The following is a 222,095-nucleotide window of genomic DNA, read 5'->3' on the forward strand; positions in this document are numbered from 1 at the left end:
ATCCAGAGTCAAATGTTGTTATTGTTACCGTACATTATTTGAGCATATTTGTTAAAAAAAAAAAAAAAAAGAAAAAATTGCCATTTGAAAAAGTCATGTGAGGCTTGCATGTATTTTACTGCTGTCAAAATATAATCCCATCCCTCTGATAAAATCCACTTCACATTATTGTCATTGATAATATCTCTAGAAGATGGTAACAAAAAGAAAAATATATACTCTCTCCCTCTCTCACTCTGTTTCTCTCTCTCATCTCTGTCCTACTCTCCATCTCCCTCTTTATCACTCTCTATCTCACTATATCCCTATTTTCTCTCTCTTTCCCTCCCTCCCACCCTCTCTCTCTCTCTCTTCTCTCCCTCTCTCTCCCTCTCTGTCTCTTCTCTTCATCACCCTCCCTGTCCCTCTCTCTCTGTCTCTCTTTTATCCCCAGCTTCCCTCCCTCTCTCTTCTCTCCATCTCCCTCCCTCTCTGTCTCTTTCGCTTCTCTTCATCTCATTCTCTGTCCCTCTCTCTCTTTTCTCTTCATCTCCCTCCCTCTCTCTCTCTTTCTCTCTCCCTCTCCTTCCCTCTCTGGCTCTCTCAGTCTCTCTTGTTTCCATCTCCTTCCTTCTCTCTGTCTATCTGTCTCTCTTCCTCTCTTCTCCCTCTCCAAAACAAAAAGAACAACTTTTTTTGGTATTTTTTTCCAAACGGAGGTATCTGTTTTTGTTGTAGAACTCTTCATTTGTTTTTTTCACAATAATCCTTGCTTGCACTCGAGCATCAGAGCCTCTTATGTGTACACGTGTTCTTCGTACCTGCTCAATAGAAACCAGACCATTTGCTGTGGAAACAAATATATACTTTTGTTAATCCTTTCCGTATACAACAGTTTAAATAGAAGTACTCTGGGTCATGTAATAACAGTAAAGGCGGAGTAAAGAACAAATATGCTATATACACCACCAGTCAATCTGCATATTTCTCTCTCTCTTTCTTACCGTAAACTTTGACTATCTACACAAGTTGTGAACACATCTTTTTGCACATTTTTGTATAGATGAAATATATAAAAAGAAAAAAGTCCACATTTTTATGTTGGACTTTTGGACAATGTCCTGAATAGCAGCCTCTTGTTTGCACTCGGCATTATGGGTATTAAACTTGCTAATAAAATGAAGAGGACTAAAAACCCGGATATTCTTAGTTATTCAGGAAAAAGACATCCTCTGCAGTTTCCCTCTCAGTTCATACTCAGGGAAACTCCCACTGAAAACAACAGGAACCCAAACCAGCACCAGGCCATGGTTAACCCAGACCAAACCCCTCCTCCTCCTCCACTCCTCCTCCCTTCACACACTCCTAACCCTATCCATTATAATGCTCCTCTTTTATTGCCTTCTTTTCTAACTTTGCTCTGTCACTGACCTTCTCTCTTTCTCTCTCTCCATCTCACTCTGTCTCCCTTTCTCTTTCCTCTCTCTCTCCCTCTCCTCACTTCTTCTCTTCTCTCTCTCCCCATCGCTCTCATTCTGTTTCTCCCTCCCTCTCCCTCCCCTCTTCTCTCTCTCTCTCCTCCCTCTCCTTCCTCTATTCTCTCCCTCTCTCCCTGCCTCTTCTCTTCCTCCCTCTCTCCTCTCTCTGCTTCCTCTGTTCTCTCTCTCCCTTTCTCTCTCCCCCTTACTCACTCTCCTCACTTCTTCTCTTCTGTCTGTCATCTCTCTCTCCCCTCGCTCTCATTCTGTTTCTCCCTCCCTCTCTCTCTGTCTCCCTCCCTCTCCCTCCATCTCTCTCCCTTCCCTCTTCTCTATCTTTCCCTCTCTCCTCCCTCTCCTTCCTCTACTCTCTCCCTCTCTCCCCGCCTCTTCTCTTCCTCCCTCTCTCTCCTCCCTCTGCTTCCTCTGCTCTCACTCTCCCATTCTCTCTCTCCTCCCTCCCTCTCTCAATCTCTCTCCCCTCTCCTCTCTCCCTTCCTCTCCCTCTCCTCTCCCCTTCCCTCTTTCTCTTTCTCCTTAACCCTAACCCCCCACCTTCCTCTCTCCTCTCCCCCTCCATCTCTTTCTCTCTCCATGTTCTGTGTTATCGTCCTGTGCTGATTTAAGCCCCGCCCCTGCAGTGGCGTTCGCTGGGATTCCTGTGGGGGTTATTGGAGGTTACAGGTGCCACACAGAGGAGTGGTCCCTTTACAAACTGCACACGTGTGTCGCAGGTCACGATGCCTCTGTCTATTATAAGGAACATTTACACTAGAGAGAGACTTTATATACAGGAGTGTGGAGTAATATGTAGGAAAAGTAAGAAATACAGTGTGGTTTAAAGCACTGACCACTGCCAAGGTCTGTGGATACTCGCAATGGTAAAATATCATGCCCAGACCTGGATTCAGAAATGGCCTTGGAGCTAATGGTCACATTTTTATATAGCGGCTTTCCACCTTCAAGGCACTTAAACAGCTTTACAAAGGAACCACTCACCTGTTCACACACACAGACACAAGGTGGGTTAAGTGTCTTGCTCAAGGACACAACAACAACATTCATTTGTCGGAGAAGGGGATCTGACCACTCAACCAATGTTTTTTTTTTATGTTGAAAGTGGGATTTGAAATGCCAACCTTTGACTCTCTGGACAAACGCTCTACCAACTGAGGTAAAACTGATTTGTTTTAAGTGAATAAATTTAACTGGTCCATATAATGCTAAACATAAAATTTAAAGATGTTAATCTGTTTAACAGTTTGCATGAATTAGACTTAAAGACGCACTACGTAACTTTTCTGGTAGAGGTCTGCCAACTGCCGGTGTCCATGGAGATTGCTTTGGCTGGAATGTTTCATAGTACGGCATCACACGTAGGTTTTTATTGCTTCAGAAACATGTATTGTTAGTGTAAGAGGATTCGGATCTCCATAAATCTGACTTGTAAATTGGTGTGTTGGAGTCAGCTGCTTGACTCCATGGACATAGATAATTTAATGCCATACTGTGGAATATTCTAGGCAAAGAATCCATGGAGACAAAACAGTTACAGTGCGCCTTTAACACTTTTAATACCAAAAGAGAGAGAGCACCTAGTTTATATTTACTTAGCTGTTTTAGCTAAGAGCACTGTTCACAGCTCACTTCATTTGTACAGTTCTGTATATCACCACTTTGGTATGTTCAGAGCATTTCACAAAGTAATAATGTGTTGAGTTATGTTTTAGTGGCCAATAATTTGACCTCTTTGTTGAAATATTAAAAAGATATTTTGAAAAACAAGTTCAGCCTTATCTCTTTTTATTTATTGTTGCTTGCACTGGAGACATGTGGCCATAGCGTTGTCCCATAGTGTATATTTGTCATGTTATCCAACGTTTGCCGTTTGCAGTAAATATGAACTAAATTGGTTGAGAAATACCTGGAGTTTGTCCAGTAAAAATACGTTTCCGGGTTGTGGTTTGGATATTTCCTTTTAAAGGCAACTTTGTCATGACATGGATTGTAGTACGTCTATACCCAAAATACTATTTACAAAAGAAACAAAAGAGCACCTGCAATGGCTTACTGTGACTTAAAGGTGCACTGTGGAACTTTTCTGGTGGAAAGGAACATAATGGAGATGTTATTGCTGTATGTGTATTGTTAAACTGTATGGCATTGAACTTATCTGTCTCCTGTTTATTTCATTAAAGGATGTTTTTAATCCCTAGGGAGGTATTTTGGGCGTGTCCCACCGGAGGAGCTGGAGGACGTGTCTGGGGTGAGGGAAATCTGAGAGTTCTTGCTTAGAGTGCTGCCCCCGGATAAGCGGAAAGAAAAAATGGATGGATGGATGAATGGATGGTGTTTTTAATAGTCAAAAATATCTTGAAAAAAAGACACTCTGAGACCTAGGTGACCTCTCCACAGACCTGTAACTCACCTACTTCACCTACCTCCATGGAGATATGTCAGTGTAATGAATACTCTGGAACATTCCAAGCAAAGCAATAATATCTCCATGGAGACAAAGAAGTGGCAGATCCTGCACCACATGATGGATCCATAATATAACATGGTATGATCCAAGTTTATAAAATGGGGTTGGAACAGAGCAAAAATAGGGAAGTCAAAATACCAGTTTAAGTTACTCAATCATAACTTGTTCTATGTGTAACCGTATTGTGTACATGTACTTACTTCTCTTTGATATTGCTGTACTATTCTTACTTACTGTGGGATTAAGTCCAAAGTGCGGTGCTCGGGAGGCGCTGTGTGTCTGGAGATGGAAGAACAGCCGGTGTATTGTAATGGAGAGAGATTATACTATCAGCGAAGGAATTCCGATTATTTCTCAGAGTGGTCCTGTCAGCACACAAGGCAGAAACTTTAGACGAGCTGAGGCAAGAGACAGACATGGCATTAAAGGCACAGATAAATGTGAATTAAACTGGTCACGTGTAAGTGCTTTTTTCAGTTTTTATCAGTGCAAAACCGAATTAAGTAATAAAGTGAAAACAAAACATCACCTGTTTCTTTTTCGGCCTGGACAAAAGTGGCCTCTTCACGGATGAACCGCCACAAGTGCCCCTCTCGGCTCAAAGAAGGTAAACAGCGCCACCTGCTGGATCAACGAAGTACTGCCAAACAACCCATGTCCGCACTTTTTCACATACAAACCTTTTTAATATTATCCTTCATATTTTAATATAAAATCCCCTCTATCCGATGAGATGAAGCTAATAAAGTGCAGTCAGAATAGAAGCAAGTTTATTGCTAGTTTAAAAGGTCTATATAACACTATTTCCTGATCTATGTTATGTTGTTTCCTCATCAAAAACAAACCTGGAGTTGGGTTTTGTTTCATCCAGACATGTTTAACACTCAGATCCTGCATATTTAGGCTGAGTTCTTCTCTCAAACGGAAAACACTCCATGCTCTATGTAAACTCCATACACCTTCACTAGAATCATTTGGGTGATTTCAACCCTGGAATTGCCAATCTCTACTGAACTAAAGGTAGAACACAGCTAACTTGATAGATAGTTAAGCTGAAAAACCACCATTTCATGATATCACAAAAAATGAAAGAAACAAAACACAACTCCAGTTATGTTTTTGAGGAGGTAACAGCATGGCTTAAAACTCACAAGAGTCAAATTTGCATAATATAGGACCCTGCAGAGGTAACAGAATGTCTAGAACACTGTGCTCGACTAAAACAAAAACTAAGAGACACGACATATCAGGCCTGTGCTTCTGTTTCATATCAGTGCAATTCAAAATGTTATTGTGTTTAAATGTGTGTACTTTCTGGGTCCTGTCTGCACTCTATGGGTCCTCTTTATTTGAGGGAGTTACTGCAGCCCTATACTCCATCCAGTGATAGCACCCAGACTATGGAACAGCGCCCTCTGTGAGATCCTCCTTTAATGCATTTTAAGACTAGACTGAAAACTCGCCACTTCTCCCTGTCATTTAATACTAGCTTGGTAGGACATTTTTATCTTATCTGTATATTTGTTTTTTGTTGACTTTTATGCGAAGCACTTTGGTCAGCTGAAGTTGTTTTAAATGTGCTGTATAAATAAACTTGAATTGAATAAACTGGTTGAACATATACCTGGTTTAGATATTTCCTTTTAAAGGCATTTTGACCTGGATTGTGGTAGGCCTATCTACCCAAAATAGTATTCACAATAGAAACAAGAGAGCACCTGCAATGGTTTACTGTGACTTAAAGTGCACTACGGAACTTTTCTGATAATAATATCTCCTTGGAGACAAAGAAATGGCTGATTCTGCACCAGATGATGGATCCATAATATAACATGTTATGATCCAAGTTTATAAAATGGGTTTGGAACAGGGCAAAAATTAGGGAAGTCAAAATACCAGTTTAAATTACTTACAATTTATTCTGTGTGTAAACAGATTGTGTAAATGTACTTACTTTTCTTTGGTTATTGCTGTGCTGTCTACATTTCTTGCCAAAATGCAGTGAGATGCTCGCTGTAAAATTTTGTGTCTGTAGATCAATCAGTCTTTATTCATAAAGAGCTCTTCATACAAAAATTTAACACAAAATGCTTTACAGTCATTAAAAACAATCCCAGATAGACACATTTTAGCGAGATGAGGCAGACAGACACTGCTGTTGAAATGAGCTCAGATCTGAGGGATTGACTCCAACTTTTATTGTGAAAAACTTCTTTTTATTTAACAAAAGTATTTAATGTTAAAACCAGTGTCAGTGTGTATCTGTCGATGGACCAGATTCGGACAAATGAACTGTGCTGATTCTCCTTAACCAGGACTACAAAGGAACAAAATCAGGACCAAACCAGGACTAAACCAGGGTGAAAAGCTGAACCAAACCAGGTCTAAACCAAAACTAAACCTGGTCTAAAAAGAAACCAAGCCATGCCTAAACTGAGACTATTGAGAACTAAACCATCTCTAAATTTGGACTAAATCTGGTCAAAACCAGGATTAAAAAGGAACCTAAACCAGGTCTAAACCAGTTCAACATACGAGCCTCAAACTGCGACCACAGTGACTTTTTCAACAGACAAGCTTCTGTAGTTCATCAAGGTTTACAGCAGGTCAACACATTAATGTGACACTAAACATAAGAATCATTTGCCCCATTTTTGTGCAGGTAGTGCGTCGTTTGGTCCATGTCGAAAAATTCAGTTTCATTTTATAAGTCAAACTACTGGTAAGACCTGTTACTTTTGTCTATTACATCATTGGCACACATTGCCACGCAAGCCTTCAGAGTATAAGCATCAGGTCAAATGTGAGTAGAGCAGAGGTCTGAGTTTCCCACAGAGCTGAATGATTTGGAAAAAACATCAAACTGTGAAATTTCTGACCAGCTTTGCAACTGTGTATAGATTTGTGATTTATGTTTTAATAACAGGATTCTGATCAAAAGTCACATTTTGAACATGTCCAGGAGAAGTGACACTGAAATAAAGTCAATCAGTCAATTTTAGTTGTACAGATCTAAACAGGGTTAGTAGTTTATGCAGAATTAAGATGAGAGATTTAGTTGTTTCTTGAGGACATGATGGAATTCTTTATAAATTCCTTTGCCTGTGCCTATTGTGTCCATTTAAATTACCATTTCAGTTGAATTACAATTATTCTTGCAGCCTTATATTTCAATAACAGTAAGGAGAACAGGTCTGAGATTTAAGGTAAAATGCAGATGCTTTTACCTGTTAATATCACTGTAATTACTGTGCCCATCCACAAAAACTAAAAAGTGAAATATTTCCGATTTTTCACCATAGCGTTCAAAGTGGAGAGACACAGTTGTCAGTTGAAAGGACTTTACTCCCTGAGATGATTTTTAAGACACACTGTGAACCCAAATATCAACAAAGCAAGATAATTTTCAACCGGGCATGTGATAGTCACTGCAGTTCATCAGGAGCAACTCCAGGATTCCTTAAGATGAATCTAAAATTGTAAATAAAGCTGTTTTAAATGATCTCAGAGTGCTTCCAGTCTGATATTGCTCAGACAAATAAGACAGAAGGGCAGTCTATTTACTAAGTTCAAAATTATGGATAACAAATGAGCTCCTTGAGCCTGGCTCGGGACGTGACAGGGGAAGTGGTCAAATTTCCAACCTGAAGTAGAATAGACATAGAATTATGACCTGTCCTCCAGTTCTGTTTAAAGTACAATGTTGAGTTTCACACTGCACATTTAAAACTCACAAACTCAAGAGAATTAACTTTAAAGACAAGACTGAGATCTGAGCTGTAAAACTAATTGAAGAATCCCATGCATAACTGAACATGTTTGTAGAGGTCTAAACTACAGGGTAACTATAAACCACAACTAAACCACGACTTCTTGAAGAATCTCCCTAATATTTTGGCTCTGACTCATACAATGGACATGGATTTCCGCTGCATTTTACAATAAAGGAAAGTGAAACTAAACTGTTACTTCATAAACCTGAGGCATTGTCCAGTGCAGCTTCATTTGCGCGTGAGCTTCATCCACTTCTGAGGTGAGTTTTTATTTGAATTATTTAAATTTGTCGAAAGAAAGTCATCATTATCATTTTATATTGGTATTGGTATAAAAATGTACATATGTAGTCAGTGTGTAAACTGTACACACGGTTTGTTTTATGTATTTTTACATTTAGGTCTCTTTAGTTTCCAACTCCCTTTTTTAAGCGCTGGCTGGTTCTTCCTTAAAAGTGATTCCTGCACGTTTTGTGTTTATTACCTTTAGTTTTTTGAGGATATCTAATGAATTTCATATCAAATTTAGAAAACCAATGCTCAACCAATTTCATGTTTTCAAATGACTTTGTTTAGCAGTGTTTTCAAACCCCACACTTAGTTAAACTAGAACTAAACCAGGATTAAATCAGAGCTAAACCGGGTCTAAACCTAAACTAAAGCAAAACCAGGACCAAACTAGAACTAACCCAAATAAGAAAAATGACTAAACCAGGATCAGAGCTATACTAAGATTAGTTCAAGAATTTTACATCAAATTTAGAATAATGCTCTAAAAATGTTTAATGTGGCCAAAAACATAGCAAATTAGAGATAGTAAGTAAAGTGCATTTTAAACTATAAAAAGAAATTTGATGAGATTTTCAAATTACTTTGTTCAGAAGTGTGTAAAGCCCTGTTGATCAAATGCATTTAACAAATTTAAGACAAATTAAGTCATTATTTGCTCTATCAAAACCTCATTAATTTTTCAAAGTCTAAACTAAATTCAGGCTTCGTAAACAACACTGTACAACTGCAATTTTAATGTACATGTAAAATATGAGCAGCCTATGAAAGCCTACAAAAAACTGCGAGACATGAGATCTGATTTTTTACCAGCAGAGACCGCAATGACCCTACCTGTGTGAAACTTGTGGCCTTGACCAGGCAATCTATGGCCCTGGTCTTGAAAGGGAGTATACCCATGTTCCCACAGCCATTATCTCACAATTTAAAGATGTTTTTGAGAAAATCCACAGCCCCCTCCCTCACCCTGGCCCTAACCTTGAAGGGCTTGTACCTGATTTTAATTTATTCTTGTCAAGATGAAGCCTCTTTGCATCAAGCATTGTCTAGTAAAAGCTGCTATATAAGAAAAATAGAATCTGTGCATTTACATTGAATTTTCTCAGGTAAGAACTAAAACAGAAGCTACACAAAGAAATTAAGGAACTGTGCTCACGACCAAATAGTCTCTCTAGTTCAATCTAATACGGAGCTAAAAACATCAGTCAAAACTCTCAAAAGCAAACTAGACCTGGTAAAACAACCCAACAGATCATTAAAAGAAACCATATTAGACCTTAATATTCGGATCATGTGGGACAACATCATATTCTCCAGCATACAGGAACACAAAGATGAGAATCTGAAGGAAACAATTAAGGAATTCATGCGAGTCCAACTCAAACTAGCATCAGACACAGTTTACAACATAAGATTCCACAGAGTACACCATATCTGACCCACTTTAGAAAAAGGACCCAGACCCATAGTGGCCGTTTGAACACTTCAGACTCAAGGAACTGGTGAAACCAGGGGCAAACACCTAAAAGGCACCACATTCGGACTTAATGACCAGTGCCCACGGAAATACGGGAGCGCAGAAAAATACTATATCCCATACTGGAGAACAGCAGAAAGAAAACAATAAACGTGCATATCTGGTAATAGACAAACTATACACTGAAGGACTGTTATACCGAGACTCTTCCTCAATGGCATGGCTCTTCTAAAAAGGTACTGTACACTGCCCAGTAGATGACCCCAGCCCTCTTCAGCCCTCTAATAGCTTTGGACAATTGTACCCCCCCAATCTAACCCTATTCTCTATATCTTCCTTTCTCACTTATGAATTACTAGTACTAGCACTCTCCTCTGCCGTCTCCATGTTACACCACTCCAAAATCATGGAAATGTCAGTCACACACACACACACACACACAAACACAGAAACAAAACACAGACTGATCACTTACAATTGTAAATAGCTGTTACGTCTACAAACCATGTTATGTCTTGATATGTCTTGTATGTCTTGTATGTATTACCATCACTATTACATATGTATGGTCGCTATGTTTGTATGTCTTGCATTAAAGAAACAAAAAAAAAAAAAAAACAGAAGCTACTGACAGAGTCTCCTCATCCATTCAAACACACTGTTACTAAGAATCATTGGAAAGTAACAATATCTCAGACAGCTGTTTCTGTGTCATACTGCAAAATGACAGTGGCAGATGGACTAAGTGGGTTCCTGGTGTTTGCAGGAGCCTGACGAGTGACTGACTATGTCTTACCGATGGGCTGAGAATGACTTTGACCTGCCTCCTGATGCGGTCCGTCTGGGGTCAGATGCTCCTGTCAGTGGTAAAGTAAACACATGGATCATGTTTATACAGACCGTTAACCATCAGCCCAAAACATGCGCAAGTCCTCCAGCTAATGTAACTCTGACCAAGCTGTCACTGTTCGATTTGGAACGTCACCCGATTTGGCACAGTTTTTCAAACTCAGCATGCCCAGACACTTGAGCACTGAAGGTGCTATAGTTTAGTCTTATTTTGAAATGTGTTCGATCAAATTAACAATTTCAAACTGAGTAGAGCTGAGTTAAGTCTGACTTGGTGATTATGATCAACTACGATTTTTGTTACTTGTTCCAAGGTTAAAACTGTGTAACTTAAATATGGATACTTTTAAGCTGAGCAATATGTGTGGCTACAGCAACAGAACACATAATAAATAGTGCCAAATCGGACCAGGTTCAAAATTTGGAGATGGGCCCCATAGTGCTGAACTGCGTGCCCTCTGCTCCTGACTGTTTCCCCAGTGGAACTGAAGCATGGATCAGGCCCAGGTGCAGCTCAAACTGACTGATGGTGCATTTCAGTTTCAAAGAGATGCAAACATAATACTCTTACATTAAATGGTAATATTGTTGGCACCTGAAATGTGAGTGCAAATATTTTGCATGAGGTTGCAATGCTCTCTTTTGCATCCCTGTAGACCCAGGCCTGGGATGGGTTAAATGCAAAGGTGTACTTTATATATGTCCTTTTACGCAGGAATAGTATGTTTGATCTGACAAACAACAACAATAATACAATTTCATTGTGACCTGTTTTAGATAACGTCTATCTCATGTACCACGGCACCAGCAGTAGGAATGCCCAGTCCATCCTGAAATCTGGGTTTAAACAGTCCGCAGGCGGGATGCTGGGGCCTGGGGTGTACCTGAGCCGGGACCTGCAGAAGGCCAGCCGCTACCCCATGAAGCACCCCGAATATGACAAAGTTGTCCTCAGGGTCCTGGTCAATGTGGGCAAAGTGATCGCCATAAACCGCCAGGACCACCCTCAGCAGAAGACCTGGCACCAGTACGGGTTCGACACGGCCTGGGTGCCTCCTAACTGTGGGATGGTGAAGAGTGGCCTAGAGGAGGACTGCGTGTGGGACCCCAGAAGAATCACAGTCCTGGATATGATCCGACCTCAGCCCACCCACGGAGCAGCGTATTACTGACCACACAGCCACGACCCACAGGGAGGAAGTGACACACCACCACCTCACACCACCTCCATTAAATGGTTTTATATTTAGTTTGGTAAAAAGAAAATAGTGCAAGACACGTAGTCTGTGTGTATTGTATTGTTTGTTTTATGTTTATTACAATCTTAGGACCAATATAAACCTCATTATGGTGCTGTAATCAATCACAAAATAAAGATTTTTGGAAAATTAAAATGTGAATGACGTTCTTACTGCCACATGAACATATTAATCACTGTAGACCTCTGTCCCCGGGCGGCCACATGAGGACCCTAGTACCCTCCCTCCTCCCGCTGCTCTCACGCTGCTGGCTCCAGGTGCGAGGGCACATCCTGCTGAGGTGCTGGCGCGTGGTGCACGGGGCTCTTAAGGATGATAATGGCCAGTAGCCCACATGATTGGAGGCTGTGAAATAAATGCTTATCAGCAGTTAGAAAGGCAAAAAAGATCTTACTTCAGGTCTGCATTGAGAGAGAGAGTCACGGAAATCCGGCAAAGTTCTGGCTAACAGTCAGGTCCCTCTCAGAACCTAGTTTTGGATCAACCCATATTTTATTAGATTCAGCTATTATAAATTCTTTAAGACCTTTCTTTTACATGAAGGTCAAAAAAGTCCAGGGGGAGCTAACGACCTTGATCCAAAACTTCTATTACCAGCTGCCACATATTTCATTCAACCTCTGTTACATATTTTTTATTTATCAATTCAAATAGCAACTATACCAGAATTATGTAAACAGCATGTTTTTGTGTCTTTACATAAAGGTGGGACAACTAAAAATGTAAATCATTTGCGGCCAATATCTAGATGACATTGACTTGCAAAAGTTTTAGAAAAGTTATACGCAAATTAAGTTACAGTTGATTTAAATAAATGCTCCATTTTGACGTCTTATGAAATCAGGTTTCAGAAAAAGACATAATCCTGTCACTGCAACCACAAAAGTTTTAACCTGCTCCTCTTTTTAATGTTTTATACGGACTTGTAAACTTGTTTGATTTGTTTGTTTTTTCTGCTTGTATTGTATTTTAAACATTTGCTCTCATTGGGTTCCCCTGTAGAAATAATGATAAATAAATAAATAAAAATAGAGAGACACAGTTGTTGTAAGCTGAAAGGACTTTACTCATTAAGATAAATTTTATGACACACTGTGAACCCAAATATCAACAAAGCAAGATAATTTTCCTTGAGATGAATCTAAAATTGAAATAAAGCTGTTTTAAATGATCTCAGAGTGCTTCCAGTCTGATACTGCTCACACAAACAAGACAGAAGGGCAGTCTATTTACTAAGTTCAAAATTATGGATGACAAATTAGCTCTTTTGTTTCACATGAGTCACTGAAATAAACAAATCTGATTGGACGTCTGTGTACTAAACCAGGATTAAACCAGGACTAAACCAGGATTAAACCAGGACTAAACCAGGAATAAACCAGGAATAAACCAGGACTAAACCAGGATTAAACCAGGACTAAACCAGGAATAAACCAGGAATAAACTAGGACTAAACCAGGATTAAACCAGGACTAAACCAGGATTAAACCAGGGCTAAACCAGGAATAAACCAGGAATAAACCAGGACTAAACCAGGAATAAACCAGGACTAAACCAGGACTAAACCAGGAATAAACCAGGACTAAACCAGGACTAAACCAGGACTAAACCAGGAATAAACCAGGAATAAACCAGGACTAAACCAGGAATAAACCAGGACTAAACCAGGACTAAACCAGGACTAAACCAGGACTAAACCAGGAATAAACCAGGACTAAACCAGGAATAAACCATGACTGAAACAGGACTAAACCAGGACAGAACCAGGACTGGACCAGGACTAAACCAGGAGTGTACCATAGGAAGGAAGGTAAACCAGGATTAAACCAGGATTAAACCAGGATTAAACCAGGAATAAACCAGGACAGGACCAGGATTAAACCAGGACTGTATCAAAGCTATACTAGGTCTAAGCATAGACTAAACCAGAACTAAACAAGAATCAGGACTAAACCAAGATTAGGACTAAACCAGAACTAAACCAGAAGTAAATTAGGACCCAGACTAGACCAGGATTAAATCAGGATTAAAACAAGAATAAAGGCATTGAATAAATGGCATTAACCCTAAACGCAGTAGTGCAAATACTTCCTGAAGAATCCCCCTAATATTTTGGCTCTGACTCATACAAAGACGTGGATTTCCGGTGCATTTTACAATAAAGGAAAGTGAAACTGACTGTTGCTGGATGAACCTGAGACGTCGTCCAGTGCAGCTTCATTTGCGCGCGAGCTTCATCCACGTCTGAGGTGAGTTTTTATTTGAATTATTTAAATTTGTCGAAAGAAAGTCATCATTATTATTTTGAACAGGTATTTACAAAAATGTACATATGTAGTCAGTGTGTAAATTGTAAACACGGTTTGTTTTATGTATTTTTACATTTAGGTCTCTTTAGTTCCCTTTTTCAAGCGCTGGCTGGTTCTTCCTTAAACATGATTCCTGCACGTTTTGTGTTTATTACCTTTAGTTTTTTGAGGATATCTAATGAGTTTTATATCAAATTTAGGAAACCAATGCTCCAAAAATGTTTCATGCGGCCGTAAACGTAGCAAATAATAAAGATAGTAAATAAAGTTTTAAATTATAAAAAGAAATTTGATGTTTTCATATTCCTTTGTTTAGCAGTGTTTTTAGTTAAACTAGGATTAAACCAGGATTAAACCAGGAGTTAACCAAAACTAAACCAGGACTGAGCCAGAGCCAAACTAACAGAGTCGGATCTTTCTATATGCAGATTATTAAAGTTGGGTTGGGCCCCGCAGCTGCGAAGGGCCTCGCTTCCCGAGTGCCGACAGTTTTATCATTTCTGTCTGTCTATCTACATATGGGACAAACCCGGGCTCTGATTTCTCCTCTGCGTGAAAATGACTTAATGATTTGTTAAAAGTATTTGCACATATGGCTCACTGCTGTGTCTTACGGGGGTTACTGTCCATAATGAGAGAAGCTTCTTTTGCTTTTGTTGGAAGAGTGAATGACCTGCAAATGCAGTGGCATTTCCGTGCATAATTAATGAGTAGTGCTGATTTCTTCGCACACTGGCGCACATATTATACTCTTATGAATGTGTTAAATCACCGATCAACGTGATCATGATGTGAAACTTAAGTGTCCATGGCAGTGAATAGATCCTAATCGCATTATTATTATTATGAGATGGTGAGTCATAAAGTGTTATGTTGAAGTATTAAATTGTAGACCATCCTAGAGCATGTTTAGAGGCCTTTGGCACTCCCACATCATTTATAATACAGATTCCACAAATGTAATCATTTGTGGAAACTTTAGCCAATTGGAATATATTAAAATGCAATAGAAAACATGAAAAAATTCTATTATGTCAAATATTCCAAATTTTGTGGTGGACCCCATCTTGATAGTAGAAAAGTATCCTTACCTGTTTGTTGTGGATATAAATGCCTTAGTACTTCACTGTCTGATGTGGGTATTACAGATACATTTAGTGCAGATAAACGTCAATAATCAATAATCCCAGTGACACTGAGGTAGCAGGGCCTCCAAGCCAAATTTTCCTTAAGGCCCCATGAATGTTAAATTCAGCTCTGTAAACCAGGACTGAACCAGGATTAAACCAGGACTACATCAGAGCTAAAACAGGTCTAAAACTAAACTAAATCAAGACCAAGATTAAACCAGAACTAAATCAAAACTGAATCATGACTAAACCAGGACCAGGACTATACCAAGATTAGTCCAGGAATTTTACATCAGATTTAAAACATCTTTTTTCCAAAAATGTTCCCTGTGACCAAAAACGTAGCAAATTATAGAGATAATAAGTAAAGTGTATTTTAAACTACAAAAAGAAATTAGATGATTTTTCAAATTATTTTGTTCAGTAGTATTTTCAGAACCCAAATGTAGTTTAGCCTGGGTGTAAACCCCCTTTTTGATCAAATGCATTTAACGTTACGTTATTGAAAATACCTGTAAAAGATGGTGACAAAAAGGAAAAAAAGACGAATGAGCTCTTCCTTTGCTCTGTCAAAACCTCATTATTTTTTCAACGTCTCGGCTAAATTCAGGCTGCATAAACGACACCATATAACGGCATTTTAATGTACTCGTAGAATATGAGCAGCCTATGAAAACCTACAAAAAACTGCCAAGACATGATAACTATTTCTTACCAGCAGAGGGCGCAATGACCCTGCGAGGCGAGGCCTGTGTGAAACTTGTGGCTTTGACCAGGCAATTTATGGCCCTGGTCTTTGTTCGGAATGTGCTGTGGGTGAAATTAGACTAATAACATTAGCTGATAGCATTGAAAGGGAGCGTACCTATGTTCCCAGAGCCATTGTCTCACAATTTAAAGATGTTTTTGAAAGTAAATCCACAGCCCCCTCCCTCACCCTGGCCCTAACCTTAAAGGACCTGTATTCTTGTAAAGATGAATGGTGTGCATTTACATTGCATTTTCTCAGGTAAGAACTAAAACAGAAGCTACTGACAGAGTCTCGTCATCCATTCAGCAAATTGTTACTATTATCATTGGAAAGAAATTACCAATATCTCTGATATCTGACAATATCTCAGACAGCTGTTTCTGTGTCATTGTGCAGTTTCACAGTGGCAGAAAGGACTAAGTGGGTTCCTGGTGTTTGCAGGGGCCTGAGCAGTGACTGACCATGTCTTACCTATGGGCAGAAGATGACTTTGACCTGCATGATGGAGCAATCCGTGTGGGGTCAGATGCTCCTGTCAATGGTAACATGAACACATGGATCACATTTATACAGACCATGAACCATCAGCCCAAAACATGCACAAGTCCTCCAGCTAATGTAGCTCTGACCAAGCTGTCACTGTTCGATTTGGAACCTCACCCGATTTGGCACAGTTTTTCAAACTCAGCATGCCCAGACACTGACGGTGCTATAGTAACAGTACTTTGGACAAATCTTATTTTTGACTATTTTACTGGTAAATACTAATTCAAAGTTTGTAAATTTAAACTGTTAATAAACAGAGTAGAGCTGAGTTAAGTCTGACTTCGTGATTATAATCAAATATGTTTTTTGTTACTTGATCCAAGAATAAAATGAAACTGTGTAACTTAGATATGGATACTTTTAAGCTGAGCAATATGTGTGGCTACAGCAACAGAACACATAGTAAATGGTGTCATATTGGACCAGGTTCCAAATTCGGCAATGACTAGCCCAAGATCTGCAGCTGAGTCCCAGAACACTGCACTGCAGTGCCCTCTGTTCCTGACCCTTTGTTCCAGTGGCACTGCATGGATTGGGCCCAGGTGCAGATCAAACTGACTGACGGTGCATTTGAGTTTCAAAGAGGTGCAAACATAATACTTTTCCAAGTGGCATTATTGTTGACTCCTGAAATACCAGTGCAAATATTTTGCATGAGGTTGCAATGCTCTTTTTTGCATCCTTGTAGACCCAGGTATGGGATGGGTTAAATGCAGAGAATGAAAAGGTGTACTTTACATATGTCCTTTTACACAGGAATATGTTTGACCTGATTCCCTGAATGTTTTGGGAGCACAGGAAGCTCATTACAAGCAATTCATTATCAAATTTGATTTCTATATGTAGCACATATAGTGCTGAACAACAACAATAATACGATTTCATTGTGACCTGTTTTAGGTAAGACCTACCACATGTACCACGGCACCAGCTTTGAGAGTGCCCAGTCCATCCTGAGATCTGGGTTTAAACAGTCCGCTGACGGAATGCTGGGGCCTGGGGTATACCTGAGCCGGGACCTGCAGAAAGCCAGCCGCTACCCACTGGACCTCCCCGAACACAAAAGAGTGGTCCTCAGGGTCCTGGTCAATGTGGGCAAAGTGATTGTCATAAACTGCCAGTACCACCCAAAGCAGAAGACCTGGCACCAGTACGGGTACGACACGGCCTGGGTGCCTCCTAACTGTGGGATGGTGAAGAGTGGCCTAGAGGAGAACTGCGTGTGGGACCCCAGAAGAATCACAGTCCAGGCTATGATCCGACCTCAGCCCACCCACGGAGCAGCGTATTACTGACCACACAGCCAAGACCCACAGGGAGGAAGTGACATCACACCACCTCCGTTAAATGGTTTTACATTTGGTTTGGTACAAAGAAAATAGCAGTGCAGAGCATGTGGTCTTTGTGTGTTGTATTGTTTGTTTTATTTTTGTTACAATCTTGGGACCAATATAAACCTCATTCTGGTGCTGTAACATGAATATATGAGTCAGATCAATCTCAAAATAAAGTTTTTTGGAAAATTAAAATGTGAGTGACGCTCTTACTGCCACATGAACATATAAATCACTGTGCACTTCTGTCCCCGGGCGCGTGGGGCCAGTCTCGCTCCTCTGGTGCTGATGCAGAGACAGAGGCGGCCGCACGAGGGCCCCAGTACACTCCCCTCAGCCGCTGCCCCCTCCTCCCTCTGCTCTCCCGCTGCTGGCTCCGAGCGCGAGGGCACATCCTGCTGAGGTGCTGGCGCACGGTGCACGGGGCTCTTGAGGATGATAATGGCCGGTAGCCCTTGCGCGCGGAGACCGTGCCGCCGCTCGCGCTCCGCCGCGTTACTCGCGTCAGTGGCCGTGCTGCTGCTCGTGCAGACGCTCGCGCTGTGGAACTTCAGCGGCCTGGACTCGAGCGCGAGCCGCGAGAGGAGAGAGGCGCGAGGAGAGGAGTTCGGGCGGAGGAGACTGCAGCGGAAAGGGGACACGAGGACCCCGCCGCCACCGCTCGTGAAGCCCGCCTCGAGGATCCAGGTGCACGCGGTAGGTCTGATTTATTGTTTCCACGGAAGGATTTGTGCACGAGTCCTGAACGGTTTGTGGGGGGCGGTGATGCGGTGCAGCTGTGAGTGACCCCCACAGAGAGGACACTGTCTGTCTGAGGATCCGTCAGAGCCGCAAGTCTACAGCTCCCGGATCACTCATATACTGAGGCTCGGTCCTGGTTCAGACTTGACTCCTCTGTTAGGTTTTAAGTAGGTTTAAGTCCTGCTTGTTAGTGTGGAGGATATAAGGGCATCTGACACACTCGTACATAGGAAGATGGGAAATGGGAGGGCATCTGACACATGGTTATGTGGATGGGAGGGCATCTGACACATGGTTACGTGGATGGGAGGGCATCTAACATGCACATAGGAGGATGGGAGGGCATCTGACACACAGTGGACGCTGATGTCAGACAGTAGCTGTGTTAGCCTGTTGCAGGTGTGCTCTGATGATCCAGACTTAGTTAAACCACATCTTTAGCTGGGTTTAAGTTTAAAGGCAGCGAGCCCGACTCAGACTTCAGGATCTGTCATTACATCGTCCTGACGCTCTGTGATCTGCAGCTGAGGGAGGAGCAGTTCAGACTCACCACAGGGCAAAAACACAACCAATTAACCCACCAGACCAGATATCTGAGCTCATTGTCACATTTTACACTTATGTGATGTTTAAGTGCTGTTATATGTCATAGTCTGGGCATTCTATTTCATTTAGATATTTTTTTAAACCTAAAATGATCCTCTGAAGCAATAATCTGATATAGTGGGAAACATCTTACATCATTAATTTTAAAGACAGCATTTGCAAAATCAACATGTTTAGTATGTGACTTTTTGATGGTGGCATATCACATGATGGTCCATGAAAATAGAAAATAAAAAACACACTTCAGAGCATTCTCCAGGGGGAGTTATTTGTTTTATGCCATACTAGGGAAGATTATAGCCAAAGAAACAAGATTGCCATGGAAACAAGCAGGAGGAGGCCCTCCCCCAGGCCAAATAAGAGTCAGGTTTGTGGAGGTGCGAGCTCATTCATAGTAAGGATGCAGGTTTTTCAGAGCAATAAAAACATCCCAATTAATAATGATATAATAATAAAATATTACATACTGTGGGTTTAAATGAGTTTTTAACCTTGTGACAATGGTGTTGCTTTATCATGAACTTATTCAGAGTTGTATTTTTAATAAATTCATGAACGTTCCAGTGATCTTGGTCTAGATGCTTGTATACTCAGAAACCACCCACATCCTTGTAATTAGTTACGATAATTTGAACATAATAACTTTATTTTAGACTGAAAAAGATCAATGTCATGTAAAAGAAACAGCAACATAAGACAAACAGAACAATAGACAGTAACAAATCCTATTCCCTTATTGGGTTCCAGTTTTAATGGAGAGGACTGAACTGTACAACTTAATATCTTGATCTCAAATGTTATGTGCAGTATGGCCGCTCTCCTCTGTACCAGTTGCGTAGTGACTTACATTAGATGCCCTGCCTGTAAGAATTGGGCAATGTTGGTGAAGTGTCTTGCCCAAGGACACAAAGACAAGAATCTACAAGTCTTAATTCTCTTTATCTTCAGCGTAGATCCAATTTATTGTGTTGGATTTTTTGGGAGAACTTCAGACTAATATAAGAATCCCATTAATTCACAACATGTTTGTAGAGGTCTAAACTACACGTGGCTGATGTTCCTCTGTGGTCCTCACTTCACCACACGTACCGGAGCGTGTGTGTGCCTTACTAGGGACATTAACTGTTTTTGAAAGAAATATCCAAACTTCTCATCCACAAATGTTGAATCTTATCCTGATTTGTTGGGATTGGCTCCACAAACTTGTCATATTAATCTTAGGGTTAAAGGTCCTTTCAACTGACAGCAATCAAGTCTTTTCGGTTGAATAACGGCGCCACTTTCTGAAACTATTTTCAAAATATAACTTCACTTTTATTTATTTATACTGACAGAAGATGTTGAACTTTGTGTCACTTTCTGTTTCGTGTCAATAGCCCCAGCAATTACAGAGATATTAACCCTAAACCAGGTCAACTAATCTGCTGTTAAACAGCAAATTCCTCCATAGAAATTTGTCCTGTCTCCAGCTCAGTTTAAACTAGGGGTCCTCTCTCCCCCCATAGACAGGAGCATGTGTGCCTGACTGTTATTGGTCTGTAAATGAACACAGATACATGCCAGAGTGTTTTACGAGCCACGTTTGTGAGGTGGCGAGAGATGAAAGCCCAACACAAGGCCAAAGAGCAAATGAACCCAAAACACAGTCAGGAAATTACAGCTACCGTTAAAATCAACACATGCTCAGAATGCTGTCCCATTACACAGAGTTGTACTATATTTGAATGTCTCATAATTGTACATAATTTATTAAAGAGTACTATGTAACTTTTCTAGTGGGGGGACCATAAAAAACTATTGATATTTTTGGATGAGACTTATTACCTTGATACTTTTTGACACTTTGTCAGTATCAATTCATCAATATTTTATTATCAATCCACCATATAGTTCAGACCAGGGTTTAGACACAGCTTTAGACCCAGCTTTAATCCCAGGTTTAGATCCAGCTTTAAACCCAGGTTTAGACCTGGGGTCCAGTCCTGTTGCCTCTCCTGGCTCCTCTGTAGAAAGCTCCTCACATTCATCAGGTTTATACCCAGGTTTATACCCAGGTTTAGACCCAGGTTTAGACCCAGGTTTAGACCCAGGTTTAGACCCAGGTTTAGACCCAGGTTTAGACCCAGGTTTAGACCCAGGTTTAGACCCTGGTTTAGACCCTGGTTTAGACCTTTGGTCTGGTCCTGTTAACCCTGTTAACTCCTCTCATTCGTCAGGTTTAGACCCTGTTTAGACCCTGTTTAGACCCTGTTTAGACCCTGTTTAGACCCTGTTTAGACCTGGTTTAGACCTGGTTTAGACCTAGTTTAGATCTTGTTTAGACCTGATCTAGTCCTGTTGACTCCACTATAGAACAGTCGTCTCATTCATCAGGTTTAGACCCTGTTTAGACCCGGTTTAGACCCAGTTTAGGCCTGGTCTGGTCCTGTTGACTCCTCTGTCGAACACTCGGCTCATTCATCATCGTGGAAACAGGGCGTCGTGTTTACTGAACAGTGTAAAAACATGCGCTGCATATTTTTCTGCAGAATCTGGACAGTGTGAAAAATGTGATGAGTTTAAGACTGAGGTCACTTCATTTCACCTAAACCTGAAAAACCACAAAAATGTTCCACTATTTATGAGCCAGATCTGGTTCATTTGCTCATGTTATAATGCTGTTTCTTCATCAAAATTAAAAGTTGATTTAGTAACTTTTCTTGTCGGGAGCTGTTGATGTTATTGCCTTGCCTGGAGTGTTCCACAGTATGGCATTAAACATATCTATCTCGCATTTATTCCATTACAGGTGTTTTTATTTCTCAAAAATATACCGAAAAACACATATGAGCAGTGTCGCCTATCTCCATGGAGACAAGCAGGTGGCAGACCCCCCACCAGAAAAGTTACATAGTGCATCTTTCAGACTTATGTTTTGTCTCTTTCACATATGTTTGGGTAATTTAAACATTTGTGGATATTACATTTGCAATATGAACAACTATAACTACATTTATAATGCAGAATGCTCATATTTATTTTGAAAAACTAAGGCTGAACAATTATAGAGAAAATATCAAATTGTATTTTTTCAGACAAGTACTTCGATAACAGCAGCAGCAATTTAGGTTTTACTCGCAGGATTTTGTTCAAAATTTACATTTTAATATGACATTTTCATTGAAAAGTCAATTTTGCAGACTTATTCTGCAAAATTGACTTTTCAGAGCTCTTATTCATGTTATAGTTGTTTTATTCTCATTTACCCTCTCATGGTTGTTTTTGGAGTGATTCATGCTGGAGCAATCTTTAGTTGTTTATTTTCTAAGCGCCATATTGCAGGTCAACCCCTGTTTTCACCACTGCCGGTACATTTCGCTCTCCACTTTTCTTCATCGATGATACGCACAGGATTCGGCAGCATTGTGCAGTAATTTTGGCACAAATGAAAAAAAAAAAAAATCCAACGTTCACTAGTGTTATCTGCAGGTATCAACGTCAGTCAACATCATGTCAGCTCCTATTGGGCGGTGCCCCAGTTTTCTAATGCGGAGGTCAGCGGACTTCTTTTAAGTTGTTTCAGATGAATATTGTGATTTAAAATGTCCAAATTATAACAAAATGATCCATGGGTGTCATAGGTCATAACTATAAAGCAGACACAATTTGATATAACATTTTTTGCGATGCATTTATTCAATTATAGGTGTTTTTTAATTGCAAAGAAATACCTTGAAAAACATGCATTCTTACTGTGAGTGGGCTCACCTCTTCACAGATCTGACCTGTGACTTGCCTTGGTGGTGTTGCAGTGGAGATAGATAGATGCTATACTGTGGAACATTAGGCAAAAGAATAACTTCTCCATGAAAACAAGCAGGTGCTGGAACCCTTGCCAGAAAAGTTACATAAATAATTGCAGTCTTTGCAAATTTCGATTCAACTATGATTCATTCAACAACATTGCAACTCCACTAATAACACTACTTAAAGGTGCTGTACCTGGTTTTTACTTTGTTAAAAGTCTGGAAAACAGAAGCTTATGCATTCTGAGTATCCTAGTTATTCCCCGCAATGAGTTTTTAAGCAATTTTCACAACTTTCAGAGGCCAGAACGGAAAAGCTAACGACAACCAGCATGCTAACTGCACACTTACTTGTTGTCGGACAATGAAATGCTTTAAAATTAGATGCAAACAGCACACCAAGAGCTGTTTATAGAATAATATCTGTACTGGGGCAAGACAAATTATATTCAAATACAAGGGAAAAAATCAACATGGTTGCTCCTTGTCTGAGCCTGTTGCCGTGGTGATAGTTTTAGGTTTTGATGTCTTCAGCTACAGCACAAACAGGACTGACAGCAGTGTCAGGATCAGAGCTCTTCAATGGGATTATACTATATTCTGTTTGTAATAAAGATTTGTGTTAATCTCTAAACTCATTTTTTCAATTAAATTATAAGGATTTATAGGGGATAACTACAGAGAGGAGAAGTTGGTGAGTGAGTTAGCTCTAGATTTGGTGTTTTTTGGTTTAATCTGTCTTTATATAATTTATACATTGTTTCCTAGTACTTTTTGTGAATAAATAGTTGTTTTTGCATGAACTCCCCCTGTAGGTGTAGTCTTGTGAGTGCAGTTTGGGTCAGATGCTTAGAGATATGTAATGAGAGCTTTTGTCGTCTTTTTAGTCGACTAATTGAGCAACAGGACATGTCTTTAATCCAACAAGAATGTCTTTAGTTGACTGCAGCCATTGACCACACATCACTTTAACTTTAACCACTGCTGGGTTCAGACTGGATGAATGTGGGACTGTGGCCTTCTCTGCAGCACTATAAGGGCTAGTCTTAGCTGTGGCTACAGGATTAACTGCAGTTGAATTAAAATTGCAGTTTAAATTGTCACAGTTGGCAAATCATAAACAAGTACTGCATTTTTCTAAATTTTACAGTGCATTATTCATTCACTCCAGAATCTAAACTACTGCTGTAGCCACAGCCATGGGGCAGACTGACAGAAGTGGGGCTGCCAGTCTGCTCCACCAGACTCCAAGACTCACTCACACCCCCCCCCCCCCCCCCCCCCCCCCACACACACACACACACACACACACACACCCCCACACACACCCCCACACACACACACACACACACACACACATATATATATATATATATATATATATATATATATATATATATATATATATATATATATATATATAAAATCTCTTTTTGAAAAATACAATGTTAAAGATTCTTGAATGCATTTTAAGATTCATTGTTGGATATGCGTAGCAGGCCTCACCTCCTCCTGTGGCGTGGAGGTGGCTCTGGCCTTTAGCTGTCTCCATGGAGCACAAAGACTTCTGGGAAAAATGCAGGTTGTACAGGAGAGAGGGAGGGATTACTCATTACAGCAGTTTTTTATGATGAATTTCTAAATAAAAAATGTAGTGGAAGTAATGAGGTAAATGAATTGTTAACGGTCCTATATTATGCTAAATCGACTTTTAACCATGTTCGAGCACAGTTACCTCATTAATAACATACCTGGAGTGTTTTATTACACTATATCTTTTTGGGTGGGTGGTCCACCACTTTCTTGTACCCATGGAGATGTTACCCTGGAGTGTTCTGCAGTATTACATTAACCTGATCTTGTAGGTAGGCATGTAGTCGACTAAAGAAATTCTTGTTGGACTAAAGACATGTCCTGCAGCTTGATTAGTCGATTAAAAGGCGTGGCAAAAGCTCTCAAAACTATAACGCATCTTCATGTATCTGACCCAAACTGGACTCCCAAGACTACACCTGCAGGAGTTCATGCAAAAACACCAATTTGAACAGAAAAGTACTAAGAAACAATGTATTTATATGTAAAATTGTAGATGTAACTCATGATTCATTCCCAAATCTTCAACAAAGTCACACGATAAATTCTCCTTTCTGCTGTTCTCACATATAGTAAGTCCTTATAATCTTAATAAAATTATTTGTCGACTAAGACTCCCTACAGTCCTGTTTGCGATTATTGTTACCAGTACTAGCCTCGTTTTTAGGATCACTCATTTTGGACTATTTTTCAAAGGCTTAGTTGCTTGTTTCTGTCTGAAAATCTGGCAACCCTTGATGTGATAATAAGATGAGGCCTCTGGATATACATTCTCCTGTTCATGTGTCTGTGAATCGGAGCTGAATTCTTTGATGGTGACGGTAGAGTTTTTAGTGCATTAGAGACATGCGCTGCCACCTGCTTCTCTCAAACCCATCATTATCTTAGCATCACTTTACGAGAACGTACTCAGCCGTTTGGAGAGCAAAGACGCTGCTAAATATGGAACATTCAGATTGGAAACGTTATTGTCTTCAGTCATATGCTAACATTTACGCAAACACAATTACTTGCTTTGAACATAAATAAAAAATATGAACAACATAAATAAAGATATGAACATTAATAACAGACCAAACAGGCACCTTCTTCCCCTGAGGTCAAGGCTGCTTAACAACAGGTTTGATTGACAGCGTTGCAAAGTGCCTGCTCCCTGCTAAACCAGCATTGCGGGCAGGAAGGGGTGTTCCCTTCATCAGCCTTACTCTGGATTGGCTCTTTGGTTGCTATGATACTCGTGGTCTGAATTCCAAATATGAAACGCCCTTATAACTGCTAGCCTCGATGAGCTTCATTTGACTGGAGAGGAATGCTTCCTTATACTGTGTATGGATGCACTATGTAACTTTTTCTTTTGCCTGTAATGTTCCATAGTATGGCATTAATAACTTATCTTACATTTTGTGTCAATCAAGGCCGCAGGATAGTATTACAAAATTTGTATAGATTTTTTTAATCAAATGATTTGAGATATATTAAAACAAAAAGTACATGCCATCATTTACAAGTCAAACTTTCAATAAATGTCAGATGGAACACAATTTCTTTTTGTCCATTTTTTGTACTACAATTTTTCTGCCCTACAAGTAGATTTGAGCTGTAGAGGGTTGAATTAAAAACTTCTACAAACTAACTACAAAAGTGTTTATTTATTGCAGGTCATATTTTTTAATTGTTTTATTTTTATTTTTATTTTTTACAGTTTAGGACAGTTTTTGGGGGATAATTCTACCTTATTGTTTTTGTGTCATAAATTAGTGTCAGTATTATTGTTTATCATATACATTTTCGTCATCGATATACACTGATAAACACTTCCAGTAAAGGTTTGGACATACTTTTTCATTAATGTTCCCATGAATATTTATATTATAGATTCTCACTAAATGCATCAAAACATATATTCTGTGGTCCAGGTTGTCAAGAGTTAGCGTGAGCTGTGCCTGTAACAGCAGCTCCTGTTGAGAACTACCAGTTTGTAATAAACACGTTTAAAGAGATCAAGACGTGTGCTTCTTACCTGTGAGTATGGGGCATTACAATATGAATGACACATATGAAATGTAGTAAACACAAAATAAAAAAAACAAAAAAAAAAACAAACTCAAAACTTTCTTTTGGTTTTAGAGTTTTTTAAAAATAGGCGCCCTGACAAGGCACAACTGTGAAGTGGGAACCATTTCAGGCATCTTCATCAAAAAGTTCACTGAAAGAGCCAGTTATTTGTAGCCCTGTTAACAAAGCAAAGAGTGGCTACTGTGAGGATTTGAATATAAAATATATGGATTTATGTAACATGTATTATATCTTGCATCACATATTTGCTGGCTTCTATGTGTACAAAATGTAGAAAGAAGTGAGTATAAAGAAAAAACAAAACAAAAAACAGAACAAGATGGTGTGTCCAAACTTTTAACTGGTAGTGTAAATACTTCACACTGTGGCCTATGTGGCAAACCAAGTGTTGCCTTTAGATATCCATAAAACTGACTTGTCTTTCTGCTCCTCAGGACTCGTACCACTCCCATCGACCAAAGGAGAAACTTCACTCCGAGAGTAACAACAACGAGAACTCAGTCCCCAAAGACTTCGACAGCGTGGACAGTAACAGCAACCTAGGCCCACGCTCGCCACCCAAAATCAAACCTGAGAAGGTGCAAAGCATGCTGGGAAAATCCAACAATGAAGTGCTCAAGTACCCAGTGGTCCAGCCTAAAGGAGGACATGACAAAAACTATGTCAAGAAATCTCCCAAGCTTACTACCCCAGCTACAAATGTGTCCACTAATGTTATGGTGAAGGGGGCAAAGAGGGAGGAGCAGGGATCCAAGATGGCGTCCAGCGTGGGACAGTTGGTGGGTCCAGGAGATAAGAAGGAGCCACAGTGTGAGATCAGTGGAAAAGAAGCAATTTCAGCGCTGTCTCGAGCCCGGAGCAGAGAATGCAGACAGCAGATAGTAGAAGTGTACTGCAAACACAAACAGAGGGCGCTAATGCCAGAGAGAGTGCCCCGGTACTGCCCTGTGGACGGTAAGAAACAAACAAAGGAATTTTGAGTTTTAAAAGCCAAATTGCATTTTAAAGATTACAGCTCAGCCCTGCAAAATGTTTTGCTGAAATGTTGAATAAGTCATGAATACGTTTTATGGTTCGTTCTGGAGAGGGGACTGGTCTCTAACCAATCAGAGTGAGAGTAGCTAGAGCGGAGCAGAACAAAATGATTAAAAAGCAGTTTTTTTGACAACTGAAGGATTTTGAACCAAAACAAAAGGTTATGAAAATGTCATAAATCTCGCCTTTGTTTCTGTAGGCCCTTGTTGGCCTCTGTTGGCCCCTGTTGACCCCTGTCAGCCAAACAGGAGCAGTTTGTTTTTATTTTGCACTTTATGGAAAAATGCTTTCTGGGCTGGAGGGGATGTTTTTGCTGCAGTACCAATGAACGGGCCACTAGTCCAATTTGCAACAGATCTAAGATAGCTAAACCTTATCCAGATTTGTTAATAGATCCATGCTTTTTCACCATTCAGAATGCATAAGATTTAGTTCAAAGTTGTAAATTGCTATGGCATAATTCTGAATCCCATGGGTAGGTACATATATGCAGACATCAGAAAATATTATTATTTTGGGGGACATAATTTTAACATGGGTAGAATTTATCCTTTGTTGCACTTCCCAGGGACCCTCCTCTAGATCCTGAGGTAGGACTTAAAAGAGTACGTTTGCCCATTCACAAATTTGTGTTTGTTTAATGGTTGTATTTAAAAACTATAGTGATTTGGGCTCTGAGAGGAGGCTGCTATTTTTAAAGCTGTAATTTGAGGTTTGGGTCCTCTGATATTTTCCGCGTCGTTAATGTAAAAGCAGGATTCAGGTCTGTCATGTGAACTGGTCCAACCATAGAAACAAATGACAGGCTTAAACCAGCGCAGAGACATCAGACACTCATCTTTATGGAACCGACTGTTAAGAATGGGTACCTCGACGATTCTTCCTATATTTTTAGTGGTTCATTTGGCATTCCTTTCAAACGGCTAAAATAACCACAAGTACAGGGTGAACAAATTTTTAAGCTAAATAAATGCTATACACTTAAAGGTGCTGTTTTTAAACGTTTTGAAGTGGTCCAAAGATTTTCCTCACTTCCCTAACACATTCCTTACTAGGGTTGTTGGGAATCCGATTTAATTCGAGTCAATTCTAAAAAAGTCACAGGACAGAAATGAACCTTTCCTGAATGAGCTTCATCTGAATCAGAACAAGTATAAGACACATAGACTAGTATATGCCCATAGACCACAATGGAACCTACTTGGGTATAAGAGTACATGGTAATATAAAAGATTAGACTTGATACTCAATACCAATTCCAATACCACGATGATAAAAACGTCTTTATTTAGACAGTAGAATAGTATTTTCTTTTATATTCCCATGTGGTCTTATATCTGTGTAAACCCCTCAGTGGTCCAGGTAGGTTCCATAGTGGTCCATGGGTGCACACCAGTCTTTGTGGTCTTATACTTGTTGTGATATAGCTCAAAATCATCCTAAACCTATTCATAAAAGGTTTATTTGTGTCCTGTGAATGTGACTTTCTTAGTATTGATATCCGCCCAAACAAGTATCTTCTTTCGATGCTAGTTTTAGTATTGATTAGTGTCAATACTAAAAAATCAATTTTTGTTGTAATAGGGGGAGTTCCCTTGGGTCTAGTCACTGTTATATTTCATGGCAAAGTACAATGTAATTGACAGAGAAATCTGTCTCTTGGCCCCGTCTGGGAGTGTGACATCATCACTTGAGAATCTGAAAACCACCAATACGATTAAGAGTAAAGCTAGTGTATTCATCTCGCCACTTGTTTCTCTGATTTATTCGTGAAAAAGGCTGAGTAAGACTGAATCGCCTTGGGAACCGCCCCGGGCCAGTCTGTGTAAGGATATGATTATAGGAGCCAACGGTACAGTATATGCACTTAGGAACGAACCACCCACTCAGCTAGGACTCGGAAGACCTGGGTTAGTCCTTACAAGAAACCTGGTGTTGTCTTCGTTTAGGACAGAGTTTGTCCATGTTGTGTCCTAGTTTAAACTAGAACTAAACCAGGACTAATTCGTATCTCGATAGTCTTGGTTTAATGTTGGTGTAGTCTTGGTGTAGATCTGCTTTGATCTTTGCTTTAGATCTTAGCTTTCATTACACCTCTGCTCCTGTCTGGACTCCTCTGATGACTCATTATCCTCCTCTCCAGACTTCCTTCCCATCCCCCTGCATCCCCCTGTATCCCTGTGTGTCAGATGCCTTCCCATCCTCTTAAATCCCACTTCAGATCAATGGACAAACACAACTGAGCTCAGTTGTGTTTGTCCATTGATCTGAAGGTTGGCAGTTTGAATTCTGCTCTCAACATAAAAAACCCAAAAACATTAATGGTTGAGCGGTAAGATCCACTGATCCACAGGTTGGCGGTGTGATTCCAACTCCCACAGATGAAAGCTGATGTGGTGTCCTTGGGCAAGACATTTAACCCCACCTGCTCCCCCAGTATATGTGTGGACTGATGTATCTGTGTGAATGGGTGAGTGGTTCCTTGATGTAAAGAGCTTTGATTGCCTTCAAGGAGGAAAAATGCTGTATAAAAATGTGACTATTTACCACAGTGTGTAACTGACGTCTGAAACGCACTGCAGCTCATTTAGTAGCATAACGGCAAGCGAAGCACCCACACAGGAAGTCTCCAGGCTCATTTCACCATGCCAAAGCACACTGGGTCACAGTTGAAGCCACTCAACCCAACCAATGCCCCGCACCCATGTTTCACGCTAAAGGCTCGTGCGGTGAAGTCAAAATACAAAGAAAATGTATAGAAGCTGAGGCCTTTTTAGAACTAGATCAATAATACAAGCCCACCAGACACAAAAGTCTTACCTCACCAGCCCACAGGGACAGTCAAGACGAATGTGTTCAGTTTTTGCTTGGATAGACCTGTTCTGTGGGTCTGCTCTAGACTTCGCCATAAAGAAACACAGAGGCGGCAGCTGCAGACGCTCCTCTCCGCTCGCTGATGTAGACGCACGGCTCTTGTTTGCTCTTGGGTTTTGTGTGTTTCAGGGAGATGGAGGCAAATTTCTCTATCTGGTGGTGTGGTTGGTGAGATATAGCGGGAGAACGGACCTGGTCACTAATAGAAATAAAATTCTCATCTTCAACCTCTCCCTCTTGCCTTCTCTCTTCTCCATCTTTCTCTCTTCTGTCTTTGTCTGTCTCTCCTTCTCTGCAGGTAAAGTGAGTGTAAACGTGCACTGGGAGGAGGGTGCGTCAGATGCCCTCCCGTCGGCTCCGGTCAGAATCGCCTTTGTTTTGGTGGTCCATGGCAGAGCATCTCGACAGTTCAATAGACTCTTTAAAGCCATCTACCACACCTCCCACTTCTACTACATCCATGTAGACCAGGTGGGCAGCAGGGGGCACTCTCACTAACAAAACTTTATGAGTCCAGATTAAAGCTAAAATATGGAACTTTCCTGGTGTGAGTGAAATGTTTCACAGTATGGCATTAAACTGATCCCTTATTGCATTTGCTCAGCCACACAGTTAAGTGTCTATTGTTTAAAAACACCATGAGGATGAGTGAATGGGATCACAATCTCAGATCTGACCTGTAACTTGGCCTGTATAGTGTCACCTGCTTGTTTTCCTGACGATATATAAGTTAATGCCATATTGTAGAATCTTCCAGGCAAAGCAAAGTTGCATAGTGTACTTTTACATCTGGGATACCTGATTTTCAGTTGGTGAAAGCAGGAAGTAGATATTTTTCATCTGTCAGACTTGGTCCTAGTGCTTAAATTTTGTCACATCACTAGTATTCACGTGCATGAATTCTTTATTCACTAGCATAGTTTTAGAACAGCTTTGTCAAACTGAGGCGTAGCAGAGATAGACCGACAGCCAGTCAGCTCCCATCTTGAAATGTCATATAGTGAGTCACATGGCTTAATCTTACAAGATGGCAATAGATCAATTGTTTTACAGTTGTGTGTGAAATTCTGAAATATCAATATATCATGATAGTAAATTTGGAGACACAGTATCAAATCTTGAGGGACCCTGTGATTGCTAGATTGCAGTGGTATAGTGTGCAGTGGTCTTGATTTTGTGATGAAGTACTGCCTTCACAAAAGACCTTAAGAGGACAACCAAAACGTTTCATGAGAATAGTGGGGGAAATGCAACTGTTAGTGAAATAATGACTTTTAGTTTCCATTAGCGCGGGCACTTTGGGTTTAGCCAGAATCAATTGAGAACTGGATAAAAGTCTAGCTTCTGAAATCTGATAAAAAGTAGGTTGTGTTAAATTGTTTAATGCCCCTTTATGTGGCTTGAAAACAGCTGTGTGGAACTTATTTATGAGATTAACAGTCCTATACAAAATCATGCAACCAGAATGACAAAGGCAGCACCTGTGGCAACTTCTCTCTCTCACTCACTCTCTCTCACTCAGAGGTCAGACTACCTCCACAGACAGATGCTGCTATTGGCCGATAAATACCCAAATGTCCGAGTGACGCCGTGGCGGATGGCAACCATTTGGGGCGGGGCCAGTCTGCTCACCATGTACCTGCGCAGTATGGATGACCTGCTCAAGATGACCGACTGGTCTTGGGATTTCTTCATCAACCTTAGCGCCGCAGACTACCCCATCAGGTGACTACAGTGATTAGATTTAAAGGAGCTCTAGAGCAGTGGTTTTCACTCTGTTCTACCAGAGGTACATGTACCACAAAGGGTTCTCATTATGTAGAACTATCTTAACCATGGTTTAATCTTGTTTTAGTCCTGGTTTAATCCTAAATTCGCCTGATATAATCCAGGTTTAGAGGTTATGAGGTTTAACATTGATAAAAATGAAAATACCAGCTCTGAGTAAAGGGTAAGATCGAAGAAGAGATGAGGGAGAAAGAGATAATTTGGTTTGCTACTATAGTAGTAGTAACAGCAGTAGTAGTGCTTTTCTCTCTTCTCCTCCTCCTCTTCTGTCTCCCTCCTTTGCCCCTGTCTCTTCTCCATTCTCTTCTCTCTTTCCTCTCCTCCATTTTTCTTCCCTCACCCTCCTCTCCCCTCTCTTTGTAATGCTCTCCCTCTCTTCTTCCCCTTCTCTCCTCTCTCCTCCGCTCTCCTCCTCCCATTGTTCTCTTTCACTCCCTCTTTCCTTCCCTCCCCCCTCTCCTCTCTTTTTCTCCTTAACCTCTCTCCCTCTCTTTCACCCATTCTCCTTTCTCCGCTCTTTGTAATGCTCTCCCTCTCTTCTTCCCCTTCTACCCTCTCTCTTGCTATTCCCCCTCTCTTCTCGTTCCCCTCTCCTCCTCTCTTTGTTCTCTCTCTCCCTCTCTGCTCCCCTCCTCCCTCTCCTCTCTTCCTCCCATTCTCCTCTCTCCTCGCTTTGTAATGCTCTCCCTCTCTTCTTCTGGTTCTCTCATCTCACCTTCTCCCCTCTCTTCCTAGCCCTCCTCTCCCCTCTCTCCCCTCCTTGTTCTCTCTCCTTTGCCCTCTCCTCTTTTCTTCCCCTTCTTTTCCTCTCTCCTTTCCTTTCCTCTCTCCTCTCTTCCTCTCTTCTCCCCCCTCTCCTCTCATTCTCTCTTGCACAGTGTGAGCCTGATACAGGGTGTATAGTTCTTGTCTGTAATCAGTGCTAATCGCGGCGTGTCTGCCTCTGCTTCCTGTATGCTCATTAGCTTGTTAGCTGCTTGTTAGCCATGCGCTAATGGCTCAAACGTGAGACAAAACAAATTCACTTCCCATTGTGTAACCAGTTCTCCCAGCCCTGACTAAATCTGGACTAAACCTGGACTAAACCTGGACTAAACCTGGACTAAACCTGGACTAAACCTGGACTAAACCTGGACTAAACCTGGACTAAACCTGGACTAAACCTGGACTAAACCTGGACTAAACCTGGACTAAACCTGGACTAAACCTGGATTAAGCCAGGACTAAGCCAGGACTGAACCAGACTAACACATCAGGAATTATATACCAGGACTACACTAGGAATGAACCAGGACCAAATCAGGACCAAATCAGGACTGAACCAGGACTAAACCAGACCATATATAAAAAAATATCTAAACCCGGATTATTAAACTGAGATCAAAGTGGACTAAAACCAGGTCTAGGTTTTAGTTTAATCAAAACTAAAACCTAAATTTGATTGAATTTTGTAATACTTTTTCATGGAACTACCCTGACTGATAAATCCTTTTCTCTTTAGGACCAATGAGCAGCTGGTGGGATTTCTGTCCAAATACAGAAACATGAACTTCATCAAATCCCATGGTCGTGACACTGCCCGGTAAGACACAAGCACTACTTATATGAGTAGTACTTCCAGCAAATCCAGGGCTCACTGTGATAAAGTCCTAAGTGAAAATGTCTCTCCTGGGACATAGACACTGGTGGATGTGAAGGAAGAGAGCCTGAGATAGGCTGGTGGTTCTGCTGCTGCGATGGAGATGGGGCAGAGGGGGGACAGAGATCGTGTTTAAATTAATGTGATTGTTTTAGGCAGGGGAATCCAAACTATGGCTTGTGGTCCAAATGCGTCCCTCGGTCTAATTTTAGGCCTTCACACCTGCTAATTTGGTCCAAATTATGATTTTACAGTAAATTTAGATAATTCAACTACTTCAACAGAAATAACATCACTATCTAAGCCTTAATAAAGGTTTCAGTAGCAGTGACTCACCTACCAGCACATTTCAGTATGCAGCTCTCTGTGAAAAACTCTGACAGCCCTGGTGAAGCGGTGAGGTAAAAGGATGTGATTGGCTGTGGGTACATGCACACTCAAAACCTGATTATTTAACAGATTTTCTTGTTTGTTTAACTGAAAAATAATCTGAATTCTATCTGATCATGGGTCCTTTTTCCAATTTGCATTTCCATAAAGGTCCAAACTCAGATAATAACATTTTGGTGTGCATGTGAACAAAGCCAGTGTCAGATAATTGGCAGGAAGGAGGAGGAGTACATTCCTCACCCCTGGTTCAGTTTATGAGATGGATTAGACATTACCATTTTAATCTCCTGTGGTCTCTTTGCACCAACATGTTTGTCATGTGTTTTTTGTTTCAGTTTTATTCGTAAACAGGGCCTGGATCGCTTGTTCTTCGAATGCGATACCCACATGTGGCGTTTGGGTGACCGTAAAATCCCAGAAGGCATTGCAGTGGATGGCGGCTCTGATTGGTTCCTTTTAAATAGACAGTTTGTGGATTATGTGGTGAATTCTGGCGATGCTCTTGTCACAAACATGAAGCGCTTCTATGGCTACACGCTCCTGCCCGCTGAGGTAAACAACACTATTAATCATGTTTTAGTGTCGATTTTTGTTAGCATGACAGAAATACCTTGAAAAACATGCAGGCTCTCCACAGATCTGACTTGTAACTTGCAATGGTGGCTTCACTTGTTTGTCTCCATAGAGATTTCATTTGATGCTGTACTATGGGACATTAAAAGTGCATGATGCAACTTTTCTGGTATCTTGCCATAAAGTGTTACAGATCATTTAAAACTAAACATTTAAAAAATCCTTCTTTGTTATAGGGTTGACAGAAGTATCAAAAATCAGATTCTAAATGATACTAAAACTAGTATTAAAACTAGATATTAATTTAAGCATCACATCTATCTAAAGAGTTTTTCATTTTTATCGTGGTATCAGAATTGTTTTTGAGTAATGAGTCAATTTCTTAGTATCAAAATCATGTTTGATAAAGTACACTGCTTCATTAACAGAGTTTAGTGTTTAGTGTTTGTGCTGACTGATGCAGGGTTGTGTAATGATGCAATTATCCAGTCAGTGTTTTGCTAATTATTGTGAATCCTCAGGTATTTGTTTATGCAATGCCTTTTATGGCTCAGTACTATTAAAAGGATCAAAGAGCTGTTCTGGTAAATGCCAAGAAAGTTTAAGACCTGTTTACATCTGTAGTTGGCTCTGAAAATACATTTACAAACTCAGAAACTATTTAATTTTCCTCATTTCTTAATTTATTATTTCTTAACTTCTATACTCCAAAATAGGGCTGTCTAAAAAGAAGTCAAAACTATTACGTATCCCTATGTATTTAACACGAACTGCATGGAAGCTCGTGCAAAAACAACAACAAAATGTGATTTATATAAAGAAAGATTAAACTTTTAAAATGTGTGTTTAATCTGCCTTTTTAGATAGAAATACTCACATCTTTCCAGGCAAAAAAGGCATATGGGATGAAAAAAAAACATAGAAATTAAATCGATATTTGTGCCATTTGTAAAGTTGCCATTAGGGCTGAACGATATGGTGATAAAAATTTTATCGTGATCTCATTCTTTTGACCATCTGCTATTTTGGTCAAATCTCCATACTGTGATCATCTGCTTTTTTGTTTAATGCAGCTCTGTGGTCAGAACAAACACTTTCCACCATCCTCTCCTTCTATTGGTCAAACTTCTCATGCTCCGAGTGAGTGACAGGTGGATTCAGCCAATGACAATGAAGCGTAAACATTTATAAACAGCAGATAGTTTCAGTTACCTGTTGAATACTGCATAAAAGATACTAAGAAACAAGAATCGTGATCAAATCGATATCGTGATCTGGCTCTTAGGACATTTATGGCATATCGCCCACCCCTAGTTGCAGTGTTTTCATTCTAAACACAGACATTTGACATTCTGTCTTTTCTGTCCTATGCAGTCGTTTTTCCACACGGTTTTGGAGAACAGCGCCCTCTGTCAAACGATGGTGGATAATAACCTACGCGTGACAAACTGGAACAGGAAGCTGGGCTGTAAATGTCAGTACAAACACATCGTGGACTGGTGCGGCTGTTCCCCCAACGACTTCAAACCCAGCGACCTGCCACGCTTCCAGGTGAGAGCGCTATTTTACAGAACATCTTAAACAATTAAATAACTATCCAAACATGTCACTATCGGCAGATGGAGGGCAAGGGTCTGTTTACATCAATGGTGAGATTTGCTCTTTTTGAAAGAACTATAACAATATATCCACACAGTGAACCTTATAACCCTTTAGACTACAAATGTGTGAGTAAGTTCTGGTGTCATGGTGGCTAAGCAGTTAGCACTCACTCCACAGCAAGAAGGTTCCAGGTTTGACTCCAAGGCTCAGGTCTGTGTAGAGCTTGCATGTTCTGCCTGTGTCTGGGTGCGTTTTCTCTATGCGGTTTCCCCCATCACAATGTGTCAAATCCTCCAGCTAAGATAGTCGTGACAAGCTCAAGATCTGGAAATTGGTCTGACAGGTTGTCTCAGAAACACAAATTGGATTAATAAAGTATACCTTAACTTAACCTTAACCTCCTTTCAACTGACAAGTGTGGCTTTGTGATTAAAGTAATGTCACTATGTTTTAATTAAATCAAAATTATAAATGAAAAACCATATGCCAAACAGGTGCTATGAAATCAAATTTTACAATTCCTGTTATATAGGGAAGAAACAAATACGGTCCTCATGTGAACTCCTTAAATCACAAAATCCAATCAGTTAAAGCCTTAATTTGAAGACCATTGCGATGTATTAGTTTAAGATTATATAAAATTTCTTATATCTCTCTATTCCTTCATGACCTTGTGTAGTCTTTCATTTTGAAAATACATGTATAACACTGAAAGAAGAATCCTTTTTATAGTAGATGTGAACTTTAAATAAACGCTCTGACTTTTGTGCAGTGTACAGTAATCACAGTGTGAGTCGCGTGGGGCCCTCTGGTTTGGGGGCGGAGCAAACAGGAATAACCCAGAATTCACAAATTAGCGGTGTAGTTTTTCCTGCTCCTACCCGAGCCCTCTCTGCGGTCTGCCCGGAAACAGCTGTACTCTTGTATTTTTAGACTTGGGCTGGCTTATCATTATCATAATGTAGGGCTACTGGGCAATTCACAAAAACTGCCACATTTACAGTGACAAAGAACTGGCTGAGGAGATGGTTGAAAGATAAATCACAATTAAATAGAAAGTGTAATGGTCACAATTGGCAAATCTTAAGGGTGCATTATGGAACTTTTTTGGAAGAGGGTCCAAACCACCTTGTCTCTGAGATGTTATTGCGTTGCTTGGAATGGTCCACTATGTAACTGCAGTGTTGTTGTCAGAACGTCAGCCTGTTTTAATGATGCAAAACAAATCTACCTGGTACCATTAAAGTTATCTAAAACTGTATTCATCTTATTGCAGAAATTGCCTTAGACACTGCCATCGTCATTCAGGTTGTGTTATTTTGCATGGGGCTGCCGAGTTTGACAGTAAATAAGTTCTATAGGGGCTACAGAGCCATTTTAAAGCCTCCAGAGAATCAGTACAGTGTTGACTTGTTGGTCACATAAACATTTAACATTTTACACAAATCAACCCACTTTATATGAGATTTTAGCAAAACTTTTCCTAAATTCTCCATTGAAATGAATGCGATTTCTGCTTAACTGGAAGTCCCACCACAAAGAAAACGCAGTAGTCGCATTTACGACAAAAGTGGGAGGGGCCGAATAAGGTCAATAGCATTAAAGAGTTTTATTTGAGCAAAATGCGTCTTGTCTTAGTACAGATATATTGTATAAGCAGCTCTTGAGGTTAAAGTGAGTCCAGTGTGTACTGTTTGCATGTAATTATAAAATGTTTTATTGCCAGAGAATCAGGATGTGTTAGCATGCTAGTTGTTCTTAGCATTACCATGAGGCAAAGTCCGCTTTGGTCTCCGACAGTTGTGAAAAGTGCTTATAAAGTCATCACCATGAATAAATAGGATGCTCTGAATATACAGTAATACAAAGCATAGCTAAAACATAAGTAAGCAGAAGACGTGTATTTCCATAGTGTTTTTTATTTGTGGGTTTTAGCTTCTTGTTAGATGCATTTATATTATAGTATGTTATATACATTTTGAGGAGCCTCTCTTTCAATTGCGATAATATTTAGTTTTAAATTGTTAATCGTTATGGCAACAGTCCTTATTTTTCATGATTCTGAAGACTGTCTGATACGTTCTCAGAGCTGTGGGTGAGATCAGGTCAGAGCTTAAATGATGAGTTGTGTGGATACTCCGTGTGGCCGGCAGATTACCATGCATGTACGTTAAAGTGGCTTTCCTTTGCTCTCTCTGTGATCATGTGACGTGTGGTCTGGACCACGGGCTTTGGTGGTTCAGTTCTGCGAAGGTGACGCGCTCAGAATAACTCCATCAGCCTCTGCCCAGTACTGTTCATTATGTTGGGGTTTCCTGGCCCACTGAGCAGGGACACACCTACTGTGATGTCACTTTAAGCCTGTGTGTGACCCAAAGTTTCAGCGGTGTGGAATATAACAAGGAATAGTATGTAATATTTTAACCAAATGAAGTCAAATTATGTGAAAATCTACTTTGAGCAGATTTTTGAATTTGTAACTCAATGGTTAGAGCACTCATGCACCCGCCGAAGTTAGAGGTTTGATTTCTACTTGCACCAATTTCTGTCATTGTGTCCTTTTTGTGGCAAGATACTTCACCTACCTTGCCTAGAATGAACAAAAGAGTCCGGCTGTAGACCTCCACCCAGAGCCCTCTCAGTATGAATGCACTGTGTGTGAGTGTTGTATTGTTGTATATTATAAAAAAGTACTAACTAATAACTTGTACTTTGAGAAGTATTTTTCATGTGTACTTTATACTTGAAGGCCCTATGCCTTGATTTTATGCCATGTATTTGAGCAAACTTTGTTGTATAAGAAGCTCTCTTCAGGTTAAAATAAGTCTGCTGTGTACTCTCTGCATGTAATTGTAAAGCATTTTATTGTCTGATATTTATGAAGTAAACTTTAGCCAGCTAGCTTTACTGTCACTGCGAAACTCTGCTCTGGTCTTTGAAAGTTGTGAAAAGCGTTTTGGTTCTCTCAAAAATCTGAACTTCTCACTCCATTCATTTTCTATGAGGATTTAGCCAGGACGTACTAAAATAAATCGATATTTAAATGTCAGGCAGAGGACAGCAAGTTACGCAGTTGGCAACAGTACAATACTAGTACAGATTTTTAACCATAACTGTACAAATACATTAGACATTTTCCACACTCTTTCCCCCGCTGTCAATAACAAGTGCAGTGTATTTTTGACAGATCTCCCACCTCTAATTCTAACCTTATGTTTGTGTTCTGTGTCATCTTGTAGTCGCCCCTTTAACTTTACTAGTGTTGTCATGATACTAAAATTTCCAACTTCATTTTGATACTAAGGAATTCACTCAATACTCAGGTTACAATACCATAATGAAGATAAAAATTGCTCCTTTTTTAATAATAGAATGTAATTTTCATATACAAAATAATAGTACTTTGTTGAGATCTTATATTCGTTCTGATAAAGCTCAAAATCATACTAACACTGTTCAGGAAAGCTCAAATTTTGTCCTGTTTATGTGTTTTAGTTTTTTACAGTATTGATACTTGCTCAAATGAGTATCTAGTTTCGATGTTAGTTTTAGTATTGATAAGTATCTGATTTTCATTACTTTTGTCATCCCTAAACTGTGCCTGATATCTCTCTGCTCTGTGTTGCAGTCTCCCCAGCAGTCCTCCCGTCCCGCCTTCTTCGCTCGTAAGTTTGAGGCAAGTGTGAGTCAGGAGGTGATAAACCAGCTGGATGAGTACCTGTTTGGGCCCTTACCTGTGGGGACTCGGGGACTCCACTCTTATTGGGAGAGTCTGTACGAGCAGGAGATCGATGGAGCGACCAGCCTCTCCGACTCTGCCCTCAGTCACTTCCACGCCTTTGCACGCATGGGTCTGACCAGGGCTGCGCAGTCACTACAGGGCCGGCCACATGACCACAGCTGCAGGTGAGAGGCTCTTAAGGCAGAATAAACATGTAGAATGTGTAGTGTATCTATATTATAGAACCAAAATAGATGATAAAGCTTGACATTTGTTGCCTGGGATCCAGAATACATGCTTATTCAATACTTTACATACTGAATCTCTGAGTTCAGATGTGTGTGACTGACAGGTGGATTAGCCATTCAGGGACACTCATAGTCCAAATCAAATATACCTCCTTATGGGGAAAATAGATAGGGAAAAATATCACAAAGGACTGAAAAACAGTGCGGATTTCGTTTCATATGTATCACTGGGAAAAAAATAATCTGATTGCTGTGGGCAATCAGCTATAGATTTAAGCATAAACAGCAAGATAACTTTGGACACATATCGCTGCACATCTGACTGGAGCAGAAGAGTTCGGGCCACAGCAGCAGTCAACAACTCTAAAGACACCATCCCCCTGCACAGGTTTTGGATGGGTTCGGCAAGCGGCTCCATGTGCAGGTTCGTGTGGAGAAAGCGTTGCCAGTGCGCAATGGTGCGGGTGGGTTGACTGTCCAGTCATCCATGCTTGGAGGTCCTGGCTCCAAAGTGGAGCAAAGATTCTTTATGTCTTGTTCTGAGCGGCTCATCTTTTAGCGGTTGGTTCTTTCACCAGAGCTGCTCTCTACTGGTTCAGGCGCTGGGTTTGGATCAAATCCAAGTGTAGCGCATTTCTCACACATATCGCCTGTAGGACTATAGCTATTAATGATTTGGAAGTTGAATTAATAATGTAAGATATTTTTAGGGTTAAGATTTGTTTTTCTGCAATATCACATTTCCTGGATTTCACAATGACCCAAAGCAACATATTTCCTCTGAGTGTATTCTTCATAATTCTTTGATTTCCTCTTCAGATAAATGCAGCATTTTGCAGTATTCTGTGCCCTCATGCCGTAAATCCCGGTGGTGAAGCCACTTCAGACGTAAATATTTTTGGGCGTTTCTTTGAAATGACGCTGTTTTTCTGCAGCAGCGTTTATCACCGGCTGCTCGTGCATTCGGCAGGAGCAGAGCTCTGTGCACAGGTTCATAAAATACCACCCACCCTCCGCCTTATGCACAGATATACACACAAATATAGACCCTTTTCACCGCAGTGTTAGTACAGAGGGCCATTGTCTCGTGTGTTTAATTTGAATTTTCCCGGGTTTCCTCCACCACCTCCAACTGAGTTAAGCCCCACCCCCTGAGCCATAAACCTTTGTGAATGAATTGGTGAATCTAAAAGGCCCTCCCTGAGTAACTCTGAGAGTTCTTCAGTTCAGTGTAGGAGTTGAAGTTTTCAGATTTTGTTCTTACTTACAAGAGTTATCGAGTCTCAGGAAAATACAGTTGAAACCAGAACTTTACATATACAATATAAAAAGACATACACTTTTTTCTCACTGTCTGACATGAAATCAGACTAAACCTTTCCTGTTTTAGGTCAGTTAGGATGACCAAAATTATTTATATTTGCTAAATGCCAGAATAACGAGAGAAGGAATTTTAAAGACGATTACTTTCTTCAGTTAGTCAGACGTGTACATACATTTCATTAGTATTTGGTATTATTGCTTTTAAACTGTACGACTTGGGGCAAACATTTTGGATATCCTTCCACAAGTTTCTCACAATAGTTGGCATGAATTTTGGCCCATTCCACCTGACAGAACTGGTGTAGCTGAGCCAAGTTTGTATGCTGCCTTGTTCACACATGCTATTTCAAGTCTGCCCATAAATTTTCAATAGTATTGTATTGACCACTCCAAAACATTGACTTTGTTATCCTTAAGCCACTTTGTAATCAGTTTGGCAGTATGCTTCAGGTCATTGTTCATTTGGAAGTCTCCCAAGCTTTGACTTCCTGGCTGATGTCTTGAGATGTTCTTTCCTCATGATGCCACCTATTTTGTGAAGTGCACCAGTCCCTTCTGCAGCAAAACAGCCCCACAACAAAATGCTGCCACCCCCGTATTTCATAGTTGGGATGGTGTTCTCAAGCTTCCAAACTCCCCCCTTTTTCCTCCAAATGTAACAATGCTCATTATGGTGAAAAAGTTCAGTTTTAGTTTGCGCAGACCACAGGACATGTCTCCCAAAATTAAGACTTTTTTAAGTTTCTTTTGGAGTAATGGCTTCTTCCTGGCACAGTGGCCTTTCAGCACATGTCTGTACAGTTCTTGTTTCTCTGTGGATAAGGACACCAGCTTCAGCTAGTGTCTTGCAATTCTCACTCCATTCATTCTCTTTGAGGATTTAGCTGGGACTTACTAAAATAAATAAATATTTTTGGGGGTTGATATGCACATTTCGGACCAAAGCACCAAAGTTAATCTCAAAGGCACAGAACCCCTCTCCTTCCTGAGCGGTCTGATGGCTGGACACTCACATGGTGTTTATGTTTGCATATAATTGTTTGAACAGATGAATGTGTCACCTTCAGGCATCTGGAAATTACACCCAAGGATGAACCAGACTTGGGCAAGCCCACGATTCTCTTTCTGATATCTTGGCTGATTTCTTTTGACTTTGCTTCTCTGTGTAACATCATGGGAATGTGTTTCAGGTGTGACTTCAAATACACCCACAGGCGTGTCTCTAATTAAGTCAAATGTTGCCAATAAACCAGAATCAGAAGCTTTCAAAGGCATGACATCATCATCTGGGTTTTCCCAGATGATGATGTCATACCATGATGGCATTTAGCAAATAAAAATAATTTTGGTAATCCTAACTGACCTAAAACAGGAAAGGTTTAGTCTGATTTCATGCCCGATATTGAGCAAAAAGTGTGTATTTTTATATAATGTATGTAAATGTCTGGTTTCAACTGAAAATGTTTTTATTGTCATTTATTTCTATTCTATATATTTTTTCATTCTTAAACATAGAACATTTCTAACAAATTTTTTTTATCTAGATACTTTTCAATTTCAAATCAATGTGATCTCACCTAAGATTAACAGAGTTTAAGTGCTTCATTCATTGATACTGAAGAATTCCATGATGTTTTTCAGCCCCCTGTGAGATTTTTTTTAATTAATTTTTTTTTCTATACGGTGGATAAAGCATGTTCCAGATTGGCTAATCCAACCCCATCTGAACTCAGGGAGATTCACTATTCACTAAAGTATCGTGTCTAAAGTGTGTATTCAGGATCCCACACAACTAGATATAAGTTATAATAATTACCTTAAAAAGTAAAAAAAATAAATTATAAATTTAATATAAATCTGAATTTTTTTAATTAAAATTCAAAAGGAGATACCTATTTTCCAAATGTTGTACGCTATAGTCTACTGTACAGCATCTTTGTAATGAACAGAATAAGCCGTAATAGAATGGATAGGAAAACAGTATAGACATATAAAATATAGTTTACTGAAGTCCATAGTGTAAGTTTGGAGGTGGTAAATATAAGCTCTTCAGTTTTAGTTTGCGCAGACCACAGGACATGTCTCCCAAAATTAAGACTTTTTTAAGTTTCTTTTGGAGTAATGGCTTCTTCCTGGCACAGTGGCCTTTCAGCACATGTCTGTACAGTTCTTGTTTCTCTGTGGATAAGGACACCAGCTTCAGCTAGTGTCTTGCAATTCTCACTCCATTCATTCTCTTTGAGGATTTAGCTGGGACTTACTAAAATAAATAAATATTTTTGGGGGTTGATATGCACATTTCGGACCAAAGCACCAAAGTTAATCTCAAAGGCACAGAACCCCTCTCCTTCCTGAGCGGTCTGATGGCTGGACACTCACATGGTGTTTATGTTTGCATATAATTGTTTGAACAGATGAATGTGTCACCTTCAGGCATCTGGAAATTACACCCAAGGATGAACCAGACTTGGGCAAGCCCACGATTCTCTTTCTGATATCTTGGCTGATTTCTAAATATAAGCTCTTAATATCTGACCTTACCTGTTCTGTGGGGAATAAGTCTGATGACTGTTACAGCGATGAGGTCATGGTGATCCAACGGTTTCTTTAAGATAAAATCCTGTTTTTATTTATGATAAAACTGTTCTGTTTTTAAATTACTACACTGTTTTTATATGTGGTGTGGGACATTAGATTAGATTAGACACTCATGTCTCAGATAAACCAGGACTAAACCGGGGCTAAACCGGGGCTAAACCGGGGCTAAACCGGGACTAAACTGGCGCTAAACCAGGGCTAAACCAGGGCTAAACCAGGGCTAAACCAGCGCCAAACCGGGACTAAACCGGGGCTAAACCAGGGCTAAACCAGGGCTAAACCAGGGCTAAACCAGGACTAAACCAGGGCTAAACCAGGGCTAAACCAGGGCTAAACCAGGACTAAACCAGGGCTAAACCAGCACTAAACTGGGATCAAGGCTGGACCAAACTAAGACTGAATCCAAACTAAACAAAGACTAAAAGTAATAATTATTGGATATTTGCAGTGGTGCTAAGCTGTTTTTGTACACACAACAGCCCAAAACTAAACCAGCACTAAACCAGTCTTACCTGATGAATTAGAGGAACTGTATGTAAGATTTTGATTGTAAATTTCATAAACTGACCCCAGATACAAGGTAAACATGTTCAGTATGTTTTATTAGCTTTTACTAATAAAAATTCTAATGCTGATTTATTCTCGACTACAAAAACGTTGGTCATAATGGGCAAGCTGTTTCTGATTGGGTAATCGAAGACGATTACCCAATCAGAAAGCAGAATGAGCCTCACATGAGTCTCATTTGCGTTGCCAGTGCTCAGTGCTGAAATCCAGTTGGTTTACACCTAAAAGCACTCTTATTCTCAGCCCCACTACCTAATCCACAGCACCTGCAGCCAATCATTAATCAATGCTAGTGCTGGTCAGTGATTCTGGAGGTTCTGAGCTTTCACATGAGACATGGCCTGTCCATATACTGAGAAAAAGAAAAACTTCTATGTGTCCTCTATCTCAAGGTTAAGGCACTGGCAACTTAGGATTAGTTATTGTAATATCTTTCAAACAGTAAGAGTGCAGGCTGCATAGAGTCCCTTAAACCCTTTCTGGTCTATACCCTGATTCATCCCTACCCTCCAGCCCCTCCTCCGGCTGTTTGTCAAAGTTTTCTGTCCAAATCAAATATAAAGATAAGGCCTTCTTGTCCCGGGCACAATCCAAGCTCAGTGCTGCTGAGACTTGGTTTTTCCAGATGGGGTAGGGTGGGGATTTGGGTGGGTTTTGGCACGGGTGGGTGGTTATGCTGCAGGACAAGGAAGCGCTTGTGGAGGGGTTCAGATGGGGGCTGGTGTAGCTGACGGGGGGCAGTTTTATGGAGGAGTTTAAAAAGAGTAGTGTGTTCCTCTCCCTACAACCAAAGCTGCAGTTAACAGGGATTTTCAAGGATGTTAATGTAAATGTAATGTGGCAAAAACAGGACTGAACCAGGAGTTAACAGGAAAAGGGCCAAACCATGAAAGAAGTAGGACTTAACTAGATGTAAACTAGGACCAAACCAGATCTGAACCAGGACTATTAGGGCTAATCAGAATTTTACAGGACTAAAATGGGGATAAATCATGTGGACTAAATGGGGACTAAACCAGGATCACACTTGTCTTAATGGTAGTCTTCGTTTTGTCCTGTTATAGATCTGGTCTAGTCCTGTGTAATCCAGTGTGAAGACACCCTAAACCAGCGTTAAGCTTGGACTGAACCAGGGCTGAACCAGAACTAAACAAGGACTATATCAGAACTAATTGACGAAAATGGACAAAACCTGGACTAAACGAGTCTCAGGTGGTTTCACACATGTGAGTGTCTCTGTGGACTGATCCCTGTGCACACTAAATTTAGTACTGTTTGCTTTACTTTTGGGTCGATCAACTTTATCTTATTTAGATTAAAGATAAAGATTTGTCAAATCTGATAAAACATCTGAATTGAGTATCAAGGCCTGCAGTGTGAACGTACCATAGCGCCCAGAGCCAGAGGCCATTTCCAGCACTTGTCTCTATAGGCTTTGTGAACTGTTTGAAACTCTCCAGCCCACTCCTCCACAGGATTCAGGCCTCTGCTGAGATGAAGGGAAATAGTTAAGGAAGCCTGACAGTCAATGCTCAGGGCAACAGAAAGTGCCCTGTGTCTGACTGTTAGTTTGTGTTTTAGGTAGAATTTAACCAGGACTAGAGCAGGACTGAACCAAGGTCAAACTGGGACTGAACCAGGGCTGAACCAGAACTAACTCACAACTGAACTGGTGCTAAAACAGGACTAAACCAGTGCTGAACCAGGGCTAAACTAGATTTAAATAAGGACTAACTAGGAGTAGACTCAACCAGGACTTAAATACTAGGACTAAAGAACTCTAAAGAAGGACTAAAGCAAGGCTGAAACAAGTCTAAACTAGGGTTGAAGTAGACTAAACCTGTAAATAAAAACAATCCCACACATTTTTTCTTGTTATTTGTTCCAGGTACGCGTCAGTGAACCATCCTGTATCAGTGCACCTGTACTTCCTGTCTGATCAGTTCCAGGGGTATTTGGTCCGGACCCAGGCCCTGAACCGAGGATCAGCCCAAACAGAGACTCTGGAGACATGGGTGTCATCCAAGGACCATTACACTGTCCCCAACCCTGCACCTAATGTCAACAGACTGCAGCATGTACAGGTAATACTGCTACTGCTGCTAGTGCTACTGCTACTACCGTCTTCAACCCATCGCCTTTTATTGTTTTAAAAATGCAATATTCATCAAAAACAATATATTAAAATGTTTTGTTTTTGACACTCAGTGTAATGTGCACAGTATGTACACTACTCTGAAACTACTGCGCATCGTATCAGGTTTGTGAAATTGTAGTGTTTTGGACAGGATCGTACTGACAATCATAAAGAAGGTTCGAGTGCCAGAGAGAGATGGCTAGATTGCTCAAACATGCATAGATGACCCTCTTTGAAGGTCCTATATTACGCAAAATAGACTCTTGTAAGCTTTAAGCTATGTTATAATGTTGTTACCTCATCAAAAACTTACCTGGAGTAGTTTTGTTTCATTCACACATGTTTGAGTAATATGGGAGAAAGATGGAGCATGAGATTGACAAGCGGATCGGTGCAGCGTCAGCAGTGATGCAGCCCCTGTATCGGACTGTTGTGGTGAAGAAGGAGCTGAGTCAAAAGCCAAAGCTCTTGATTTACCGCTCAATCTACGTTCCTACCCTCACCTATGGTCATGAGGTTTGGGTAATGACCGAAAAAAGGGCTTGAAATGAGTTTCCTCCACAGGGTGGCTGGGCGATCCCTTAGAGATAGGGTGAGGAGCTCAGTCACACGGGAGGAGCTCGGAGTAGAGCCGCTGCTCCTCCACATTGAGAGGAGCCTGCTGAGGTGGCTTCTGGACGCCTCCCTGGGAAGGTGTTCCTGGCATGTCCCAAAGAGAGGAGGCCCTGGATAAGCGGAAGAAAATGGATGGATAGATGTTTAAGTAATCCTTTATTAATAGTCTGTGTACATCTCCAAAAGCTCAAAATGCTCTGTTCCACCGTGTGATGTCATAAAATGGTATGTATTCAAATTGACTACTGGTCTGGTCTCTAGTCACCTTCTATATTTTGTATAGAAGAAATTTGAAATTCCAGGGCTGAAATTATCCAAATGTTTCTTGTAAAGGTGTATGGAGTTTTAAAAGGCTGTGGGCTACAGGGTTTACAGGATTTGTGTGTTAAACATGTGTGAATGAACCAAAACATGACTCCAGGTGTGTTTGTGATGAAGAAACAACATTATAACATAGATCAGAAAATACCATGGTATTTTTGGTCATGGTTATCATACACTGGGCATTTTATACTATCCCATTTGTGACTCTGGTATCCCTCTGTCCCAGGTGGGCACAGACTGGGACCCAAAGGAGCGTCTCTTCAGAAACTGGGGCTCTGTGATTGGTCCAGAGGATGAGCCTGTCGCCGTGCAGCGTTGGACCCGCTCTCAGTCCAACCTCACAGCCACTGTCGTATGGATTGACCCCACCAATGTAATTGCCGCCACCTACGACATCCTGGTGGACGCGGGGTCAGAGGTCACGCACTACCGTCCACCCCTCACTGCCCCCCTCAGGCCGGGAGTGTGGACGCTCCGGGTACTGCACCACTGGAGCCCACTGGGTCAAACGCGCTTCATTGTGACCCCACTGGAGTTCCACAAACAGCAACCCATCCAGAGAGGTAAGAGGGGAAAGGGCTGTGTTAAACTAGTTTAATCCCAGTATAGTCCCAGTATAGTCCCAGTATAGTCCCAGTATAGTCCCAGTATAGTCCCAGTATAGTCTCAGTATAGTCTCAGTATAGTCCCAGTATAGTCTCAGTATAGTCTCAGTATAGTCCCAGTGTTGCAGGCGAACAGTCTCTGAGCCCCTGAACCATATATTTGAAAAAAGCCTTTGTCACCATTTGATGGCCCCAGTGAGGAGTGAAACTATTTTTTTTAATGCTACTGTTGGCCACCATACTACATCTCTGTTTCTATTATATTTGCTGTCAGCTCTAACTGTGAGAGAGTTGTTCAGAAAGTGTTCCATAAACTCATCACGTGTTTAGCTCTTAAACCTACCACAATATTGAACGCAGCACCTGTTTCTGTTGTTCCTCAGCTGTCCCTGTCCATCACCCGGTCACCTCTGTTTAATATAGACCCTGAATACACGACGCTTAATCCCACATAACGATGCCTGGTGTCACATTACATCAAAACATTCTCCTGTATCTCTCTGTGTCCCAGTCCTCTATAGTCCTGTGTGTCAGATGTCCTCCCGTCCTGGTATATCCCTCTAGTCTTTAACTAAGATGGGGGTAGGTCCAATGTCTTTAGTTAAGTTAAATATCATAGCTAAATAAATATAGCACAAATTCACAATGGGGTAGTGTTTAGACTTTGGTCTCTGGTCTCCGATCTCCGGTCCCATTTTTGGTGCAGTCTTTGGTCCCATCTTTGGCCCGGTCTCTGATCTCTGGTCCAGTCTTTGGTTTGGTCTCTGGCCTGTTCTTTGGTCCGGTCTCTGGTCAATTGTCTGGTCCCTGGTCTCTGGTCTCTAGTCTCTAGTCCGGTCTCTCGTCTATAAGTGAATATGTTAAATGATGCTCAGTTACAGTGGTGTCTAAATGAAGGTGTATAAATAGAGTTGTGACAGACATCGGACCCTCGATAGATGTGAGGAAATGTAAAGACATTGCATGACTCTTAAGTCTTATGCCTTTGCTGTGACTGCACCCGGTCCAGCAGCATTTTGTTGTGATGTGACACTCTGAGCAGAGCTCTGCTGTACTGTTCTGTCACCGCCTTTGGAGCTGCACATGCCACCTATTTATTCAATAAGGGACAACGCAGTGGGCTTTGCTGTCTGGCATAAATAAACTGCCAACGGACTGCACAGTGAGCTCCTCTCATCACTGTTTTGAATTATACGCAATACTTGAGGCCATGGGACCGGAGCTGCACTGCATGTATTCTCAGCACAGTGTTTTTTATTTTTCACTTTGTCGTCAGTAGCCGCAGCTGCCCTGGGGTAGAATGTTGGAAGTAAGATGGCCAGTCTGTGTCAGTACTGTGAGCTTGTGTGATTGTAAATGAATGTTTTTAGACGCGCATTTTTTAGTGCCATAAATGTGTCCTGTACATGTGTTTCTCATCTCTGACATCTGTAATTCTCCCTCTCGCGTGCAGAGGACGCTCTTCGGCTGCATGGCGGGCCCCTGAGGAACTCTTACATGGAGCAGAGCTTTCATGGGCTGAACCCAGTGTTACGTCTGCCCGTGAGCCTGGGTGCGGTGGAGGAGGCAGAGGCTAACGCTGGCCTGACGGGGGCGCCGCTACGTCGCTGGATCGACTCTCTGCTACAGAGCCACTGGGGGGCAGCAGACGTGTGTTCGTTGGGACCTAGCGCCTGTCCTGTTATGCAGCGCTGTCACATGACCTCCTGGAGCTCCAATAGTCCTGACCCCAAATCTGAACTGACCCTGCCCTCACAGAGTGGACGCATTAGGTAGCAGGGATCAGGTAGCTCTGATCAGGTAGCACTGATCAGGCAGCGCAGATCAGGCATCGTAAATCTGACAGCACAGATCCGGTAGCAAACGGGAAGTGGCCACAGGAAACGGACTGAGCCACAGGAAGTCACTTTAGGTGGCACATCGCAGAAGGACCAAAAAGTGTTTAATGAGACCAAGACACTAGAGACTCAGGAGACTGAGTCTGGACTCATGTTTGAGATAAACCTGGGTTTAATAAAACTCTGTATAGCTAGAGTCATTCATTGGACTGAAATGAAGGAAGGCTGACATCCTTTAAGTGTCAATTTATTTATTCAAAGAGGAAATTGACTCTGAGCTGTTTGTGTTAAAGCCTCAGACTGTACTAAAGACTTACAGACTGTAGATCCATCGTTAAACCTGCAGAGAGGCTCGTGTGTTCAGTCAGGAGCTCATGTTTACAACAGAATTAGATTAAATTTATTTTATTAGACCTGAGGCCTGTGGCCTGCAGTGTTTCAAATAAACATATTTATTAGAGATTTTCAGGTCAGTGAATGACAAAACTCACCAAAAGTCTTGAATGGGAGCCAGTTAGAGATTCCATCTTTATTTTTAAGTGATCAGGTTTTTAATGAATCAATACTAAATAGGGAAAAGTCTGCATCACTAATAAAAGCTGTGTAAAGAGCTGTGTAAAGAGGGTTTCAGAAGCTGTGGAGAGGGACGAGATTCTGTTTGTTTGTTTTGTGCCAAAGTCTAAAGTTTATTTATATAAAAAGTGTTTAGTTTTTAGTCAGTGACTAATGATGATCTCACATGAGATGGCCTTAGTTTTAAAGGCTTTGAAAGAGGCTGAGGAAATGTTCATAAGTGAATGAGCTTAGGGCCAAATAGACGTTTATTTTTATTATATAACAGCTTCTCATTGGCACAAACAAACAGGCCACTCTGTGCTGACCAGACTATATGTGTCTGTACAGTCAATCTGTGATACCGATGTAAAGTGAGCTAATGACCACAGTAGCTGCTGCCTCTGAGTTTAAACAGTGAGAATCTGAAACATGTTTTATTTATTACAAGGAAAAAGTAACTTATTTGTGGATTTTTGGACACCTGGTGCAGATTAATTATTATATTCAGCTGTAATTTATAATTCATTCTCACTTCACTGCCATTAAGTGGACTAAAGAATGTCTTTTGATAAGCTTTTATATTGAAGACACTTTCATTAACTGAAAAATACATTTGGTTTTGGTTTAATACTATGGTAAAGTGTCTTACATCTGTCATAAACAGTGATCATGGGTTTAAGTGTTAGATTTTTCACAGGTCAAAGAGCTGTACTGCTGTGGACTGCATTTGTCCCATAGACTGTTACTTTATACAGTCTGTGGGATGAACAAAGTCCACAGCATTACAACATTTAATCTCATGATCTCTGTCATAAACACTGATCAAGACTGTTATGATCAAGTGTTATGATCACTGTGTATGATAGAGATAATGAGTTTAAGTGTTTTTACAGGTCAAAGAGCTGTACTGCTGTGGACTGTGTTTGTCCCATAGACTGTATCATAAACTTTATACAGTCTATGTTTGTCCTAAATATAATGTAATGAGTAGATTTTTTTCATGTTTTTGTTAAATTATTGTGACCTGCTTAGGACGGTGCCTTCACTCCTTTACTTTGAAAATTGTCTTTAAATTAAACCAAAAGGGACTGATGAGAATGCCTTACATGATTTTAGTTATTTTTGAAATTCTGAAAATAAAATGTTGAATTGACTGAACTTTCTGATGTTTGTCTGAAGCAGTTACTGCTGTTTTTATTCATAACATTTTCTACTCAAGCAATAATGAAGTAAAAGTACTGTTACCAAAATAAAAACATTTTTGTAAGAAACTGTCTGGTAAGGAAATTATAACTTAATGTAATTGGAAGGACAAAACAGGGCCCACCTGCTTGTCTCCATGGAGATGTTATAACGTTGCCTGGAATGTTCCACAAAATTGCATTAAACTTGTCTATCTCCATGGAGACAAGCAGGTCACGCCACCAGACAAAGTTAGAGGTCAGGGATCTCGTTTGTAAAACAGTATGTGAAACTCTAAAAGAGCAGTCAGGAACATGACCCAAACTTTACGTTCGTAGAAAAAAACATTTAAACCCTCCGCAGCAGAGGACGCACACGCGTGGAGCAGTGACAAGTGAACTCTAATTAACAAACATGTTGTTGGGGGTACAGCAGTGTCTTTGACGGCTGGACGCTTCCTCTATTTTATGTCTGGAGATTATGGCATCAGCTTCTTATACTAAAATAATCATCTCGTGCACGTGCGCGACAACATTAATATGAACAAACCACTGTTTTTATTCCCCAATGACAGCTGTGATTCAGTGAATAATATTATTTGATATAAGGAAATATAAACTAAAGCCAGTGTGCACTAAACACACCTCAGACTGGCTCCTCTGAGCGCAGAGCGTCTCTCGGAGGAGTTTACGGACAGGAGCGCACAATCCCACGTCAAGTTTCCTTTGTAGATCCAAGACTTAAGGAGAAAAGTCACGTACGTAACGTGTAGACCCCACTATGTGCGTATGCACGCTTTATAAATAACTCCCCGGAACTCAGGGTAAGAATGGTGTTTCTACAGGTATTTCTGAGAAGGCAAAGGCAAGATTGATGTTTAATGCCAGTTAGCGCACTCACCAGAAAAATCACACAGTGCTACTTTAAATTGTACGTTAACATTCACGTGGTCCTTATTGAAAAATTGAACTGACGCTTGACCCTTTGACCTTTTAGCGCCACCTGCTGGTTTGTTGTGACGTTTTTGTGAGTTTAAAATAATCGACTGTTCGGTTTTAACGTGCGCTAAAGCTCCACGCGCCCAGTCCAGAACAGCCCAGAGGAGATGGAATCATCAATAACATGATCGAACACTGAAGGGCAGAGCTAATGAACAAGCACTCACTAACCCACTTCACAACCGATCCATGTGTGTCAGATGCCCTCCATTCCCACTATATCCATGTGTGTCAGATGCCCTCCCATCCTATATCCTTGTATGTTTGAAGGTATATGGCGGGACTCTTACTGTTTTAGTCACAGATGAACCCGAGTTGCCAGGGCCTGAACCTGGAGATAGAGGACACATACAAGTGTCTGTGTAATTCCGCTGTCGCCCAGGTCTGATCCATAGTAAAAGCCAAAATTAAATCTGTCAAGTAAAGACAACGTCTTCACTCCTACATTTTGTCCAGTTGAGACGCGTGTGAAGCTCATTCTGCTTTCTCATTGGATAGTAGTCTTGAAAACCAAACTACTGTAATTTATTAATCAAGTGTATTAAATTACTAAATAGTTATGTATCTGCAAATATGTTAATGAATCTTTGTCTCAAGCAACCTCAAATAATAAAGGTTAGTCAGTGGCGCTCTCTGCTGGCTAACCACAATTAATACCAGTAGTTTTAATGAATGAAAACGGGCTGTCATTTGTAAAAATAAAACAGAAGACAGAAGTTTGTTTTGTAAATAAAATGTATATTTAAGAAAATACAGACATACTGACAACTATGTACATTTAAACAGGGGACAGGGGGTTCACTTCTTTGTTAATTTTGCCTGTCTGGTTTTAGGAGGTGCCCACTTCAAACACTGTGTGTCCACTGAGGAGAAATCAAAAATATAGAGACAAGTTAGTCATTGCAAAAAAAAAAAAAAAAGGGGGGGGGTTAAGTTAACATATGGCTGGGCAATATTGTGATAAAACAAATTGTGATCTCATCTCGGACGATCTTTGACAATCTGCTATTTTGGTCATATCGTGATTCATTATTTTTCTATTTACGTCAGACACTTTAACCAACCAACTTCTCTTATAAGTCAGCTTCTGTTACAGCAGCTGTAAATCACTGACAGGTGAATTTTACCAGATGACTTTATTTACATGTTTAAAGAAAAAAAAATCTAATCGCAATTCTTTTTTATTCCTTGCAGAGAACATTCTATCGTCTAAATAATTACAGCCTTTGTGATTTCATAGATCAATTGAGATATATTACACAGCCCTATTCCAAGTAAGGCCTAGTCATATTTTATACCAGTGTGAGCAGAGCAGTTACCAGAGATGGGGGGGGGGGTTCTTGTACTGTGGCCTTTCCTGTGTATTGTATAGTAGAGTATATGAGTACCAGAGCAAAGCAGTTACCAGTGATGGGGGGCTTCTTGTACTGTGCACTCTTTAGATGCTCCTCCACCAGTTTGGGAGTGACACAGATCACGTGTTGACCTTTCCAGTATTTGACCATGTTCAGAGACTGTAGTGTACTGATGATGTCACTCTGTGTGATACTCGTCATCTGGCTGAAGAAAAGCAAAACAGACTCAACAAGATTTTCAACTGTCGGCTGATGTGCGAGGATTCACAGGTGGGCAGAGGAGCCAAAAAACTGCACTGAAATAACAGTAATGTTACTTCAAAATAATATTACTCAAGAAGTACAAATCAGTGATCGAACAAAAAGTTAAAAAAAATCGTTATTAGGGAAAGTACTACTCAGGTAAGAGTAATTTAAAGTAACTGTCGGGATGTAACATCTGACTTATAATTTAAAGTTAATGTAATTGGAAGGACAAAACATTAAATAATTTACAAAATCTGGTGTTTTCAAAAGACACACAAATGAGAAAAAACAAAATTATATCTGATGAAGCGGTGCAAGAAACACAAATATTCAAATCACTTAACTTAAAGCTTTTCGACTTAAAGTGGGGAGAGTAACCCAAACTTTTACTCAAGTAAGAGTACTTTTACTTCAATAAAAATATTACTCAAGTTGGAGTAAAAGTATGCTGCTAGAAATGTACTCAATTTTGTTAAAAAGTGACTGTAGTAAATGTATGGAAGTCTTGCCAACCTCTGCAAGCATTGTTCAAAGCCAATGACAGACAAATTAACCACCATAAAGTTAACCACAAAGGTGCAGAAATGGGTTTGTGACCATTGATATAGTCAGGCTGTGTAATTAATAATATTAGCTTGGGTCTTTTTTAATGGAGTGTGGTTTGGAGCAGACGGGAGACATTGGTGGAAGAAATTTTACAGTTTCTTTATGTTCAAGAAATTCATACTGAAAGCCATTTTATTTGCTTTTAATAAGACAAAAACATAATCAAATTGAAAATCAAAAGTAAGTAGGAAAAAACTGAGCCCTGAGATAAAATAGATATCATTTTGCTTATCTTAAAATCAAACTGTTTTTTAGATAATATAATACTCCTTTGTAGAAGTCCATGATAAGTATTGCATTTGTCTGTACCTGAGGTCTTTGATTGACAGCGTGCCTCTAAAGTCCCGCAGGATCTCGAGCAGGACCCATGACCAGTAGCTCCTGTAGCTCAGTTTACCCAGATCTGACAAAGGCTTCTCCGGAGACCCCACTGTGCTCTCCAGCTTCGACAGCTCATAACCTTCAGGGGGCGACACAAGGGAATATTTGGAATAATGTACATGGAATACTTGCACATTTATTTTCCAATGTGACATCTATAGACATATAAACTTCGGGGTAAATAGGGTAATTCTAATGGTTCCCTTATTATTTTAGATTTTTTCCAGACCCCCTTGTTTGTATATATACTTACTAAATGATATACCTAATAAAATATTTTTATATATTTAGTAAATTATTCCTTTTTTACACAATAATGTTTTAGTGAAATTTCAGACGTCATAACATTCTAGGCCAATAATATTTATTCCATATTATAGAATATAATATACAGATGGGGCGCAGCTAAAATTAATGCAGATAATAGAGTTGTCAGGTGCAGTCACTAATAGGGTTGTCAAAAGTATCGAAAATAAAATACTAATCAATACTAAAAATTGTATCCGAACTAGATGCTTGTTTGAGCAGGTATCGATACTAAAAAAGTCACATTCACTGGACAGAAAGGAACCTTTCCTGAATAAGGTTAGAATGATCTTGAGCACAGATATAAGGCCACATGGGAATAGAAAAAAAAAAAGTACTAGGGTTATTGAAAATCACATTCTGTTGATTTAATAAAGAGTGTTTTTATTGTTGGTATTGGAATGGATACCATGGTGACAGTTAAGAATCATTAGTATGAAAAACGAGTTTGAAATTTTAGCATCATGATTCATGACAATGAATATTAGTTGATAATAGAAATGATTTTAGGTCAATTACTGTTTGGATATTTCATGACAAAGTACAACGTAATCAATAGGGTCAATCAAATTATTCAACCAATAATCAATAATCAATCAAACTGGCTCTTATGCCCCTTCTGATAATATGATAATATTCTTCCAGATGGGGGCAAGAGCCAGATTTCTCTATAGATAACATTGTGCATTGTACTTTCTCATAAAATATATATCAGGTTAAACGGTAAATGTTTAACCTGACGATTTCTATGAGTGAATAGACCCATTAACACCTTGTACTACAACCCAAACCTGCATTTTAACAGTATTTATTTTGGCTGCCTCCCCTGTGTTAAATATTATTGGCCTATAGAATGTTGTCATGTCATCTGAAACCCACCAATAGCTGATCATGTGGAGAATAGCAAAATATTTGAACTGACTGAAAGCGATGAGGAACTTCCCGTAGCCTCGGCGTTGATACGGAGGCAGAGTGAGAATACAGGCCACGTTATTACCGTCCGGAGACTCTTTTTCCTGTGGAACAATAATCAAGAACATTTGTGTTGTTAAAGTGATCAAGTTACTACAAGGATAACAAATGAATTAGGGCAAAAAGACAGACAAAAACATACCAAGTCAAATTTTAGTTATTTAACTTTTTTCCCTTCACTACATAATTCCATATATATTGCTTCATATATTTGATGTCTTCTGTATGTATCTAAAATGTAGAAAGTAGTAAAAAATAAAGGAAAAAAAAAAACAATGCGAATGCGAGGGTGTGTCTAAACTTTCAACTGGAAGTGTATGTTTAAACAACACCAGTCACCAATTTGGACATAACCGCTCATTCAGTTTTTTTTCTTTATGTTTACTACTTTCTACATTTTAGATACATACAGAAGACATCAAATATATGAAGTAAGATATATGCAATTGTGTAGTAAAGAAAAAATTACTTTTTCAACAAACGGTGACCATTTTAAGTATTTGAATATAAAACAATAGCAGTTAACTTTTTTCTTTGCGACATAATTCCATATATCCTACTTCATATATTTGATGTCTTCTGTATGTATAGAAAATGTAGAAAGTCGTAAAAAAAACATCCATCTCCTTGCCCCACTACCTCTTGTATTCGGCCTGGATTTATTTGATACCTACTTTATTTCATTTATTTTATGCTACTTGACAACACGCGTATCTGTTTATTTCAGCCTTATCCGACAAGTCTTTTGCCATTTTTGCGACTTTACCTTGCAATTTTCACTTTATTATCATCCAAGTGTTTGCTCTTCGTTATTATATTGTTATACGTGATGCTTATTACTCACTCACATACATTTTAAAAGTGCAAAAATGACACTCACTTTAGAGAAGTAGCCAACGATGTGTGCTCCTTGTTTGTTGACTTCTGTGAGAATATAAAAAATAAAGGGTTCCACGTCGAAGTAAAGTGTTTTGTGATCCAGGAAAAGTTTAGCCAGAAGACACAGGTTTTGACAGTAAATCTGAAACAGGAAACATTTAAATCCACACGTTTTATTGTGATTTCAGATGTTTTGGTTGAGTTTTGCTGCTCACTTTATGGTCGCGTCCATCCACCTCAAACACTGAGATGTTGCTCCTTCTGTAAATCTCTTTTCCTGGGGGCTGCCTCCACTGACAATTCGACTGCAACAAAAAAATCTGAGTTAAAAAGAAAATCTTGAATTGGTTTTCCATTAATTTGCCTGGGAAATGAATAGGAAAACTTTAAAGTTAGTCAAAATAACACTTAGCAAATCCAAAAACCTGCAAATATTTAGGGACTATAATGCCCTAAATGTCCTTGTCTGATCATCATGTTCCACCTACTTTCTGTAGAATGCAAGAGTCAGGAATCGCACTGTACAGTGGGAAAAACAACAGGCCTAACTTTTGGAGCAGCTACTGTGTATCAAGTGACTCCAATGTGAATGACATCTCCTCTCAAAAATTCTCGTATTATTCGGAACAAAACAGTTTGGAACTCCTGTTGATTCTGCAGAAATCTACACTGTGTCCCAGTCCTCTGGGTATTTTTTTTTCTTTTTTACTTGTAAACTGCTGATTGGTTAATCCACCTGTCAATCATGCCCACAGGAAATCAGGCAGGCAGGCTAGATTTCCAGACCAAAATATCTAGGTAAGCTTTTGTCAAAGTGTGTGGGTTTGGTTCCATGGGATCTTACTACGAGTAAAAGCTGCTAACCCTGTAGTTCAGGTCTCTACAAACATGTTCTGAAATGTCCCTGTGTGTCAGATGCCCTTCCTGTGTCTCAATGGGGTCTTATTCTATGTAAAAGCTGCTAACCCTGTAGTTAAGACCTCTACAAACATGTTGTGAAATGCAAGGGATTCTTGGATTAGACAGAAATTCAGATTTCAGTCTTCCCTCAAATGTGTGTTTAAATTGTGATCTGTGAACTGAATTTTGATTTAACATGTGTTGCAAATTGCAATCAAACATATATTCATCAGAAGAATGGCAACAATTATACATTATACATTCTGAAATGGTTCAGTCTTATTACTTAAATATTAATGCCACCCTCTTGTAACGCAGTCCCCAAACTGACCAGGTGGTGTCTGAAGGTCTTCTCAAACTTCATGTACTTGAGGCAGTATTCACAAATCCACAGTTTGGGCTGTTTCCCATAATCCTCTGGGAACGGGGAGAAGTACCAGGCGTCAATCTCAAAGTTTCCGATCTGAATCTTGTCCACGTACTTCACTTTGGTGATCTGCAGGAATGTCAAAGAGACACAGAATATGGTCAGCAAAGTGAGAAAAAGATAAAATAAAGATAAAAAAAATGCAATAAATTGTGATTAAAATAAATGTACTTACCGCTTCGTGCTCCTTCTCGAGGGCAGCTGTCGTTGGGTCCATTTCTGCGTATGTCTGAAAACACCAGAGCAGAAAATCAGCTTCAGTAGTTCCATTAATAAAAGTATTGTAACTTTCTGGAGTTGGAACATTACTTGCATGGAAATACAAAGTTAAAGCCATAATTCAGAACATTCTCCATGGAAATAGATGTGTTTTATATTGTACTGTGGGAAATTATAGCCAAAGGGACAACATTTCCATGGTGACAAGCAGGAAAAGAAGTAAGTTAGGTTTAAGAGAACTTGCCACTTTAGTATTGATACCTGCTCAAATGAACATCCAGTTTCAATAATAGTAGTAGTATTGATTACTTTCTGATTTTCGACACTTTTGACAACGCTAGTTTAATGCTGACTGGTTTAGGTTTGAGAATGAAAACAAACATCATAAATAAATCCCACTCTACACAAACACTGACCTTCTGTACATGGTTGATCTCGTCGTGTTTGCGTTTCTGGTTCCTGGTGATTTTGCGCTCTGGTTGGTCTCCCAGGTCGACTCCTCCCATCTCTGTGCTCTTCCTCACCGCATCTTTCACTGTCTTTGTGAGAGCAAGGCGATTCTTACCCACCCACTCATCCAGACGTCTGTTAACTGTTGTAAGGAAATGTGTAATCAAATTAACTTCTGCAATATTATCCACTGAGACACTAACCATAAAGTAGGTTAAACCTGAACACTGTAGTAAATAAAACAAAAAGTAAGGATAAGCACTTTATTACTTAGTTATATATAATGAGTCATAGAAGTTAATTACTTGACTTTTTTCAGCTCAAATATTATCGCAGTACTACAAAAAATGAATAATAATGTGAATAATTAATAATAAAAACGTGAGAGCCCCAAAATATATTGTTCCACCTATCAATTGATAGCGTACTTATCATGACAGGCCTGTGCAATATATCACAATGATTTTGATAACATTATTAAAAATGCAGTTTGGTATGTACAAACAGGAACAGACACTCACATCCAACATAGTGCACATAGAACTCCTCTCTGCCCTCCTGCTCGTTTAGCCTGGACTGGATGACCTCTGCGGAGTCTGAAGAAATAAAAACAGATAGAGTAAAAGTCAATTGTTGTGACATAAACATGAGATATTTGACTAAAAGTTATTACATTTAGGAGTTAGCTGCCAGTTATCCATATTATAAGAGCAACAGATCAGCACAAGAAAGACCCAAGACTACAACTGCTTAATTAATAAGCTTGTTAAAGTAAACAAATAAGTTTAGTTTTGAGAAGGCAAAATATGAGATGACAGCAGTCATGCTTTGTTTTAAAAAATTATAACAAGTATACAGTAAGATAGTGGAAACTAAATAATGTTTACGTACCAAAACTATCAAATAAATTGGGGAATGTAATAGTTTAAAATGGACAGTTAAGGCACTAAATAAACTAAACATGATGTGGCTTATATGAAGAAGCTAATCATTCCCAATACATGTTATTTTTATTATTATTATTATTATTATTATTATTACAACACAGAATAGTCTCTATTTTACCTGGTCTAAGAAAAGCCATGTAGACTACACAACCACCAAGTTAAAAGTTTGGACACGCATTTATGGTTCTTCGTTATTTCCATGATTAATGCATTGCAGCCTGTCACTGAAGGCATCAAAACTATAAATGAACACACAAGGAATGTAGTAAACAGAAAATAAACTCAAAATAACTCAAAGCCATTAACTTAACTTGCGTTAATCACTTTGCACTTATGGCAATTTTTTACCCCAAAGGCACAATTGTGAAGCGAAAATAATTTCATGTGAATTCATTATGAAGCTCATTGAGAGAAGGCCAAGGGCTTGCAGCTGGCTCCTTTGAATAATAATAATAATAATAATAATAATATATTTTATTTATATAGCGCTTTTCAAGACACTCAAAGTCGCTTCACAATACATACAAGAATAAAATATCACAAAATTTACAACATAAAATCAAACATTAAAAGCAATTTTGAACAGGTGAGTTTTGAGTTCTTTGAGGATATGCATATAAAATATAAACAAAATGTTTAGTAGACTTGTTTCACATTTTCTTTGTTACATAATTCCATATACCTGGCTTCATATATTTGATGACTTCCATATGTATACAAAATGTATAAAGTATAAATAAATATAAGGGGAAAAAACAAAACAAAACATGCGTGTCCAAATTTTTGACTGGCAGTGTATGTATTTCTCTATTTTTCAGGAAACAGACAGAGAGCAAAGAAAATAAGCTTTACCTAAATATAGATATAAACATTACCTTTATTTGAAAATAGTGGATAGGCTGTTTAGCAATCAAAGTGATATATAATCTCACGATAATAATTAACGTTGTAATTAAATTACTATGTCCTCTAAATAACATTGTCCCTATGGGGTCTCATTCTGTGTAAAAGCTGCTAACCCTGTAGATTAGGTGGTTCCCAAACTGGAGCCATGTGTTCATCATTCTCTGAAAAAGCTTGACCACACTGTTCAGATGTTATTGTTTTGAATCGTGCATGTGTGGCGCCTATTGCAAATTCTGGTGTACAAATCTTGACAAGTAGCAGTTAACTAGATTACATTTAAGACGAATTGTGTGCCAAAAGTCCCATTACCAAATTAAAACACAATCATCTTTATTTTCTTAGCGGTTGACTGAATTTAGGAGGAAGTGTAAATACTTGGCGCTTATTTTAATGAGGTCCGCATGGTTGAAAATACGGCGTTACGTTTGTCCAATTTACATGCAGTTAAATCCAACTTACGCCAGGTTTTGTCTGTCCTTTGACATAAATACGTCTCTCCTATTTCCACCGACACCTCTTGGTCCCTCCCGCCGCTCTGAACCGCTCCTCCATCGGCCGAGGCTACGCTACTCAAGCCCCCGGCCTCCCGCTCTCGGGCCTCGGTCTCAGCCTCGTCCTCCTCCCCGCCGCTGCCGTTGGAGGAGGACGGAGCCGGGACACTCGCCTCCAGCTCCGCCCGCTCGTTTTCGATGTTCCCGGAGTCCATGTCGGTCTCCATCGTGCTCTCCGGGTCTTTGTTGTCGCCGTAACTGTTCTCAAACTCGGTTCCTCCGGTCATGTTGGGTCATAACAGCAGAAGAGACGGGGAGATTTTAAAAACAGCGCAGATTCGCGGAGGGGCAGGTCCAAGATGGCGGCGGCGAGGCGGATGTTTCTTTATCGGCTGCGCACACCTCTTCCTCCCGAGAGCCCGCCTCCTTACAGCTAAATTATAACGTTTTTGTGCATTTTAGTAAGAATAACATCAATTTAAATGTATTTATTTTACGCTATTTTTTATTATATGATATGTTTCAGTTACTAAAAACATCAAGTTACATCACATTAACAGTTACCGCTAAATTAAACAAATAAACAGTATTATAACAATAAAAGTTACAGTATGTAACCAAAAACAAACTAAGCGAAAAGCATGTTTTTTTGTTTTTTTTTTTCAGTTTGGTTGTGTTTATGCCACTGACAAAGGTAGAAAAACACGCGTGCTCATGCTGCGTTCAAGTGCTACTCGGGAATATAGGAAACATGTTTTTCCGAGTTGATTGATGCACATGAACACCATGCATCTATAATAAGAATTATTATTATAATTCCATGACAAATGCTTACACAAGTCGGAAAAACAACCAGAACCATCTGCCCGGCTTTCACACTTGACATCACTCTGTGCGGATGAACGTGCGCTGATCAATTTATCTAACATTTGAGCTCTTTGACTAAAAGTTATTCCATTTAGGAGTTAACTGGCTGTAATCCATTTCATAAGAGCAACAGATCAGCACAAGGAAGACCCGAGACTACAACTGCTTAATTAATAAGTTCGTTAAAGTAAACAAATAAAGTTATTTTTGAGAAGGCCAACAGCAACAAATTACAGTAACATTTAAACGCTGTAAATGAGCGGGTTCAGTCATTTTATAATTGGTGACGTCAAAATTCAGACTTCTCAGCTCATCTCTGAGTTCCAAGTTCTCGATGGCCACATGAATTCAGCATAACTGTAAACTGGCTTGCATATCCACAAACCTGACTCTCATTTAGCCTGGAGGAGGCCTGTTTGCTTTCTAAAGCCCCTGAACCACTCTCTCCCAATTTGAGACTGATGAATCTTGCCATTCTTGCCAAAAAATCCAAAATCCAATCCATTTTTGACTAGGCAGTGTAGAAACAAAATATTTAGTAGTTATTTCACGTTTCTCTTTGCTACATAATTCCATATACCTGGCTTCGTATAGTTGATGTCTTCCATATGTATATACATTGTTATATTCTAAATTCTATTTCCATGGAAACATGCAGGTGACATGTCACCTCTAGAAAGTTGCATTCTGTGCTGTACCTTTAATTTTCCCCTTTCAAATTATGTAAGAATTATTCTTCTTGCCCTTATGATTTATTTTGTTTCTGTAAATGTTTCCTTTTCTTTTTAATTTACTTACACTGCTTAATAACTTCGTGTTTGCTTGAATATTGAATGTTAAAAAGTCAAAACAAAAAATAAAATAATGTTGAATATGCAATAGCCATTACTATATTGTATTGTCATAGTCTCAAAGCAGTAGACAATATTTAATTTGAAAATTTTTGGGGGGGCTTGTTCCCTCAACAAAAGAAATCGGATTGTCCCAAGAACTAAAAATGGCACATTTTGCAATGTCATACAACAATATTTCAAAGGATGGGTGAGTTAGTCAAATTAGTTGAGATATGAATATAATTTATTGGCATGTATTTTTGACATCAACCTGTTCTAGGAAAGGATGAAAAGTAGCAGTTTTGCGACAACCTGGAACAAACAATTTCCTTATTTGTTTAAGTCACCATTTTTTCATGCGCATTGTCCTTGATTTAAAAACAAAAATATATATATATCATAATTCAAATGAGCAGTTAACATGTGTCCTCTTGTTCAGACTAAAATTAGGTATTGTTTAATTAAATTTCACTTTTTGCCTCCATTCAGTCTTTTCAGTAAAATAAAACACAGTGAAACACTCTGACATTGAATAAAATTTAATAAGTAATTAATTAGTTTCATATGGCACAACATCCAAGAGCACAAGCAGCACCTGTTTCTTTGCGCAAAAGTACTTAGAATGGAGCAGATAGACAACATCCACCACTCACTGCTGTACACCCACCACTGTCTGCTGTTAGAGTATTTCACACTTGTTTGTAGAGAGCCACAGTCGCAGCCTTTTGCCCTTTGTCATAGCACCTCCTCCCTGGTTCTCTCCCTGTCCACGGGCCTGTTCGGGGGGCCTCTCCTCTGGCTCTTTCCCCCTCTGTGGCACTGGGGATGTGGGTGTCCTCCTCTGCCGATCGACCCTCTTCCCTCCCAGTGATGCCTCATTGGAGCTGGGTGGTGGTGGTGGTGGTGATGGTGTTGGGGCCCCCTTCTCCTGCCACGGTGCCCTCTTTCCGGCTCATTTTTGGGGGCTTCCATTAAAGCATCTGGGGGAGTTGGGTTTTTGTAGTCTTCCCTTAATAGTCGTGTATTCGCTGTTTGTTTGCCCTGTTTTGTGTCATTGGAGCAGAGGGAGAGACAGTCCAGCTGGTCTGTGATGGGTCGCTGCCTGTCCCCACGTCGTGAATCCCTCCCATGGGCGTGTCTCCGGGGGTTATGGGGGTCTCTGCACTGGTACATGCTGGTAAGGCCCGGGTCAGTTCCTGCGATGGGGTCGGTGTTTGGGGGAGAGGGTAAGTCCAAAGAAGGATCCACGTCTGGGTTTTCTGATGCAGCGGGAGCCTGTGGGAGAGAGATGAAAATTCCTAAAAACAAGCTAACCATCCACAATAGGGCTGGGTGCTATTGTAAAAAAAAAAAAAAAAAGATGTGATCTTGACGATCTGCTATTTTGGTCAAATCTCCATATCGTGATTGTGTGTTTTTTATTTAATGCAACTCTATGGTCAAAAACAGACACATTCCACCAGCCTCTTCTATTGCTCAGACTCCTCATGCTCTGCGTGAGTGACACGTGGATTCTGCCCATCACAGTGAAGAGTAAATTTTTAGAAACAGCAAATGGCTTTGGCATATATTGTTCACCCTTATTCCACAGGCTTTTTCCTGAGGTTATTTATCATTTAAGCACATTGTGTCGTGTGTGTGTAGGTTTCAAGCACTGTGGCCACAACAGCACAGGAGAGCAGAATACCTGAGGTAGCAGTTGACCTCTGACCTGTATATGGATGAGGAAGCGCTTGGACTCCTCCTCGGGGTCAATAATTCCTCCATTTGTTTTCTGTTTTTCTAGGATCTTCTGTAGCTCACTCCATTTCAGATTAAACTGTGAGGTTATCACTGCCTCGTCCACCTGAGGTAAAACACAATATAACACTATGAAAGCCCAGGTGAAATACAAAGTCAGAAAACAATTAATTTGGTCAGAGACTAGAATTTAAGCCTTAGACAGTAAAGCTCAAAAAGGTGCACAGCGGTCTAATTTCAAACTAAGTATTAGTTTTACAACAAATTCTAAAGGGGATGTTCAGAATGTTTTGACCTCAGGCAGCAGGGGGGCGGGGCAGGACAGCAGCTGGGACACGTCGTAGTTTAAAGGCTCTCTACAAACGGGACACACCACATTCAGCTCCTGTGGAAGAGATTCTGTCAGAACTCAGCTCACACTCTGCTTTTCTGAAAAACATTTGAACTGGTTCGTGTAGGAAATATGGTGCATCAGAACATGCTCCTGAATTAAACGTGTGTCCAGTAAGAGGATAAACTATTGGATATACACAGACAGCTATATTCAGCTATATACAGATAATCTCTGTCGTGTCTCAAGTCAGGCTCAGACCTTGCTGTCAGATTTGTTTATTTCAGTGACACATGTGAAATGAAGGAGCTTATTAACAAAATTACATTTCTCTCACCTCAGATTAACAGAGTTTAGTGGTTCACTCATTGGCTCTGCAGAAATCAGCAATCTTTTTCAAGCCCCTGAGATTTTTTTCATAATTAGTTTCCTCGTAAGCAGCCATATTTGTTTTGATACAGATGGACAATGCATGTCCCTGATTGGCTAAACCAACTGTCAATCACACTCATCTCACATCTTTCTAAAGTATTGGAGAAGCATGCATTTTGGGTCCCAGTGTCATCGTGGGTCATGTCTCCAATATGGCTGTACCTGTTTGTGACTGTTGTCACGGGTCTTGTCCTCTTGCAGCTCTCTCTGTCTCTGCTCCAGCTCGTGCTCCGAGTGCTGCACGTATCGCCCCAAACAGTGAGAGTGGAAATAGTGATAACAGCGCGTTTTGGTCAGAGTCTCCCCCTCCTGGATACATAACACAATAACACCAGTGAGTCAGGCTAATACATACAGATACATTGATGCAGTATCAGCCATACTGAGAGAAAATGAAGATCAACAAAACTATCTCTTGTTTCAACAAATAGTTTTAGCCACTACCTCGAAGTAGTCCTGACTTAGACTTTAGATTCATATTTACCATTACAGTTTGAACCAGAGGCAGCACTGTGTTTGCAAAGAGGTAGCAATAAGAACTGATTTTACTTAAACATTATAAACCTGAGCGGTACCTTAAAGTCGTAAAGACAGATAACACAGTTTCCATGAGGAATGTTGCTCTCAGTCAGGATTTCTTTAGCTTTCTGATGGAGAAAACAAACAATATATAAGAATCAAATGAAACTTGAACTCTAAAAAAAACAAACAAAAAAACAAACAAACATATATTGTAAAAACCTCTATGAGCTGGTACAGAACAGGGGAGCCCACACTGGCTACAGCCTCGGCCTGGAGACACTGCTGAACACTGGGACAGAAATAAAAAATAAAAGTAAAAGGTTTGAAATCTGTCTGGGTTTGTAACATGTTTAATATATTAATACCTCTTAATTTTATCATCTGAGAGGCCTCTGGGATTGTGAATGGAGATGGAGGGAGAGGACAATGGGTACTGAGGAAAAAAATTGAGGTACATTATTGGTAATGTACAGTTAGACTGGGTTATGAAATGTAATAAGCTCACAGAGTCATAGAATGTCCACTGTAAACAACATGTACTGCTGCTTATTGGAAAAAAGCTGCTAACTTCTACTCCAGTGGTTCCCAGTGGTGTTTTGTCTTGCTTACCCCCAAAGAGTTTGTCACACATCTTTAAGTACTGTGGTTTTCTTTTTTTTTTTACCATTACAACCAAAAACAACTATTCTATTTTCTTGTTTTAATTATATTTATATCAACATTATCCTACAGAGACATTATTAAGCAGGTAAAATACATGACTAAGAACCCATTAGATTCAATTATTCCATCTACTCAATTCTATCTTTCTTTTAAATCTGAAATCATCCGAAGTACCCCTGGGAAAATTGGTCCGGGACCCCTGGGACAATATCATTCCATATTTCAGTCTCCTGTCAATTGTTAATGCTACTGGAATTGTTTGCACTGTGTCCTTTTTGCAACATAGCTCTAAAATGTTATGATACATTTATGTTAATTCTTTGGCGTTACCTTTTGGTCCAGAGTCAGTGTGAGCGTGAGGCGAACAAACTGAGACACAGAGTCCTGAGCTGTGGATGGGTGAAGCACCAAACGCACTTCCCAACCTCTGAACACACAAGCACAAAATTAAAAACTCAATACAACATCAAGACAGTTTAACAAAGGGCTGTGCAAACGAGTGACGACAGCACATTATTGGAGGACTGACAATCTATGGACCTGTGTGGAGTTTGCATGTTCTTCCTGTGTTTGGGTCGGTCTCCGCTGGGTGCTACCGATCACTGACTACTGTACTGAGATACTGGCTATGTTTACATGCATACCAAAAATCTAATCATGACCTTATTTGTGGAGTGATCAGATTATTGAAATGCCATGTAAACAGCTGATGTGATGCAAGTAATCAGATTTCTTTGATTGTTCACACAAAATTATGCAAAAAAGTGCAAAACTGGAAAAACTGAAAGAATTATTTTAAAATTCATTGTACGTTGTTTTCCAAATACGACTCTAAAATTACTCTAAAAATCCATTGATTCACTGACACATGTTACCAGGTGTTTTTGATGATCAGATTTTTCTTGTGAATAAAAACGCCTATCAAAAACGGATAGCTTATCGAGTTATGTAATTATTCTAGTTATCTTATGTTTAAATGCACCCACTGGCTTAATGACACCTACACCCACTCATTACCATCCATTATGAACACATGAGGCCTTGTAGGTTTCATTTTTCATGACTTTAAAAAGCTGGTAACAAAAATATAACTAAATGAACCATCCGATTGGTTACAGGTGAACTCTAGTTGCATTTACATCAACCACAGGAGACATAATGACACCTTTAACGATATAGTATCCAAGTTATGAGTTTAGAATGTGTCAAAAACATTGTAATAATTTCATAAAATATTCTCACCCATCATCTGTCCGCTCAACCAGTAGCTCATCCAGATAAATGGACTGCAGCACCTCGATCTCAGACGCCACGCTGCACAAAAAAACATGCATTTTAACCTTTGTTTACGTGTTAGATTTATGTTATGTGTTCATGTTAGCACAGGGAGCTAAGGCTAGCAGCGTTAGCATGTTTCTGCTAAATGACAGCATGAGCCCAGAGCCAGAGGCCGTTTAAACAGTCTAACGGCTAAACTGTAAACACATGTATCGGGCTGTCGCACATTTTAACAGCTTTTATTCGTTTTAAACACGATTGTCACACTCACTCGCACTCTCCGGCCATCGTCTGTCAGAGGAACCGTGAAACAGGCTCAAACTGTTAAAAGTCACGGAAAAAAGTCTCAAATACAAAACAAAAGCTTAGACTTGAGGTTTCCCTAAATCCACATGACAATTTCTTTGATGTTTACCTGTGCTCTAGTTTCACATTTTTGCTTTTATTCAAATAGAGAACGTTTGAGCTTTAATCAGAGGTGACAGTCTGAAAATAGTGCCCTCCTGTGGTCGTTTTTAAAATTGCATGATTTCTTATTGTGAATGTCCAAACCGGAAGTAGTTTTACCCTGAATGATTTACTTTTCCCTGTAGTTTTGATATGTGGTCACAAGAGGGCGCGGAGTTTGTAATGAAGCCAAAAGAAAAGTAATTGTCTATTGTCTATTTTTTTTTCTTTTTCAAATTTACAAAATAAATCATTAAATGATTATTGTCACATAACAACGTAATTTTGAGAGAACGTATTTTCACTTCATATTAAAATGAAAATACAAGTATATAATATAATATAATATAATATAATATAATATAATATAATATAATATAATATAATATAATATAATATTATATTATATTATATTATATTATATTATATTATATTATATTATATTATATTATATTATATTATATTATATTATATTATATCATGTTATATATTTATCTAATCATATATCATATTAATATTCCATAATAAAATCTAGTATTGTTTATGTTATTATATTCCAAAATTCCAAACAGTTTAATATGAAATTATGTGATTCCTTATGTTTGATTCTCATTTACAGACCTCACCTGGCCATTTATTCTATTTTATAATTTACTTATTATTTGTGGTTGATTATTATGAACATTATAAAATAATATACTTTAAAGAGCATATGACTAGGACTACAACTTTTTTCTCAACTTGCTTCTTGACTTGCGTAAAACTATTATTTATTATTTAAACTATATTTAAATTTATATTTTCAAGAGATATTATCCCATGAAAGTAAGTAAAAATTTGAGAATAATGGAAACCTGTCAAACTCAATTTAATAAACGTATTATTCACCTTTAAATGTATTACACAATTAAATATATGTTTTATATGAAAACTCAAGTTCAACTTGAATCGATTATAACCCGTAGTAGTTTTACTCCCCAATGTTTAGCTTGACTAATATTTCAGTTACAGTTTAGAGCCACTGGAGGGCGCGCCCACACATGTTTTTGTCTATCGTTTACAGATACTTTTAACTGCTGCACTAAAATTTCTCTTTTCAATATTTTTTATTTTCTTTAGTAGAAATAATAATATAATATTTTTTTAAATATGTTTTTAAACTTAGTATTTATTTTAAACTTCATCTTTTTGTCTTATTATTGTTAGATCAACGGTAGAGGGCAGCAAGCGCACCAGCTCTGACCGGAAGTAAACCTGCACCCGCGAGAACAGAAACATGCTGCACAATTCTGCTGTGAAAATATGAATATTTAGCGGTATTTCAGCTCCACTGCGGTAGTTTAGGGTGCGTTATGTCCGGGAGCCTCCATGTACGTTGCTCATAGGGACATTTTCCGCTGTTGTTTGATTTTTGTAGGTTTGTGTCTGGTTTTATGAAGAGTTTGTGAGAATGGAGGAGGCGGCGATGGAGTCATCAGATTCCACCCTGAACCTGAGCCTCTCTGAAGCCTGGGACTCAGCCACGAAGGCTCTGGTGAGGACGACACTTTAGTGCGGTTTACTAGGTTTGCATCACGGTTTACATACATCAGATGACAAATGGACTAAACCAGCAGTTCAGCTAAGACTAAACCTGGACTCAATTGTGTCTTTTATGCTGGTTCTTCTGTCACTTCACTTCCAGAGACATGTTGATTAATCAAATTTGTAGAGTAAAGACCTAGCAACCCAATGCGCAATAAATTAATTGCTAAAGGAACTGTATGCAAGATTTTGATTTAAAATTTTATAAACATAACCTATCTGTCCTTAGATATGAGCGAAACATGTTACAATCAGATATAGCTTTTGCTGATTACAATTGTAATTTATTCTTGATTACAAAAACATAATGGACGTAATGGACAAATTGTTTGTTATAATTGTTTTTGTTCAACACGACTATCCAATCAGAAAGCAGAATGAACCTCTCAATGCGCCTCTAATTTGGGTTGCAAGTTTAAATCCTGACATCCAGTTGGTTTAAACCTAAAATCCTCTCTCTGATCTGAATTGTCATTACTTAATCCCCAACCAGTGCTAGTGCAGCCCCTGTAGCTCAGTGAGTGAATTCTGGAGGTTCTGAGCTTTCACATGAGGCCTGGCATGTCCATGTCCTGAGAATGACAAACATTTCTATAATAATAGAATTGCATATTTTCACTGTCCCTTCACTGTACCACATATTCACTCTCTCTCCTCTCTCCACAGCTATCCCCCTCTTCTCTGCCTCTCTCAGATTCCCTGTCTGTGCTTAGAGCTCACGGTGTAGAGTGTTATTTGGGCGGTTTCCTGTTGGAGGCGTTGCAGATGCGTTTATCGGAGTCTGTGGTTCCTGAGTTTTGGTCTGGACTAAAGCTACCGGAGAACGATGTGGACGAGAGGGGCCGTGCCGGGGTCCTGGTCTCTGCTTTTCAGACACTGCTCGACAGACTGGACCCTCTGCTCCGTGAGTCTCTCTTTGGGTTAAAAAACAAAACAAATGAAACAAAATTATTAAAGCAGAAATATTCTGCAAAAATGACTTTTCAGAGTTTTTACTTGTGTTATAGTTGTTTCCCCTTCTCATTTACTCTCTCAAAATAGTTTCTGGATTGATTTGTGCATGTCTGAGCAATCTTTAGTCGCTTATTTTCAAGACGCTGTATTGCAGATCAATCCCCGTTTTCACCGCCACCGGCATACACCCACTCCTTTGTGCTCCAATTTCCTTTTCTTAATCAGTAATACACGGCAATGTAGCTAACGTGGAAGTCAGCGGACTTGTTTCTTTTATTAAATCCTTTTAGAAGAGTATTGAGATTTAAAATGTCAAATTATATGCCATATTATAACATGATGATCCACAGGTGTCATAGATTATAACTATAGAGCAGACACAAGCACAATATGTCTTCTTTAATTATTTTTTATTTTGTAGAATCTACAGATGTCAGCATTTCAGATGGAGATTTTATTACTCAGTGGATAAAGCGCCTCTGCAGACTCTGCATAAATAGTTGGTTATTTTAGTTTTGGTGTTTATGGTGTACAATTTAACTGCATGTCTTCATGGATATGATATCGCTGGGATGTTCCACAGTACGGCATTAAACGTATATCTAGCATTTTCTTAAAGGTATTATTATGACTCAAAAAACACTTTTAAAATCAATAATCATTTTTGTAAGTCCTCTCCTCTCTGCACAAATCTGACCTGTAATTTGACCTGGTGGTGTCACTGCTTTTTTCTTTGGCGATAGATAAGTTTAATGCCGTTCCAGGCAAAGCAATAAAATCTCTATGGAGACAATCAAATGGCAGACGCACCACCAAAAGTTACATAGTGCGCCTTTAAGTCAGTAAAGTCACTGTATTCATTTGGTTGATTTATATCTTCTAACTGACTCTAGTGCTCATTCTAGCAGATAGTACATCTATAATTCTAACATGCCCTCAGATAGAATGTTCTGGGCCACTGTTCTTTTTCTTACTGAACCATATTAAATGTCCCGTTTTTTTATACAACCACCTCCACAAACATGTGCTAAAATTCACATGATTTTTCTGAAAGCACCGCAGAACTGCCATAATATTCAGAAGATTATTGTGTCTTCTCTCCCTGTTATAGGTGCCCTGGAGCGTCTGCAGCCCCCCCTCAGCTCTGCCCGAGCCCCTGTCTCCGCCCCTGTCTCCCTCTCTGACCGCGCCCACACAGTGATCCGGGCCCTGCTCCTGTCGCGCCCCTGTCCAGAGCTGGAGGAGAGAGTTCTGGAGTTCTACAGTCGAACCTTCTCTGTGTACATGAGGCAGGAGGGGGGAGAAGGAGGGGAGGGGCCGGAGGAGGGGGCTGACGGCCAGGAGGGGGCGCTGTGTGCTGGGTGTGCGGTGCCCACAGACCAGTGCTGGTGCAGAGAGGCCCTGGAGCAGCTGCAGCGCCTCAGCCACGTCCTGTGAGTCTGACACCAGAAAGAAAACACTCTAAGATAACACATTTTACATCGCTGAAGAAAATATAGACGATAAACGATAATATTGAAACTAATTTATGACACTGACGAGTTAACCTTAAAGCAGAACTATTCCCAGGAAAAACATGAATTGCAACAAATGAGTCATAGTTTTTATTATATTATTATATTTATTCCATCCTCTACAGCTCAAAAGTAGAACAGAAAAATAATTCTAATTGAAAACAGGGTAAAAAAAAAAAAAAATTGATTAAGCTGTCTTAATAATGCTTATAATTCCTAGTTCCTGATAGTCTCAGTCAGGACTTTTTTTTTTCTCTCAATTATGAAAATGAATGTTCATCTGAAAACACTGCACTGGTCTATATTTTATGCAGAATTAAAATATGATTATTCTTTTTACTTCATACCTGTTACTAAAGAATCTCTTTTGTAGTAACATTCATAAATCAGTTTCATTCATAAATATCTTTTGTTCATAAATGTTGAGAGGTGTTCATGCGTGCTCTGTGTTACATGTGTAAACTGCAGCTCTTAGGAGTAGGTGCTTTTATATAGTTGTATTATAGATCTATTGATTCACCACTCGGACTGAACTAGGAGGTGATCAGAGGACTCCCACTTCAGATACAAGTTCAACTGTGACTTATTACAACAAGTGCTAAACAAAAGTGGATTTGAGGATAACTACACATAAACGATATAAACACATGATAAAGGTTAAATCTGACAATAGTCTGTAATTTAATTTAATAATTAAATTTAAGTTACACATATTTGTTATAGCGCGGTTCACCTTTCGCAGCCTCGCTGGATTTTTTTTTTTGTTGTGGAATTTTTTTTTTTTTTTTTACAGTGTATGAACATGCATTGTGTTCTGCGTCCTGATTGACTGAGGGACTGTAGACCATTGTCCATCAGTGTCCTCTGTGCTGTGTCTCCTGTACAGTACAGAATCTGTTCAGACAAATTTACATAAATGTTGGATCGCAGTGTGACTCTGAAGTGCTGTTTGCAAGTTTTCTCCTTGACAAAACCCACAATGTCGATGAAAGTCTGCACCAACAAATTTCAGAAATGCTTTGGATTTAAGTGTTTCTCTGCACGGAGAGGCACTTCTGCAGATACCGCTGGAGCAGAGGCACATGAACAACAAATTTAAAGCGATCATCAAGATGAGGGATATAATATATGAAGGTTTGAACTTTGAGAGTGTATAAAAAAGAGAGAAATGTGAGAAAATGTTAATGCCTGTGTGAGAAAAGTGTATAAAGTGTGTTTAGAGCGTTAAAACATGTACAACAATGGTACAAATAAAGCTGACTACTTTGCGTATTTTGCCTATTGTGGGTTATTTTTAGAACGTAACTCCCATGATAAATGAGGGACCACTGTAGTTTAAATGTTACAGGTGAATATTTCTGCCCTGTGTTGTAGGTGTAAACTACAGCTCCTGGAGTGGGTGAGTTCAAAGGCAGTAACTCAGATCCTGCACAAACTGATCGAGCAGCGGATGGAGAGACACTGCAGGGGAGAGTATGAGCGGTCCTTCCTCATGGACTTCCAGGAGGTAAATGATGTTCTGGGACAAGAACTGAAGACAGCTTTTTATGACTGATACAAATTTATAGATTAAGATTGTTCAGTTACCTTTTCAATAAGTTGTTGACCTTTTGGCACTTGATAAAACTGAATGATGATTATTTAACTGAAATTTAATAAATTAATTATTAATTGAATTAATGCATTTGTACAATGAGCCTTGCATATTCATGATTTGCTACATGTTACAGGCCAAATATCTAATGTAATATATACATATATATCCTGGCCCGGCCCCTCTGTCAAATTTTAGAACCCATTGTGGCACATGTTTGTAAGTGTTGTTGTCTAAATTAGGACTGCAACTGTTCTTTGTAATAATTATAATAGTATTTTTACCATCATAGTTGTTATCTGGACTATACAGACTCAAAACATTTATCAAAAGCCATTTATAACAAAGATAGTGGCATTATTATTACCTTACTGTTTCAGTACAAATAAATATTTGACTAGTTGACCACTTAAATAATTGTTAGTTGCAGCAGTAGTCTAAATTACAGGATTTTTACATAGAATAAGACCCCATGGAGACACATTAAGGTTTAGTTTTCAAACATCAAACAGTTTCTGGCAGAAATATTGTCATCCTTTGATTTACAAATTCTGACTATCTAGTTCTGTTTCTTCTTTTTGTCTCCCACTAGTGGTTGGAACAGGTGTTGGGTTGGCTCAGGAAAGTCTTCTCCAGTGAAGCGGACAGGGGCCTCTCCTCCTCTGCCTCTTCCAGCTCCCCTGTCTCTTCTCAGGCTCACGTCCTCTCCACAGCCCCTGTTCCTGTGGAGGGTCCTGGTTCTCCCATGGAAGCTGTCTGTCCCGTCAATGCTGCGTCCCCAGTGGGTAGGACAGTCATGATAATTACTATATCAATGGTTGAATCAAGAGGGTTGAGTCATTAACTACAAACTGCTTAAGTGTTTCATTCTGCAATTTTGTACAATATCATCTATATTTTCTTCAACAATATACCTCACTTCTAAATGTGTTATTGTGACAGGCCTTTCCATGGGTGCTGGGTCTCCCTTGGGTGCTAGCTCGGTGCTGAAACAGTGGAGGTGTCACATGCACCAGTTTTTCTGCAGAATTTACGTTAACATGAGGATCGAGGAGCTGTTCAGTATCATACGAGGTGAGTGCGATTCCGAGATTGTGTCAAATCAAATTTATTTATAAAGCACATTTAAAAATAACCACGGCAATATAAAGTGCAGTCGTCTAAACCAAAACATGCAAAAACATGATAAAGCAATACAATACTAGTCTTACTCAGCTTGTTAAAAGTTTGTCTGTTTTATTTAAACTGCAACCAGATTTTAATGAAATCCAAAATTCCCTAATAAATCTTAAACTGTCTTTGAATGCAAATAAAACTAAGTATATGATTTTTTTTCAAAAAAATAAGTAACTACAAATCTTTATACACTAAATGGTACATTGATGGAAAGTTAACACTTTTGGCTTGACGAAAACGTATCCTTTAAACTGTTACATAATTCTATGATATGTTTTTTAAAGTCTCAATTATCATTTTGTTAAATAAACAAATATTGTATCCCATTAAATTACAGAAAAGAAATGGTGCAAGCAACCTTCCTCTCATACTGGATTATGGGGTTGTGGTGTACATCACTGTATTCTCTACAAAAAAGTGGGTTGTCCATCACTGTCTGTTCGAAGAGAGCAGCACAGTATGAAATGTATCTATAAGAAACTGCCAGAATACCTCACCTGCTTGTTAATCATTGATAACGGAACATTTAATACTAGATTACATAACTGCATAAGGCTAAAAACTAGCTGCACCAAAACTGAGATGAGGGGAAAAAGGCTTTTAGCTGTTGTGCTTTTCCTTGGAGTGTATTCCATTTTTGTGAAGCAAAAGTGGATACATTGGTGACATAATCGTAATTTAATAATGTTGTTTTTTTCTGCTTGTATTGTATTTTAAACAGGGCACTCATGAAAGAGAGAGTCCAAGAGCTCTCATTGGGTTCCCCTACATAAATAAAGTTAAAAGACAAAGCCAGTGCAAACAAATGAGTTTTCACCAAAGATTTAAAAAATATTTAAAGATTGGAAATGTCTTCCTCTGGGTATTACAGTCCAGAGTCTAGGACCAACTCCAGCAGAAGCCAAGCCCCTTTGAGTTTTTAGGCAGGACCTTGGAACATCAAAAATCATCTGGTCCGCTGATCTCAACATTCTACTGGGAACATGGACAGAAAGAAGCTCAAAGAGACAGAGAGGGGCCAATCCATGGAGACACATGGAGACATTTAAGAAACATCATTAGAATCTTAAAATCAGTCTTGAAGGTCCAGTCCTATTAAGCGAAGTTAGATTATCCCACAATTGTGTCTCCTGAAACCATTTAAAAATAATAATCAGGTATTCAATTAAGTGTCTTGTTGAATTACTTGAGTACTTTTGTTTTGTTCAGATTTCCCGGAGTCCAAACCCGCCATTGAGGACCTGAAGTTCTGTTTGGAGCGAACGAACCAGAGACAGCAGCTGCTCACATCACTGAAGACTGCGTTTGAGAGCCGCCTACTGCACCCAGGTTTGTGCCCACACTTCTGTATCCTATACAACCACACAACCAAGTCTGTGCCTCTGTCTGTGCCTCTGTCTGTGCCCAATACAACCAGGTCTGTGCTCAAGGTCTGGATTCAGTTGCTGGGTTTCACTTGACACAACTACATTCTATAGGCCAGTAATATTTAATACAGATAGGGGAAGCTAAAATGAATATTGTTAAAATACTAATGTTTATTGTAATACAGCGAGTTGCAGGGTTTAATCACTAAGAAATGTCAACATTCATGCATTTGCCTTTTGGATATTTCGTGGCAAAGTGCAATGTTGTCAAAAGTAAGAACTGGCTCTTGGGCCTCATCTGGGAGTATGACATCATCAGTTCTGAAAACCACCTAAAAGGCTCTACTAATATCCTCGTACTCTACTAATATACTTTAAATCAACTGTTGTAGATAATATAAACTTGTTCGCTGCATCTGGGGGCAATGATTAATAGAATGAAATATTCCTATAAAAATAAGGACTGAACTAGGAGGTGATCAGAGGACTCCCACTTCAGATACGAGTTCAACTGTGACAACAACAATGCTGAACAAAAGTGGATTTGAGGATAGCTACAAATAAACGATATAAACTTGATACAGGTTAAATCTGACAATATTCTGTAATTTAAGTTAATAATAATTTAATTTAAGTTACAGATAATTGTTTAGTGTTTTCATTTCTGTAGCTTTCAGTTTAGCATTAGCCATATTGTTTACATACGAGTGTTTAACCAGTTGCCTGAATGCAGCGGTTGAAATTGGTGCTTGTGCATAGCTGTATTAGATATATAGACACTTGGATATACAGTGGTCCCTCGCTATAGCACGGTTCACCTTTCGCAGCCTCGCTGGATTTTTTGATTAATAGAATGAAATATTGCTGAAAAGGTCCATTATAATCCCACTGTACTGTGCCTTGTCTATGTAACCTCACTGTGTTTTCCTCACCTTCTGCAGGTGTGCACACATCTGATATTCTGACTGTTTACATCTCAGCTATTAAAGCTCTGAGAGAACTGGACCCTTCTATGGTCATCCTGCAGGTTGCCTGCCAGCCCATCCGCAAGTACCTACGGTAAATGACCATCTATAGAGGGGTTTGCCCACTAACTGGAGGATGAGAGGTTCAAACCTCAAATTGTATACTGCGGATGTGTCCTTGAGACTTTCATACCCTAAAACCTGCAAAATCATGCTAATGTAGCCCTTATGAATAATGCAATTATCCAAAACGGATAAAATTACTGAAATATAACCTGAACTATACTGGTCTCTGGTTTGACACATCTTTTGTCCCTGGTCTGGCCCCTGGTCTGGCCCCTGGTCTGGCCCCTGGTCTGGCCCCTGGTCTGGCCCCTGGTCTGGCCCCTGGTCTGGCCCCTGGTCTGGCCCCTGGTCTGGCCCCTGGTCTGGCCCCTGGTCTGGCCCCTGGTCTGGCCCCTGGTTTTGACACTTGCATTGTGGTCCTTTTAAGGACTCGTGAGGACACTGTTCGTCAGATTGTGGCTGGTCTGACCGGAGACGCTGAGGGATGTACAGACTTGGCCTCAGAGCTGTCCAGAGGAGACCCAGTGACTCTGGAGCTACAGGAGAGTGACGAAGAGGGAACTGATCCAGAGGAGTGGACGCCCGATCCAACTGATGCTGTGCCTGGTCAGTAAACTCACACATTGACAGTGTTGCTGTGTACAGGCTGTGACGTACGGATTTGCAGTTTATCAAATTTCTATCCATATGGAGATTCAGTCTACTATTGTCTACACACTTAACACTTGAAAGCCATTTTTTGTTTCAATAAGCCAAAATAAAATCAACTCAAAAATCATGATCAATCAACATAAAAAAACAATAAATAAATTGTCATATAGCCCAACCCTAATCAGACAGGCCAGTGGCTCAGAATGCCAGCCACATCTGTTAGTCTGCCCCAGAATGTGGCTGTGGAGTAAATGAATAATGGACTCAGTGAAGCTCTTTGAGAAGTTGCTGTTGAGCGGTAAAACATACATTTGTTACACGCATTATAAAGATGGTTTGTCCATTATTATACATATTTTAAAGAATAAAACAGATTTTTTGTTGCTCTATTAGGCTTTCACTTTTCAGACCTAAAGTGGTGATACTGAACTCTGTAGCCACAGTCGCCCTGGGGCAGACTGACACAGATATTGCAGCCAGAACACTCCAGTCACATGATCAGTCATGTGACCTAACTCTGTCTGTGCTTCAGATAAATCAGGCCCGAAGCGGCGCTCCTCTGACATCATCAGTCTGCTTGTCAGTATCTATGGCAGCAAAGACATCTTCATCGACGAGTACAGAGCCGTGTTAGCCGACCGACTGCTACACCAGCTCAACTACAGCACTGCCAGGTAACACTCAAACACATTCATATTCGATTATCGATTATTATCGATTATTATCTATTATTATTATTATTATTATTATTATTATTATGTTTTTAAACAATGTAATGCCAAACATGTAACTGTAGGAGCTCTCATCTACAGTGTGCACTGTTCGATTTCATCCCTCCTGACCACCAGAGGGCCGTGCTGAAAGCACTGAAAGATTCTGTGTGAGTGTTTCCAGGACTGCCCTCTGGTGGTCAAGAGGGATTCATGGAACCGTGGCTGTATCATATAAATTGACCACAGGCTGAAACAGTGAAAGACCCTGAAGGATCCTTCCATTCTGTTCTGTGTTCCAGAGAAATCCGAAATGTGGAGCTATTGAAGCTGCGTTTTGGAGAGTCTCACATGCACTACTGCGAGGTTATGCTGAAGGTAAAGAACACACAGCAAAACTAAACTTTAGGTAAAATACATTTTGGGGGTCTATATTTATTGTAGATACTTTTTCTTTGCATATATAAGTCATAGATATTTATTCAATCCTTTTCAGTTCCAATCTTATAAGAAATCTTCCAGCAGTACAAAGTTGTTAGGTTTTTCATTCTGCTATTTATTTTTTGAGGATAATTGTACTATAGGGACTATAGGGTTAAAATGTCAGTCATCTATATTTTCTTATACAATATAATATATATACAATATATCTTACACGGGCCTAGTCAGTAAAACTCTTAAGTTTGTCAATTCAGTCATGCCCTTTCTGAACAAATTAAGTTGAATTGTTAAAAAACGATCCAGGGGCCTGTTGCACCTGTGTGGATCAGGATCAGGCCTGTGGATAAGTCTTTTAACATATTTGGTGTTAAAAGTTCACGTTCTTCCTACTCAGGACATGGCGGACTCACGAAGGATAAACGGAAATGTTCGTGAAGAAGAGTCCCGTCTGAACAAAGAGGAGCAGCCATCTCTTCCTCTCTCCGCCATCATCCTCTCCTCTGAGTTCTGGCCCACACTGAAGGAGGAGAAACTAGAGCTTCCCCCGGTGGTGAATCGGGCCATGGAGGAATACACACACCGCTATGAGAAGCTAAAGGTATGTAATGCTAACAAGGAGCTAAAGGTAGCATGCTAACGAGATGCTAAAGGTGTGTTATGGGGCTGGAAGGTCAAATGTAATTTGAATGACTGCACTTGGCCAATCATAGTACAGCACTGGGACTGAATGGCTAGCACTGTTGCCTCACAGCAAGAAGGTCCCGTGTGAGTTTCATGCCAAGTTTGGGCTAATCCTCCAGCTATGTAGTAGTTGAATTATCAACGGGGTCCATAAAGTATAACCTCAGATTAAAACCATGAGATGTGTTCAATTCAGGGCTGTACTCCAAATATTAATACAGCAATATGTCGTGACAGATAGTGATACACTTATCGATACAGGGATACTTTCAAACATTTATTCTACTTGCTGTTATACACTGCTGTATGGCAGGGCTTAAGATGCAGAGCCAAAAAAGATTAGTTGTTAACTTTAGATTTAAAAATATTCTATGAATCCCGGATGACTGCCAGAGGACTATGCTATAAACACCGAGTTTCCCTGCGCATGCACGAAGGGTGGAAATACAATCATTTATTGTATTCTAATATGAAGGGGATTGTACACATGAAGTTCCAATGCGTTATGTTATTTAGCACAATAAAAATATACATTTGTAAAAACTACACTGACTGTTGCTGTTGTGTCCAGGCCATGCGCACTCTGAGCTGGAAGCCTCACCTGGGCTCAGTGACTCTGGATGTGGAGCTGGAGGATCGAACCATCACAAACCTCACAGTGTCTCCCATCCATGCAGCTATAATCCTGCACTTCCAGGACAAGAGTACGACTCCTCTTTCTTATCTACTCTTGTCATACCACATCTGCGCTACACTGTATCTGCTCTGTCAAACTATAAAAGAGCTAACTTTAATGAATGTGTCCGGTCACTGCCATTAGGTGAGTGGAGTCTGGAGGAGTTGAGCGCTCAGCTCGGGGCCCCTCGGGACCTGGTGCACAGGAAACTGGCCCTGTGGCAGCAGCAGGGAGTTCTCCGGGAGGAAGCAGGGGGACGCTATAGCGTCATGGAGACGGGCTCATCCAGAGAGAAACTGGAGCGTGGAGTGATGCTCATTGACAGTGACGAAGAGCGGGATTCGAACACAACCACACAGTCTGAGCAGAGGGAAGAGAAATTACAGGTACTAAAGCTAAAGGGGCTAAAGCTAAAGGGGCTAAAGCTAAAAGGAGCAGAGTGAGGAGAAACTACAGGTATGACAGCTATATATACTAAGGCAAGGCAAGTTTATTTGTACAGCACAATTCGTACACAAGTAATTCTAAGTGCTTTACAGAATGAGGACATTAAAATAACACAAATCAAAACATAAATAATCACAAATAATCATCATAAAATTTACATTAAAACAGAAGAGTGCAGAATAAAAACCTTTCAGTCATATGCACAGCTAAACAGAACTGTTTTGAGTGTGGATTTAAACATTGTCAAAGTAGAGGCCTGTCTCACATCTTCAGGAAGTCTGTTCCAGGTTTTAGCTGCAAAAAACTGAAACGCTGATCCTCCATGTTTAGTCCTGACTCTGGGCACCAGCAGGAGGCCAGTCCCTGAAGCCCTCAGAGTGCAAGATAGTTCATATGGCACTAATATGTGGGAGATGTACTTTGGACCTAGGCCATGGAGAGACTTGCACACAAGCAGAGCTGCTTTAAAGTCTATTCTTTGAGCTACAGGAAGCCAGTGCAGAGACCTGAGCACAGGACTTATGTGCTCGTACTTCCTGGTTCTAGTCAGGACGCGAGCAGCAGTGTTCTGGATGTACTGCAGCTGTCCTAAGCCTTGTTTGGAGAGGCCAGTGAACAGGCCGTTACAGTAGTCTAACCTACTGGAGACAAATGCATGAATAAGTCTCTCCAAGTCTGGCTTTGACAGTATACCTTTGATTTTTGCAATGTTTTTTAGGTGGTAAAAAGCTGCAGATGTTACTGATTTGATGTGGCTGTTAAAGTTCAAGTCTGAGTCCAATATTACCCCTAGATTTCTAGCCTGATTTGAAGGTTTTAGAGAGAGAGAGAGAGACTGGAGGTGACTGCTGACACTTTCTCTATGTTTCTGTGGACCAAAGATGATGACTTCAGTCTTGTCTGAGTTTAGCTAATGCTAAAGGTCATTGCCCGATTTGGCACCTTTTTAAGTTAACCTGTTTGTCTGTTGTGAGATGGTGGGATCAGAGTTAATACTTGTGAAAGCCTACAAGTATTTCTAAGCTTAAATATATTCATATTAAAGTTCAATCACTTTCTTTTATACTCAGCTAACTTTGATTATGGTCAAATACAATCATTTTTGGTTTTATTTTTATTTTACTCATGAAGTAAGACCTAGCTCAGCTGTTTTCTAATCTTTATTACATAAAAAAAAATCTGATACAGCCCAGTTAAACCTTCACCCCTGATGCTAACCCATGTCATGTCGTTGCAGCTATTCTGGGCATACATTCAGGCCATGCTCACAAACCTGGACAGTATGACACTAGAGCGTATCCACTCAATGCTGAGGATGTTCGTCGCCACGGGACCTGTCGTTACAGAGATGGACGTGGAGGAGCTGGAGGCTTTTCTGCAGCGAAAGGTTCGGGAGCATCAGCTGATTGGGTCTGCAGGGGTCTACAGGCTGCCCAAGTCCAAGTGAGGGTCCACAAGCCATACAAGAATCAGTAAAAACAATATAAAATCGAACTCTGATTCCACCATCTCAACCATGTTTCAGAAGTATAACTGCCATTTCTTCACTTTGAAATAAATACATTAATTTTTATAAATGAGCAGAAAACAAATGAGTTATTTGAAAATCTGAAATCCAGATGGGCTTAAAGGTGGGCAGAACTGTTCAAGTCTATGCTTACACACGCACCTGTCCTATTGGTCAACCTCTTATGGTCTGATGGAGTGACAAGTGGATTAAACCAGTAAGTCAAGTGAACTCTAAGAAGATGCGACCTCGGCTTAAAGAAAATGAATTATTTGCTATATCGCTCACCTCACCAAGGACTGATGGGAGATGTTGGGTCCTTAGATGGGAAAATTGCTCCAGGACTGTCACCATGACTTTTGAGAACTTCTTAAAAAAAAAAAAAATACAGTACAGTGTACAAGTGATGAGACTCTATCCACAAAGCACTTAACTGTTTTCAAATAAATGTTTCAATGTTGGATCCAAATGTTTACATAATTTTATGTTGACATGAGAAATTGTTATTTTATGCCTTGTCTGGAAAATCCATATTAAGCCATATTAAACTTCATTTAATTGGGAATGTGTGAAGAGAAGAATCTGAAGAGAAAAAAAAGCTCATTAGAAGCAACTGTCATAACTGTAGTTGTTGTTTTAACACACCAAATTATTACTTTATTTTAACTTAACATTACCAATTATTTATCAGGATTGCCATAAGAAATGCCTTGCCCGAGGACATATTTGTCAGACAGGATTCAAACCAGTTATTGTACTATACAACAATTAACCTTCAGTGTGACATTTGAGACACATTTTTGTTCATACAATCACAGGTTTATTGCTTTGGGTTGGACACAGGCAGCAGTGGTTTAGTTCAACACAAGGCTCATTATCATTGGCACAAAGTTATAACTCACAATCGAAATACAGTCTAGTGGATTTGACAGTTTTGTTAAGAGACAAATGTGGGATTTAAGACACACAAACACATGTTAAAGGTACACTAAGTAACTTTACTGATGTAGGTTCTGTCACCTGCCTGTCTCCATGAGGATGTTAATGCTATGAGTGGGTCTCCTTTCCACAGATCTGGCCTGTGCCTTGTGGCATCAACTACTTGTGGAAATTCTTCGCAAATTATTAACTCCATGGAGACAAAGTAGGTGATGGACCCTCTACCAGAAAAGTTACACTGCACCTCAAAATTGGAGCCTGGGTCAATGTAATAAACTGCATTTTGGGATAAATATTTGGACACTGCAAAAAAGTATCTCAAAATAATTATATTTTTGAATACAGTAGTTCTGATAGTTACATAATTTGACTCTTTTCTAATTTTAAGACAAACTGCTTCAGAATATTTTGTTTGCCTTTTTTTTCCCTCCTTTGGCAGATAAATCTTTGAAATCAGTCAAATAACCAAGTTAAATCAACGTAACCACATTTAAGATACACTGTGACTTTTCTAGTGGGTGATCTGCTCGTCTCATGCAAATGTCATTGCTGAAATGTTCCACAGCTTTGCATTAAACTTGACTCTTTGGAGATGCCACCAGGCCAAGTTGGAGTTTAGATCTATGGAAAGATAAAACAACTCACAGTAAGTGTGCTTTAATTCCAATACAACTTTGACATTATAGCAATTGTAATTTAATGATTAATGCAATACTGTGGAACTTTAGGCAATGCAATGAAATCTCGATGGAGACAAGCATGTGATGGACCTTTCACAAAGTTTACAGGGTGTATCTTTAAGTGAATAAATATAAAAATCGAGATTAATACTTTGAGTCATTTGAAGCAAATTTCTCAATTTTATTTTTATGTACTGCTAGAATTAAACAGATTTAACCCTTTGGTATCCTTTCTGTGGTTACGAGAGCGGTTAAAGTGCATATGACAGGTTAGACTACTAATTTGATTAAAAAAATTTATTTTTGTTGGAAGTTTGTAATTTGGATAGACACTGGCAGCAGACATGACATGCATAGAGGTAATAGGCACTGTGCAAAGCAGCATGCTAGCTCACTCTCAAAGCTAAAAGTCACTTATTAAAAATTAAAATAAAAACTACCAAATTATTTTTATATTTAGAATATTTCAGTTTGTGGCGTTTTAATATCTTATGCCTCAAAATTAGCATAAGTACTGAGACAAGTGTCTTGAAGTGTATTCATTTTACTTGTGTAGATTTTAACATGTCAGTGACATCCACTCACAGCTCTCGGTCTACTGCCTAATCTTTAAATATTTATTCATTTTAGCATGACTGCAAAAACCTTAGATAAAACTGGACATGAAGTAGTGACGTAACAGTGAGGTAGTTGGGCGCTGTTGTGCACAGAACATATTCTATAATTGTTACCTAGCAACCATACTATAAACAAGGGCCAAAACTTGTTTAAATTGCTCAACAGTTATTTATTTGTATAAATTTTGTTAAATGAATGCTGAATGTACCAGAAAAATGCCTGCCTTGCGTGTAAATTGTCCCTGCATTTTGGCTGGATTGTTTGGTGTTGATGTAGGGAGAAGATTTCTGTTTAGAACCTGCCACTCAAGTGATGTGTACCTGTGGTAAATATATCAGTTTTACAGGTACCCACCAAACCAAGTAATAGTTAGGAAAAACCTGTCATATGCACTTCAACTGAATCAAATGGTAAAAAAGATTTTATTAAATTAAAATCTATGTAAACAAAGAGAAATGACAAAAACAGACTGGTCCTTTGGCACTGCCTTGATCCTTGAAACTCTGAGATCTAGTCCAGGTGAGGTGCTGCTTTAGTCCGGGTTTGAGTCAGGTCGAGTCCCGAGTTAGTTCCAGTTTTTTCCCAGTGCAGGTCTTCATTAACACTCCATTATTCCTAATAGCAGTGGACACAGGGATTTCTTGGGTTTTTCTGTAAATCATGGACAGTTTGTAGACTGCTTCCAAGACCTTATCGAAAACATCCCATGTTCTAAGAGCAAAAAAAAATAAATCTAGCCCTCAGCAGCGTTTCATGCCTCCCTTAGTGCTAGTCTTTATCCTGTTCCGAGTCCCAGCCTTAGTCTGTGTCAAGACTCAGATCTTGTCTTGTTTCAGTCCTGTTACAGACCTAGGTCTTGGTCCCAGTCCCGGTCTTAGTCCTGGCCCAGAGCCCAGACTTCGCAACACTTCCTGCCTCCCTTTCTTCGGTCCCTCTGTATGCTGTTGTATACGATGTTTCTCGTGCTCCAGTCTTGATCCTGGTCTCAGTCCTGGTCTAGACCCAGGTCTTGGTTTCAGTCCCGGTCCTGGTCTAGACCTGGTTCTTGGCCCGGACTTCAGCAGCACTTCTGGCCTCCCTTTCTCTGGTCCCAGTCTCTCTGTGCATGGATATTTACATGCTCCAGTCTTAGGATCTTAGTCACGGTCTTGATCCCGTTCTTAGTCCTAATCTAGAACCAGATCTCGACTCGGACTTCACCAGCACTTTTTCCCTCTCTTCCTCCGGTCCCAGTCCCTCTGTGCACTGATGTTTGCGGTGTTTCTTGTGCTCCAGTCTTAGGGTATTAGTCTTGGTCTTAGTCTTGGTCTAGACCCAGATCTCAGCTTGGACTTCAGCAGCACTTTTTCCCTCTCTTCCTCCGGTCTCGGTCCCTCTGTGCACCTATATTCACGGTGTCTCTCTCCCTCTCGCGCTCTCTCTCTGCTCGGTTCTGACTCTGGATTTTTGCCCGAAGAACCATGTGAGTGAACTCCATAAACATCTGCACAGGATAGAAGAGCCAATAAGAAAAATATAATCTTTTTACTTACTAAAACTGCAATATTATTGTATTCCTTTGTCTCAATATAATCACAAAAATCACAGTATTGGCCAATTGATACTTTGCAGTGACATCACACTGAGGGTGACATGTTTGTCTACAGCAGAAAGTTCAGCAGTTACCATGGTGACATAATGCACACTTTAGCAAACACAGCCAAATAAATGTTTTAAGACTGAAAACTCAAAAACAAAAAATACAGAATGGATTTAAAAAACAAATTTTTGTGATCCTGCAATCAATTAGAGCGTTCATCGTCCTGACTCACTGAAAAACTGTTGGCTAATGCTAGCTAGCCTGTGACATATTTTATGTCAGAGGGATATTTCACAGCACAAATCAGCTCACCATTTGTATTTCCAAGTCAGTCAGCTTTCTGGTCAGATTGGGTTATAGCAAAACCCAGATTAAAGTCTAACTGAGTAACCAAGCTGGAGACAGCAGTGCCTACAGTTAGCCTCACACTCCCAGGAATGTTGATGTGCTGCAAAGTATCAATACTGTGTCCATGTCACGAGGAACTAAATACATTGCAATAGAGCCAAGATTCTTTAAATACCTACAATCTGGCTTTTTAAATTTTCAATTTTCAAAAATTAAATTTCTGTCATAGTTAAATATGTTGTCCTATTTAGCCTCATTTTAGTCTTTAGTCTCTGATAATTTACTAGTCAAAATAAATCAAAAGGGGAATTCTTCAAGTTTTACTTCAAGTTCATTTCAACTGTGCCAGAGGTATATTAAAGTACTGAAATAATACTATATCATGATCATACTCAGCATGTTATCAAATTACATTTTTCAACCGTGCTATGCAGTGTAAATTAATTTAGCAGTAGTGATGCGACATTTATTCATTGCACACTACAACAGTTCTAATCAGAGATCAACCAGTATGGGTTTTTACCACACCCATACCAGTTGTTCAGAATCTTGAGAATCTGATGGCTGATAAGCTTTGCTGATATTTTTGGGCCAATATATGTAGGGCCAGTTTTGAATGTTTTCAGCAAATTATTTCATTTCAATTAACTAAAAATTTACATTTTTACCATAAACCTTTAACAGAGCTGTGCAGTCATGTTTTGTGCAGTGATCCATTGGCATTTAAATGTTAAAATAAAGCATTATGCATATTCTTTAGGCAGCAGATCAGCCAAAACAAAATATCGGCCAGTGCTGTAGATTTAAAGCCAATACTCTAAAAAGTGCAAATATCAGTGAACCGATATATCGGTCTAGCTCTAGTTCTAAGTAATCAAATCGATTCATTATTATCCCCATTCTTTTTTTTAAACCAATACATTTTACTCTGACTATTTGGGTGACTACTTTTTCTTGGGTAATATAATGTTAATTAATTCTAATTACACTTTCGGCTCCTCTCTGTATATTGCACAACTTTCATATGAACTTATATTCTAAAGATATTTGTAATAGTATAGGAAAAGTACCTCCTCCACATTGATGTTTTCTTTGGCACTGGTCTCAAATACACGCACACCAACAGATTCACCAAACCTCACCGCGTCCTGCGTTTCCACCTTCTTCCTGGAAGGGTCGTCGTTCTTGTTTCCCACTGAGAGTAAGAGGAAGGGTTTAAAAATAAAACAACAAATGAAAAAAGTATGGTATGATATCAGTAAATTAGCTCAACTGTTAATAAACTAAAGGGGGCATTTCTCCATTTGCATCAGTATGTTTTTCTCACATAAAAAGAGTTAAACAAAGACATTGCTACTACTTAAAAAAAACTTTTCTGGTTGAAGGTTTGTTGCTTGCTTGTCTCCATGGTGATATTTCTTTGCCTCAAACGTTCCACAGTATGGCATTTCCATGTAGAGAAGCAGATGGCGAATGGCGATGACACAGTAAGAATGCATGTATTTTTGAGCAATGAAAACACCAGTAATTGAATGAAATTTAAATTTTTATATATATATATATATATATATATATATATATAGGGAGATTTCATTAAGCCACCTCTTCATGTATACAAATACACACACACTTACATACCTACCTAGATGACCTCCAACTAGTGTTACATAGTGCACTTTAAAGCACTTTCTTTTTCTCATACAGATAGATGTTTAAAACCAATTCAATTACAATTTTCTTATTTAAAAAGAAAAAAGGCTTTTACTATTCATGACATGCTACAAAACTTAAAATAAATTTTACTTTGTTTTGAATGTCACAGATTAAAATTCTGTCAGTAAAAGCATGTGGTTTGGAGCAGAGTTCAGACTTTGGACAGATGATCGGCTGTAGAACTTTCCATTGAAAAGATCCAGGCTGATCACTGACCATTTGAAACGGCTCTATATTCGATTCAAATTGTGCCAACTACACAGCCTACTACTTCTATGTAAATAAACCTTACCTACAAAAAGGAATTTGCACTATTTCTGACTGATAACCAACACAAAGGTACTTGTGTTTATCATTCACTGGTATTTTCATAAGAAATCTCTTTTCCCTGATAATTTCTATTAGTGACAAAGTCCATTCTCCTGCTTTATTTATCCAACCACATCACAACATCTGCAGATTAACTACAGACATTTAACTTGCCTCCATCTCAGTTAAGTGAATCTAAATGGGACTTCTCTGGCATATATTTTGATTTGATATATATGTAATCAAATCAGTTCACTGTGCACATGTCTAGGAGCCTTCACATTTGAGAATTGAAATCTGAACTGTTAAACTAATAAAAGCCTCTCATGCCTGTAGAAATATATGCAGGGTTAACAGGTTTTTACTGCTACAAGCCCCAGTGGAAAGGAAACTAAATCTATCAAATAATATGATTTGCTTTTGGTTTTGATTAATTGTTCAGCCTTAGTTGAAGTTTAATCCCCTTCTGGTCACCATGGAGATTGTATTACTTTCCCTCATTAATGTTCCACAGCATGGCATTAAACTTCTCCATCTCCATGGAGACAAGAAGGTGACGCCGCAGGCCAAGTTACATCTGTGGTGAGGTCAAAGTAGGTCACGTTTGTTGTTTTTTTTTTAAAAACACCTGCATACATGCAAGATGGATAGGTATAATGTCATATTGGAAAACATTCCAGGCAAAGCTCCTGACCAGAGTCCCGACTTAGACCCAGCAGCACTTCTTGCCTCTCTCCCATCTTGGTCTAGGCCCCTGGTCTCTAATCCTGGTCTAGACCCAGATCTGATGAGGTTTAATGTCATACTGTGGAACATTCCAGGCAAAGCAATAAGATCTCCATGGTGGCAGACCCCCCATCAGAAGAGTTTAATAGTGCACCTTTGAAAATCTACTCACCCAGGATCTTGCAGACATTGTCACAGTTTTGGGAGATTTCGTTGAGCCACCTCTTCACGTTCACAAACGACTCTGGGTTTGTCACATCATAAACGATGATCACTCCGTGTGTGTTTCTGTAGTAACTGAAAACGTAAAAAGAAAAAATAAAGTTAAGTCAATTTTTTTTTTTAAATAACAATGCAATTTTTGGGTGATTTTGGTGAAATCTACCAACCAGTGGGTCAGTTATGAAATTACTACCAAGGTTAGGACAGACAAAAATAGCTGACATGGGTCTAAAACTTGGGTGCCCTACACTTTAAACCAGGATTATATCTGCACTAGTGTTGTCACAATACTAACATTTAAAATTAAATTTTGATACTAAGGAAAAGTCCAAATACTCAATAGCAATTTTGATAACACAGGATAACTTTTGTATTATAAATCAGAAACATTCTAAAACTATTCAGAAAATGTACTTTGTCTCATTTATGCATTTTTTCAGTATCAATAGAAGTGAGTATCTTTTTTCCATAATAGTTATAGCATTGATTAATATCTGGGTATTAATGGATTTGATAACCCTAAATGAGACTAAAGATAAATTGTGATTGTGTGGTCAGAGTTTGGTCTTTCTTTAATCCTAACAAAAAGGGTCTAGAAATAAAACAGACTTTGGTTTGACATGGACTAACCAAAACTACATAAGGACTATACCAGACCAAACCAGGACTAAGACTAAACCAAAGACCAATCATCTCCAGTTTGACCAACCAGATCTATACCAGAATGCAGTGAAGACTAAACAGACCCCTGACCTCCACTAGTACCAGTCCCATATTTTGAGTATCACTGTTGTATTATGTCATATAAAATTCTAATTGTTGTTATTTACGTAGAGGTGATGGTCCTGAAACGCTCCTGTCCGGCTGTGTCCCAGATCTGCAGTTTGACTCTCTCTCCGTTTACGTCTACCGTCCGGATCTTAAAGTCCACCCCGATCGTCGTGATGTAACTGCCTGGAACGATAAAAGTTAAATCTAATAACTATTTTAAAAGATATTACACCAGGGACCAAAACCAGAGACCAAACCAAGAATCAAATTGGACAGACATGCGGTACTGCGGTAATGCGGTGAGCCGGGGGACTCAAACCGGGAGGGACTACGCCTGGCACTACGCCAGGGACTACGCCAGGGGCAAAGAAGTTGGTGGCATTGCAAATTATTGTTGTGTCCTTTAGAGAACTTTTTTTGTTAATTTTATGCAGGGTCTTTGTAATAAAATGCAATGTTTTGTGTACATTTGTAACGCATTAATCAGGTTGTTTGTTGTTTTACAGATCATGTGAATCTGACTTGCATCCTGTTATGGCTCTGCTCTGTAGTGTTTTGGTTTAGGGTGGTGGAGGTTGGCAGGTACTCTCTTTTTGTCTCTATAAAAAAATCTACAGCCTTTGAAATCTCTTCAAACAAGTCCAGGCAGATCACAGCTGATTTCCTTGTCTAGCTGAACTTGGTGAACATTTTTTACATTCTACAACAACCAGAAAACATTTTGTCAGAACTTATTAGACGGAGGCTGAGCAATATGGAGAAAAAAGTGTATTTATTTGAAGAACAAAGGCACACAGAAGGAAAAAGGAGTATAACCAAGTAAAAGAGGCCAATAGTGTTGCCAATAGTGTTACGATACTAAAATTTCAAACTCAACTGCGATACTAAGGGAATAGACTTGATACTCAATACTGATACCACAGAAACAAAAACACAGAATGTGATTTTCAACATTAAATAGTAGTACTTTCTTTTATATTATTATGAATTATTATTATATCATCTGTGTAGTCTCTCAGTCGTCCAGGTACTTTCCATAGTGGTCTATGGTCATATACTATTCTATGTGGTCTTATACTAAAGCTATTCAGGAAACTTATTTCTATACTGTAAATGCGACTATTTTAGTACCGATACCAACTTAAAATGAGTATCTAGTTTTGACACTAGTTTTAGCATTGATTAGCATCTGATTTTCTTTTGACAACCCTAATATATTGTACAGTAGTGTAAATAATTAAGCTGGAGTTATACAGACATACAATTTTGTAATTTTCCACTTTATTAAAACATTAACTTAAATTATATAAAGTAAAATTAAACTCACCAGAGAAAGAGTTGTCTGCAAAGCGAAGAAGGAGGCTGCTTTTTCCCACATCTGAAAAAAGGAGAAATTAACTTATGAAACAAAGTGAAGCTAAGCCAAAGAAAACATAAATCTGAAGGTTTACAAAGCCATGCTTAAACTATTTATGCATTAACGGCAAGTCAAGCACACTGCCAAACACTATTAGACCCATTCACTAGGGCTGAATGATAGTGGTTTGTGTTTTAGTTGTAGAGTTCTATTGAGAGTTCACTAATGTAAACGGCCCAGTCAGTGCGAAAGCCAAGTTATAATTCACACAGCAATGAAGGGTCTCACTTATCCACTTGATCCAACTCAAAAAATATATTAAATTATATTTGGGTAGTCAAGGCAAGTCAACACTAAATGTGAAACGTGAGAAAACTGGATCAGAAGCTGCAGGGGACTCGGGAGGAGAGCCGTGAAACATAAGAATATTCACAATAGGAGGAAACTCAGCCTAAGTAACTGCAGGGAATACAGCTCTGTCATTTAACTGCAGTACTGTGAGAGACTGTGGCTAATGTCTAATTGACATTTATCTGACAAATATTGTTTTGACTTGAGCATTGCATTTGGAAATCAAAATAAAATTAACAGTGCACAGTTGAAACACGTCCGGGAGCATTAACTTTTGAGAGAAGACTGAATTGTTTAGTTTGTCAGTTCAGATTTCAATGATGAGAAGAGCTGTATCTAAGATTTCAATTTAAAATTTCATAAATGTAACCCAACTGGGACCCCAGATATAATGCTAAACTTGTTCAAATGAAATATACATTTTACTGGTAACAATTGTAATAATGATTTATTCTTAGTTACAAAGAGGTTGAACATAATGTCCATTTATTTATGAGTTGTTTTTTTTTCCTCAAGACAATTATCCAATCAGAAAGCAGAAAGAGCCTCATGCACAAGTCTTTTATATGGATTGCCAGTTTCAACCTTTCTGATCTGAATCGTAACTGCCTAAATCCCAGCACTTCCAGCCAATCATTAATCAGTGCTGGTGCAGCCTCTGCAGCTCAGTGAGTGAATTCTGGAGGTTCTGCACATTCATGTGAGGCATGGCCTGTCCATATACTGAGAACGAGAAGAACTTGTATGTGTTCTCTATCTGGAGATTAAGGCTCTGGCAACCCAGGATCAGTTGTGACAGTTGTGACCTTTTGAAAACTGTAAGAGTGCATTAGTAATTCCATTAATTGAATAAAAATGAAAAGAACCCATATTTGTTATGCCTAAATATTTCTAATCCATCACATCACATATCTCCTTGATTTATCACTTGTATAAAAAAAAACAATGTCCCTCAAGTCATTTGTCCGTTTATATTTCCAGTGGGAAAACACCAGTTAACAGACGCGTCACAGATCTAATCCTTTAGTTTACTTTAGGCCTGTGAAAATGTGACTTCTGATTCTATTAGAGTCCAGAGCTTTCTGTCCAACTGTCACATTTAGACACACTTCTATAAAAAGCTCTTTTCTGGTCAAATGACTGCTCCATTTTCTGTGACTTTCTTCTATTTTTATATGTTCATAGCCACATTGTGAAACACATTTGTCATATATTTCTGACAGACAACCCATCCAAAATCACAATTTGAATTGTAACAATGAGCAAATAATAAAAGCAGTTATTATATAAAATTAGGTCCTGTATCCAATTCTGTCATGTATTTGAGCAATATGTGTCTTGCTCCAGTACAGATATATTGCATAACCAGCTCTTGAGGTCAAAATAAGTCTGGTGTGTACTGTCTGCATCCAAGTATAAAGTGTTTTATTGTCCAATAATCAGGAAGTGCGCATTAGCCTGCCAGTTGTTGTTAGCCTTATCATGACTGCAAAACTCTGCACTGGTCTCTGACTCAGATAGTTCTGTACAGTGCTTATAAAATTATTGCTATGAATAATTAGGATGCTCTGAATGCATAAGGTAAGTGAGGAATAACTTTGGGCCACTGCAAACTTTAAAATGAACTAGCCGTTTTTCACATGTTTAAGATGGTAAAAATCAGGTACAGCACCTTTAAGGCACACGGTATTGCAAATTCATCCCCTACATTTGACCCATCCTTCAATGCAGAGGTGGAGATGGACAGGAAATAGATGACATTGCAATTACAAAATAATACAACTAACCTGGTATTAGGAGTGCCCAGGGACCCATCTCCAGATTCTGAGCTAGTCTGGGTCCAGGACTACCTTAGCTGGAGGATTTTACCTATTTCGCATGTTTTGGATGGAGTTTACTGTCATCTGTGAGACATAAATGTCCCTGCGTCTCCATGCAGTCTTATTCTGTGCCACCAACCCTGTCTTTTAAACCTCTAAAAAACATGTTCTGAAACACATGGCATTCTTGGATAAGTTTGGCAGCTCAGATTTCAGTCTTCCCTCAACTGTTAATGCTCAATTCACAATATGCTGTTTATATATAAAAATATTTTTGTGTTCAAGAAAATCAGCTGGGTACTCCAGTATTAAAATGTGAAGTACTTGAAATTTGCATAATTCCTTAAGGGTAAATGTAGCAAAGGAAGAGGGATGTTTTTTGTTTGTACATGTCTGCAACTGTCTGAATATGAAAGTGTTTTGTGTTTATTTCATACGGCGGTAGTCGACTAAAGAAATTCTTCATTGACTAAAAAGGAGGCGTGGCAAAAGGGTCAAAACAATTACGCTTCGGTGGTAATCTGACCCAGCTGCATGTAAAGTATGAGTTTAAAGTACTTATCTTCAGCCAACTCACTCACTAACTTTTTTTCTGCAGTTAATAAAATGATTAGTTGATCAATATAGGTTTTGGTCAAATAAAACACCATTGACTGATTCATCAACTAAATGATTAAAGGTCCACAGCACTATAATTTTGTTACCCTTTTTTGTTTTGTGCCATTTTTTTGTTTGTTCAAATATTTTATTACATTTTTATTTTAAATTGTGAAAAAAAATCTAAATAAAAAAATGTTGAGCACTAACTGGAGTCCTCCGATGATCAGCAGTTTGAAGAGATGGTTGTAGTCTTTCCCTGCCATTTGATTCACCACGGTAATCCAGGAATATGTGATTTTCCTTCTCCTTTTCCTTTAATCGATCTCACCAACCCCCGGCACCACAATCTGTCCAAAAATATTCCCAATTTTATTCCCAATCCAACATGGCCGCCGTTCCAGAGAGCAACAGGATTTTAGGGTTTCCAGTGTTGTTAAAGCGCAGAAGGCCTGTCCATTCACAGTCCCATTGTGTGAGGCTAGTTACAGTCCACTTTATACACCCATGACACATCTATGGGGTATTTCCACTACAGCTCATCTGTGCAGTGTGGAACACTGCACAAACGCAGCGAGATCACAAACCAAAGAGTTATGTGATGCGTTCAAAGTGTGTCCGTTTGTTTTTTTTTAAATCTAAACTAGTTCCTATTTTTGGGAGGAGTGGTCACATTTGCAGGGTGGAGGTGATCAGTTCCTCACGTCAAACACACATTGGTTCCTCTTGTGCTGTAACTTCCTTTGGTCCAGTTTTAAAAGAAACTAAACAGAAACAGAAAGAAGAAGCAAAAGTTAGTTTCAAATAACCATTTTTTCATGTATATTTTCTTCAGCAATATATCACTTCTTTGCATGTATGTAATTAAGTCACTTTGAGCTGAGTAGGACAAGCTTCACCTTATGACTTCAGCTGATGGGGCAGAAAGCACCATCCACACCTTTGGAACCCTGAGCCGTGCCAATGCTTCAGTATTGACTTAGAGTAGATGACTTTAGCTCAGGTAGTGCTCTGTGGCTAATGTTCACCATCACATGAGCACTTCCTGTTTTTGTGGAAACTGTTCCTGGTTGGTCACTACTGTTTTGGCCTCCTTTAGTCTGTGTGGCACACATTAAGTTTCTGTGTCACGATTACTGTAATATCTCTGGGGTTGGAAATTAATATTAGTCACAATTTATTTTTTGCTCAGCAATTTCTTATTTCTATATTTTATTATTATTATTATCATTATTAGAAACAAATTTATTTTATGAACATGTTTAGACACACAGTCAAGTGTAATTTTAACACGCGCACACAGAAGTCTATTGATTCCACTATGGTCTGAACTCAAACTGATCAATTAACTTAATTCGCCTTGTACAGGTTACTAAACCTATAGCCATACATTAGTAATTACTTACATTTTAAATCATTGAGGTTACTACTGTACAACTCCCAATTGTCCCATTTTATTTTTATCTTTGTCTAAACAGAGAGATCCCAATGAGACCACCCAGACTCGCTTTTTCATGAGCGCCCTCTTAAAATACAGAGCAGTACAAACAAAACAAACAAAACAAATAACTACATAAGTCCATTTAAAACATTACAAACAAGAGCAGGTGTGATTATAAATGTTTATCACGATTGGCACCAATCTATCCAGTTTTGTATGTCCTTGAAATGTACTCAATTTTGGGACGAAAAATCTAATGCGTTTTACCACATTTCAGTTGTACTGTGGTCAGTTTTTAGATGCATCATGAGATCAATCATGAGATCCTATATTAAAAGTTCAGGCAGTCTACCAAAAAAATACATTTTATACATTGTTGTTCTCTTCTGACAGATAGCAATGGCCAACCTGCTTTTTCATAGTGAACAATGATGGGTTTTAAAGTCATCTGTTATGAAAGGAAGGGCTGAGTGAAATAGTGTTTCTAAACTGACAACCTCACATAACAGCTCTGCATCGCTTGAGAATATACAGATTGCTGTTTAAAACAAATTTAAATATTACACTTTTGACTGATAAAGTTTTGTATAATAGACATAATAGACCTATAATGCTTCTAAAACTGTTTAAAAGTAACTAGTATTCTGAGTAGTATTTTTCATGTATACTTTTTAGTTTTACTTAAGTACAATTTTGTCAGTATTTGCTTACAATTGCGTATATAATTAACAGTACTCCTTCAACCACTGGATGTAATCACAGTTAATTATAATATAAAATCCATCTCCACAGTGGTAGTTTTTTCTACCATTGGTGTGTTGAACATTCAGGTCACATGACTGGGAGCAGGGTGGGTCCAGATAAAGGAGGAAGTTGTATTTGTGACTCAGCTTTAGGAAGAACAGAGCACTACAGCTCCTCAGTCTGAGCAGGTCAGACCTATGGACTCACTGATAAGAAGTGACAGAGGCCAGAGTGCAGGACATGTAATAAGTTCATCAACCTTTTCCAACATTAAGGATGGTTTATATGTTGTTGTTTTTTTTTATTAACAATGTCAGACAGTAATATCTGAGAACTTCACACATTTCGATATCGCTGATATTGAAAATTTAGCCGATATTTTGTTTTGCTCTGCCCCACTCTCTGTGTGCCTTTCCCACTTTTTTCTGCATCTGAGTGGTCTTTTTGAGCAGACTAAATGAATGAAAATATGTATTTTCATTCCAGACAAATATACTTTGTAATCTTTTTTTTTTTTTTTTAAAGCAAGAATTTATGGTGAAGTTTACAAATTAACATAAATTTGGTTCTTGCAATGGATTTTAAAAGCTTAGTATCAGTAAATATAGGTTATCGGCCACAAAAAGGGTCAAATAAATGAAATCTTGGCCTGTGTAGATAAAGAGGCTCAAAGTAATTAATTCATGATTGTTGTTGTTGGGATTTTCTGAATGCGGAGTTTGCATATTCTCCCCATACCCAGAAGTTGGTTTCCTCTAGGTGCTCTGATTCCCTGCATCAACCTAAAGTGTACACATAGTGCTCTAACAAGGATCCTGGCTCAGACCTGGTCCCACTGCTCCTGACAGGTTTAAGTGAGAGACACTGAAGAATGGGTCAAACACAGAGAACACATTGGGAATAACAGTCTCCAATACTACTGTAAACATATAGAGCCAATGAGATGGAACTAGTGCTCTTACATTTGCATTCACTTTCTCATGCTGTTTTCCGTTTTTCTGGGTTTCAGATGTTATTTATAGCCTATAAAGCGGGTCTAGCTGATTGTTAAGATTGAAAGTAGAAGTTGGCATTTAAATCTATATACTTGTTGGTAGCTCTCACAAACCCTTTCTCACATCACTGGTATTCACATGCATTCATTTCTTGCTTTTTCAGACAGAACTTTTTTCAGACTCTTTTTCCTATCAATGAGTTCTCATCCCAAAGTGTCATATAGTGACTCACAAAATTGGTGGTGCTGTTTGACAAAGGCGAGCATTCTCACTTCCTGACTGTTTATTAATAAGTTATTATAGGGTTGGGTGATATGTTTTTTGCACACAGTGGACATTTCAATCAAAGACAGAGCAGTACTAGTCTTTCAAACAGGGAAGAAAATGTGTATCTAATTTAATAGTTTAAATTAGACTGAGTTTTTGCAGTGTGTCTAATTGCACAATTCCTGTTTTGCAAGAAAGAAAAGTCAGGAGTCCATTTTTCACACATCTCAATTATTAAAAAACATGAAAAACACAGGCCCAGCCCTAGGCAATTAGTGCACATCTTTTTTTAACTTCTGGCTTAGTAACAGCACTCTTGTTTAGTGTAATATTATTTGTGGAGCTCTTTACCCTAAACATAACTTCTGCTAACTCAGTAAAAGACTAAAAATCTCTGTTTGGTAAGAGAACATCCCGCAGAGAGACAAACCCGCCATCTGTCTGCTCACCTTGTCTGCCATGACTAAACACAAACTAGAAAACCACATTTCAATTTAAATAAAACGGATAATACTTCTGGTAACTTCTGCTGTACGTGGGTCTACTTATAAGATTAAAAATACCGTGTTTTATTGGGGAAGGCAGCACAATTATTCCACTGATTCAAACATTCCCAGTGCGCGGTGGGCGGTGAAGCACTATCAAAGTTCTTTTGTCAAATACACCACAGCAAAGTCATTGTGGATGGAAACTACAACTACGTCTTAAACTGCCCATAGTTTAAAATTACTAATTAGTCATTACCAACTCGTTAAAAAAATCGGAAACGAAAGCCCAAGCGAAAATCTTAATGACAAGGCCCTTTACGCAGCCCACGCTCCACAGGGAAAACCTTGGCTGTTTTTAGTGGAACTTTATCCCGGTTTGTGCAGAAAAACATGGCTTACTTCGCGTTGTCGTTGCTCTGTCGGTGGCCCGTGTCCGTGGTGAGGCGGTAGGCGCTGGTTTGGTCGCTGTTCAGCCCGCCTCCGCAGCTCTGGATCCCGGGAAGCGGAGTGGAAGTCACAGCGAAACCGACCACACCTGACTGCCCTCCCGCTGAAGATGACCACGCGCTCTGGGCTCTCCTTCTCCATCCGCCGCTGCGTTCAGGGCGCATGGGACACAAGAAAACACAGACCCGGAAACAAGTGTGGCATTAAAGGACCAGGCTGAAAATGGTTTAAAGTGGCATCGTGGAAAAGAAACTAGATACAGATGACTACAGGCCGGCTATAGTCATCTTATCACTATCAGAGTATTTAAATAAATAAACAAATTAACTCAGAAAAAAGAAAATACATACTTTTACTCTTGTTTGAGTAATATATTGTTCTATGTTGAGTAAATCTACTAGTGACAAATCTTTATCTTTATCATATTAAATTATTTGAACACTCATACACTGGCCAAAAAAAAGTCGCCACCAAAAAAATAAAATAAAATAAAATAAAAGGTCACACACTCTAATATTTTGTTGGACCGTCTGACATGACACAAGATTTATTTCCATCCAGTGTTGCATTCATTTTTCTCTTGCATTGATGATGGTAGAATCTGGCCTTCTCCAGCACATCCCAAAGATTCTCAATGGGGTTAAGGTCTGGACTCTGTGGTCGACAATCCATGTGTGAAAATGATGTCTTATGCTCCCTGAACCGCTCTTTCACAATTTGAGCCAGATGAATCCTGGCATTGTCATCTTTGAATATGTCCGTGCAATCAGAGAAGAAAGAATCCATTAATGGAATAACCCAGTCGTTAGTATATTCAGGTGTCAGCTGACCTCATACTTTGAGCACAGACTGTTGCTGAACCTAGACCTGACCGACTGCAGCAACCCCAACCTATATGCTTAGTTAAATCCAGGTGGCAACTTTTTTAGGCCAGGCAGTGTATGATTTAGTTTGTCTCATTTTTGTGTCTGTCCTTTGATTTTGTGCATTATTTATTGTCTAGTCCTTCCAGTGACATTAACTTCAAATTATAAATCAGATGCTATCACTATAAACACTACTACTTCTACTTGAGTAATATTATTTTTGAAGTAACAGTACTCGTGCTTTAGTACAATGTTTGTCAACTCTATCCACCTCTGATAATAATTACCATAAAGACTTGTCTAATAAAGCCTTCAAAGTCCCATTATCAAGCAAAATATGAAATACAAATATACAAATATATAGGCCTAGAGGGAACATATAGGCCTACAGACTGGTTCCAATCGCTCTGGGACAGATAGCAATCTTAAGTGAAGAACAGTGCGCGGAGTGAAGTAAGTACTTCACTTTAAGCTTTGATTATGAGTTTCACTTGGTGCAATAGTTTTACAGAGAGGCCAGTAAGTATGTTGAGGCAACAGGTTCTAAGTTTCCCGAACATGGCCGTCAACAGAAATTTGGAGATCCGGGGCAAGAAGTCTCACATGGCCCTCCTCTAATATAAATTAATTGGAAGAATGTCTAATTCTGGACCCCTAAGACCCGGGGCCCTGACAGCAGACCCCTTTGTTCCCACCCCTGTTGACTCCCCTGTTCCTGAATAACTAAAAAGAAGAATAGTAAGCTAAAATGTACCCAGTTACTAAACAAACTAGGTCTTAAAATGATATAGATGATACAGATACATAGATTCATATTTTATTTTGAAAAGAAAGCAGTGAACCAAATTAATCTGATTCATATCAAACTTTTAGCTGGTGCATTAACACCATCATTACTTAAAGCCACAGTATGTAACTTTATAGGCCAAAAATCGACTACAATAAAATCAAGTTTAATTTTTTATTTTTGGCTATCTTTATTGCTTTGAAAAACTTGCATCCTTACCCTGAATGAGCTTGTGTCTCCACAAACCTGATCCTTTTTTGCTTGTTTCCATGGATATATTATTCCACAGTACAGCTTTCCATGGAATCATGCAGATGAGATGCCACCTCCAGAAAGTTGTATTGCACCTTTAAACAACTCTTAGTTTGATGTTATTTCTTCTTTCATTTTAGATGAATATTGTGATTTAAAATGTCCAAATTACAACATAATGATCCACAGGTGTCAAGAGTATAACCATAGAGCAGACACAAGCACAATAGTGCACCTTTAAAGAAGACCTATGTAACTTTTCTGGTGGAGAGTCTGCCATTTGCTTGTGTCCATGGAAATGTTATTGTTCAGCCTGGAATGTCCCCACAATGTAGCAATAAAGCATATCACCTTTGACCTGTAACTAGGCCTGTTTGCGTCACCTTGTTTTCTCCATGGATATGGATATGATTAATGCCATACTATGGAACAATTGTTTATATAACAGTAGGAAAGTTGATATATTACATGTAGTTTCTTGGATGACACTAGCAATAGTTTATCTAAATCAGATTCACTAAAATCATGACACGACTACACATCGACACAGACTTAAAATGTACAGTTACATTTTATTAATATTAACAATTTCAACAAAGAAATAAAGTACGTGTTGCAGATTCTGTCAACAGGACATCCAAATCACTTAATTTTTGTTACATAAGAAAAAAGAAAACATGGTTCGGTTCAGCTCATATCTACATAAACACAACACAGCAGTAGGGCTACTTCACTGTGCAAAAGAAATTAAAAAAGAAAAGTCTGGGCCCAGGCGCAGGGTCAAAGGGCAGGGTTGGAGGTCAGATGTCACAGGCTCCGCTGCAGTCCCTCCTCAGACTGAACTTGGGCCAGTTTGGCTCAATCATTTTTTATGTCTGCTGCTGGATGAGCGACTGGGAGATGATCGCTGCCACTGCTGAGGCAAAAAAAAATATTAAAAGAGCTGAACAGTTTAAATATAAATATTGTTTGTGTCTGATTAGATTTGAGACATATTGTGAACTGAATCTTGACTCAAAAACACAAGTCAATTTTAAACCTGTCCAGGAACAATAACATTTGAGAGGAGACTGAAATCTGAACAGGTAAACTAATCCAAGAATCCCATGAATTTCAGAACACTGTATCTTACCAAAAACTATTATAGATAATTTTTTGTCTTTGATTGCAATTAATAATGAAACCCTATGTTGCTTTTGACCAAGTCTGGGAAATTATGAATATTTGCATCCATTCACTGTAAATTTAACAAACACATTTTTCTATTACCAAGTTTATTACAAACCAATAGAAATAACAATTAACTTCTTCGGCAATTAGTACAAAGACTGCAGTTATTTTGGAGACACACAAGAAAATGTCCCTTATTATACAAACATGGAGCTTTAAGCCATGTTAGTAAGCTGTAACCCTCATCAAAAACCAAATATCTGGAGTTGTGTTTTGTTTCATTCACACATGTTTGAGTAACCCTTTATTATTAGTCTGTCTAAATCTCGAAAGCTCAAAATGCTCTGTTCCACCTTCTGATATCATGAAGTGGTGGTTTTCGAAAGTTACCATTTAACTTTTGTTTAGTAGAGATCGGCAATGCTAGGGCTGAAATTATCCAAATGATTCTAGTGAAGTTGTATGGAGTTTAAAAACACAGTGGAGCACTTGCTGTATTACCACATGACATCACAAGATGGAACAGAGTGTTTTCTGTTTGAGAGAAGAACTCAGTCTAAATATGCAGGGTTTTGTGTTAAAACATATGTGAAAGAAACAAAAAATAACTTTGGTATGTTTTGATGAGGAAACAACAGTATGACATAAATCAGAAAAGAGCGTAACATGGGCCCACTGCATTGCTGGCCTCATAGAATAACTGCCCAAGTAATGTTTTTGATTCTCCTTGTAATAAACTTGAGTCTGATTTGATTGACAGGACTGACCTGCGGCTGCCTCTCATGTATCTGGGCGGAGAGTAACTGAGTGAGCGAGAATCTCTGAGGGAATCAGCAGGAACCCTCTCACGACCTGAAGAGCTGCTGAAAGACACAAAGAAACTGGTCAAAAACACAGCACACGCATGACAACCTGATCATCTGAAAAACACAAGAAAACAAGTCAAAAATATGTCACATTTAATACAAAAAACTGAAACTTAAGTTTTTAATAATGCAGAAATGCTCTTATAAAAATATGTCCTTAATAAGTGACCATTAAAGCATGGTTAAATGTTCAAATAAGTGAACTGTATTTGATTTGAAATACCAAAAATACCCAAGTTTGCAGCTAATTGAGAAGGAGAACGATTGTCATCCTTTTGTCAAATTGCTCAATAAACCGGACAGTTCAAAACCCCACAAGTCTTAACTGATGTATCTTGTTAGAGTGTAAATTATACAACAAAGTGTTTTATAACATAATGATGGAACAAAGATTCACTTTGTTCAATCTCTCTCACCTCTTTTTCTTTGTCTCCTTTTCGTCGTCCGATGAGGATGAGGAGGACCCAGAGCTCTGAGTTGTTGTTTGGGCCTTTTTCCTGTAGCACAAAATGTTACTGTTAATTATCATATGTAATAAAGTATCTGTGTTAAACATCAGACAAACTAAAAACAAAAATATAATACCATATTTGGTTATAGGCTGATGCTACAGTCGTTTGCAGTGGGCATAATTTCAAGACATTTGTCCTAGCAACCTTAAAGTGCACAAACAGAAGATTAAGGTACACTTGTGTGTCCACGCTACCGGGGCAACCTGTCGGTCAGGAACAGTGGACACATCTCGAGATCTTGAGCTAATCTTCGTCAGGGACTATCTTTAATGGAGGATTTGATCTACTGTGCACGTTTTGAGTTGATGGGTGAAACAAGAGGCCCCGGAGGAAACCCACCCAGGCACAGGGACAAGACGCAAACTCCAAAATCTTCTTTCTGTGAAGCGTCAATGCTACATTTACATTTTGTTAAATATAATGTTATTATAAAGTGGTCTCTCTATAGCTACCATTTTTCTGCTTTTCTGTAAAGTGTTGCCGCAGCAATCCAAACACAATTTATATTTTCAGTAATTGTGGCATATGGATAATGTATATGCTCACACATCACCCAATAGCTTACCCTTTCTTTTGCTCTCCCTCCGAGTCCGAACTGTCTGAGGATGATGAGGAAGAGGATGATGACGATGAAGATGAGGAGGAACTGCTGCTCTCTTGTTTGTATCCGTGTTTTGACTGTTTTTGGTTTGTTTTCCATTCACTTCACTCCTCCCTTCGAGCTCCGCCTCCTGCTGCTTGCCTCCGCTCTCTGATTGGCGTCTGTCAGGGGGCGGAACTTGTGAGGAGGACTGTGCTTTTTGATCGTCCGTGCGTCTGTCAGGATTTGGAGGTGAATTTTGGGGCTGTTTCTGTCGCTCTGGTGAAGGTGAGGATGAGGAGGATGAGGAGGATGAGGAAGAAGAGGATGAGGAAGAGCGTTTGGGTGCCTCTTTTGGGGGAGCTCGCGATTTGTCGGCTTCTCGTGGAGCTCTGCTGCGATTCCGAGAACCAGAACGACTCCTCCTTCTCTGCTGTGGGGGGCGGAGACATTTTGGACCTGAAGTACAGAAAAAATATGTGAATCAATGAGTCATATTTGTTAATGGCACAAAATACTGCACACTGTACTATTACCTATTGTAAAGAAAAGAGGCCCAAAAATTTAAGATCTAGTTTTCTCCAAACGCTGACAACTGGACAATGACAAAGTGGTGTGGCCTCAAAACTACAGCTCTCAAGAGCTAAGCAGGGCTGGGCCTGGTTAGTATTTGGATGGGAGAAACCTGGGAATACTAGGTGCCACAGTGGAGCAGCATTGTCTCTAGTGGAAACTGTTTGTAGTGTCCCTTAAACCCTAAAACAACACCACAGCACTGGCTTCCGTTTGTCACACCAAACTCCAGGATTTCCAAAGTAAATTTCAAAGCACTAATTAAACAGTCTTTCTGAACCTTTTCAAAAAGTCTTACCTGTTCAGAGGTGGGGTTCGCCTTGGACTTCGTGACCGGGAGTCTGCTCCTTCGAATAGGTCGTCCTCCATCTCTCTCCCTTTCTCTATCTCGTTTCTCTCTCCCTGTCTCTGTCCCGCTCCCTATCTCTCTCCCTGTCCCTCTCTCTATCTCTGTCCCTCTCTCTATCCCTCTGCCTGTCCCTGTCCCTCTCTCTGTCCCGCTGTCTCTCACAATTCTCTGTCTCTATCCCTGTCCCTCTCCCTGTCTCTTTCCTCGTGGTCGATCTCCTCTCTCGCTCTCTCTCTCGCTCTCATGTCGCGCTCAGACCAGCCTTTGGGAGGAGAGCCCCGCCTTCCCCTTGATGGTGCGGGGTCCTGGTACTGCCTTGGTGGAGGGTCCTGGTATTGTCTCGGGGGGGGTGCGGCGATGTGGTGGAGGGGAGCTTTTCTGTGATGGAGGAGAGCGTCTAGCCTGAGGACTCGACCTGGAGATGCACAAAAATACTGTAAAAGGCGAGTTTAAATTATACAATTTGTAAAAGGAGCTGTGCCTATGTGTAAATTTCACTTCATCACCTTAAAGTGCATATGATTAGAATACCCCGTGCCTAAAACATAGTTAAACGTATTTATATGTGAGACTAAATTTTGCCTAGTTTGTTCTTGTTTTGTCATTTTGGTGTTTATATATTGTACTTCCTGGTTGGACAGGGGCAGCAGATATGACATAAGCAGAGGTATGTCCTCTTACCTTACATACTGTAAGCAAAGGCCAAAACCAGGAGTGCCAACTGGAGTATAGTGAAAAAGGTGAGTCTAACCAGCGTGCCCTACAGAATTTTAGTAGGGCAGGCCTATAAATAAAGAACTAAAGTAGCAATTTAACTACTAGCCTACTTTACTACTGTTTGGACTCTACTACCATTAGTAATACAAACTTTGAACAAAACCTAACCCTTCACTCTTTGATCAATGTTTGAATCTCAATTTTAGCCTATTGAGTGGGATATTCACTGCTACAAGTTTTATGACTACTGCACTGCAGTGTGGACAGTGGGCTCCTGAAAAACGCAGTCTAAATCTTATATATGGAGATCTGAACTCATGTTTTTGTTGCTTTTGTAAGAGTTAGGCCATTGAAGCCATGTAGCTTCCCTCATTGGTTAGGCGTGCACATGCTGTTTCACAATAGCAGCATGTAAATCCCATGCCTTATTGCACATTTCACGTTCACCAATAAATTCATCGTGAAAAAACACGGTGCACTAGCACTGAGCCAAACAGTGTCTGCAGCCACCTAGCTGTATGTTACCCACACAGCATATTTTTTATTGCAGATCTACACAATTCACATTTTTAAATCAAAATGGCGAATATAACTGGAAGTTGTTAACTTTGCAGCCACCAAGACATGTCCTAAATTACACAATGGTGCATAAATTGTCTCTACATTTTGGATGGAATTAATGCTATAGGTAGAAGGATTGTTTTAGAACTCACCACTACCTACACTTCCTGTATTTTCTAACTTTTTATTCTCTACTTTTCTTACAAACATCCACTTGACTGATGTAAAACTATGAAATACCACAGGTACTATCCGTTCTGTCAAATACAGCTTATGTAGGTTTTGATGAAAGCTTTACCTGGAGCTTTTCCTATCTGATTCCCGGTCTCTGGCCCTGGCTCGGGTCCTCAGTGGGGGGTGGGGAGTGCTTCTGGGGTGGAGGAGGAGGGGGGCTAGGACTGTCAACCCTGTGAGGGGCTGTACCGCTCCTGCCCATCTGCCCCGAGAACCTGAACTCTGATCCTTGTCGCCCTGTCGCTCCTCTGGTCCCTGTCAGTCTTATCACTCCTGTGGTCCCTGTCACTCTGCAGGTGTCGGGCCGCTTCAGGACTCTCTTTTCGGCCATTTGCGAAATGTTTCTGGACAGCGGCTCCAATCGCAGCTTCTCTGGCTTTATCTGAAGATGTTTTACCTTCATTATCAAAAAAGAAAAGATAAACACACATTTTAAATTAATGAGCTGTGTAACATTAGCTTCTTTCTGCTGCAGAAATTGACCAAAACAAACACATTTTTATAAGGTCATTTAATGTAATCCAATTTAATGTAATATAATCAGTCAATCAACAAAGAATCGGCACCTCTGATGGTATAGCGGCTGATCATGCTAGACAGCTGTAAAAAAAAAATTTTTTCAATTTGTGCCAGAATTAGTAGAGAGCAGTAGGTGTATAGTGGCAGTGGTGAAAAAAGGAGTTGATTGGCAAAATGGCGTTTTGAAAGTAAGCCATTAAAGATTGCTCAAACCACTACAAATACAACGCTGGATGAGCAAATGGTGACGAGAAACTGGTTAAAAGCTCTCAAGTCGATTTAACAGAATAGGTGCACTTTAAGCCATGTTATAATGCTGTTACCATCCGCAAAAACCTGTTGTTTGAGTAATCCCCTTATTATTTTTGGCCTGTCTACATGTCTAAGGCTCAAAATGCTCTGTTCCACCTTGTGATGTCATGTAGTGGTAGTTTTTAGAGTTTACAGCCATCTTTTTTTAGAGTGGAAATTCTAGGGCAGAAATTCAATTCTAGTGAATGTGTATGGAGTTTCCACGATAGCTCAAGGTGAAACAGTGTTCTCTGGTTGAGAGAAGAACTCAGCTTAAATATCCAGGGTTTGCGTGTTAAACCATGTGTGAATGAAACAAACCTCCAGTTATGTTTGTGATGAGGAAACATTATGTTGCTGATCGGAAAATATGTAACATGAGCATTTCAATGCTTATTAGTGATCGAGACTGAACCAAACAAGTTGGCTTACCTTCATCTTCAGACGAGGAACTCGACGATGAGGACGACGATGAGGAAGATGAAGATGACGAAGAGGAGGAGTCATCACTATCACTGCTACTGCTGCTGCTACTACTGCTGCTGCTCTCACGAGGTGACTTATCACCGGGTTTCTTCTTAGGACTTGGTGCCTTCTCTTTCCTCTTCACCTCCTCCACCCTCTCCTTCCTCCTCTCTACCTCCTCTGTTCTGTCGCTCCTCTGTCTCTCCACCTCCTCTCCTCTATTGTTCCTCCTCTCTACCTCCTCTCCTCTATTGCTTCTCCTCTCTACCTCTTCTGTTCTGTCGCTCCTCTGTCTCTCCACCTCCTCTCCTCTATTGCTCCTCCTCTCCAGCTCCACTTTCTCTCTCCTTCTCTCTACCTCCTCCACCCTCTCACTCCTGTGTTTCTCGCCCTCTCCTCTCTCACTCTTTCTCTCCTCTCCTCTTTCACCTCTCCTTTCCACCTCCACTTTATCACTCCTAGTCATCTGTACCTCTCTCCCAGCCCCCTCTCCTCCTCTCCTACTCCTCTCCTCCCGTGAATCTTTATCTTGCCTTTCAGAAAAAATTTGCCGCCCTTCCCTGGATCTTGGTTCTTCCTTTCTAATCTGCTGCGATGTCACCTCTCTCCTCCCTGTATCTTTAGGTCTTTCCGGTGACGCAGACGAATCATGTCTTGCCTTCTTGTTCCCATCCTTCTCTCCACTTCTCCTCAACCCTTGCGATGATCGAAGAGGAGGAGGAGAGGCCGAATCATGTCGATTTTTGCGGCTACTTTTATCACTTTTAGCCACATCTTTAGCATCTCCCTCCCTACTCTTGGACCCCCTTCCTGTTTCCAATTCTCTGCTTTCCCTCTCCTCTCTCTTCTTTGGGGCTTGTTTCGATTGACGTGGCGGTGATGGTGAGGAGGATAAATCATGCCTAGCTTTTTTGTTACTGCCATCTTTGTCTCTACTCCTCAAATCTTCCCGTGTTTGAATTTTTGAAGGAGGAGATCGAGATGACGAGGAATCCTGTCTACTTCTTTGAGGAGCACTTGGTCTATCTGCATCCTTCCTATCTCTACTTCTCGATCTTCTAGCTCTTTCCAGTCTTCCTCCATTTTCATCTTTGCTTTTTCTTGTTTCCCTCTCTCTACTTCTTTCTTTCTGTCCTTTTTCATCACTCCATTTGCTTTTTGTTGGCTCTAGTCTGGTTTGAACAGGAGCAGGGGATGGTGATTGAGATGACGACAATGATGATGATGTTGAAGAGGAGGATGAAGAATCATGTCTAGATCTTTGTGGTACTGCGCTTGGTTTCATTTTGTCCAAATCTCTCCTCTCCTCCTCTGCTCTCTGTCTCCTCCCTCTCTCACCCTCTCTGCTTCTAGACCTCCTCAACATCACTGTTTCCCCTCTTTTGCTTTGAGGAGGGGGGGAGGGAGATGATGAAGTATCATGTCTGTTTTTAGGTTTTTGTTTAACATCGCTCTTCTCTTCTCTACGTGATGCATTTTTCCCTCTCTCCATTTCTCTACTTTGCTCCTTCTGCCCCTCCTTACTTCTTGACCTCCCTCTATCAGTTTGTCGTTTATGTCTCTCCATCTCTCGACTTCTAGATCGTTTAGTTCTACTCGTTTCCATCCTCCTCTCCTCCCTGCTCCTGGATCCCTCTCCCCTTTCGGGTTCATGTTGCCGTCTGTCCAGGTCGCGGCTCCGTGAGCTCCTTCCTCGCTCAGACCCTCTAGTCTTGTCATTTTCTCTGCCTTTGCTTCCTGATCTCATCCTTCGTTCCATTTGAGGAGCAGGAGACGGAGAGGCGGCGTCGTGACGGCGTTTTGGTGCAGCTTTCTCTCGCTCAATGTTTGATCTCTTCTACAAAACAAGAAAATAAAGACGTAACAAAGTGTTTTGCACAGAGATAACAGCAGAGACTGAGACAAGCAATATATTGCTGCAGTAAATACAGAGAGTAAACGATAATATTGAAACCAAACCACAAAGCAAAATTATCTCCCAAAAAGTATTCTAAATGTACAATATTGTTTAAAAAATATAAAACAAATAAATAACACTTAAGTAATTAGTTTGTGTCTACAACCAGTAATAGAAGTTTGTAATTCAACCTTCTCATCATGGTACAGAAAAATAACCAAATATTTCCCACTAATACAAAGAAAAAGTCTCCACGATAAATATTGACCCCAGTTATATCAGTTATGTATTGAACGATAAATCTATACAGTATGCATCATGACAGACCTGAACACAACTGGTTTGGCAAAGAAAAAATATATGATAGAAACCTCAAATTTTATAAGTGATAGTTACATTATCGGGTGGCGGCCGTTGTGGGCTCATCTCGTCTCGCCTTCGTTCCGGAGACCTCCCTTTTCGCTCTCTCTCCTTACTCTTCACTTCCTGTGGGCGGGACCTCGGGGGCAGAGCCTCACTGATCAAAGAAGAGCAAAGGGGTTAAACGGGCATTATCTATACATTATTCAGGTTATAGGTAATATCATAACATTTTAGCACACTACTGCCCATAACTTAAAACTGAGCTGGGGGATGGGTCAGAATTCTGTGTTAACTTTGAATTGACAAGATGCAGATGTTTTGTCCTGGTTTATGGTTATTATCTCTGTAGTCACTGGGCCTATCCACATGTTTTTCTCAGCTGAAAAGGACTTTTGATTAGTATGGCAAGTTTTTGCCATATCCCCAACAAACAGTTATATAGGCCTTTTCACTGCATTTAAAATCATGACATCCAATTGTAAAACGTGAATGCAATCTATAGTCCATGCGTTTCAGGACAAATTATTTTTGATGTAGGATATTTTTGTGAACCTATACTCATTCAAAAGAAATAATATATTGATTTGAATTAAATAATGGTCATAACAAAAGAAGACAGTTACCACTGCTTGAAACCCATGAATATCTAAAAGTTAAAAACAAAAAAAAAATCAAAAAATCAAAATTAACACGTAAGACCACAAATTTTTCCGATGCTTTAAACATTATTTCAACAAAATGAAGGTTCTTTTATATCTTCATTTGTCAAATTAATAATTTGCGTGTACATTTGGCTGACTGTACAGCATGGCTAGGTAACAGTTATGGAATTCCCTAGTCTGATGTCATGATTTCCAACCAGGAAGTAAAATTTGGGATTAAAAAAATTGCCAAACTGGGATTTTTTTGAAAACCCTTACTTATAATGATCTTAACTGTGTTTTGGTGAGTTGTCCAACCTATCATAGGCACTTTAACCTCCTTAGGGGACTGACCTGTGCTCAGAGCTGGAGGAGACACTTCTCTGACCTCATTGCCTTAGATTTAGGAGGAGGACTCTCGCTCTTCTTTGGCTTTTTCTTTGACACTTTATGTTTTTCATTTGAAGAACTACGAAAGAACATATCATTAGTAAAAAAAAAAAAAAACACATAGACCCTGACAGACAAGATCCTAAAGAGCCTAAAAACACAAGTATTAGCTTTGAAATCAATCATAATGTTCCTCCTTCAAATAATTGTAAGACAACAATTTTATAATTAGACTAGCCAAAAAAAAAAAGAAAAAAAGAAGAATCTAAATAGTTTAATTAAAGCTACCATCTGTAATTAGACTAGACGACCCACTCCTGTTGTATTCTCAGATTTCATATCTGCCACAAACTGGTAAAAACTCAGATGGTAGCGTTAAGATAGTTTTATGGACAACTATGAAACCTCAAAGATCTGCATCGTATAATATATTAAACTAACCTGTCTTCCTCCTCTTCTGAAGATTCACTTAAAACAAAACAAAAACATGGTTAATCAGATTGGTTTGATTCATTTCACAATCAAAAACACTGCCAAAAGACTGAATTTATATATTACTGTTTCTTCTTCTTCTTTTTAGATTTCTTCTTTTCTCTGCTCGGGGAAGGAGATGACTCATCTTCTGAACTATATAAACCATAAAAAATGTAAATGTTTAAAATGCTGGAAACCTTGTGGCTACGTTCACCAAAAAAATACTGGAACAAGTCTTACTTTCCACAATGCATTATAGATTTTACAAATGGCATAGAACAAAAAGCATATAAACGTCCTGTTTTCCTGGTTTGTTAAATTCCACTCAAAATTTTAGTTTCCAAAGTGATATGAAGCACCACAACACTTATTTATAGGAGTGTATTTGAGCCGTACTAAACTACTCACTTTTTGCCATCAGGATTATCAATTAGTTTTTAATCACCTGTCCCGTTTCTTGTTTTTCTTTTTCTTCTTTCGGCTTCGTTTCTTTGGAGGAGAATCTGAATCATCTGAGTCTTCCACCAAACTGTAATCAAACCCACAAAAATAAAACTTAAAAGAAGCACGATGTAACATTTCTGATAGAGGGTCTGCCATCTGCTCTACTGTTTCCATGGAGATATTGTTAAACATTCCAGGCAAAGCAACAACATGTAATTAAACTATGGTGTCACCTGCTTATCTTTATAGATACACATCTTATTCAAGTCACAGGTCAGATCTGTGGTGAGCGGACCCTGCTCACAGTAAGAATGCATTTTTTTTTAGGTATTTTTGAGTAATGAAAAAAAACTTGAGTTTAATAAATGAGAGATACTCAAGACTAGGGATGCAACTGAACCAAAAAAAAAAAATCACAATTATCAAATCAAAGTGTGCAATTATTGAGAATCTTCTGCTAAATATTTCACTGAAAAGTCTTGTGTTGTACATTTAATTTAGACTTCAGCTTGTTCTGAAATGCATGGGATTCTTGGATTAGTTTATTAGTTCAGATTTCAGTCTTTGTTTATGTGTGAATTCTCCTAAGTTGTTAATAATGTGTGCACTCTGAACACTACTACTTATAACACGTACAAATCTAATCACAATCACAAAAAGTGCAATTCAATTTTCTTCCAAAACCATGTAGTCCTACCCAAGGCTAATGCTCTACTGTGGAACATTACAGGCAAAGCAATAACATCTCCAGGGACACAAGCAAGTGACAGGTTACTGACCAGAAAAAGTACATAGTAAATATGTTTTGTTTTTAAAGCTGTCCTCACGTGTATTTCTGCTGCTGCTGCCTCTCCCTCTCCTGCTTCTCCTGCTCCCTCTTCTCCTTCTCCTTCTCTTTGCGGTCAGCGTGAAACGAAGATCCGTCCACGTAGTCACTGGAGATTCCAAACGCCGCACGCAGACGGTCATTCTTCTGCTGATTCGCCGCAGCCAGAGCATGGGTCTCTGTCACACTGTAGAGAATACAACATTTCATTTAACAGTTTGATTCATCAGTGACAGTGGTTTTGTTTATATTCACACGAAAAATCTGATTAGGAGCTGATTTCTGGAATCAACAGGTTATTGCTATTATTTTACAATCAGAAAAACTGTGTAGTGGAAATATTACTGCAGATGAATTTGAATTTCCTTTGGGATCAATAAAACTATTAATCTATGTATCTATCTATATATCCATCCATGTATCCATCCATTTATATCAAAATGTCATGTAAACATAACATGAGTAATCCAATTTCTTTCCGATTGTTCACACTTTTTTCAAATTTTTCCATGGGAATTTGTGCAATAAAGGGCAAAAACAAAAATAAAAGAGATGTTGAAGACTGAAAGAGTTAAAATAGTTGCTCTAAAAATCCTGTGATTAACTGAAACATGTCATCAGGCGTTTTTCCTGATGAGATACTGAAAATCAGATCAAATTAATCATTTATCTGATTATCTGATTATTATCTGATTCAGCTGATGTTTACTTACGTTGGTTTGTCATTAGGTTTTGGGGCGGGTTCTTCTTTCTCCTGAAGCATCAATCGAAAGCTGTTTACCTTCTCCTCGATCTCCTCAGCAGAGTACCTGAGCAAAAAGGAGACAGAAAATGCTACATTAAATACTGTCCTTTTCAGAATCCCCCCTTGTTAGTGATAACATTTAAATATTTGCTCTTAAATACTCTTAAATATACTCATAAATATTTACAAAACTTTATTAAAGCTACAGGAGAAGGAAATATGAACTGTGAAATTATTTTAATAGTAATCAAGTTAAGGATTCAATCACTTAGGTCTTTTTAATGGAGTGGTCTACATTCAGTTTTGTGTCAATAAAAGCATGTGTGACTTTTTTTACGTTCAATTGCACTGATTAAAAGTCTATATTGGTTATGCCTAGGGAATAAATAATGAGTCAAAAGTCATATTACGCAGTCCTAGTACACTATAGTAAAACAAACATATGATCACCCAGTGTTTCAGATACCCTACCCCTGCTCCTCCATCATGTCCTGCAGCTCGGCACATTTGACCTCCAGTTGCCTCTTGCGCTGGTGCTCCAGGATGTCAGCATTGGGCTGCCGGTTGAGTTGACTCTCCAGCCGCTCACGGTCTTTGTCATCAAGAGGGCGCTCTTCCCGGGGCCGCTTTGCCCGGAGGCTTGACAGGTTCCTCTGGACGTAGCCATTGGTCCCACTGCCGCGAGGAGTCGTCAGGCCAATCCCATTGTACATTGCTCTGAAGACAAAGAGCAAGATCAGGAAATTCTACTTTTGTCTGAAATAAAGAATGTATATACAATTAAAAATATTTGACCTCAAGTGGACTGACCACACAAGAAAAGTATACTAAATTGTAATAACAAAAAAGGGGGCATAATAAACGCAATTCATTCCAAAATCCCCAGCTATTTCATCGCATGCGTTTTACTTTCTGCTTTGAAACATTTACATCCTAATAATCTAAATCAAATAATTAGTTGACTGATGCAATTTTTGGTTGACCAAAATGCCACAAATCAATTAATTGCCTATTAATGTCTCTGTAACATTTAACATCGCTAATGCCAACAGTAAACACTGAAAAGATACCTACCATAAACATACACATTTTTCAGGTTTCTATAAGCTTTTTATTTCACATTTTTTCTATTAAGTATTGAGATTGTTGTAGTATCCTGGAGTACAAGAGGAGTGGTTCTGCTGCTTCACGCCAATAAAATATTATCATTGTAATTCTTCTTTAATTATAAGGAGATTAACCATTGACAAAGACGGTGACATTGCCAAATTAGAGGTCACTGTGGGCGTAGAAAGCCAAAAAGTTAAACTGAAATTATAAGCGTATTCTTCTCTTATTACACAAGTGCTGGATCTAATTCAAACTCTTTTCATCTTAACCACGTGTTTTGTGGTAATTCGGATAATTGTAAAAACGAAACTAAAATGTATCATCTCATAAAGTCTACAAATAGATTAATACTCTATTAAACCCTTACTGTTTTTATTTAAAGCACACATTTTTGGAACTTGGGCCTCACCAGGGCTGACATGCTGCGCAGGGAACAATCCGCTCACAGCTAGTTAGCATGTTAGCTTCTTAAAAACGTCCAGGATACGTACCAGTTTTCCCCGCCGGAGAGAGGAGGGTCACGGGGTCAGTTTGGAAGAAAATCCCGGTGATGATTCACGGTGTTGATTAAAACAGGTACAGCTTATTTAGACAGAATAACTTTGCGAAGTTGAATTCTGAAAGTTAGCCGTTAGCTCGTGCTGGCTTCTGGCTCCAGGCAAGGCGGAACGACGCAGCAACGTGATGACGCACAGGACGCACAGGACGCACAGTGCGGTGCGTTCAGGTGTCAAAAAGGAATGAAATTGACTTTTCAAATTTAAATATTTTCTTTTTTTCTTTTTAAGTTTAGTTTTTAAAATAACTGATTTATGATTTGTTAATTGATGTCTAGAGATTTTTTGAAAATAATAAGTGTGCAGTGTTTTCTGAAGAATCACTATGGAACATGATTATATATCAGTATGTTTAAAAATCATTTAGATAAGGCAACATTTATTTGTTGTTATTGGTCATTTATTTGGGAAACGGAAAACACAAAGTACAAAAAAATAACAGTACACATAATAAAAGCATGCACAATTAATATACATTTCCAGTATACTCAAATATACTCATTTAACTGGAATATTATAAATACTTTGAATGGAGTTCGGATACAAAAATGTGTAAAATATTAAAATACAACACTGCAAGTACAGGAATAATATGAGACTACAAAACGAATATATACAAACCGTGGGGTCTACGGTACAAATAGGAACATATATACAATAATTCAATGGAAGATCAGTTCATTTTAGAAACGGAATACACTTCTGCAAAAACACATGAGAAATTGAAAAGTAATCGAAGGCTTGCAGTTTACTCTCTGTAGTATAGAAATTATTTTAAAAGTCAACTGTATTTTACTGCAATCTAAATATTATTCCATCTCCCCTTGATAAAGTCCGCTACACATTATTGTCATTAATAATATCTTTAGAAGATGGTAACAAAAAGAAAAATACCTACTTTTTCGCCATTTTATTCAAAAAGGGGAAAGCTGTTTTTACAATTAAACTGTTCGGTAAACAAAATCTTCAAACTGAACAAAAAAAGCACAGACCTGCAAAGTGCTAGGCCTATACCTAATATAACTCTGTGGCTGTAAGTTGACTAAATTAATTATTAAAACATTTTTGGGTGCAGAGCGGGCGAATTTGCTGTTTCCACATGAATCCTTCTGAAGTAGTAAAAATGTGTATATCGCGGTAGTTAAATCGCCCACCACAGGGAGGCGCCCGATGCTAAGACATAAAATTCAGCACCGGTTTCGCTCTTCTCAGGCCTCGTCGTCTGAGTCTTCTACTTCCGCAGAGTCTGTCTGAGGACGTGCTCAGTGCATCAGTGAGAGCAGATAAAACAGACCCTAAAGTCTACATGATAACCTCTGGATTTGGCCGCACATCTAAGAGCAGATTTGCATAAACCAGAGGATGTGTGTTGTTTAATCAGAACCATTTCTTTTATTATAGGTTCTGTCTCTGTTTGAGCGCGGTCATCAGCAGATTTACCTCCGCTGTCCTGGGGCCTTTACATTTGTGCTGCTGTAACTTTATTGTATGAACTGAAGGTGGGAGTTTGTCTGGTGTAGATACATGGGGATTGTTGCATTCCACCCATAACAATTTAAAAGCTCTAAATAAATAACTGAATTACTGGAACTGCTCTATCCTCATTCATCAGCTTACCTTATAAAGCTATGTCCATCACTGGGTTACACTTTTAGGCCAATGCTAAGAGACAAAACTGACCAAAAACTGAAAATAGGGAAAAAAAATAGTTTTGCCGGTAGTCTTGTAAACACACTACAAATCATACAAATCAGACAGAATTATTGGGTCATGTCATTATATGGTTATCTGTTTGTTTGTTTTTTATGGCCATGTAACTGTACTGTACCAACTGATACCGAACCAGTGGAGTGTCTAACACTACCTTCACACAGACTTAACTTGGACTTAATTTGGACTAAACCAGGACTAGAAGAGAACCAAATTAAGGGTGCTGAACACACAAAATTGGGACTAAAATAGGAGTAACATGGCCAAACCAAGTCTAAACTGAGCTCAAATTAGGCCCAAACCAGGACAAGTGTGAATGCACATGGAGTATGGAAGAGAGTAAGAGAGCATGTTTTCCTAGGTAGGTTTGAGCAATAAAAGCACTTGAGATAATCTAAATAATAAATAAGATTAATGCCATCCTGTGTAACATTTAAATTATGGAGAAAAGTAAGTGATGTTGCCTCCAGAAAAGTTACACAGTGCACTTTTAAACATGATCTATGTGGCATCAGATGAAGTTAACATGTTCATATTAAGTTCATATTAAGTAATTGTGAATGAATCTATTGTCCATTTACATTAGTAAATGGACAATAGATTCATTCACAATTATCAAAACATTTTGTTTATGTTTGGCTAATTGGCATGAGAACACAAATCAAAAAGCAGAATAAGATCCTCACTTTGGGTTGCAAGATTCTACAACTAAAACCAGTATTCAATAAACCCAAAATAACTATTTATGAAGTGTCCTTTGTACAACTAATGGTATCTCAGGTTCAATTGTGATTCATTTGTATTTAAACCTGTTGAAGCACCAGTATCAGCAATTAAAAAAAAAAAAAAAAAAAAAGTCTTGGTTTCACAAATATCATCTCCCACCCAAGAGAGCTGGGCAGGAAGGGACAAAGCAATCTGTTGTCCTGAGCTCAAGGGACTAAGGGGCCCAGAATTGGAACCTCTGCCTATTATTTACTATTCGAGGGGGGCCCATGTGAGTCTTCTTGCCCCAGGCCCCCAAATTTCTGCTGACAGGCCTGCTCCCAGCACAGAGGAGCAGAGCAGTCTCCACTGAAGCACATGGATCACTGTATCTCTGTGCGGCGCTGCTCAGAACACACTGTCCTTTAGTGTCTGCAGCTAGATGCTGCGTTTAAGGGCCACAGAAACGCTGTAAAAATCAATTCTTTCAATTCTTCCATCATCAATGTTATGTCCTTGGAGTTATGAAGCATCATTTTGTTACTCCTCCTCTGTACATGCCCAAACCATTTTAATCTTGAATCTTTATTAACAAAACATGTACAAATCTGTTGTACTGCACCTCCAATATATTGGAGGGTAAGATAGATGAGCCTAATGCTGTAATGTGGGACATTCCAAGCAAAGAAATAACATCTCCATAAAGACAAGCAGCTGGCCTACCCTACACCAGAAAGGTTACATAGTGCACCTTTAATAAGCCTTTTATTAAATGTCATCCCTTTGAATAACGAATCACAGCCCACTGCCCCCCAGGAGCGTACTATGCACAACCACCCTGTGAGTTTTAGAGGGACAGACTCCATTTTAACATCATGTGACTCTGGCAGGTTCACATCAGGACAGTGGAGCAGGTTTACAGGCAGCATGGAGCTCACATTGATCTAATACTCTACACAGCGTCACAAATCGATCTGCTTTGGGTATATCAAATGGTTTTAAAATGTCATGAGAATTATTCTCATGACACTCACTTTCTTAATAAATAAATAAATAAATAAATAAATAAATAAATAAATAAATAAATAAATAAATAAATAAATAAATAAATAAATAAATAAATAAAAATCGATCCAAACTTAATATAAGCAAGTCAACAAATAGCCTATCCATGACTGATCCAAGTGTGTTATAGGAAAGCTCTGTATCCTTGGTTAGGCTATGTTTTCTATTGAAATGTAAATGAAACTTTGAGATTGAAACGTTGAAACATTAGACTTCTCCATGCACAGAGAATGACTAGGTCTATATTATTACATAATTTCATTACATTTATTACGTTACTAAATCTCAATAGTCCTGTCCATCTGTGGGCCACTTTAGGGTATTTGATTTCACATCCTACATAGACTTCTCTAATTCCAGATTGCATCCTTGTTGTTCATACCATACTTCAAGAGATTCACCGCTGCGCGCTCTGATTGGCCGCTGTGGCTCCGGTGGGCGTGGCTCGTGGCGGTGTGTGCCGAGACAATAGAAATCAGCGGATCTGTCCCGGAGAAAGTGACCGTAACGTCATCCGCAGCTGAGCCGAGGCAGAGGCGACAAATTCGGGCTTTTTCTACCTCTCCATCCCCGTAAGCATCCATGTCCTGAAAGCACCTCGACAATCACCAGAAGCGCGGGTTTATGGACCTAAGAGAAACCGGTGCATGCAGAAAATTATTCAAGGTAAGGCTTTAAAAATGGCAATATTTTGTTGTATCTTGTCAGTTAAGATAATTTTCTTTACAAAATGGCTCTTATTTATCATGCTTTATTTCAATACAGTCCACCGTTTTCATGTTTACAATGAATAGTCTGTTACACTGCATAGGATGACATTAAACTGGCTTTTTAGTGGTGTACGGTGTTAAGGGCTGGAATATCATGCACAATTGTAACGTTTTTCGCAATTGCATGTCGGGAAATCGTTTTGTCCATTTGCCTTTGGGACAAACATTGCGCTGACACTCCGGGACTGCATTGATTGCGCCTGCATAGTGAAATGTAGCTTTATTGATTGTACATCCATCAATTAACGTCTGTCTAGGTGCAAATCTGTTTCTAACGCGTAGATTCGCTTTGTTTTCGCGTAATGCACTGATAAAATACGTGGTTGAAATTTCTGGATCATTAAATATTTCGTGCATGATGTTGCACGTTCCCACGAGCTGCCTGCCTCACGTGCGTAATGCATGCTGCTTTGTGTCTGCAGCGCGTGCCCTATAGTTGTTCTTTGTGTGAAACGTATGGTGACAGGTCTGTGGTACACTGTAGTTATGTAGACACGGGCTTTGTACGAGCAGAGGGAGGAGAGAGGAGAGAAGGATGCAGAGGTATGATGGGTGAGGGACATGGGGACTGACTTTCCCTATAATTGGCATATACTCTATAAATATATAGATGTTTATGTCAATTTAAAGTATTGTTGATTAGCTTGGATTACTCATGTTATTGTATTGTATATTATATAGTTTTTGCAATAGGACAGACCATGTACAGTTGGTTTAGCATGCACAAAAGTACAAAGTCTTATGAGCTCCATACAGGGTTGCACAATATTTCATTTTTTCATTTCACTTATCTTTATTTATACAGGGAGAGCCCAATGAGCGTACCAGGCTGTCTTTATGTTGCATATATATCAGTTAGGATCAAAATTGCAATTTGAGTTGGCGCAATGATAAAATCACAAAGGCTCCAAATATTTAGATATACTAAATGTCCTCTGCAAAGAACAAAATATCAAAATTAATATATTGTGTCTGTGTGACAGTGTTCTGAGATACATGGGATTTTTGTATTAGTTTATCTGTTCATTTTTCAGTCTTCTCTCAGATGTTAATGCGCCAGTGTTGTTTACAATGTGCACTCTGAATCTTTTTTTTTTCTTCTTCAAAATCATGCAGCCTCTATCTCCGAACAGCATGATTTACTCTTTGTGTAGGCTACTATATCGGGTTGTTCCACATTACCCTATTGTAACTAAGCCAATGACACAACAGTAAAATGTGCATCTTAACAATGAATTGAACTTAACGACCAATTTCACAACTGAGAATTGAATTATCATTTAACTTGATGGCACTGTCAGATATCACCCACAATTATATTTCATTTTAAAACAGAAACAGCTACAGAATGAAGACTACAGAGCAGATTTTAGAGGGAATCCACGTAGAGATTAAGTTTGAGCTGAAAATTAGGGCACCGCACATGAACGGTCCTGCTCTGGGGATTTAGCGAAGCAAAAACACTGATGATGTTTTCAATGTGTTTTTTTTTTTATTATTTAGCTGTGCAGAGTTTGTATTTTTAATGAGATTTCACAGAATACACAGTTCCTTTCAATGTTGGATTATTGAATTTTGTGATTCAACCCAAACTCAAAGACAGGCCGCTCTAGCAGCACATTCTGTCCTCTCTTCCATCTCTCTCTCTCCTCTCTCTCCTCTGTCTCTCTCTTCTTTTTCCTGCCATTGTCTCTCTGTCTCTCTCCTCCATTTTTCTTTTTTTCTCTTATTCTCTCTCACTTTCCCTCTCACCCCTTCTCTCTGCATCTCCCTCTCTTCTTTCTATCTACCCTCATTCTCTCTCTTCTTTTGCTCTACCTCTCTCCATTCTCATTTACTCTTTGTCTCTCCCCTCTCTGTCTTTGTATCTCTCTTTCCCTCTTCTCTCTACCTCTTCTCTTTTGCTGTCTGTTTGTCTCTTTCCGCTCTCTCTTTGTATCTCCATCTCTTCCTCTTCTCTCTACCTCTCATTCTCTCTCTTTTTCTCTCTCTCATCTGTCTCTCTCCCTTCTTTCTATCTTTCTCTCGTCATCCTCTTCTACCCCTCTCACTTTGATTTCAGCTTCTCTCTCCCCTCTTCTGTCCCATTCTCTCCGGTTCCATTCTTCTTTTTCTCTCTCCCTTCACTCTATCTCTCTCTCCCCTCTTTCCTCTGTCCCGCTTTCTCTCCCTCTTATTCTTTTATTTCTCTTTCTCTCCCTCTTCCTCCCTCTCTCTTTCCCTTCTCCCTTTGATCTCAACCTCTCTCTCCTGTCCTCTCTCATTCTCTCCAGTTCCCTCTTGCTTTTGCGCTCTCTCATCCCCTTCACTCTCCCACTCTCTCTCTCTCCCTCTCTTATTCTTTTATCTCTCTTCCTCTCTCTCTCTCTCTCTCTCTCTCTTTCTCTTTCACACATGTCGTTTCCTTGAGCAGAGCTGAGCTGACAGGGAGACGGCTCTGTGCAGTAGATAAGTGTTTGTGTGGAATCAAATGCACCAATGCAATAAGTCGTCTGTCTGCATCAAATTAAAACTCATTTCATCATCCGAGAATCAGGAAGTGTGCATTAGCTTGCTAGTTGCTGTTAGCTTCACTATCATGGCAAAGCTCCCCTCTGACCTGTGAATGTTTTGGAAAGCGTTAATTGTGATGAATAGCATGCTCAGAATCCATAAGGTAAGTGAGGAATAATTTAAGTCCACTGCAAACATAAAGACGGGATATTACACATCTACTAACGCATAACATATTTAGATCACCATGTTATCTTTTATAGTTTTGAAAAGGCTAAATTCGCAGAGAACAACGCATTAACATGTTTTATAAATTTCACTTTCGTTTTTGATGGCTGAGTTCCCCCTCCCTTTACTCTCCCCGTGCAAAGTTGCTCCCCCTTCAGAGCACTATCACAATACAATCGGTGTGCATCCCGCTATTGAAACTACTGCACATCACAGGTTGGTGAAGTTGTTGTGTACAATTTTGTATCATGGTTTTGTATATTTATGGGAATTGTTGTGTGGGAGCATGGGTGACACATAAAACCATTTCAGGCACATTCTTGATGAGCGAACAATGTTATAACATGGTAGAAAGCTCAAAAAAGTTGATTTTGCATAATACCCCCTCTTTAAAATGAACTGGCACATAAAAAACGAAATCAAAATCAGGCACAGTTCCTTTAAACTCATCAGAATATTTGTACTTTTGATTTTTGTAAATAAAAATAACAATTACTAACAAGAACAACAATATTAAGCCAGTGCTGCTTTGCTTATCTATATTGCATTGAGACAGCAGACTGCACAGACGCATCTAGACGAACACTGAAGAGTCAGACAGTCACAGAGAGGTGCATCGTGGGTTGTCGTCGCTGTGGGAACCGGGAAGCAACACAGTGGGGAGCTTTGCACAGATTTACTTAGAAACATGCTCACATCTGCTGTAATCTGGAGTGACAAATTCACTGGTAATGAATGGATCAGATGAAGCTGACAAGGAAGAAGAATAGAATTAGGACAAGATTTGTAACTAAGACAAAGGTTAAGGTCCTCTGCATTTGACCCATCCTTCAGGGCTTCTGGCACAACCTGTCAGGAGCAGTGGGACCCATCTTCAGATCTTGAGCTAGTCTTGGCCAGGACTACCTTAGCTGGAGGTTTTGACCTAATGGGCATGTTTTGGGTTAATGGGGGAAACAGGAGTTCTCTGAATACAATACTAAAATACAAAAATATGTTCATCTGCACTACCAGCCAAAAGCTCAGACACATCCACTTATTCAATGTTTTAAATTTTTTTTAATTTTTACTACTTTCTACATTTTATATACATACAGAAGACAATAGAAAATATATGAAGCAAGATTTATGTAATTATAAGGTTAAGAAAAGCTATATATTTTTCAACAGTGCAAAGGGTGGCTACTTTGAGAATGTGAATACAAAATATAGTTTAAAAATGTTTACCTTTTTACTACACAATTCCATATATCTTACTTCATATATTTGATAGTAGTAAAAATAAAGAAAAAAAAACATGTTTGATTGGTAGTGTATTGTCTAAATCTATGATCTCAAGTAAAGCTACTAACGGTTTGGGCATCCTGATATTCCATTGGTCTGTAGTGTTTCAAACACGTGAATGTGTCATGTGTCTCATGCTCTTAACTGTGTGACAGATTATTTTGACTCGTGTGGTATGAAAAATATGCTAAAAGATATAAACTAAAAATCAACCAATGAGGAGCTAAGATGAATGAGGTACAATCATCACATCATTTAGAGGGAGATGTCATTGGTCTTCGCATCTTCATGTAGGTTGTCTTGGCTGATAGGGCTGAGGTTTTGTCTAGCCCCTTTTCTGTCTGCCACGGCTTCTAGAGGGATTTCTGGTCACACTTTGGTCTTTTCTCTTTCTTGTAAGTTTTGGGGATGGAGAAGCAATCCTGTAAGATAAAAATGATTGAAAATGACTGTCTTATCATGCATTATATGGAGATGTTTTAAATGTAATGAGATATATATGTAACCTCTGCAGATAGAGGCCTCACAGGATTCAGTTATATTTAGTATCTCAAAATGACATCGACAGTCACCAAGCATAAACTGTTGGATTGATCACGGAGGAAGAGTAGAAATCAAACCAAAAACCAATAAAACACTTAATTAAAAGAATACATGCCCAGCAGTCGGCAGTGAGACAGCAGTGAGACAGCAGTGAGACACCAGTGAGACAGCAGTGAGACAGCAGTGAGACAGCAGTGAGACAGCAGAGGGTCCGAGGGAGGAGGAGGATGGGCACAGATGAGGTCAGCTTAAGTCCATGATCTGAGAACCAAACCTGGGACAGTTTGGCTGTGAGGTGATCAGTGTGGGAAAGTACAGAATACAATTTCACAGGTTCAAAATTGCAGAGTTACTTGGCAGAGAGAAACTATATTTAAAGTTATTATTAACAATAATAATAATAATTAAGAAAGGTTAAGGCAAACTAGGACTGAACCAGGACTAAATCCGGATTTAGCCAGGACTGAACAAGGATGGATTGGTTATAAACCATTCAGAAATAAACCTGACTCATTTTGGTGTGAGGTGATCAGTGTGGGAAATTAAAGAAAAATGTCACTGTAAAGAGAATGCAGCAGGTTTACCTGTTGTTCTTGAATGTCACAAGTTGACTTGAGGATTGTGCCATTTTCAGTGGTTCAAAATGGTCCATCATCTTTAAATAAGAGTCACATGACTGAGACCGACTAAAAACATAAAAATAATAAAGGAACATTAAGGAGAGATCCACTCCCATGTCTCGGAATCAACCAGGATTAAACCAGAACCGAACCAGGACTGAACCAAGACTGAACCAGGACTGAACCAGGATTAAACCAGGATTAAATCAGGACTAAACCAGGATTAAACCAGGACTAAACCAAGACTGAACCAAACTGAACCAGGACTGAACCCAGACTAATAAAGGAACATTGTGGCTGTGCCAAATATGTAAACACAAGTCTGCTTTTTGAATTTGAACAAAAATATAAAGCTTATCTTTGTTTAACAAATGACCTGTTTTGTGTTTTTGTGATTCTCAAGGATTGAAACTTGTGCTTATGCTCCACAGACATAACACAACCCAAAACTCTTTAACAACTAAATGAACATTATAAATAAGTCCATTATTACCCAATTTTAAGCTTCCTCTCATCAGATGATGTGTTTTAGCATATGTTTGGCAAATGTTACAATAAAAAGAATAAATATAAGACTTACTATGGAAACATTCTTGCATTGTCGAGTGGCTCTGAACCCGCAATGTCGTTTGTTTTCTCATTCGGTTTGTGATGTGACTCCTGTGAAACTGGAAGAACCTGTTTTGCACAGCAATGCAGAAATGAAAACACATTTACCGTCAGTATAAGGAACTGCCTTCTGTCAATCACATGCAGTTCATTGGTATGTTTCTGCGTGGTTCTGTTTAGTCCTGGTTTGGGTCTTGTTTAAAGACATTTCCTACAGAAGTAAAATAAAATTTTAAATCTACCAACTGGACAAAAAGTTGTATGAGTGAAGACGTTTCGTTGCTCATCTAAGCCGCCTACAACATTTTGTCCAGTTGACATTTTTCTTTAACTATATGGATCATACCAGGACGACTGAGGGATTACACAGACATTTTCTAGAGAACAATCAGGCGACTGTGATGTGGCAAAAGCTCTTAAAACTATTTTTAGATGTACAGCATAAGAAAAATCAGTTCACTCATTCCATACCCCTTTGGTGCTGTTGTCTGCTGTTGTTCATATAGAAATGCTTTCGTTAGTCGAGTAATAGACATTTTGGATAATAATGTGCTGCTGAAAAATGAATGGACTAAAGGATTACAGTCCTACTTGGTTTAGTTGTGGTTTACACCTGGAGACCTTCTTTTGGGGACATTATAGGCTTTGTATGTAATTGGCCCAAAAAGCCAAATACACAAAGCTTCAGCAGCGATTTAAGAGCCGAACGAGGCAAAAATCTAAATGTTGTGAAATAATAACAATCACAGTGAGCTGCAGTTTGACAGGTTATCCAGGTTTAATTAGCAATGCGCAGTTTGCCTGCTGTATGAACCAGACAGAACAAACATAATTTACCCTGACCTGGTTTCATTCTGTTTAGTCCTGGTTTAGTCTCAGTGTAGTCCGAAATTAGTTCTGGCAAGTGTGAATGCAACCTCAGATTGGATTTAACATACACAAAGACACTGTAAAATGTACTTTTTTGTTTGCACTGTTGAATAATATTGTTTTATAATTTTATATTATTATAAAGTTTTGAATTGCATTTTAATACAGTCCTCAGATTCATTTGTCTCCTTATCTCCTTTGAACTTGTTCAGGGCAAAATGAGAACATTTAAGCTGTGACTACTCCAGTTTTTTTTTTATTGGTCAGTGTTGGAGCTTCATGGCTTTGGGGAATCCTAAAGAAAAAAACCCAAAAAAGAACAATGAAAATAAACAAGAATGCAAACATGTGGAGAGTCCAGTATAGAGACACAGTCATAATTATAATGACTGTTATTATTATAATGACATAATGATATTATTATTAGGCAGCCTGTTTACAGTGTGTGTTAAAAGTTTACCAAACTTGGAACAGGCCATTTTCATAGTTTCATAATGTACTGGTCCATGAGAATGTAAGACAGGAGCAGACCGAGAGCATCTGTAAAAATAAATAAAACATCATTGCTTTTGTTAATGTTTCTATGTTCATAAATTTGGTTTATCTGGAAGCTGGAGGAGCCAGACACAGGACACAGAACATGCTAACACCACAGAGAGTCACACCTGGTCAGGGACTTGGAGGTTACCAGATGCAGGGGAGTCGATGGGAGGAGTGTGGTACGGGGGGCGACAGTGGCTCAGTGCTGATGGCGCAGGTTGGCAGCCTCACTTCTGTCAGTCTGCTACAATAGTATCTTATCATCACCAAGTGTGGAAATGAAGGATGACTATAGTGTAGCGCTTTAAGAGGCTTTGAAAAGCGCATTACAAGTGTAAGCCATTATTATTACGGCAAAAGGGTCTGTTGTCCTGCGATTGGAACATCTGCCTATTAATAGTAAAGAAAAATATAAAATCTGTCAACCCAGACAAAAAGTTGTGAAGACATTTTGCTGCTCATCCAAGCTGCTTCTTCCGTTCTGATCAGATTACTGGTGGACTCTGCCTTATGTCTATATGGAGGAGGAACTACCCTGAAACTAAAAACACCTCTTAGTTGTGGCATGGATGAGCAGCTACGTGTCTCTCACAACTTTTTATCCAGTTGATTTAAATATTTTTCTTTTACTATGGATTATACCTGGATGATTGAGGGATTACACAGACATCTGCCTATTCAGTTATATTTGTGCATAAAAAAAAATTAACTTTCATTAATTAAAGTAAATAAACATTATAAATACTTAACAACATTTATTTTTGTTGTAATTTCAAGATTCCTCATATTAGATGTGTTTTAGCATTGTTTTGCAAATATTACAATAACATGAATAAATATAATACTTGGTTTAATCCCGTTTTAGCCCTGGTTTAGTCCTGGTTTAGTCCTTGTTTAGTCCTGGTTTAGTCCTGGTTTATTCCTGGTTTAGTCCTAGTTTAGCCCTTGTTTAGTCCTAGTTTAGCCTTTGTTTAGTCCTGGTTTAATCCTGGTTTAATCCTGGTTTAGTCCTTGTTTAGTCCTGGTTTAGCCTTTGTTTAGTCCTGGTTTAATCCTGGTTTAGTCCTTGTTTAATCCTTGTTTAGCCCATGTTTAGCCCTTGTTTAGTCCTGGTTTAGCCCTTGTTTAGTCTGGGTTTATCCCTGGTTTAGGCCTTGTTTAGCCTCGGTTTAGCCCTTGTTTAGTCCTGGTTTAGCCCTTGTTTGGTCCTGGTTTAGCCCTTGTTTAGTCCTGGTTTAGCCCTGGTTTAGTCCTGGTTTAGGACTTGTTTAGTCCTCGTTTAGCCCTTGATTACTCTTGGTTTATCTTTGGTTTAGCCCTTGTGTAGTCCGGGTTTAGCCCTTGTTTAGTCCTGGTTTAGTCCTGGTTTAGCCCTGTTTAGCCCTGGTTTAGCCCTGGTTTAGTCCTGGTTTAATCCTGGTTTAGCCCTTGTTTAGTACTCGTTTAGCCCTCGATTACTCTTGGTTTATCTTTGGTTTAGCACTTGTGTAGTCCAGGTTTAGCCCTTGTTTAGTCCTGGTTTAGTCCTGGTTTAGCCCTGTTTAGCCCTGGTTTAGCCCTGGTTTAGCCCTGGTTTAGTCCTGGTTTAGTCCTGGTTTAGCCCTTGTTTAGTACTCGTTTAGCCCTGGTTTATTTCTGCTGACTCTAGTTTGAGCCTGTGAGCAGATGTTGTAGTTGTAGCACTAATCATATCTAAAATGCATGAGAGCTTTTCTCGGCCATACGCATTAGTTTATCCAAGCAAAATGGAGTAGAAGTGTGAGTGAGGCTACAACACTATCGGAAACTAGGGATTATTCATGTTTTGGAAAAATATACCATAAATGTGCTCTGTTAATGTTTTATTCATCTTAAATGTACTATATGCAATTTTGCTGCAAACTAAAGGCCTGTAAGGGCAGTGCAATCAATCCAATGTTATTCAAAATTACATTCACTTCTTTAAATTTGTCAGTGATCAGTTTGGGAGTTTTTAATGAAGAGGTCTACAAACACACCTCTGTCAATAAAAGCATGTGGTTGGGAGCAGTGTTCAGATTTTCAAGGTTAGAATGCTATGTGTTCACCATGAAATATACTCACCGTATTACAAAATAATTTAGCATTTTAACAATATTTATTTTAGCTGCCGCCCATCTGTATTAATTAATATTTGCCAACAGAACGCTGTGAGGTCTGAAACCCAGCCATAGATCTGAATGGAATTAAAGTACAATACAATCAATAGGGAAATCTGACTCTAGCGCCCCCATGTGGTAGTATGCCATCATCACATTCTGGAATCTGAAAACCACCAATTTTAATAGATTTTTAAGAAAGAAACCCAAATTGATTCTAAAAGTGTGATCAGTAAATGTGTTTATTTTTACCATTTTCACCTGATACGAGCTTGAATCTAAATTATTTGTTGTATATATGTGGAAGAACATCTTGTGCCAACTCTCCGTTCCCGAGCCAACATCGACTTGTAAAACGCCGTTTCATTTATCTACTGCAAACTTAAATCATAGTGGGACTGAAAAATCTTTAATGAACAAATTAGTATCCAGCGGTTTGTGTTGTCGACCACTGACACAGCGAGGGGTAAGGGAGCTGATTTTAATAAGTTACAGGAAGCAAATTGTTAAAAACAGTGTTATAAACTGTAATGTGTATAGTAGACGATTTCTTTGGGAGAGCACTTTTACTTATACGTCTCTGTAGAAAAAAAGGAACATCATTAAAGAAGACACTGTGCTTTTTTCAGGTATTTAGTATTGAAATATAAGAAACGAGATCATTCATTTACATGTTGTTAATTGAGCCTTAAACGGCCTGCATTACGCTACTGTCTGATCTATGTTATAATGTTGTTTCCTCATCACAAATATAGCTGGAGTTAAGTTTTGTTTCATTCACACATGTTTAACACACAAACCCTGCATATTTAGGCTCAGTTCTTCGCTCACACACAGAAAACACTCTGTTCCACCTTGTGATGTCATGTGGTAATACAGGAAGTGTTTTTAAACTATACACCTTCAGTAGAATAATGTGGATAATTTGGAATTGCCAATTTTACTGAACAAAAGGTAAAACATAGCTGTTAACTTGAAAACTACTGCTACATGACATCACAAGATTTAACAGAGCATTTTGAGCTTTGGAGATGTAGACAGACTAATAATAAACATGTGTGAATGAAACAAAACATGTTTTTCATCATGGGATGTATGACTCAGGGTCATACTTGGTGATGTCTGTATCTAATTAGTAAGCATTTTATTACTACAAATGTGAGTGTTGGTGATAGATTTACTATCTTCCTTCTCCTTTGGGGTTAATTTGTCAGTTAGTTAGTCATGGTTAATCAGCGTTTCAGTTTTATGCAGCTGAAACCTGGAACAGTCTTTCAGAAGATGTGAGACAGGACTCTACTGACAATGTTTAAATCCAGACTCAAACAGTTTAGCTGTACATATGACTGAAAGGTTTTTATTCTGCACTCTTCTCTTTTAAAGTTCATTTTATGATGATTATTTCTGATCATTTATGTTTTAATTTTTTGCATTGTGATTTTAACGTCTTATTCATAATAATAATTTATTCTTAATTTAATTTATAATTTAATTTCTTATTCTCTAAAGCACTTTGAATTACTTTGTGCACGGATTGTGCTATACAAATAAGACTTGCCTTGTCTTGGGGTTGCCATGCTAAGGACTTAAGCTCAGCTGTTGTCTGACCCTGAGAAGGCAGCTAGCCGAGCAGGTGCACCACCCACACATTGTTTTTTTCACGTTTCTAAGACAGTAAAAATAAGGTATTGCGCCTTTAACGGCAAGTTTACATAATATGTTCCCTTTAATCATTCCTACTGGAAAAGTTCACAAGTTTTATACTTTGTGTTTAGTTTAGCAGCTTCCTTATGCAGCATCCTGCCCCTATTTTGGTTTCACTTCAATTGTTTTCACACTTGGACCAAATATTTCTTTCAATAAAACAAAAATAACCCCAGTATCGGAGAAGAGGCAGTCAGGCTGCTATCCAAAGAGCGCAGATGGGAGACAGTGGACAGGACGCACACAGATCCTGTCTAACTCAACACCTCCTCATCCGCTTTCACCACTCTGACGCTCCATCCCAGTGCTGTTAGCGAAGACGCGGAGGTGAGACCTGAAGGTGCTGAAAATGAGAACTATTAGATAAGTGTTCATTAAGAAAAATTATAATTAGAAGATTAGAAGTGGAAGGTTGGAAAAATGTCTAATTACAAATTTTCTGACACATTATTCGATCAGTTGGGCATAGATTTTTCTGATTCTAATTAATACTATATCTATCTAAACTAGATACATCACATTCACAAAACAGAAATTAACCTTTCCTGAATAGCTTTAGAATGATCTTGAGCTGTATTAGAACAAGTATAGAACCACATAGACTACTATACGTCCATGGACCAGTATGGAACCTATCAGCTACCATTATGGGGTTACACAGATACAATGCCACATTGTAATATCCATCCATCCATCCATCCATTTTCTTCCGCTTATCCGGGGCCGGGTCACGGGGGCAGCAGTCTAAGCAGGGACTCCCAGACTTCCCTCACCCCGGACACGTCCTCCAGCTCCTCCAGTGGGACCCCAAGGTGTTCCCAGGCCAGCCGAGAGACATAGTCCCTCCAGCGTGTCCTGGGTCTTCCCCGGGGCCTCCTCCCGGTGGGACATGCCCAGAACACCTCCCTAGGGAGGCGTCCAGGAGGCATCCTGAGCAGATGCCCGAGCCACCTCAGCTGGCTCCTCTCAACGTGTAGGAGCAGCGGCTCTACTCCGAGCTCCTCCCGTGTGACCGAGCTCCTCACCCTATCCCTAAGGGTGCACCTGGCCACTCTGCGGAGGAAGCCCATTTCAGCCGCTTGTATCCGCGATCTTGTCCTTTCGGTCATTACCCAGAGCTCATGACCATAGGTGAGGGTAGGAACGTAGATTGACCGGTAAATCGTGAGCTTCGCCTTTGGGCTCAGCTCCTTCTTTACCACAACGGACCGATACAGTGACCGCATCACTGCAGACGCTGCACCGATCCGCCTGTCAATCTCCCGCTCCATCCTTCCCTCACTCGTGAACAAGACCCCGAGATACTTGAACTCCTCCACTTGGGGCAGAGACTCACCACCCACCCGGAGAGAGCAAACCACCTTTTTCCGGTCGAGAACCATGGCCTCGGATTTGGAGGAGCTGATTCTCATCCCAGCCGCTTCACACTCGGCTGCAAACCGCCCCAGTGCCTGCTGCAGGTCCTGGCTCGAAGAAGCCATCAGGACAACATCATCTGCAAACAGCAGAGATGAAATTCTATGGTTCCCAAACCAGACCCCCTCCGGCCCCTGGCTGCGCCTAGAAATTCTGTCCATAAATATAATGAACAGAACCGGTGACAAAGGGGAGTCCAACATGCACCGGGAACAGGTCTGACTTACTGCCGGCAATGCGAACACAGCTCCTGCTCCGGTCACACAGGGACCAGACAGCCCTTAGCAAAGGGCCCCGGACCCCATACTCCCAGAGCACCCCCCAAAGGACACCACGAGGGACACGGTCGAATGCCTTCTCCAGATCCACAAAACACATGTGGACTGGTTGGGCATACTCCCATGAGCCCTCGAGGACCCAATGGAGAGTATAGAGCTGGTCCAGTGTTCCGCGACCAGGACGAAAACCACACTGCTCCTCCTGAATCCGAGGTTCGACTATCGGTCGGATTCTCCTCTCCAGTACCCTGGAATAGACCTTACCGGGAAGGCTGAGGAGTGTGATTCCCTTGTAATTGGAACACACCCTCCGGTCCCCCTTCTTATACAGAGGGACCACCACCCCGGTCTGCCATTCCACAGGTACTGTCCCCGACCGCCACGCGATGTTGCAGAGACGTGTCAGCCAAGACAGCCCCACAACATCCAGAGACTTGAGGTACTCAGGACGGATCTCGTCCACCCCCGGAGCCTTGCCACCGAGGAGCTTGCCAACCACCTCAGTGACTTCAGCCAGGGTGATGGACGAGTCCGCCTCTGGGTCCCCAGTTTCTGCTTCCTCCTCGGAAGACGTGACAGTGGGATTGAGGAGATCCTCAAAGTATTCCTTCCACCGCCCGACAACATCCCCAGTCGAGGTCAGCAGCTCTCCACCTGCACTGTAAACAGTGTTGGTGAAGCACTGCTTCCCCCTTTTGAGGCGTCGGACGGTTTGCCAGAATCTCTTTGAGGCCGTCCGATAGTCCTTCTCCATGGCCTCCCCGAACTCCTCCCAACCCCGAGTTTTTGCCTCTGTGACTGCCCGAGCCGCGGCACGCTTGGCCCGCCGGTACTCATCAGCTGCCTCAGGAGTCCCACGAGCCAACAAGGCTCGATAGGACTCCTTCTTCAGCTTGACGGCATCCCTTACTTCCGGTGTCCACCACCGGGTTCGGGGATTGCCGCCGCGACAAGCACCACAGACCTTACGACCACAGCTACGAGCAGCCGCATCGACAATAGAGGTGGAGAACATGGCCCACTCGGAGTCCATGTCTCCAACCTCCCCCGGGATCAGGGAGAAGCTCTCCCGGAGGTGGGAGTTGAAGACCCCCCTGACAGAGGGCTCCGCCAGACGTTCCCAGCAGACCCTCACAATGCGCTTGGGCCTGCCAGGTCTGTCCGGCTTCCTCCTCCGCCAGCGGATCCAACTCACCACCAGGTGGTGATCAGTTGACAGCTCACACATTGTAATAATAGCATTTAAATGCGAAAGTCACATTCTATCCTTTAAATAGAGGTTGTTTTTTTATTTATCATCATCATGGTATGAGAATTGGTTTTAAGTATCGACTCTGTTCCTTAGTATTGAAATCAAGTTTGAAATTTAAATATTGTAACAACAGTAGTTTACAGTGCACATTTGAACACATCTTGTGGCAGTGAGATTTTAAAGAAGACTGAAATCTGAACTTCTGAACCAGTCCAAGAATGCCACGCATTTCAGAGCATGTTTGTAGAAGTCTAAACTATAGGGTTAGCCAGTTTTACGTTAGATGTAAATGTTATTTAGTTAATCAATATTTGGGATTAATTAGGTCACAATATTATTGTAAAAATTATAATTGTGAAAAGCAAAATTATGTCATTTCTGTTCAATCTATTAAAAAAAAAAAATCAAGTGATTTTTTAAATGTTTTTTTCAAAGTAGACTAAGGATAAGGATTTCGCTATTATAATGTGCTTCTTGATGTTTACTGGCTAGAAATGTAAACAGACTTGTGCTCTATTTGTGAAGGGACAGGAACAGAGTATCCAACAGCATTCCTTCCAAGTATTCCCAATACTTTCAGATGGAAATAGCCATTGGAAACGCCTTGTACAAGTCTCTTTACTGGACCACTTAAACAATAAGAAGTTGCATAAGAGTTACGACATCAAAGATTTCACATAACAGCTCTGTCTGTTCTTTGTATTGTATTGGAACAGTCTGAAAGTAACCACCTTTCCTTCCTGTTTCTCCCTCTCTCTCCCTCTGTCCCTCTCAATCTATTCCTGTCTTCCCCCTTTCTTTCCCTCCCTTTTGCCTTGTCAATTTTTTTCTATCCCTTCCTCCCTCTTTCCCTCCATCTCCCCTTGATCTACTGTTCTCTCCCTCCCTCTCTCCTCCCTTTTTGCTCCCCACCTTTCTCTATTTCTATATATCACTCTCCCTCTCCCCTCTTCCTCGCACTCCCTCTCCCCTTTTTTCATTCTCCCTCTCTCTCTCCCTCTCTCTTCATCATGCTTCTCTCCCTATATCACCTTTCATCCTTCCCTCTCTCTCCTCCATCCCTCTCCCCTGTATCTTTTGCTTTCTCTTGCTCTCCCTCACTCTCTCTTTCCTCCCTTGTTTTATATTTCCCCCTCTCCCCCTTTCTCCATCTCTCTCCCTCTCGTTCTTTCTCCTTCATCCTCTCTCAATCCTTCTCTTCTTTTTCTCTCTGTTCAGGACGTCCCGTGTGCTGCACCCTTTGACCTCTCTCACCCCTGACGCCATGAACTCGTTGACCCACCCCTCCCGTTCCTCCCCTTCCTCCTCTTCCTCGTCCTCTTCCTCCTCTTCGTCCATAGACATCCTGGAGGAGCTGCAGCTGATCGCAGCCCAGAACCTGGAGAAGGTGGACATCCATAAGTACTACGAGGTGGTGCGAGAGCTTGGGAAAGGAACATACGGCAAAGTGGACCTGGTCGTGCACAAAATCAGAGGTAAAATATTTCTACGGTCAAAATTTAAACAGTAATTCAGTAATAAACAGTAACACAATCATTTCACAATCGCTCAGTTTTGCACATACGACATACACAGTAGGTTTGGGGTATCACGAATAGTGATGAATTGATAATTTTTTAAAGCGGGCCTAGTGTGCAAAATTGACTTTTCAGATCTTTAAACCATGTTATAGTTGTTTAACCTCATTTACCCTTTCGAAGTTGTACTTGGAGTGATTTGTGCGTGTTTGAGTAACCTTTAATCACTTATTTTCAAGACACCATATTGCCTCTTTGTCGTTTGATGTCAGTTCCCATTAGGCACCACAGTTTTCTAACACGGAAATCACTTTTTTCTTTTATTAAGTTGATATTAATATTGCAATTTAAAATGTGCAAATTATAACATAATGATCCATGGGTGTCATAGGTTATAACTATAGAGCAGACACAAGCACAATATGTCTTCTTTAAGTTAGCATTGCAACTAAATATTATGTAGAGTTTACTCCATGATGAATAAAAATGTTTAAGTTTAATTAAGTTCAATTTATTTCCATAACATTAGGTTAGCTGACATGCTTTGTAAGAATCGTACATATTTGAGTTTAAATAAAAAGGGAAAAAAGTCTGTGTAGCTGAATCACGATTATATCAAAAGCAGCCTGTTCTTTGTCTGGTCTACTTCCATTCACTGCATTGATCCAAACTGTGCCACACTGTGTACCGCCTCTGGTCTTTTTGACTGTATAAAGCCACATTACAAGTTTTTTTGGTGTCCTCAAATGAGCTCAGACTGGCCCACAGAACCACCCAAAGATTCACTGTCTGCTGCACAAACTATTACTTTTGCTTGGACAGTGATGGATGCTCTTTCTGGGCCGGCCATTTTAAGTATTTATATAATTTCGAGTTCTTTCCTGCTTCTCTCTGTAATACATTTGAGAACAGACTGCATCAGGAGGCTGTAGTTATAAGTGGTCACAGTGAAAAGACCAGACATACTTGTAGCGCTTGAGAGGGCTTCATCCACTGCTGAGAAAGGTGAACTTATAATAGATTACTTTATAATAGAAGAAATAACCTTAAGCAATTTTACAGATTTGTCTGGCTGGTTTAAAGGGCCTATATTACACTATTCTCTGTTCTATGTTGTTGTTAATGTTGTTTCCTCATCAAAAAACATATATGGAGTTGTGCATATTTAGGCTGAGTTCTTCTCTCAAACAGAAAAGACTCTGTTTCACCTCGTGATGTCATGTAGTAATCCAGGAAGTGCTCTACTGTGTTTTTCAACTCCATACATCTTCACTGGAATAATTTGGATAATGTCAGTCCTGGAATTTCCCATCTCTACTGAACAAAGAGTAAAAGGAGCTGTTAACTTGAAAACTACCACTAGATTACATGTTAAGCATTGGAGGGTTACTCAATGTGTGAATGAAACTAAACATAACTCCAGGTATGTTTTTGATGAGGAAACAGCATTATAACATGGCTCACAAGTCATATAGGAAATTTAAGTTTAATTTATTTCAAGTTATTTAGATAAAATTAGGTTAGCTGAATTGCTTTGTAAGAATCGTACATGTTGTGTCGGTAAAACTAAGCTTGCGTTAACATTTTGCCCAAAATGTATAATGTATTTTTCATAATTTTATTTCGATATCCAGAAGACTAAATTCATTTTTGTTGCAGCTGAATCACAACTACACATACTGAGCTGTGAGATTAATCGACATTGAATAGAAATTGCAACTTGAATGGATGTAATTAGCAAATTGTAAAGGCAGCAATTTTTGAAGTAACAAAATTTTATAATATCCTGTTTCTGCATAAAATCTTCTAACCCTGTAGTTTAACCTGTACAAACATGTTCTTCTTGAATTAGTTTGTCAGTTCATAGTTCATCTGTTTGTTAATTTGTCTGGACGCGTTTAAAAGGTGAACTCGCAAAACATTACAATTACAATGCTTGTTAGAAAAAAATGTATATGTTCCCCAAATCATTCAGCCCTGCCAGTCAAAGACCATGCACTTTTAAAAAACTTTACAAAGACATATGGGTCTGGAGCTGTATCATGTCTCCCAGAATTCCAATGGGCGGGATTGACAGGTGAATTAACCAATCAGTGAAATGCATGGTCCAGCCGTATCAAAACAAGCATAGTGGCTTACGAGTAAAAAAGGAATATGAAATGACAGAATTAACAAGTGAAGTAATTTTTCTGAATGATACAAATATATATATAATAAAGAGGAAATGTCTCCAGAATCTGAGAGACTCGTCTGAGAGGCTGTGATTGGCACGTCTGAAAATAAGTAGGCCATGCACTGCAATCATGTTATTGTTGAAATATACAATGACATTCATGCATTATATTTCTTCCTATAATATTCACAAAAGTTAGGCAAGACAAGTGGATTACCCAATCAGAAAAATGTTTACTTTATATCTCATTATGTGTGTGTTCAATACAATCCACATTAATATTTTTCAGTCCTGCCATAATACTATGTCAGGTTTGCCTGGGATTCAGAATACACACTTCTTCAATACTTTATGAAGATGTGAGTCTGGTCACCTGTTCAGATGGTTGCGATTAGCCAATCAGGGACACACATGGTTACTCCATATTAAAACATGGCTGCTTACAAGGAAAAAGAAATGAAAAAATATCACAATGGTCTGTAAAACAGATTTCTGCAGAATCAATGAACAAAGCATTAAACTTGAAATGTTGATTTTATTTGTAAATGAAAGGTGACTGGTGAGCCCCTTTGTTTCACATGTGTCACTAAAATCCGATTGCACGATTTGTTTATTGAGGCTTGAGATTTGACGGAGGGCATGGGAACCAGACTGATATCCATTTGTATAAAAATACAGAGAGATGTCATTCTAGATTTGCCAGGAAAATTTCAGGTAGGTCATCTTCTAAAATCAATGAATAACAGCTGGATTACCAAACCCTCTTCACTTCCTGCTTGCACCTTCAGCCATTTTAACCATTGCACCATGTAACAGTCCATGGGCTTATTATCATTGTATCAAAGTGGGTCTATAATATTTTGAGAAACCTGTTCTTCGGCTGTTTCTTTCACCTGAACAGCATGACTCTACTGTGGAAGAATATAACACCTTTAAAATAGCTCACCAAGTCTTGTCTGTTCAAAAGGCCGCAGATCCACTGTTGTATTTAGACTTGTGAATGTGTCGATTGTGTGTTACTTTGTGTTATTATCGAGGTGTCACGTTTAACAATGCACCAGACAAAGTGCTAATAAGAACCACAATGTAGCAGATATGCACAGATATAGCAAAACATTATGACAATCTGCTACATACAATACAGTACAATATTTCACTGTTCATGCTTCAGATTTCATTCAACTCAAACTGCTATGGATCTCAAAAATGGCTGCTACACTCTCAAAATTTCATTATTATCAGATTTTTTTGATTTATAAGATTATTAAAATGCCATGTCAACAGCAAAATCATCTAATTTCTTTCTGATCATGGTCCTTCTGATCACTCATATTCAGTTTGCTTGCCATAATCATAATCTAGAAATCAGATAATAATCGGATTATGGTGTGCATGTAAACAAAGCCAGCGATCATCCACCACAAGTTGAAGAAGTAAATTTCACATTCATTTTTACCATAGACTTGCAGTAAAAAAATTTAAAAAGTTTAAAAGCTTGCTAGGAGCCAATTAGCTATGTGGTAACTAAACAGGGTCTATAACTTTTCAAACTATTTCAAATCTGTTTCTGATACTTTATAAACTGCTACAGCATAAACAAATTGCACGTTTTAAAGGTGTTTTGGACTGAAAATAACTGCATTAATGATTAAGGTATAGGCTGCTTCATTTATTGTCATTTGGAAATCCATCCTCTGCATTTGACCCATCCTTGACCCACATGTTGAGCTTGGTTTAGTCAGTAATTCTTAGCCTATTAGATTAGCCTACTGTACTGATTGGGGCAGGAATCCCTAGGGAACTGTATAAAAGCTGCTAACCCTGTAGTTTAGATGTGTATAGATGTGTTCAAAGATGTGATTCTTGTATTGGTTTGTCTGTTCATATGTCATCTTTAAATAGAATACTATTAATAAAGGTCCTATATTACACAAAACTGACTCTTGTGAGTGTTAAGCCATGTTATAATTCTGTTTCATTCACACCTGTTTGAGCAATCCTGCATTATTCATCTGTCTATATCTCCAAAGCTCAAAATGCTCTATTCTACCCTGTGATGTCATGAAGTGGCAGTTTTCAAGTTAACAGCAACCTTTGACCTTCAGTTTAGTATAGATTGGCAATTCCAGGGCTATTGCTATCCAAATGATTCTAGTGGAAGGTGTATGAAGTTTAAAAAAATGCAGTGGAGCATTTTCCTGTATTACCACATGACATCATAAGGTGGAACAGAGTGTTTTCTGATTGAGAGAAAAACTCAGCCAAAATCAGCAGGGTTTGTGTGTTAAACATGTGCGAATGAAACAAAAAACAACTCCAGGTCTGTTTGTGATGAGGAAACAACATTATAACATCAGAAAATCGCATAATATGGGCCCTTTAAAACTAACTAACTAAAAATAAATCACAATAAATCACTTGTCTTGTCAGGAAAAAAATGCAAATAGATACTTTCCCTGAATCATTCCAGCCTAATCTGTCTGGTGCACTAAAGACAGCCTGTTGTAGATGTAAATAAACAGGTGGCTAATGCTAACTCACACATGTTAAGATGACATGCTAATTAGCACAATGTCACCATGGAAACAGGTCTATTTACTGTCTTAAATGGGAAGAAAACAGAACGTGTGTCATCAAATCAGAGGTGACATTTTGCAACTGTGAACTAATTATTCAGCCTTAATTAACACCGCGTAGCCTCAAAACAAGAAACTGATCACTGCATTCGTGCATTAGGCTCTGCTCTGCTCTGTGGTTACAAAACAAATAGAATTAAAACTGTGACTGGTTAAATACTTCATTTAACTTCATTGAAATAATAAGCTACATTACAAATTTAAATGGGTATTTTCCCTAACATTTAAAGGCGCTGCAAGTTAACCAGGTTTTAACTTTTTATAACTAGTTCATTTTAAACCATCCAAAGTTATTCCTCACTTAACATATGCATTCAGAACACCCTAATTATTCACCAAGAGGAGTTTATAAGTGCTTTTTACAACTCTAAAGCATGCTAACAATACCCTTCCTGATTATTTGACAGTAAAACGCTTTATATTTACACGCAGACAGCACGCAGCGGACATATACATACAAGAGATGCTTATACAGTATATCTGCACTTTTTAGTTGACCAAAATGTTATTGGAATTTACAAGGACCAAAGCAGAAAGAAGAAGTCATGAATGAGCTAGTCAGAGATTTGAGTTGTGTTTTCTACTTTGCTTGTTAAGGAACTTTGGGTAAAAACACTGCCTGGCCAAAAAAGAAAAAAGGCGGCACCAAAAAAAAAAGGTCACACACTGTAATATTTCGTTGTTCCACCTTTAGCTTTGATTATGTCGCATTCGCTGTGGCATTGTTTCGATAGGTTTCTGCAATGTCACAAGATCTATTTCCATCCAGTGTTGCATTCATTTTTCACCAAGATGTTGCATTGATGATGGTAAAGTCTGACCATTGCACAAAGCTTCTCCAGCACATCCCAAAGATTCTCAATGGGGTTAAGGTCCGCAAAAAATCCATGATTTTTCCTATATTTAAGACGTACTTTTGTGTTGTTTTGGTGTTGGTTTAGTATTTTTAGGCTTTTATTTTGGGATGTTTGACTAAGGTGGAAAATTAACTCACACTGTTACATTTAACTGAACGTATTATGTCAGAAAGTAAATTTAAATATTGCAAACAAAACATAGTTATCAAATAGTGTACCTTTTTGTGCTGCTCAAGTCTGTACAAAATAAACTCGGTGGTCCTAATTAGTAGGATTTTAGGAGGATTACATTTTCCTCTGTCTGCCTGACTGTCAAAAAAAAAATCCCGAGTCAGAAACTGCTGTTGTGAAATTGGCCTAATCCTTGTACATTGTCCAATTTCTTTGTCTGTTTTGTCCCTGGGCTTGTGTCCCAAACCCCCTGCCCTCATCTGCTCCCCTCTGCCCTCCTCTGACCTCTCCCAAATCGCCCGCTCAGGGTAAAAAGGCACTTACCCTGTGCTGAAGTGGTGATATTGGAGAACTGTCCTGCCCCATCTCCTCTCTGCTGCCTCCCCAATAACACTGCCTCTGTCTGAGCTGCTGTATGCACATTTTTGGACAAATGTTGTGTTTAGATTTATATTGAAATCACACCCAGGGGCATTAACATTTAAGAGAAGACTGAAACATGAGCTGACGAATTAATGCTTTTCATTAAAATCATTCAAACTGTTAAACTTAAATACAAACACTGGAGCACTGAGCAGAGGAAATGTAAAATCCCATTCAGAAAACCTTCCTTTGGACAGTCCGCTTTTTCAGTCTGCGTCACACACTCCTGGAATCTGGTCCCTACAGAGGAAAAGCGAGCATAACATGAACTAATCTATATGCGTTTTAACATCGTAACAAATGTCTGTGTCCTATTGAGAGATTGTTTTTTTTTTGTCTATTATCTTTAATCTGTGTACTATGTTCTTTTAGCATGTTCTTATTTTATTAATATGATGACATTTTGTATTTCACTGATCTTTAATGTCTTTGTCATGTGAGTCTTTTGTGCCTATGTCCTGTTTTTTGTCTGTCATCAACCTACAAATGGGACATGTTGATTAATACGCACTGTCCCATATGTAATATAAACATAAACATAATAGGAGACATGCATGCAGTTCACATTTTATGTTATTTATTTAACTTTAAAGTAACTGGATGTAGCCTGCACTCTTACCATTTACAAAAGGCATTACAGTTACAACTGAACCGGTTGTGATGCGATAGGGTTTTGTCAGTAGTTAGGGTCCTGTCGAAACTTGTGTCACGTACATGTAACTGTTAACCCTCCCACCCCCACCCAAGTTTGTTCACCTCTTGGGTCCCTTATATAACACCCTTTTTCCTGTTAAAGTATCAACAACGAACTATTCCCCTTTGCTTTAGGTTTACGTTTAAACCAACTAGGCAAGACAACGCAAATTTAATTGTATATCACAGTTGGTACAGAAAGTAATTCAAAGTACTCTACAGAATAAGAAAGGCATTACAATCACAATACAAACAAATCAAAACATAAATAATCATAAATAATCATCATAAAATTAGCATTAAAAGTGAAGATTGCAGAATAAAACCCTTTCAGTCATATGCACAGCTAAACAGAACCATTTTGAGCCTGGATTTAAATATTGAGTAGAGGTAGAGGCCTGTCTCACAACTTCAGAAAGACTGTTTCAGGTTTTAGCTGCATAAAAATGAAACACCGATTCCCCATGTTTAGTCCTGACTCTGGGCACCAGCAGGAGGCCGGTCCCTGAAGTCCTCAGAGTGTGAGATGGTTCATATGGCACTAACATGTCGGAGACGTTGGTGCTAGGCCATGGAGAGACTTGTACACAAGCAGAGCTGCTTTACCAACTAGATTTAAGCATTGAAACTGGCAACCCAAATGAGTGCTTTGCTTTTAAAAGCTCTATTTGATTTGATTTGAACAGGTCTATCTATCTTGTATCTGATCCCACAGTTAAGGCATGTTTATGGGATTTAAAATCAAAATCTTTACAGTCCTTTAAATTGTAACTATTAATGCCTCATCTTGGCTACTCCTCTGTATACTTCCCTCCTGCTGTTCATTTCATTTGAGCTGTACATGAGTGCAGAGGGTAGACCAGGCCATCCAAGTCTCCTGAGCTTTTCGTTGCAAATTGCTTTTCCGTGTTGTCACTAAATGTGCCTTTATGCATCGTTTCATTATTACAGAGAGAGAAGTCAGCTCCCAAAAGTAGACGATTTCACTCGGCTTAATCTCCCTGCTGCAGTGTTTATAGATGTAATTAGAACTTCAGAACTAATCCTTTAACAAATCTGCAGCATTTCATATAAAAAAATTAAATAAAATATGTTTCAGTTGCGCTAGAGGTTTAAATATTTCATTACATCTGCAGCGGTTTTAATTAACTTTCACTCAGGCAATTAGCAGTCGGCACAAATCCCTAAATGTTTCAAAACAGAACAAGAAGCGAACAATAGGATTTAAAATAGCGTTGCATAACTCTTATCTTTGCTCGCAGTGGCTTTTGAGGTTGGACAGTTCACCCTCTAACCATGAGATTAGTGGTTCAATTCCTACTACTACATACATTTGTAACACATTTGACTCATCTTGAATGTTTAAATGCATCTGTGTGACGGTGTAATTGGCAGTATTTGAGAGGTACAGGAAGTCCCAGGGCAACCGTTACTTAAAGGCCCTTATTAATCTATTTTCTGATCTGTGTTATAATGTTGTTTCCTCATCAAAAGCGTACATGGAGTTTTGTTTTGTTTCATTTACACACAAACCCTGCGTATGGTGAGCGGAAACAGCTATAACATGGTTAAAATCTCAGGCAGTTAATTTTGCAAAAAAGGTCTGATTTAATATAGTTCTGATCTAGGTTAAGACCATTCTAAAACAGTTCATCCAACTTTGTCCTATCTTAACTTGTTCAAATGAATATCTAGCTTTCAATACTTGTTAGTTAGTATTAATTAGTATTTAGATTTGGATTTCACTAGTGGTGGTTTAGTCCTAGTTTCTTTTTTAGCTTTTGGTGGCATTGTGTCTCTCAAATCCGTGTCCATTTTTGATTCATTCCATTTTATCTAATACTTTTCGCCTATTTCCTTGTTTTGCAGGGACTAAAATGGCGTTGAAGTTTTTGCGTAAGAAGACGACCAAGCTGAAGAGTTTCCTGCGTGAATACAGCGTGTCTCTGTACCTGTCGCCCTGCCCCTTCATCATAAACATGTTCGGCATTGCCTTTGAGACCGATGAGTATTACATCTTTGCTCAAGAGTACGCTCCGGCCGGGGACCTCTTTGACATCATCCCTCCACAGGTTAGAATGTGCAGAATTTCTATGTATTACTGTTTACAAATTAACTACTTATCTATGAATTATAATGAATGTAATTAAAAGCATCTTTGAACTGAAACTTGTTTTATTACAGATTAGATTATGTCAGCTGGTTAAATGTTGATGCAGATGCAGAGTTTGATGTGTAGTTCAGTACCACAAAATAGGGGCATCTACAATTGATCAATTTCAACATTTAAACATTTCAATAATACATGAAAACATCTGGGACTTGGGCTTTCTACAGTCTGATGGTGAATGGTGATAGTGACTCAAAGTGCTTTACATCAAGGAACCACTCATGCATTCACAGTTATATTTTTACACCAGTGTACGCAGGCACTGGGGTGAGGTGGGTTAAGTGTCTTGCCCAAGGACACAACGACCTCATTCATTTGTGGGAGCTGGAATCATACTGTACCCCATGTGATAACTGCCAATACAATTATTTTACAATGAACTCCATTAAAACCTTAAGACATTATGCTGTCCAATTATGTGAAATATAATGGAAAATAGATGTGTTTCACTTTTATTTAACTTGGTTAAATCTCATTGAGCCTTTCTTATATCACCTTGCATACTTTTACAATAAAATTGATAATAAAACATCAATATGACAAACCAAACTCTAGTTTCATCTTATTACATAGTTGGTATTTTGTATGATCTCACACATGTAGGAAAGACAACAGTTGCCACTAAAGCCGTTTACTGTGGCTTAGGGTTGGCTGATCCAAAACGGTTTACAAATGCACTATTTGGATTGTGTGTTCAGGAAACAGTCCCACTTTAAAACAAAATAGCATTACGTTACATATATACTCATTAGGCATGCTTTTAATGGTTAAAAGATTCAAAAGTTACATTATTAATTTATTTTAGACAATTTAAAAAAGGTGACATTTTGTGGACCATTCCATGTTTTGGTTTGAATAGTAAAGGCTGTACCCGATTTTTACTGTCTTAAAAATGTGAAAATAAAAAAACCTTATTCTAAAAAACGTATTCTTTCCTTTACTAGTACATTCCGAGCTCCCAATTATTCACTTTACTTCAGAAGTGATGGCAGTGGTAGTAGTAGGCTTAAAAGTATTAGGTTTATTGTAGCAGAAGTATTAATAGGACTAAAAGTAATAGTTTGTAGCAGGGTTTCATTAAACTCTCTCTCTCTGTTTTGTGTCAGGTGGGTCTCCCGGAGGCGGTTGCTAAGCGCTGCGTCCACCAGGTGGCCATCGCCCTGGACTACCTACACTGTAAAAAACTGGTGCACCGCGACATCAAACCCGAAAACATCCTAATCTTCGACCGGGAATGCCGCAAAGTCAAACTGTCCGATTTTGGAATGACAAGACGTGCCGGGTCCCCCGTAAAACGCGTCAGTGGCACCATTCCCTACACGGCGCCGGAGCTTTGCGACACCTCCCGAAATGATGGCTTCTTCGTGGACTATAGCACCGATGTGTGGGCATTCGGAGTACTGCTCTTCTGCATGCTCACCGGAAACTTCCCGTGGGAGAAAGCAATGCCCAACGACGCATTTTACGACGAATTTGTGCGCTGGCAACGACGACGTACCGGGAATGTGCCTTCACAGTGGAGGAGATTCACAGACGAAGCTTTACGCATGTTTCGGAGGTTACTCTCCATCGAACAAGAGCGGAGATGTTCGGTGAAGGAGGTGTTCAGCTACTTCAACCAATGCTGGATGTTGGATACGGAAAACGGGAATGTTAACAACGCTGGGTTAGCTACTAGCGTGCCCCAAATTGACATGAGTACCTCCTCATCTGAAGAAGATGTTTTGGTGGATAGACTCAAACAGCAAACCTTGTCTCCCGCTTGTGTCGCAGCTAAAGACCGGCTAATGATGGACACGCACTACTCCTCTGCTAACAATTCACCATCCGCTAACGCAAGCTATGACCGAGTGAACAGGGAAAACAATGAGCGAGGGCGCCTTCTAGTGGCCACGCCAATCGAAATCTGCGTGTAAACACAGTACAAATATTGTGACATGGGAAGATTACAACCACACGTGTACAATTCGTGTGTAAAGAAAGTAAGATGCCTTCAAAATAGAAGAATAGATAGAAGGCAAGAAGTTGGGTCCCAAAATGTCCCAAATGGTGTGAAGTTTCGAGCTGGACTGAATAATTTCTAACAAAGTTGGAAGATAAGATGATAATAGGGACAATATTTAGCTGGCAATGGCTTCACTCAAAAAGGGCAGTTCAGAGCTTGTTCATAAAATGGCCTAAATGGACATTTCAAGCAATACACATGAAATACATGGACAGATGCTGTTACAAAGAAAGGCAACTCATCAATACAGACTGACCAATGTGGTGAAAGTAGTATAGCACTGGTTTCTTGTTCATATTAAGTGTTTTTTTATTTATTCAAGTATATTATTTAAAATTGTATTTATATTTATAATTTGTTTACTGTTGCACAAATGTTTTCAAGTTAAAGGTGCAATGTGTACTTTTTGGTAGTATAAGTTGAACAAAAAGTGCTATTTGAAATTTTCCTTAAAGGGACATTGTATTGTCTTTGAATAAACACAGTGAGAGTAAGTGCCAAGAATGTAATTGTAAACACATGAATAGCTTGTCGGCTAACAGTATTGGCTTTGTTGTTTTTGTTAATTGTTTTGTTTTTAGTTGTTAAGTTCAAGCAAGTGGTAAATGAAACATGTTTTGATTGTGAATTTTATAGTTAAATTATAAAAAAAAAAAAAAATCAAAATATTAACTTTGATTAGAATGTGATTATTTTACAGTTTTAAATTGATTTCAGTGGGCACAGAAAAGATGATTTAGGCCTACTATAGCCAAATAATAATGAAATAATATTCTATAAGTATTCAAAACTACATACCTTGAATACACGATCACAAATTGAAACTACTTAAATCATGATTAATCTCTGGCTTTGGCCTATGCTACAAAAACACAGTGCACCTTGAACTTGTTGTAAGCTTGTTATCATATTCTTGTTATTGTGTTCCATAAAAAAACACTGTAAATTTCCCATTTTCAAACCTAAAATGACTGTTTTAACCTGTGATGCCTATAGAACCTGTGAAGTAGCATTTACCAACCAATGACTTTCTATGGGCTCAGTACCAATGGTGCGTTCAGGCGGTTTTAGAAAAGAAAAAGAAAAAGAAAAAGCATGCGCCAGGTGTAATAACAGATTTGCTGCTAAGTTGAATAATATTTGAAACACTGCGAGTAAAAACGGATTTGTAAAAGTTGAACCCTAAAAATGTGAAAAGATCTGAAATGTTTTTGGATTGTGGAGGTCTTTTTTTTTTGTTTGTTTGTTTGTTTTTTCCTTCTTTTTTTCCTTTTTTTCATATAACTGCATGTTGTTCTTTTCTTGTGGTGAACATTGGTTGAAATTAAAAACATTAAAATAACTATGAACTTTGAGTGTTTTTATTTTTCAGCTGAAGATATATTAATTAAACGTATTAAAAAGTCTATATTTATCTTATTTGATGTGTGCAACTTATTAAGAAATGTATTATATATATATATATATATATATATATATATATATATATATATATATATATATATATATATATATATATACATATATATATATATGGACAGATAGAAAGAATACTTCATATATATATATATATATATATATATATATATATATATATATATATATATATATATGTGTGTGTGTGAATAATTTTGAGTGAACACTGACTCAAGTATTGCAAAAGACAAAGGTAATTTTGGAGTAAATACATTTGGCCACTCATCCAGGCTTCTTCATGCTGGTAAGTCACTGCCTTATATAGTTACTCAAGTAGTATTCGTAGTAATAGTAGCAGTAGTATTACATTAACTAGTAACCCACTGGGTGTGACGACATATCCTGAATAAGCTTTCCAATTTGAACTGAAAATGAGTGATGTGACTGTTGTGGAAAAAATTACAATTCTAGATAAAAAGTAATCCATTTGCAAAGCTCGGTGAGTTTTGAAATACAGGAAAAAGGTTTATTGTTTGTTACAGCAGATACAGACAGGGCCCAGGCCTGCCCTGGTCACAGACTGGCAGCCTTTCGCCGTCTCCCCCAGTCCATCTCCTGAGCATCTGAGCTCTGACTATTTTATATCAGAATGACAATACTACCTATATTTCAAAGCAGAGTGACTTTTGTTTCACACCCATAAGATAATGAACTTTTACACTTAGACAGGTAGAACAACGATGAGTTTCCTGTGGGATGGAGACAGAGCCTTCACTCATGCTAATGTCTGGTCTGGGTCTCACACATTGACACAGATCAAATTCATTTAGAGACATACGATAAGAATATTTTCTTCACAACCTGAATACACTTAAATTTCCATCACATGACGTTTGTGAACAAGTCGGCTCTTTTGAATAGTTCCTTAATGTCAACGGTTGGATCCGGATCTCATTTTTTAAAACTGAGTCTTTTCCCTTCTAATTTTATGTATTTTTGCACTGATTAAAGCTGAACTGACACAAGAATCAGCACAAAAGCAGAGCAGGCGACACGAGTGAGAGATTTGTGCAGAAAAACATATTTGGCATCACAATAACAGTTAGGTTTTGAATAATTATTATTATAGTGCAACTGTCTTTATTTTGAATTTCATCATTTCAAAGAGTAAACACACTCCCGCTCTCAGTTTGAACCATTTTAAACACATCTGAGCTTTGGTCAGTTCTCTCTGGGATTAGTTTGTAGAATAAATGAGTTCTCACTTTTGCTTCTGTCGTATAATTAAATAGAGCCAGTGTTTTGAACGGCTCTTTGAAATGTACGGATCCAAAAGATTCGGATCCCGCAAAGGAGCCGAAAGTCCCATCACGACAGAAAAGCAGGAGCAGGTGATGCGGAGGACGAATAGATTTGAAACAATAAGATGAGATGAGTGTGCGAGACAGGCTCCTCTGATGGTGATGTGTGAAGAACATGAAACAGGCTGAGTTCATTCACATTCACCAGGTTTTGTCCTGGTTTTTGTTTAATGTCGAAGCGGTTTCCTGTTTCTGAAGCTGCACCTGCCATGACTGATCTACACTACAGACAGACAGAGAGGAGGAGGGAGGAAGAAGAGGAGGGAGGAAGAGGAGAAGGAGGGAGGGGAGGCAGGGGGGAAGGGGAGGCGGGAGGGAAAGGAGGAGGGATGGAGAGGAGGAGGGAGAGAAGAAGGAAGAGGAGGAGGGAGGGAGGAAGAGGAGGAGGGAGGGAGGGAGGGGGATGGAAGGATGCAGAGAGGGGGACGGAGAGAGAGAGAGGAAGATGAGGAGAGAGGAAGAGGGAGGAGAGATGAGGAGAGGCAGGTGGAGAAAAGTGGAGGGAGAGAGAGGGAGGAGGAAAGGAAAAGAAGAGGCTATAATTTGACAAAAAGCTATAATTTGACAATGCAACAGAACAGGCCTTGGACAGACCTGGAGTAGTTCTGTTGAAAGAGGACAGGAGCACAGCCAGAGACAGGTGCACAGACAGACAGGTGCATAGACACAATAAAGCTAACAACAACTAGCATGCTCATGTGCACTTCCTGACTTTGTAATCAGATGCACACTGAAAGAATTGGGTATAGGGCCTTTAATATAGAGCCTATTCTGAGGTTTTGGTCCATGTTTGAAAATGACACAGTACAGATACAGCCTCGTCTCCAAAGGGTGATGACGTTTTTAGCACATTTTCAGAATAAGGAGTGAGTCAGGAGGTCTTAAGTGATCAGAAGGTGCATTGCTCACATCCAGATGTTAAGATAATAGGAATAATTATAATAATGAGTGGAGTGGGCGGCATGTCTCAGGGAGCAGCTGAAGTGAACAGTTTGTCTTTGAGAGAAGCATCGCAGCTGGAAAGTTGGATTTGAAGGGCTTCAGATCTGGTTTAGTCCTGGTTTTAGAGCTGCTTTAGTCTTGGTTTAAGATCTGGTTTAGTCCAGATTATGGACCTGAAACCAATGGTGGATGAAGTATTCAATTTTCTCAAGTAAAAGTACAGATACAGAGGCAAAATGTTTCTCAAGTAAAAGTAAAAATATCCAAAAAAAAAAAAAAAATCCACTTAAATAAAAGTATTTAAGTACCCATTTAAAAATTTAAAGTATTTTACTCATAATTTTCCTCTTAAATTTTGTGTATTTATTTTTGTTGCTCAAAGCTGAAGCTTGAACACAAAAACTTGAGTCAGGATGTTTCCATGAACATGATACAAATAACCCCTCAAATCATATGAAAAGTACTTTTTACTTTTCAGTCCAGTTGAAAGATATAGTGGAGTAGAAAGTGCAAATACTGCTCCCAAATGTAGTTAAGTAAATGTAAAAAGTATCCACTGTAAAATCTACTGAAGTAAAGTACAACTACCTAAAGATTCTACTTAAGTACAGTATTTCACTACTTGTACTTCGTTACATGCCACCGCTACCTGAAACAAAGCAATGATTAAACTCGTCCTTTACATCTGGTATATGCACAATTTGCCAAAGCAGCTAACAGTTAACTAAACAAATTATAGCCTGTCTTGGTCAAAAGTCCTCAAAATATATATGGATCTGAACATGAAGCTAAAACCCATGCACAGACACAAATATTAATGCTTCTCCTGTTCTACTGTCCTGGGTGCTCTGTGCCTTGTGTATAGTGTTTATGGTCTTTAATGTTTAAATCCTCACTGCCTTTTAACTTAACTGCTTTGTATAATTGCACTGTTCTGTATAACTCTTAGTGTTGTGTTTTTAGGGTGAACATGTTTACCATCTGTCCAGGGACTTCAGATGAAAACTAGTCTCTCTGACTGATTCTGGTACATTTACAGAAATGTGATTAATGAACACGGTCTCTGCTGAACAAACCAAAAGCATAAAAATGTGAGTGTTTTTCAACATACTACTCAAAGATATAGCTGTAAGTAGTATTACAAGAATCCATCTGTCCCCATCTATCCATGGGTTTTGGAATAATGAGAAATTAGGACTGTTGCCATAGCGATGAACTACTGAATCTTTTGAATAGTGAAACGTCCTTAAAATCCATCCATCCATTTTCTTCCGCTTATCTGAGGCCGGGTCACAGGGGCAGCAGTCTAAGCAGGGACTCCCAGACTTCCATCACCCCAGACACTTCCTCCAACTCTTCTGGATTTGTCCCCAAGAAAATGTCACCAATAAACAGGAAGCTAAAACCCTTGAATTCCAGTCAAAAACAACCTTTACAACCTTTGACCGCGGATTAATCAACAACACAATACAAGAATTTTCCAGTTTGTGATTTTAATGTCTTCTTAAATTAGGTGAATTATGATTTCGGGAACAAAATGTGCAGTTATCTAACAGGACAAATCCCAAAAACACATGGACCATTTTCACAGAGATACAAAAGACAGTACAAATACATGAGAAGGATAAAGCTCCAACAAGCAACTTTTTATCAATAATAATTTTACAAGATGGAGAAATATAGTGTTTGAGTATTGAAAAAAATGAGCAAAAACAGTAGTGTAACAAGGCAAAGAGAACACAACATATTACACAAAGTTATAACGGCTATGGTGAGATATTTAAACAAAACGCCTGCTTCTGAATTACTACTTTTCCACATGGCATTTCCTGTTAAACTTGTTGTACAACTCTGTATCTCTCTCATAAGCTACAAATATGATCTTCCCACTGTTTTATTAGAGCCTTATGCATGCGTTTGAAGCCTCCGTTGTCCACATTCTATTGTATAAAGTATCTTATTCTGTGAAAATAAATAAAATGATACTACTCTGGCATTTTAAAGGTGAAACATAGTGTCCTCTTCAGTAGTGAGGAACTATTCTATAAAATCTAAAGTAAACTGGTAGTTTCACAAAAGAAAACAAAGTGCCATCATTTTTGTAAAACCTCTCAGATGTTCCCACTCGAAATATTTAACATTTCAAACTGTGTTACTTACAATTTAAATTACAATCTCATATATTGCATTGAAATAATAAAATCATTACATCTCTGTTGAAATAATTAGCGATATATTCAAAAGACGAAAACGAAACGTAACATTATAAGCACTGAAAAAGTTTCCATCCATATATTAACATTATAACGGCGTTAATTTTAGAGCAACCAGTCTTTTTCTCTTTTCAAACTCTTACATGATGCAGCCTTATGTAACATGAAATGAAATCTCTTATATATAAGGATACACACATTTAAAGGAAGAACATAATTACATTTGAATAAACAGATGTCTTTGTGTGTGGAGAGGGCCGTGTAAAGTGCATGCATGATCAGGACAGAAGCAGGACAGACCTGTGCCTCTGGAGCTGTGCCATAGACTTCAGTCAGTGAGATGGGTCAATAAAAAGACATCCACATGTGGGTGCTTTTGGCCTAAATAAATTATAATTTATATGCTTGTTTCCATGGAAATGTTGTTGTTTTAGTTTTTTAAGTTATACATTTTTTCAACACAATTCAGTTTTAAAAACTTGATGGATTTCACAAACCATCACAACATTACAGCCGTATAATTGAGGGTTTTTCTTTTAGATGTTGCTTTTGAAAATGGAATACACACTAAATGTTTACTCTATTGCAGTGGTGGGTGAAGTACTCAATTTTGGAGGTGAACATTTACTCAAGTAAAAGTATCACATGACAAAATCTACTTAAGTAAAAGTATTTCAGTACCCGTTTAAAAATGTACTTTAATAAATTAAACAAATTTAAAAATACATATTTAGATTACAGTAACAAAACAAATCAATTTCTTAATTTTTCTTATGAATTTTGTGTATTTATTTTTATTGCTCAAAGCTGAAGCTTGAACTTGAAAACTTTAGCCAGGATGTTTCCACGAACATGATAAAAATAACCCCTCAAATCATATGAAAAGTTTTACTTTTCAATCCAATTAAAAAATGTAGTGGAGTAGAAAGTCCAGATACTGCTCACAAATGTAGTGACGTAAAAGTAAAACCTCTGTAAAATTTACTTAAGTATAAATACCTACTTAAGTACAGTCCTTTATTTCTTGTACTCTAATACCTTCCACCACTGCTCTGTTGATAAGAGTAGTCACAACTATTGCATCAACAGAAATTATTATATAATTCTACCAAGTACTCTGACATGCAAATACAACACGATAGCATTTTCTTTCAACACCACTACCACTACTAGTACTACTTTTCAATTCTACTGCTGTCATATTCAGCAGATGCAGTACGCTTTTATACCCATATATGAATATCTGATCATTGTCCATCACAGTGACCAGAGTGTAACGCACAAAATAAGCAGTGAAAAGTGGAAACGCTCTAGAAAAGTGGTACAAAAGTCTAGAAAGTGTCGGAAGGCTCACGTCATACAAACCACCAACTGTACATTGTAATAAAGCTCTATGTGTTATAGTGTTGTGGAATTACAATGTGAATGTGTTGTGTGGCAAGAACTCAAACCAAACTGAATCAAAGCGTTTTTCCAGTTACATTACATTTTACTACAGGTGGGTCAATATGGCACACTTTCAACTGTCAGAAGAAGACACCAAACACCTGAAATAATTAAACTGTGCTTAAAGGGCTTGTACCTGTTTTTTCCCCCAATTTAATTAAGTAAAAGTACAGATATATTGTATAAGCAGCTCTTGAGGTCAAAATAAGTCTGCTGCCCACATCTAATTCTATAAAGCACTTTAATGTCCCATAATCAGGAGGTGTGGGTTAGCATGCTAGTTGCTAATAGCTTCACAGTAAGGGCAGAACTGGGCTCTTAGGGTTGTGAAATGTCCTTATAAACTCATCGCAGTGAATAATTAGGATGCTCGGAATGCATGAGGTAAGAGAGGAATAACTTTGGACCACTGCAAACTGTTTTTCACATTTTCAAGACAGTAAAAATCAGGTACAGCTCCTTTAACTACGTTGAAAATTGCAGGGAACAATATCAAGAATAGGCTAAATATTTGTATGTAGTATTGTATTGTATATTTGTATGTAGTTTTGTATTGGACAACATTTAGCTTTTTTGAAATGCGCCACACTGACCAAACGGATAATGAGAACATATTGTGCCAGTTTAATTATAATGTGAAAAACCTTTTCACCAGACGAGCCTTTAACCACAATTAGACACATTTACATGAAGTTACAAAAGAGCATAGCTGAGGAGTCCTGAGTCTGTCCACTCATCTGAAAAACATTCACACAATATTAGAAATCAAACACGCGTGGACAAAACACACATAATTATTAGTATTTCATGTTGTATAACTTAAAATAATGTTATTATTAAGGGGAAAACCAGTTCCAATTCCAGTTTGTTACCAGTAGGGGACCTCAGGAGTACATAACTTACCACTGAAGCTGTGGACGACTGGGAGGTCATCTCAAGGGCTGTCTGCTCACACAGGGTTTGTTCTGACGATAAACACAAGATTTCATTATTGGAAAGTAACACATTTTAGGTGTAAAAAATATGTTTTTATGACAAATTATAAAAAGGCATTGGCCTGAGATTTGAAAATCAAACTTACCCTGTGGTCGGGACATCTCATAGAGAAGTTGTCTTCATTTAAGACACAGCCTGAAAAGATAAAATATAAACAAAATCAACACAAAGCTAAATAAATAAAACAGCATTGGGAACATTTTGAGTATAAAGAACATGGAAGAAAGGTCTTTGGTTACTGTGTTACTGTAGACATTAGACCTGGTTCTGACCCTAATTATTTAATTAATAAGGCTCCCTTATTATTATTTTTACAGGCTACGTAAAAGATCACATTTGTAAAGAGCTCAGATTTACCACCTCCATTGATTCCCTAAATGTCCCTCAGTCATCCAGGTATGAGCCATAGTAAAACAAAAATTGAATTCTATCAACTGCACAAAAGTTTTGGAGTGAAGCTCATCCTAGCAGCTTTTCTGAAACTAAGACACTACAAGAACTGCCTGAGACATATTTTGCATAATCGTTGTGATGTTTTTCACTGCAAATTTTACATTTTAACTGTTGAATTTGAGGCTAGAAAATATTTTTGCTGATATTTAAAAGGTGAATCTTTAATTTTGAAATTTTAAACACATTGAAAAAGTATACTTGAAAATTCATCAACTGAAATTCAGAGTAAAAACAAGTGACATTTTTTTCAGAGTTAAAAAATTCAAAGTGAGAACTTCAGCAGCATTTAAAATTAAAATCCTGACCTTGGGTCTCAAGTACTTCTGTTGACATCCAAGAAGTGCAATTTTCTTTTGCTTTTATGTGTAGATTACTTCAAGCTTTGGCGTAATTTTAATATTTACTATCACTAAAAATTAGCATTAGCATTAGCATAGAGATACAGAAGTGTCCTCCACTGAATTGACTTAATTTGTAAAGTCTTTAAAATGTTGTCAGCAGAATCCACCCACAGCTCTCTGACCACTGTGTGATCTGTCAGCATTGATTTTAGTGCGGCTCGGCAAAAACCTCAGAGATATGTTATGTCATGTTTTTTACTATTGTTTTTTTTTACATTTCTTGTATGTGTGAAGCACTTTGGGCTGCTGCTGTTGGAAATGTGTTATAAAAATAAAATTGACATTGACATCATTGGACAGGAAGTAGTGATGCTAACAGTAAGCTAGCCATTTGTCATTGTGCACAGAGCAGATGATGAATAATGTAATAGCAGAGAATGTGTTTGGGTGAATAACTCAATTTTTGCAGTAATGGCTTATCACGTATTTGACAAATATATCACAAATGCAGTGAGCATAGGAGCTCTGACTCATCACAGGTCTGCAGCCTCATACACATATAGAGAAACAGTGACTAAACTGAGTCTATATTAAACGTGTGTAGACCAAGGTTGTCAAAAGTACAGATAATCTTACACTGATCGATACTAAAACTAGATACTCCTTTGACCAGGTATCGATACTAAAAAGTCACATTCACAGGACAGAAATGAACGTTTCCTGAATAGCTTTAGAATGATCTTGAGCTGTATCAGAACAAGTATAAGCCAACCCTAGAGATGGGACAATATATCGTTTAACGTGATAAAAAAGGTTGACAATAATCGTTCGTGGGACATTTTATATAATCATGATGATCGCCAACAAACATAATAAGATAATCGCCATTATATCACCCAAATATGCAGAAAAAAACAACAGAAAGGGGTCTGTTGTCCGAGGCCCCAGAGTCTTAGGGGCCCAGAATTTGACCCTCTTCCTTTTAATTTGTATTAAGGGGGGGGGGATTATACATATATCAGGTGACATGGGAATATGAAAGAAAGTACTACCATTTGACGATGAAAATTACATTCTATTATCTAAAGAAAGAGTGTTGTTTTTTTTTATATCATCGTGGTATCACAATAAGTATTGAGTATCGAGCCTATTCCTATATATTTGTGAACTATGGAAGAAATGCATAAAATGGAAAGGCATTGAGCACAAGAGCTCTGACAGCATAAATCTGCAGCCTTATACTTGTGCAGTGCAGCAGTGACTAAACTCTATATTAAACGTGAGGAGACGCCTGAATCACAGAGTCTTTACAGGGACAGGACGTGAGAGCAGAAATAGAGCGTGGGTCTGACTCACTGTACCTGACTGAACCGCACAGGAGACATGGAAGCTTCTACAGCAGCCTTTCTGAAAACAGCCCACGATCGCACCGCTCTCCTGGCACAACCAACATGTCTGGGAAAATAAAAACACAAGATTATCAATTTAAAAGGGCTGCATGAGATTTTTTTTGTATGTTCTTGAGCAAAAGTTGTCTTGCCCCAGTACAGATATACTGCATTTGATTGGGCTGACCCGTCATAAATTACTTAACTAATATCACAACCAGTATCATATTGGTGAATCTCTTTTTAAGTTGCTCAGCCAAAAATAATAATAAAAAAGGTTAAATTGTTAATTTTCTCACTATACTAAAAAACAAAAACAAAAAAAAACAATCTGGTAAAAATATTTTTTGCAGAGTAACACTAGCCTCTGCCCTCCATTGCCATCCACTGAAATTCTAAGATCAAATTTAACAATGTGAATGAAACCATTTAAAAGGGATTACAGGGCTGAACAGTTTTATCAGTGAAGTGAAAAAAATTAAAAGATTAAAGGCAGATTTGAGGAATAATCCTTAGCCAGATGTAGATCCAGCTGCTCAAATGGCTCACATCTGATTGGTACTATTTTTGAACAAGTTTGATTTTCTGAAGCGGAAAAAAAAATTAGCTCTTCTATGACACATAAAATATATTTAATTATACTCTATTATTGCCAAAAAAACAAACAAAAAACTTCCGTTACTACCATTATCTCTGTTATTACTAATATGAATAGTACAGTGTTAATTACAACTGATATATATTAGTTTATTTGATATATATATATATATATATATATATATATATATATATATATATATATATATATATATATATATAGTTTGTTAGGGTCTTTTATTACTCTTTTATTACTCTATAAAACATGTCACTGAAAGTAGAGTAGTACCCCCAAGTGGCTAATACACAGCATAACCACAAAATAAATAGGACTGTGTATGATATAGTTTTTTCTTGTACAGTAGATAACATACTGTCACCACGGAGAGGCTACTGCTTTGGCTAGAATATTCCACAGTATGACATAAAACTTATCTGTCTCCATGTACACAAGCAGGTGATGCCATCAGGCCAAGTTACATGTCAGATCTGTGAAGAAGCAACCCCACGCACGATAAGAATTCATATTTTCCCAAGGATTTTTACATATTAAAAATTATTGTATTTAATAAATCCAAGATGGATATTCTTAATGCCATACTGTGAAACATTCCAGGCAAAACAATGACATTTCCCTGGAGACAAGCAGTTGGCAAGAAAAGTAACACAGTGCACCTTTAAATTATAACAATATAATTTGGGGCTTACTGTTTGTTGAGCAAGTAGCGCCGCCTCCTTTAACCCGTACAACTTCCCTCTGACCAAAAAAACTCCAGTCGACCACACCCCACAATCCTCATGCATCCAGCACTCCTCCAAATTAAGAGTCCCATTCACAAGTGTTTCCTCCTCCTTTAGGCTTTTATTTTGTAATTCACTTCCCTCTTCTTCCGCATGTCCATTTTGCATTGTCCTTGTATTTTGCCCATCCGAAAAAGCGGGATAGTACGGCCCGTGTAGATCACCTAGCATCTTAGCGTTAGCCGTTTGACCACATAAACAGCACTTCAGGTGCTCAGTACGCTTTGAATCGGGGTTAACGCGACCAAGGTTGTAACAGGAGGTTGTGGGTACGAATCCCGACACGTTTTGGCTCGGCACTGGCCTTTTCTGAGCGACCTCCTCGTCATGATAGTTGACCACGGTGCATGTTTGCTTTTCTATATGAATGAATGGTGAAAAACTGTCAAATTTTGGCTCCCTTTTCTTCCTGTATGCATATTTCAGTGCGATTTCTGGGTCAATCGTGAACAACGACGAGGAACTATTTTGTTTGAATTTTTTTTTTCTCTTGCGTTTTTTAATTGTCGTTCTAATTTGACTTTTCGCTATTGGTTCTTTACAGTTTTGCTTTGCCACACATAACTTCTTCGCTATCTTTCCCCTCCTATTATTATCAATACGTTTTGTGTCCCCTGATTTGCATGGTGGCGGCTCTTCTCTTTCTGATGGAGGATCGTCTTGAGTTGTCACATCTTTATTGGACTTACTTTCTTTACTACTACTCATTCTTTGTGCATTTTTATGTTGAGGAAGTGATTCGTCTGAACTGGAAACCCTCGCTACGAAATCCAAAACATCATCTGAATCGTAACTTTCATTATAAAGCCCTATTGCATTATTTTTCACTTGGCGTCTCAAACTTCGTCGCAGAGTTGACGGAGGAGTGTCGCATGACGTTTTTCCAGGTCTACAACTGTGTTGCACTTTTGATCTAGTTTGCATTTTTTCATTTATGCTTTTGCCAAATTTCTTCTTGCTAACTTCGCTAACGTCGCTGTCGTCGCTGGAAGCGTCGGCTAGCGATTGGTCGCCGTACACTGCACTGAGGTCGGATAGGACGACAATAGGGCGGGCATGGTGGATTGGGATGTCAACTGAACTATCTGAAGACTCCTCTGAGTAGGAGCTATCACGACTGGGGGAAGTTTGAGGTAGATCATAGCAGCTTCTCCTGTCATTTAGTGAGGAGGGGGACAGTGGCTCTACTATGTGCGTTACATTGTCCTGTATAAAGGTTGTGCATAGGAGAGGTTCTTTAGCGGACGAAACCAAAAATATAACATCAGAATCACTATCGCTGTCCTCTTCCTCCTCTTCTTCTTCTTCTTCCTCAACTCCGCTGCTTTCGGGGCCTGCATTGCCGCTTGCGTCGTAAAATCCACTATGCCATAAGTTGTTGCGGACTTGGTCGTGATACAAATCCAGACCAGGAGTGAGAGAAGAGTTCATGTAGTTTGTAGCATCCTGGTTCAAGTCCGGGCGCAAAGAGCTGTAAGATGCCAAGAGAGAATTTAATATCTAGGTATTGATTTGTTGTTCTAAAATCTCTATAGCATCAAGAAAAAGATGTGATACTAGATACAGATTTTAATACCACATCCATTATAAATACACAATCTATTCAAGTCTGTTCAGGAAAGGTCAAATTATCCTATGTATGTGAGTTTCTATTAGTATCAATACACAAATGTGTTGTGTCAATTAGTATTGAAATCTTGTTTTTTGACAACTCTAATTTGATGAGATTAGGTATGTCAAGGGTAGACGTCGGTGTGCAAATACTGGCCCGATATATTGGTTGGCAGATATATTTGCACTTTTTAGCATGTCAGCCTTAAATCTTCAGCACAGGTCAATAATTTATTTTGGCTGACCTGCAGCCTAAAGAATATGCATGAAGCTTTATTCAAACACTTCAACTTGAAGAGACAACAGCACAAAATGTGATGACACAGCTCTCTTACAGAGTGGTAAAAGGGCTGTGGGTAATCCAAATCTGCCCTATATATCGGCCCAAAAATATCAGCAGAGCGTATTGACCATCGAGTTATCTAGTTTCTAAATAATCTGTATTGGCCATGAAAAAACTCATATCAATCTCTAGTAACAATTTAAAATTTTACTTCTATAATTATTGTGAGAAGAAACATCACAGTGTTACAATTATTCACGACTTCAATAACCAAACAAGACGAAGAATTTTCATTTCCGTTGTCTAATATTCCTCTAATTTCTGCACAGCTTTATGAAATCAAATTTTGTCAGTGATGTTTTTTGGACTATAGATTGAATGGAAATTACTTAATGTTGCTTCTTACAATTCTCACAATTATTATTTTTTAGCTCTTACAATTATATTGTGATCTGAATAATGATAATCTCATCAATTAATGAATAATCAATCAAAGTTTGGACACATCCTCTCATTCATTCAGTGTTTGTTTTCTTTAATTTGACTACTTTCTACATTTTATATCCATACAGATGACATCAAATATCAAATATATACGGAAATACGTAGTAAAGAAAAAAAGTTAAATAACTAAATATTTTTTGACAAAGCAAAGGGTGGCTAATTTGAGGATTTAAATATAAAATATAAAAAAATATATTTAGCAGTTATTTAATCATTTTCTTTGTTACATAATTCCACATATCTTACTTTATATATTTGATTTCTTCTCTATGTATCTAAAATGTAGAAAGCAGTAAAAATAAAGAAACAAAAACACACTGAATGAGATGGTGTGTCCAAACATTTGACTGGTAGAGTCAAGTAAACATAATACTGAGTAGATGAGACCTGGTTCTGTAGGGAGAGGACAGGTCTGGACCACAGCTCTGGGGCTGGCGGTGGTACCACTCAGGTTTCTTGGTCATATCCAGAGGCTGAGCGTGGCCGTGGGGTAAACGACCCACTGAGAAGCCCTTTGACAGGTCCATGAGCCGTGGAGGGAGCCCCCTGGAGGACACATCCATCACTGCAACAGGAGGGAATCGTCAGAGGTCCAAAAATATTAATTGTATTCATTTCATAAACAAGGATTTGAATTTAATTATTATTGAATTGCAGAGAGCATTTATAACCATGAGAGCTTTCTTGGCTCAGCTCTCCACCCAATCCTGTGACAGCACATATTATTATGAGCAGCAGAGTTTGGACTTTGGAGGAATGCAATAGATTTAATTAACGCTGCACAATTTTTGGTAAAAAACAAGTGCACATTGTAAAAAAACTCCAACAGCATTTACAACTAAAAAAAGACTAAAATATGAACTGATAAACTAATACAGGAATCCCATGCATTTCAGAACATGTTTGTAGTGGTCTTAATTACATGTACAACAAATTTTTTTCTGTTAAAGGACAGGATATCTTGTTCTTTGGAAAGAACATTCTAGTAGCTAAATAGTTACAGCCTTTGCGATTTGATGAGTGTTCAAACTCAAATTGTGATTTTGATTCTATAACAATGAATTATGCAGCAGTAGACAGTTTTCTCGTGTTAAATGTCACTGGAGGGGGAGCATTCATTAGTTGTTTAAGATGAAATTATTTTTTAAAAGTTTGTCTATATTCATTAACCTCATCATTATGAACCACGGGTTTTCCTTTTTTCATAAGAAATTATTATGCAAATTTAAACTGTGATTGACCAATGTGAGCAAAAACAAATAAATCTATTTATTATAATTCTATAGATACATTTTTTTTTTTGAATATGATCTTTTTTCATATTATTCTTGGGTTTTTAAAACACATTTAAAGTATATACTGCAGTTTCTGAAGTATTTCAAATTTTTTTAGACATTTATAAGAAAAAATTTACTTACTATATTGTTTATTAGACGTTAATACCTGCTAAATAAACCTGCATCAAGACGTAATCAGCAAAATTAACATTATATTTAAAATGATTACAGTCTATTTGTCTTTCTTCCATTTCAATTTAAAATGAGGGGAAGTAGGCTGTTTGAGGTAGGTACTGATAGAGCAAACCAACTCCCTCAGGTGTCCCTGCTATGAACACTATTGAATTGAATATATCTTATAATCTGTAATGCAAAACATAGCAGCAAAAGTCACTAAAATATATTTCCTGTATATTCTGGAAGACTATGCACCAGCTAAATTATATATTTCTAAGCTGACACCTGTAAAGATGACAGACACTGATATGCAAACCTCATTTCAAAAGTTCAAATTCTTCGGTTCTTACCCCAAAAAAGGCAGTGGATCTCGGATGGTTGCCTCCCTCCAAGGCTAAACTGCGGATTTTGGGACCCCCTTTGCCTCTGAAACTCGGGTACCACAGGCGGGGGGTTGGCTAACACACCTACCCGGACAGGCCCATCATTCTCGGATGTAAACAACAGCAGCAGCCAGCCACGGATCACGCTAGTTAGCCGCTTAGCATCCCGCACTAGCCGCTTAGCATGACGTAGTGCTACATGAAAGACCTAAACAGTAGGACACCCAGCGAGACGAGAGTAAATAAACGTTTTAATCGCAAACATAAGGAATTTTACGCATGTCAAATCCGCTTCGTGTTTAAAGTTGTCATCGTGGTTACGTTTTCTAGCAGTGTAAAGTTAATGCGAGTTTAAAAAAGAAATGAGCTAAAACGGAAGTAAATTCTGTCTTTCAAAATAAAACATCTCACAAACTAGTACAAGTTCAATATTCCCACTAGCTTCAAAACATCACCAAAAGAAAAAAAAAGACTAAGTACTAATACATCTTTGTTTTGAATTATAAACTCACAGCTTTATGAATTGTTAATACATGTGTATTTAAAAAAAAAAGATCACAATGCCTGTTTATTCATGAACAGTGTATAATAATCTAATAAAGAATGCTTGTATTTTTTATTAAAAATTCATAAGCAAAAGAGTGAAACTTTAGTGATCGGTGTTGACTTAACGATATTGCGTAAATGAGCGCGTGCGTGCGTGAGTTGCGTGTCCTGCTGTTTCTCACCGCCCGTCAAACATTTTTAAAGATGGCTTTTCATCTCGCATTTCTCCTGCTGCAGAGGTGATGCACTCCCTTTTTCTGGAGTTTGTCAGATTATTTCGATCCCTCTGTGCGTGGGTATTCCATACAACCACACTTTAATGCCAAATTTAATGGGGCACTACAACCAAGAAGACACGAACCATGAGATACAACAGTTTGACCCTTTCGTAAAAGAGAAGTGCGCTCCAGAGGTGAAGTTTTTCCTCTGCTCCGTCTACGCGCCCGTGTGCACCATTTTGGAGAGGGCTGTCCCCCCGTGCAGGTCATTCTGTGAACGGGTCAAGAAGGGCTGCGAGCAAAGCATGAACAAATCTGGATTTCAGTGTGAAAACTTCCCAAACCATGGACTCTGCGTAGGACAGGTTGACCCGCCTGCAGCCCCAGAGCCCCCTGTCACCGCGGCCCCTACACAAACTCCCAGAAAAACGTGTAACCTGCTCTGTAGACTACTGGAATGGCTGTTGTAATATCAAAATAGTCTTAGATACAATATATAATATTGGAGATGTGTTTTTGAATGTGATGTGTCTTTTAACTCTTTTAGCTACGAGTCTGTTATAAAGTTTTGATAATATTCTATTATCTGTTCTATTCTATTTAATTATTGTGTCTTGTAAACAAAATATGCCGGGCCCTTTTATGAGACACGATTAACAAAATACAATAAAATACAATAGAGCAGTTGTTACAAACACCCATGGACTCATTTAAACACACTTATTTGCCGCTTCTTTCAGGCTTTATAGAAAAATGATGCCAACTTCTAAACATTAGAATGAAACAACCATTTCATCTTGTGGTCGTCATTACACCAGAACATATCAGGGCATCGAGTGAACATTTAATCAAATAAAGGATTTCTAAATTCATCATAAAATGGACAATAATGAGCTTCACTTTCCACTTCTCCCAACTCGCATGAACCAGAGTCTGTCTTCTTCAGGGGCTTGAGAAAACCTCCCAGTTTCTGCAGCCAGGAGAAAGATCTCTGTCTCAGCTGTGCCTCAACGAGATTTGATTCCTGCTCAAATTTGATCATAAAATTCAGTTTTAAACGTATCTTTTAATTGAATATATGTTCGCAACTTGGGTTTAGCCAAGATCCCATTCAGCCACTGCTAATAATACAACCTATTTCATTATGGCATACCATGAGTCAAATGCAGAATTACGTTTTTGATATAGACCACCATATGCTCACAGTTTTAAATAAATAAATAAATAAAAACAGTGATACGAATTTTGCATTGTATTTGTCTAATTATCTTCTTTTCCACAAATATAAAACGTTAGAATATTACACCATTCTTGAAGCCTACACCATGGATCGATTAATTTAATTCATTAATAAAACCATTCAAATTATTTAGTTCAATAATGTGATAGTTTGGGGGCTGCTTCTGGGTTATCATTTTACACAGAGACAACATTTCCACACTTCCAGTCATGAATTAACCATTCATTCATTCATTTATTTATTTTTAATTTATTTATTTGCTTGCCTACTTAATCCAGGCCTATTAAATGTGATATTCCTACTTTGATAATCACCTTTAACAAGTTTACATTGAAAAACAAGAAAACGAGGAACGGCTTCAAAATAAAAGATTTTTGTATAATGAAAATAGACACAAAATACAAAGTTTATCTCATTTCTAAAGTTAATTGAAGCCATGAGTTAAACTCTTTGACATTTTACAAGTGCGCAATTGAGACTTTTATTAGATTTGGCAGTCTCTGGACACCAAAAGTACCATGAGTCATACGGTATATGGTCAGCATGCACATTTATTTTGAAGGTCTAAACCGGAAGTCCATTAAATGATTATCGGTGAATTGAAAATAGTCAAGAAATGGGAGTTGCGTGTGGAAAAAGTGAGAACGAACAGTAGAAGCGAGGAGCAAGTACAAAGAAGTCGTGTCCAGGTATTCCCACAACTGTACACGCTCTGAATCCGTAATTTTGGGACATCATTTACCTGTTTAATCAGTTTCAAGATGGATTTTCGTTTCGTTTGGCGTGTCCTCCTCTTACCCATGCTCGTATCAGCGCAGGGCGACAGCGGAATGGTGGTACCCGAACATGGATTTTGTCAACCTATTTCCATCCCTCTGTGCACGGACATCGCCTACAATCAAACTATCATGCCTAACCTGGTGGGACATTACAACCAAGAAGATGCTGGCTTAGAGGTACACCAGTTTTACCCGCTCGTAAAAGTTCAGTGCTCGCCCGAGTTGAAGTTTTTCCTCTGCTCCATGTATGCGCCCGTGTGCACCGTTTTGGAGAAGGCTATCCCCCCGTGCAGGTCCATTTGTGAGCGTGCCAAACAAGGTTGCGAAGCTCTTATGAACAAATTTGGTTTTCAGTGGCCCGATCGTTTACGCTGTGAAAACTTTCCAGTGTTGGGAGACGGACAAATCTGCGTGGGACAAAACGACTCCTCTCCTGCCACTATCCCGCCCGTGATCGCTCCCATACCCCCGGACCACACCATATTTGCCCCTCACGATTTACCCTTCTCTTGCCCCAACAGTCTCAAAGTTCCACCGTATTTGAACTACAAGTTTATGGATGCCAAGGACTGCGGGGCGCCATGTGAACCAACTAAAGGTGGTGGCCATATGTTTTTCAGCGAGAAAGAGATCCAGTTTTCTCGTCTGTGGATATTAGTCTGGTCTGTCCTTTGCTGTGCGTCAACTTTATTCACTGTCTGCACCTATTTAGTCGACATGCAACGTTTTAGATACCCTGAAAGACCCATAATTTTCCTATCTGGCTGCTACACAATGGTGTCAATTGCTTACATTGCTGGATACTTCCTTGGAGATGGTGTGGTTTGCAATGGCATGTTCTACCCAGATGGCTACAAAACACTAGTTCAAGGCACCAAAAAGGAAGGCTGTACGATTTTGTTTATGATGTTGTACTTTTTCAGCATGGCTAGCTCAATTTGGTGGGTCATTTTGTCACTAACCTGGTTCCTAGCGGCTGGCATGAAGTGGGGCCACGAAGCCATCGAAGCCAATTCACAATATTTTCACCTGGCAGCGTGGGCAGTACCTGCAATCAAGACAATTAGCATATTAGCAATGGGACAAATTGAAGGCGATCTTCTTAGCGGTGTTTGCTATGTTAGCTCTAGTAACCTTGACCCACTGAGAGGTTTTGTTTTGGCGCCACTGTTTATATACCTCTTTATCGGGACGTCGTTCCTCCTGGCAGGATTTGTATCACTTTTCCGAATTCGCACGATTATGAAACACGATGGCACCAAGACGGAAAAGTTGGAGCGACTAATGGTTCGGATTGGCGTCTTCAGCGTTCTCTACACAGTTCCCGCTACTATCGTAATCGCTTGCTTCTTTTACGAGCAAGCTTTCCGGCCACATTGGGAGAGAACATGGTTAAGTCAGAACTGTAGGTCATTGGCGATTCTTTGCCCCATGCACAGCGGACCACGTATGACCCCAGATTTCACAGTTTACATGATCAAATATCTGATGACTCTCATTGTGGGAATTACGTCCGGTTTCTGGATTTGGTCTGGGAAAACTTTGCACTCGTGGCATAAGTTTTACTCAAGACTGACAAATGGGAAAAACGGAGAAACCACTGTGTGAAAAAAATACATTGTTTCTTTTTGACGTTTTTAAAAGGACTTTTGAGGCCTCTAAGCTATGTTTGACATGACAGTGTAGCACGAAATAGGCTGAAGAGTGGGAGAGACATTCAGCAACTTGACAAGAACTGGAGATTTAACCCACAACTCTTGAGAATAATCCCTGTGGTCGTTGGACACCATTTTTAGCGACTTTTTATCATGTGATCGTGGATCTAAGATGAGGAGGCTAGAGACGCAAAACATAACTGGGACGATTCATGACTGAACCAAATCTACATCAAGACATAATGAGGTTGTAAAATATAAAACAGAAACATTAAGACTGCAATTTTGTTTAGTTTTTTTCATCACATTCAAGCGTGGATAAGTAGGCGACAACAGTGATTTGGAATTGCTCACACAACAGTGCAGTTGAAGTTATTGTATAGATCATTAGGGATGGTCTCATATGGATTTTTTGAGCCGATATCCGATATTTGTTGATAGCGATATGAAGCTTTTAAAATCTACAGACCAAATTTGTGGCAAGTTATAGAGATGTACAAAAACAATAAGTTAATTTGTAAACAGTTTATTCATTTGGGGTGTAAATTCATACTTTAACGAGTCTGCTTAAAAAGACAAATCTGATGCACTGAGAACAAGGAATGATACCTGGAGAAAAATTTTCAGTGCCAAATAGCTGCTTAATTTCTCGATATCAGACCAGTACCAATATCTGGAGAAATCCTCTGGTATTAACCATATTACTGATAACGATATACCATCCCTACAGGTCATACTTTGGCAATATTGTGTAGCCTCCTTCCACCTGTCCAAAGATGTTTGCCAAAGAGATAGGGACAATGATACCAAAGCCTTATAAACAAAGACTGAACTCAAGCTTTTTCCCCATGTGGCTAAAGTGAACTTGTAAATACTTTTTGTACAAATGTGAAATTCTATATTTTGTATTTAAAAAAACAATATTGTTCGCACTGTAAAATAACGTATTGTATAACACTCATGTTTGCCTTTGGTTATACTTTGATAACTCAATACAAAACTTTAACCCATTGAATTGTGTTTTTCATAAAATCGTTTTCATTTCTGTTCAGGATTTTCAGTCTTTTTTTAAGTCACAAAAAAATACAGTATCCAATATCCCTTTCGTCTCATAATTAAACTAGGCTACATTACATCACAGCTAAAAGTGAAATGGGGCTTTTGTCTTTTTTGGGGTTGTTTATAAGTTCACTTCCAATCATTTATTTGGTGTTTTTACTATTTTTTATTTTATTTATTTAATGTTTTAATTCTACTAAACCGTGCTTTCTTTGTGAGGGTACTTCTGGTTAAGTGAAAATCCCATTCAATGTGTGACCAACAAGTCCTCTCTGAAGGCTTTAAAACTGCTCTGTAGCCCCTATAGAGATTATTTACTGTCAAGATCGGCAGCCCCAGGCAAATTAATACAAACCTGAATGACAATGGTGGCGCCCATGGTAACTTCTGGAATGAGGTGAATATTAAATAAACATCTGAACAAAATGCAATAGAATTAATAGGTCTTTTTTCAGAAGGTGATACAGTGGAACAAATTGTGATTGGCCAATGGGGTTGTCACACATTCTATTCTTAAGAAACATTATTTTACAACTGTGCCCAAATATGAGTGAAAATTTCCACTTTGGTGATCTATGTGACTATATGGCTCATTCATCTACTAACAGTGGTACAGGGACGCAAGCACTTACCAGGGGGTACTTGGAGTTGTTTCAGATTTAAAAAAGTAGCATTGAATGATATTTGAATATAAAATACTCTTCATAATACAACTTAACATCTTTAAGGATTCTGTGTGAAACATTTAGCATAAATTACATTAAAACAAGTAAATATGATGGGCAAGGTACTACTAAAGTGATATGTAGTTACTAAAGAATCAGTGCTACTGTTAACAGGGGCACTCCGAATGTGAGATGACACTTTGAGGTATTCGAGACAGAATAGGTTGGGAACCACTGTGGTATGAAACCTGCTCTTTCTGAAATAAATTTATGGTGACATAAAAAGGGTTTGATTTACCTTTTTGAAGTGTAGAATGAATTGAAAGGACTAACTTTTGTTTCTAAAATTCTTACAATTATTTATTTATGACCTAAATAATCTTGATTATCGATTAACCGATTCATCTTGACAACCCTACCATTCAACAACTAAAATTTACTTACTTCGAACCTTGATCTGGAAGTAATTCTTTTCTCAGCTGGCTGAGGTGGCAACCATTTTGTTAGTTCACAAATGGGTGAGTGGGCGTCGCACCTGAACAGCTGTTGTCTGAGGCTGGCAAACGCCCATAAAAAGGTTATGGGCTTTTCTAATGGGCCTGTGCAGCACGAGCCCCCTGTTAAAGTTTCATAGTAGGTCCTAATACTAAAGTTGTCAAATGAAAATCCACCGTTCTGTCAGTATTGGTTAAGTTTATCCCTTTTTTGTCTCTCTGTGTCATAAACTGGCGCCAGACTGAAGTGTGTCAGTCAATGTGATAACATGCACTGGAATTATTGACCTGGGCTACAGACTTCAAGGCTACTCCAGCTTTTTTGTTGAATTAAAGCTACAAAGACTTACTTAAAAGACCCATATTAAGTCTCTTCTGATTTATGTTATAATGTTTTTTCCTCAGACCTGGAACAGAAGTGGAATTGTGTTTTGTTTCATTCACAGGTTTAACACACAAACTCAGCATATTTAGGCTGTGTTCTTCTCCCAAACAGAAAACACTCCATTCCACCTTGTGATGTCATGTGGTAATACAGGAAGTGCTCCACTGGCTTTTTACACCTTCATTAGAGTTATTTGGATAATTTCAGCCCTGACATTGCCAATTTCTGCTGAACTAAAGGTGAAAGATAGCTATTAACTTAAAACTACTAAACCGTGTTATGACATGAGTATTTTGAGCTTTGAAGATGTACACAGACTAATAATGCAGCATTACTCAAACATGTGAATGAAATAAAATGCAACTCCAGGTAGATGTGCTACCAGTCTTTATTTTAATATTCAAATTAATTAAAATAAAGACTGCCAAATTATTGCTAAATATAGAAAACTTGAGTTTGTGATTTTTTTAAAAAAGTATTCAATATCAATTAATTATGCCTCAAAATTAGCATTAGTGTTAGCATTGAGACACAATCATCCCTCTTTCTAAACATAGTGTCCTCCGGTGAAGTTTTCATTTTATGTGTGTATTTTTTAACATGTTGCCAGTGACATCCATCCGCAGCTCCCTGTTCACTGCCTAACCTTTAATTATTTATTCATTTTAGCGTGACTCAGCAAAAAACTCATAGTGATACAATTGGACAGTAAGTAGTGATGCTAACAATGAGGTTGCTGGTCACAGAGCCTATTGAGCAGTACTATTATTATCACTGGAAGTAATGGCAGTAGTAATAACTAAATAAGTTATGATACAGCTGTTGGTAGCAGACAAATAAATTGGCTTTCTGATGTATTAAAATGTATTCATTCTGCTAGCACTACTTCTTGTGCTACCAAATATTATTACAATAAGCTAATCTATTACTCTTACTACTACAACACTACCCTCCCAGCCCCCAATATGGTTCAAATTATACATCCCTCACCAATGACTTGGCAAAAAATGTAAATAAAAAAGATTTTAAAAAAAATTGCACATTTCGAGGGTTACAATAAGACAGTTGTTGCTTTTGTCTAGCTTGTTATTGTTCTTTAGACCACCCATGTGATAATTGTGTGTAGTTTATGTAAATGCAGACCTACAGTTGGATGTTTTTAATAGTCTGCCTGTAAAAACATCCTCATCCTCTCACTCCTCTCAGAGCCATCACCTTAAAGTGTGAAACAAACTGGTTCAAATGATGCGATGGTTGTTTTTAGGCCTGGGCTAAACCAACGTGAACAGCTGACAGGAAGCTCAATGCCATGGTGTGAATGACCCAGCCTCCCTCAGAACCCGCAGCTAGGCTTCTCAAGATGTGGTGCAGCCACAACTAGTATCTCCAGGAGTCTGTTTCCAAGGTCAAGCTAGATGTTTGGACATGAGAACTGCTCATACACAGAATGCAAAAATGCTTCATACAAGGCATCAGTACAGAGAGGAGAATCCACATTCACATAATGCACATACCATATTCTAGCATTACACTAAATCCAAATTGGGCTTATATTTCTATGTGTTTATATTGCTCAAAAATACCTAAAAACCTGCTTTCTTCCTGTAAGAAATGGTCCTAAGAAGTAATCTCAAAAGTAAGAATCCCAAATCCTCAAGTCTTCTGAGTTCAAGTCAAATAGTTACTGCAGTATGAAAGCCAGAGTTGTTTTTTTTTGCATCAGAACCAGGATTAAATCTGGTCTGAATCAGGACTGAACTAGATCTGGACCAGTACTGTATACAGACTGAGTCAGGACTAAACCAGGACTAAACCAGGACTAATCTATAGCTGAATCAGAGCTGAATGAAGACCAAACTGGGACTGAACTGGGACTAAACCGGGACTAAATGTTGACTGAACCAGAACTGAATAAGGACTAAACCAGGACTGATCTAGAACTGATCCGTAGCTGAACCAAAGCTCAACGAGGACTGAACCAGGACTAAAACTACTAAACTAGTGACTAAACTGGGACTAAACCAGGACTAAACCGGGACTAAACCGTGGCTAAAACTGTGACTGAATCAGGACTGAATTGGGACTAAACCAGGACTAAATGTATACTGAACTAGGACTAAACTAAAACTAAAACAGGACTGAATCAGGACTAAATCCAAACTGATTTTTGCTTGTTTTTTCCGCAGTGTTTTGCAGTGCTCTGGAATCCCCCGTTCTCTTCCACAGACACAGGAGCTCAGGCCGGTTCACAGGAGGAGGGCGTGGAGAGAAAGTTGATCCGCTCCGAGCCTGAGGGTAAAAATCAAGGTTTAGAAACACACAAAAGAGACTGTTCAGGACTCAAACACTGTTTTCAATGTACAGTGCTGGTTCTCAGGCTGTGCGGCAGGTAGCAATAGTAGTTGTTTTTGATAAGCTAGTTTTGTTATGTTTTGGAGAAATGTTCTAGCTGGAATTTGCATGTATATAGTCCTGGTTTGAGAATAGAGGTTGCACTGAAGTTTTAGAAGTCAGTTTTAGGGTTGACACTAGTCAATAGCCATATTTTAGTCTGTGTGGTCTTATACATCTCCTGATACAGCTCAAGATCATTCTGAAGCTATTCAGGAAAGGCTGTGACTTTTTAGTGTCCATACCTGCTCAAATGAGTATCTAGTTTTGATACTAGTTGTAGTATCAGAATAAGTATAAGACCTCATAGATTAGTATACACCCAGGGATCGCTTTGGAACCTACCTGGACGACTGAGGGATTACACAGATATAACAGCACATGGTAACATAAAATAAAGCACTATGATTTAATGTTTAAAATTACATTCTATTGTCTAATTAAAGTGTTTCTTCTTATCATCATGGTGTCAGCATCAGCTTTGAGTATCTGGAGTCTTTTCTTTAGAATTGAAATCAAGGTTGAAATTTTTAAATCCAGTTTATGTGATTGAAATCGAATTGGCCCCACATTAAAAACTGGTTTTGCCTTGTTTTTCTGCTTAGTGAGATCTTTAGAACTAAAACAATAGTTCTAAAGATCTCACGTTGACCCATGTTTTGTTGTTTTGACTTTAGTCCTGGTTTAACCTAGTTATGTTAAGACTTAGTTAAGCTTAACTATCTCCTTGTACATGGTTTTCTGTGGTTTAATTCTGATTTATGTCATTGTAGATATACTTAGTCATAGTTTATGGTTATGTTCCTGTTTAGTCGTGGTTAAGTTAGAGTTATAGATACTATATTTATCCAACTTGAGTCCTGGTTAGATCCGGATTTAGAGGTTTTTTGTGTTTAGCCTGGTTAACTAAACTAATACATCCTGGTTTAGTTTAGTCCTGGTTTACCTTAGTTCTGGTTTAGTTTAGTCCTGGTTTAGTTTAGTCCTTCTCCTTCTATCCTTCTATCTTAAAGTGCACTATGTTGCAAACTTTTGTTGTGGATGGTACACAACTTGCTTGTCTCCATGGAGATGTAATTGCCTGGAATGTTCCACAGACAAGCATTAAACATATCCATCTTACTGCTAAGTACTTTGAAAAACATGTATTCTTACTGTAAGTGGTGTTGCCTTTTCACAGATCTGACCTGTAATTTGGCTTAGTAGTTTCAACTGCTTGTCGGCTATTGTCACAGCAATAACATCTCTATGGAGACAAGGCTATCCACCAGAAAAGTTACATAGTGCACCTTAAAGTTCCTAGTTTAGTCCTGGTTTAGATTAGGTTGGTAGGTATGAGTGAAGCTCTTGAATTTTGAAATTTCACTCACATTAGTTGGAAATGGCCATTTTTGCATATAACTAAAAACATATGTAAACCTGTTTTGTTTATAGATTGGTCCCTAGTTAAAGTGACTATTAAAAGCCCTGTGTTACTGTAGATGGTTATAAACCTGTGGTGTGCTCTCTTTGTGTGCGAGACAAGTCTGAGTTTGTCTTTGAGGATCTGTATCTGGGGTTAAATAAAGAAGACGTAATAACAGACAACTCACAGTGATTAAAGGTGGAGCCACATCCTCCCAGGCACAAAACACATAAATCTGCTATGGCCCCGTGCTCTCCGCCTTAACTGCAGAGGTGGAGGGCAACCGGATACTTTTACTAGTAGTGTAAGTAGCAGTAGTATAAAAGTAGTGATAGTAGTAGCACAATTATAGTTGTGATGATAAAATTAACAGTAGTAGTATAGTATTAAAGCAGACTTGCTCTGTAAAATTGACTTGTTAGAGTTATAAACCATGTTATGTTTGTTTCTTTCTCGTTTACCCTCTCAAAATTGTATTTGGAGTGATTCGTACATGTTTGAGCAATCTTAAATGCTTATTTTCAAGATGCCATATTGCAGATCAATCCCTGTTTTCATTCCACTGGCATGCAGCCACTGTGACTTACTTACTTTGTTGTTCAAATTTATCAATGATATGTGTAGGATTTGGCAGCATCACATTGTCATTTTGGTACTAATGAACAAAAAAATGCTTCTCGCTAGTGTGATGTGCAGTTATCTATCTTGTCATGTTGTTTACGGCGACGTCAGTGCCCACTGGGCACCACAGTTTTCTCACAAGGAAGTCAGCAGACTTCTTTGATTTATTAAGTCGTTTTAAATGAGTATTCTGATTTAAAATGTGCAAATTCTAACATAATGATCCACGGGTGTCATAGATTATAACTACAGAGCGGACACAAGCACAATTGGTCTTAGCTCAAAAGTGCCTGTCGTCTGTACCCAAATATAATTAAATACTTGCATGCTGCAGTAGTAGTAGTCATAATGAGAGTGATAGTATAAGTAATATTAACATTTTTACTATAATTATTTCAATGATTATGAGTATGACTACTTAATTAAAGGTGCACTATGTAACTTTTCTGATGGAGGTGGGCTGCCACGCTCCTGTGTCCCTAATATCGCTATGGAGATGCACACTATGGCATTGAACTTTCTTTCTCTGAATAGGGTCACCTCTCCCGTCTCATAACAATCGAGACCGTCCACCAAAAAAGTTACACAGGGTGCCTTTAAACTTCCACTGTTGTGTATTCTATTATTTTGAAGTACTTTTAAGCTTCCCTAAGTCCTTGTTCAGTCCTCTTCAGTGAACAGGAGGAGTGTGAGTACATATAGTGACAGTCAGTCTACAGTCTTCAAAGAGACCCCCCCCCCCTCCCCTTCTCCATGTAAACAGCCCCACCCCAGGCCCTGCTGCTTCCTGCCTTCATACTCCTCTTAATGTAAGGCTTGTTTAGCTTTGCACCGGAGCGGAGAGGGAGATAGAAGAGAGGGAGAAGGGGGTGAGAGGCAGAGAGAGGAGAGAGGAAGAGAGAGGAACGAGTAAGGGGAGAGGAGGAGCAGAAAAGGGAAAGAGGAGAGGGAGAAGAGAGAGGAGGGGGAGAGGGAATAGAGAGGAAGGAGGAGAGGGGAGTTGCAGAAACGAAGGAGAGGAGAGAGAGGAGACAGGAGGGAGTAAGGGGAGAGGGGAAGAGAGTATGGGGAAAGGAGCCGGAGAGGATGGGAAGAAAAGAGAGGAGGGGAAGAAAAGAGAGAGAGGCAGAGTAAGAGGGGTGAGAGAGAGAAAGATAGAGAGGAGTGGAGGCAGAGGTGGGGCAGAAGAGGGGGAGATGAGAGCCAGAGAAAAAGGGTCTAAGCTGTGGGTGGGGTCCCGCACTAGTACAGGACTTCAAAGAGGACGGATCTGGAGGGTCTTATGGAAAATTCAGGTTTATTTGAATGCTTTGTCTGGGAAATCTGGGAGAAATCAAACAGGAAGAAACGCCAGAAAAAAGCTGTAAATTGGGTTACAGCTAATGAGTATTCAAATAAATAAACAATACTACTACTACTACAGATTCAACTTTGTTTAAGTATAGTTACTCTAGTTTGCTACTCTTCATTTCTTACCTTTACAAGTAATCAAGCTGACAGAGCCTGCTAACACAGCTGTTCACCAAAGACTGGAGATGTCCTAACCCACTGGTAAAAAAATAACGCAAATATTAAAGCAAATATTACATGTTAAATAAATAAGTTTAACAGATTAAAATATCTTTTGTCCAATACATTTCTGTGCTGTTTGGATGATATGCCTTTACATGTGTTTGTGTGGCAGGTACATGTGTTTGTGGCTGCCATCTCACTGTTTTGAGATGTTGATGTTGTCGTTTTCTGTCAACCAAGGGGCAAGAAGAGACAAGCTCAGGGCCAAAGCCGGACTGAACCAGATCTGAACCAGGATTAAATCTGGTCTGAAGCAGGAACTAAAACCAGGACTAAACCAGTATTAAATCCAGACTGAACCAAAGCAGGCCTTAACCATGCTAAACTAGGACTAAAATCCAGACTAAAATCGGGACTGAACTGGGACTGAACTGGGACTGAACAGGGACTAAACCAGGACTAAACCAGGCCTTATCTATGCTAAACTAGGATTAAAATCTGGACAAATTCAGGACTGAACCGGGACTGAACCAGGACTAAACCAGGACTAGACCAGGGCTAAAACAGGACTAACATGGGACTGAACCAGTTCTAACACAAGACTAAACTAGGACTAGACTAGGACTAAACCAGGAGTAAATCAAGACTAAACTGCGACTGAAACAGGACTAAACAGAACTAAAAGAGAACTAAAACTAGTATTAAATGGGACTAAACCGAGGTTTAAAAAGTACTGAATGAGGTCTTAAACTGAAGTAAACCAGGACAAGAAGGGACTAGCCTCAAGGCAGAGACGGGAGGAATGTCTGTGATATTATGATGCACATACAAAGACGATTGCGGTCTTTCTTACTAATGCTGTTTCTGGAAAGTGGTTAAAGCTACGTGACGTAACATTTCAAGAATTTAAATAGCACATTTAGGGAACAGTGGCATTAGAGATAGTTATTTTAAGTAGTTTATATAAAGGCTAATAATACTTACTGATGAGGTTATTCAGTCAGATTTAAGCTATAATTAGAGACAAGAGTCAGGTTGGCAGTTCAACTCCAGCTCTGACATTTAGCTTTTCTATTTTCACCTGCTTGTCTCCATGGAGATTATATTGCTTTGTCGAGAAAGTTCCAGATTATGGCATTAAACGTATTCATTTTTCCCCAAAATATTATTTCAGTACTATTGCTCATACCTTAATAAACATGCATTCTTACTGTGGGTGAGATCGCCTATCCACAGATCTGACTTAGCCTACATGATGATAGATGATTTAATGTCATGCTGCAGGAAATTTCCAGCAGCATCTCCATGGCAACAAGAAAGTATACTAGACCCTCCTCCGGAAAAGTTACATAGTGCAGCTTTAATGATGGTAATATTTTAACATTAGTTCTATAAAAGTTCTCAGCTCGTCTTGTGTAACTTAAACAGGGCTTGGGCTGTTTTTGGAGTTTTTCCCCCTTTTTTTTTTTTTTTTTATAGTGAAACATGAGCCAACATTTGATCAGTAACAGCCGCTCTGCCTCTCTCCACTTTAACTGTATCCAACCTTCATTTCCTTTGTCTCCAGCTGTTTATAGACCTGCATTCTTTGTAAGCTGCAACAACAAAAATCTAAGTTTGAACTTCACCGTGGAAGCGACACATCTTACAGGGCTTTGCTGTAGATGATGTTTATCAAAAAATATAATTACCCACATCTAATTGATTCTAAAACCGGAATCCAAACTAAATACTCATTTGAATGAGTATTGATACGGAACAAAAGTCACATGATCAGCCAAGTGGCAAGAAGACACAAGCTCATGGGCGAAGCAGGACTGAACCAGGTCTAAACCAGGACTTAACCAGAACTATATGCAGACTGAACCAGGACTGAACCAGGACTGAACCAGGACTGAACCAGGACTTAACCAGGACTTAACCAGGACTTAACCAGGACTTAACCAGGACTGAAAACTTAAAAAAAACCTTAAACGTACTACATGAAAAAAAAAAAAAAAAAAGTAAAAATATTGAAGTGCCCATTTAAAAATGTACTTAAAGAGTAAAAAGTATTTCGTGCAGATTTTGGGGTCTTATAAAGCTTCAAATGTAGTGAGTTTGAAAAAGATTTGTGCTGAATTTTGTTTAAAATGTTTATTTTGCTACTTTTACTTTGTTACAATCCACCACTGCTAAGCTGACTAAACCTGGTGCTGAAAATTACATTTTGTTATATAAATGGACTTGTTTTATTATGATTTTAGTGCTTCCCATTTATACAAGAGACTATGGTGGCCCCTCCATAGTCTAAAATAAACTGGACCATGTATTGGCTCATTGTATTATCATTAACTAAAATAGATTACACTGCTTAAAACTTAAATATATATGCAGTGTGTTACATTGGCACTCCACAAATTTTATGAGATGAAAATATTAAAATAAAAAAAAAAAAAATCTGATGTGTGTCACTGTGATTGTAATAAAAATCTGTATCGAGTATTGAGTGACTATACTAAAAACAACAAAAAATTATTCACTAGATTTGACCGATACCTATACCTCAACCTATTTTGAACCTCGGTCCCGGTTTGGTGTACCTATAGCCTACTGTGTGTGTTTTTGGACACGTTTTTGGCTTGACCTTTGAGTTTTGACCCTCTTGGGCTTCTGTTTATGTTTTAAGGGGTTAGAGGTGACGGTTTCAGTGTTGACCCCTGAGCCTTAGGTAGTTTTGAGTTTGCCCCATCAAGGCTCCTGTAGTAAAGTCTGACCTTACACTGCAAAAAAGGAACATTAGTTTTAGCATTTGCAATTCAATGTGGTTAGAAATATGATGATTTGAACCATGTTGGTAAAGTGGTTAGCTTCAGTTAGCTTCATTTGTGAAGTCATGGTTTGAATATTTGGTTTTCCATGACACTCTGATTACTTGTTGCTAAGGAGGAGAGGTGGAAGAAGTGCTCAATTTTGTTACTTAAGTAAAAGTACAGATACTAGAGCGAAGAAATACTCAAGTAAACATAAACACACCGCAAAAAAATCTGCTTAAATAATAGCAGAGTAAAAAGTAAAAGTATTTTGCACAGATTATGAGATCTAATAAAGCTTCAAATGTAGTGACGTTGATACAGATTTCTGCTGAATTTTGTTCAACAGAAACAATTGCATTGATAGTTTTTTACAGCTGTTTTTATTTGTATATTTTTACTCAAATTATGAACATGTCAGAAATAAACGCCCCAGACTTTTCAGTCTAGTTCAAAGCTGTAGTGGAGTAGAAAGTACAGATACCTGCTCTCAAAAGTAGTGAAGTAAAAGTAAAAAGTAGTGGAATGATCTGATATTTTGTGTTTAGTTCAGAGTCGACGCTGTTTGTTATTCTGTTTATCTGTGCTGTTTTTTATGTAACTGCTTTTGTATGTGACATTTGGTTGCTATGACAACAAGTTGATGTGAAAGTTCAGGTATTGCTCCGTTACTGGTCTGTTTTGGAGACTGGCTCTAGTGAGTTGAGACTACTGTTGTTTTGCTCTTGTTTTGGCGTGGGTTATGGCCTACAGTAGCACTTGTGTTCAGAAAATAAACAACCAGAAGTAATTTGGCGTGCGTCCTTACACCAGAACACTACAGTGTATTTGTTTGCTCGAACTATGAACGTGTTAAAAATAAACCCCTCAGCCTTTTCAGCGGGTCTCAAACAATAATGAAAAACACTTCAACTTTTCAGTCCTTTTCAGAGATGTAGTAGAAAGTACAGATACCTGCTCTCAAATATAATGAAGTAAAAAGTATTCATTTAAGTACAGTACTTTACCACTTTTACTTCATTATGTCCCAATACTGCTATCTCCTTACATACCTACAGTGATGTCTTTCTTCCAGATATGTTAGTGATAGAAACTGTATTGTGAATGTAACCCAAGCTTAGTTTCAATGGCCTGTGTCTTTTGTGTGTCCCATAGACTTACACTGTGGATACAAGGATAGCCCTCAGCACTGCAGTGTCACCTTTCAGCTCGCGCCTGTCTCCAGAGAAGAATCCCAACTATGCTGTCTGCTACAAAAGAGGACATCACATTAGTCTGGTTTGCCTTAAAGTGAAGCAATCGCTCTTTCATTTGATACTGTTTATAATGTGATATGCCGTACAGTAACAATGCATGGGGATTTTTATATTGGCAAAGTGGAGTCCCTGGAGAAACAACATAATCACACATTATCATGCATTTTACGTGTCACATATTAGAAAGATTTCTTAAAAGTGCTGCACCCGATTTTTACCGTCTTAAAAACATGAAAAACACAACTATGGTTCTTAATTTTCTGAGCATCCTAATTATTCACGGTGATGAGTTTATCAACGCAACTTTCGGAGGCCAGAGCGGAGTTTTGCCTTCACGTGATGCTAATAATAATTCGTTGTACAGTGCATTTCCTCATTATCGGGCAATAAAATGCCTCATGCTTATGATCTAGCAGTACACAGCAAACTTATTTTGACCTCAAGAGTTACTTATACAGTAGATCTTTGCAGGGACAAAACAAAATGTAGTCAAATACATGGAAAAAAACTGGTACAGGGTTGTATTCAAATTTATTACATTTTCTTCTACAAAGTGTATTTCCCATTCATGTTTTTATTAGCTTAGATGTGAGAGAATTTCACTTTTGTGTTGCCATCTTGTCAAATTGCATATTACAATGCCCTAGTGTAGTAAATAGTCCAATGTCCATTTTATGTATTGTGACTTATTACAAGGAAAATTTGGTATTTGAAGTCTCTTTCCAGGGAGCTGAAGCCGTCAGGAGGAAATATGCCAGATATTCAGAGAGCTACAAGATTACATTGGTTAAATACATATTAGATGGAGGATTATATGAAAAAACATGGAAGAAAGTGTCCAGACATGGGAAGAGTAGGTTAATGAAACTCAGTACTTTCTTCATGTGACACAATACTGCTACATAACTCTATATTGCCACCAGAGGGTGCAGATACTATTCCAAGTGTGCATTTGGTCTTTATATTGTACTTTTTATTATCTTAGGATCTTTAGGAGCTTGGCATTGACAACTCTATAAGTATTCAAAAGAAAGGAATATGACCTTTCAGAGTTGTGTTGAATCCCTCCTCATTGCAGGGAGGCCCCTTCACATGGAAGTGATTACATACACACACACACAAACACACACAAACACACACAAACACACATACACACTCATACACACGCGTTGGGTTTCCGTGCTTCTTGGGGAATTTACATTGACTTGCGTTCATTTCCTAAGCTCTACTATTGTCACTACTTGCCTATAGCCTCAACTCTAATCTTGACCTATTTTAACCCATATCTTAATTTTAAACCGTAATAAACTTTTGACATCACAGGGACCTGATTTCTGTTCTCATAAAAGAGGCAGGTTGCCAGAACCTACAGATTTTAGTCCCCACAATGTGATAAATACCCATTTACACACGCACATAAGACTCACAGAGGGAAATTACAGAGCAGGGTGCAGTCTGGAGCCGCTCTAACCACTCTCTCATTCACTCAACCTGCACACGCTGCGTGGTTTGAACCATCGTCAGCCAGTCTCCCTGTCTCTACTCCTGTCTCTACTCCTGTCTCTCTCCTGTCTCTGCTCCTGTCTCTGCTCATGTCTCTGCTCCTGTCTCTGCTCTTGTCCCTTCTCCTGTCACTGCTCCTGTCTCTGCTCCTGTCTCTGCTCCTGTCACTGCTCCTGTCTCTACTCCTGTCTCTGCTCCTGTCTCTGCTCCTGTCTCTGCTCCTGTCTCTGCTCCTGTCTCTACTCCTGTCTCTGCTCTTGTCCCTTCTCCTGTCACTGCTCCTGTCTCTACTCCTGTCTCTACTCCTGTCACTGCTCATGTCTCTGCTCCTGTCTCTGCTCTTGTCCCTGCTCCTGTCACTGCTCCTGTCTCTGCTCCTATCTGTTCCTCATCTGCTCCCCAGTCTCAAATACAACTTTCATTCATGGAGTCATCACAACAGTTCCTTATGAGCTTGTCTTTGCTCTGTAAGCAGATATATACTGTCAGATTTCGTCCTGTCCCTGCTCCTATCTGCTCCTGTCTCTGCTCCTGTCTCTGCTTCTGTCTCTGCCCCTGTCTTTGCCCTTGTCTCTGCCCTTATCTCTGCTCCTATCTTTGCTCCTGTCTGTTCCTGTTTGGTCTTGTCTCTGCCCCTGTCTCTGCCCTGTCTCTGCCCTGTCTCTTGTCCTGTCTCTGCCCCTGTCTCTGCTCCTGTATCTGCTCCAGTCTCGGAAACCGAATGTGACCGTATATACCTGCAGTTTCTTGTGACTCACACAGGACGTCCAGTAAAAGGAGGGAGGGGCTGGACATGGAGGAGCCAGTACACAGTCACTCTGCCCCCCGAGGCTCATAGTGCAGACAAGGAGAAGATTTCTAAAATAATAATAATAATAATTAAACTTTTTAAACTTTTAATTATAGTCTTTCGGTCTCTCACATGCATAACGCCTATAAAGTCTGTATGCAGTGAGAATGTCACGTCAACCACTGAAGACCACTAGATGGAGCCATTGTATCACCTGTCCTTAGGCCCACACCTTGGATTTTTTAAATTTAAATTTAAATTTAAATGGGGACATTGGGCATCAGGATTACCTAGCCGAAGGAATAGGATAATGTGAATGTTAAAGGTGGTAGGTCCACATCCTGCTTGTCTCCATGCAGATGTTATTGCTTTGCCTTGAATTCCATAATATGGCATTAAACTGCTCTATCTCCATGGAGACAATACCACATGGCACACAGTAAGAATGCATGTTTCCCAAGGTTTTTTAGAGCGATAAAACTAAATAAATTTTGCAGGTAGATTAGTGTCATTAGTACAATAACATCTCTATGGAGACAAGAAGGTGATGGACCCTCTACCAAAAAATTTACATAATGCATCTTTATGTTCAGGCCTACCTTTAATTTAGTTTTATATTGCTGTGCAGTACTGGTCGTAGTAGGTGAATCAGTCCTTTAGGGAGCAGCAATGTACAATTCAAATATTACTCTATCACATGGATACCCAAACTTTTCAGGCTAACACTTGATTATTTTTACAATGTTTGTGGAAACATCCTGATTAAAGTTTTCGAGTTCAAGCTTCGGCTTTGAGCAACAGCAATAAACACACAAAATTCATGAGAAAAATTAAGAAATTTATTTGTATTGTTAATGTGACCAAGATATGTACATTTAATACTAATAAATAAGCAACGCTTATGTGAAATACTTTTACTCTTTTCTCTTAAAAGTACATTATTAAACAGGTACTTTAATTATTTTTATTTTTACTACTTAAGTAGTTTACTTTTACTTAAGTAACTTTTTTACCTCTGTATCTGTACTTTTACTTAAGTAAAACTGTACTTCATCCACCACTGCAATACAGTAGCATTACAAATATTGTGTTTATTATTCACATCAATAATAGGCCAACTTAGTCGCTAGATTAGTTCAAGGTAGTGGAGCAGCCATCATGTCTCCTTCCTGCAAACCTCTTTGTGTTTGGCCCTTGAGTCTAAATCCTTTCACTTTTTCTTATCTACTATTGAATCATGGGAACTTCCATGTTATGTTAAAGTTTCACTGTGTAACTTTTCTGGTGGAGTTGTTATTGTTTTGCCTGTAATGATATAAATAGCTAAAAAGCAATCTGAAAAAATACATTTTTACTATGAGTGGGGTCGCCTCTTCACAGACCTGAACTGTAACTTGGCGTGTCATTTGTCTCCATGGAAACATCCCACTCAACTACTACTACTGTTGGTGTGTCCTTGGGCAAGACAGTTCATCCACCTTGCCTATGAATACAGTGTGGTTGAGAGGAAATGCAGTACTAGCAGAGGTGGATAGTAGCCAGAAATTGTACGTAAGTAAGACTAGCATTACTCCAAACTATTAAAAGTAAAAGTACAAAGTGGTCCAAGAAATGACTCAAGTTACTGCTACTATACTACTTATAGTATAATACTACTTAAGGGTTAAATGTTGATTTAAAAAATATATATACATATTTAGTCAACAGTAGCAATACAAATCCATTTCTTCATTTTTGTGTATTTATTTTTGTTTGCTCAAAGCCAAAGCTTGAACTCAAAAACTTGAGTCAGGATGTAACCATGAACATATAACCCCTTTTTAGTACTTTTTACTTTTCAGTCCAGTTAAAAAATGTAGTGGAGTAGAAAATACAGATACCTTCTCTCAAATATAGTAAAATAAAATGAAGTAGTGCTTTATTTTACTAGTACTTCGTTACCTTCCACTACTAGACGTTACCAGCTGACATGACCTCATTATTATCTTTTAAACTCAACACTTCACCTTTGGCAAAGCAGCATCAGAAGAATGGAGCGTCGTAAGAAAAAAGAAACCAGAGACTTTTACAAAGCTGTGTTTTTGAATCAGGTTTAGTTTACTCATGTTTACAGCCTCAAGACAATGTCCCGCTGTCTGTAGGCTGTTTCACCCACATCTGTGCATCTGCCAGCCAAGTCAACAACTCCTGTGGAACTAGATACATACATACATAAATACATAATACACAAATAATACATACATAAAAAATAATAATCCAAGGCTAAAATAATAAAAGTTCACTGTGTAACTTTGTTAACTTTCCTGTGGAGGGGCTGTTGCACACAGATCTGCTCATCTGCTACTGTCAACAACTCCTGCTCTGTGTGAACAAAACAAATAAATAAATACATAAAAATAATGCAAGCCTAATGAAATTAAAGGTCCACTATGAAACTTTTCTTGTTTGCCAGAAAAGTAAGGTTAAGGCACACTTAAAATGAAATAAAGTTGATGTTTTGATGAAAGCAGTATATTTTTACAGCTGTAGTGTTATGGCTACGTTTTAGCTCATGCAGATTTTCCCAAAGCCTGACCTGTGCAAACTTGGAAAAAACAAAAACAAACAAATACAAACATTGTGTGTATGAATATGCTGAGTAAATGATTGGTAGCAAAATGTTTACATAGGCCTATACAAAATATGTAACAAATAAATAATCCATGACTTCCCGAGATCTCTACCCTACACACAAGAGTATTTGTTGAAGAGAAACCCAAAAAGTATTTCTGAGCTCACAACCGTATAATAAAAGGAACAACAGGAACAACAAAAGCAACAGTGCCTCCTGCTTTGGCTCGGTGTTTGACATTTGGTTAAAACAAGAACCTAGTGAAGAGGCCTTACTGTGGGGTCACTGAAGTGGAATCTGGGATGGAACAGAGGGAGGGAGAGGAGGATGAGGAGCAGAAAGAGAGAGATGGGAGGAGAAGTTTAGAGGAAAGAGGGAGAGAGAGAGCGAGGAGAGGCAAAGGAAGGAGAGAGAGAGTATAGGAGGTAGATGGTGAAGGAAGGTTGAGGGGGCAGAGCGGAGAGGAACAGAAGGAGGAAAGAGAAGGAGATATAGAGGAAGGGAGAGAGAGAAGGGGGGAGGATGAAGAGGAGAGAGAGAGAGGAGAGGGAGTGCAAGGAGAATAAGAAGGAGAAAGAAATGAGATACAGAGGAAGGGAAAGAGAGAGAGAACAAGGAGAGCAGAGAGGAGTAGGGAGAGGAGGAGAAGGTTGAGACAGAGAGAGGGGCAAGAGAGCACAAAAGAGGTAGAGGAAGGAGAGCGAGAAGTAGAGATAGAGGGAACAACAAAGGAGGCAAAGGAGGGAGAGGAGGGTGACAATGAGAGAGTGGAAGGAGAGAGGAGGGAGGATGAGGAGGGTGAGAAAGAGGAGAGAAGGACGGTGAGCTGACGTCAATGCTTTGTCTCTCATTCATTTCCACATGACTGTCTCTAGCTTGGATTCCAGCTCAGAGCGTTGGCACATTTGTTCTCAGTGAGTGGACAGTAGTACGCTGCATTCACATTCTGGCTGAGTGCAAAGCTGATGAAAGGAAAGAGTCTGAAACAAAACAAAAACATTGTCCTAAAAGTGTAACTGACGTAGTACATTACATGTACGATTACATATCGAGAAAGAAAACCATACTTAGGAACATTTCCCATGGAGGTAGGCAGGTTTTATGCCTGTATGTTTTATGTTTCCATGGAGACAAGCCTAAAAAGGCCCTCCTTCAGGCCCAATAAGCCAGGTTTGTGGAAATGCAAGCCCACTAACAGTACGCATAAAATCTTTTGCTATAGATCAGACCTGGATGACTGAGGGATTACACAGATAATGTAAAAAGAATGTTCAAAATAATAATAAAAAAAATAATCATTTTGATCTATTTTTTGGATAGAAAGTTGCACAGTGTGGCTTTAATGTGTGTGTTGGTTGCCAAGGGGAGAGAGAGTGTATGAATGACTTAAGATGTGAAACATAGCACTGCAGTCTGTGTTTATAATCACACCTTTGCATAACTTCGCTTTGAGTTACTAGTTTGCTTTAGTAGAAACTGTCACCGTGTCCTTAGACACTTCACCTACATAGTCTAGCCTAGTATGATTGCAGTGTGTGAGTGTTGGCTTTGGTTGGAGGGACCAATGGCGCAGATTGGCAGCCTCGTTTCTGTCAGTCTGCTCCAGAACAGCTGTGGCTACAGTAGTTAGTGTGGAGAGTGAATAATGCATTGTGCTTTGGGTGTCTTAAACAGCACTATGTAAATCCAATGCATCATTATTATTACTATTTGTGGGCTTTTGATTTAAGTTTATGAAAATTACACACTGAAGTAATATGAGTTAAAACTTAAAGGTCCTAAATTACACAAAATTGACTCTTGTGAGCTTTAATCCATGTTATAATGTTGTTACCTCCTCAAAAACATACCTGGAGTTGTGTTTTGTTTCAATCACAGATGTTTGAGAAATCTTGCATTATTGGACTGTCTACATCTCCAAGGCTCAAAATGCTCTTTTCCACTTTATGATGTCATGTGGTAATTTTCAACTTCACAATTACTTTTTACCTTTAGTTCAGTAGAGAATGGCAATTCCAGAGCTGAAATCCTCCAAACGATTCTCGTGAAGCACCTCCTGTATTACCACATGACATCACAAGGTGGAGCTGACCGTTTTCTGTGTGAGCGAAGAACTTCGACGAAATATGCAAGGTTTGTGTGTTAAACATGTGTGAATGAAACAAAACACAAATCCAGGTCTGTTTGTGATGAGGAAACAACATTATAACAGAGATCAGCAAATAGCATAATATAATTTTAAAAAAAAGAAAGCCATTTACTGCCAAGTCAGTCTGTGAAATCATGCCCAAAGTTCAAGTGCAGCATTGATAAGGAAGTGAGTAAACATAGTGATCCATACATCTGCTGTCTGACCTTTGCCTGGAGCCACAGATAACACTACACTCCACTTTGGGCAGTTTTCTCCTCTTTATGTCCTTTATGAGGGGCTCTGTGGGAGAACTGGTGCAATAAAAGCTTGTATAGTTTGTGCAGTGGGCGGGGACAGGCACGAGAATGAATGAGATAAGAAGATGTTTGCCCCGCCCCACATTGTCTCTAAGTTTGGACTAAACCAGGATAATACCAGCTTTAATCTATTAAGCTTAAATAGGCCTGTAGTACTATTTGGACTTTAATGTAAATTAGATGGGGCAGTCATTTTTTAGGGTCAATATTTATCATGGGGACTTTTACGTTGTACTAGTGAGAACATTTTGGTTATTTTTCTGTACTACGATGAGATTTGAGCTGTAGTTCACTTTACATAAAAAAAACTGTCACCCTTGTTTCTGTAACTGCTGCTGTCAGACTCATCATTTTGGTCTTAAAATGTTCATATCAACTCGCTCTACATGATCCTGGTGATTTTATTTTGCTATTGTGTCTGTAACTCAAGATATGAACATTAATAAGACAAATCAGGTGCCTTTTTTCCCCAAGGTTGATTCCGCTAGCATTAGCCGCAGGTTTGATTGACAGCATTGCTTAGCGCCTCTCCCTAAGCAAAAGTAAAAGTATTTCACACTCGCAAGTGTTGTCAACATGTTAAAGTGTTAAATATTGTGATATAGATTCAAAATGATTCATGTTGTGGTCAAAGCCAAAGCTTGAACTTGTACACTTTAGTCAGGATGTTACGCTCAAATGTGGTTAAGTGAAAGTAAAATAAATATATATATATATATATATATATATATATATATATATATATATATATATATATATATATATATATGCACTGTAAAATGTACTTAAGTAAAGTACAGATACCTAAAAAATCTGCTACAGTACAATACTTTACTACTTGATTGATTAAACTGATTAAAACATGAATTGCAAATCTAATCTCAATGCTTTCCAGAGAAATCAGAATTGCAGTAGATATCTCAAATAGTTCAGCCCTATAGTGTGAAGTGGGCGGAGCTTCATGGTTCAAAGGGGAGGGGTGAGAAACAGGAGGCTGAGAAGTGTAAGAGCAACTACAGCTGTGTGCCAAACAGAAGAGGAAGTCCGATAAACAGACAGCTTGGGAAATGTCTGTGTAGGTTTTGAATAAAGCTGGACAACTGCAAGGTCTCTTATAGAAATGAACGGGGAGATGACCAGCCAATCCAAATATGTGTCAACCTACAAGATGCACTTTAAGGCGCCCGGGGCAACCACGGGAACAAGCAACAAAAGTGGGATTAAAACAACACTGAGGTCCAGCCATGTCACACATTCAGGTTAGTGATATTAATAAATTTAACAATATTTATCTGGCAGAATGAGTGGGTTTCAAATATGCTGCAGTGTGTAAAACAATGTATGGTCTGTGTTATGATGTTGTTTCCTCATCAAAAACATATCTGGAGTTGTGTTTCATTCACACATGTTTAACACACAAACCCTGCAGATTTAGACTGAGTTCTTCTCTCAAACAGAAAACACTCTGTTCCACCTTGTGATGTCATGTGGTAATACAGGAAGTGCTCCACTCTTTTTAAACTCCATACACCTTCACTAGAATGGATAATTATTTTAATAATAAATTAAATAATTATATATTTATAATTAAATAATTATTATTTGGATAATTACAGATCTGGAATTGCCAATCTCTATTGAAGTAAATGTAAATGTAGCTATTAACTTGAAAACTACCACTTCATGACATCACAAGGTGGAACAGAGCGTTTTGAGCTTTGGAGATGTAGGCAGACTAATAATAAAGGATCACTCAAACATGTGTAAATGAAACAAAACACAACTCTGGGTAAGGCTGGAGTTTTTTGTGTGTGTTTCTAATAATTGAGATTTTGAAAAACAGATAAATTGTGATTATAATGAAACAAGTGTACTGCTGGCTTTCTTGCTTACAAATGAGGGATATTGTGCAGTTAAACAATTGGCATAGGAAAAAAATATTAAAATCATATCACATATCTGTTCAAATCAAAATTAATGCAGTTTACAGTCTATTAAGTCATAATGTGATAAGAATAAACATATAAATTGCTTCCCTGTTTAAAAGACTTGGAACCTCTGCTCTGACTTTGATTAAAATCTTAATGATCCAGTGTGTGCAAGAAAATCGGGATTTTTTTTTTTTACCCAGCCCTGACGCCAGGTATGTTTTTGAGGAGGTAACAACATTATAACTTGGCTTAAAGCTCACAGGAGTCCATTTTACATAGGACCTTTAAAGAACATATGCATAAGAAGTAGCAGAAGAAGTAGTTGAAGAATTGATGTCAGTGGCTAAATCAGCATGCACACTTAAAATGAGATGTGGACTTGAGCTAAATGTCTTATGTCATTTTAAATATAATCTTTATTTGAAGCTATGCCAGAGAAAACAGACGGTGCTACAGAGGAATGTGATCTGTGCGGTTAACTCATACACAAATGAAACAGTGATGCTTGATCGTGTGAGAAGAATAAGATTTAATTTAACCCACCCTGTAAACTGAATGACAACAACACTTTTATTAGCCCTATTAAAAAACGAACACAGATCCAAAACAAACAGTTTATTAAGGTTTAGTTTATAATTAATACTCTAACCCTAACTCCTACGTGGTACCATAGTCTGTATAAAGAAGTGGACTAAGTGAGTGTGATGACGACCCATAGCGTTCGGCTCCAGTCAAATGAATCTCATTGAAGCTAGTGGATATAGCGGTGAATTTGGAGCGAAATTCCACATTTGAAATTCCGAGCACGGTATCATAGCAACCAAAGAGCCAATGTGGAGTGAGGCTGTTGACGGTAATGCCTCTTCCTCCCCACGCCGCTGATGTTGCAGGTAGAAGGCACTTAGCAACACTGTCAATCAAACCTGTTGCTCACGCTAGCAGTAGTGAACTTGGGGAAAGATAAAAACACCAGGATCATGTAGAGCAGACCACTATGAACATTTTAAGACCAAAGTGATGAGGCTGACTGCGGTTACAGAGAGAGGGGTCACAGTTTTTCAATAGAAAGTGAATTGGAGCCAGAGTGGAAAAGCGGGAAGCGCATCCACGCTCACTTCGGGAAGCAGGATAGCTATGTTAGCATTTATCAGTGGGTTAGCATTTATCTATACAGTCTATGTGTGGAACCAAATTATTTTGTATTGGTTTAGATATTTAAAAATACTTTAAACGTATACTTTCAATTGATAATATATTACATGAAGGTAGTTAATAATCTTTAACTGTGATGTGGTACACTTTAGTATCTATGTACATATATTACAGACATGCAGAAACAACATAACATATTGAAGCATATATATATATATATATATATATATATATATATATATATATTTATTTATTTATTTTTGTTATATACTGTTCAGTGGTACCAAAATTAAAAAAAAATCAGAAAAAAAAAAAAATCACATTTTATTTCAGTTTGCCCTAAAATCCTTAATCAATCATTTACAGCTTCCCAGCCACCTCCCCTCTGTGCGTAGTTAACCTTTTCACCTCCGCGTGTTTAGTTTGTGAAGGGCCCATAAAATGCCTGTAGCAACAAACCCATAGCTGAGAATTCTTGCCCTGCTCTGAACCCTTCAGCTAACAGCTGACATTAGAATGTCATTAGAAAACGGTGAAAGCCGCAATTTGCAGAATTTAGCTTACGTCCAACGCAGATTACATCACGGGTCATGACCTGCAAACTCTATAGTCTGTACCCATACAAACAAATGATGAGTTTAAAAGTTCAGACATCAGTCGTCTGATTGGGCTTGTTCTTCTGGTGTTTAAAATGTGTTTATTCCCCTGATTGCTAAAGGCTAGCATATGTAAGCTGATCATAAAGTTGTATGTTGTGAAAAATTACATATTAATATGAAGTGTGTGCAGGTATGAGACGAACATGTTCAAATCAAATTGTGATTTTACTAATACTGATTTATTCTGAATTGCAAAATTGTTGGACCTTATGGCCAAGTTGTTCATGTTATAATTTGGTGTTTTGCTTCTCAAGACGATTATCCAAGCAGAAAGCAGAATAAGCCTCACGAGTCTCTCTTTTAAGTTGCCAGTTTCAATGCTGAGATCCAGTTCCTTTAAACCTAAAGTAATTCTGATCTTAATGGTCGCTACCTAAAACCCAGCACCTGCAGCCAATCATGAATCAGTGCTAGCGCAGCCTCTGCAACTCAGTGAGTGAATTCTAGATGTTCTGAGCTTTCACTTGTCTCGTTCTGCAGGTTAAGGCTCTGGCAACCCAGGATCGATTGTGATTATAACACCATTTTCAAAACACACTTGTATTCTTTACTACATTTTTGGTTACTCTGCCAACACAACAAGATTTAAGTTTTGATAATTTTCTCCAAAGCCGCCTACACGAAACCTGTTGGCAAGAAACAACTTGACATGACTTAAAGGTGATGTTTTGCTTAGCCAGTGATCTTATCAGCAGACGGGCCGAGACACGATGATGTTGTTTAACAAACTCATTCATTATACAAACAGAGGTTGAGCCTGTATCATGGATTTATTGCTTTTTAGATGTGATTTCCTGCTTTCTGTTTGTACAGATCTTAGTGGAACATCATTTTCTGATAAAAAAAAAAAAAAAAGCTTACTAAGATAAGGTTTTATGGATGCTGTAGAGAAAATGAAACACTGACCCTGGCCTGGAGAGGGGGGCTTCTTGTATATCTATGGAGAAAGGTTCAGCAGTTACCATGGTGACACAATGCACATATTAGCAGACAATGCCAAATACATTTTTTAGATTGGCTGAAAACAAAAAAACAAAAAAACCCAAAACAAAAACAAAACCCCAAAACAGAATGGCTTTCTACAGCACATTTTCAGGAGCCTGTGCTCAATACAAGCGCTCATGGTCCCTTTTAGGTGTTTGAACAAAAAAGATGAGAGTGACTGAAAAACCTTTGGCTAATGCTAGCTAGGGAGTGACTAATGTTATATGAAATGGACTTGTTTAATCAGCTAACTTGTTCTAGTTCCAACTAAGTTTATGGTCAGATTGTGTTAAATTCTAACTTGAGAAACAGAACAGTGCCTCTAGTTAGCGTCACCCCTTCCTCCCTTGAAATGTTGATGACATCAGCTGCTAAATAGTACACTCCCATTTGAGCAGCTCATCAGGTATCATTAAGTACAGCGTACATGTACATGTTATGAAATGAAAATGCTTTGCATTTTACAGAAGATTCTTGTTTTGGGCTTGTCCTGTGTGTTTATTTACCGTCTGCATTAAAGGTCAGTAGAACAACCAGAACAAGCAGGCATCCTACAGCCAACAATATGACACCACTGTAAACTAGAGACCCTTTAAGCACTGGTGTGAACAAACACAAAGAGCCGTCATATAAGCTCAACAGAACTGTGTTTTAAAGCTGTTTTCTAAGAAGGATTTAAAGGTGTGGAACCTAATTTGTACTGTCTTAAAACAAGAAAAACAGAACTAATCAATTGCTAACAGACTGCAGTGGTCCAAAGTTATCCTTCACTTATATATTCTGAACATCCTAATTATTCACCACAATGAGTTTATAAACCCTTTGCACAGCTCTCAGAGACCAGTGAGGAGTTTTACAATGATGGTAAAGCTAACAACAACAACAACAACTAGCATGTCAGTGTGTACGTCTTGATTCTCTGACAATAAAATGGTAGATACAGATACAGCACTCAGCAGACTTATTTGAGCTCAAGACAGACAGATTTTGGAAAAACATGGGAATGGAATCAGGTACAGGGCCTTTAACATTATTTAGCTCGCACTATTCAACCAACTCACTTTAAAACACAGAGGAAGTATACCCAGGTCAGCTGAAGCACTTGTTCCGGATCCCCGCGTTTTATCGTTTTAGTTATAATTCATTTATTAGTTCCTGTAGAGTATGTTATATCATCCACTCCAACTGCAGGCACAGTTTGTATTTTAGATGTTGAAGTTTTGCTCTGTGTTGCTGAGAAAAGCAGCTCTTGACTGTACAGTGCATTTGAAAATAGACATGTAAGCGCTGGGGCGTGAAAGAGGTGTGAAAGTCGTCAAAGCATGTTTAGTGTCAACTCAGACTCTTTGTGCATAAATATATATGAACAGAAACACTTTGCAGCTGCAGCTATTTCTGACAATGAAATTAAAGCCACAATGTGTAACTTTTACCAAAAAATAGACTAAAAGAAAAACATGTTTTTTGTATGTTTTTTTTCTTCAGATTGATTATAATATTTTACAGTATGGCATAAAATGTATCATCTTGATGGAGAAGTACCGCGTTAACTTCAACCAATAAGTTTCTTATTATATCTTTAAGCTTTTTAAATTAAATTATTAAATTAACATATTTTTGATAAACTTTTTTTTTTTTTGATAAACACATATATATATTTTTTTAAACAATGACATAATGCAAGTTGATTATTACATTTGTGAGTGTTGGCTGGCCCCTGTTGAAGTTGGAGAGGAGGTGAACATTTTTCTTCAAAGTTGATAGAAACAGGAAAAATAGATTTGATTTAATTTGACAAATTACATTTGTGAAACTGCTGGATCAGAGCATCCCCAAAACTGTAACCCATTGTGTGTCTGCATATAAAAGATGCTTTGGTCCTGGTTTAGTCCTGGTTTAGTCCTGGTTTAGTCCTGGCTTAGTCCTGGTTTAGTTCTGTGTTAGTCCTACATTAGACCTGGTTTATTTGTGGTTAAGCCTGGTGTAATCCAGGGTTAGACATGGTTTAGGTTCTGGGTTAGACCTGGTTTAGTCCTGGTTTGACTTAGTCCCTGGATAGACCTGATTTACTTGTGTTCCCAGTTGCCAGTGGTGAGTACATCAGAGGTGCCGTAGACCTGGCCCAGTTTAGATCTGGTTAAGACCTGGGTTATATCTGATTAAGTCCAGGTTAATGCAACATATTCCACTGTGATTGGTGACTATGAGCACCACTTTAGGCCCGTTTTAGTCCGAGTTTAGACCTTGTTTGTCCTGGTTTAATTCTGGGTTTGAATAATTTTAGTCCTTGATCAGTCCTGGTTTAGACTGATGTATGTGAGAAGTCTGGCTTGTGTGGTCTGATCAGACAAAGAACTTATTATTGTGACAGTTTGATATCTGTTTATTTTGATAATTATGGTGTCGCTCCAGAACAATGATGTAATACAGGAATGTTGTTTGGAAAAAAGCTGCAGGCTGGAAATGTCCCCATTTGCCATACTTTAAGTTCAACAAAAGTGCACTATGTAACTTTTCAGACCCAATCTGTTTGTGTCCATGAGGATTTCGGTGTGGCATTAAACTTATCTATCTCTATGGAAACAAGTGGATGACATTATACAATCAAGTTAAAGGTCCCTCACAGTGCAATCACAGCAAGCATGCATATTTTTGAGCAATAAGAACACCTGTAACTGAATAACTGCAAGATAAAGTAGTTTAATACCATACTGTGGAACATTCAAAGCAATAACATTTTTAATGTTGGAAAAAGGTGGCAGACCCCTCACCAGAAAAGTTAAATAATGCACATTTAATTTGACAATGTGGATACAATTCTCACTTTCTTCTTGCCAGACACTTCTTCCATATCCTCTCCATGTTGGTTTTCCCTCATGTGTTACAGGAATCAGTGGCTCAAGTGCCCATAAAGAATTTTCTATACAGAGTTTTGAAAAATATAAGTCGAGAGTAAAGTAAGCATGTCCATGGTTGCAACATTAGCCTTGTTTCCATAGCATTTAACAATTCAAAACTAATTATTATATGTTTTGAATGTTGAAATGTCCCCACAAACAAAATCCAAATCTTTATTTAATATTCAGCTTTTTTTGAATGCTCCAGAGATGCTTTACAGTGCATTATTAATTCACTCCATGTGCAGTGGGCCGAGGCAGCTACAGTATCTGCCAATCTGCACTATGGGCCCCTCCAAACACCACCAACACACTAAGCTATATGGGTGAAGTGTTTTGCTAATGACACAACAACAGTTTTTACAACTGATGCCACACTGTAGCACATAATATTCCCAACGGTCTCCCATCCAAGTACTGACCAGGCCCAGCCTAAGACTTGACCAGATCAGGCTTTGACAAAGAGGTTTGGCCATAAATCTTGAAGGAACATCTTGGTCAGGAGTACCTAGTTGGAGGATTAGCCTATTTTTTAGATGGAGCTGAACCAGAGTAAACAGAGGAAACCCAACCAGACACAGGGAGAACATGCAAAAAATAGAAAGCAACCAATGCGTCACAGAAACAGCATTCCTGTGGTTAGGCACGCTAACCACTCACTTTGTAATGGATTCGTCCAACTATTGTACTCTGCATAATTTACATATTTTTGTAATAGACTTCTAACTGAACAGAGGCAGACCAAAGAGACCTGCTTCTCTCCATTGAGATGCTATTGCTTTCCCTCGAATGTTCCTCAATATGGCATTAAAGCAGACTTATTATGCAAAATAGATTTTTCAGAGCTTTTAACCATGTTATAGTTGTTTCCCTTTCTCATTTACCCTCTCAAAGTTGTTTTTGGAGTGATTTGTTCATGTTTGAGCCATCTTTAATCGCTTATTTTCAAGACATCATATTGCCGATCAACTCCTGTTTTCACTGCCACCGTTACACAGCCACCATGACATACTTACTTATGTTCTTCAATTTTATTTTCATTTGGTGATACTCGTTGGATTCGGCAGTGTCATTTTGGTACACTTAAAAATTTTAAAAATAGGAGGAGCTGACAGCTACATGGCTCTTTGTTGTGATGACGTTTATGACAGCGTCAGCTCCCATTGGGCACTGCAGTTTTCTAACGTGGAAGGACTTGTTTCTTTTATTAAGTTGTTTTAGATGAATATTGCGATTTAAAATGTATAACATAATGATCCACGGGTGTCATAGATTATAACTATAAAGCAGACACAAGCACAATATGTCTTCTTTAAACTAATATACCTCCATTAAGACAAGCAGTGACGCCACATGGCCAAGTTACATCTCAGGTCTGTGGAGAAGCGACCCCTTTGCAGTATTATTAGCTGATAGATGATTTTATGGTCATACTGTGGAAACCAAGCAATAACATCTCCATGAATAGAATCAGTTGGCCTTTAATCTGTTTAATATTTTCTTATGATTTACTGTGGGATTGTGGTCAAATTGTGCAATGCATTCTCTCCAACTCCCTTTGTGTCTGTTTAATCCAATCCACCCACACTTCACTTGGCAGATATTAGTTGTTTTAGCTGCACACACATCATTAAAACTGGGACTAAACTTGGACTAGACCAGGAACAGAACAGGACCAAACCAAGTGTACATCAGGACTAAACCAGGACCAAGAATACATGTGAATGTCCTATCTCTGTGTTTTCAGAGAGTCCTGGTGTGGGACGTCCCGAGGTTCCGGTGTTTGTGCGCCCCCTAGAGGACGTATGTGTGGATGAGGGCACAGACTTCACCCTGAGAGCGACCATCAGAGGGACCCAGCCAATCAGAGTGTCATGGATGCACAATGGTGAGGGAAAAAAGGTTAGCAGAAATATAACCAAAAAACAAGATTTTTAACTCAACATCACAAACCTGGAGTTGTGTTTTGTTTCATTCACACATGTTTAACACACAAACCCTGCATATTTAGGCTGAGTTCTTCTCTCAAACTGAAAACACTCTGTTCCACCTTGTGATGTCATGTGGCAATACAATCCATACACCTTCACTAGAATCATTTGGATAATTTCAGCCCAGGAATTTCCAATCTCTACTGAACAAAAGCTAGCTGTTAACTTGAAAACTACCACTTCATGACATCACAAGGTGGAACAGAGAATTTTGAGCTTTGGAGATGTAGACAGACCAATAATGCAGGTGTGTGAATGAAACAAAACACAACTCCAGGTATATTTTTGATGAGGTAACAGCATTATAACATGGCGTGAAGCTCACAAGAAGCTCACTCAATTTTACGTAATATAGCACCTTTAATCAAGATTTGAATCAGTACCAAACATGGACTCAACACTGAATTAAGATCCAGAAAGGAATGATACAAAGTAAAAAATATATATGCTAAATGATTAATACACTTGCCAAAAATATGCACTTCTCCAGTACTTTACAAAGATGTGTAGTCTGGACACCAGTTCAGATGGCCATGAATGACGCTGGATTAGCCAATCAGGTACGTGCATATCAAAACAAACATGGCTAATAACAGGTAAAAAAAGAATGAAAAAAACCCCACCTCAGATTATGGCAGAATCATTAAGTAAGCAGTAAACGATTGTTGAGTTTTCCCTGCAAGGAGGAGGTGATCAGACTGAGAGATCTTTGGAGAATATAGAGGTTATGCAGATTACATCACAGCCTTTGGAACTTTATTAGTGGCAAAGGTATGTGAGTGTCAATGGTGAGTAATGACATTTTCTCCTGTAAGAGCCCAAAACACATCTAAAATATAAAAGGTCTGCTTCCATCTGATAATTGCATAAGTTGTACCTGCTGTTTACAACAAGAATATCAAGTAAATGCTCATAGAAAAGTTGTGTGGAAGTGTGTTTAGTTTCATTTGCACATCTTTGAGTAACCCTTTATTATTATCAGTCTGCATATATCTTCAAAGCTCAAAATGCTCTGTTCCACCTTGTGATGTCATGAAGTGATATTTAACAGCTACTTTTTACCTTTAGTTCAGTAGACACTGGCAAATCAAATCCAGGGCTGAGATTATCCAAACAATTCTAGTGAAGATGTATGGAGCACTTTCTGTATTATCACATGACATCACAAGGTGGAACAGAGCATTTTTTGTTTGAGAGAAGAACTGACTCTAAATATGCAGGATTTAAGTGTTGAACATGTGTGAATGAAACAAAACACAACTCCAGGTCTGTTTTAGATACAGAAACAACATTATGACAGGGATCAGAAAGAAGCGTAATATGGGACGTACATGTTTCTGAGTCCGTATGTTGAGGAAATAATTACTGTGGGAGGAAAACAACAGCTCCACAGACACAAATGAGGCCAAAAAAGCAGAGAAAGAAACACATGTTGTCTTGTTGAGCTGCCCACTCAGTCAGAATGTTGAGGGGCATTTTTTGAATACACTGACGTCAGTGCATAAGTTCTATTGGTGGATTTCAGGTTCTAAAATGTGATGATGTCATACTTCCAGAAGGGGGCGCAAGAGCCAGATTTCGCTATTAATTACATTGTAGTTTGCTATGAAATATCCAAAAGGCAAATTCACAAATGTTGAACCTGACCACTTCTATCAGTGACTACACCCAAGAACTCACTGTATTACAACACAAATCAGCATTTTAACAATATTCATTCATTTAGCTGCCCCATCTGTATTAAATATTATTGGCCTATAAAATGTTGTGATATCATCTGAAACACAGCAGTTCTGACAGAACCAGAACCAAAACCAATACACTGTGGTGAAAATTCCAAAAAGTCTATGAAAAGGACTGCTCTGCTCGCTGTGTCCAGGGGAAGTGGCTCGGTTTGGTCAGCCTTCGGTGGATGGAGCAGAGGTTCGGTTTGTGGTGAGGGAGAGTTTACCGGAGGATGCTGGAGCCTACACCTGTTTAGTGGAGAACAGCTCAGGAAAGTCCTCCTCCTGCGCCGCGGTGTTCATCAGAGGTACAGCGTTGTTTACTATGTGGGGCAAAAGTAAAAAAATCTAAACAAATACATAGATACATAAATATACAAATACATAAATATATAAGTACATAAATACATAAATAAAAATGATTTAATGATTTTCCTTTTTATTCATATTCACACTTGCACATTCAAAACATCAAAATTTGCACTAAAACAAGATAAAACCAAGTCACATCAGGACTAAAGTGGGCTCAAACCAGTGTGGAGTACTTCCTGTATTACCTCATGACATCACAAGCTGGAACAGAGTATTTCTTACTTACTATTTTTGAAAATCCTGGACTGGAATCATCCAAATGATTCTAGTGAAGGTGCTTGGCGTTTAAAAACACAGTGGAGCACTTCCTGTATTACCTCATGACATCACAAGGTGCAACAGAGTATTTCTTATGTACAAGTTTATTTTATTTTATTTTAGAAAACTGATATTTAATGGAGAGTAACTAAAATGAGACAAGAAGTAGTCATTTTTAGACTGATGGTTACTTAGCCCATAATGTTTCACAGCACTCACAGAAAGAATCCATATTTTTTATTTTTTATTTTTTATTGAAAAACCTGGGATACTCGACTAAATGTGTAATGCCACACTATGCAACATTCCATGTGACGTAATAACAAATAAGCAGGTGTATGCTTCACCAGAAAGGTTCGACAGTGCACCTTTAATAGAACATATAAACCAGAACTAAGACATTTTGATATAACAATGAATTCTCTCTCTCTTCCTCTTTTGTTCAATTGTTCGCACCAAACCCAGACTTTGAAACCATCTGCAACGTCAAAAAACAGGCCTCAGTCTCTCTCACTTCTCCGACCAAGTGCATCACGGGAAATGGAGTCTCCCTGTTTTCTCCTACAGACGAGGTCTTTAAGTCTCCTCTCTGCACCTCACCCAGCACGCCTCAAACACCAAGTCCAGTGACATCTCCCAGAGGTAAGACAACAGAATAATAATGGAATTCACAATTTGGCTTGATAATGATAAACAATACACGATAATGATAAACAATGGTACAACTCAACTTGCTACAGATTCCGATACAATAATAACTAAAACACTCTTTCTTTAGACAATAGAATGTGATTTTTAATATTAGATGGTAGTACTTTCTTTTCTATTCCCATGTAGCCTTATATCTGTGTAATCCCTCAGTCGTCCAGTAGGTTCCATAGTGGTCCATGGGTGTATACTAGTCTATGTGTCTTATGCTTGTTCTGATACAGCTCAAAATTATTCTAATGATTCATTTTTGTCCTGTGAATAGAACTTTTTCATATCGATACCTGCTCAAATGAGTATCTAGCTTTGATACTATTTTTAGCATTGATTAGTGTCTGATTTTTTATGCTTTTAACACCCCTAGTACATTTACATAAAAAAGCAGATAGAATAATCGTATAATCAAATAAAAGCATCTGGATTGTTGCATTTGTCAAAGTACAAGGAATTTGAAAATAACTCCTTTGATTATGTGGAACTAAGTGAAGGAGTTAAAGTGAAACTAAACACTCAAACCACTTTGCCCAGCTGCGACACTGTGCATATTGTGTTTTAAGAGCATTATCTACTGTTCCTAGTTCTTCTTCGCCATTTTAGGGCAAAATAGGTAAATTTGGAACTTTGGAAGTTTGTGCTGCCTTCAGTGGCCTCTGTGATTTCAAGTAGTTGATAACATCACAAGAGACTGCCCTGATTATAGCCAGGTGTCGCTGATTACAAAACACCTGGCTGCAGAGGCGGAGTTTGAAGTGTGGATACCTGTTTGACAATGTTCCTTATACCTGTAGACTCCGCCCCCTCCTCCTCTCCCACTCTCTCCTTTAGTTCTCCCAGTTTAGCAGGTCAATCTGAAATGTGGTTTTGGGGGCGGAGTTTTGGTGTACATTTAAAAAAAATTATTAATTGTATTTGCCATTTGCTCCAGTTACTGTCTAAAGTTCAAACTGGCTTCGTAGGCCTGGTTAGCACCGGTCTTGTATAAAAGCTTATGTAATTTTGGTCCTGGCTCAGACTTGATTGGCAGTGAAGTAGTTGGGTTGGGTCTTACAGCAAAGTGGAAGTGTGCTTATCTATACTAATATCCTGGTGTTGTACAGTTGTTTCCTAATGAATTCTGAGCATGGTTTGCAACATTGAAGTCCTAATTATTGACCACAATGAGTTTATAAGTATTATATAATTTGAGGTAATTCCTGGTGTAGACTTTGACCTGATATCGTTCTCGAAATAAACCTCATTGGTTGAGCGGTCAGATCCAGCTCCTACAGATGAATTCTGTCATTGTTTCCTTGGGCAAGACACTTAACCCACCTCACCCCCAGGGTCTGTGTACACTGGTGTATGAATGTGTGTGTGAATAGATGAGTGCTTTGAGTGTGTCGGTTTCTGTTCTGTTGCATGAAGTAAAGGCGCAGAGGCACAGGGAACTTTCTGTAGATCTTTATTGTTTGTTACAGCAATACTGTCGGGTTAAAGGCAGTAGACGGTGAGATTGTACCAGGGTCTAACAGAGTCTCACAATCTCACAGAGTCTGAAGAAGGTGAGCTTGCACCAATATTTTATATTACTGAAGCGGTGGGAGTTAACATTCTATACATAAGAAATTTAAAGCACAATCAAACAATGTGATTGCATTAGTGGTCTATAATACCCAGAGTGGGGTGATATATGACCACTGCTGCATGGAAAACGTTTTACACCATTATAAGAAATTACGCAATATTACATTTATATATTGGCCACAAGTGCCTTGAAGGTGGAAAAGTGCTATATAAAAATGTGACCATGACCATTTACCATATTAGGCATTACAACATTGTTAAGAGAAACTTGCATGCTGACAGCACCTCCAGCTACTTCCTGGTGTGCTGATGCTAAAATGCTTTATAAATAGATCCAGAAGAGCTGGTTTATAAAATATTTGTACTGAGACAAAACTAACTCTATTAAATGAGTAGAGCCCCTTAAAAATGCAAAATTACAAACTTACAGAGCATCTCAAGCTCACTTTGTGTAATATTCCCATGGGCAGTAACACAAGCAGCATGACATCCAAGGCTTTTATCCTTTTCTCCAAAATTCCGGACTATCCAGCCACTTAAACATACATTGTTGTTCTTCCTGTAAATGTTTCTGAACACAAGGGAAACGCATCACTTCTGGTTTCTTCTGATTGGCTTCTTCAGAACTGCATTGTATATATAGAACTTTAAACGGCTCATTTTGTACTCATGTCCCAGGCAACTTGGAAAAACTACATAGTGAGCCAGGACTAACTGAACCAGGGCTAAACCAGGACCAAATCAGGTCTACACCAGCAATAAACCAGGAATTACCTCAAGCTATAAGAAGCCAGGATGGAACAATTAATCCAGGTGCAAACTTGGACCAAGGACAAGAACTAAACCAGGACTATCTTAGAACTAAAATGGATTAAACCAGGTATACACCATCCACTAACAAAGGCTAAACTAGAACTAAACCATGACAAAACTGGGGCCAGACTAGAACAACAACAACCACAGGATCAAATCAGGAAGACTAAACCAGGACTAGGACTAAACCAGGACTAGGACCACACCAAGAGCATACCAGGACCAAACCAGGAATAAACCAGGACTACAACTGGACTACACTATGACTAAACTAGCGCTAAACCCGGACTGCAACATAGGACTAAACCAAGACTTTGCCAGGACTTCACCAGGACTAAACCAGGACTAAACAAGGACTACACCAGAACTAACCCAGCACTACAATTGGACTACACTACGGCTAAAGTAGCACTCAACCAGGACTACAACATAAAACTAAACCAGGACTAAACCAAGATTAAACCAGGACTATACCAGGATTTAACTAGAACGAAATCCAGACTAACCAAGGACTAAACTAGGCCATCCATCTAGGCAGACAGCAGTTTGTAGATGCTATTTGTAGGTGTTATTTTTATGAGTGCACACTAGGATTATAACAGGACTAAACCAGGACTAAACCAGGACTTCCATGTAGGGAGACAGCAGTTGTTATTTTTATGAGTGCACAATGCCACACCTCTTCAAACTTTCACCTGCCTTTTATCTCTGTCTACAGAAGTCATCCCGAAGAAGAGAGCCAACTCCGGCACAGGTAGGAACTGCAAATACACTATTTTACCATTTTAGATACAATATTTTATACATTAAAACATACTGGCTGTATAAGGCAGAGGTACTAAATAATATGTGACTGTAGGTACATTGCTATGACATTCAAAGTACATTTTACACCATGGAATAACAGCAGAATTAGTACTGGTAGTAAATGTAGCAGAGATGCAGTAGTAGAAGGAACTGCAGCATACTACAAGAGGCAGAAGCAATAACAATATTTAACCCTGGAAAGTATTTCATGTAAAAGTATTGCAAGCTAACTGCATTACACATTTTATGATAGTGAACTGTAACCATATAAACAAGTGTGTAAAAAGTACACATTAACATGCATATAGATATATTTATGATGCAAAGATTTAACATGCTTAATACTGTAAAATATATTTAAAAAAAAAATAATTCTGGTCACTGAGTGCACATAGACCACATCAAACTTTAGACCGATTTTGGAACTGAACCAGGACTTTACCAGACTAGACCAGGACTAGACCAGGACTAGACCAGGACTAGACCAGAACTAGACCAGGACTAGACCAGGACTAGACCAGGACTAGACCAGGACTAGATCAGGACAAGGCCAGGACTAGACCAGGACTAAACTAGGACTAGATCAGGACTAGACCAGGAATAGACCAGGACTAGACCAGGACGAGACCAGGACTAGACCAGGACTAGACCAGGACGAAGCCAGGACTAGACTAAAACTAGAACAAGACTAGAACAAGACTAGAACAGGACTAGACCACGACTAGACCAGAGCTAGTCCAGAACTAGACCAGGACTATCATCAGGACTAAACTGGGCTTAAACCACCCAACAGGGACAAGTGTGAACAGACCATAGTTGCATCAGTGTCAGATGAAATTATTATTCAATTATTTATACATTTTTGGTTTCAAGATCCTGTGTTGTACCATGTTTTTTCTCCTGCCTACAATAGTATAAGAATTTGAATGGGTATAGGGATGCACCAACCTGATATCTGATATCAGCTTTGAAATATCTGCCCAACTTATATCCTGGTTGATGTAAAAAGACTATTTACGGGTTGCATTTGGCCCGTAAAATGTTTCATAATGTTTTAACCTTTTATACAAAGTTGTTCAGTAGTTACTTGATGGATAAGTAACAGCTACATAACACATTTGGATCACTTTGGTCTGGGTGGAAATTAATGCTATTCTCAGTCTCTGCACTGGTAATCGGATATTGGGAATTGAGCTATGGTATCAAAATTGGTATCAGAAATGAAAAAGCTGGATCGGTGCTTCTCCAGTTGTGTTCTTTAAGCTGTGTAATGTTTAGCTTGATGTGGTTGGCTGCACCTGTTTGTTATTATGGGTTGGCCAAGTCTATTGACGATAATGTTACAAAGAAAATGTCATGATGATACTCTTTGGCATGAAATTCAACTTGTATGTCAAATATATGTTTTCAGTGTATTACTCATGTGTTTTAATACATGGGGATAAGTTAAAAGGTACAAAATGATCTTGTTGCCGTAAGTTACCAGCTGCAACTTGAGCATGTTTAGATGTGGTTGTGGTTTGCCCTGTTACTTTGTTGAGGTTTAGCTCAGATCTAAAAATATAATTTTTATAAAAAAGAATGAGGTCACTAATAGTAGTCACAGCTGCTTAATGCAGGTAGAATTACATATGGGTTTGTAACACGTTTAGTATATTTAGAAACTGTGGCTGGTTACGTTTTATAAATACCTTAAAGGGCTCATATTACACTATTTTCTGATCTATGTTATAATGTTTCCTCATCAAAAACATACCTGAAGCTTTGTTTTGTTTCATTCACACAGTTCTTCTCTCAAATAGAAAATACTCTGTTCCACCTTGTGATGTCATGAGGTAATAGAGGAAGTGTTAAATGTGTAACTCCATACACCTTCACTAGAATCATTTGGATAGTTTCCGGCTTGGAACTGCCAATCTTTACTGAACAAAAGATAAAAGGTGGCTGTTAACTTAAAAACTTCCGCTCCATGACATCACAAGAGCAGAGCATTTTGAGCTTTGGAGATGTAATAAAGGATTACACAAACATGTGTGAATGAAACAAAACACAACTCCAGGTCTGTTTTTGATGAGATAACAACATTATAACACGGCTTAAGCTCACAAGAGGCAATTTTGTGTAATATAAAACCTTTAATCTGTGCTTGAATTTCTATTTGAGTGCATCATGTGGAAAATAAAGAAACATTTTAAAAGAAAATCATGTTTTATAAATAGAACACACAACACATTTTATTCTTCTCAGATATGTACTTGATAAACCTGTAGATAAAATAAAATCATTTTAGCAGCTGGTTTTACACAATGCACAAAATATCCAAACTGTTTTATAATATGAGCCCAGTGAAACACAAAGCCATTATACCACTTTTTATAAAGACTACCTCATTAAAAAAAACCCCAACAAAACAAAAAAAAAAAAAAAACCTTTACAGAAGTAATTGTTTCACATAGTTATTAGCTCAAATTAAGGCTGTTTCATGACTAATTTACAGTATGCTATCCTCCTAAATACTTACTGTTAGATTCTAGTAGTGCAATACAAAAATATGTTAGGATAGTATCATGAAGTGGACTAAGTGAGTGTGACATCACCCATAGCGTTAAGCTCTAGTTAAATGAAGCTAATCGCAGCTAGCAGTAAGAGCCAACCAAAAGAGCCAATTAAACCTGTTGCTAACACTAGCGGGAGTGACCTCGAGGAAAAAAGGCACCTGATTTGTCTGTTATTAATGTTCATATCTTAGTTTACGGACAAAATAGTGAAATAGAAACACCAGAAATAAAAATATGAACATTTTAAGACCAAAATGACAAGACTCACTGCAGCAGTTAGAAAGAGGGGTCACAATTTTTCAATGTAAAGTGAATTGGAGCCAGAATCGATGGAGCCGGAAGCGCTCCCATGATCACTTTCTATTTGGAACACGGCAGCTAGCAGATTAGCTATGTCCATTTATATATATACAGTCTACGGGTACTACTGATACGGAAAACATTTATGTGCTGAAAACTTGTAGCAAAAAGTATTTCCCATTTGATAACATGTTTTTATTGTCTTTCTGATCATATCTGGTATTGTTGAAATACTAGCACCGGCCCTACTCCAAAGTATTTTAAAATGGCATAATTGATGATGCAAACAGTACAGTTACAGTACAGTATTTAGCCATCACTTTCAACCAAATGAGAGTTTTATCAGACTCTTACAGTCAAATTCAACTCACCTTTTATAGCAATGAGATATAGTTTATGTTACTCCTGATTACTCCAATCAAAAAGCCATTGATGGAGCCTTTAGCTATGGGTGTCAGCTTCCTGTTTATCCATGGGATTCAGAATGACAGAAAAATTAGGATCGTTGCCATACCAATTAAACAAAATATGATATCTTTTGAATGGGGAAAAGTCCTCAAGAGCACTTTTCACCATTCACCATTTGAGTTGTTAATAGCCATGGCAACAGCGGGGAATAGCTTTATTGCCAATGGACAGAATTGTAAAACTAGTAAAAAATGGTCAAATAAAGGCATGCATACAAACTACTGCATTTTCTGACAAACAGGATGCTCTTTGAAAACATCATGTGGTATATTCATCTATGTAGTTGATGACATAAGGACTGGTTGTACTGGTGCCATTTCCATTTGTTTCTACTTAAGACCGTTGTGTTTGTACAATAACAACTTGAGCCTGTACAATGATATAGTATAGACACATGAGTTTGACCGCGTTCACTCCCGTCTCCGTTAAGTCATGAGAGGTAGGTGGATGATAATGACTAAAATTAATACCTTGATATTTCTTACAGAATCTTACAGCTAATCGTATGGAGGGTTAGAATGGGGCGGGAGAGATCACTAAATTAGTCAAACATAAATGGATGAGATATAAAACCTCTACAGGCATGTTTTTGATGAGGGAACCTTTTAACATCGAAGAACAATGCACAATACCCCTCTATAAAGTTCTGACCATTAATAGAGCAGAGTGGAATCGGGAAATGTGTTTTTGTTCACAGCAAATGTATAGACAGAATTCTGTTCAAGAAAGAACAAGAATATAACTCAATATGAACAAAAACGTCAAATTTTTGCATGATCTCAACAACAATATTATGACGATATTAAAGGCTATACCTGATTTTTACTGACTTAAAAACGTTAAAACAGAATGAGTTCATTTTAAACCGTTTCCAGCTGTCCAAAGTTATTCCTCACTTACTTCATGTATTTCGAACATCCTAATTATTCACCATGATGAGTTTATAGACGCTTTACAAAACTCTTAGAGACCAGTGACAGTAAAGCTAACAACACCTAGCATGCTAAGTGTGCGCTTCCTGATTAACGAACAATGAATTGCTTTACAAGTAGATGCAGACAGAACATACTTATTTTGACCTGCTGCTTGTACTGTATATCTGTACTGGGTCAAGACAAGTTTTGTTCAAATACATGGGGAAAAAAACACTTACAGGACTTTAAGAAAAGAAATATGTTAAGTCCAAAACAAGTATTACAATATTCTATCTCCATGACTTTGTTTGGTCTTCCTTAGTCCCGGTTTAGTCCAGGTTTTAGTCGCAGTTTTGATGTGGTATGTGTGCAAGTGTGAACGCAGCACTAGCCACAACAACACTTCACAGATAAGTCTTAATCTTAACATGACTGTCTTCCTTCCTGCTGCTTTGTCTGCTACATAACTGTTACAACTACACATTTAAAGTGCATTTGACAGCTTAGGCTATTCCATTTCTCTAAAACATACTCAGCATCATTAGATTTAAGATTTTACACACAAAAAAGCCTAGTTTTTTCTAGTTTTGTAGTATTGGTGAAGGTTATAATTTTACTTCCTGGTTGGATCATAGACTGTATATATAAATGGACATAGCTAACCTGCTAGCCTCCACGTTCCAAATAGGAAGTGATCATGGGTGCGCTTCCGTCTCCATTAACTCTGGCTCCAATTCCCTTTCTATTAAAAAACTGCCACCCCTCTCTCTGAAACCCTTGCTGTCAGTCATCATTTTGGTTTTAAAATGTTCGTATTAACCCGCTCTCCATGATCCTGGTGTTTTTATTTGGCTATTGTGTCCTTAAATCAAGATATGAATGTTAGCTATGTCCATTTACATATACAGTCTATGGTTAGGCCCTTGCTTACATTATAGTTGCCAGGTACTTGTTAGTAGAATTACCTCTATGTATGTCACATTTGCTGCCCGTATCCAACCAGGAAGTAAAATTATAACCTTCACCGAAATAGAAAACTAGACAAAACTAGGAAAAATATTTTGTCAAATTTCAAATGTAATCAGGTTAAATTTGTTATTGTCTTTGAGTCTTTTTACTGCTTTATCACAACTAGTTAAGGTGTCCTGTTTTGTCTGTGTTTTGGGTCTAGTGGTGCGCCTGCGATTTGAACATCCTCCACAGCATCTAGAAGTGAAGGCGGGAGAACAAGCCCGACTCACATGCTCGTTTGTGGGCAGCCCTCCCATCGTATCGGCCTGGATCAGGAACAAACAACAGGTGGGGAACCCAGCTGCACCCAAGTATTGTAAAATAACTATTAACTATATTAAAGTTTGATGGTGGAGGACATGCACTGTTTTTGAAAGAAGTCTCAAAACAGAATAGATAGATATTTTTTGAGAGGGTTTTGTCTGCCATATTAGTAGGACAGGACAAGACGGTTTTGTATTAATTTAATATGTTTATTTTTAATATATTATTAATACATAGAGATAGCTTTCTTCATCTGTGGACTAGTGTTACGGTACTAAAATACCATAATGATAATTAAAAACACTTTTTATTAAGACAACAGAATGTGATTTTCAACATTAAATGGTAGCACCTTCTTTTCTCTTCCCCTTATATCTGTGTAATCCCTCAGTGGTCCAGGTAGGTTCCATAGTGGTCCATGAGTGTATACTAGTCTATGTGTCTTATACTTGTTCTGATACAGCTCAAGATCATTTTAAAGCTTTTCAGGAAAGGTTCATTTATGTCCTGTTTATGGAACTTTTTCAGCATCGATACCTGCTCAAATGAGTATCTAGTTTCTATACCATTTTTAGTATCGACTAGTATCTGTTTTTTTGGTACTTTTATGCACAATCTTATCTTGTGGGATCTCGTGGCACTAGATCTTGTCCCATCCCTTCATATTGGTCTTACGTCTGAAAGTCTTTTCATCTGTCACGAGTCATGCTTTTGTGATGGAATAATGCTCCCATTATCTGTCTTGATTGTTACAAATGGTTTTGACAGAGATGACGTTAAACTGGTTAAATTGTATTGTGCATGGGCTGCCACAGAGGTGGTGGTGGCACAGTAGCCACAGTGACTCACAGAGGTGCGTAGAGTAGCCAGAAATTATACTCAAGTAAGAGCAATGTTACTTCAAAAATAATATTACTCAAGTAGAAGTACAAAGTAGTGGACCAAGAGGAAAAATGTATTTGGGCAAACTAATAGTCAAGCAAGAGTAACTTAAAGAGTAACTGTCAGGACACAACGTTTAATTTATAACTTCAAGTGAATGTAATGTGAAGGACAAAACATGAAATAATGCACAAAACCTGGTATTTTCAAATAGACACAAAATTGAGACAAACTAAATAGTATCTACATATCTGAAGGAACTGCAAGAAACACAGATGTTCAAATCATTTCATATTGTCAACATAAAGCTTCTGTCATTTGTAGATTTACTCACAGTGAGAATTAAAATATTACTAAATGGAAAAATAAATGTAGCTGACTACTACCCATTTCTCATAACTAGCACTCTCACCTCACAACAGGAAGGTTCCTGATCCGATTCCTTTTCTGTGGCTATTCTGGTTCAAGTTTGGGTTTAGCTAAAACAGATCCTCCTTATGTATTATGACAATGGAAAGAATCTGAAATGTCACCTGCCCTCATGCTTCATTTTAAACTATACAGTGTATATGACAGGTCAGATAATTTTATGAAATTTGAAAGATTTGACTAAAAACATTGCCATTTTTTCTAGCTTATAATTTTACTTCATGGTTGGGATAGGGCAGCAGATATTACATATGTAGTAGTAATTGGGTCAGTATCTAGCAACCACAAAGTTCACAAATGCAAAAATTACACAATATTTGGATGTTGTGTAAAAAGTTTTTGATGTTGACATAGGTAGAACTCACTGCTACTTCCGCTTTCTTCTACAAACTGTAAAACTATGATAAATATTCACAAGGTACAATCCCACCAACCCAAGTAATAATTAGAAAAATATAAATCCCGTCATGTTCACTGGAAGAATTTACTATGTGGTCCATTTTGTGTGTGTTTGAGTTCAGATCGTGGACGACTCAGAGCAGTGGCTGGAAAACTTGGAGAGGAGCAGTACTTTAGTGATCGCAGAGGCCCAGAGCCATCACAGTGGAAGATACACTGTAATAGTGAAAGATCGGCACAGCTCAGCCCAACACACACTCACTCTCTCTGTCATAGGTGAGGCTATAACACACTGGGAATACACACGAAAACAACAAGAGGAGGTATTACACTTCTATGGGGTATTAACTGCTATCCATAGACTGATTATATAAATGGACATAGCTAACCTGCAAGCCACCGCCAAATAGGAATAATAATAATAATAAAAGTAAATTAATAATAATAATAATAAAACTAAAGTAAAAACAGTACAAGAACTCCCCATAAGTCTTTTCCCTCCTCTGTTCCTCAGATAGACCCCAGCCTCCTGCCTCTTGTCCCCTGATCTCTCTAGTTTCTGGCAACATTCCGGTCTTGTCCTGGTCTGGACCCTGCTACGACGGAGGCAGCGTTGTCCTGGGATACGTGGTGGAGGTGAGGAAACATCTCTCAGTTATAATGGATGGAATTCAGTATGATATTTATTTTGTTATATGATTTAGATCTAGATTTGCTGGCTTATTAGACTATGGGACTAAATGTTCAAATCAAATGTAGCTTTTACTGATAAGAATAAATTAGCATTACAGTTGTTAATTACAAAAACATTGGACACGATGTTTCATTTATTTGGTGATTTGATTCTCAAGCTGATTATCCAATCAGAAAGCAGAATGAGCTCTCATTTGGGTTGCCAGTTCCAATGCTGAAATTCAGTTGGTTTAAGCCTAAAAGAACTCTCTCTGATCTGAATTGTCACTATCTAAACCCCAGCACCTGCAGTCAGTCATTAATCACGGTCTCTGCTGTGGTGTATGCTTTCCATTTACTGAGAATGAGAAAAACTTGTATATGTTCTCTATTTGCAAGTTTGGGCTCTGGCAACCCAGGTTCAGTTGTAATTGTAATATCTTTTTTTAAACTGGAAGAGCGCAGGCTACACAGTGTTCCTTTAAATATGTATGTATATCTGCTCATGTAAATGCATTTATGAAGAAGAAAATGTAACATGTTATTTGGGCCCAGAAAAAGTTACTTGAAATGTAGCTGTATGGGTTTGTTCTGGTGTGTTCTTATACGTTTTTTGAAGTGTTTGTTGATATATACCAGTCATTCCCTACCTGAGGGTGTGGGTGTGTGTGTGAACTTTAATGAAGGGATGGCATGTTAATTGCTTCTATACAGTATTATTTTTATTTCAGTAACATCTGTAATAGTAAAATATTGCTAGCCACTATGAGAAAATGATTTGGTTAATTGTCCTGCCTTGACTTTTTAATGAAGAATTGACTTGTGTAAGGTAAATCTTGACTCCCTCTGCAGGTGAAGGAGAGGAACAACACTAACTGGACTGAAATCAGTCATAACTGCACCAGCACATCGTACAGAGTGACCTCAGGGTTAGATCCTCAGAAGGAGTACTGTTTTCGGGTAAAGGCCTTTAACGCTGTGGGCGTGAGTGAACCAGGGCCAGAGTCCACACCTCTAAAGATGGACGAAAGGAAGAAAGGTGAACTTTTCAATAGGTCCTTTGAGTGTGAAATTAATGGTATTTAAATAATAATTACAGCTGTTGCTTGATTCTACTACAAAAAAGTGTAATTAAAAATGTATTAAAAAAGAGCTATAGTGCTTATGTTTGCTATATAGTTATAATCTATGACACCCGTGGGTCATTAAGTTATGATTTGCACATTTTAAATCGCAATATTCATCTAAAACGAAAAAAAACAAAACCAGTAGAGAGCAGTGGGCATATGCTGGTTGTGGTGAAAACGGGGATTGATCTGCAATATGGTGTCTTGAAAATAAGCGATTAAACATTACTCAGACATACATGAATCACTCCAGAAACAACTTCAAGAAGGTAAATGAGAAGTAAACAACTATAGCATGGCTAAAAGCTCTGAAAAGATTTTAAAAAGTAAACTAAAACTGTGAAATATTTAATGTTTCATGTTGCAATAACACTAGTATTTGATATCGGTAGGGTTTGGTACAGGGGCAGTACACAGCAAACGTTAACCAACCAAGACAAACGTCATAGGAAAGATGCTGCTGCAGGTTATAACATGAATGCTAATGTGCACCTACAGTCCCCAAGGAGGCTGGTGAAAATACTGAAAATACAGATTGAATGTATATAGACAAACTGACCAAAAATGAATTAAAACAAACATTACCTGGGGTCCTGTTTAAGTAAAATACTACAGACATACAAGTAAACACAAGTGCCTACATCTCAGCCTATAATCATGCTACAGTGTATTAAGTTAAATAAGACAAAGATCATTTGATTCATAGTCAAATAAAGAAGAGTGCAAAATAGTGGACAAAGTGATTAAAATAACGAAAGTTTGTTTTAGATTTGATACATTCTGTATCCATTCATTCACAGTTGTGCTGCTTCCAGTGAGAATATACACTGTAATAATCATGGAAATAAAGAAACGACGTGTGTCCAAACCTTTGACTTGCTCATGCAGCACTCTTTTCTGTTTTAGTCAACCCCACATGTTTAAACCATCTTTAAAATCCTTTGTGATTTTTTCAGACTGCAGATCTCAGACAGAGGAGGCCCTAGCAGCGCACAGCCATGTCACCATCGACTCCACTCACAAAGTCACAGACCACTACATCCTCCAGGAGAAACTGGGAGTGTGAGTATCCCAGCAGGAACAAATACTGCACCTGTTCATCTATAAAGTTCTCACTTCCGGGTCCAACCAGAAACTTCCCAACTTTATTCATCAAACAAGAGACATGTTTATGATCTTGTTAGCTTGTTGTTAGCTAACGACTGCTATCTCTTTTTAACATGAGATGTGCTGTTGCTAAAATAAGGGGGAATTATAAACACATTCATTGTTTTCAATCAGATGATGGACCGGAAGTGACCTCACACATAAAAACTTTAAAACAACTTCATATGTTTTATGTGAGAATGGCTGGAGTTCAGATTACATCACAATATTCATACATCTATCCTTCGATAATATTAAAGGTGCACTGAAGTTCTGCCATTGGGCATTAAACTTATCTGTATCCAAGAACTTGATCCTACCAAGAGAAGTTATAGGTCAGATCTGTCTGAGGCGAGCAAACTTACAGTAAGAATGCATGTCTTTCCAAGTATTTTTGAGGAATTAAAAACAGCTGTTATTGAATCAAAATATATGTATATATTAATGCCATACTGCGGAATATTCCAAACAAAGCAATAAGCTTGTCGAAGAGACCAGTAGGTAGCAGACACTTCCCCAGAGGAGTTACATTGTGCACCTTTAATGAGGATAATAGCGACACCTGCTTGTTTCATTTATTGGATTAGTTTAATGTCATACTGTGGAATATTCTAGGCAAATAATTCCTAATGCACCTTTAATATATTACCTCTATTGCAATATAATCACTGTGTGTTTTCCAGGGGTAAGTTCGGAGATGTGTACAAGTTGACGCACAGGGAAAGTGGTCGTGTGTGTGCGGGGAAGTTTTACAAAGGTCGGAGGTCAAAGGAGAGAGAGGCGGCACGTAAGGAGATCGAGCTCATGAACTTCCTGCACCACCCCAAACTGGTGCAGTGTCTGGGGGCCTACGACCACCGTCTCGAGATGGTCATGATCATGGAGTTGTGAGTAATAAACCACATTTATCTTATTATCTGATTTAAAGGTGCAGTGTGTAACTTTTCTGGTGGAGGGTTCACCATGGAGATGGTACTGCTCTGCCTGTAATGAGCAAGTTTGAGATTACATTTATGTATAGCCACCAGGCCAAGCCGCTCATGGTTTTTCAAGTTATTTTTGAGTATTAAAAACACCCGTAATGAACTAAGACACAAGATGGATGGTTGGTGGATTGATTCCGGTTCTGACCAAATTCTGCTGTTGTTTCCTTTGGCAAGACACTTCCCACCTTGCCTAGTTTGAATGTTTCTGATCAGAGGGGACGATGGTGCAGATTGGCAAGCCTGTTAAATGTGTAAAACATAATTATTAGCAGTAGTACTACTGTTACTGTCATCTGCTTGCTTACTGCTTACAGTTTATTTATTATTACAATTACTACTACTGTTACTATTACTCAGTGGTGGAAGCTAACAAAGTGCAAGTAGTAAAGGACTGTACTTAAGTAGAAATTTAAGGTATCTGTACTTTACTTAAGTGCATTTTACAGTGGATACTTTTTACTTTTACTTCACTACATTTGAGAGCAGTATCTGTACTTTATACTCCACTACATTTTTAAAGTAAAAATGTACTTTTCATATGATTTGAGGAGTTACTTTTCCCATGTTTGTGGTAACATCCTGACTAAAGTTTTTGAGTTCAAACTTCAGCTTTGAGCAAAACAAAAATAAACACACAAAATTCATAAGAAAAATTAAGAAATAGATCTATATTGCTAATGTTGACCCAAATATGTATATATGTACATTTAACAACGAATCAACAATACTTATGGGGAATACGTTTACTTTTTACTCTTAAAGTACATTTTTAAACAGGTACTTAAATACTTTTACTTAAGTAGATTTTTTCATGTGATACGTTTACTTGTACTTGAGTAACTTTTTACCTCTGTATCTGTACTTTTACTTAAGTAACAAAATTGAGTACTACATCCACCACTGCTCTTATTCCCTCCTCTGCTCCACAGTATTGCGGGTGGGGAGTTGTTTGAGCGAATCGTGGACGATAGTTTCAAGCACACGGAAACGACGAGTGCTCGTTACATGAGGCAGATCCTGGAGGGTGTGTCCTTCATGCACCAACAGAACATCCTCCACCTGGACCTGAAACCCGAGAACATAGTGTGTGTGGACACCAGTGGCACCGAAATCAAGATCATAGACTTTGGGTTAGCTTGCCGTCTGGGTAAGAGACTTAGAATGGTGTGTGCATGTAAAAAATCAAGATTAAACCAGGACTGAACTTGAAACTAAGCAATGACTAAACCAGAATTGAACACTGATATATGTGTGATCTGTCAGTCGTCCTGGTATGATCCATAGTAAAAGAAAAACTCTAATCTATCAACTGGACAAAAAGTTGTAGGAGCAAAGAGGTTTTGCTGCTCATCCAAGCCACTTCTTCAGTTCTGCTCAGATTGCTGGTGGATATCAGGCAGAATTTATTTTTTACAACTGAGCAATGACTAAAACATGACCAACTCAAATCCCCATCCGGACTTTACTGGCAAATTCAGAATGATATCTCTATATGTGTTTTCTATATACAGACTGATCAGTCTGGTCCTCACTCCCTCTTTCACGTCTCAAGTCCGGTCTACCGTGATCGTCCAGACTTGTTTTTTTCAGTGACGTGGGAAAAAAAGGAGCTCATCGGTCAGCTATGATTTAGAAATAAGATAAAATTTCTCTCACCTCAGATTAACAGAGTTTAGTGTTTCACTCATTGGACTCACATCTTTGTTAAGTATTGAAGAAGTGTGTATTCTGGATCCCAGGCATCATCAGGACTAAAATGGTCTCAGATTTGGACAAAAATGACAAATGTGAACTGAATCAGGACTATATACAAACTAAACTAGAGGGGGGACTAAATCTAAACCAGTGGAGAGGTATCTAAAGCAAAATCTGAAAAACATTGTATGTATGGACCGGTTGAAATAAAAATCAGAAACTATGGGTTATGATTTTTTCCTCATTTCAAGGATTTTGTGAGGACTTTTACCTATTCACAAGGTATAGATAATATTTTAATTTCAATTGTATTGTTGTTACAACAAAGGAGGACCATTGCTATACCAAATCCTTAAAATCATTAAACACTCCTTATGCATGAACTCCATGAATGCTGGTGTTCCAGGAAATTCTGATCCCCTGATCCCGCTTCACTTCAGTTAGAAGGGGAAGCTACAGCATCTACTGCATGAGAAATAACATTTTTTTTGCATGACACCAGCAGAAATACAATGTAGTAAAGACAATAATGTTTTAAAAGTGCATGTTTGTGGTTGACTGTGGCAGACGACAATGCTCCTCTCAAAGTGATGCAGGGGACGCCAGAGTTTGTGGCTCCTGAAGTGATCAACTATGAACCAGTGACTCCAGCTACAGACATGTGGAGCATCGGAGTCATCTGCTACATACTGTGAGTGGACCAGGACTAGACCAAACTGGACCAGGACTAGACCAGGACTGAAACAGGACTAGACCAGGTCTAAATCATTATTAAGCAGAACTAAAGCAGGACTGGACAAAAACTAAAGCAGAACTAAAATAAAATACATAAAATAATGCTGTGTTTTTCTTACAGATTGAGTGGAGAGTCCCCGTTCCAGGGAACTAGTGACGCGGAGACCTTAGCTCTAGTTACGGCCGCTCAGTACGAGTTTGATGAAGACAGTTTTGATGAAATCTCAGAAGAAGCAAAGGACTTCATCAGCTCTCTGCTCAACAAGGCCCCCAGGTGAAGCACTAGTAGTAGTAGTAGTAGTACTTGCTTTAGTTGTAGTAATGTTGTAGTAGTTCTAATCAATCAAATTAAAGATACTTTATTTAAAAACAGCAGAACACACAACACACAATAATGACAAGGAGTAACATGACACATGTGGTAGAAGTAGTAGTAGTAATATTTATAGTAATAGTAATGACAGTTGTTGTAGTATAGTGGTTGTAGTTATAGCAGTAATAGTAGTTGTAGTGGTTGTTTTTCAAGTAGTATTAATAGTAGTAGAAGTAATAGTAATAATAGTAGTGGTGATAGTTGTTGTGGTACTGGCTATAGTTGTAGCAGTATTAGTAGTATTAGTAGCAGCATTAACAGTAGCAGTAGCTGGAGCAGCACTTAGCAATCTTAGTAGGCTAGTAGAAGTAATGATTGTAATTGTTGTAGTGTAGCTATTGTAGTAATGATAGAAATACTAGTTTAAAATGTCCAACAATATTTATTCTTTTAGGCGGAGACTGACATGTGCAGAGGCACTTGCTCACCACTGGATGGCAGCATTTGACTCAGAAGACACAGCTTCCTGCAAGAGTCTGTCCAAAGAGAAGATGAAGAAGTTCTTAGCCCGACAGAAATGGAAGGTACAACAGTGTAGTACAGTATCTGTGGAAGTAAATATTAGGATTGTCAAAAGTATCAAAAATCAGAAACTAATTGATAATAAAACTAGTACCGAAACTAGATACTTTGAGCAGATATCGATACTAAAAAAGTCACATTCACAGGACAGAAATGAACCTTTCCTGAATAACTTTAGAATGATGTTGAGCTATATCAGAATAAGTATAAGACACATAGACTAGTGTACACTCATGGATCACTAGGAAAACCTACCTGTACACAGATATAAGGCCACATGGGAATACAAAAGAAAGTACCACTACCATTTAATGCTGAAAATGTCATTCTATTATTAGTATCAAAAGCAAGTTCCAAATTTTAGTATCGTAACAATATTAGTGCAATGTGACAACACGCGTTAGACCTAGTGTCGAGTGAAAATGACTGTTACCCTGATCTCTAAAACATGTGTGAACAGAAAGCCGGGAAAGCCATGCTCGCCCTGAAGAGGATGGCTCTGCTTTCCAAGAGCGAGAGTTCAGGATCCATCAGCCCCGCAGATGGTGAGGGACTACTATACAACACAATACTACTGATATTCAAAAAAGTAGTTGTAGTAGCAGTAGTAGTTATAGATGCTGTAAAAGTTGCAGTAGTAGTAGTTGTCATAGTAGTAATAGCAATTGTAGTAGTAGTTGTTGTAATAGTTGCAGTAGTAGTAGGAGTAGTTATAGTTGCTGTAATAGTTGTAGTAGCCGTAGTTGTCATTGTAACAATAGTACTGGTAGTAATAATAGTAGTTGTTGTAATAGTTGTAGAAGTAGTAGTAGTTGTCATTGTAGTAGTAGGAGTAGTTGTAGTTGCTGTAAGAGTTGTAGAAGTAGTAGTAGTTGTCATTGTAGTAATAGTAGTAAAAGTAGTAGTAGTTGTTGTAGTTGCTGTAATAGTTGTTGAAGTAGTAGTTGTCATTCTAGTTATAGTACTAGTAGTGGTAGTAGAAGTAGTAGCTGTTCTAATAGTTGCAGAAGTAGTTATAGTTGCTGTAATAGTAGTAGCAGTTGTTGTCATAGTAGTAATAGTAGTAGTAGTAGTGGAAGTAGTAGTAGTAGTTGTTACTTAACCCTGTGTTTGCTTGTGACTGTGGCCAGCCCCTCCCCTCTCCCCTGAAGCGAAGGATGCCCTGCAGACTCTGGAGAAGAAGATGCAGGGCCCCCCTTGTTTCACAGTGCTGCCCCAGGACCAGACCTCCTCCCTGGGCTCCAGCGCTCGCCTGTCCTGCCACCTCACAGGTAAAGCTCTGCAGTCTTAAGATTATCTAAAGGGGGCACTGTGCAGTTTTTCTGGCGAAGAACAACATTTATATGCAGACAACACAGCTGCTGCCTACCCGAAAAGTTACACAGTGCACCTTTAAGCCTGCATTTAAGCCATAGACTGTATGTATAAATAGACATAGCTAACTTGCTAGCCGCCACGTTCCAAAAAGGTGTGAGTAAAGGCATGCTTCTGGCTCCAGTGACCCTGGGCCTAGTTCACTTTCTATTGAAAAACCGTTGCACCTCTGTCCATAACTGATGCTGTTAGGGTCATCATTTTGGTCTTAAAATGTTTGTATCAACCTGATCCTGGTGTTTTTCTTTCATTATTATGTCTGTAAATCAAGTATTAATAGCATTAATAACCTATAGACCAGGTTATTACCAGTGAGTCCAATGAGGCATCTTTTTTGAGGTTTGAGGCAGGTTTGATTGACAGTGTTGTTAAACCAATTGTGTAGGTGTGAAGGGGCGTGTATCTTAAACAGCCTCGCTCTGAATTGGCTCGTTGGTTGCTATGATATTCACGGTAGGAATTCCAAATATGGACCTCGGCTCCAGATTCACCGCTATAACTGCTAGCCTCGATGAGCTTCATTTGACTGTAGCCAAACGCTGTGGGTGACGTCACACTCACTTCTTTATACAGTCTGTGATTTAAGTAACAGTTATCCTTCACAATATGGTGTACCTTAACCATACCTTAAAGTGCACTTGACATGTTTTTTTTTCTTCTAATTATTACTTGATGAATATTACCTGATAAATATACTAGAACTATTAGTAGTAGTAATAGTAGTAGTTGTGATTGTTGTTGTAGTAGTTGTTGTAGGTAGTTGTAGTTGTAGTTCGTAGTTGTTATTGTAGCAGTAGTTATTGTAGTAATAGTAGTAGTCGTAGGTAGTAGTAGTTGTTGCAGGCAGTTGTAGTAGTAGTAGTAGTAGTAGTAGTAGTAGTAGTAGTTGTAGGTAGTAGTAGTTGTATGCAGTTGTTGTTGTAGTAGTTGTAGTAGTAGTATCGGTTAAACACTATTCAATGTTGTGGTGTCACCTGAAACATCTTAGTTCTTTGAGCACATATAGATTTGTTGATCTTTAAGAGAGTTTAAAACGGTGCCGTCCTGGTGTCTGCAGGTTACCCAGACCCAGAGGTCGTGTGGCTCAGAGGAGACGATCCTGTTATTGAGTCTTCGTCAGTGGAGATAGAGTATGAAGAGGACGGCCGCTGCAGCCTGGTTCTATCCAATGTCACCTCTGAAGATGCCAGTGTGTACACCTGCAAAGCCACCAATGACCACGGAGAGGCAGTGTGCTCCGCCAGACTCTTTGTTCTACAGTAATGAAAGAAAAGATGTTTACATGCAGAGAGATGTTAAATATTTGTAGAGATATCAGAAAATGTATTAAGTGAATTAAAAAACAAATATTTAGCTGTATTATAAAACTGTATAAAAGTGACTATTATTACAGAAACTCAAATGCTAATAATAATAAAAACGCACTGGATTTATATCGGGCTTTCAAGATGCTCCAAAGCTCTTTTCATCACATTATTCATTCACTCCACACTCAGTGGTGGTAAGTTACTATTGTAGCCACAGCTGCCTTGAGGTGGACTGGAAGTGAGGCTGCTAATCTGCACCGTCACCCCCCCAATCACCACCAATCCTCACTCACACACTACATTTATACTAGGAAATGTGGGTGAACTGTTTTGGAAACAACAGTTTGCATCAGAGCCACTGCTGCCTCCCTGTGGCACCTGGTCGTTTCTAAAATGTAATGATGTCATATCTCCAGATGGGAGAGGGGCAAGAGACAGTTTTTCCCATCAATAACATTGTATTTCCTGCTGAAATATCCAAAAAGTAAATGCGAGTGATGGGACTTTCGGCTGTTTTAGGGGATCCGAATCTTTTGGATCCGTTCATTTCAAAGAGCTTTCAAAAGACTAGCTATTTTACTGCTAACCAGGCCCAACCCTGCCTAGCTTCCAACATCAGGCATCGACAAGGTTGTATGTCCAGTATGGCCAGTCAAAATGTCAACAGGTTATAGCTCATTTTGTCATATAGCTAAGAATGTATGTAACAGTATCTGTGTATCTGATATCCCAAGTCACTTTGATGGAATAAAATAATTAAAATATATTTCAGAACAGATATAATGGTGTTTCTTTTGCACTCTTTATTTAACAGTTGTGGGATGATCTATTGTACTCAGTGTTTTACAAAGTTTTTTTTAATTTTTTTTTAACCTCATTTAGTACACCTCTATATGGGCACCTTTTCTCTTTCTCTTTAACATTCTTCTCTTTGTCCCATACATTTCTTGACAGATGTGATGGTGGATCTCTTCCATACTTTTCTCTGTAGTTTTGTTGAGTCTGTGTATCTGATTTTGTCAATAAACCGTGATCCACTTTGTTCTTTCTCTTGAGGAGGAGCCATTTCTTATGTGTTCATTCAACAAGATGCCTTTTTATTCAACAGGATGCATGAACTACATTAGAACAAATCAAGTGTAAACAGACTTTATGGACACTGTTTTGTTAATTCTACAGTGCTATTCTTTGTCCCTCTGAAATTCACTGATGACACAACTTAAAGAGTGATGTCATTGGACCTATGATGTAAAATATCCACAGATAATGATTCATATAGAAAATAGTTATGAACACTAAATTAAGTTATGAGAGATAATGAAAAAAATGAGAATGGAGAATGGTTTATTTGAAGATCTAAGAGTAAACCAGAATAAGCACACACTGTTTTAACTGTGGGTCCTCTCTCCTCCCACCAACAAAACACATCAGCCAGGAACCCTTCCACAAAAGATATAGTCACA

The 222,095-nt window shown here is 38.8% G+C and overlaps 12 protein-coding genes, 1 long non-coding RNA gene and 1 pseudogene across 13 annotated transcripts; 6 read left to right on the forward strand and 8 right to left on the reverse strand.

Moving 5' to 3' along the window:
- Positions 1-7,913: 7,913 nt before the first annotated feature.
- Positions 7,914-17,853, forward strand: LOC117375462 (uncharacterized; annotated as a pseudogene).
- Positions 17,854-18,072: 219 nt separating this feature from the next.
- Positions 18,073-50,500, forward strand: LOC117374844 (xylosyltransferase 1-like). The gene is made up of 11 exons (XM_033971041.2): positions 18,073-18,354; positions 26,894-27,413; positions 30,667-30,839; positions 31,891-32,093; positions 33,658-33,738; positions 34,521-34,737; positions 36,133-36,309; positions 39,989-40,266; positions 46,706-46,901; positions 48,120-48,456; positions 49,952-50,500. The coding sequence occupies exons 1-11, from the start codon at positions 18,094-18,096 to the stop codon at positions 50,272-50,274; spliced, it is 2,766 nt and encodes a 921-aa protein (XP_033826932.2). The 5' UTR covers positions 18,073-18,093; the 3' UTR covers positions 50,275-50,500.
- A 3,296-nt stretch (positions 50,501-53,796) lies between these two features.
- Positions 53,797-62,545, reverse strand: kat8 (K(lysine) acetyltransferase 8). Its single transcript, XM_033971067.2, has 11 exons — positions 62,125-62,545; positions 60,334-60,408; positions 59,779-59,954; positions 59,319-59,372; positions 59,048-59,212; positions 58,032-58,121; positions 57,818-57,958; positions 56,888-56,981; positions 55,588-55,738; positions 54,477-54,631; positions 53,797-53,934 (listed from the first exon to the last, which is right to left on the reverse strand). The coding sequence occupies exons 1-11, from the start codon at positions 62,441-62,443 to the stop codon at positions 53,870-53,872; spliced, it is 1,485 nt and encodes a 494-aa protein (XP_033826958.1). The 5' UTR covers positions 62,444-62,545; the 3' UTR covers positions 53,797-53,869.
- Positions 62,546-64,379: 1,834 nt separating this feature from the next.
- rnf25 (ring finger protein 25) lies at positions 64,380-69,333 on the reverse strand. The gene is made up of 11 exons (XM_055223918.1): positions 69,238-69,333; positions 69,094-69,143; positions 68,787-68,858; positions 67,875-67,971; positions 67,247-67,314; positions 67,101-67,170; positions 66,935-67,006; positions 66,522-66,668; positions 65,892-65,981; positions 65,568-65,702; positions 64,380-65,131 (listed from the first exon to the last, which is right to left on the reverse strand). The coding sequence occupies exons 2-11, from the start codon at positions 69,108-69,110 to the stop codon at positions 64,592-64,594; spliced, it is 1,308 nt and encodes a 435-aa protein (XP_055079893.1). The 5' UTR covers positions 69,111-69,143; positions 69,238-69,333; the 3' UTR covers positions 64,380-64,591.
- Positions 69,334-70,545: 1,212 nt separating this feature from the next.
- anapc2 (anaphase promoting complex subunit 2) lies at positions 70,546-84,067 on the forward strand. Its single transcript, XM_055223899.1, has 15 exons — positions 70,546-70,803; positions 71,520-71,757; positions 72,919-73,240; positions 74,696-74,828; positions 75,508-75,700; positions 75,858-75,989; positions 77,301-77,420; positions 78,400-78,517; positions 78,917-79,095; positions 79,673-79,814; positions 80,153-80,228; positions 80,686-80,889; positions 81,544-81,676; positions 81,793-82,034; positions 83,333-84,067. Exons 1-15 carry the CDS (start codon positions 70,720-70,722, stop codon positions 83,540-83,542), a joined length of 2,526 nt encoding a protein of 841 aa, XP_055079874.1. The 5' UTR covers positions 70,546-70,719; the 3' UTR covers positions 83,543-84,067.
- Positions 84,068-84,399: 332 nt separating this feature from the next.
- si:dkey-16l2.16 (ras-related protein Rab-35) lies at positions 84,400-100,174 on the reverse strand. The gene is given in 7 exon segments (XM_033971610.2): positions 84,400-87,322; positions 88,837-88,961; positions 90,687-90,811; positions 91,567-91,690; positions 92,835-92,905; positions 95,843-96,396; positions 99,967-100,174. Coding segments are annotated over 6 exon segments (651 nt in total). The 5' UTR covers positions 95,899-96,396; positions 99,967-100,174; the 3' UTR covers positions 84,400-87,172.
- A 2,297-nt stretch (positions 100,175-102,471) lies between these two features.
- On the reverse strand, positions 102,472-105,989 carry LOC129456474 (serine/arginine repetitive matrix protein 1-like). The gene is made up of 5 exons (XM_055223798.1): positions 105,947-105,989; positions 105,033-105,506; positions 104,372-104,452; positions 103,853-103,952; positions 102,472-102,832 (listed from the first exon to the last, which is right to left on the reverse strand). Exons 1-4 carry the CDS (start codon positions 105,987-105,989, stop codon positions 103,870-103,872), a joined length of 681 nt encoding a protein of 226 aa, XP_055079773.1. The 3' UTR covers positions 102,472-102,832; positions 103,853-103,869.
- A 212-nt stretch (positions 105,990-106,201) lies between these two features.
- On the reverse strand, positions 106,202-111,163 carry LOC117375347 (serine/arginine repetitive matrix protein 2-like). The gene is made up of 4 exons (XM_055223910.1): positions 111,050-111,163; positions 108,724-110,593; positions 107,546-107,878; positions 106,202-106,384 (listed from the first exon to the last, which is right to left on the reverse strand). Exons 1-3 carry the CDS (start codon positions 111,077-111,079, stop codon positions 107,649-107,651), a joined length of 2,130 nt encoding a protein of 709 aa, XP_055079885.1. The 5' UTR covers positions 111,080-111,163; the 3' UTR covers positions 106,202-106,384; positions 107,546-107,648.
- Positions 111,085-116,365, reverse strand: srrm2 (serine/arginine repetitive matrix 2). The gene is made up of 9 exons (XM_033971198.2): positions 116,138-116,365; positions 115,008-115,253; positions 114,505-114,600; positions 113,793-113,978; positions 112,967-113,050; positions 112,606-112,674; positions 112,489-112,515; positions 112,012-112,126; positions 111,085-111,170 (listed from the first exon to the last, which is right to left on the reverse strand). The coding sequence occupies exons 2-8, from the start codon at positions 115,247-115,249 to the stop codon at positions 112,018-112,020; spliced, it is 813 nt and encodes a 270-aa protein (XP_033827089.1). The 5' UTR covers positions 115,250-115,253; positions 116,138-116,365; the 3' UTR covers positions 111,085-111,170; positions 112,012-112,017.
- Positions 116,366-120,153: 3,788 nt separating this feature from the next.
- Positions 120,154-148,273, forward strand: LOC117374960 (serine/threonine-protein kinase SBK1-like). Its single transcript, XM_033971197.2, has 4 exons — positions 120,154-120,349; positions 135,626-135,882; positions 144,747-144,949; positions 146,154-148,273. Exons 2-4 carry the CDS (start codon positions 135,672-135,674, stop codon positions 146,961-146,963), a joined length of 1,224 nt encoding a protein of 407 aa, XP_033827088.1. The 5' UTR covers positions 120,154-120,349; positions 135,626-135,671; the 3' UTR covers positions 146,964-148,273.
- LOC117374962 (uncharacterized) lies at positions 124,243-126,289 on the reverse strand. The gene is made up of 3 exons (XR_004541656.2): positions 126,202-126,289; positions 125,586-125,687; positions 124,243-124,880 (listed from the first exon to the last, which is right to left on the reverse strand). It is a non-coding gene; the product is annotated as an uncharacterized LOC117374962 (long non-coding RNA).
- Positions 148,274-152,251: 3,978 nt separating the features above from the next.
- si:ch211-165g14.1 (uncharacterized) lies at positions 152,252-163,585 on the reverse strand. The gene is made up of 7 exons (XM_033971331.2): positions 163,209-163,585; positions 161,792-161,969; positions 158,914-160,477; positions 157,582-157,675; positions 155,512-155,561; positions 155,334-155,395; positions 152,252-155,167 (listed from the first exon to the last, which is right to left on the reverse strand). Exons 2-6 carry the CDS (start codon positions 161,965-161,967, stop codon positions 155,360-155,362), a joined length of 1,920 nt encoding a protein of 639 aa, XP_033827222.1. The 5' UTR covers positions 161,968-161,969; positions 163,209-163,585; the 3' UTR covers positions 152,252-155,167; positions 155,334-155,359.
- Positions 163,586-165,901: 2,316 nt separating this feature from the next.
- LOC117375080 (frizzled-2-like) lies at positions 165,902-168,681 on the forward strand. The gene is made up of 2 exons (XM_055223912.1): positions 165,902-165,934; positions 166,007-168,681. Exon 2 carries the CDS (start codon positions 166,007-166,009, stop codon positions 167,630-167,632), a length of 1,626 nt encoding a protein of 541 aa, XP_055079887.1. The 5' UTR covers positions 165,902-165,934; the 3' UTR covers positions 167,633-168,681.
- Positions 168,682-188,607: 19,926 nt separating this feature from the next.
- Positions 188,608-221,415, forward strand: mylk5 (myosin, light chain kinase 5). Its single transcript, XM_033971214.2, has 18 exons — positions 188,608-188,870; positions 196,982-197,122; positions 199,105-199,257; positions 200,045-200,221; positions 203,382-203,417; positions 208,882-209,009; positions 210,818-210,971; positions 211,210-211,331; positions 212,220-212,406; positions 213,451-213,556; positions 214,324-214,527; positions 215,556-215,773; positions 216,889-217,012; positions 217,178-217,330; positions 217,824-217,953; positions 218,412-218,496; positions 219,082-219,222; positions 220,383-221,415. The coding sequence occupies exons 1-18, from the start codon at positions 188,732-188,734 to the stop codon at positions 220,586-220,588; spliced, it is 2,604 nt and encodes an 867-aa protein (XP_033827105.1). The 5' UTR covers positions 188,608-188,731; the 3' UTR covers positions 220,589-221,415.
- Positions 221,416-222,095: the final 680 nt, after the last annotated feature.

The sequence above is a fragment of the Periophthalmus magnuspinnatus genome, chromosome 8, assembly GCF_009829125.3.
Source record: "Periophthalmus magnuspinnatus isolate fPerMag1 chromosome 8, fPerMag1.2.pri, whole genome shotgun sequence".
NCBI lineage: Eukaryota > Metazoa > Chordata > Actinopteri > Gobiiformes > Gobiidae > Periophthalmus > Periophthalmus magnuspinnatus.

Excerpts from the sequence above, each read along its gene's own strand:
- LOC117374844 (XM_033971041.2), top strand. The coding sequence starts at position 18,094 with ATGATAATGGCCGGTAGCCCTTGCGCGCGGAGACCGTGCCGCCGCTCG. Across the intron at positions 32,094-33,657 it reads GCCGCAGACTACCCCATCAG|GACCAATGAGCAGCTGGTGG; the intron begins GTGACTACAGTG and ends TTTTCTCTTTAG. Across the intron at positions 34,738-36,132 it reads ACACGCTCCTGCCCGCTGAG|TCGTTTTTCCACACGGTTTT; the intron begins GTAAACAACACT and ends TGTCCTATGCAG.
- kat8 (XM_033971067.2), bottom strand. The coding sequence starts at position 62,443 with ATGACCGGAGGAACCGAGTTTGAGAACAGTTACGGCGACAACAAAGAC. Across the intron at positions 60,409-62,124 it reads AAGGACAGACAAAACCTGGC|ACTCCGCAGAGGTCATCCAG; the intron begins GTAAGTTGGATT and ends TTATTTCTTCAG. Across the intron at positions 58,122-59,047 it reads AGACCTTCAGACACCACCTG|TCGAATTGTCAGTGGAGGCA; the intron begins GTCAGTTTGGGG and ends TTTTTGTTGCAG.
- rnf25 (XM_055223918.1), bottom strand. Across the intron at positions 67,972-68,786 it reads GTTGAGCGGACAGATGATGG|AGGTTGGGAAGTGCGTTTGG; the intron begins GTGAGAATATTT and ends TTGTGTGTTCAG. Across the intron at positions 66,669-66,934 it reads TCTGTCTTTACGACTTTAAG|GAGGGGGAGACTCTGACCAA; the intron begins GTACCGCTCAGG and ends TTATGTATCCAG.
- anapc2 (XM_055223899.1), top strand. The coding sequence starts at position 70,720 with ATGGAGGAGGCGGCGATGGAGTCATCAGATTCCACCCTGAACCTGAGC. Across the intron at positions 75,990-77,300 it reads GCTGTTCAGTATCATACGAG|ATTTCCCGGAGTCCAAACCC; the intron begins GTGAGTGCGATT and ends TGTTTTGTTCAG. Across the intron at positions 80,890-81,543 it reads ACCGCTATGAGAAGCTAAAG|GCCATGCGCACTCTGAGCTG; the intron begins GTATGTAATGCT and ends TGTTGTGTCCAG.
- LOC129456474 (XM_055223798.1), bottom strand. The coding sequence starts at position 105,989 with ATGGAGGACGACCTATTCGAAGGAGCAGACTCCCGGTCACGAA. Across the intron at positions 104,453-105,032 it reads GAGGGAGAGCAAAAGAAAGG|GAAAAAGGCCCAAACAACAA; the intron begins GTAAGCTATTGG and ends TTTGTGCTACAG. Across the intron at positions 103,953-104,371 it reads AAGGAGACAAAGAAAAAGAG|CAGCTCTTCAGGTCGTGAGA; the intron begins GTGAGAGAGATT and ends TGTGTCTTTCAG.
- LOC117375347 (XM_055223910.1), bottom strand. The coding sequence starts at position 111,079 with ATGAGCCCACAACGGCCGCCACCCGATAAT. Across the intron at positions 110,594-111,049 it reads AACGGCCGCCACCCGATAAT|AAGAGATCAAACATTGAGCG; the intron begins GTAACTATCACT and ends CTTGTTTTGTAG. Across the intron at positions 107,879-108,723 it reads TTCCTCGTCTGAAGATGAAG|GTAAAACATCTTCAGATAAA; the intron begins GTAAGCCAACTT and ends TTGATAATGAAG.
- srrm2 (XM_033971198.2), bottom strand. The coding sequence starts at position 115,249 with ATGTACAATGGGATTGGCCTGACGACTCCTCGCGGCAGTGGGACCAAT. Across the intron at positions 113,051-113,792 it reads CAGCAGCAGCAGAAATACAC|TTTGGTGGAAGACTCAGATG; the intron begins GTGAGGACAGCT and ends GTTTGATTACAG. Across the intron at positions 112,675-112,966 it reads AAAAACAAGAAACGGGACAG|TTCAGAAGATGAGTCATCTC; the intron begins GTGATTAAAAAC and ends TGGTTTATATAG.
- LOC117374960 (XM_033971197.2), top strand. The coding sequence starts at position 135,672 with ATGAACTCGTTGACCCACCCCTCCCGTTCCTCCCCTTCCTCCTCTTCC. Across the intron at positions 135,883-144,746 it reads GGTCGTGCACAAAATCAGAG|GGACTAAAATGGCGTTGAAG; the intron begins GTAAAATATTTC and ends CTTGTTTTGCAG. Across the intron at positions 144,950-146,153 it reads TTGACATCATCCCTCCACAG|GTGGGTCTCCCGGAGGCGGT; the intron begins GTTAGAATGTGC and ends GTTTTGTGTCAG.
- si:ch211-165g14.1 (XM_033971331.2), bottom strand. The coding sequence starts at position 161,967 with ATGGATGTGTCCTCCAGGGGGCTCCCTCCACGGCTCATGGACCTGTCA. Across the intron at positions 157,676-158,913 it reads CGCTACTTGCTCAACAAACA|ACATGTTGGTTGTGCCAGGA; the intron begins GTAAGCCCCAAA and ends TTATTTTCCCAG. Across the intron at positions 155,562-157,581 it reads CTCCTGTGCGGTTCAGTCAG|GCTGTGTCTTAAATGAAGAC; the intron begins GTACAGTGAGTC and ends TTATCTTTTCAG.
- LOC117375080 (XM_055223912.1), top strand. The coding sequence starts at position 166,007 with ATGGATTTTCGTTTCGTTTGGCGTGTCCTCCTCTTACCCATGCTCGTA.
- mylk5 (XM_033971214.2), top strand. The coding sequence starts at position 188,732 with ATGAACGGGGAGATGACCAGCCAATCCAAATATGTGTCAACCTACAAG. Across the intron at positions 210,972-211,209 it reads ACTCACTCTCTCTGTCATAG|ATAGACCCCAGCCTCCTGCC; the intron begins GTGAGGCTATAA and ends TCTGTTCCTCAG. Across the intron at positions 212,407-213,450 it reads GATGGACGAAAGGAAGAAAG|ACTGCAGATCTCAGACAGAG; the intron begins GTGAACTTTTCA and ends TGATTTTTTCAG.